This window comes from Phycodurus eques, chromosome 12 (genome assembly GCF_024500275.1).
Source record: "Phycodurus eques isolate BA_2022a chromosome 12, UOR_Pequ_1.1, whole genome shotgun sequence".
In the NCBI taxonomy this organism is placed as follows: Eukaryota; Metazoa; Chordata; class Actinopteri; order Syngnathiformes; family Syngnathidae; genus Phycodurus; species Phycodurus eques.
In genome coordinates, this window is record NC_084536.1 from 17,427,682 (window position 1) to 17,716,039 (window position 288,358).

General features: G+C 40.9%; 10 protein-coding genes and 2 non-coding genes across 22 annotated transcripts in view; 5 read left to right on the forward strand and 7 right to left on the reverse strand.

The window, feature by feature from the left end:
• Positions 1-3,893: 3,893 nt before the first annotated feature.
• Positions 3,894-19,392, reverse strand: stk24a (serine/threonine kinase 24a (STE20 homolog, yeast)). Its single transcript, XM_061692343.1, has 11 exons — positions 18,878-19,392; positions 13,150-13,380; positions 11,912-11,968; positions 11,672-11,780; positions 11,117-11,274; positions 9,166-9,351; positions 8,945-9,090; positions 8,743-8,875; positions 8,306-8,383; positions 8,076-8,212; positions 3,894-7,142 (listed from the first exon to the last, which is right to left on the reverse strand). The coding sequence occupies exons 1-11, from the start codon at positions 18,917-18,919 to the stop codon at positions 7,109-7,111; spliced, it is 1,311 nt and encodes a 436-aa protein (XP_061548327.1). The 5' UTR covers positions 18,920-19,392; the 3' UTR covers positions 3,894-7,108.
• A 913-nt stretch (positions 19,393-20,305) lies between these two features.
• slc15a1a (solute carrier family 15 member 1a) lies at positions 20,306-37,909 on the reverse strand. Of its 3 annotated transcripts, XM_061691553.1 has the most exons (23): positions 37,738-37,909; positions 37,623-37,669; positions 34,782-34,869; positions 34,528-34,669; positions 34,035-34,154; positions 33,839-33,938; positions 30,964-31,054; positions 29,004-29,087; positions 26,196-26,278; positions 26,008-26,094; positions 25,784-25,873; positions 25,187-25,231; positions 25,077-25,109; positions 24,851-24,939; positions 23,995-24,076; positions 23,723-23,842; positions 23,119-23,265; positions 22,994-23,040; positions 22,487-22,594; positions 22,277-22,388; positions 22,054-22,191; positions 20,819-20,926; positions 20,306-20,716 (listed from the first exon to the last, which is right to left on the reverse strand). In XM_061691553.1, the coding sequence occupies exons 1-23, from the start codon at positions 37,742-37,744 to the stop codon at positions 20,486-20,488; spliced, it is 2,199 nt and encodes a 732-aa protein (XP_061547537.1). In that variant the 5' UTR covers positions 37,745-37,909; the 3' UTR covers positions 20,306-20,485. The 3 variants fall into 3 exon arrangements, with proteins under 3 accessions (XP_061547537.1, XP_061547536.1, XP_061547538.1); XM_061691552.1 differs by having other exon boundaries at positions 37,623-37,909; XM_061691554.1 differs by lacking the exon at positions 25,784-25,873 and having other exon boundaries at positions 37,623-37,909.
• On the forward strand, positions 27,412-27,483 carry trnad-guc (transfer RNA aspartic acid (anticodon GUC)). The gene has a single exon. It is a non-coding gene; the product is annotated as a tRNA-Asp (tRNA).
• On the forward strand, positions 28,170-28,241 carry trnad-guc (transfer RNA aspartic acid (anticodon GUC)). Its single transcript has one exon. It is a non-coding gene; the product is annotated as a tRNA-Asp (tRNA).
• sdhaf3 (succinate dehydrogenase complex assembly factor 3) lies at positions 35,590-38,256 on the forward strand. Its single transcript, XM_061691555.1, has 2 exons — positions 35,590-35,698; positions 35,829-38,256. The coding sequence occupies exon 2, from the start codon at positions 35,843-35,845 to the stop codon at positions 36,212-36,214; it is 372 nt and encodes a 123-aa protein (XP_061547539.1). The 5' UTR covers positions 35,590-35,698; positions 35,829-35,842; the 3' UTR covers positions 36,215-38,256.
• LOC133410403 (dedicator of cytokinesis protein 9-like) lies at positions 37,982-117,102 on the reverse strand. 6 transcript variants are annotated; one of them, XM_061691550.1, is made up of 53 exons: positions 116,698-117,102; positions 82,907-83,023; positions 78,231-78,320; positions 75,322-75,404; positions 74,423-74,492; positions 72,145-72,240; positions 71,496-71,630; positions 69,138-69,312; positions 68,637-68,689; positions 68,089-68,163; positions 67,865-68,005; positions 67,376-67,588; positions 67,174-67,296; positions 65,029-65,111; positions 64,631-64,753; positions 64,413-64,492; positions 64,133-64,320; positions 63,957-64,022; positions 63,785-63,877; positions 63,588-63,711; positions 63,386-63,504; positions 62,728-62,814; positions 62,511-62,600; positions 61,025-61,140; positions 60,875-60,944; positions 60,497-60,622; positions 60,337-60,408; positions 59,250-59,396; positions 59,065-59,148; positions 58,804-58,915; positions 56,635-56,813; positions 56,420-56,536; positions 55,685-55,796; positions 55,444-55,577; positions 52,835-52,949; positions 52,679-52,745; positions 52,544-52,591; positions 50,479-50,546; positions 48,060-48,175; positions 47,764-47,901; positions 47,506-47,688; positions 46,946-47,059; positions 46,655-46,870; positions 45,301-45,358; positions 45,117-45,223; positions 44,729-44,851; positions 44,543-44,656; positions 43,450-43,596; positions 42,175-42,385; positions 41,585-41,775; positions 40,839-40,939; positions 40,618-40,756; positions 37,982-38,922 (listed from the first exon to the last, which is right to left on the reverse strand). In XM_061691550.1, exons 1-53 carry the CDS (start codon positions 116,812-116,814, stop codon positions 38,797-38,799), a joined length of 6,192 nt encoding a protein of 2,063 aa, XP_061547534.1. In that variant the 5' UTR covers positions 116,815-117,102; the 3' UTR covers positions 37,982-38,796. The 6 variants fall into 6 exon arrangements, with proteins under 6 accessions (XP_061547534.1, XP_061547532.1, XP_061547530.1 ...); XM_061691548.1 differs by having other exon boundaries at positions 50,479-50,615; positions 116,698-117,101; XM_061691546.1 differs by lacking the exon at positions 116,698-117,102 and adding an exon at positions 94,823-95,220.
• A 2,722-nt stretch (positions 117,103-119,824) lies between these two features.
• LOC133410516 (FERM, ARHGEF and pleckstrin domain-containing protein 1-like) lies at positions 119,825-178,250 on the reverse strand. Its single transcript, XM_061691803.1, has 27 exons — positions 178,032-178,250; positions 173,771-173,977; positions 143,098-143,202; positions 142,947-142,989; positions 142,753-142,831; positions 141,279-141,376; positions 140,934-141,048; positions 138,958-139,105; positions 138,796-138,891; positions 138,557-138,720; positions 138,411-138,479; positions 138,259-138,334; positions 137,579-137,777; positions 132,765-132,946; positions 132,317-132,406; positions 130,465-130,598; positions 129,209-129,290; positions 128,880-129,117; positions 127,364-127,494; positions 127,199-127,267; positions 126,474-126,563; positions 126,132-126,214; positions 125,921-126,033; positions 124,152-124,315; positions 121,829-121,936; positions 120,351-120,502; positions 119,825-120,270 (listed from the first exon to the last, which is right to left on the reverse strand). The coding sequence occupies exons 2-27, from the start codon at positions 173,948-173,950 to the stop codon at positions 120,189-120,191; spliced, it is 3,090 nt and encodes a 1,029-aa protein (XP_061547787.1). The 5' UTR covers positions 173,951-173,977; positions 178,032-178,250; the 3' UTR covers positions 119,825-120,188.
• A 1,036-nt stretch (positions 178,251-179,286) lies between these two features.
• Positions 179,287-183,331, reverse strand: c12h3orf38 (chromosome 12 C3orf38 homolog). 2 transcript variants are annotated; one of them, XM_061692279.1, is made up of 4 exons: positions 183,263-183,331; positions 182,372-182,547; positions 180,476-180,720; positions 179,287-179,994 (listed from the first exon to the last, which is right to left on the reverse strand). In XM_061692279.1, exons 1-4 carry the CDS (start codon positions 183,309-183,311, stop codon positions 179,628-179,630), a joined length of 837 nt encoding a protein of 278 aa, XP_061548263.1. In that variant the 5' UTR covers positions 183,312-183,331; the 3' UTR covers positions 179,287-179,627. The 2 variants fall into 2 exon arrangements, with proteins under 2 accessions (XP_061548263.1, XP_061548262.1); XM_061692278.1 differs by lacking the exon at positions 183,263-183,331 and adding an exon at positions 182,845-183,004.
• A 347-nt stretch (positions 183,332-183,678) lies between these two features.
• On the forward strand, positions 183,679-192,915 carry zgc:152951 (uncharacterized protein LOC569013 homolog). Of its 3 annotated transcripts, none has more exons than XM_061691675.1 (11): positions 183,679-184,098; positions 185,641-185,880; positions 185,968-186,094; positions 187,256-187,408; positions 187,550-187,738; positions 188,896-188,969; positions 189,961-190,158; positions 190,259-190,396; positions 191,199-191,288; positions 191,412-191,555; positions 191,675-192,915. In XM_061691675.1, exons 2-11 carry the CDS (start codon positions 185,641-185,643, stop codon positions 191,801-191,803), a joined length of 1,482 nt encoding a protein of 493 aa, XP_061547659.1. In that variant the 5' UTR covers positions 183,679-184,098; the 3' UTR covers positions 191,804-192,915. The 3 variants fall into 3 exon arrangements, with proteins under 3 accessions (XP_061547659.1, XP_061547657.1, XP_061547658.1); XM_061691673.1 differs by having other exon boundaries at positions 183,681-184,079; XM_061691674.1 differs by lacking the exon at positions 183,679-184,098 and adding an exon at positions 184,109-185,360.
• A 502-nt stretch (positions 192,916-193,417) lies between these two features.
• Positions 193,418-206,513, reverse strand: LOC133410460 (zinc finger protein 654-like). The gene is made up of 11 exons (XM_061691672.1): positions 206,378-206,513; positions 205,085-205,230; positions 203,609-203,690; positions 203,387-203,522; positions 203,086-203,288; positions 202,740-202,876; positions 201,242-201,383; positions 200,545-200,829; positions 197,599-198,687; positions 196,339-197,072; positions 193,418-195,217 (listed from the first exon to the last, which is right to left on the reverse strand). Exons 1-11 carry the CDS (start codon positions 206,501-206,503, stop codon positions 194,209-194,211), a joined length of 4,089 nt encoding a protein of 1,362 aa, XP_061547656.1. The 5' UTR covers positions 206,504-206,513; the 3' UTR covers positions 193,418-194,208.
• A 3,052-nt stretch (positions 206,514-209,565) lies between these two features.
• On the reverse strand, positions 209,566-211,685 carry htr1fa (5-hydroxytryptamine (serotonin) receptor 1Fa). Its single transcript, XM_061691676.1, has 2 exons — positions 211,598-211,685; positions 209,566-210,760 (listed from the first exon to the last, which is right to left on the reverse strand). Exon 2 carries the CDS (start codon positions 210,757-210,759, stop codon positions 209,566-209,568), a length of 1,194 nt encoding a protein of 397 aa, XP_061547660.1. The 5' UTR covers position 210,760; positions 211,598-211,685.
• Positions 211,686-282,378: 70,693 nt separating this feature from the next.
• Positions 282,379-288,358, forward strand: part of pou1f1 (POU class 1 homeobox 1) — a 10,656-nt gene continuing 4,676 nt past the window's right edge. The window contains exons 1-3 of the mRNA XM_061692305.1: positions 282,379-282,514; positions 284,014-284,175; positions 285,166-285,264. Coding sequence (XP_061548289.1) covers positions 282,379-282,514; positions 284,014-284,175; positions 285,166-285,264 — 397 coding nt within the window. The remainder of the gene's footprint in view (positions 282,515-284,013; positions 284,176-285,165; positions 285,265-288,358) is intronic.

Consider the following 288,358-nt stretch of genomic DNA (forward strand, 5'->3'; position numbering starts at 1 on the left):
ATTTTCGCTGGCTTGTTACCAACTCTCACCCCATCACCAGTTTCCAGCTGTGAGAAGGCCCAGTTTCCTCTCCTTTCCAAAGAGAACACACATCATTGTAGCTCCACCACAAAAGCCTGCAGTGACACTAGGTGGAAAATAGATCTATATGTTATATTTGGATTGTTTCTTTGCGAGCAAAACAAGGTAATACTGCTGTATCCACATTTAGCATGAGTAGTCGCTGCACCCCGCTCTCCTGACTTCATGGAGAACAAAATGAACAGGGCGCGTAGGCACGTGTAACTGCTTGTATTGAGAGATGGCTGACAAATTCCATATTCATTGAATGTACCGTGTTATGGTTTTGAAAGCTAGGAGGAGCTCAAATCTCGTCACCTTTTGTTATCAGTCCTTTCTTTGTCTAAGGTATTTTTTGTATACAAAAGGTTTACATTTTTATGTCTATTTTTCTTGTGTACAAGTTATGTAATATGTGTACAAACACTGTGTGTAATATCTGTATATAGTGTGACATATTTGATCTTTTGTTTTTGGATGTATAAATAAAACTTGCTGTGAGGTATTTGCTGACACAAAGACATGCTGTTGTTTTAGTTTTTAAATACTGTACTGTCCAGATCCAGATCTGGCCCACCACATCATTTTATGTGGCCCGCTCAAGCAAATCATGGAGTCGACTTCATATTTCATGCTAAAATTTGTACCATAAATGCAAATTCTCTTCACTTTTAATACCACTGCGATATTGTAAGCATTTCGTTTTGTGACCAAAACACTTTTTTAAAATGATTGGAATAGTTTATACCACACGCAACAAAAATAGCAAGCAACACTTTTTTGGGGTTTTTTTTCACCAGCTGAACTCAATGAGCCAAGACTTTTTTTGTATGTACACAACAGGCCTATTTCTCTCAAATATTGTACACAAATCTGTCTGTGTTTCGTGAGCACTTGTTTGCCGAGATAATCCAGCCACCTCACAGGTTTCCCACTTCATACAATAACACATTTTAGTGTCCTATTGTGCGCAGCCAAAAGCATACCTGTACAATAAATGTGTTGCCATACGTGAGGAAAATGGCTGTCACACCAGACACTGACTGGTTTTATGACCAAACAGTACAGTAAATCTGCACATTTTAGAGTGGCCTTTTATTGTGGCCAGCCTACGGCAAACCTGTGCAATAATTCATCCATTTTCCTCCGCTTATCCTGAGGTCGGGTCGCGGGGGCAGCAGCTTAACCAGGGAAGCCCAGACTTCCCTCTGCCCAGCCACTTGGTCCAGCTCTTCCGGGGGGATCCGGAGGTGTTCTCAGGCCAGCCGAGAGACGTAGTCTCTCCGGCGTGTCCTGGGTCGTCCTCGGGGCCTCCTTCCAGAGGGACGTGCCCAGGGCACCTCAACAGGGAGGTGTCTGGTGGGCATCCTAACCAGAGGCCTGAGCCACCTCATCTGGCTCCTCTGGCAGCGGCACTACTCTGAGCCCCTCCCTGATGACCAAGCTTCTCACCATATCTGACCCTGGACACCCTGTGGAGGAAACTCATTTCGATCACTTGTATCTGCAATCTTGTTCTTTCGGTCACAACCCACAGCTCGTGACCATAGGTGAGGGTAGGGACGTATATCGACCGGTAAATTGAGAGCTTTGCCTTTTCAGCTCAGCTCCTTTTTCACCACGACAGACCGATTGAGTCCACATGACTACAGACGGTGCAACGATGCGCCTATTGATCTCCTGCTCCATTCTTCCCCCAAGGTACTTGAACTCCTCCACGTGGGGCAGGATCTCCTCTCTGACCTGGAGAGGGCGCTCCACCCTTTTCCGACTGAGGACCAAGGTCTCAGATTTGGAGGTGCTGATCTTCATCCCAGCCACTTCACACACAGCTGTGAATCGTTCCACCGAGAGTTGGACATCACGGCTTGATGAAGCCATCAGAACCACATCATCCTCAAAAAGCAGTGAGGTGATACTGATGTCACCAAACTGGAACCCCTCAACACCACGGCTGCGCCTAGAAATGTGTTGGTGGAGTCAAATTCACCAGTGTTGGTGGAGTCAAATTCTCACTGGACCAGAATCTGACTCACTGCCGGCAATGCGGACCAAACTTTGACACTGGTCGTACAGGAACCAAACAGCCCGTATCAGGGAGTCCGGTACCCCACACTCCCGGAGCACCCCCCACAGGACTCCCCGAGGGACACGGTCGAACGCCTTCTCCAAGTCCACAAACCACATGTGGACTGGTTGGGCGAACTCCCATGCACTCTCGAGGACCCTGCTGACTGTGTAGAGAGCTGGTCCACTGTTCTACGGCTTCTTCTTAAAAATGGGGACCACTACCCTGGTCTGCCAATCCAGAGTCACTGTCCCCGATGTCCACGAGATGTTGCAGATGCGTGTCAACCAGGACAGCCCCACAACATCTAGACCCGTTAAGATACTCAAAGCGGATCTCTCCGCTTTTTCACCACGGGGACCTCAGCCCTAGAGATAGAACCCACCTCAGAGTCCCCAGACTCCGCTTCCTCATGGGAAGGCATGTCGGTGGAATTGAGGAGGTCTTCGAAGTATTCGGCCCACCGACTCACAAAATCCCGAGTTGAGGTTAGCAGTGCACCGTCCCCACTATACACAGTGTTTTCGGTGGACTGCTTCCTCTTCTTGAGATGCCGGATTGTGGACCAGAATTTCCTCGAAGCTGTCCGGAAGTCGTTCTCCGTGGCCTCATTCCTCCCACGCCCGAGTTTTTGCCACAGCGACCTCCAAACCTCCGTTTCGCTTGGCCCCATAGGACCCCTTCTTCACCTTGACGGCATCCCTTCCCGCACAAACAGGTTCAGGGATTTCCACCATGACGAACACCGACAACCTTACGGCCACGGTTCCAGTCGGCCGCCTTAACAATGGTGGCACGGAACAGGGAGTCTGGGACGTGGGCGAAGTTCGGTCAGTGGTGGGGGTTGAAGTTCCTTCTGACTGGGGACTCTACCAGACGTTCCCAACAAACCCTCACAATATGTTTCAGTCTGCCAGGTCGGACCGGAATCTTCCTCCACCATCGGAGCCAACACACCACCAGGTGGTGATCGGTTGACGGCTCCGCCCCTCTTCACCTGAGTGTCCAAGACATGCGGCCGCAAGTCCAATTACACAACCACAAAGTCGATCATCGAACCTATCGGCCTAGGGTGTCCTGGTGCCAAGTGCACATGTGGTGCACAGAAGTCCAATAACAGAAAAACGTTCGGGTTCTGGTCGGGGGGCCATTCCTCCCAAACACGCCCTTCCAGGTCTCACTGTCATTGCCCATGTGAGCGTTGAAGTCCTCCAGCAGAACGAGGGAGTTCCCAGCAGGAGCGCTCTTCAACACCTCTCCCAAGGACTCCAAGAAGGGGCGGGTACTCTGAACTGCTGTTTAGTGCATAGGCACAAACAAGTCAGGACCCGTCCTGAGTCTTTATTTCCTTCCTTCCCATTTCAAAACTAGTTACCAATTTGTTATGGATGTGTAATAATGAGGTGGTTATACATTTGTATGGTTTCCAGTCATAACACCATAACTACATGGCCTACGACAAATGAGTTAAAGACCCTTTTTTAATCTATTATCCAAGAATGTTTTGTCTCTCCAGCTTTTACAAAGATAATGTTCAGTTTTGAGAGTTCTTATTGCAGTTTGCACTGTAGTGAAAGTTGTTTCAAATATTTTGGTTACCTATGGCAAAACTGAACTGTAAAAAGCAGACGCTCAAACTGCACTTTTGTTGATTTATACTAACCTTTATCAAGTTAAAGTTTGAACAAGGAGAGGGAAAATCCCAATCCAAGGTAATTTTAAATGAAGTCGTGGTTTCAATAAATGCCAGGCACTAATACAAAGATCTGTGCTAGATTTTTATTTCTGTCATAATCATTTGACAACGTCCAATAAACCCAACAGCACTGTCTCAAATGAACAAACATGTCTATTGGAGTCATCACATAAAATGTACATTTGCTTTCCAGTGTTTACCGATTCTTTAGGGACACATCACCAAACTTTACTAGCGCTATTAAATAATACTGCTCCCCTCTGGGTTATAAAAATAGTTTGAAAGAATATAGTTGCGCTAAGACAATCCTGGCCATCACACTGTGCTTTATTGCCATAACACACGAAATGGGAAGCGAAATGACAATAGAAGCAGTGTAAGCACGAAAGAACATTAAGTACCACATTTTAGCAACCAAATAAAAATCAGACAAAGTGCAACACAAAAAAATATGCAATTAAAATGAGCATTTTGAGCATGTAAAAGGTGCAAATCATAATTGAATTTGTTGAAATGCGTTCTCACGTGGCACATTTCACTCTGGAGCACGAACATAAAACGTGAAACAGTGGACCACATGAGAAAATAAGCACACATCAGCCAGTCAGTCAACTGTAAATATTTGATTTCAAGGACTTAATTGTTCATTAACACTGTGGCAAAAAAAACTAACAAAAAAAGTCCTATTTTAGTCAGAGCGTCCAGCAACGCATCTGCAGCAGAATTTCGATTTGAGCATTTTAAAGCTGATCCTATACTTTCCCCCCACCATCACGTCACATCACCTAAGGCTGATTCAAGTCAAGTCAGCAATCAGCACGGATGGCATCCTGCTTCACGTGTGCTAAAACGCATACGTGAAGAGGCCGACCGACGGACTTCATACTGCTGTACTGTCACACCTACTCAACCATTGCTCAATTACAGCTCTATAATCCGGGGGGTCCAATCTTTTAGAATTCTTTTTTTTTTTTTTTAAGAATACAAGGGTCACTTTTAAATCATTCAACATGAATTTATTAAACAGGCTAAAACCAATCAAGCTATTATCTAATGTTTATATGTTGTATTTATTTTGGAAAACCTGCTGGGTCACAGCAAGAAGGCAAATAAGAGGATTGTTCTGGATTTTGAGGTGGATTACGACCCTTTATGACACAAAACTAGATCCGCCCCTGTACTGAGCACATCTCCACATTCAGAATATAAGCGAGCAATCTGTGGTCAGCCAATCATTAAAGTGGTGATTACTTGAAGATTATTAATGTGCTATGTTCACAAATTGGAACTGAAATCCAGCAGAAAGGGGGTGGGGGGGGGCATTTTTGCTTCTAAAACTGAATAAAAGAGAAATTGTCTCACTACTTTAGTCGTAAATGGTTTCTTTGAGTCTTTGTGTCTTGAGAAAAGCTCTTTTTAAACCAATTTACTAGTAGCAGTCGGCCTAGTAGTGGATGACATTTTTAATGCTGCCTTTTTTTTTTTAATGTCACAGTCAGTCTTTAACTGCTAAATAATGACCCCTGGACACCCACCCATCGTGCTAATCTCCTATTTACTGTACATGTGAAGTCATCTCAAGTCATCTGCATCCTTACAAGTCACACCTTAGCTTTTCCATTGTCCCACATATACTGTCTCATTCTTTGTGTGTTTTGTACGGCTACCAAAAAGTTAAAAGGCATTTCTTGAACTCCAAGTGCAATCAGAGGAAGACTGTGTGACGATTCGCAAAGTGGACGAGCACACTGCACTCCGAAGCCAATCAACGGGGAAATAATTAAAGTCAGTCACGCAGCAAAGGCAGGAAAACAACTTGAAGAGATAAAGGAATGTATGAAAAAAGTGGGCGCATTGCATCACGCCCATACAAACGGCCATTCCTTGTACAAGATCCAGACATTTCGAAACATCCTCTGGTCCTCCAGCAAAAGTCAGCACAGCCAAAGTACTCAAGTGGAGGAATAGCAAATCCATTGGCACTTCTTTCAGACAGTCTAAGGCAGGGAGGGAGTCCCACTTTTTTCCAGCTCAGCACCAAGATGACAAATTTGCCTACTCCCATGAACCTCAACATACTCAAATACAGGTGCATCTCAATACATTTGAATATCGTAGAAAATGTATTTTGGTAGTTAAATTCAAAAAGATTCACTTCACACAGAGTGAAATACAGTGGACCCCTGCTATTCCCGGGGGATTGGAACCGGGCCGGACCGCAAATAGCGAAAATCAGCGGATAATTGATGCCCATTATAATTGTATTGAGAAAAAATAAAATAAATCGTATGTGGCGATAAACCAGCAATACGCGTTTTCGTTGTTGGTACAATTTTTTTCAACAATTACTGAAAAGAATTGTGCCGCACAACAAGTATGTGGGGGGGTCCACTGTATTTCATTCAATGAGTTTGACTTTTTGAATTGAACTAAATGAATTTTTCTACAAGATTCCAATTTATTGAAATATGTTAAATCACATACTGTACACGAACTACTGACAAAAACACACAGGACAGCAATGTACTCAAACACACAGAATCCCAAAGCCCTTTGTCAACATCATGTGGCTGACAATCATCAACTTAAAAAAAAAAAAAAAAGAAGATAAACAGCATTTTAATACTCACCCCCCCCCCCGAAAAAAAAGACCTGCAACGCATTTTGGGAAAGCTTGCTGTGTGGGAATGATCCACAAAGGATGTTTCATAACACCTGGCATGAAATGATGGGGTTTGAATGTACGAACATCGAAGCCGTGAGTACAAGGCTTCACTGACGTTGACAAATCGAAGACTGATATACTGTCAGAAGGCAATCTCATGTATGGCCCTTCTACTCTGTAAATATTTACCTCACAACCAATATTATCTACAGTCTGCGTTTGGCCATTTGTACAACCACATTATTATTATAATTATTACCATTATTATCATTTTGTTCTCGTATCTGTAGAAATGTGCTTATTTACAAGTTTGTACAACCATCCTATAGAGCTCATTTGACCTCCCAGAGGACCTTAAAAGCAGGATACCTGAGTTTTCAAAAGAACACTTCACCCACACCCAAACACACACACACACACACCTCCAAATTAAGAGCTCAGGAGAGATGGATGGCTTAAGTCCACTCTCCTCCAACTGGACACACTCCCCTGCTCACAGTAGGGCCCTCTAGTGGTGGTCGTGTGCACTAGGAGGCTAATGAGTGATGGAGAGCAGATCCTTAAGGTTTGCATGCCTTCATCCATACGTCCACACCAAAGTGCGCGGTTGTGCTTCTTCTCAATGATTGGCAGCAGTCTGAGGCACAGAAAACCTTACATGGAGCACAAAACAGGAGACATTAAATCACAATATGAACAGTTAAAAATAATAATATATACCTGCACACATGCGTATATAGATGCTTCTTACATTTGAAATTCTTAACCTATACAAAGCATCTCAAAGTTCTTCTAACCCTTCAATGGTCACACATTTCAATTCAAAGAGCCTAAAATAGAATTACAGTGCTACCTTGACCTACAAATGACCTGAGAAAAAAACACCAAACAAAACCAACCTTTGGCCACGGTACAGCGAGGGATCCCGGTTAAAGTAAGCCATTTTAAACAAAAAAGAAAAACCTTTCCAGTGGGAGAAGTGGCAGTCAAAACGGGCCAGTTCAATATCTCTTTCCGGTCCAAGAGATAGTTTGCAAAAATCAATCTGGATTTTTCATTTGTTGGACTATGAAGTCTTTATTTCGGAATAGTGCAAGGAGTAATAATGGTAGTTTGTCTATTTGTGCCTTGTGATTGACTAGCGACCAGCATAGGGTGTAAGTCGGCTGGGACAGGCTCCAGCAGACCCGGAACCCAAATGAGGACAAGTACTATAGAAAAGGGATGTTTGGATACACACCACTGACAAAATGTTAGCGATATTGGGCTTTCGGGTGTCTTTCTACTGTGTGTCTCTCAGACAGACGGTCGCCCCACAAAGCCTGGGTTCTGTTTGAGGTTTCTTCCTTAGAGGGAGTTTTTCCTTTCCTCCGTCACCAAGACCCTGCTCACATGGGGTTCAGGTGGTTTTCTTTTATAGATACGCATCTAGTACGAGGAGTGTGGTTCTTGACCTACTGCTGTTGACCGGAGTAAAGTGCCTTGAGCAAACTTCAGTTGCGACTAGGCGCTATACTGTACAAGTGCAATTGACTTGCCTTGGATGTACAATGTTTAAACATCCCAGCACGGCGTGTGTCCGTTACCTCTGAAGTCTCTGCAGTAGTTCAGCCACCAGTGAGTCACACACGCCCGGATGCATGTCTTCAGCCAGTAAAATGGCCTCCTGCAGCGCCTCTGCAGCCTCGGGCTTCCCATTGCTGATCTCTCCCTTGGCTTTCAACTGCAGTCACATCAGATTAGTTCAGCTGAGGCACTAGCACGAGTCTTTACGTTTTTGTTTCAAATTGCTCAGGCTGTAATTGTTGTTAATTACCTCAAAAAACAACGGAGAGAAGATGGATGATAAACTCTGCGACAAAGGCCTCTTTAGACTCTCTTGCTCCTGTAAATTCTAAAAATCATCTTCTCGTGAGACCTCCGCCCTTTCATTGATATGTTGAAAGTTGGAAACTTTCCATGGGAATTACCAGGAAGGATTTATGGGAATAAATTAGAAATAATTAAAAATAACTTGACGGTTAATTAGGAATTTAAATATAGTTGGAGAACATATATTTTATCATAATTATGACTAAAATAACTAAATTCTAGTTTTTCAAGTTACAAGCCCTTGCTTGGTCAATTAAGAGATTTTGGCTATTCACGGCAGGGCTCATGCCCCCGGTTGATTTCCCATGGAGTTTCCAATTTGGAGTATTTCCAAAATTCACTAGCTTAACTTGTCCACCTCTTTGCAACCCTAGTTCTTACCGGTTTCATTTCCAACTCAGCAGGCTGCACAGTCCCATTCTGAACCTTCTTCAGGTCCTTCTCCCTAATGGTGTTGAAGATCCAGTCGTCATTGGCAGCAGCGTCGCCTCCGGATGCTTGTCCTTGCGTCTCCCTGCAACGACACAGCTGGTCACTTTAGTTTTGCGCCCTCGTTTGGTCGCAACAGCGCCGCCAAACGTACTCGTCTGATTCCTCTGAGCTGGATTCATCTCGCGACTGCTCTGCTTTCCACCTCTTGTACCTGTCGATCAATTCTGTCAGATAGGATGTCTTTTTGGCATGCCGTACGATCAGCTTGTGCTTCAGCAGTTCTTTGGCAGTTGGCCTCTACAAAAATGTTAAACCACACGGAAACAAAATGAGAAGAGAATATTTCAAGAGTCAGAAGTCCAGTCAACTTACAAAACTAGGCTCTTTATTCAAACAGGCTTCCACAAATTCTTTAAGTGGTTTACTGTAGTTGCCCTCCAGCGTGGGTGGATTGTTCTTTGGGATGAGGAACAAAACCTTCATGGGATGGAGCTCAGAGTGGGGCGGCTCTCCTTTAGCGAGCTCTATCGCCGTTATTCCCAGCGACCAGATGTCTGCCTGCAAAGTGTAGCCGCGACGACAAGAAAAACGAGGTGCATTAAAAGATGAAGTATTGACAAGAGGTTGGCTGAAGCAGCACGGGTTTATTTGATGACGAAGCGTGATATACTGATGACAAAGGACGGTGACTAAGATGCTGTTAAAAAAAAAAAAGACCATTCATATAATGCAAAGAGAAAATAATTTTTGAAATCATGACCATGATTTTTTTTTTTTTTTTTAGTTTTTACTGACACTAACAGATGACAAAAATCAACTCAGTCATCCATCACATTCTTATGGAGGGCTAAAAGTGCCACAATTCAATGAATAGATGTATCATTAAATAATTAATCATCTATCCATCCATTATCTGTACTGCTTATCCTCAAACATCATTAATTATACAGTGGTACCTTGTCTTATGAGTTTAATTTGTCTCAGCAAGGGCTAGCCCATTCTGTGGGTCGGGCATAAGGTCTTGGCTCTCCGGGGCACGAGACACGTCACTTTCGGCTCACGGTGGCTCACCCGTTGGCTCACCCATTGGCTCACGGTGGCTCACCCATTGGCTCACGGTGGCTCACCCATTGGCTCACACTGGCTTACCGCCTGCTCGAACAGCCATTCGCACTCACATTCACACCTAGGGGCAATTTAGAGACTTCAATTAACCTACCATGCATGTTTTTGAGATGTGGGAGGGAACCGGAGTGCCCGGAGAAAACCCACGCAGGTACGGGGAGAACATGCAAACTCCACACAGGTGGGGTCGGGGATTGAACCCCGGTCCTCAGAACTGTGAGGCAGACGCTCTTAACTGTCTGCATAATGCAGGCCATGAAATATTTATTGGCGGCTCTCGGCATATTGAGAAAGTGTTGTGGTGTAAACGAAGGTGACGTAATAGCTGCCTCACCTTCACTCATAAACAAATTAACAATGAAGACATGAACTTGATCTTAAACTCTTCATTGGGTTAGGGTGGGTAAGAGAGACTTCATACACAATCAATACACTAAGGTAAAAATAAAAACATCAATTATAACATTCAAACATATAGAGTAAAAAAAAAAGTATCAACAGCAGGTATTTTGGATAATTGTAGTGATACATATACTGTTTACTTGACCATTATCAAAAACAATGCTCTTATGCCGGAGCTACAAAATGCGCCAGCTCTCTCTCATTTGTCCCGTGACAAAGCTCGCAATTCCATTCACTAGTATCGAATCAATTTTCCCATTGAAATGCCATTAATCCATTCCAGCCATGAAAACAAAACAAAAAAATAAAAAATGCACTGTACTGTATAAAAACATAATAGACAACGGAAATTAAACATAACTGGTTTTGTTTCACACACACATTCACAATGCAAGTATTTTTATCTTTTTAAAAAATCTTCTCATTTTATCTTATTTTATTTATATTTCACAAGTCTTGATACTTATTGGGCTAATCTGGGTTTGGCGATCAAATTTCGTGCTACATCATGTGTAAATGTGTTTTTATGACAAACTTCAATCCTTGAATTGAATCCTTCAAATGGCTTGTTACTCAAAATAATAATAATAATAATAAATAAATAAATAAAATTGGGACACTCCTAAGTCAAGGCACTATTATTTTAAACAATAATTTAATAAATAGTGAAATAAATAGTTTTTGTTTTACATAAATTAAGTAGCTATAATTAATGATACATTTGATTAATAGATTTTTTTGGTCACTACTGCATTTAAAAAAAAAATAGAAAGGAAGCAGATGTCATGGTTCTGACCTTTGAATCGTACGCCGATTGTTTTATGACTTCAGGCGCCATCCAGAAAGGCGTACCAACAAATGTGTTCCTCTTTATCTGCGTGTCAGTCAGCTGGCCCGCCACACCAAAGTCTGCCAGCTTGACATCACCTTGTTCCGACAGCAACACATTGGCCGCTGAAAATGCCAGACAGCGAGACAAATGATTTACTTGGACTGCTATTTTGATATTTATCTCATTTTAATTCATTCTATTTTATTAAAGTGTACTCATGATGCTACGCATTTAAGCCTAAACTCAGTACAAAGATATCGAGATGGCTTTCTTGTTGTTGTCTAGTTAGCACTAGCGTCGCCACTAACATGACTGTCGTGAGTTATGTGCATGCTTATTACAAGATATGTGAAAACACAGAAGGGTCCTGTTAATGTTTAGCATGTTTTTCTTTACCTTTTGACCACGTCTTTGTGTTTTACAAAAGCATATTTGCCACTGCCCAGTTGTATGTACCTCACATAAAATAGCACTTTTCAATTCATCATCAATCATACCAACAGGTTCGTTCTCTCTCACCTTTGATATCTCTGTGGATTTTCTTTTCAGAGTGCAGATATTCAAGCCCCTTTAAGATTTCTCTCAAAATGGTGGCAATCTGCGTCTCATCGAGGGCGCCCGGTTCCAACTAGACAAAATATATTTATTAGTTTGTGAGATGCAGCCTCTAATGACTTTAGATTTGAAACAAAAAAAGAAAAACCCCAAAAACTATGGACAAAATATGGTCTTTATTGATGACTGACTTTGTCGACTTACCAAATCAAGGGCAGATCCTCCGCCCAGATATTCCATAATAATCCATAATTTTGTTCCCTGAAAAAAAAGCAATTAAGAGTGTTCACAAAACAAAAAGTCGGGTGTCCGGACCATAGTGAACCAGTGTTCACTTCCAGCAGTCAGCACATGAATCCTCATTTTTGCTGGTCATAAAACAGTATTTCGTTTGCAGATATAATATGTAAATTAGGCAATTTACAGACACATACAGTAGGATTTTGGCAATACAAGTTATGTAATCGGTCACCTTTATGAGGCCAGCATATATAAGTGTTGTTTCATTTTCATTTCTGGCCACCATTCTTTTCTGAGGAAGAGCAGGGCAAAGGCGCTACCATGACATAGTAGGACTTCTTATCATACATTATCAACAGGCAGCACATACACCAAGTCGTTTACAAAGGACAACTTGACTTCTACAAATTTAAATCTTGTATTCTGACAAAGGTTCGCGAGCTTTATTTATAATATAACCTTGATCCAACCATTGGCCAAGCAGGAAAAGATGCTTTTTACATTAGTACAAGGACAATCTATTAAATTAAGATGAATTCCTTCCAGCCAACCTACTTCGCCAATGTGTTCCTTCTTGGTTCCCCGATAGCCGCAACAGTAGGTTTTTTGGAATAATGATGAGTGCCTTATAACAACAATCAATCGATGGTAGAGCAGACCCTCTTAATCTACCGAAGATCTCTCCAGCTACAATGTTTTCCACCAGTATCAGAGTACATACCTAAACAACAACAAAAATACCCTACTTACACTCAGCACACTCCAAAAGCCACCATTCTCTCGTTCAACCAGGGGCATAATTGACATAATGGACTGCAATTACTCTCCGTGCCTTAAGTACCACACTAAATGCTATTAGAGGCACTGTAAGCATAATCACACAATGTGAGAATGTACTACAACAAGGACAAAAATTTACAACTCACAACTGACCCTTTGTATGTAATCAGTGCAGCCATGAGAGATGACCAAGGACTTTTCTTTCCTTAAAGTAAGGCCAACCTTAACCTTTTAATATGTTTGAGGATATAAATGAACATAAGTATTTTTAACTTTATTGGACTAGAGATGTATACGTGCCCGACTACTTGAAGTATTGAAGGACGTGTCTGCTAAACCACATTGGCTGCAATATTTATGAGAGATTATGAGGGGCAAGGTAAGCTACAAGTTCAATACAGGATGTTCCTGCTTGAGCTCACCTTGAGATAGGATCCAAAGTACTTGGTGATAAAAGGACTGTCGCACTGGCTGAGAACTGTGATTTCCTGTTGGATGTCCTCAATCTCATCCTCTGCTTCCTCCAGGTCAATTATTTTAATGGCCACCACCTTCTGAGTGCGATTGTCAATGCCTTTAAACACCTCGCCAAAGGACCCTTTGCCTATCCTCTCCAGCTTGGTGAAAAGCTCCTCTGGATCGGCTTTGAGGTTCTGAGGGACGGAAACAATACGTGTGCATTAGTGGGACAGCATTACAAGTGGGAACTTGACACCAAATTCAAACATTCAATTGAAAATCTGTCACCTCAAAATTTGACCCATTCATATTCTTTTCATTTTCTATTCCTTGATCTAATAATACAGAACAAAGTTGAATGTTCCGTAGTATCTTAAATCATTTGAAAATCGGTGTAACACAAACATAATTTAGGAGGTCAGTGTGTGGGACCTATAGACTCAACTAAAGGCCTCTTTATACTCCCGCGGTCGACAACGTCCGCATTGCATCACGTGACCGACGAATTGCCCCGTGCAGCACCTCTGCGTAGCTTCACGCGCACCCGACAAAAATAGTTGCTGTGCATTGAACGCCGCGGAGATCATCTATCGTGATTGGTCCATTTTAGTCACATGCTGTGATGACGTACCAGCGTGTCCATTGGTTCTACATACCATCTACGTTGCCGCCATCTCGATCGATTTTGCAGCATAATTAAACGTATCATCTGGTCATCTAGGTCCATTTGTTCTGTCGTGGTCGCCATTGTTGTTGCTTTGTTTCTTGTTACTAAAATGAAAATAAAAACGGATACTGGAAATGGCAAAAAATAAAAATAAAAAATGCAGAGGAAACTCCACCCTGTGGTGTCCGATCCAATACCAGCCGTAGCGACACCCCCGAGTTGGAGGAGAACTGCAGCACACTTTCAAAACAGCGCGCGTGGGTTGTGCTCGAGTGTAAAGGCAAACTCTGTGTGGGACAGCCGCAATGACGTCAGCGCGGTCGCCGTCCGCGTGAGTATACAGAAGCCTTAAATGGCTTATTGCACCAGAGTGCAATTGCGCTCCTGCAGTGGGACACTCCCATTTCCTTTCATATTGTACAATCATTGGATCAAAAGATTCCAGGTTTAGCAGCCAAATATTTTAGTACAGATACATACAAATAAAAAAAAAGGTTTCCTTTTAATGTGACAGTACTCTGGATATACCCCTTGAGTTTTCAAAAGCTTAAACATTATACGTTGGTGTTCAATGCATGTCCAAGTCTTAACCTAGCAGGTAACCTGGCTCTTTTGATGGTAATGTGTTAGCTCACAAAGAAAATTCCTCGGGTCTCCGTCCCAGGAGAACAGTTTCCTGTAAAAGTGCTAATGCATGCTAGGGAATGCTGTACGCCCGAGTTGTGGCTCTCATAAAAAGTGCAGTTGGGGCGGGGTGGGGTTGGGGGCTACTCAATTTGATAGCAGTGAGACTTTACAAAAAAAGAGATTGGTCGGCGCAGAATAGTGCACTGCAGAAAGAACACAAGCAAAAACTATCCAAACATTGGTGTGCTTGGTCACCCAGGTGAAAACAATGTTGAGCTTGTCCTCCGCAAAAACAACAAGTGCGCTGTGAGTGCAGACTACACACGATGGGAATGTACTTACCATAGCCACCGTCAGCACGTTTACAGCCACTGACTAAACCCCACCTAAAGCTTTGTTTGATGCTCTCCCGTGTGGACCGCAAACTCAACACACTAGTACCTCATCCAACTGCCACGCCCTCACCCCTCGCTGCCAGCAATTCCCCACATTATGATGGCACTGTAACAGAACATGTGGCTGCGGGTCACATTTTCCAAAACTCCTAGTGACGTGTTGCCATGCGGATTTGATAAGCTGTCAGAGTTCAGAGGATAGGACAGCTGTGGGTGAATGCAGTCATTGGACCAATCATCATCTTGTTGACCATCAATAAAATGTGGAAACTTATTCTACACACTAATTTTATCATTGTTAATCCTTGAAACAATTAAGTTTATCTGGTGTGGAAAAGGAAAACTGTGGTGGTGACGATATAAACTACCGTGGTAGAGATGTCTATCCTGGCTGGCCAGAATAGTATTTTTAAACTGGTGGCAATGAATTGACATCAATAATATATGAACAGAATTGCACCACGAAGTCTTAAGGCTTCTTTATACTCGCGCGGGCGGTGACCGCGCTGACGTCACTGCGGTTATCCCGCACCCAGTTTGCCTTTATAGTCGAGCGCAACCCACGCACGCAGTTTTGAAAATGTACTGCAGTTCTCCTCCAAGTCGGGGATGTCGCTATGGCTGGTATTGGCTAGGACGCCACAAGGTGGAGTTTCCTCTGCATTTTTGGCCATTTCCGGTAGCCATTTTTACTTTCCTTTCCGGAACAAGGATCAAAGCAACAACAATGGCGACCGTGCAACAGTGTCAGCTAGAACAAATAGACGCAGACGACCAGATGATGCGTTTAATTATGCTGCAAAATCGATCAGAAGGCAACGGCGTAGGTACTATGTGGAACCGAGAGGAACGGTGAGTCCGTCATCACAGCATTTAACTAAAATGGACCAATCACGAGAGATGACCTCGGCGGCATTCTACGCGCAGAAACAATTTTTGCCATGCGCGCATCAAGTGATGCTGAGGGGCCACACGGGCCAATGCGTCGGTCACGTGATGCAATGCGGGCGTTGTCGGCCGTGCGGGAGTATAAAGAGGCCTTTACTGTGAAGACACTGACCTCCCAACTTCCAAGTACACAGAAGTCTTTCGACTGCACGTTGACCACCGTTTTACATGGTCACGTCTAGGTTTGCACGGTGTACCGGTTCTAAAAAAGTGCTGTGATACCCAGCTTTCAAAAACGAAGTGTGGCAGGACTATTAACATGCTCACTACTACCATAGAGTTGAACAGACTTCACACAACTGACTCAATACACTGTGCACAATTCAGCTTAGTTTGTACCTTTCTACTCCTGCTATTAAGAACTGCCCAAATACACACACACACACACACACACACACACACACACAGGGAAAAAAAGAAGTGGGCTAGTTTTCACGCGTCTACATTTTTTGACCAATCTACTGTAAAGCATTTTTTATATTTTAAACAAAGCTGTGAGAATCATATTATTTTGTGTAATAGCGGAACAGTTGTCAATTTTTAATTTTGTTTTATCAATAGGGAATATAAATAATAATTGTATTTAATATTGCTCCATTGCTACCTAATATTATTTTGAATGAATATAAATACTCATAATTAGAAGTGCCATGTTTTGCCATTTATGATTCCACTGCTTTTACTGATGCTTTAGGTTGTCACAATCGGTATCAGGGGATTTTATAAATGTATCGCAAAGTGAGAATTTTGGTATCGTGGCAAACTACTGTGTCCATAAATGATGGTGCAATATTACATGGTGACAAGTCACTTTCCACTTAAGTGCTATCCCTCCTCACATGTCACCTGCAGGGTTCCTACATTTTGAGAAATCAAAATTCCATGCTTTTTCCAAAACCTAATTTCCAGACTTCTCTGTAAAAAAAAAAAAAAGAATAAATAATTGTTTAAAAATCTGATAATTTATGACATTTGAGTAAAGCGATGTTTTGTAGTCAAAATGAAAAATTTTACTCAATTTATTTTCCCTTGCAATGCCTGAGGACTTGACAATGAAGAGTGGTTGCAATCTCCTAACTTTCTAATTGAATGTAAATGCTATTATTCAGTACTGCAGCAAATATATTTTCTAGTTTGACAATATTAAATAACAACCACAGGTATGACGATAAAATCAGTTTTTATTATTCCACGTACATATTCGGTATTATGTGACGGTTGATGCAAGCTCTCAGGCTGGCAACGCTGTACTCGCTGTCAGTCTTTGTTGACTGGACGGCAGCATAAAATTGGCGCAGGGTATCATTCAAAACATCAACGGTGAAGCGCTCGGTTCGTACTTTTGTGTCAGGAAGTGTTTTTGCATTTTAATCTGATTTAAATTTTACTGAGTTAACTTTTCGTTAAGGTTCTTCACTCTCAATTCCTCAGCAGCACCCCAGTCATCAAAGGTGTTGTAATCACCAAATAAAGGAAATGATTAAATCACTCATTATGGTTTTAAATTAGCTAATTTCTGTCCTCAAAGTTCTTTGTGTTTCCTTTTTAGAAAATTTGACTGTGTCAGGTTGCTACAGTTGCCTGTATAAACAGCTAAGGGTGTTGTGCATTAATCTGGAACAATGTAATAATGTTGTGACAGAAACTTCGAGACGTTTGAAGGTTATACATTTTCATGATTATTATTCATAATTATTATTCATTATCAACTGATAACGAACACCAATAGAATTTTCTTCTCGGGTTCTGATCGGGGGGGCCGTTCCTCCTTATCCCGCCCTTCCAGGTCTCACTGTCATTGCCCATGTGACCATTGAAGTCCCCCAGCATAACGATGAAGGCGATGAAGGAGCGCTCTCCAGCACCCCCTCAATGGACTCCAAAAAGGGTGGGTACTCTGAACTGCTGTTTGGTGCATAATCACAAGCAACAGTCAGGACCGTCCCCCTACCCGAAGGTGGAGGGAGGCTACCCTCTCGTCCACCGGGGTGAATTCGGGTGGCAATAAGTATACCCACACCTGCTCGCCGCCTCTCACCGTGGGCAACTCCAGGGTGGAAGAGAGTCCAACCCCTCTCAAGAGGATGGGTACCAGAGCTCAAGCCGCGTGTGGAGGCGTGCCCGACTATATCTAGTCGGAACTTCTAGACCTCACACACCAGCTTGGGCTCCTTCCCTACCAGAGAGGTGACATTCCACGTCCCTAGAGCCAGCTTCTGTAGCCGGGGATCGTATCGCCAAGCTCCTTGCCTTCGGCCAACGCCCAGCTCGCACTGCACCCGACCCCGATGGCCCCTCCCACAGGTGGTGAGCCCATGGGAAGGGGGACCCACGTTACCCTTTCGGGCCCCATGGGTGCAGGCCTGGCCACCAGGCGCTCGCCTTCGAGCCCCATCTCCAGGCATGGCTCCAGAGGGGGGGCCCGGTGACCGGCATCCGGGAAAGGGAAACATCAATCCAGTTATATTTTTCATCAGAGGAGTCTTTTAGCTGTGCTTTGTCTGGTCCCTCACCTAGGACGTGTTTTCCATGGGTGACCCTACCAGGGGCATGAAGCCCCAGACAATTTAGCTCCTAGGATCATTGGGACACACAAACCCCTCCACCACGATAAGGTGACGGCTTCCAGGAGGGGACTACTTTTTTTTTTTTTTTTTTTTTTTTTTTGTTTTTTTTTAAATGCCTGTGAAGATTCTCGGTCATCCATGACATGGTAATCTGCAAAAATCTAATTGAGCCAAATGGACACTTATTTGTTGAATTATTATTATTATTTTTTTACAGAAACGTTCAAATAAGAGTTAAAAAACAATTTTTTTATGACATTGCTATTGAAAATTAAAATAACTTCCTCATCTGGCTACTTTTCTCGCAAAGTGTGTCGTTACTGTGTTGACTTCAAGTGTTTCAAAAAGAGGTTGTCTCCAAGATATTTAGACGTCTGAATATAGTTGCAGGTTAGTAGTGACATTTTGGAAACGTAGACAGGAAACGCACAAGCAGTAGAAAATTCAATAAAATAATGGTTAATTGTCTGGGGTGGATAGATTTTACCTGAATCCCCGGAAGCCCACTTTGTATCGGAGAGTGAGCCATGGCGTCGGGTCAGCTAAGACGGCTTTCCCACCTCGTTTTACAGCTTTCCTCTTCTCGCTTCACCGACCTCTGTTTTAGACGACGTGATCCACACTGCAGTCCCGGCGAGACTGCTCACGGTGCCGGAAGCAAAAGTTGTTTGGTTTACAAGATAGCGCTCGACTTGTGTCGCCGTGTACTTCGAACCGCGTCCCCCTTGCTTTCCTTCCGCAGTTAGCTTACGCTCGCGATGCTAAGGCTACTTCAACTGCTAGTTGGCAAACAGTTCCAATTTGCTTTATATTTTATCTCAGAGGTCCTGCGGGAAACCTCGAAATTTGCAAGATATATTCCCGTTGTCAAGGCAGAGTTCCGGCCACGAAATATTCCAAAATAGTTGGTAAACATACACTGTTATGTAGTTGTATCGTTTGTTGCTCTCAACACTTTTCTAGCTCAGTCGGCGCCATCTTTGTTAATGTCATTTTCATTTTGTGGGCACAGCCAATCGGAGTGAAGAACAGTGCGGTGTGCGTAGACGACAGCCTCGGTCAGAAGCGTCACTGAAGAAGAACCCAAATCGTGACCAAAGTTCATTTTAGTGCCATTTTTTGGAAAATGTTTGAGCATTTATTCGATTATACGTAGGGGAAAAAAACAAGTGTTATGTGAAGGGCATCTGGGTCAGAAAATGATTTAGTCAATGTTCTTATTAACCTTGTACGCAGTTCTGTCAGATTTTATTGTAGTTTATTCCAGACAGTGAAACCACTGGCGAATATGTCTGTATGTTGGACATTGAACACTGTGGAAGGCTTGAGATTATCATGATTTTATATCTACATAAAGCTGTTATTTCTATTTATTGTTGTTGTTATTACTATTTTTTCTTTCAGTTTATTTTAAATGGTTCTTTTTAACTCTGTATATGGATCCCCTGGCTCTGACATAAAGAATACAGTAAAGATAAGATCAAAGATAACCAGTTTAAAGTCCATGTACTAGTAAGACAATTCAGCAGAACGACTGTCTTCCTCATTCTTAACTGTAACTAATGTAATTGTATTGCTCATATTGTACTGGATGGCCACACCCTTTCCTTCATGGCAGTAAGTTCCATTTCCTGTTCTGTGGTTACATCTCACTTTTCCTCTTTGCCATCAATCATAAAAACAACAACAAAAAAAGCCAAAGACAAACCAAAAGAATTGCGATTAGATGAGATTTGACATACTGATGATTTCTGGGATGGAAGTAATATGTTTGACTTTTGAGGAAAATTAAACAAGAAACAAAATAATATCTACATGCTCCCTTAGCTCATTATCACGTAATATTTCCCAAAATGATTTGTTATGTTACAGAATGAAAGTACACAATGAAATGTAGAACAAGGTATTTTAAATGGAAAATATATGCATTGGTTGTTTCTATAATACAGTATATCATGAACAGGATATATTGCCGTAATTTTGTCTGCCCATTGAAGTATAGTATACAAACATACACACGTACACACACACAAAGGCACGCAAGCAAGCAAGTATTTAGCAATGTAGCTTCAACAGTGTCCCAATGTTTTTTTTTTCACATTTGAGTTTGTTTGTTTTTATCTTTCTCATCATCACTGTCAACAGAGTCTCTCTTGACGGCCATCATCTGTTTGAGGTCTCTGTCGTCCTTGTCGTCATCATCCACGTTCTTTCTGAACTGGGCCTCAATTTCCATGGGGTCCATGTAGGTGTAGAAGTACGCCATGATGGAGAAGATGAAACACACGGCGATCAGGAGCGAGGCGAAGAGGACATACTCTGCCCACTTTAAACGAGGAGGAATCATGTATCATCATCTCGCCACATGGTGCAGAAATTTAACTTTTGAGTGTGGTTGTTATTTGTGTGGCATTTTTTTTTTTTTTACTTGTTCAGGAATCTTGGCCACCTCAGCTACGATCAAAACGATGAAGTTCCCGATAGCTACAGTAAGCAACCAGCCCGCTTGCAGCACTGCTTTCATGTTACTCGGCGCCTTGGAGATAAAAAGTATGACACAGAAGGAACAGTCATGCAAAATGCTCTACAGAAGCACTAAGGGAAATGTACTATTTCTAAGTACATTATACGTTTGACGATAATTGCTGAAAATGTGCAAAGACTGAGAACTGTGTAGTACAATTGGGAAGGTATAGCATTCAACTTTTTTTCACCGTTTAAGTTTTTCAGATTTTTTGGGGGCAAGGCTAAAACGGTGCAGAGTGACACACTTCAGGTCAGGCATGAGTCCCCCCACCGCCATAATATAAGAACTTGAGCGCCTTCATTCACATCAGTGGTTGTCTAGCATGCTTTCGACATGCAGTTAGCTATCTAGCTATGTCTACACCCCGAAAATACTTCTTTCCTTTCGATAGTCCACGGGCGTGGCCGCTTTAGAACGCCTTGTTGTTGGCTGTGAGTGTGCGCACATCACCCAGAAAAAGGGGGGTGGTGGTGGAAGTCTTATGTGACAGCCAGCGTGTAAAGATGGAATAGTCCATTGCAGGAGAAGGGTGGGGGAGCACTCGAAGCAATCATGATAGAATAAGCATTTTGATGTGTTTTAAGCATGTAAATTAATACTCAAACAATAATAATTACTTGAAATGGAAGAAAACTTCATCAGATTTTATGAAATGTTTGTGGGGCCCTAAAAATCTCAGGACCCAAAGCAATTGCCTATCTTTGCCGAATAGTACAGTAAGTCCTCCCACGACGAAACGCGAATTCACCTGATTTCTTTTTAACCTATCCTCTGTTGTTTGCTGAAAAACTCACCTATTCACTGTTTGTGCTTGTTCTGAAATGCCAAAAGATGCCACAAGATGGCGTAAATGCTGGTCTAATAGAAATATAGTGCTTTGGCACTATCGTGTGGCATCTTGGTGCCAAGGAACTTTGTTGACATAAGGGAAGGAGCTTCTTTTAGATAGGCCAAACCTCTCTTTAATACAAACCCCAATTTCAATGAATTTGTGATGTTGTGTAAAAAGTAGGAAAAAAACAGAATACAATGATTAAAAAATATTTTCAACCTATATTCAATTGTATACACTACAAAGACAAGATACTTAATGATAAAAAGAATACACTGTCGGGTACAATACAGTATTTGTTTACCTGTGAGTAAGAGAACTCCAAGCCTGTGACAGAAAACATGACTTCGCCTGCAGTGATGAAAAAGTACTGTGGGATCTGCAGGGCCATGTGCACCGAGTTGGGCTTGATGTCTTCTCCTGCACTAATAGACTCGTGACACTAACAGAAAAACAAGAAACCATTTTAAATGCTGAAAATAAATACACAAAAGCACATTTCACAACGATGCATCTGGCAAACTCACAGAAGGTCCAAACTTGAATGTACTGTGGATAAAGAAAGTGTACGAACTTCCGAATCCAAACTCCCTGCTGTATTTGCATGACTCTGAATCGCTCTTTATGGTGAAAGTGGTGCTGATCAACAGAAAATCACGTTAGTATTTTATTTGCATTATTACTATTGTTGTTGTTGTTTGCTATAGCCAGTCGAGGTTAAGTTTTGAAGTACTTACATTCCATTTTTGATCTGGGAATAGTTGGAATAATATTCCGGTTCAAGTAAAGTGGGGTCTGCTCCAGCAATGGACACATTCACTGCTGTTAACATTCCATTTATAAATCTGGAATAAATAAATAAAAATGTTGTAAATGAAGTCAGCACTGAAACATATTTTAGTATGTAACCACAGAAACTGGTCAATTTTCAATTAATCTTTGCCAGATATCCATCCATTTTATATAGCACTTGTCCTCATAGTAGTTTGTTATATTTTCAAATTAAAATATGGTGCTCTCTATCAATTGGTCATTTAGTGGTATCATTTTCCAATGCTAATCCATTTAATTCAATGTCAGTAAAAATGGTTGGTTGTCTATATATGCCCTGTGACTGGCTGGTGACCAGTCCAGGGTGTACCCGGCCTCTTGGAACAAGTCCCCTGGGAAAGGCTCCAGTTCACCTGCGACCCTATGAGGATAAGTACAATAGAAAATGGATGGATGTAACATATGTAATTTACCTGACTGCGTTATTTCCTTGCTGCGGCTTGGCCTTGAGATCCTTAGTCTGAGAGAAAGACACAGTCAATGTTTATTTGCTTCGCCACACAAGCGTCTTGATTTATTTGAATTGTATTGAAATCACCAGCAGCCACTCGTGTGAGACGTTTGCAGGAAGCAGAAGCGTCTGTCTAGCTCCCTTGGTTAAGAAGAGCGCTCTCGTCACTCCTACGTGGCTCTCCACAGACACACTGATTTCTTCCTCTCCAAATGTCAAGTACTGCTCACTGGCCTGCAACACACACACACACACACACAAATGATATACATTAAAGATGGGAGCAGGGGTAAGGGTTTTCCAAAGTGCAAACCCTGGAATTTACTCAAAATGGCAGCTTCAACGCAAAACGGGGGACTTCCTGTTCAATTCAGAGCATGGGTCCTTGACACATTTTTTTATGCGTCCTGCTGTATGAGACATGTTCACCCAATTTTATGTCAATCGGTCAAACTGGTGCATGCAGGAGGCACTATGAGTGAGTTTTGAGAGTTGTGTTAGGGAAACCTGTTAGGGAAACCAGAATACACACGCTTGCAAAAATAAACTGGTGAGGTTTTAGGCATGGTGAGGCACCCCAAAAAAGGCGACACATTGATCAGAAGGCAATTAAACAGTAATTCTAAGAAGAATAAACATCTGGCTGTGAAAAAAGAGCAGGGCATTAAGTTATGAAGAGATGACGGCGTACTTGATTTGGAGAGAATTCCAGCTGAACATTGTCTGGCAGGTTGACTTTGACTGGCTGAGGACCCATGTTTAGTAATTTCAACTGGCTCTGAGATGCTGATGGGAATGTAGGCAGCGTTTTCTAAAATAATTGAAAAAAAAAAGGTACAAAGTAGAGATCATTTTATTGGCTGTGATACTCTTGTCCCAAATTGTTATGTGGAACAACACATGAGCCATGTCTCATTGAAATGTAAAACGACGTCAGCAAACAATATTGCATCATCCACTTACGTCAATTTGAACTTGAACCAGTGCAGCACAGACGAAGGCCAAAGCTGCCAGAAACATCCCCACGGTCATTCTTTTTAGAGGCCTAACGAAACAAATATTATTACAACATACAAGTATCTGTAGCGGCACGGTGGCCGACTGGTTAGAGCGTCAGCCTCACAGTTCTGAGGAGCGGGGTTCAATCCCCGGCCCCGCCTGTGTGGAGTTTGCATGTTCTCCCCGTGCCTGCGTGGGTTTTCTCTGGGCACTCCGGTTTCCTCCCACATCCCAAAAACATGCATAAATTGGAGACTATAAATTGCCCGTGAGTGTGAATGGTTGTCTGTTTGTATGTGCCCTGCGATTGGCTGGCAACCAGTTCAGGGTATACCCCGCCTCCTGCCCGATGACAGCTGGGATAGGCTCCAGCACCCCCGTGACCCTAGTGAGGATAAGCGGCTCAGAAAATGGATGGATGGATGGATGGAAGTATCTGTATGTTGTTAAATACTACAGTATATTTTCTCAAATAGTCGTCTCCAAATAAATTTATGCTGTGACACAATTGATCGTTGGGTGCATTGTCCACTTAATCATTGAAACCAAAATGATACTGTTTAAATAGAAACCTCTTTTTTCACCTGTTCAATGTTTCAGTACTTTTTGCACAGTTTTCTGTTCTCGAAAATTACCAACAGGTGATTTTAAATTGTTATTTCTACGTATGTCCACTTGTCTGCTTTTCTGTGACTCTTCCAGTCTCTTTGTATATCTATAGCTACCTGCTAATGACAATATCCCTAACTTTTTGTGAGTAGTGTAGCTACAGTCTATAAAGACCTCTACACAGCTGCAGTCACCCTCTAGTGTTACTTACGTAAAGTTCAGGCCACATTTTTTGATGAGAGGGTAGATGACACTGTCCATGATGGGCACCAGGGTCAAGATCAGGATGGGGTTGACAGTCTTTTAAAATGACACAGTGAGAGTGAGGCCAGTACAACACGCTCACACCCACACCTACAACACACACACACACGCATACAAACACAAACACGCGCACACGCTTATCTATAAAACATCATGACTTGACATAACCATACCTGCATCTGATCGGGCTGGATGACAAGCGCTCCCTGCAGACACATACAGCTTAGTAATACACCCACACATTGCCTCTGAGTTTAAAATTGTTCTTAAGTGGCAAACGTACAAAGTTTCCATGCATGGTGGTGGCCTGCAGAGTCCACCTGGAACCCTTACAGACAAGAGAAGTGTTTAGAAGACATCGATTGCATGGTGCAACATCAAGACTATACACTGTGTGCACAAGGGAGTATTTTGACCAATTCAGTTGTTTGTTCACTATTTTCACTTCAACAGTTGAAAATAAATGAGTGAGATAGCAAAAGATTATTATTTTTTCCACATAGTTGCCAAACAATTCTGCAAACCAATATTTTACAAATAATTGTGCACACTGAGATATTCTCTTAAGAAAGTCAAAACCTGACTTTTACAGATACTTGCGGTGTGACTTTTCAAAATTTCGAAATTGAATTTGAGATACAAGCGCAGTTTGGCAGGTAGTGAAGAATAGTGCAAAAAGAGGCTTTGAGCTATTTATTGCCACTCCCAGTGGAAGTTTACTGTCAAACTGAAAAACAAAGAAAATGAAACATCGTGTATTTAAAACAACCACATAGCTTTGCTTAAGTCAGTTTAGCTTGATGCTCACAAACAATGCAAAACACCACAGACGGGCATATAATTGTGCAGGCAGTGTAGTGAAGAGCTTTCAGTAAAATACCTTCTGGTCAAACAGAGTCCAGAACATTGGAAGTGGAATGTACAGGAAGAGAACCTTCAGCACCATTTTGATTTGAGCAATGAGCAATTTCTACAAGGCAGTTAGGAAGAATCATACAATAACATTAAGCACTGCTGATAAGAATAATATTTTCATAATAAGCACTTAGTTATGACACTCACTGCTGATAAGAAAAATTGCAGACTGTTTGAAGCCAAACTTACATCATACTTTTCCTCTGCCCAGTCCATCCAGTGCTGCCTCTTGGGGAATCTGCTGCTTCTGTGCCTGTAGCGGTTTTTAATGGCAAACTGGTAGCAAATAAAACAAAAATAGTTATATCACGGACGCTTGAAGAAGAACAATGAACAGATGCAAGTACTAAAAAAAAAAAAAAAAAAAAAAGACTTACACTGATGCATTTAGAAACATCCATCATGATGTTTCCTTGGGGCTCTGCTTTGTAGTACATGCCACTGCCGACGATGAACACCACTGTGTTTGGGACAGCACACATTATTATCCATCTACATATATAAATATATTCATATTTATCCCCTCCTTGAGCCGTCACTTTATCGTGGTTGAGGGGTTTGTGTGTTCCAATGATCCTAGGAGCTAAGTTGTCTGGGGCTTTATGCCCCTGGCAGGGTCACCCATGGGAAACAGGTTCTAGGTGAGGGACCAGACAAAGCACTGGTCAAAGATCCCTTATGATGACGACAAACAATGGACTCAGTTTTCCCTTGCCCGGACGGGGGTCACCGGGGACCCCCTCTGGAGCCAGGCCTGGAGGTGGGGCTCGAAGGCAAGCGCCTGGTGGCCAGGCACTGCCTGAAAGGGTAATGTGGGTCCCCCTACCCACAGGCTCACCAACTGTGGGAGGGGCCATACGGGTCGGGTGCAGTGCGAGCTGGGCGGTGGTCGAAGGCGGGGACCTTGGCGATCCGATACCCGGCTACAGAAGCTTTCTATAGGGACATGGAATGTCACCTCTTTGGCAGGGAAGGAGCCCAAGCTGGTGTGTGAGGTCGAGAAGTTCAGATGAGATATAGTCGGACTCGCCTCCACACACAGCTTGGGCTCTGGTACTAGTCCTCTTGAAAGGGGTTGGACTCTCTTCCACTCTGGAGTTGCCCACGGTGAGAGGAGCCAAGCAGGTGTGGGTATACTTATTGCCCCCCGGCTCGGCACCAGTACGTTGGGGTTCACCCCGGTGGACGGGAGGGTAGCCTCCCTCCGCCTTCGGGTGGGGGGACGGGTCCTGACTGTTGTCTGTGCCTATGCACCAAAAAGCAGTTCAGAGTTCCCACCCTTTTTGGAGTCCTTGGAGGGGGTGCTGGGTAGGGGTCCCGCTGGGGACCCCTATCCAGCAACGACCTCAGTAATTCTGAAAATGTAGAAATACATTATATAGCGCCATAAATTTTCTCATATAGGCTCAGTTACATTGAACTGAAATGACAACATGATAAAGCATTGACGTTGTTACTGCAAATGGCTGTTTATTAATTATTCCATACCGATCTCAGTGTTTTAATCATTGTCAAAATAATTATGGCAAAACATTGTACATAACATTGAATAACTAAAGTTAACAGCGCATATGTCATGCTTTGGACATAACTTCCTCGTTAGTATAGTGGACAGTATCTCCGCCTGTCACGCGGAAGACCGGGGTTCGATTCCCCGACGGGGAGTAGCTCATTCTTTTCCCGCTGTCTGTCACTGTTACGGTTTTTTCCCGCCCGCCCGACAAACCCCATCCCCATCTGTGTCAATTATTTGATTTGATTCGTCCACTAAACTCAATTTGAATAAATTAAATGTTGCTTTTTAGGACAAATATTACCGTACGATCAAACGTTATTCATCGACAGTAATTAATTACAACGACGTAATTAATTATATCATTTTTAATATTAATATTGAATAATTATATATATATATATATATATATATATATATATATATATATATATGCTTTTATCTCAAAACACTCGTATCTCAAAACATATTAAAATGAATGGAAATGTAATTAATCTTTTCCACTACCCCCCCAAAACCCCACAATTTTAAAACGTTTTTTTAAAAAAGACAAGTAGCAGTATGCTGTAAAACCTAATCATACAAACACGATAGAAGAGAATGTAAAGATATCAACTGGTTTTATGACGTGTTATCAACCCAAAAGTCTTACACGCACACACATGCTGACGATTCATTTTTGTGCCTGTACCTTTAAATGCCTGTGTGTGTGTGTGTGTGTGTGTGTCGCTCTCTCTCTCCCAATTTTCGCCCGACCCCCGCCCCCGTCCTTCTCCCTTAATAAAGTTGTCAATATTAGAGCTTTCAAAATGCCATTTGTCAATTCAGTATAATAACTTCCTCGTTAGTATAGTGGACAGTATCTCCGCCTGTCACGCGGAAGACCGGGGTTCGATTCCCCGACGGGGAGTGCTTTTTCTCGCGCCGTGTGTTACTGTTTTTTTTTCTTCTCCCGACAGTGTGTGACTGTTATTCCCCCGACAGACTCCCTTCACATCGGTGTCAGTTATTTGATACAGTCATTCACTCAACTACATTTGAATAATTTTTTTTTTTGCTTTTTAGGACAAATATTGTAATACGATTAAAAATATTAATTACAAAGACTCTAATTAATTAGATAATTTAATTGAAGGCAGCACAGTGGACGACTGGATAGAGCATCTGCTTCACAGTTCTGAGGACTGGGGTTCAATCCCTGGCCCCGCCTGTGTGGAGTTTGCATGTTCTCCCCGTGCCTGCGTGGGTTTTCTCCGGGCACTCCGGTTTCCTCCCACATCCCCCCCAAAAAAACATGCATGGTAGGTTAATTGAAGTCTCTAAATTGCCCCTAGGTGTGAATGTGAGTGCAAATGGTTGTTTGTTTATGTGGGCCCTGCAATTGGCTGGCAACCAGTTCAGGGTGTACCCCGCCTCCTGCCCGATGATAGTTGGAATAGGCTCCAGCACTCCCGCGACCCTTGTGAGGATAAGCGGCTCCGAAAATGGATGGATGGATGGAATTTAATTGAATAATTTTCTCATCGAGTTTCACTCCTAATCCTGCAACACTGGTGAGTAGTGAGGATAAGCGCTACAGAAAATGGATGGATGGATGGTTGGAGAGATGGAGAGAGAGAGAGAGAGAGAATATAGATATATAGATAGATAGTATACAGTACAGTAGACATACCCAGTGCCACCACCATGAGAGCAGCAGGGACTCCAAAGGCAAGGGGATAGCAGCTCTGCTTGGTGTGGATGCCACATTCTTGAGCTATTGTACACGTACACACACACACACACACACACACACACACACACACATGTGAAGACATCAACCAATATTAATAATACTATGAAAAAGAAAATACTGTTTTTCATTTGGGTGGCACAGTGGACGACTGGTTAGCACATCTGCCTTACAGTTCTCAGGCCTGGGGTTCAAATCCCGGCCCCGCCTGTGTGGAGTTTGCATGATTGAAGACTCTAAATGCCCATAGGTGTGAATGTGTGAATGTGAGTGCGAATGGTTGTTTGTTTATATGTGCCCTGTGATTGGCTGGCGACCAGTTCAGGGTGTACCCCCCGTCTCTTGCCTGAAGATAGCTGGGATAGGTTCCAGTGCGCCCGTGACCCTTTTTCATTTTACTGTTTTGTATTCATGGCCTTGTAGCGGACATGCTCCCTTGCAAACTGAGATGACACAGTGACTCCCCACGGTTTGATAAACTGCATACTTCCAGGTTGCCCTGCTGTGAGACTCCCCCAAGAAGATGCCTAGTGGACCCGAAAGTAATTAGCAGGTCCCCTCGAAATCTTAGTTTACAGTCATTAAAGAGTCCTTTCCTTCGTTTGAACTGGCAGGAGCCCAAGAAGGTACCGATCGACGATGGGATGCAAATACAAGCAACAAACTATTTGCTTAATATCCAAACGTGCATGCAAAGCGCCATCCATTGGCGTTTGAGAGTACTGCAACCCGTGAACTCTCATTTGATGTTAACCAAGGATAAATGTCTGTTTTGATATTTCACAAACTCTGTGTGTCAGTGTATCAACTTTACAAGAGCAGATGCGAGATTTTGAGAATTGTTTGTCTTGATTTGACATCAAGCAGCATGAAATGTGATTTGAACCAGTTGATTTGTCAAGACTAAAGTATAAACAGACATCCGATATGCTTGACGAAGGTGTAAAGAGAGAAAGTTAAGGTTATTTTATATTAATATGTTTTTAAACACATTTTATGAGACAAAAGAGAGACGGTCATATTTTCCCAACGAGGCGTGACGAACAACAATTTTTCTTCTTCTGCCTTTTTTTGCTTTGTTTCATTTTGGTGCATCATTTTCTTCTGCAACCAACCCTGTCTCTGTGCTTCTGAGACGTGCCCAGAGAGAGACCACTCCCAGAGGCCAACTGATCTACGTTCGTGAGTAGACACTGCAAGTGTTTGCCAGACTGTACAATATTAGTGGCTAATAATTTCAGGGAAATTACTAACTCCAGGCAAAATACACCTATTTTCTTTCTTTCATCATTATTAGTGTTATTTTATTTCTTTAGTTAGACCCCTCTGTGTGTTTTCCTCTAGATCCATTGTAGATGTCATTAAATATTCTATAAAATTCCACTCTTGGTTGTGTTTTGTGTGTGTGTTAACAATGAACCTCTGTAGTCGAGGACTCAAAATTTCATAAACTGTAGCAACCTTCAGATTATGAGACAGATAAAAAGGTTTATCGTCACTTTCCCTAAATTTTATACATATAAAAAGTGTGGTGCCCCTTTACGAGAAAGATTAGCTTGATTTTAATGATTAAACTTAAAATTACATGATACCGGAAGTAACGCAGGTGTCGCTTCCGGCTTATTCTTTTCTCCTAAATTAATTAAATTTTTAGTTAACCCTCATATTCGCTACAGCCTCCAAATATTTTTCATACAAATGTTGACTAGAATTATGACTTTACTACTGCGATGTCGGTAGTATATACAACAATGTAATGAAAAATAGTAAATGCAGTGGTGACTGAGCACGTCGTCGTATGCCGGGGTCCGTTTGTAAACCTCCAAATATCGGGACCAATGACCTTCTGTATTGCAATATTCCCTAACTCAATGCAACTTAAGTTTCAACTTTCTCTTACCTCGAAGGATGGGAGTGATAATGGTTGACAGTAGGCTGCCTCCATTGATGCACAAGTAAAACACAGAGAAAAACGTTCTTCTCTGCTTCTCCTGCAGAGCAAAATAGGATGATATTCAAAACATGTTCACGTTTCAAAACAGATTTACTGAAATCTACATGGTGATTGCTGTAATGTGTTACAAGGGAGCATTGTAGATGATTTAATTGCAACCATTAAAGCATCCCCAGGGCTCGAAGTTTCAGGGAACACGGGGAGATCCGACTTAACGGTGCCTCCAGATGGTCAGGACCCTGGCTTCGCAACACGGAGGTCCACGGAAACCGATCCCGGCCCGTTGGTCTGCGTTTGCTGGGATGGAGGCCGGTGTAAACAACAAGTTGCCTTTATCTCACCCAGTCGATTGTGAAGCGACCCTCTGACAAGTGTAGTATGCCGTAGCATGCTGAAACGCTAACACGCTCCCCTCAACCCTGCGGTCACGCAGGCCCGTCAGCAAACAACTGTATGTCTTTAGACGTGCATACACGGTCACATGGGTTACGTATCTAATCGGGTGTGTTTACACTCAAATGCGGAAGTGAAACACGACACAGCCTGGCTAAGCGGGTTGGCTTCGTATAGACGGCACAAAACTACATAAGCACAACAGGCTCATTATTTTATGCCGAGACAAGGCCACGACGATATTGAGGCACGTTTAATTTCGCAGTATCGTGAATATTGTGACATCCCTACATACGACAATAATTTTTTTCATAAGTTTGTCCAATCGAGAATGTTGTATGTTTTGTTAGCTTGCCCGTGACTATTTTTTTAGTTGCCCCGGGCAATTGGGAATTGGTAAACTTCGAGCCCTGATCCTTATGGACTCTATTTTCGTAGACTGCGCAACATGTGCCAGAGTTGGCAGACCAGTCTGTGTAAGGATAGCACCTACACAATAAGGGTGTGACCTTTGGCATCTGCCCGCCGCTTGTGACTGGCGACTGAATGTCAGTCTAAACTTATGTCTGCTCAGACCACGTGTAACCTTTAGCGCAAGGTAGACTGCTGGTCTAACACAATTCTGGTGAATTGGATCGCAGTGCAAGCAGACAGACAGGCAAGCTCTGCGGACATGTTTTGGTTGATCAGACGCATTTCATTCATAAATATGGGATCAGCGGACATGGAACCCTCTGAATTATTGTAGAAAGAAATTAATTTAGAAAGCATTTGATTATCATTATCATTATTATATTTTAATAAGTCATCCCAGGTACTGGCCGGGACACAGCTATGGTGGCGGCGCTGAGGGTGGGGGGTTGAAACGAATGATCGTTGGAGAGGATATAGATACATGAAGTGTACAGTACACACAGTATTTAGGTCGCCAGCGGAAAAAATACTCACAAGTCCGGGTAGAACGTGTAAACTCTTGAGCAGAGGTTCAAACCTAGAACCTCTTAACTGTGTGGCAGACATCCTGACTACTTGTTCATGGTGGCGCTGACAACAATTAACCGGCTTGTAATAAGGATCCCCTCTGCAGTTGCAATGGAGACCCGGCATCAACTACAGTACTTAAGTTGTCTTTAATATTGGCGTCTCTCTATCGTGTTAGTGTTGGCGTTGATGCTAATCTCACAGTTTGTAGTTGTGCGCAGTGCTTATGCAACCTATCATACACTGAAAAGATTATACAATCTATTTCAATTATACAACCCCAATTCCAATGAAGTTGAGATGTTGTGTTAAACATAAATAAAAACAGAATACAATGATTTGCAAATCATTTTTAACCTATATTTAATTGAATACACTACAAAGATAAGATATTTCATGTTCAAACTGATAAACCTTATTGTTTTTAGCACATAATCATGAATTAGAATTTGTATTATTATTATTTTATTATTTAACACAACATCATAACTTCATTGGAATAGGTGTTGTAATTACACACATTCTGTATTGCTAATACCCAAACAGAAGTTGTTTGCTTGACAGACTGGCAATTTCGCAAAGAAGCCTTCAAAAACTGCCCCCAAAAAAAGCACTGAATACCTTACTTCCATTTCCAACATCCTATATCCAACATCATTTTCTGCAATGATGGCGACCAAAGCAAGATTACAGAGTAGACTGGACAGAAGTAACACACTTCAAATGTTCTTGTCTCACATTACCCCAAGATGGGACTGTTTTGTTGCGAAACAGACACAGAGGTCCCACAAATTACAACAACTACATTCGGCCATCTGCTTTTATTTCTCTATGCCTATTGTCACGTACGTGGTTAAGGCGAGGGCGAGTAACGCAAGGCAAGAACATGGTGGACCCAATTGCAGGGAAGCAGGGAGGCAAGGCAGGAGTGCGGGAGTCTCAAAATAATATTTAATCTTCAAAAAAGGAAAACTAAACAAAGTCCCACAACAGATACCAATCAAATCAAAGTAACAAAGAAACACTCGAATATCTAAAACTGGAAACAAACTATGACCTGTGAGTAAGACGTGGAATAGAAAGGGAGAATGACACCTGACAATAACATACCACAATGATAAAGACAACTGACGACTATGACATGGCAGAGACATGTGACAACGACAATGAACCGACAAGAACTGAAAGAAACCAGGGAACTAAATACAAACAGATAGACGAGACAACGAGGAACACCTGGACAAGACATGAGTGGCTGGAGAGAGCTGATTGGTCGACACAAAGCAGACGAGAACAGGTGGACACAACAACTTAATGAGCACACGACAAACATGGAACACAGGAAAACATGGAACAAAACTAAACACAACCCAAACCAAAACACAGACCATGACACCTATTCCATACTTCTACTTTAATATCCTATTGAGTAAGGTAATGTACTTACCTGGTGGTCACTGAACTGGTCCCCACCAAAGGCAGCCACGCAAGGTTTGATGCCCCCAGTGCCCAGAGCAATAAGGAAGAGGCCCACCATTGCCGTTGCACTGGATTTGAACAAAAGCATGACATAGCGTTCTGTAAAAACAGGCCGTCAATTTAAACATTTCAGATTTGAAAACTATGGTTGCAAAGAAACCTACACGTGAAACGTCATGTCGTCAGGCGTCCCGTCTTTGTTGGAGTCAGTGATGTCGTGGACTGCGCTGACCGCCATGGCCACCTGGCCCAGCGCGTAGACGATGGACAAGTAGATGATGGTCCTGGGGGACGAAGGTACAAACAATAATGTCAGCCTTCAACATAAATATTGGTACAAAAACCTAGTAAATTACAATGTGAAATAGTTTTCAAAATGGCTGAGTTGATTCAAATTAAAAATAAAAGCACCTCACTATATACCAGTAGAAACATATTATTTCTACTGATCAATAAACAAAAAAAGGTAATGACAAGACTGAAAAAGTTATAAACTGTGGTTTGAAAAAAATAAAAATAAAAACATATTGTGACCACAAGTACTTTATTATTATTTTTTTAAATGTTACATCCCTTTAGTCCCCTATGCTAGGCCACTGGCTTCATGACTTAAGACGTGAAGTGTGAGGTCAACAGAACTACAGGCAGCCCGCTCACTTGAATTTCCCCAGCCAGGAGTCGGCCACGATGGCCCCCAGAATAGGGGTGAGGTAGCACAGGGCGACAAAAATGTGGTAGATGGAGGTGGCCATGTCATCGTCCCAGCGCAGGAAGTACTTAAAGTACAACACCAGAACAGCTGTGGACAAGCAGGCAAAGCCAACACTTTTAATTAATTTCTCCAAATGTATAATAAACTGTGGATGTGCAGCTCGTGTGTTTGGTCACATGTGCATGAACTTTATTCTCACCGCGCATGCCATAGTAGGAGAACCTCTCGCAGAACTCATTCACCACAATGAAAAATATGCTGAGTGGGTAGCCACATAACGTTATGTCCTGGGGGGAAAAAAGCAGAAGGAACAGTCATGCATCTTTTTTTTTTTCTTTTTTCTTTTACTGGTACTTTACTGTCTACTCTATTTTTTTAAACGAACATCAGTTCTTTTTGTTTGTATAAAATATCGATTAATTTTATTTTTTGAACTCTACAAATCACAGTGTTGGCACAATGCGTAGGTTGTAAAACAATCTCAAAAAGGGCCACTTTAAATGGCGGCAAGTGTGTGCTGCTCACATTTACCAAGAGTTTGAATTTTAAACACCAAAGCAAAAAGGTGATAGTGTTTGCAATTGCTGGTGTATATCAGTTTATATTTATTCTTTGCTAATGCACTATGTATAGCACTTTGGTTCAGTGTGAGCTGTGTTTAAATGTGCTCAATGACGAACTAACTAACTTAGTGACTGAGTAACTAACTAAAGCGAAGTCAGCAAGAAATAAAACCTGTCTCCCAGAAAGCATTGTTGTTCACCTAAACGAACAAAGGGTGGCGTCCTTGTGCAAAGCTGTTTTCAGCAGATGAGTTTGCTTGGAGTCACATGTTACTTTTCTTCTGTCCGTCGTGAGCAAGTCCTCAGTGTTGCTGCTGTCAAACATCCAGCAACACGCCGCCTTCTAGCTGTGTTTATGTTACGGGAGACGATATGTAATACTAATACTATTTGACATTGTCGTATAATTATGCCAAATATGTGCCTTACATGATGCCGTAGTATGGTGTAAAGTATCGCGAGATTTGGTGTCGCCGTGTGTGCTTCGGGATGGCTGACTGAGGGAGTAATGTCATTTGGCGTCCGTCGTCAAGGAAAGACAAGGACTTGTCAAGTAACTATCCATTTATCCGATATATTTTGCTGTTTGCTGCATTAATGTGCTATGCTAAAGCATAACGGCGAGCAAGGACTTATAAAAAAAACAACAACAAAAAAAGTTATCGTTTTGTGGTGTTTCTCAGGTGTGTCAACAACCATGGCGAGTGGCGCCCAAGTCTCTAAAGTTTGTTCTTTATACAAGCGGATTCTCGTGCTGCATCGCTTTCTGCCGATACATTTAAAAGCCCTCGGCGACAACTACGTGAAAAGCGAGTTCAGAAGACACAAGAACATATCGCCCGAAGAAACGAAGAGCTTCATGAAAGAATGGGAGAACTACAAGGACACACTGCAGTCGCAGGTTCTGGACTCGGTGAGGGACAAACACGGCTATCTGAAATTCGGCATCGACATGGCGGAGGAGAAACTGAGCGACTTCCAAGATGAGCAGATAGGCCAACTGTACGAGCTTCTGCTTGAATCCACAAAACCTAATAGACAATTTAATATCGGGGAGGACAGTAAATAAGAGGAGGAAACAACTGCTCATCCCTACTTTTATGATGACTGGATTATGGACGTGAAGGAAAGACATCTTATATTTCAAGGTCAAGGCACAATAAGAGCAATTACCTCTTTCTGCCTCAGTGGTGATGTAATCATTTGTTTTTCGTGAAGTCCCTATCTACGTGGTGGAAGTTTAAAAAGTCAAGTGGATTGGGCATCCACTGCATGATTATTATGAGAAAAATAGCCACGCACCAAACTAATTTGGATTTGTTCTGCATCTCTGAAAATGAACGGTGCATTGACAAACACCTGCCTCAAGTCTGACTTGACTCAGCTTTTATTGTCGTTTGAATTTCTCTGACGAATACCCATTACTCTCGATAAAGCCTGAAAGCCCAAGGTATAGGGATATTTGGTTCATATTCCATGTTCATGTAATAAACTTTAATATCCGTCCACCGCTTTATTATTACATCTTACAACATACCCAAATTTAGAATAGAGAAATTTTCATAGCCAACACAGGTGGGTAGAGTAGCCAAAATTGTACTCAAGAATACTGTAAATTAGGAATGTGACGAACTCAAAAGTAGTCCCCCCGAAATACTTGAGAATAAGTATTCAGTGAACATAAAATAAGTACTGAATAAATGGTAACATTTTTAATGGAATCTGTGGAAATTAACAATGTGAATGTTACCTCAGAAATATTTGTGCAGGTTGTCTTGTCGACAAAACCAAATTGTTGTGATCGATTTAAATAGAAGGTAGAATAACTTTCATTGTAACTTAACATGTTTCAACACAATTTGTTGTTCACATTCAACATTCTTGTATCGCTTTTGCTTGCCATACCCTTGAGTGGGGCCTAACAACCCTTTTTCCCCCTCTTGTATTGCTAACAAGTCTTTCTGCAGTCAGCAGCAGGAACTTCCACTTAAATTAACATGTTATTCTCCATGCTAGGAGACTTGTAAAAATATAAATTGCCAGTCATTTGCTCCAATGGAGTGCAGTGAGCCACTAAACAACTATTTCACAAATTAAGAAAATGACATGAAATTGCTCCTTTGTCTGAAAATTGACAAATGTAATCTGGTAGGAAAAAAAAACCCTAACTTTTCAAGTGTTTTCGTGAGTTTAATTGACCCAAAGCGGCCTCAAACGTATGTTAGCTGTATATCACTGATATAGTTGAGAAGAGTTGAAGTTGAAAATGATAAAAGCAGACAAAAATCTGCACCCTTGGGAAATTTCATTACATTTGATTTACATAGCTAAATGCTTCAAAAAAAGGAAGCGAGGTGGACACAAATGGCCAGCCAAGAGTCCACATTTAAGCGTTAAATCATTTAATTTTGATAATACTATTACTATACTCATTCATCATGAAAAGGTATAACATACAAGTGTAAAACACGTTTTACCTTCCCTTTGCTGCGCTTCCCTTTCGTTGGCTCCTTATAATCTGTGACTAAAAACATAATTATTCAGTCAGATTTATGGGTGATATGAAATAACAGTGGATTAGACAAAACTCACCTGCCATGATGTCTACAAGTTGCTTTCAACTGGGAGACCATTCACAGTTGTTACCACAATGTTTTCTCCTTCATAATGCTTACTAGTCATTCATACATCCTCCCATCGTGCTGACTGTTGCTTTTATGGTGGGCGGTAGCATATTATATAAGATACAGTCCCTGAAACCTCCATAAAAAAACATTCCTAGCAATACACCTTGAACAAAACTGAAGACAAAGGAAAAAAAAAAAAAAAAAACAAGTTGCAGAGAAATTCTTGTATTTTAGTTAAAGAAAAACGTCGAGGAACATCAGCTTACAGCAGAACTGTGATTTGTGTTGAATACAATTAAAAAAAACAACAACAACAACAACTGCGGCCCAAAGACAAAAAACTATTTAAATTGGATTAACACTAAAATGGTAAAAGCTTCAAACGATCCCACTCCGTAGTCGGTCGGAGCAGTCAGGTTCCATCCCTCCTCGCTTTGGCATGAAGGTGAACAACAGTACAGTGTATGAGCTCCACACGGCAAAACCCTTTACAAATATTGCACACACTCCTTTTTCTTTTCATATATACACAAACAACTCTGTCTACCTTTTTTTTTTGGGGATGCAATTGGCTTTAAATAGTCTAAAACCATCCCACGACAGTGAAGCAATTTCATGTTGGCTAACATATAGGAGGATACAATTGTAGAAATATGACATCATGTACAAGGGTGATGTGTATGCTGCATACAGTATACTGCTTATGTATACATCAATAGAGTGAATTATAAAAGTGTACTGTACATAGAAACAATGTGACTGATGTATCAAAAAGAAGACAAATCATGTCATGTGAGGACATGCATATGAAGCATCCAGGAAAGGGAACGTCTCCAGTCTCTGCGGATAAATGACATCACATCATGTTCAGGAGTCCCCGCTGTCAATCTACGCGTGTATGCAAGATACACAAAGTCCTGGTCTCTAGCTGAGACCAAAAGTCAAGTAAATGAGCAGCGAGACCTGTACAATCTGTGCCTGCAAGGAGGTCCTTGGTTCCCTTGCCTGACTGCTTTCGTGCTCTTCATACCACAGAAGAAGAGCTGGGGATGCCCTGGATGGTGGCCCCCGTTGGCGTGCCACTGATGGCGTTGAAGATTTGAAGCGAGTCGGGAAGAGTGCTTTTGATGCCGTCTTCCACAGTACTGATCTGGAATCCAAACTCAAAATCAATACATGTAGTATTACAACAAATAACTGACACCTACCCTCCCTTAAAAAAAAAAAAAGATTCTCATTGTCTACACAGAGGTACCTTGACTAACAAGTTGAATTCCTTCCATGACCATGCTTGAAACTCAGCTAACTTGTCTGTCAAATCAACTTTCTGCATTGAAATAAATGGAAATGCCATTTATCTGCTCCAGCCACACCAAAAAACAAACAAAAAAAACCCCACATCAAACGTATAATTAATAAAACAGCACTGACTGAAAGTAGTGTACTGTATAAAATCATACAGTAAAAAAATCATACGGCTTGTAAACTTGAAAAACTCGTAAGTTGGGGCACTCTTAAGTCAAGGTACCACTTAACAGTGAACCCTGCTTATTTGGGGCTCACTAGTCATCAGGTCATATTTTCACCCCCCCCCCCCTGTGGAACCAATCCTTAGCTGTTTGCAGAAGAACTCGTTTATTCCCATAAATTTGGCACTTTCTGTAACACCCTAAAATGCCACCAGATGGTGCAAAAGCACTGTCTAATAGGAAAATAGTAATTGGTCTCAGGGAAGCGTGTTGAAGTGATACATATTGACTTTTCTTCTTTGCATGTCAGTCAGAGCTGGGGTTCGCCTGGGTTGTTCACGGAATGTTGACCTGTTTCAATATAGAATACAGGAGGTACACGTCTTTGTCTATTAAAAGTGTTTGTTAAAAATACATATGTGCAGAGTGGCTTTTCCAGTACCCTGTATGACGGTGACATGATTTTCTATGGGGGAAATTTTTTTTTTCAAATTGCCCAGAAAATGGATTGCATTCAATCTTAAAGGTTCCCATGTATAGGGTCACATAAGTGCACTAAAATCTGCCTTTCTAACAGACGATACTGACATTTTCCCATTTAAGTCTTTCGATAAGGTTACCGCTGTACTGCAGAAGATAAAACACAACAACAACTGTGAATTCTACATCATTACACATACCTCATGCTGTATAAACACACAGATGAACAGTAAGCACATACACATAGTAATGCATCAGACAGGGGCATGCGGGTATGTATACAAAGTTAAACACTCCCAAAAATGATCATGATCAAGCCAGCTTCTACATTCATAGTAAGAGGCGGTTGGAACATGTGAGGAGGAGAAATGATTTTATTTATTGCAGCCATGTAAAGATAAGTACGTATGTGAAGAGATAACTTTGTTATCAAGGCTAAGAGAATGAGATTTGACTTGATGTTATGATCAGTGAAATCATTTGAGATTGTTGTATTGTTATGAATACAGATAGTAGTGAGATACAGTACACTACTCAAGTTAAGGGAGGGACCTAAAATACACCTTAACAAAAAATTCATATATATGGAATGTGCATTAAAAAGTTTAGATAGGGTCAAATTAAGTTCACCCACTTTTTAGATTAATCCTAAACTTTCACCCAAAAGCCCAACAACCCAATTTTTTGTGAGTATTGTGTGTTGACCAGGTCAATGTCAGAGCACATAAATGCATTCATCTGGCTGGACCAACGAACAACAATATTTAGGATTATCATTACCATCCAATCTGCTCATGTCAGCACCAGGAGAAAAAAGAAAACTGTGTTATAAACATGCATATTAAGTATTACATCTTATTTTGTTGGACTTGTACGTTGAAAAACATTGCACTCACTTGCTCGTGCATGATGATCGACAGCTCTCTGGCCAGGTCTCTATAGTTGGCCTTCATCTCGTCATGATACTCCTGCTGGTCCTCTTTAATGAGGCGCTCGTTGATGCCCAAGCCGTGTCCGCACGCCTCAACGAAATGTCTGAGTGCGAAGACGATAGCGTCGGGATGCGTTATAGGAGCGTAACGAAGATCCAAGTTTATGTCTGTCAGGAAAAACTTACCTAAAGACCTCTTTCAGCTGTTTGACCTTGTTATCAGGATACTTCTTGGCACTCGCGTCATCTAGAAAAGCACGGGCATACGCGAGCGGTCCGGCATTCACCTGCAGAAAGATGAGATTTATAATGTTATAAAGGCCACTTTTATCCAATTTTGTCTGTTTATGTGCATCTTCTTGGCACGGTCAGTCCAGGGTGTAGCCCACCTTTTGCCCAAAGTCAGCTCGGATCGGCTGCAGTTTCCATTAATTATTTTGTGGTTAAACATTTTGGTGTTTAAATATAAAATGTTTAATTCTCTTTCGTTTCATATGTCAGTTTTACAGTAAACTTTAACTGAGGGTGACAAATAAACAGCATGAAGCAAGCACACTTTGCGTCTTAGTTGGAAAACAGTGCAAACGAGAGCGTGAACACTGTAAACTACTGTAAAAATATAATACTTTAAAAAGTGTTTTGTAATATTTTTAAATGTTTCAAGTGTTCATGAGGGGCAAAACTATAAAAAGAAAGAAAATTATAAAAAAATATATTTTCTCTCTATTGCAAAGTTTCACCTATCATGGGTGGGTCTGGTCTATCTGTTATAAACAGGGGTTCACTATACTGTCAAACCACCGTCCTCTGGTGTTAGGCTGTGCATTTGGCAACAATATGACTGCAACATGGAAAATCTAATTTCAGACAACTGACAAATGTTTAAGTCTTGGCGGAGGTTTTGATGTCCTCTGAGTGCTGGATGACCTGACCTGGACGCTGATGCTTCCCTGCAGTTTGAGCTGCAGCCGAATCATGTCCACCTCGCTGCAGGAGCACAGCTGATTTATCTCAGCCACCTTCTTGCTCATCTCATCGATGGCCACCTCGATGGGGCTGAGATCGTTGTGTTGCTGGTACATCACAGCGATACGTTTCTTCACATAAGGGAAACGGTGCGTGGCTGCGGGGAGCAGAACGTGACAAGCGACAGACAGGTGAACTTTTTTCCTTTAGCTCTCAGGTGAAAACAAGGGAACAGCAACTGACAGTAAAGATAAAAATCTCAGATTGAACTTTTGGATTTGTTGTGCCATAAAGCAATATCCAAGTGTGATTGCGGCTTGGGAAAAGTCCTTGGGGAAACAAGCTGACATGCTCAGGGTGTAATCTAGATCTTTCACGCATGTGTGAACGACATGTGACAACTGCTTATTGTAATTAAGGCAGTTAACAGTGAGCAACATTCAGAAAAGAAACATACCATAAAGTACACACAGATTAGGATGTATTGTACATCTGTCGCTCATAAGCTTCCAAATAAAAAATAATTCACATCATTACAAAATGGAAAGTCACATACTAGTTAGAATAGTCCTGCGTTTGCACTGCTCCTCCACCCCGCCTTGCTTTTTGCCCGACACGGTGAAAGGCATCTCGAACACAAAGCGGCAGATGTTGTGGCTTTTTTCAAAATCCGTCTTCCTGTCCGCCAGTTCCTTGTCCTCCAAGTAAGGCGTCACGTGCGTCACTTGTATATATGCATACTTAGAGTCCAGGTCTTTAGGGTTGATCTGCAGAAGAGACAACAATATGTCACTGATGAGTCTCTTGTCAACTTTCTAGTAAACACATTTATCAACCAATCGTTTTTTAGGGCAGCATTCCTCATCTCTCACAACTAGTAAATTCTCCATTCACATTATTCCAATGATTGGCGAGTTCAAGATGTCTTCTAACTCTCACCCCTATACCTGTGAGAATCCAGTTTTCTGGTGACCCTAAACAGAGTTAATGGTACAGTATCTCAAATGAATTGGTGGATGAATGGATAAAATCAAACAAAATGTAATTGATTTTGGTGACATAATTCTACTGGGCTCTATTATGAACTTTTCACTTATCATTGTGAAAACAAGAACACAAGTACTATACTTGAAAGTTATAGTAGACAGTAGATAAACTCAAAACTTTTTACACCAAATACCACCTCAAGAAAATACCTGCCTCTCCAAGTATCACCAAAACGACCAACATTTAAATACAGTAGTGTAGTAGGCCTAAGTCCTCATAAAAAAATGAGACAGATTTTCTTCCAAGTATATTTAATTTTATTGTAAGGCACTGTGATATTATGCAATTTGAACATAAAAATGCGCTGACATTTAAAAATGAGATAATGCTTAATATGTATTCACATAAAGGCTAAATAAAACATGCACCTAACTAAATGTTTAAAAACAAACACACCTAAAGATGAAATGCAAGTTTTGAATTTAAAAAACAAATTTTAAGTTTTAAATTTTAACTAAACGGTATTGAGGCAGTGTTTCTTTTGTGTACTACTCCAAGGAGTATGTGCACCACTAGTGATACTTCTGCAACACTTTGACAATCGCTGTTGTTATAGTACAAAATATAGTCATATTTTTAGTGAAAAGGTAACTAATGTAAATTTAATCTAATTTCAATTTAATGCAGTTCATTGGAACTTCTCAAGCAACCATGAACCCCCCTCACTAACATAGAACCAGAGACGTGGGGCACGTGATTAACATGACTGCCTCACATTTAAAAGCTTCTTGGTTTAGTCTCTGCCCTTTCTGTATAGAATTTACATGTTCTCTTCTCCATTTACCTTTCCAGAGTCCTGAATCATCTTTACATTCTCTTGGCCAAACTTGTCCGAGTACAACTTCAGGAGCCTCTGAGATATCTCGGACAACGGCGTGAATTTGGGTTCTTTGTAGATATATTCCTTCCCGTCTTCATCCTCAAAGAAGCCCTAAGAAGGTAAAAAAAAAAAAACACATGCTGGACATATTATACAAAAAAAATATAAATGAGCCCACAGAACCCAATCAAACCATCTATCAACCCACTACTTAATGTCCAAGCACACCAAACCAAAATAACAATCACTGGTCACAGCATTAGGTACACCTGCACAATCAAATGAAATCCAAATGAGCTGATAATAACATAGTGGCCAGTGAGTGTATGCTCTACTGATAGCAAGAACCAGTGAAAAGAGACAACCCAAAGGACACAGATGGAGTACAGTATGATCTCAATGTCACGCTCGTGGGTCCCATGAGGAACAAAGACATGCTTTGACCCTTTTAAGAAGATTTCTGTGGTAATTAAGACGACACTGAATTGGCATGGCATCGACTGAATGAAAGAAGCAAGGAGAGGAACACACCCTATAACCACACTGCAGTCCTATAATGGTGACTATCACACTCATTTACCTCAGCCTCTGAATCAGTAAACTGGTAATGCTAAAGCAGTGTGGAGAGGAGAAAGTAAAAGCATCATTATACTGTGAGAGTGACAGGTGGAAAAAACACACCCAGAAACTCAGAATTTGTATTACAAATGATATGAAATGTAAAGTCGCCATGCAACGAATGCAGAAGCTGTAAAGATGATTCTAATAGTCGACTGAGGCAGGAAACGGTAAGCGCAATGGAGAGTGGCACCCCCACCACCATAAAGGGGCAGCTCAGAGACACTAGCAAGGTGCAACTGCACAACTTACCGCTGCCTTAAAAGAGAGCAAAAAAGCAGAAAATTGTGTTAGAATGGATTAAAAACTACCACTGCATTAGGTCATACAGGAACATTGAACTTCAAACTGGAAATCTTACAAAAAATAATCACGACAACCCCACCAAAACAAGTTGGGTAAAACAATTCCAGAATATGGAAATGAGTGTTTAACTCACCTGACCAAAGAAAGCTACTCTGAAGTAGGTGCCCAGTAGCCTCTTGCCTGTGTGCATCACCTCCGTCACTTTACTGTATGCTCGATGTAACGTGTCGTACAGGTGGGCCAGTTTCTGCGCAGAGAATCAAGAATGTTAAGGAAAAAAACAGCTTCAATCTAATTTCGACCCCAGAAAGCTCTGTACCTCAAAGTCCCTCTGCTTCTCATAAATGGGGATGATTAACTTGTAAATGTCCGAGATGAGCTCGTAGCGCTCGGCTTTCCACAGGCCGTCGGCACACTCCTCCAAAAGCTCCATGAGGACGTCCTAATGGAAATATTCATAGTTTGATATGACAGCTCCTTTCAGCATGAACATGCTGAATGAAAATGAACAAATGTGCAACTGCATCACCAGAAAAACATCCTCAAAAACAGTCAGAACTGTGACGCAGACATGCTTACCACTGTTTTATTGTTCTTCCAAATGTATAATTCAATTCATTAATTGGGAATGTGAATAAAAGGTATTTCACATTTACATAGTGATATTTTAGGAGCATTTAGAGCAAAGTAAACCGTACAAAACATACTTCATTGAAGTGGACGTCCTGCATGCCAACATCCTCCATCATGGCGGCCTCTTCGTCAACGTTTGGCGTTACAATTTGGAATGCAGAGCATCCTTGTTTGAACATTCCTGCAAAAAAATAGGAGACAGCACATATCAGTGAAAGTAGCTAAAGTGTGAGAGGTGAGCTTATGAACGGAAAGTACCTTTTCTCCGTAGGTATTCTGCCACCAGCGCTGCCACGTGAATGTAGCACATGGCTGCCTGTAAGAAATGACAACAGCACAGTCAGGTACTGAAGTTGAATTGCACCTAAGTGCAAGTAATGGAGAGAATTACATGATGAGTATTTAAAACAACCACATAACTGCCTTAAAGTTCGCTATCTTAATGCTAACACAAAATGAGAAACGTCAAAGACGGGCTAACAAATAAAATTGGCGTTAAAATCCTTTACGCAATGGATATTTGAAAACAAAAAGGTGGAGCAACACAGACAGATAATATAAAAATACTCACAGGCATCTAACAACGACCCTAATTTCCCGTGTATAATGCGCATTTCTTCCCCCCCAAAATTGTCAAAAGTCAATAGTGCACATTATACATAGGTATAGGGGCAAATGGAAAACAAACTTCATATTTTAAATGTATGAAAAAATGTATGTATAAATGTATGCCACCATCTAGTGGTTATGAAAAAGCTGTACACTTCCAAAATGCCACTGCCACCTAGTGGTTATAAAAAAGGTCCAGCCTACACTTTCCTTCCAATATGACAGGGGTACGTATGACTGCATATATGTACAGTTGTACTCATAAGTTTACATACCCTGGCAGGATTTGTGAAATATAGTTTATTTTTTATTTTTTATAAATATGACTGATGACTGAACAACAACCATTATTAATTTCTTTATGGTTATGTTTTGTTGAATGATAACGCTTTTCTGAAATGCTGGACCGTTTAATTTGAATTCCATTAAAATAAAATTGAATATGTTTCACCTGGTCCTTCATGTTTTCTTTCAAGAATTGTACCCATCTTACAAATTCTGCCTGGGTAATCAAACATATGAGCACAGCTGTGTGTTTTCTAATTTACTAAATAAAAGTAGGGCTTTGAATTTCAAAATAAGAGCAAATAAATAATAATAAAAAAGGATTACATGTTCAAATAACGTGCTTAACTTCAGAATAATTATTTGAAAAAAACTAACAAAATACAGATAATACTTCATGTTTTGATCATATGGGTAGACGCAAAATCATGCATTGTAAAAACACATATATACATAGGTAGAAGGGTTTTCCAGAATTTTGAGGTCAACTTTGGGAGTGCGTATTATACATGGGTGCATATTATACATGAGAAATTACAGTCATATTTCTGAGTAATTGTAACCATCCACATGGCTGTATTATACGGCCCCCAAGTGGCCAAGGAGAATTGATCCTACACGCTTTTGGAGTGTGGGAAGAAACCCACACAAGCACTCCAAACAGGAAGGCTGGAGCTGAGATTATTAAAAATATATATATTATACCCCCCCAAAAGACCTCTGACAAATCTCCGTTCTTCACGTGGATCCGAGCCATGCTGTCCAGCCAGGTTTTTCTGAGCTCCGGTGTGCTGGTGTAAGACTTAGCCAGGCTGTACTGAAGGTCCACCAGCATCTCAGGGTCTCTCTCGTGCTCCTTCATCTGAGCAGTCGCCATCAACACTGTTCGGATACGCTTGGTCAGGTCCTTCACGTCAACCGGGAAAGCTGTGTTCTGTTGAGGAAGAATTTCTTCTTATAGCTACATACATTACTACCCAATGATGTGAGTGTAACTAAAAAACCTGACCTTGATAGTTCTGTCACTGTTGGCACAGTTGTTGATTATGGACAAGGAATGCTGGAAGCGAGTACTTCCAATACCGATGACATCTGCTATCAACTGACTTACAGCAATCACCACCTAAAAATTAAAATGAAAGCATTACACCATAAAAAAATCACTAGTGTTTCACAACCACACACATGTATATGCAATGATAAAACAATAATTAGAAGCCTGTCTGCTTTCTTCATTTAACAAGTAACAGTAGGAACTCAGACCTGAATTGTGCATATACTGTAAAAGCATTTCATGTTGTTGCAAAACTTTGGATGATTCCCACATGCACGGACTTGTAAAAATTTCTTTGTGAGAGATTGACTGCTATAAGAAAAGTAGTATAACATCAACGATGCTCCATTGACCCCAAAATAATGTATATATTGAATTTCTAATACCAAATCACATCGCTCAAAGCATGGAAGACAAGTTCATTATTATATATACAGTATTTTTTTGTTGTAAAATGCATCCAGGTTCTGCATTTAAAAATGACATGTTTTATTCTCAGAGGAAGATTATCCCACCTGCAAGTGTGTCCTGACAAAAGACTTGCGTCCTGTGTAGTCAAAGTTGCTCTTCATGAGAAAGTAGAGCAGATGGGCGGCATCGCTGCGAATGGAGCTCAGTTTGGAGTTACAACACTTTAAGATCTCGTAGCAGAATGCTGCGCACATGTCAGCGCGGCCTTCAAAAAACGTGCTGGGAAACTGAAAAGACAGAAGCGCCGTGAGTTGCAAAGATAGGCTAAGGATGTGATGATAATAATCAGGCATCATCTCCACCTTGTAGATGAACATCCGCAGTGAAGTGAAAACTTGTTTGAGGGCAGTTTCCGACTGATTGATCCGCAGAAAACAGAGGTGGACTTCAAAAACTTTCTTCATCAGTGGACTGTGGCCATGGTCGGAGCATAGCTGGATCTAGATTTAAGAGTGAAGATAGATGGTTTAAGTTGAAAAGTGACATGACTTAATATTCAGAGTTGACAGAGTTAACTAGAATTTGGTCCAAACACATAATGCATTGTATTACATAGGAAACTACTGTAAAAGTATTCTATCATGTCATAGTTTATTACCTTGAAATCCATGATAAAGATACTGAGGGTGTCCAGGACGGTGAGGCACACTTCGGTGGCAATGTTGGCCTCCAGCAGAGAGTGATTTAATGCGTCTGGGTCCGTGTGACTGTAAGCTAAAGAGAACAGATGGCTGTAGTATGTTCACATTTCATTTCATATTCAGTGTAGCAGTACCAACATTAAATAAAATGTCAAATAAGGTTAAACAAAAGTTGAAAATTTGACATGAAAACAAATTATTACACTTTCCTCCACGGAGGTCACTTCAGCTTTTGCAATTAAGTAACAAGCTGAAGATGTATAATAATACTTTTTTGTGCGAGCGGAAATAAAAGCATACATATTTGGCAAGATTGAATGTCAAGGAAATGGAAAAAGCAGATGAGCTTGAACTCAGTGAAATGCTCCAATTCAACCCATTATACAGAGTAGAGCCCGACCGATATGGGCATCTTGGGGCTGATGCCATACCGATATCGGGGCAAAAAAAAACAACAACCCTAAAATAATGAATAAATAAAATACAATCAGTCAATATATGAAACAATAACATTGGTATACACAGAACATATACTGTATATGAACACAAATTCTTGTAATACCCCTAATATGATTCAAGACAAAGAGGCAGAGCACTACTAAATTAAAATAAGACATTTTAATTAGTAGCACTATCAACATAAGGACCGTAAAGTGTAAAGATGTATACCAACTTACTTATTAGATAATGGTGGACAAAGAAATTAACAGTTGCATTAATTTTTGCTTACCTCACAAAGACAATTTACACCAGGGGTGTCCAAACGTTTTGCAAAGAGGGCCATATTTGGTCAGATGAAAATGTATGGGGGCCGACCATTCGGTCTGACATTCCTCGAACCATTACCATTGTAAATTAACATGTAAATATGTAACTATATCACTTTGCTGTCTGCAACTAGGTCGATATTGCAAATGAGAATCTGTTTTCAATTGCATTATCAGGATAGTTAAAGGTTATAATAATAATAATTTAAATACAAATGAACTATTTTATGAAAGTTGACTGAATTTTTTTAGAAACATGTATTTATTGATTTTGTTTTAGCAAATCACATCCGAGTGCATTTTGACAAAGAATAGTATAGTGACTATTTGACAAAACTATGGTTTGATCATCACAAAAAAATAAATTCACTGAGACTTGTAGCTCGCCTTTGTAGAATTTTCATTTGAGTCACAGGCGATTGTGAAACGCTGCTGTGCTATCAAAACAGCTTCCAGTGGCTTCAGTTTTTCGGCACGTTTGTTCGCTGTTAGCTTGTCGTAGTTAGCATGTTTCGTCTGGTAGTGCCTCTTAATATTAAATTCTTTGAAAACAGCCACAGTCTCTTGGCAAATTAGGCAGACACAGTTGTTTCGTATGTCAGTGAAAAAATCCACTTGTCCAGGACACGGCGGCCTGCGTTGTCAACTTTCCTCTTTTTAGTGTCAGTTGCCATTTTAGAAATGGGCTAAAAACATACCACAGGTCACGCGACGAGAGTGCGGCCACAGGTCTACTGCCACCCTCTGTTGAAATATAAAATGGCTTTTTTTTTTGTATGTGTGTATTGTTTACTGTGGTAAACTGTGCTGGCGGGCCACATTCATTTTATGACATGATGCTTCAGGCCGGAGGAAATTTCGACTCGGGCCGGATTTGGCCCGCGGGCCAGACTTTGGGGATGCCTGATTTACACATTCTTAAAAGGCTGCATAGTAGTCTAAGATAACAGTGGACATTAACAGTTGCATATATCTTTTAGTTCAACGATGCAACTTCTGCAACGTTAAAACGCTGTAATATGCTAGATAAAACTTTCAGGAAATAAATTATGATGCTCTCCTTGACACAGCTGATGTGCCCGAGCGAGTGTGAGTTGGGAAGAAGTTTGCTACACTCTGGTGATCTGTGTGTTTGTGTTTAAGGGCAAGAGGCCAGGCACTTGGGCAGAGTGCGGCACAGGTAAACAGCACCAGCGGAACGTAATCTCCGGAGAGCAAAAAACTTAAAACATCAGTTACAAATTAACTGATGTTGCTTTGTCAATGATGCGTTATAATCAGCCCGATTAATTGGTCGGGCTCCTGTACAGAGGGAGTGAATGTTTGGAAACTTCGTGCCATCCCGATACGTTCTTACCATGCTCTACAGATATTCCAAGAATACTTGAAATCTTTTTTACACTGCAAGCACAAAGAAACCTTTGTAAGAGACTTGTCACAGATCTTAAAGGCAGAAAAAGCTAACTCAGACTTAGAAAAGCCATTTTCATCGTGATGGCAAACTGGTTTGTGAATTAGATGATGATGGTGATGATGTAGAAAGCATGAGAAGGCAGAGCTTTTAATTTCTGGTTTTAAGATGTTGACAAGTACAGGACGGAGCACTTACTGTGGTTAAAAGTGTATGAGTTATCCAGGCTGCTGAGCTGCTGTAAGCGGGCATGCATCATTCCCGCCCTGTTACGGGACACAGGCAGAGTCTGAGACTTCCGCTCATGCGCTACGTGTCCTGCCCCGTCCTGGTTCCTAATGAGGAAACAGGACAGCGATTGATGAGTCTACCAGACTTTACAGCAGAGCAGGTTAGGATAACTTTTGAATAGCACTCAGAAGTCAGTGGAGCATACAGAATTCATTATATATTTTTTTCCAGTCATACATTCACAAATGAGGCGCGGTGACTATAGACAGCTGTGGTCAGAAGTTAACGGATATGAACTTGATGGCAATAGTGGGTTTTATGCACTGGGACACAGATATGCTGGAAGAGAAAATTAACTTGCCTAAATTTAAGCATAAGCACATCCAGAATGTCTTAAAATTCAATGAGAACTAAGACCAACTCCTGATTAATTCCATCATTATGAATTTTAATCCATATAGTGTTTGTTGTACATTCTGACCCACCAAAATATTGCCATGACATTCATATTCATGGGGGTATATAAAGTTCTGAGGACAACAAGTGTAGAGCTGCACTGTTGCAACTGTTATACAATGACTGTAGTTAGTCATTCATGTAGTTGTCATGCAAAAACCAATCATCTTATCAAGAAGTATTAAAGCGCTTCAGTCTAAGGCAGCCATGCATGTCGTAATGACAGTCATCACAGCACTGCAACCTCACCAAAAAAAGATAGAAGGAGCGTGCATTAGTAGTCTATTCCACACAGATAGCTTACCCAAGCAGGAGAGGGCAGGAGCCAGGTTTTAATTCACAGGGTTAAACTTGCCAGCATTAATGTGAGTAGAGAAACAGTGATGAGGAGTTAGAGAGAGAGAGAAAAAGAACACCCAAAGGACCCTGGGAGTTGAGGCCTGAGCCAAGTTGTTTGGCTCCATTTTGAGTAAAGAAATTATTACGGTAATACTGTTATTTAGTAATATTTACATTCACTGTTTACACCCGGAGACCCGAAATGAGCATCAGTACAACATATCTTTAAGATGTCAAATGGAAATGGAGAACTGGTCAACCAGAGGTGGGAGGGGAACTGCCACACCCGCATTTTAGGCTTGCCTTTGATGTCCCCCTTTGCCCCTTTTATAATCATTGCAGAGGGTGGTGCCTATTTGAGCACATCTAGATTATTAGTACCATAATTACATGTAGCAACCCATCAAAGAGTAACATGAACAAGTGAGCATGGTTGCTGTCTTTGTTGGAAGTGCCCCCTGAGCACCGTGCCCTCCCACTCCACAAGTTTCGCCGACTCTGTGGTCAACTGTATCTTTAATTTGCTTTCACGAATTGGAAGTCAAATCATTTCTCACATTTCTACTCATTGGACACATTATTACATCTGCACAATCAAAAATATTATTCGAAACCCCACTCAGTGTAAATCAGTGTGCTTCTACACCAATGCAAATTATGACCATAAACATTAATGCATTATAAATCACCCAATAATAAGGCAAGAAGAGAGAACTGTTAATGGATTTAATTTACTAGTAATGTTTAAAGTGGCGGCACGGTGGACGACTGGTTAGAGGGTCTGCCTCACAGTTCTGAGGCCCGGGGTTCAATCCCCGACCCCACCTGTGTGGAGTTTGCATGTTCTCCCCGTGCCTGCGTGGGGTTTTCTCCGGGCACTCCGGTTTCCTCCCACACCCCAAAAACATGCATGGTAGGTTAATTGAAGACTGTAAATTTCCCCGTAGGTGTGAATGTGAGTGTGAATGGTTGTTTGTTTATATTTGCCCTGCAATTGGCTGACAACCAGTTCAGGGTGTACCCCGCCTCCTGCCCGATGATGGCTGGGATTGGCTCCAGCACTCCCGCGACCCTTGTGAGGATAAGCGGCTCAAAAAATGGATGGATGGATGGATGGATGTTTAAAGTTAGATAAATATGGCCTTTGAGTCAATCAAATGTGTGAAATTCTTCAAACAAGTTAGTACAAAGAAATCTAAAAGATGCAATTTTTGCATCACGATCTAAACAACATTACCTTGCGATGTATCGCTTTCCCATGTATCTGAATTGATGGAGACACACCCTGAAGGGGGAAAAAAGGAAAATCAGACCATAAAAATAAAACAAACATTAACACTCAAGTCAAAATGAGGATGTTGAGACGTCTTACTCGACAAGTGTGAAGAAGTCCATCAGCTCAGAAGATGTAGCTTTCTTCCAGTATCTGACCAAAGCATCTAGAGGGTGGCATAGTTACATTCCGTAAGTTGTATTTAGTCTAGTTTGGAAGTTAACAGGTGATGGGGCAAAAACAATGACATCTTACCCTCAGACATGCTTTTGAGCACATGTAGGAAGCACATGAGGAAGCACTTGATCTCCGCCTGGTCTAATTTATCGCATCGGAGAAGGGAGCTGCCCAATGACGAGGCAGGCTGGCTCTGTGACAGACAAACATTACAACACTACTTATAGAAATTTGAGGACTTTCAGCCACAAGCAATATGAAATCTTTTTAAGAGGATTGTTTGCAGTCAGGTCAAAGATGAGATTTTTCTGTGGCACTGATACAACAAAGCACTCGGTTGCTGTAGGCTGTAACAGATGATGCACATTATCGGTGCCCATACTGTATTTGTAAAAATTCTCCGACATTTCAACACCAGATACGAGCCTGTCATGTGCTATGCTATTATGTCCGCTTGAAAAAGAGTCAATGTGTACATTAATACAATATGTAATTACCTTTATTTTATGTTAGTTTTGATGTAAACCTCCATTGGGAGTGTCGAATAAAACTGCTTGAAGCAAGCACACATTGACTTCTTTTTCATCTTGCTAACATCCGCTAGCTTAATGCTAACACACAATGTAAAACATTGTAGATGGGCTAATGAATAGCATCGATTTTGCAGTGTAAACCCATAAATAACAAATATTCAAACACAAAGTATGCAGCAACATATACAGAAAGACACCATAATACTAACAGGGATATCTGTTCTGTGAAAAAGGAGTTATATTCCGGCAGTTTTGCCGAGAAGTTCTTTGTTGTGAGTTTTCATCAAATTGACGTGTTATCGGGAGGCACCACACTGCCTCCTTGGATGCCAAGGTGTACACAACAGAAGCAGCACATACACAATGCTATGAAAAAGTATTGGCCACTCCTCAAATTCTTATATTTTTGCATAGTTTCCCCATTTTAATGTTAAAAATCATCAAACAAATGTAAATATCAGACAAATATTTCCCAAGTGAACTTAAAATGCTGTTTATAAATGGTGACTTCATTTATTAAGGAAAAAAAAAACCTATTCAAGGTTACCTGGCCCATGTGAAAAGTAATGGCCCCCTAAACCTCAATACTGGTTGGGCCAGCCTCAGCAGCAACAACTGAAATCAAGCGTTTTCTATAATTGGCAATGAGTCTTTCACATCCCTGTGGAGATATTTTGGCCCACTCTCAGAATTGTTTGAATTTAGCAAAAATGTAAGGTTTTCAAGCATGGACGGCCTTTTCAAGGTTATGCCACTGGATTTCAATCGGATTGAAGTCTGGACTTTGACTAGGCCAGTCCAAAAGCTTCCTTTAAGCCATTCAGAAGTTGACTTGCTGGTGCGTTTTAGATCGTTATCCTGCTGCAGAACCCAAGTGAGCTTCAGCTAGAGGTCACAAACTGATGGCTGAACATTCTCCTTCAGGATTTTCTGTTGAAGAGCAGAATTTATGGTTCAATCACAGCAAGTCATCCAGGTCCTGAAGGAGCTAAGCAGCCCAGGACCATCATACTACCACCACCACGTTTGACTGTATGATGTTCTTTTTCTGAAATACTGTGCTACATTTACACCAGATGTCGCAAGACACACACCTTCCAAAAAGATCAACTGTCATCTCGTCAGTCCATATAATATTCTCCGTAAACTCTTGGGAATCATTCTGATGGAGATTTTTTTTCTTTCAAAAGTAAGACTAGCCTCTATGTTCTTTTTTGTCAGCAGTGGTTTATGCCTTGGAACTCTGCCATGGATGCCATTTCTCCCGTCTCTTCCTTATTGTTTTGTAATGAACACTGACCTTAACTGAGGCAAGGTAGGCCTGCAGTTCTTTAGAAGTTGTCATGAGTTCCTTTGTGGCATCCCGGATGAGTCATTGCTGTTGTCTTGGGGTAATCTCTGTAGGCCGGCCACTCCTGGGAAGGTTCACCACTGTTCCATGTTTTCTCTATGTGAGGATAATGGCTATCCCTATGATTCGCTGGAATCCTAAAGCTTTAGAAATGGCTTTTGTAACCCTTTTCAGACTGATAGATGTCAATTACTTTATTTCTCGACTGTTCTGGAATTTCTTTGGATCGTGTCATTTTGTTGCAGCTTTTTTTATATCTTTTGTCCGACTTGATTCTGTTTGGAGTGATTTCTTGATTGAACAGATCTGGAGGTAATCAGGCTTGTGTGTGTTCAGTGAAAAATAACCAAAAATGGTATTAAGAAACAATTCATTCATGATTTAACAAGGGGGCTAATTACTTTTTCACATAGGGCTAGGTAACTTAGAATAATTTTTTTTTCCTTCAATAAATAGAATCACCATTTAAAAAAAAAATTTTAAGTTCACTTGGGTTATATTTGTCTATTTACATTTGTTGGAGGATCTTAAACAAAGTGGAGAAACTATGCAAAAATATAAGAATTTGAGAAGGGGGCCAATACTTTTTCACGGCACTGTACCTCCTAGGCAAGTGGACTAAGATTTTTCCGTGTGTAAGAGAAACTCATATTCTGTGTGAAGAAAAGCGGTATGGGCGCATTCCTAGATCTAACAGGCATTTGAGACAAAACAAATGCAATCAAAGCAACTTGCGTACCATCAGTGCCTGTGGACAAATTTTAGTGATGTCAGTGATCCTTGTAGAGGTGTGAGAAATGTACCTTGTCTAAAGACTTGCCCTTTTCCACGTTCCTTTCGGGCAGACTGTTGCCAGAGTCGGTGCTGATGAGGGACCCTCGCGAGTCTGCGTGGCGCACAGAGTTAATGTTGGGTGTAGAGGATGTTTGCGGGGAGGCTGCAAGAAACAGGAGGATTTATTATTGTTAGAGTGCTATTATTATTGTGAAACTTACTGTATTGCGTTTCCCCATTTTCCCTCCCTCAGCTTTCAACTCAACTTACCAGTTCCAGAAATTACTCCAAAAACATCTTTGTGCAAGCTCGTGTCCAAAAAAGTGCTTGATCTGGGCGGTGTCATCAAAGCGTTAGTGAGGAGGGAATCTTCTCTTCCATTCTGATAGAAACAAGATGATTTTAATGTTCGCAGACCAGCATGAACAGCATATTAATTTTGCAAGCCATATACCCTCACTAAAGACCTTATTAGATTTACATGATAAAATAATATGACTCAATACAAGAGCTGCATCAAAATTATTCCCTTTCAAAGATGGTGAATGATAAATGTTATGTTTTGCAGTGGTGTAGACACCTTTGAGTTTGACGTTAACAAAACGTCCTATAAATAATATAAATAATTAATAAATAAATCTTTAAAATATTATGGTCTTTTAAAAGGTTGAAATGGTATCAATGGTAAATGCAAAGCTGATCATTTGTTCTGATTGGTCAGGTGGGTAGTTAAAGGGCTGATTGAAGACTGAATTATCCATAGGTATGAATGTGGGTAGGAATGGTTGCATGTCATTTGTGCTCTGTAATTGGGTAGTGACCAGTCAAGGGTGTAACCGTGACCCTGATGAGGATCATCAGTACGGAAAATGAATGGATGGATTTTTATTTTTTTTAAGGATTTCATAAACAAGCACAGCACAGCTAATACTGTAGATTTGCATAACGGTTTTGTTGATGGAGTTACATGTAAATCCAGAATATGCCAGTGGGTGTCGCCCTTACATTGTTACAGTGGTTGATGGGGAAGGGGGTAACTTCCTTCACATTCAGCCTGTTGACATTCTCTTGCAGCAAACCAAACAGAGGCAAGTAGAGGGTCGCCAACCTCGCCTGCTGACTCTGGCAAACACATGAATCACTCAGCAGCAGTCTCCAAAAGCAATCTGACACAGAGGCGATTCAGTGAACAAGCCCTAAGACAAGACGACGGCACTTACTTTTGAGGTGTAGCGGTCGTCGAACGTGTGCTTTATCATCAGGTTCTTCAGCACTTGGATTGCTATCTGTCGAATCTCCCTAAACTCCTGCAGGGCTGCGTTGACCTCCCGGAGAAGCAACCCAACCAGGAAGTGGTTCTTACAAAAGTCATCTGTCAGCGAGTAATCCAGTTGGAGGTCTGAGGGGAGGAAGTGCAGGCAGAAGAGATTAGGGCACGGGAAACAACACTAAGCAATCAGTGGAAATAGAATGATTCAAATCTCATTTGAATCTGAGACAATTAAATCAGAAACAAACATCTTGGAAGATATGCAGACTGCAACCAGAAAATGAAACCTTATATGAACACCTAGTATGTTCTTTGTCCTCAATAGTAAGACAATTCAGCACAACAGTAGAGTGTTGTCTTACTAGTAATTTTTTCCAATTACTAGTCCCACTTTTGGCCTACTAGTACAACCTCACGATGGATATTTAGAATATTGAATAAATGCTCAAACGGCTTTCAGGGCATACTAGTAGTGGGGAGTGGGATAACGTTATTAGAAAGAAAATTCTACTAGTGTGTTCTACTAGAGTGCTGAATTGTCTTACTAGTGAGGACAAAGAGCAAACTAAGCTGAATATCAATATTGAAGAAATGCCCAAACGGACATATACCTACACAAAGTAAGGAATCCAACTGTCATAATTAAAGTTATTTCTAATATTTAGTTTTGCTTGGCTTGTGTAGCCAAGCAAAACAAAATAACCAAAATACTAGTATGCAATTCATAATAAAGAATATTGTTATTATAAATGTATACTTAATTGCTAATGTCACTCAACATGAACCATTACCAACACTAAATGGGTAGCTCTTGTGTTCAATTCACATGCTTGTGCAGGTGTACCTAATGTTGTGGCCTGTGTCATTCTTTTCCAGCTAATATACCTTTTTAATAATAACAATAATTTTAATGGGCGGCACGGTGAATGACTGGTTAGAGCGTCTGCCTCACAGTGCTGATGACCGGGGTTCAATCCCCGGCCCCGCCTGTGTGGAGTTTGCATGTTCTCCCCGTGCCTGCATGGGTTTTCTCCGGGCACTCCGGTTTCCTCCCACATCCCCAAAAACATGCATGGTAGGTTAATTGAAGACTCTAAATCGCCCGTAGGTGTGAATGTGAGTGTGAATGGTTGTTTGTTTATATGTGCCCTGCGATTGGCTGGTAACCAGTTCAGGCTGTACCCCGCCTCCTGCCCGATGATAGCTGGGATAGGCTCCAGCACTCCCGCGACCCTTGTGAAGATAAGCGGCTCAGAAAATGGATGGATGGATGGATGGATGGATGGATAATTTTAATGAAAAAACATTGTTGAGATTTATGTTTTTGTTGTGAGCTGCTTTTTAATTAACAGTGATGATTGCGTACAAACAGGTGTGTGATTGAGAAGGGGAATCTGGTCATAGCATCAGCAACAATTAAAACAATTTTAAATTGATTCAAATGTTTATATAGCTCTTTAAATATTGCATTTGTATACAGGTTAACATTTAAAGTAGTGTTTGATTTTCTAGGAATGGCTCACTGTAGTCACTGATGGTGTAGTGGTACACTCGCCTGACTTTGGTGCAGGCAGCGTGGGTTCAGTTCCCACTCAGTGATGGTGTGAATGTGAGTGCGAATGGTTGTCCGTGTCTATATGTGCCCTGTGACTGACTGGCGACCAGTTCAGGGTGTAGTCCGCCTTTCGCCCGGAGTCAGCTGGGATAGACACCAGCGTCCCGCCATCCTAACCAGGATAAGTGGTGTTGAAAATGGATGGATGGATGGATGGCTCATTGTACATTTTTGTTACATTCAACAGGGACTTGCTTCATTCAGTCATTCACTATTCAACTATACTAGATTGAATTCAGATTTTCAAAGGGATTTCGCTACATTCTGGGCTCAAGACAGAATGATCTGATTTAGATGTCCTGGCATGCAAGCAGCAAACCTTTCACCTACCTACTGGAGCATTGTATGACTCCACTGTATCTTAAAGAGATTATAAAGATACATGACAAAAGAAATGAGGAAAAACAGGAAGGCAAAGTCAGAAAATGCAACAACAAAAAAGATTCAATTGGCTTCACACAGGAAATTCATGAAGTCCAATTTCAACAATTTCAACTCACTTACCTTGATATCTCAGTATTCTCCCCTTTCCAAATGGCATGGGGAGGTTTAAGGGAACATAGTGCTCGTGGTTGCACACAACACGCAGGAACTCAAACTTGAACTCAAACAGCGTCTGTGTTTGAACAACAGTAAGCAAAACATGTAAGATAACTGTGAAAACCATGTGCAAGTAAGTGCATTCTCAATTATCCTGCCATAAAAACAAAAGCATTCTAAATAGGAATTACTCACATGTTAATTAATAATAATACAACAACATACCTTTGGATCTCCAGGCATAAAGCAGTTGATGTAGTTGTTGATTTGTTTAAATACAAAACCCCTGTCCATCAGGTTGAAACAGCGCTACAGGAAGTGATTTTGTCAATATTTACAAATGAGATGTAAAAATTGTGAGGAAAAATGTGTGGAACTCAAGTTAAAACGATATGCGCTGGTCAGCACACCTTGATGAAGACAGCCAGGCTGTGGTTGGCGTTCCTGGCTGCATCTAGATTGTCTTTGTATTTCTGGGTTATGTGAGGCATCATCATGTTGACCACAGTCTCAACAGTGTGATGGAAGGATGCTGAGAATCTCTGATTCCAGGACAGCTGATGGGCACAACCAGAATGTTGCTGAGTGAGACTCGTACTGTTGTACACATCCATTTTCCTCATTGAAATGAATTGAAATGCCATTAACCCCCACAAAAACAACAAAATTATTTTTTAATGCAGAAAAATACCACTGAAAAAAAAAAGGTATTAAAAGAGAATGTAAATAAATAAATTAGTCCTATAAAGTGTTATTACTGCATGCATTTCATTATTCGTGTGTTGGATGTGTGCTTTTTAGCGGTGTGTGGAGTCGGGTTGGCTGGTTATAGTTCAGTGTGAACGTCTTGGTCTCAGTGTGAGTTTTCTCATTTTGTAATTGTTTGTTTAACTGTTTGTCCCATTTAATAAATGGCTGAAAACGTATGGGCGACTGTAGCTCTCCTTGCACACATGCGAGGGCATTGATGTCTCCATTTTGTTTTCACTTAACTCGAGCGGTGGCATATCCGAAGCGTGCACGTAACTCAAATTTTAAAAAAGATTGAGAAATAGATGGCTAGTAAATTAAAAACCCATTAAGTCGGGGTACACGTAAGCCAAGGTACCACTCATATTAAATTTGACAAATATCAGTGATTATTAATTTCTCTCTCTCTCTCTGCCAAACTTTGTTCTATCATGAGAATGCTGTTTACAAACAGATGAAATATCCTATTGTAGAAGGCTCACTTGTGGACAACCGATTATGTCAGTGGAAAACAAACACATGGATGTGGTTGCTTTATGGGGTATGAACAACAGCAGCAAATTAAACTAAACATTGAGTAAGTGTTGAATAGATTTGCTGTTACTTTGACTGTGGTGCTGTGGCTATCCACAAGACTTGACATGTTGCTCGACTAAAAGCCAAGGGGATGAGCCGTCATGAAGGAGACGTAAGCACACACCTCTGAGTCAACTGCATCTTGTGTCCCATCCTTGTAGGCAAACTTACCTTCAATTTGCAACTCTCAATCAAATACTGAGCCATGGACTTGATTAAGGCTTCAAAGAAATACCAGGAGTACTGCAGGAAAGAGAAACAAGAAAGATGAAAACATAATTATAGACTGTGCAGCCACACAAATCTCTTTTTAAAAGTGCCACTATATCACCTTGAGGAGCTTGTTACAAGTGAGGAAGTCAGTGGAAGGCTTCAGGATGGCGGTCATGGCTTTAGCCAGCTCTTCGTGCACGGTTTGGGTGGGGGACGCTGTGTATGGCTCTGTCTTGAAAACAAACTGGAAAAACACAAACAATGATAACAATGAAGAAGAAGTCTCCAGAGGAAACACATGAGATAGATAGCTATATCGATAGATACATCTATCAATAGACATTTACCGAGAGATGTAGGTAGAGAGAGGTAGATAGGTATAGTGCTAGAGAGCTAGATAGATAGATAGATAGATAGATAGATAGCAATAGGTAGATAAAAAGATAAGACGGTGTGAGGGAAACTAAACCAATAAGCAATGTTATTTCTTTTTAACCTTCATATATGATCTCAGGTAGTGCTCCAATCCCTCCTCATGACACTGGGCTACAATGTGGATCATGACTCTATAAAAGCATCAAGAAAAGGTGTGAAGGTCTGATCAAGGGGTTCTTCTGTCCACAAGGTGTATGCCGAAGATACTCGCCTCGTGACGTTGACCGCCACGTCTTCTTGACTGGCACTGGTCAGCACTCGAAACAGCTGATTCAGTGTAGTGGGCAAGAACTTGATCATCACGTGACTCTCCATGGCGTGCAGACTCTAATAGGACAGCAGCACAGAGGGATGTTTGAGAAGTATCATTACAGCAACCATCCGTCTATTATCTATACTGATGATCCTCTGGAGGCGTCAGGAGGAGTGGTGTGACTGATCAACAATTTAGGGTCTTAGCTCAGTCAACTGGTATGTTTTTGGTCTCTATATATGAACATGCACAAAAAAAGACCACGATGTTATTAACATGAAGTGGGGAGGGGGGTCAGTGAACTGATTAGCATAGGAAGCGATATGAATATGATAATTGTCTTCAAAGGGCTGGCAATTAAGTGACCATAATATTAGGTACACCTGCAAAATGTAATAAGAACTAATGGACCACAAACTGTTCTCTTACAAAGATAAAAATGCTTCATTTTCTACCATTTTGTTCTTAATTTTTCTTTGGGTACTCCAGCTGGGAGTGTGAATAGTTGTTTGTCTATACTGTATGTGAACCTGATCCAGTGTGCACCCTGCCACTTGCCCAAAGTCAGCTTAGTTAGGCTTTAGCTCACCAGTGAACCTAACGAGAATAAGCCCTATAGAAAATGAATGAATGGCTGAGTAGTTTGTAGTGGTGTAGAAATGCAGTGTGTCATTCAAATCACATGAGCTGTTGCTATTATTTTGCCTCTCTCATCTCACACTCGTCTTGTCTTGGAGCTAATTAGTGCACTTAATGTTGTTGCCAGTGGAGGGAATCATGACCAGTTCAAAATAGCAGGCAGTGTTCACACAAAACCGTTGGGCTTCTTCTAGAAAGCAGAAAAAAATAAATAAAAAATCAGGAAAGCCTACTAGAACAGCTTTAATTTATTTCGGCTTAATCAAAGGCACATTAACATGAGTTTGAATGTTGTTGGTTAATTCTGAACACAGCCACATCTAAATTATGGGTGTGTACACTTGTGCAACCACATTTTCTCAGTTGTTTTTTAACACCCCCCCCCCCCCCCCCCCCCCCAGAAAGATTTTTAAAAAAGTTTTTTGACTTGTACAGGTCATAGAGGTCACAATAATAGCGATAGAAGTTTTGAAATGATTTTTCACATTTTCATATAGCTTATCACAAAAACTAACATTTAAACAAGAGTGTGTAGACTTTTTATAACCACTGCATTTCAAAACACAGTAGACACTAGGTTAAGAATCATCATGAGTCAAGTGTGTTTTGTCTGTGGTTGCATGATTGAAAGGTGATGCAAGGGGGAAAATATGTCATTTAATACAATTTAGAATTCCAGGAATAAGATGTCATCAAATTGAGACAACTCTGAGCCTGCATACATGTAATGCAATGGCCACGTAATTATAATTATTTCATAACTAACCTCCAAACAGAGAACATTTTAAAATACGTGTATACTAACCTTCAGGTATTTGACTAGTTCACCTCCTTGCGCCTGAGGTGACGATGTTATGCTCTGACAGTGATGAAAGAAATTGTGCAAATGTTGATCCTGAAACACAAAGAAGGCTTGTCAATTCACCGTGAGGTATACTGTAACAAAAGTACAAGTGGTGAAATCAGTACTCAATTCATATCAGTGGAATCCGTCACATTACTCACAGTAAAAGTAAACCAACCTGAGTGTAAATGGTGGACACGAGGTGAGTCGACACTTTAAATAAAGGTTTGCCTCCATCCACCCATTTCACTTCTGGACCCGAATGCTAAAAGTACAAAAAGAGATATTAACAATTACCTCATGTCATTTCATATACTCAAATGGGGTAAAAACCAGCAAACAAGCTTGAGGAAAACATGCACCTGAGATTTTAACCCCAGAACTGTCAGGCAATGAGTTAACTACTGCAAAAACCAACCACAATAATACACATTAATATAAATGCAATATGTCATTTTTTAATAAATAATAAATATCATTTATTTCTCACTTGGTATTAGTACTACTATAATATAGCTACAGTGACCAGGGCAAGACGATCCTTCCTTGATGATCACATCGTGTTGTTTCTGGTTCAATAAAAAAATAATACGGTACAGTGATGTAGAATAAGTGAAGCTTCAAAATATGTATTTATTGTTTATACACCAGGGGTCACAGTTTTTCCGTTGTGTGAAGGTCAAATACCAGGTGTGCGGGTGTGAGTCGCCAACTAATTTCTTCACGGATGTCCAGTTTAGTTGCAATCCGCAATGTCGTACATTTGGAGGCGGGCCTAAGGCGCGGGTCATGTAGTCTCTTTCGATTGTGCAGGTACGTGAACACTGAGCAGTTACCTTACTTGCACCTTCCTGGCAGCTGAGATATCCAGCGGGCAGATTGGCCGCCACAGGGATGTGACACTCGTTCATGATCACACGGCCGTCTTTCAGTAGCGGAAGCCAGGCGTAACCCACTGAGAGCGGATGCGGAATGTAAAGAAAGCAGCAATTTCACTGGGAACTTTGAATAGGCGAGGATTTGACGGGATTTGGCTACCTTGCGTTTCAACCTGCTCTCTCTTTTTAGTGCTGGCTTTGCTGTTGCTCTCACAGCTGACATGGTAGAGAGTGAAGAGCAGATGATGTTTCTCATGGAGTTGGGTTGGAAGCTCAATCTTAAACTGGGAGAGAAAAATTCACGCAAACATTCTGGCATGGACCGAATTTATGTATTTGTATTTACGTACTAATTACCTCATCGTAGAACTCGGGGTTCTGCTGATGATGTAATACTGCAGCAAAGGCATTTTTACTAAACAGAGGTCCTCCAGGCCGCCCGTAGATGCACTGTGGAATGATAGCAATCTCTGGTTAAAGCTTATGTTGGTTGGGAATGTCCTTTGTTTTTACACCGAGATCCATTTACCTTAAGTGGTAAAGCATCTTCATTATCTGAGTCCATGAACTCAATGCAGACAGCCAGGTTTCTAGCCTTTTGTTAGACACAATAAGTCACAAGGTTTACTACTAAGAATGTTGGAGTTAAGGGTATTTTAGAGGGTTAAAAAAAATGTTTTGCCCTCACAAGCACTCTTGTGATACCTTCGCAAAAGACTTCTGGCCGTCATACTTCAAGAATTTGGGGTAGACGTAGAGGTGATTATTGTAGATGGTGAAAGGTTGGGAACATTTGGCTATGTATGGCACAAACTCCTCCACCTCAAAGAAGATGGGGCTCTTCTCGCTCACATTAAACTGCTTCACAGGAATGTAGGATGAGGTAACACAATCTACAGAAGCAGGATGGACGGAAAGCACAAACAGTCAGCAGGAAACATGAGCCACATCTGATTTGACCAAGAAGTGACATTCGAGTGCTTACTGGTCAAGTCGGGGGCAACATTGTCGATGTTAATGTCAAGGTTTCCGAGGATTACAGGTAGCTTGGCCATCTTCTCTGGCCTGAAATGAAACAAAGTTACACATCTGCTAATTGATTGATGCATTTAACGACGTGAAGACACATTTTATTTTTGATATCAACTGGCAGTGTTCCAACTGATGTTTAAAACAACAAATGTAAAATAGTTTAATACAAACTTTCGGAAGTCAGCCAGCAGTTTGAGCATGTCGTCATTGGACAGCTTGTTGTTGTCCTGTCTGTACAAAGGTGAGAAGCGAGCACTTTTGTCAAGAGTCCCAGAAGCATCTTTGAACAACGGCCTGCAACAAAGACAATTTAAAGTCAGCACTGACAATTGACTATCAATCCCATTGTATCCACGGGTTCCTTTGGTGGGATACAATTACAAAAATTTGTTTTTCCCAAATATTTGTCAATACAGTGCATGTGAAGCCATTCATATTTTAATGGATGGGACTCTGTAACTGGGGGTGGGGGTGGGTGTAGTATAATACTGAATACATTATCCATAATGTGTTCATATAATTTAAGGTTAAAGTTTATACAGTTGCAAGTCAACTGAAAAATAAATTACCTTGCTGACCAAGCAAAAGGCATCCTGTACTGGCCCAAGCGGTTACATGCCAGCTTGGCATTTTTCAGGACTTTCTGAGCCACCTGTGGGGGTTAAACAAGAATACAGTGATTGTTAAAACACATTCTGCATAGAAAGTGCAAAAAGACACTGAAAAGTACATGACACACAATACATGTTTGAACATAGTTGCTGAAAATATGCAAAGACAGAGCTATTTAGTACTCAATTGTGGAAATTTTGTGTTTTTGCCTCAGCGACCAACAAAGCTGTGTTCCGCTTGGCCAGCCAGTACCAATCAGCTGCCTCTGGAATCCCACAGCCCAAAAAGGCCAAGGACTCGTTCTTCACCTTGACGGCATTCCTTACTGCTGGTGTCCACCAACGGGTTCGGGGATTGCCGCCATGACAACCTTAAGGCCACAGCTCCAGTTAGCTGCCTCAACAATGGAGGCACGGAACACGGTCCACTCGGACTCAATGTCCCCCGTCTCCCCCGGAAGGTGGGCAAAGTTCTGTCAGAGGTGGGAATTGAAGCTCCTGACAGGGAACTGTGCCAGACGTTCCCAACAGACCTTCACAAAATGTTTGGGTCTGCCAGGTCGGACCGGCATCTTCCCCCACCATCGGAGCCAAATCATCACCAGGTGGTGATGAGTTGACTTCTCTGTCTCTCTTTTCCCCCCCGAGTGTCCAAGACATGCGGCCGCAAGTCTAATGACATGACCACAAAGTCGATCATCAAACTCTGGCTTAGGGTGTCCTGGTGCCAAGTATGGACATGGTGTTCGTTATGTCCAATCCATGACGAGCACAGAAGTCCAATAACAGAACATCACTCGGGCTCTAGTTGGGGGGGCATTCCTCCCAATCACACCCTTCCAGGTCTCACTGTCATTGCTCACGTGAGCGTTGAAGTCCCCCAGCAGAACGAGCGAGTCCCCGGCACTCTCCAGCACCTCCTCCAAGGACTCCAAAAAGGGTGGGTACTCTGAACTGCTGTTTAGTGCATCGGCACAAACAACAGTCAGGACCCGTCCCTCCACCCAAAGGCAGAGGGAGGCTACCTGCTTGTGCACTGGGGTAAACCACAACGTACAGGCACCGACTCAGGGGGGCAATCAGTTTGCCCACACCTGCTCAGCGCCTCTCACCGTGGGAAACTCCAGTGGAAAATAGGCAAACCCTTCTCAAGAGCACTGGTACTGGAGCCCAAGCTGTGTGTGGAGGTGAGGCCGACTATATAAAGTCGGAACTTCTCAATCTTGCACACCAGCTCGTGCTCTTTCCCTGCCAGAGAGGTGACATTCCAAGTCCCTAGACTCCCTGCAGCCGGGGGTCGGACCGCCAAGGTTCCCGCCTTCAGCCGCCACCCAGCTCACTACGCACTCGACCCCCTTGGCCCTGCCCGCAGGTGGTGAGCTCATGGGAAGGGGGACACGTTGCCTCTTCGGACTGTACCCGGCCGGGCCTCGTGGGTGTAGGCCCGGCCACCAGACGCTCGCCTTCGAGACCCACCTCTAAGTGACCCATGTCCGGGAAAGGGAAACTTAGGTCCACTTATTTTTATCATCATAAGGGGTAATTTGAGCTGTGCTTTGTCTGGTCCCTCACCTAGGACCTGTTTGTCATGGGTGACCCGACCAGGGATGTGAAGCCCCAGACAATTTAGCTCCTAGGATCATCGCGACACACAAAACCCTACAGCATGATAAGGTGATGGCTCAGGGAGGGGTATTTGTTGATTAAGATATCAAATTCTAGTTCTTTACTCACATTACATTTTGTTTTAGCTGTTGGATGTAATGGTTGATTAATTTCCAAATTGCCCACTGGCTCAAATTTTTAAAAAGGGCAATTCAGTTTGAAATTTCTCATTCCTGTTTTAAATTGTAATCGGTCAAAAGATCACTGCAATTCAAACAGTCTTCATATAAGCACTTAATGATACTGAAAAGTCTCCTTATGACAGGTTGTGCAAGGAATTAGTGAACCCTGTCTACAACTATATAATATGGAAACACATTGTTCCATCACCCAAACAGGAGTGACAGTACAGCCAAGGTCAAGGCTGCCCGACACTTAAGTGAACATGTATGTGTAATTTAGACTAGTTTGATAAGGTCTTGGGTTCTCGGCCCATACCTTGGTGGAGTCAGAATTCTTCATGTAAGGCTCGGCACAGTGATTGATTCCTCCCTGCAGCACCTTCTCAATGCGAGCCACCAGGAAGATATCCGGGTGGGGACATGTTACAGAGAACACTCCCTACCGATTAGAGTTTCAATTAGTCAACTCAAATAGCAACTAAAGATGTTTTCAGACTTTTTAAAAACATTTTTTTAACCTGTCGAGGATAGCGGATGACTGTGTCTGGCACTCTGTGGATCAATCGTGGACCTTCAGGGATAATTTCTCCTCCCCCATTTATATACTGTCTCTCAAAATTGGGCATCATGCCCCTGACAGATGGGTGGTTGAGGTCCACGTGGAAGTCAGACGAGATCTTCCTTCCATTTTGGATGTCGAACAGTGAAAGGGTCACGTAGAATGGCTCCACCTAAACACGGAAGTAAAAATCTAGCTGTAATTTTGTGATAAACTACACAAACACATGCTTGTGTCTCACTGGAGAAAAAGCAAAATGAGATCTTGACGGACAGTTTCTAACGAAGGAGACAGTCGAAATTGGTAGCCGGTAAAATTTTCTGGTTGCAATGTCAATAGTATCTCAGCAGCAAACCAGTAAGCAAAGACCATCCACCTGTCTTACGTATTTAGTCGTGCAGATAATTATATTTCTGGGACTTGTGGTCTACTGCGAAAGGAAACTCACGTTTGTTGTTGGTCCCTCCTCATTCTCAGCCACACAGCTTTGCAGATTAAAAGAGAGGTCATTGCAGTTAATGAGCATGCGCTTGCCAAACTTCTCTTCAAACTGCTTGACATCTGGTTCTATTCCTGAGAAATCCAGTTTCTAAAGAGTAGAACAGAAGCAGCCCAATTTACAAACACTGCATTTGCACTGTTGCATGTATCAAAATAATTGGACATAATTACCTGTGTATCAGGGTCAAGGGTGAAAAGCTTCAATCTTGTTTCGTTTCTCATCCTTGACTCTATATCTCTTGTGCTCTGAGGGGGAAAAAAGATTGATTTAAAAGGACAAAGTGTCAGCATTTCTAGACAACAGGCACACCCTCACTGCAGACATTTTCAGTCAGGTGGTTTAATCATTAGTAAATTTTTGGGCCACATCTGGAAATTGGATATTTACGTTTTACAGTTTCAGGTGGTGCAAATGGTTATGGTGCAGCAAAAGCCTGAAACTGTAAAGCTGTTTTCCAGCTAAGTTCCCACCAACTACCATTGAAAAATTGACTATTTTATAATCTTCTGGCACTTGGCATCACAGCACAAATGGCAGAGAATTTTACTTTGGCATAATAAAGTTAAAGGCCCATGACAAGAGGTCTGCGTTAAATTTACGATTACACTAAATTGTAAACAAGCTCCTGAAGCTAAATTTAAGAAATACCGTTCTTCTTATTAAGATTTTAATCGGGCATATTTCTGTGGTGAGGTGCTTGGGAAAGTAGCTACGGTACCTGAAAACTGTCCATACTGCCAGAAGAACTGTCCGATTTTCCAAGATCATCATCTAGGAAAAAATTCAATAAATCACTGAAAGTCAGACGTGTGGAAGATATTTTGGCCCACTTTCCTAGAATCCCCCACAAATTCGTTTACTTGTGTGTTAAGAAAACAGTGACAAAGATATACAGTGGGTAGATAAGAAAAGGACGGTGGTGTAATTTGTAGATGGGTGTTTGGGAGGTTAGTTTAAAAAGCTTTGAACATATGAAAATAAATCTCTAACTGCTTTAAAAAAATTATGGCTAAAACTTTTGTATTTCAAGCATGTCTTTTAAAAGATTCCTTTTGACCTACAACTGAAAATGGTCTCTAGTTTTTTTTTTGTTTCTTTGTGTAAAACTGGTAGTAGACGGTATGGTAATACAACATTTTATAGGACATTTATACGACAACACCAGAAGGAGGACAAAAAAAGGACAGATATAAATGGATAGACAGATGAGCATGCCGACCATCATGGCTGTCTCCATTCCTCTTGTCCTGCATCGCGATCTCAAAGCTGCTGTGTAAGATCTTGTTGAGTGTGTTGATCCAATCTTCCATCTCCCCTTCACTGTCTGCAGCCAGCAGGTAGGCGCTCTTATCTTGCATCTTCAGCTCAAAAGCAAACCTCCGAACCTTGTTATTCTACAGCATGGCGTGAGATTTGACAAAATCATGAATTTATGTTTTGGGAAGGACAGACGGACAGCTTTGCAGTACAAAAAAAAAAAGTCAGAGCAAAGATTGAAAAATAATATTTTCTAGCACCTTTTCTAAACAACAGATTTTGTTAATTTATAATGTAATATTAGATATCAAGATGTGACCATGACCTTTATACTCCATAACTAGAAAACATTTGATTCTAATAGATCGTGACCTTATCAAACAGCATTTTGCTTCACTTTAATGCTCACGTCATCATTAATGCCAAGCAACAAAAATCAACAGAAACACTAAGAGTTTTTAAATCAAACACTCCCTGGACTGAACTAGTCAACTAAGTCTGCACGAACCATCTATAGCATGTGAGTCACTTTTTGGAAAGAGGGGTGACCCAGATGTAAGCTGTCACAGAAATCAGATGGGCAGGGCGATTTAAGAATGGAAGACTTTTTCCATCTACATCTCAATGTGACACTGGAGGAGGGATGTCACCGTCTCTGCAGGGATTCGGAAACAAAACTGCTGACTGACTGGTCTGCAGTTCGTGAACCGCGCAACGTAAGATAGACAAAAATACAACGAATTGCTATGAGGCTTCCGTGGATTGTTGTGTTTTGGACTGCAGTGCAGTGGTTGTAACGTGTTATGATAACAGAAAGGCAGTGATAGCAGAGGTGAGGGTGGTTGGATATTATCTCCAGGCTTGCTTGCTGAATAAACACAGGGAGGAGTGTTTAGTAGAGAAATAAAAGCGGGGCTTTCATAAACTGACTTAATGATCTGATAGAGCAGCTAGAAGGCTATGACTCCACTTCTCAGCGTTATTAGAACTCTTTCTTTAAACAGTGGATTCAGTTATTGATGTGGTTTAATATAAATATGTATATAAGTGTATTGGCCTCTTAAAGTGCAGAAGCAGCTTGAGCCTCAGCATGATGTCACTCCAAATGCCATTGCGGCTACATAGTTAAACATGTGCAGGTTCATACTCAGACCACTGCTTGCTGACTGTATATCATATTATCAACGTTACCGCAGCAGTTTAGAAAACACTGGTGGGCCTGTGGTGATTATTGACTATATCGGAGGTAAACATGGTAGAATAATGGGGTTGTGAGGTCAGACGCCGTTGATGTTGGACCTGAGAGAGGGCTTGGCTGATTGATGGAGTTAAGGTCTCAAGTTGTTCTTCACGATGCAGACTCATCCAAGCATGTCTATATCGACCTTGCATTGAGCAGTAGGGCAAAGCATATGCTTAGAATGGATAATCCCCTTACTGACAGCCATTTTAGAGCATTTCAGAATCAGAATCAGAATCATCTTTATTTGCCAAGTATGTCCAAAACACACAAGGAATTTTGACTGATCTTTCAAGACTCACAGAATATAGTGTTCTGTGACAATATAAACACCTACCAAAAGAAAGAGAATATTCTCTTCTTTCACCAGGAAAAAAAGTGTCTCTAGCTTTTTTTATTCTTTAGCAATCAGTGGTTTACAAACCTGAATTTCACAGTAAATCTAAGAAACAGACCTTCTTCCACGCTTACCTGTTGAAAACCATACTAAGGCTCAGGTAACAAATGCACAGCCTGCCACTGTGTGAACTTTTCTGAACTTGAAGGTAAATTCTTACAATCAACAGCATTCATAAACAAAATATTCATTTAAAAAAAGCGCAGCCTCCCCCACTCCTTCCCAGGCCCAACACCTGACCTTCCATCATCATGTGTTCCCCAGTAGACATCGATAGAGCAAATTGGGTCAGAGTGGGCCCAGTTTATCTTCTGAGATGACATACGATAATACACACAGCAAGTCTCCGCCTTCATTCAGATGTGAACATGTGGCAATGATTGTAAGGACGTGAGACTTCACCATTCACCTTGTTTTATCAGCTGACAGTCGGCAGTAAAGTGGAGTAAAAGTTTGTCCAGATTCTACTCAGGTTTCTGCGCACAAATTAACAGCAAAGAGAATTGCGGTGGCAGCACATCAGTGTTTGCGCAATTAGGTTTGGAGTTATTTCCTGCAAACTGGAGGATACATCAGTAGTGACAATCTTTTACTTCTGGTAAATTGTATTTTAATCCTGCGCTGCCTCGGTTCAGGGTCACTGTGGTTTGACAGCTCAAAACAGTCTTATAACTAAGGCTTACCTGAACAACGCCCATGCAGGAGTCCAAGAAAATGGTTCCTTTGGGCTCTTTAGAGATCTTCTCGTCCTTGTAGAAGTTTAAATTGTAAGAGCCGTCTCCCAACTGTGTCAGATGGAAATATCTTCTCTTGAACGACTAATGTGATAAGAAAAGAGACTTGTGTTTAGCTATGACATTCATTGTGTTCATTGTTCTTCAAATAGTGTGCACCTTAGCTATAAAATCCAGTTCACAATCATAAAAAGATGCATCTCTGAGCCAAGTGCTAGCAATGCGTTAGCATTAAGACAGACTGAAAGGCTGAGCTATGTGATTATTTTAAAGATACAAGGCGTAATTGTCTTTGTTTGTTTAGTTTGACAGTAACTTTCAAATGTGAGTGGCAATAAACAGCTAGAAGCCTTTTCTTTGAACAACTGTTCACTATTTGTCAAAGTGCTGCGGACTGTGAAGTGAGTTGAGTTCACTGCCACCATACAGCGCTCGTATCTCAAGTCTGTGCTCACAAGTGCAAGTAAAAAAATCCGGCGAATGACGGCTCGTATCGCAAGGCACCACTGTACTTTCCTCATGAGCTAGGCTCATGGCCTTTTGGCACCGATCCACTCAACACAAAGCTTTTGAAAATACAGTTTTATCCCCTTCTTACCCTCATGGTAACACTGATAGCACTGTTCATGTTGCCTTTATAGAGCCAACCATGTTTGGTGATCCCATCCTTTTGAGATCCAAGTGAGGCTGTATCCTGCAGGTAACAACAAGTCAGATAAACATCAGATCAACATGACTAACCCCTCAACCCTTCTAAAATGCTCTGTAATAAATACTGAAAGGGAAAAAGTAGAGTCAGGAATGGATCACCTGTTATCTGTTTGAACATAGCCCAAATGACTGGTACTACAGGCAAAATAATGAAGGCTAAACAATAGTATAGTATGAGGACATTATATCACGGATGCTAATAAGCCAGTCTGCCAAAGAACTGCTTCACTGTGCAGAAACCCTGTGATCTCTGGCTTTGAGACGGCACAGAGTCCAATGTGGTGTGGGTCTGACTCTGTCCAAATAAGCAGGCAGGAGAACATGAAACAAACTTTGCATGTTAGCCCAAATAAATAGTGAGATCTTGATCGTGATTCAGCTCAGGTTATTTGCACATTTCAGAGGTGGGGCAGTAGGAAACTATGACCTTTGCCAGAAGACATTTCAAAAGTTACATCAGTGATGAAGATCTTTAGGAATACAGTAAACCAACAGGGGAAGGAATGAGGTGGGGGAAGGGAGGACGATCTCCACAGTCAGTCCTGGTTTAGATCATCCTTGCATTGATATTACGCCTCAGTAACTTTAGAAGTGAGAAACTGTTTTTCCGACACTTGGAGGTACTTCAAAGCTTGAACGACCTTTCAAGATGCTGACGTTCTGGTCCAACATCACCTCCTCTTTCTCCCTTTTTTCCCTCAGGCTCATGGCACAGAAAAAAAAGTATTTTAAAATGCTGGCATGATATTTCTAATGGTCCTAATGGAGAAATCCACAAGCCATCTGGAAGAGTTCACGGTCTGATTGTCCTCGTCAGTGTCTAGACAACACCCGAGAGGCAAACAAATCAGTGGGTTCATTTCCTTTGACGTGAATTAGCTCCTAAAAAAAAAGGTGGGGAAATGGCAGGAGCTTTCTTTTCACTTGGGGTGTTGACCCCAAGTGAAAAGAAAGGTGGTCTATTTGGGGGGTTTTATGGTAAGATTTCCACCCATTAATTTTCTATAGAGCAACCTCATTATGGTCCCGGATGAGCTGAAACCTATCCCATCTGACTTTGGGAGAGAGGCGGGGTACACCCTGAACTCAGTGGACTGGCTGCTGGCCAACCTTCAATTAACCTAACAGACATATTTTTTGGGAAATGTGGGAAGAGGTGGGGTACCCACAGAAAACCCACGCAAGCACGGGGGAATGTGGAAACCCCACTCAAAAAGGCAGGAGCTGAGATTTGAACCCATAACCTTGTAACTGTAATTCAGATGTGCTAATCACTCGGCCCATGGTAGATTTAAATTGCCTAAATGCTGTCATGTCTTATTGAGTGTCAGTGACAGATGTTTAGCAGAAAAGGAAAAAGACTAATCAAACAAACAGGTATATGAATGTAGCAAAAGACCATCTACTTTCCTATTGGATGCGTACTTTCAAGGCACACACTATTACTATAGGTGTGTCATATCATTTGAGCTCCTGCCATGTCCCCGCCTTGTTTTTAGTCATGTCTATCCATCCATTTTATATATGTTTTCCTCATTAGTGTAAACTAGAGCCTATCCCTGCTGACTTTGTGCAAGAAGCGGTGTACTGTATACCTTTGACTGGTCACCGGCTGAATATGGAATGGAATTAATATATTTTCAGGAGAATAAAGAAGGAAAACATCCACAATGTTATGAAAAAAAAAAAGTAGGCTAATCTCCAGATGTATGTGGTCAGTAATATCTTAAGAACCCCCCGCCCCCCACCCCGAACAATGCTTTCCAAAATATGTTGAGTCCTGGTGCAACACTACCACAAACACGCCAGACTATATTTTGCAACAAAACACTATATTTTGCTGTAATTACAAAGAAGTTAGTGTTGGGGAAATGCAACCTATTATCGTCTGGAAATTCCTTCAGAGAGGAAAAACAGGAATGGATTATTTCCATTTCCATTTCCATTATTCGTTAGGGGAAAATATTGGGAGGTCAACCAGCATGCTGGATTGTGTCTGTCTTGATTTCTAAGCGATAGTAACATTGTCTATTAAAACAGTGACACCTGAATAGAAATGCACAAATAAATTAACTTCTGCCATAAACATAGGTATGTTTTTCAAGTGCAATTCAAATGATCAATTTAGTAAAAAATAAATAAATAAAACAATTACAGAAACTCACTTCGTCTTTGTCAACGTCCTCATCCACTTCAAAGACATGGACTGCCAGTTTGTCAGGCCTGGAAACTTTGCTGTAAATTGTGAAGTATTATAAATACATATACACCAAGACAAACCTAGGTGAAATTCTGAACAATGTAACTAAAATAGGATTGTGATTTTAAATACATAGTGGTGGCCATTTGTTGTTTTATGTGTTGAGCTAATGACTCCATAAATTATTTGGATGCTGTGCAGCTGCCGAAAAGCAGTTATAAGAAAGCAGCCCACTCTGGGAAATGCATTTCGAGCTAAGATTATTCATGGCAACATGCCAGGGTGTATTCTGTCCACGAGAGTAAACAAAAAGAAAAAAGAAAAGTACTACAGAGAATCACTTGATGAGGATTTCATGTGAAGTTTTTAACGGGAAACCCACGTCACAGTGCATTGTTTTAACTTCCTGACTATCTGCGCAGCGTCAAGCATTTGGCAACAGCGGACATGCGAAGGTCATCAACAATGCATTCAATAAATATGAATGTAAGAGTGATACTCTTAAGGGAAGAGGCAGGCTAGTGACACAATATCCCGACAATGAGGGTGGTTTCCACTCAGTCAGAAATTATCCAGAGTATCATTAAAAAGAAACCAGTCTTTGCTGGAGGGAAATGGGAATTATTTGTGTGGGGTGTTTCCTTTAAATTATTCAACTACAATATTGTGACACCCCCCCCCCCCCCCCCCCCCCTTTACCCCACCACTCCGCCCGAACCCATCTTGAGCAGGTTAACAGTGTCTTATTTTAAAATATGCATTTGTATGATATGAAGCAGCTGTTCTTACACATCTTTCTTAAGAATGTCATCTCTACCATTTTGCTGCCATCAATAAAGCATGCTGAAGTTTGTAAGGACTTACTTTGGAAGCTGGCGGAAGTCTCCCGAATAAGCTTCATACTTGTAGTTGACAACATGCCAGTCTGTCTTGTAGGTCTTAATGCACTGAGAGGACATAGTGAAAGCTGATTAAAAACCACTAATAATACAGTATAATGTGTTTAAAACACACAGCGTACATACTGTAATTATAGGTTTGAAAAAGCAACTGCAAGCTAAAGTTGCAATCATAGTAATGAATGAGATGGAGTGAAATCAGATAAACCCTGTAAGTCTTCTACAGTATGAAATATATATATTTTTTAATCCAAACAGGGGTGACAGCATTTTAAAAAATCCGAATTAAAACAAATTATAAACCAATAGAAATTGAGAAATCTATTTTAGCAATCATCTGTCAGAGAAAATCCACAGAATTGTACTAACAAAGATTGAACAATAAGATGGAAAGACATTGCTATTATCAATACCAAAATCAATAAATATATTGTATGATAAACAAATGAATCTGAGAATTTATAATGTTTGAAAGGTGACATGATGACTTTTTCACTTTGGTACATCTTGTCGTTGTCGGGCGGAAACCTTGGATGTCCAAATATGGTCAATTTAATATTTTTTCCACAAATCGATAACATTGGTCTGTCCCCAAGTTGTCTGCTATTTTTATGCATTATTAACCATTTGTAATTGTTGAAAATAGCTGTGAACAAGTCTACTAATTAGTCTATTAACGCGTCTACTAAAACGCTCTTGAATGCTCAACTGTCTGAGATGGGCTGTAAAACACTGTCTCTTCCCTCACTCTGCTGGAGCCGTGCAATGTTATGTCACCTCAAGATTGAAAATCTGGATGCGCAGACTTCGTTGTGGATGGCTGTTGCTGGCGACGTGTTCAACCATTGGCATTAATGACATTGTAAAAAATTAGCATTTTCTGTGCATATTAAATTAGCGATTGAACATGATTTTTGGAGTGGTGTTGTGTTGATGTTGGTGAGCAAGAGTATATGATACCAATATAAGGTGTAATACCAACTTGAACGATGTTTTGTTTGGTAACTCAAGCAAGACATTGATTCCCTGAAAAGTAGTGATTTTGGATATGTGAGCATTATGGTTCTTGTTTTCACATTGGAAACAATACTAAGTTGTTATCTGTTATGATGTTCTGATATTGAATACAACAATGACAAGGGAATTATGATTACCATTCCAATTCCGGTATTCTTGGTTTGTTGAGATAAGTGCTTACCATAGGTTAAAGCGTACCTACATAATCCGATATTTGCCATTTCAGAATGGCCTTATAGTCAAGGTGAAAGGGCCAAAAATGAATACTAATCACAACGCGACACAAAGCTAAAAGCAATGCATGAATGAGAAACAAGAAAAAGTAATGAGCATTCTCTTTGTTTCCACCTCGGTCTGACATCCCCCAGCTCAAGCCTAGTGGGAGTGCGTTCTCTCCCTTTCTTGGAAAAAGACATCTGTTCACGGACAAAGTCAAAGATAGGAGCCGCTCACTGATGTTTTTTCAACAGATATTTTACAATATCGGATGAAGTGCAACCTAATCCAGGGAGCAGTCGGAAACACAAACAGGCTTGTGCTGATCTGATCTTTACAGCTGCCCTGACTGTGTCAAGCAACACCTAACTGGGAGATTTGAGGCATTACACAAGGCTCCCTTAACAGTGACCATTGCCCTGAAAGCTGATGGTACCTAATAGTTCTTGGAGTCAGAGCTATGTGGTAAACCCTCAGCAGCATTTGCTTACAGAACTTTATTTAGCTATCTTCTATCTTCTTTGTGGGCTGTTTTTAATGTAACCAATCTATCTTCTTTGTGGTCTGTTTGTATAGTTACTATAGGTAGTTATTTTACATACCGGTAATCATTATATATTGATGATAGTCCATTTGAATTGATTCTCATGAGAGTTTGTGATCTCATCCAACGCATCACACATTTTGCTAATGTGTGGTGCTAAAAATTATTTATTGTGAAATACACCCCGATAGTATTATATAAATATAAAGTCAACTAATCTAACCCGAGGAAACAGTTATTGAAACACTACATATTTCAAGCTGAATAACAAAAGCCCTGAACCTGGCTTAGCTTAGCATTACGTTCCTTAGCGCACACTGATGTTAGCATGCTAGCAATCTCTTAAAACTCTCCAAAGACAAATAAACTCGAGATTATCAAAGATATACAACTTTAATGACAAGTGTTTAATTAGCTAATAAAATGATTAAGCTGCTGCAGCTTTAAAACTAGCAATAAGCTTTAGCCACGTTTTTGGTGCAAGCAAGTGGTGAACTCTATCCAACCTCATTCGCAAAACGTCCTCTGCCATCTTACGAAGCATTTCAACCAATTAAAAAGAGACATGTTCAAGACTCCCTGGCAGAACTCTAAACAACGACAGTTAGAGAAGTACCACACATTTGAACGTCTGGGTATTAATTTCCTGTTATCGCCCCTCCACACAGAAACAACTACAAAGATCCAACATAAATAGTTTGGTTAGCAGCATAATGATCTGTAATGAGTTCAGTCATTCATGCAGCAGGCGAGAGAGTCAGCTATATTTCACGTGGAACAAACAATCTTCCTCACGTTCTCTGACATGCTACATGCGTTACTCCTAATTCAAGTAACAAATTAGGTAGTGACTCACATTACTGTCCCTCTTTGAAAAGTGATTACATTTCATGACTGGATCACAGCCTTATGGCGCAGATTTTTCATGTATCTGTTTAATTGTCCAGTTCTACAATTAGTCGGGCCTTACTAGTGTCATTAACCATACAGAGCTGTAGTTTGACATTTTACTGCCTGAACTGTACTCACTGTGATGGTTTCACAATTATTATTTACAGTATATTGCATTTTAAGAGTAAACTAAACTACACGTGTACCTCTTGGACAAACAGACTCTGAGCCTCCCTCTCTGCATTGTCAGGCACTGTAGGGTAGAGGCTCCTTCCTTGCCGCCTCAAAGTCAAAATCTGCAATATAGAGATTGAGATTTGGTCAACAAAGATATTTTAAGTCTCAATGCCACCCCTCCTGATGTGATACAGAAGATCATGCATCAAAACATGATCACCATAATAAAAGTGAAATGAAATGAAGAGGCCAAGTGGACAGAATGTAGACCCCCCAAATGTCTTTTTCCATATTTTAGCACACACGCTGAATCTGGCTCCTTGCTCCTGCTGTACAGATGGTCGCCTAGTAATCAGCATCTCAGCACCTTTAATGCCTCCTTAAAAGTATTTCGCTCATGGCCAACAAGCTCCCTGCACTGTGGCCAAACGGCATTTCCATGTTCCAACATAATTGTTATATTTTGTATGCGGACAGAAACCCCCTGGTTTTAATTAGATATACGTATTTATTCTACATTAACAAAATTAGTCTTTGGTCATTTCAAAATACATGTGATCACTATATGACACTGTATACAGTATATGATCAGACCAACATATAAGGCGGCAATGCTGTGATAGTATGTGACATTCTGTGTGTCGTTTCAGATTCACACCAATGATTATTTTCCTCGGGTCTTTGCGGGAGAATTAATTCTGTACACAAGTCTTTAAATCACTGTGTAACTAACTGATTCGACCCCACTAAATCCATGTGATCGTGGGGGGAAATATAAATACGAGCTTTAAGTGAGAGAAGTTAATCTGGGAGCAAGTCGAATGTGTTGTTTTTATCCAAGTGGGCTGTGAGAGTGAAGTTTTTGCTGTGTCAGTGGGGGATTCAGACATAATTATGCAAGATCTTTTCTTAATAGAAAGTAATACCTAGTCTAAATATCTGGTTTACAGTCTAAGTACTAGTGCAACGGTAAAACCGGATGAACTTTTTCTATGACAAAATTAATACATTTGGGTTAAAGCTAATTTATAACACATGACAATATAATAATCACCAAAGTGTCATAGATAACCCCAAAGCAAAAATGTTTTGGAACAATAAGCCCAACCAGTTTTGACAAACACCACAATGTGTTTGTATGTGTGAACTTGGGAGTGTTAATATATGCAAATATGCAAAATCAGCAAGTTTGACAATGAAATCATGGACATTATTGGATTCAAAAAGAAAAACAGTATAAAGCACAAACCAGAGAACCAACATTGAAATTATGTTTTTTAAAATTAATATTTTATTTTACTCTTCCTGATGCAGGTGAGGCTTTGCCTCCCCTGCCTCCCTTGGTTGCACATCCCTGGTCAGAATGCGCCATAATCACTAACCTATGCTTATGCAGTAGTAAAGTCATAATTGCAATAATATATGCATGGAAAACACGTCTACACCATAAATGTACAGTAAAACATGAAAAACAGTCAGTACAATGGTAACTAAGCCAGCCTTCTTCTGCGGCAACAAATTCTCCCAAAAAGTTTATAGCCTCGAAATACATGCAACATGGGAACATACGTGCTTGTGAATGTGTATGCGTTTCCAGATAAATGCCACGTACCCTTTGCCAGATGCTTTGAGGTCTGCACTTTGCACAAGCTGTTTTAAGGGGAAGGGGATCAAAAAGCTTTTGGATTAGAGGAAACTATCAGTGAAAGTCTCATGAGTCAGGGGAGGGTAGAGAAAAAGGTAGCAACGCCCAAATGACGCTTTGTTTTTGTTGCCATAAAACCCTATAAAACTGCTGGATTCTGATGGATGGACTTGAACACACTTCAAACTGAATAAGGGAAAAAGGCTGATAATCTTGGACAAATACCTTCAGACTCATCGAGTGTGTGTGCAGAAACCAGCACAACAGTGCAGTATGCCAACATTTTCTAAATACAAAACAGATGGCGAGAGTACAAACATTGTATCACAGAAGAACGGCACCAACATATGACTTTTGAGATAAAATAGAGATATCAGTAGAAGTTTTTTTAATGAGGAATAGACAAACACTGGACTTTATACAATAATAACTCACCAACAGAGTTCTTTCCGCTTGTATTGGCTTTCTCTTCACCACCAACCAGCATTTTTTTTTTTTTTAAAACCAAACCTTGATGAAGTGCAAATACAACCCTAATTCCAATGAAGTTGGGACGTTGTGTTAAACATAAATAAAAAAAAGAATAAAATTATTTGGAAATCATGTTTGACCTATATTTAATTGAATACAATACAAAGACAATAAATATATTGTCAAACTGACTTCAAACTGATAAACTTTATTGTTTTTAGCAAATAATCATTAACTTAGAATTTTATGGCTGCAACACGTTCCAAAAACGCTGGGACAGGGTCATGTTTACCACTGTGTTACATCACCTTTTCGTTTAACAACATTCAATAAATGTTTGGGAACTGAGGACACTAATTGTTGAAGCTTTGTAGGTGGAATTCTTTCCAATTCTTGCTTGATGTACCGCTTCAGCTGTTCAACAGTCCGGGGTCTCCGTTGTCGTATTTTCCGCTTCATAAGGCGCCACACATTTTCAATGGGGGACAGGTCTGGACTGCAGGGAGGCCAGTCTCGTACCCGCACTCTTTTACTATGAAGCCACGCTGTTGTAACACGTGCAGAATGTGGTTTGGCGTTGTCTTGCTGAAATATGCAGGGGCGTCCATGAAAAAGAAGTTGCTTGGATGGAAGAATGTTTGTCCAAAACCTGTACGTACCTTTCAGCATTAATGGTGCCTTCATCATTGTATTCTGTTTTTATTTATGTTTAACACAATGTCCCAACTTCATTGGAATTGGGGTTGTATATACTGCCTGCTGAAAGGTTGCTAAAACTTTACTTTAACAGCAGTCTATAGAGGCAGAAGCAGATGCCATATTCAATCACTGGGCTTCTAGTGTTTCCTCCCCCCCAAAGTCAGAATCACCTGTCAGGCTCTGATAATGTACCACTTGTGTGTAGCACTACTATGATTCCTTCACAGCAGGCTCAAACATGATACATGAAAAGATAAAGACAAGGCTGCACTACAGTCACTGGGAGTCTAGCTGCCAGGCCTGTGGAGACGAAAAAAGTGTCTGCAACATTCACATTGATTTTAAGTATAGTGGTGCTTTGGGATACGGGTGACTCGACTTAAGAGTTCGTCGAGATAAAAGCCATTGTTCAGATGATTATTTTGCTTTGACCTGTGAGCATAATACAAATGAAATACAAGCGCTTTATGGTGGCAGTGAACTCAGCTCAACTCACTTTACAACATGCAGCAGTGTGGCGAATACAGTAGAACAATTCTTCAGAAATAGGCCTTATGCTGTTTAATGCCACTTCTACAGTAGTTTAGGTTTACTGTCAAACTAAACAAAATAAAACCCATTACAATTTATGCATTTAAAATAACCACATAACTTGAATAAACTCTTATCTCAAGGCACCACTCATTGTAGCTGGGCTGACAAGTTTAATTCGTTCTGTGACTGGGCTTATTGTTGACTCTCAAATTGTGAGTGAGATATGGGATGCTGGGCGGCTGTTGTGATAAGTTTTGAAATTTAGGCAATTGAAACAATGATGGATGGAAGTGGAGAATACCAACGACAGGTGTGTGTTACTTTGTAAACAGGCGCTTGCATTATATACGAGAATCCTCCATTTAATTGTTTTTTTAAGGAGTTAGTAGTGTCCTGATTTTTAAACAATACACCAACACCAAACTGCCATTCGTTCAAGGTCAGCCAGCTGACTCTCAAAAGTGAAGCCTCTGCTACTGAGAAAGCCTCCCTTTAGAACTCATTGTGATTAAACTGACAAATGTATTTGCACACTCAGTCTTTTATACACTGTGACTACACCATCGTAAAAAAAGTGTAAGAGTCATGGCCAGTGACAAAAAGATGTCCTTTTCTTTTAGAGGACAGCTGTGAAAACAAAATTCATACTCCACCATTTATACATCTGATAAGGTTCCTTCGCAAGGACATACAGTCTTTGAGCACTATTAGTATGCTCAAAAAGTCTAATTTCCTGAGGTAAAAGCACAGAACCGGGTTTCCATTAAATGTTCCTGCCTCGACGTGGAACCTTGGAGGAAACAAACGTCCTGCGTAATGTGGCTGCAGATAACGCTTGCTCTGTCACAACATAAGCGACAGAATGAGGCAATTAAACCAATGACCCATGACCTCCCAATCGCTACAGCATGGAAGGATGTAAACAAAGGAGAAGCCGCAGCGGGTAACTCCACCCAGTACTCACAACATTGACCCAGAGGAAAGGACTGCAGATGTAAAACAAATACAGAAGAAAACACACTAGTAGTATGGAAATAACAGTGGAATACTTGGGCACATTAGCTCACATAAATTCAATTTTAGGCCTTGCGTGATCACTACACCCTGAAACATATTAATCATTGGAGTTTTGTTTTTTGTTTTTTTTAAATCGAAAGCACACTTTTTCAGTAATGTGAGAGGATCCACAGTAAATCAAAGCCTAAGTAACACTCCCTTAGATAAATAGACACGCCTAACTTCATATGACCCTTTTACTTCCGACTAATGCCAATCCATTTGTGTTGTAGCTGAAATTTTTCTTGAAAGAGTGACAGAGTGCATGCATAAAGTCTGCAAGACATGTCTGGAACTCACCTCGAAGTCCTCCAGGGGAAACTGCAGCATGTCCCTGAGGACATCACTGACGATCTGAGTCTTCCTCTGCACCAGAACATTTTCATAGTCCAGTGGCTCGATCACCTTAGGTTTTACCTGGAAAAACAAAGAAAAAAATAAATAAATCACACTATGACCCATTCACTTTTATTTTAAACTTTTGGTGCTTTCTTTGAAAAGAAACACCCGGTCTGGGTCACAAAATTATTTCAAGAGAAAAATTACGTGAGGAAAAAGATATGAATAATAAGCCATGGCCTTCGGGGTCACCACATCCCATGCCTGTAGAAATGAAACCCTGATGAGAGAAATGTTTCCCCATCCCCTTCATAAAAACACCTAACTCTGTTTTTGCAGAGTCTATGTCAGCTTGCAACATCTCACTTGGACATTGTTGATAACAATCTGGACATGAAATTAGAGGAAAAAAGAAAAAAAGTATTTTAACAAGAGGCACACTACTTATAAACAGTATATATACATACACACGCACACAGTACACTGCACAGTTAGTGTGAGATTATAGACGGGAAATTGCAACAGACAAAGGCAGAGTATACTCTGAATTGATTGGGGACCGACTGACTGGGCTTTGAGTGGGAATTGATCCCAATTCAGCTGCACCAATGTCAGCTAAGAGAAACACTCCAATAGCGACGACCTTTTCAGGTTATGGGCTCTGTGTAAAGGCCTAAAAGAGCAATATACAGTATCACGTAGATCGATGGTTTGATGCACTGTCATGGCTATTGGCTGAAAGAACACAACTGAGTAGGGCAGCCGTGGCCCAATGGTTAAGATCATTGCCTGCCACCGTGGGGGACCTAGGTTCAAGACCCCGACTGGACCATCCGCCAACACCCCCCCAGACTCACGGCTGTGGTGTCCTTGAGCAAGACGCTGATACCCAGAAATGTTCCCCGGGCGCTTCAGCTGCCCCCTGCTCCAGTGTGTTCCACTAACGTGTATGTGTTCACTGTGATGGGTTAAATGCAGAGAACAAATTTTGTGTACATGCATGCATGTTCATTACAATAAAAAGATGATTCAGAGTAAGGGTGGCTCGTCATGATAATAACTTGTGATTGACATCATTGACATAACTCATAGGAATGCAGTCACACCCCACTTCAGTTACAGACCTAGCGGAGTACAGCACAGCTTCAGTGTAATGTAGCATCCATCAGTCTATACAAGACAGAAGACACCTTGCCCTCTGATGCTGTGGACAGTATATATATATATATATATATAGATACATACATATACACACACACACAGACAGATAGCTTGCAAATGTGTCTGTGACCATAAGAAAAGCTGGCCTGCTCTGCAGGTGAGGAAGGAGGTGAATTAACAAGTGCAAATAACTCATCCGGGGAAACGTCAAGTCAACAATGTACAACCTTGGACAGTCAAATAAATACAAAGGGGAATACATGTATGTCAAATAATAGAGAATACTTCACAATAATTTGAATAATTCTTGTAATGTAAAGCAAAAGTCAAAACGCACCTGAATTGGTTTCGGAATTTGACCCAATATATCAGGAAAACTATACCTCTGCGTGGGACAGAATCTGGGGACTGCAATCAAGCATGAGATTCTTTTGCTTTTTTGGGGGGGGGCTTTTTGAGACACGTAGTCCAAGAAGAAGGACCAGAGAGAAAAATATACAACCAGAAGTTACGTAAAGCAAGGGGACTCACATCGAAGCAATAAAATCAAAGTTAAGGCAGCGTATTTAATAAATTTTAATACCTTAATATCAACCATTGTTAGAAACATGGATGAGGGGCATCAATTTGGCAAATTAACTGCCTCTGTCACTAAAGTTAAAACAGTGTTGTAATGTTTTTGTTTAACTTTTAACGGTGGATGACTAATAGCATAGTGATATTACTACATTGTATTTTAATTATTTCCCTTTCAAATATGAATATGAAAGATTGTCCAGCATCACAGAAAGCTGTGTTTAACGTTAAAGATGCCACTTTATAGGACAAATATTTAAACGATTAACCTCGAAAATAAAGTATAGGGTAAGAAGCTCAGTCATCCGGGAGGGACTCAGAGGAGAGCAGCTGCTCATCCGCATCAACAGGAGCCATATGAGGTGGCTCAGGCATCTAGTTAGGAACTGTTCCGAGCACGTCCCACCAGGAGGAGGCCCCAGGGATGACCCAGGACATGCTGAGCACATCCCACCAGGAGGAGGCCCCAGGGATGACCCATGACATGCTGGAGAGACTGTTTCCCAGCTGGCCTGGGAATGCCTTGGGATCCCCCCAGAAGAACTGGCTGAAGTGGCTGGGGAGAGGGAAGTCTGGGCTTCCCTACCAAAGCTGTCACCCCAACTATACAACCCCAGATAATCCATCCATTTTCCATACGGCTTATCTTCACTATGGGGTCACCGGTGTGCTGGAGCCTATCCCAATTGACTCTGGGCGAGAGGCGGGGTACACCCTGAACTGGTCGCCAGCCAATCGCAGAACCCCAGATAAGCAGTTTTAAATTGATAGATGGATGGATTCAATAAAGTATCTTAAATATCAATCCTCTTTATTATTTTTTACCAGTGAAGAGGTCCTACCCTCAAGTTTGTTGTTGCTGGCTATTGTCTCTTTGCATTCCTCTTTGGGCAATGTCTGTGGCCCAAGGTGGTCAGCCGCACAGCACCATGTAAAAAAAGCAAGCATGCTCTCATTCCCTCAGCTCACAATGATATGCAGCCAGTGGTGCTTTGAAATACTTTGCGATACTATGAAGCTTTGAAAAGAGGCCATATCGTTACACACGTCCATCATATGTGCAAAGTGGCAAAGAAACAGAGACTTTTGTATACAAAACCACAAGGACATCACAGTACCATCTGAGGCTGTGTACTCTAACTCTAAATTCAGTTTTCTTCTTGAGTGATCCAACCACTGGACCAATTAAGTTTGACTTTTGAGCCAAATAAAAATGTTTTACGAGCCACAGTAACGGAATAAACTCAAGTTCAACGTTCCTTTTCCTGTTGTGCTAACGCAGCATTGTAAGCATGTGGTTGATGTGTATAATGACGCAGATGACCAACCAGGACTAACGCCCACATCACACCTGCTTTGAACTTAATCACTGTGGTAAACCACTGTAACAGATTACAGTCTACATCATTTAAAAAAAGCCACCGTTTGAAATGCCTTACCACCACCTGTGGCGCTGAGTCCACCTCAGCCTCCACTGGAGCCAAGCTCTTATACTGCTGCGGACTCTCAATGACGAGCTCCTTCTTTGCAGCTTTACTTGCCCTTCCTTGCATTGTCAACAGCCGTGCTAAGATATTTCCAAGAAAGATCCCCAAAAGAAATGGTTAACCAGCATATCCAACAGGGGAGAATCCTTGGCTGGAATAAACTTGTGGAGGTTTCTCTCTCACAGACTTGAGCTCAAACCCTCTTTTTTCTGCGACTGATCTGTCTGAGAGTACTGGGCTCACACCCAGCCTGAGGAGATGGCCCCTCCTACACTCCTCCGTGCTGCCCTGGGAGTTAAACACCCCCACACATGGACACACTCATGCACAATTGCTATCTGACCCTCTACTATCCACCTGCACAGCAACATGGGGGTGGACAAAGACAAAACTAAATTAATTAATTTCTAACTCAAGGCATTCTGGTGGAGGTTGACTAAAGGCATGTGAGAGGACACCTGAAATAAGAGTCGTGAGAGACTGAGATGACATCAGACAACAATGTTTGTGTAGCATTACTGTATCCTGTGACAGCACCTACGAGTGAGTCAGATCCCGTGATTTAGCGATGATGTTGTAGTACAGCAGATAAGATGCCAGACTCCAGGACATCAGATTGCAACAGCACAAGCAAAATAGGTTAAAACACTTTAAGAGCAAGACTGGCTGTCAGAGAGACAGGCGGAAGTACAGTGGAATAACTCAAAAGTCAAACAATTCATCAAAGGCATCAAAGGATTAACCATGGACATTTTGCTTATTCTATGTTGTTATGTAAGATTCATAGACAGTGAGTAAAGTGAACCCTTTGAAGTACTGACGACTCTTGTCCGCACAACAAGCGATAGCACTGTTTGACCCTGTAATTACGGTAATTATTTATATATCCATGAATTCCTTTGGGAATGTATTGTGGTAAATTTTAAAGCTAAAGTTAAAATGTTTCACACACAAGTTGAATGCTCCGCAGATACCACTGCGTGACTGTCGGTAAAACAGCGACTGTATACAATCATGGAGGTGAGATTAGGTCCAGCTTCTGTCTCGCTACTTGTTGATACAACTGCTTTAGGGGCATTCCATTATGACGCAGCCCCAGCCAACACACCTTGGAAAGGGAACGACCATTCCAGAGGAGGATGTTATCTTTTCAAAGTGGTGTCAGTTTAGGAGGAGAGAGACCAGGTCAGCTCACCAACAGCTGCTCCCCTTCCACTGTCACAAGCTCCTACAGGCCCCCCACAGAGGCAATATGGTGGAATTTAATGACATTTTTACATCTAGATATTTACCAATGGTGGTTTCTCAAGTTATATTTTAACATTAGGTAATAATGAGAAACAATTGCGCTGAGACCCCCCCCCGCCCCCACACACACACACACACACAAATTAGGGCCAATCCAGATTTCTGCGCTATTTTAAACAGGTGACAGTGACCCAAGTACAGTATATCTGTGTATGTAAATCGTTGAAAAAGACAAACACCTTTGTGATTTTTTTTGTCAATGTCTTTATGTCTCCAAAGTGTTCTGTAAATTGACTGTCTGTTGTACTAGAGCGGCTCCAACTACCGGAGACAAATTCCTTGTGTGTTTTGGACATACTTGGCAAATAAAGATGATTCTGATTCTGATATGCCACCATGATGAGAATCCCGTAAACTTTTGTGGGAATGGCCACCGGTCCTGATTGGGATCAGCATTCTTTTGTTTGTGCAGGAAGTGTGTTGAAAAAATGTGTTGAAGCTAATTCTGCAATTCAGATTGTGGGGAGTGGCATGCAGTGAAGCCTGATACAAATCAGTAATAAAAATGAAAGAAAAAAGTGGACATCATTTAATTTTTTTTTTGTAATTATGATGGCCATTTTATATCTAAATTTCCTGGACAGAAGATCTGGTAAATTAACCATTATTATTACACCTCTGGTGCACCAATTTGTCGATAAGTGTAAAAGAGGCTATTGAGAGGGTAATTTTGCCACTTACTTAATGAAGGTCTACGGGATTCCACCCATTTAGATGAAGGATCTATATTTTTGGGTGAAATAGATTCATGAACAAAACAGAACTTTATTCTCTGCTTTATTAACGCCAGCCCATTTTGGCAGAACACTAATTGGGACTCAATTAATTGTGCCCTCTGCTGGTTGCTGCCAGCTATTGAAAGCCTTTATGCCCACAGCTCTTCAACACCACGCAATTTAACTCCAGTGACACAAAAAGTTTGAATGATAAAAAGACATTTGGTAAACAAAGTAATTTGCAAAAAATGACAACATTGCTGGCAAATCGTCTTGATTAGTAAGCAATCGATGACTCAAACTCTCACTGGATTTAAAGGCCCACAACAAGACCCACTTGAAAGCAGCAGCAATGCGGTTAAATGGCTCACACTGTTTTATAGCCACTTCTGGCTGCACTTCACAAATTTACCCCACTGTGTTTTATTTTGTAACTGGGCTGCAACAGATGTTGACATTATGTGATACTAAACATTATCTCAGCCTCTCCCCACACACGTGTAAACAAAAGAGAATTGAATCAGCTGCCTCAAAACACAAGTTAAAGAGGCTAATTTTAGCCTCAACAAGATAATGCCTCCTTGTGTCATATTGTCAGTTCATGGAGAGTCCCGGAGGCATGAGGGAGTCATGGATGTAACAGAAGGCTGCGTCTGCCCTCATTTTAACTGTCTGTCTGGTGAACCCCTCAATTGACAGCAGTAGTGAAAATAGGATGGTACACATGGTTAATGGGATGGTTTCTATGACTTGACCCAAAAGGTAACGCTTTCATTATTTTGTCAATGCCAAAAAATGTGATCATCGGTGCGGTGAGTTGGAAATGAATTTGGACTTTTCATAAAATGTGGGTTATACATAGTTTTCCTATAATCCAACCATCCATTTTCTATAGTGCTCGACTGCTTGTCCTTATTAGGGTCGCAACTCAAAAGTGAAGACTTCCCCATCTGGCTTTGGTTTAGAGGTGGGGTACACCATGGACTGGTTGCCAGCAAATCTCAGGGCACAAATAGACAAACAACCGTTCAGACTCACATTCACTCTTAAGGTCAATCAGTCTTCAATTGCCCTAACATGGAAACTCGACACAAGAGGGACCGAGCCGAGATTCGAATCCTGGACCTCACACCTATGACGTGGCCGGCCGGTGGTCACTGTGCTCCTTTCCTGAATATATAGTGTAAAGTTCGTTAATACTCTATAACGGTACTTTAAATCCTATAGAGGAGGCTTCCTTGTTCTCCTGCATGGTCAAAGACTTTGAGACGCATTATTCTAATGGACACTTCCTCACTCTGGTTGTTTGCTGCTGGAATTCATTTTCTTGAAAAGGCTCGGAAAAACAAGTTAGCAAGACATTACCTAGGGTACATCCAGCACGTTGTACTGGTCATCCTTTACAGGATCATAATCGTATTTCTCACTTGGATAACAAAGGCTTGATAGGATCTTTGTGCGAGCCGTAGCAAAACAGGGTGTAACCTGGAATGTAATAAAAAACACAGCCTACCCTTTACAGCTCCTTAGCAACCAGAGACCACACTGAAATTAATCAAAACATGCCATGTAAAACAGGAATAATGGTGATGCTGTTAAGTGGTCTGATGTGAGCGGTACAGTATAGAGAGAGTAAGACAAAATCTGGATTTGTTCCGCAAATGTATGCACTCAGTATAAACCTTTCATTAGATTGTATAAGAAGCACAAGAGAGCAAAATCGATCTACAGCAAAGCTTCAATACAACTTACTTACTGATCACTGCGGACACAAATCTGATCATGTAATGGGTGGGAGAACTCGGTGTGGGGCCAGCAATAATAATGTAATATATACATTTTCAGAAATACAATTGAGCCTTGAGATATGAGTGACCAGTTTTTTGAACTACAAACCGTTGTTCGTTCCATTTTTTATTTTTTATAAGATATGAGTGCTGTATAGTGGCAGTGAACGTTACCCAACTCAACTCACTTCACAGCAAGCAGCAGTTAGGCAGAATTCATTATTATAGTCTTTTAAGTCTTAAAAAAGGCTTCAAGTTGTTTATTGCCACTCTCAGTCAAGGTTTACTGTCGAACTAAACAAAACAAAGAGAATTGCATGTTGTGTATTTAAATCAACAAAACCATAATAGTCTTTTTAGCGAAAACAAAACAATGCTAAACACCATAAACAGGCTAACGAATAGCATTGGTGTTTCGGTGTTATAACTCTTTAAGCAAAGAATATTTGGACACAAAGCAACACGTAGACATTTTTTTTTCAGCGTCAGAGAATAGGTTGAATTCATGGGTGCCGAACTGCGAGTATGCTGTGGTCCACTGTGTAACCTTTATCTTTTGTGGAAAATAACTATTACTACTATAGCTTTCTGGGTTAGTTGTGAAACTCTACTTCATGTGTCTCTATGTTTGTATTATACTGCCTCCGCGTGGCCAAGACACATACACCTGAAGGAGCAGCACAATGTCCATTGAATTGAAGCAAAAAATGTGGCAAAACTGTTCAACTCTTTACATTCTATTCAGTTATGTCAATACTGTATGTTAAGTACAATGTTATAAAGTGTTATTTTTCTAATTAAGCCCAAAAAATTTGTGCACACATACAGATTCCTATAAAAACAGATACAGCTATTAAATGAAATTTAACAAGCTCTTGATTTATCGTTGATGAAATGCAGACCTGGTTTGGCATTTCTTAAGATCCCCCACACGACGGAACATCTCATTAGTTGTGGTTCATTGAAACCAAAAGTTTCATGGAGTATATGGGAATCACTACTCCCAAGACATGGGATGAAAGACACCTTTATCTTAGACCAAGCTGGCGTCAGCACATCCTTTCTTTTGCAACAACATTCCTCCGATAAAACCACTAAATACTTCAGCACTTCACTGTTGTTAGCCATTGAAACACAGGATGAAAATTGTGGCTTTGTGAAAGCAAAGAATGAAAATACATAAACTACAGTGAGTTTTTGAAGGATGAGACTGAGGAATGACCTGTGTTAGTCAAGTCAGTAGCATTTGTTGAAAGCCTGCATTCAAGTGTGCGTGATCTACTTAGGGCTGCAACGATTAATCAAATAACTCGAATAATTCGATTCCAAAAAAAAACAAAGCGATAGCTCTGTCTTAACACTTTTCAGTGATCATTCTTCCCCGTGGACTAATGCTAACTGCTGATTGGCTCAAGCGCCTCTCTACGTAGAACTAGGTTGGCGCGATGGTGGCGAGCCAGGAGGAAAGACTGTAAAAGACGGAGAATGTCCAAAGGTTGGTATCATTCGCTTAAAAAAAAGAAGTTAAGTGCAATGTGTCTACTACAAAGCAAAACTGACGTAGCACAACAGCACTTCTATGTTCGCTGACACAAGGTGACGTAAACATTGTTAGCTAATTTAATACAGCCTACCACCAATGGTTAGAAACTATTGTAATGCTCCCACAAATGGTTAAGGATGCACACAGCTGCCGGTGCACTTTTAATCAGTTGAATGATCAGAGACAAACACTAACAGCTAATCTTACCTAAATAAAAAAAACAAAAAAAACAGCCAACTCTACTTTCATCCGTTGAAACACACGTCACTCACCAGGCCATACACTGCCTTTTAAAATGATCGATACTCAAGTCACCGATATTATTTTCTAGAACGTGAGGAGAGCGACCCCAAATCGACAAAATAAAAAGGGCAATTTTTTTTTTTTTTATCCGATTAATCTATAAAATAACCGGTAGAACACTCGATTCTAAAAATATTTGATCGCTGCAGCCAGAGTTATCGTTCACCGCATCATCTATTTCACACCACGCCACAATATTGACCCGCTGCAATCAGAGGAAATTAAAAGGGCAAACGCAACGGTTTATATCATCTCTTAATCTGGCCTAATGGATCGCCAAGGTGCGAAAGGTATTGACGGGTGTAGCAACTGGAGAGTGTGACACAATGGCAAATAATGTGATGAGGAAAGCACAACAGCGCACACTCACATTAAACTATCGATTCGCAAGACTGCCGCCTACTGATGGGGGATTAGCTGACCCCATCTACATGATAAAACCTTTGAATTAAAAGGGCAAACGCAACAGTTTATATCATCTCTTAATCTGCCCTAATGGATTGCCAAGGTGCGAAAGGTATGGACGGGTGTAGCAACTGGAGAGTGTGACACAATGTCAAATAATGTGATGAGGAAAGCACAACAGCGCACGCTCACATTAAACTATCGATTTGCAAGACTGCCGCCTATTGATGGGGGATTAACTGAACCCCATCTACATGATAAAACCTTTCCCGAGCCAAGGGAGGCGACAGTGCCCTTGACCTAATTCTCTGCTCTCAGCCAAGGGCCAATGTCACTCGGATTTCTGCTGATGAACCATCAATGGAAAGGAGACGTGTACTGTAGACACTTTCATACAAACAACAACCAGAAGGGCAAGACAAGCTGGTACGGAGTAGCAGTAGCACGGCCAAGCCTGTCACTTGTCACATGAAGAATGGTGATTGATTTCCGGAAGACAGAGAGACCTCTGTGCCCTAACGCCTGCCGGCCCCTCCTCATCCTCATCCCTATGCCAGTCCGCAGAGGCTTTAACCCATGTAGTGCTTAGCGGAAGGCAAGATCCAGCACTCTGACTGCCCTACATTTTCTGCACTCATATTAACACTGTCTTGTTACTAAATTGGGTGTATTTCATCCACAATAAAGGAATAATAAATGCTTCTTCACAATTAATATACTGTACGGCCGTCGCATTTAGTTTTGTCAGAAAGGGAGTGTCTACAGTATACATAGTAGAGGATAAGACTGTGTTCATCTAATCTGAAAATATTACAAAGTTTTTTGTCCTACTACTTTATTTGCAAGGAGCAATGGTTCATGAAAGCACATTCTCACACTGGCCACAACATTATACACACCACATAAAAGTATACAGAAGAAGTATATAAAATGAGGATTCAAAATCATGAAAAATCAAGCCATTCTCTCCGCTCTCAAATGCTGTTGGTGAATCCGCTGAATGCGCTGAAATCACGCCAAGCACAGATGTCAACTGTCAATCAAACACCTGTACTATGACCTGGGAAAATGGATAATATTTTGTCTAACATCTTTCCGATGCCTACACATAACGACATGTTTGAGCCATGAAAATATATCCGCTTAAAGCCTCCAATGTCTGGAATATAACCAATCAGGTCGTCGCGGGGCCTTTCCACGGCATACGAGGCGCGTTAGGAGTGGCAACACCAGCACCAAGCCCCGGTCCACAAAATGGCTGTCAAGTCTGACTCCTCCGTTCCTCTTCTGCCTTTTCTCTGTGATATGGCCTCACCAGCGGACTATCTGGACTATTTTCTGGAGGTAGGAATAGCTTACGTCGCAATTACGCCATATAACCGCTGATGCTACGATCAACTTAAAACATAGTGGGGGAGGGGTGACTAATGCTGGGCGCCCAATTATGTCACTGTACACCATTTTAGCCACGCCCCAAACCCCTCCTCCCTCTCCAAAAAAAGAATCAGGAAAACTGACATGGTGAAAAAAAATTCACTATATCTTCACAACTGAGTAGTACTACATAGTTCTTAGTCTTTGCACGTTTTCAGCAATTATCTTCAAACACATGTATTTAGAAAAAAATCTCTGAATTCACTTTACAGGGTCTTTAAGAATATGTTAATTATTGTGGTTATAGTTTTCAGTGCTGCGATTGGCTGGCAACCAGTTCAGGGTGTACCCCGCCTCCTGCCCGATGATAGCTGGGATAGGCTCCAGCACTCCCGCGACCCTTGTGAGGATAAGCGGCTCCGAAAATGGATGGATGGATGGATAGTTTGCAGTGTTGTATTATTGCACAACAACATACTGAGACATCTTTTGATTAACTCATTTAGCTGCAAGAGTCAAAATATTAGAAACATAGTAGAACACTGCAATTCTACTCCACACAATGTAAAATACTACCACAACAATAAGACATTAATCAGAGTGCCCAGAGAAAACCCACCCAGGCACGGGGGCAACATACAAACCCAGGCACGGGGACAACATACAAACTCCACACAGATTTGAACCCCGGTCCCCAGAACTGTGAGACAGATGTGCTAACCAGTCAGCACCGTGCCGGCATACAAATAACATCCATCCATCCATCCATCCATTTGCTGAGCCGCTTCTCCTCACCAGGGTCGCGGGCATGCTGGAGCCTATCCCAGCTATCACCGGGCAGGAGGCGGGGTACACCCTGAACTGGTTGCCAGCCAATCGCAGGGCACATATAAACAAACAACCATTTGCACTCACATTCAAACCTACGGGCAATTTAGAGTTGACAATTAACCTACCATGCATGTTTTTGGGATGTGGGAGGAAACTGTGGTTTCCTCCCACATCTCATACATGAAAACTCCACGCAGGCGGGGCCGCGGATTGAACCCCGGTCCTCAGAACTATGAGACAGACGCTCTAACCAGTCGTCCACCGTGCCACCACACAAATAACAATAAATCCAAAATAACCAATAAGGTAATTTGCAATTCATATCTGTCCTACCTTTTAGCCCTAAATATATGTAGTATTGTGCAACCATACACACACATACACACCTTAAGCACTCTCGATGTCGGAAAGATACGAGACTCCCTCCGACTCAGCGCTCGCTCAACCTCAGTTGGCCCAATGGGCTCAGCAGCTCCTTTACAGATGTAGCCGCTACAGTTCCTCTCTAAGACAGTTCGGAGCCCATTAAAGACGACTGTGCTGGTGGTGCACCCCATTCCTCCAGGTCCAATCCGGCATCATTCAGGAGAGCCTGCGAGTGACCCAGTTTTGTCCCTTTTGCCCACTTCCTCCCCAGTCCATGATCTGACCCTGCAATCTAACGCTTCTAATCCAGGGAGGGAGCGCCGACGTTCAGGCGCCAAGAGCCAGCGTGGCGAGCCTGAAGTGCAGGATGGCTGCAGAATTAATAAATGCACACGCAGAGGAGAGCCCTGCTGTATTTGTTAGTCGCTCCACTCTGTGCAAGCTGGAATAAGCCAGTCAGCAGGCGATATGCAGCAAGCGAGGGAGCGAGGGAGGAAGAGCACAAGACGAGGGATGGGAGGGATGAAGGATACTGAGCGAGTTCTGCACCAGCCTCAGTGCTGACCTTACAGTCAATATGCATAATTGTTTGTTTGTGACTCAAGTCTCTTGTTTGTGACTCAAGTCAGTGTCTTTCTCCTCATTTTTCTTCCAATTAAGATGCATTTGTATTTCAACTCTTTTAAGCCATGATCACTTTTTGCAGTCACATGAGTGAGTATGAAATAAATGGGTTACAGCAAATGCGACCTTATATCCAGAGGGAGCGTTTGCTCCTACGAACAGGCAAACAGCAATATGGTTGAATGATTTTTTAGTTCAGATGCGCTGCCAAGGCCAACAGTATGACTCTCATCAAAGTGATGCTAAATACATCAGTCAGCTGCTTTAAAAAGTCGGAATACGCACAGCCCTATAGAGGAAAAAACATCATCGGACACAAACACAAAATAACCTCATCTGTTGTCCAAACAGTGAAAGGGGAGGATTTAAAGATTTCAGCTGCTGCTTTAGCTCAAGCTGGACAGCCTGCCAAGAGTGCAGATATATCAGAAGCAGAACAACCAAAATTTTATCATTTGGAATGCTGGATAACAATTCATCTGCAAGTGCAGTCTTTGACCAAAATGTCTTGGGAACAGCACCAGGGAGATGGAAGATTAGAGCACAAGAAGAAAATTTGTTGTGAAAAGTGACATCTGGAAATGTATCTGAAAAGAAAAACGTTTTCTCAAGGCTCTTGTTTAAATATATTGCATATGCACTGGCAGTGTATATGCAATGTTAAAAAGTCTTGCAATAAAGACAATTCTGACGTCTGGATTTTGCGTGGATTTTGTGTATTTTTTGTGCATTTTGGATCCAAAATCAATTCTGTATATGGTTGATAAATTATAGATTATTGATGAGGACAACAAATTGTAGCCCAATCAGATGTTAAAATAGGATAATCCTTGTTCAATTTAGGCTGTGTTCATACCTGTGCTGTGCTTACATGCTAGTGTGACTGCTCAGTGAACCAGGACCAGATGTGATTCAAAGTACACCAAGTGTTGCACGTGAACATTGAAATAAATTGCCGAAGGTTCATCTGGATCAGATCCAGAGGAACCTCGAGTTTGACCAATATTATTTTAGTAAAAATATGTGGATTATCATCAACATTACAAGAAAAGAAATCCTCGGGAAAACATAATGTAATACAAAATAAAAACATTAATACCATTTGAAAACCAACAGAGATGGACCCAAGGTGTCTGCTTGATAGTTTTACCAATGTATCCACACACTCATCATGAGAAGGCGGAAGAAAAGAGGTCATCTTAGTTTATTTATCCACGTCTCTCCTCATCGTGCTGCAGCATTGCACAGAAGAATAATTGAATTCTCAGTTATTAAAAATGTGTCACAGCAGTGCACAGCATACGCACCAATTAACTCCTGAGGCATGTGGTTTCAACTGTGCTCATTTAAAGTCACACAATGGGCCCTGGACACGATGTATCGACAATAGACTGACTCATTTACATGTGTATTTGGCAGTTAGCCTTAAAAACAAATCAACACAATCATAGTGGAGTATTTGGAGTAGATGATTCCTGCTCGTACGCCTTCCTTCCTGCATGCTGCTGCTGTGTTAATATTTCAGTACCCTGGCATACTGAACTACATTTGACTGTACAATGAAACAAGCCACAGGGCAAAGCCACCAAACCTCCACATGAGCGAATTCAAGAAAATAAAAAGAAAGGCTCTCTAACAGGGTAAAAACGAGACTGATTATGTTTTACTGAGTGCTAAGAAATGTGGCAGCTCACATCTCGCAGCCTCTTAATGTATTCTTAAGTATGTATTCAGTCACTTAAACCTTGCTGCACAACAATGATAACCAATATAAAAGCAATACATTGAAAAGATTTTCAAGCGAGTGTTTTTTATGGGGTTTTGCAGTATACAGGCAAGTCCGAATTTAGAGTTGCATGTTTCAGCAACATGCAAGAGCAAGAAGAACAAGAACTACAAGAACAAGAACAAAAACAAGAACTTGAAAAACAAAAAGAACTAGAACTAGAAGAAGAAAGAACAAGAACAGCAAAAAGAATAACAAGAAAAAGAATACAAGAATAAGAAATAGAAGCACAAGAAAAAAAGAATAACAAGCAAGAAGAAACTGGACGATAAGAAGGACAGGGAGAAGAAAAGAACAAGAATATAAAGAAGATTATATACCTGTGTATTGTTGTAGTAATGTATGCGTTGCTTCTCTGTGTGTGTTAAAGTTGCATTTGTTCGAAGTTTTATAACCACTGAAAAAAATATATTCTAATTCCTGCCATTTCACAATATATGTTGGCATTAAGCTAGTATGCGTTTGTCAGACAAAATATTTTAATTGAACATTTAGTGTTTAAATAAAAAAAAGACAATTAAACATTGTCTATGTCATTTTTATAGTAAACTTCAATTGGGAGTGAGGAACAGCTTGTAGCAAACTGTCGCGGGTAGGTCAGAAATGTAGTCGCGCGATAAACAGGGGTTCCACTATATCCACAATATGGCCTGCCAGTAGAAATACACTCAGGTCGGTCATGCCGGTCATGCAATTCAGAATTCAAACAAAAAGTGTGGTAAAATACAACAACACAAAATGAACCACAGGCATATTGTGCAAGAGGTCAGTTCAGCAAACATCGAATAATTCATTCTACGTGTGTGGTTTTGCTACTCTTTGTGTAGTTGCATTGCAACATTATTGCAAAAGGGATGCCAGTCTCACCAAAAAGTGTTAAAAGAAAAAAAACGAATAAATAATTAGTCATTAATAAAAAAAAAAATGTGAGAAAAGAAGAATATACACTGAAAGATAGGAGAAGTCATGTTCAAAGCAGAAAGACAAATGCAGGCACAGGCATTGTCACTTGTTATCAAGGTTATGGCAAAGTGTTTCGTTGTTACCTTATTTCTATACTTGTGTGACAAGTAAGAATGTTTTTAAAAAGTGTGGTGTAGCTGCTACGCTATTAAACGGTGACTATTTAGGAGCCGACTAAATAGATAATGAATCATTAATGACAACAGGCATTGCTGAAAGTGTCACAGGTGGCAATCATACATTTTCTGCCTTGAGGACACAGATTCCTCCGGTACAAGAAAGAGCACGCTCCTAAATACACAATAGCGAACTGACAGGACTTCTAGTGATGTTTGTATTGGATTTCGCTTGGGGAAAAATTATCTCCTGTCATGGCTAGATTTGTTTGCACTTATTTGACCTTGTATTCATGACGCTAGAAAACTGTCCAATTGTAAATATAATGTGGAAAGTTTTTGTTTTTTGTCATTTAAATACAGAGGTGTCTTGAGATACAAGTTTAATTCGTCTCAAAAGACTTGTACATCAAATCATCTTTCCGCATTAAAATGAATGGAAATGCCATTAATCCGTTCCCCCCCAAAAAACAACAAAAGTTTGTAATGTTTTTTTAAATAAGAAAAATAGCTGTCTGTAATATTGTACTTTAAAAACATACAGTAATGACATAATTCGATAGAATGAAAATAATTTTCCAGTTTTTGTTACAGTTCTTGCTTTAATTCACTAGACATTGTGCTGCGCCTCCTGGTGTGCGCGTCCTGGCCACTTGGGGGCAGTATAATACAGACATACGACTATATATGAAGGAGATGGTTATAATTGGTCAGTAAACTACGGTAATATTTGTCGTACTTCGCAGAGGATAAATAATATAAGCAAGTGATGCTATGTATTGTTATATTATCTGTCTATACGTATTACTCCACCATTGTGTTGAAATATCGTTGCTTAAAGGGTTATAATACCGCGACATCGATGCTATTCGTTAGCCCATCTATGGCGGCTCCTATTATGTGTTAGCATTAAGCTAGCGGACTTTAGGTAACGTTAGGTGGTAGTTTTAACTACACAACGTGTAATTATCTTTGTTTTATGTTAACAGTTAACTTCAACTGAGATTGGTAATAAACGCTTTTTTAAGCATTGTTCATCATCTGCCAAACTGTTGCTTGTTGTGAACTGAGTTGACATCACTGCCATCATACAGTGCTCGTATCTCAACATTTCACTCGCAAGCCAAAGCAAAAAAACAACAACAAAAACACGGCTGAACGAGTCTTAAGTCAGGTCACTTGTTCTCAAGGCACCATTGTAGGCCTACTATACATGCTATAAGACATGCCGTCAGGATCAATGTTGCCAGATTTGGTTTGGAGGGAGTAATTTCTGTAATAGTATCCTCTACCGCTGGTGAATTCCCAAAGGGCAGTGCTGAGTCACTGCTGCATGTGTTGCTTCTTCTAACCATTGCCCTTCGCCTTAACAATCCACAGCCAATGGCTATGTCTTGTGGCACACTAATAAAGATCGACTCTGACCTCCACATTAGGACTGCATCAGGCTTACTAAACCTTGACCTAAAAATCAAGTTAAGGAATGGCTTATGGTCTAGAAATGTGATTGGGGCACAGCGTTGTTCTGTCTGTCTATGGATGTTTACATTTACAGTAAGTATCCTGTGGGGTGTGGAAGCTGTGACAGTCCACGCTCTGTCGCTCTGCTTAAATCAGCAGCTGCAGAGAAGATAAGAGTAGCGGTGGCATAGATTACAGCTACGATGACAGCGTTGCTGTGGACTGTAGGTTGGAAGTAACACGCTCTCATATCATATACCAGCTGTGCTACCTCACAGCACATAAACATTACTTTATGTCCCATGTGACCATAAATCTCTACTTTCCTGACTGAATGTGCAAGCCGGCCTGTAGTAGTGCTTTGTAACGTCATTAGGCATGATGTATCTGTTATTAAATAATTGATCGTAATTCATTGGGGTGGCCATTTCGAGTTTGAGAAACAGCATTTCTACTAACAGGGGTATGTTGGGTCCACCCAGCAAACTAGTGGCGGAACATCAAGCATGGAAATATTTTACTAAAAATGAGACCCATAGCATGGTCCCATGAAAAATATGATAGTCTATCCTCAAATATAGCAAAGGCGCTATTAACTCCCTTTTTTAAATATTATAATGCTGTAGAGAGCAGCAACCCTGCAGTTGTGTTACACGATTTAGAGTTAGAGTTGACGTAAATTACGACTGTCTGCGAAGGCACTGAGGGTATCTGAATATGACTGGATGAGCGACTGTCTGTATGTGATTCGATGAGCAAGTTGGAGGGGTGGGGCGACTGTGCCTTGGCAGGGCAGGGAGCATATGAATATCACGAGGTGAGTGATCTTGTATTTGGAGGATGAAGTATTGAAAGGAAACAGTTGTGTGGGTAGCGAGTTGACAACTTAAAAAATAAAAATGACTTCTTCCGCCTGTCAACGTCGACTCAGCTATCATCACCTTAGCATCGACTACAAAAAAAATATACCACATGAATTTTTTTTGTATGTGTGAAAGACAACACTGCAAATGAAATTGGTGGAAAATTACACTCAAATCACTGATACGCATGTAGGCTGTAGCAACACAGCTACCATGACTGCTATTTGTTTGATACAGAAAGTAAATAAAATTGGCACATCCGGTATGTACAGCTTCACATTGATTTAAAAGGGACATACTCGGACGTTCTCTGTTTTCACGGACAAGTGGTGTTTAATGTTTAGACTGGAACCATAATGCGATAGTTTAAGAACTTTCAACTTGTAAATATCCAAAATGACAGTGTAAAGCACCTTTTTGTTGTGATTACATCCAACCCCTGTTCGTATGCCCCACTACACTGTACTTCTCATGATACCCAACTAGACTTGAAATTGGTCCCAATTTATAAATGAGTCGGCAGAATTCTAATCGCAAAGAGTATGCCCAGCTTTAGTCAATAAAACTGTTATCCACTGAGACCAATGGAGGTCCTCTCGTCATCCACTTGGATGCCTCATTCACAACATCTCTTGGACACAGTCACTGGCCTCCTCTAAGCTGCAAACAGAACCACTTTCAACCTGTTCACAGCAACGGTCGGTGGAGCCAAGGTGAAACATCACAGGCAACACGTGCAAAATAGTCGGGTCATCTTGAGTTTCCCTTTACAATCGAAGGTGTGAACACTCCAAACAAAGCCACTAGAGGCCCCATGTGTGGCTCAGAGATTTGGCGTGTCTTCTGAGTAATCTCTCTGGGAGGAAGGTGAAAGCTGCAGCTGCCTGCGTTTCAATGTCCAGGCTGCTGCTGTGGGACTCCGCAGGGATTAAGTGTGTCACACAATCTGGTGGACATCACCCGTGTATGCAGCCCCATCATGCAGATAGAACAAGACTGCCTGCCAGACAGGACCATAGAAGGGCCTTAAAAAAGGAAGCGGCTGTTTCCTGCTGATGTGTGTAAACCATGTTAAAACAAAGTCCTTTTGCCATTTTTTTTTAACTCCTGGTTAATGGAGAGTTTGCGGCTATAATACCATACAACTGTTCAATTATCTTCAGTTCATTTTGGAGCCAAAGTTAGGAGTCGGGATGGGCATAACAACTGATCATTCAATTAACTGATTGGTCACTGACGGGGTAGTGGTTTGTGTGCCTAACAATCGCAAGGCACATACTGCATACAAACAACCATTTCCACTGAGTCTTCAATGAACCTATCATGATGCATTTTTTTGGAATGTAGAAGGAAGCCAGGGAAAACCCATACAAGCATGGGGACCACATACAAACACAGGAAGGCCAGAGCCTGGATTCGAAGCATGAACCTCCATACTGTGAGTCAGACATGCTAACTATTAATTCACTGTGCTGCCCTTTATCACGAAGTTGAACAAGGAAATTTAGTCCAATGATTGAAAAACGCTAAGTATGCTTGCACTCCCAAAGTTTTGTTTGCGAGACGCTTCCCAAGAGTCACGCGTGGGTGGGCTGCAAACATAGGCCAGGAATTTCAAAAAGTCCCATGCTTCACATTTTAGAACCCCAACATAGTTGACATGAAACAGGAGAGCAGCTCTGAATGATTGTGAAGAAAAAAAGAATGTCAGGTTATCCTGTATGTGTAATAAAACAAACACAAGAGGCCCGCATCCTCTTCCTTTAACTTGGTATTTCAGGATGCTTTATTTATCCCAAGTGACCAAACAGAGGGGTTCTGCTTCTGCTGCTTTGGGGTGGAGCTACCAAGCTAAGAATAAACTTGACACAATAGACACACATACTTAGTGCCATGTTGGTTGCAAGGTCTCAGAAGCGGGATCATTTTACCACTAATACATGAAACTAATCAAGCCGAGCCTCCACCAGCAGAGGTGGTCTGACACGGTGCCAAGGTCCCTGAGGGCCTGCGGTCACCCTCTTACCCATGCCAGCTGCATTTTGGCATCAACAGACACAACACTGTGTAATCTCACACTAACATACTTCCTTACACATGCTAGTAGCGTAACACTAAACTGCTTCAGAGCTTGAATTTCAAGCAGTGTATAAAAAACAAAATGCTAACATTGGGTCAACTAAGAATGAGGGAAATAAAATAAGGCTGGAAGGGCTTCAAAATAGGAGGAAAAAGCTGTTTCTCGCACCTCAGCGATATAATGTTTTTACTGCCACCTACAGGCTAATATTGAAACACATTGACGTCGTGCAATCAGAATAATTCTAGACTGACCACAATATTAGGTACACCTGCACAATCAAAAAATAACAATCAAAAGGATAACTGATGTTAACTTAATAAATATTTATTATTGAGTTGTAGTTTGGATTGGTGTAGCATTTATTATTTTTTTCCAATATCGGATGCCATACAGTATATTTACACTGGGGCGGCACTGTGGCGGACTAGTTGTTACCATGACCCAGGTGGTTCGACAACTCAGACCATCCTGTGTGAAGTTTGCATGTTCTCTCCGTGGTTGTGTGGGCTTTCTCCAGGTACCGTTTTCCTCCAACATTCCAAAAACCTTTGGATTAACTGAAGTTTAGAAATTGTCCGTCGGTGTGAATGACAGTGTGAATTGTTGTTTGTCTATATGTGCCCTATTGCAATTGACTGCCGACCAATACAGGGTGTACCCCGCCAAGGATAATTAGCTTGGACAGGCTCCAGTTCACCAGTGACCGTAATAAGGACAAGCAGAATACAAAATGGATAATGGATATTTACATGGAAGTGGAAGGTGAGCATTTTTATTTTACAGTATATGCTTTATTTCTTTAGCTATTTATCATATCTCATCAGATTGCCAAGATGTACCTAATGTTGCAAACAATGTGTCTAAATCATGTGTTGTCTGCCACACAGGAAAACAATACAAACACTAATAACCTACCAAACCAGCCTCACTGAGACTATAAGGAAGTAAAGAAAGTAACAAGATCCTGCAAACACTATAAAAGAAAGTTCAACGGTGACTAAAATGGTAATTGTTGTAGTTTATTCAGGCATGAAGAGAAAAATACATAAACCCACAGTAGTAGTGGTGACTATGAATAGCAGACGGATTTTAAAGAGGGCCAGTCCTCAAGGTCAAGCTTTGACATCAAGTATGGAAGCTGAGATGTGAGGCAAGTTCATACTAGCCTGACATGAGGCCTTTGGAGGGTGAAACTGCTGAAGTGTGCTAATCACAACTCTACGTTTGCTATGTTCTTAAGGCTTAACTTACATACGGATGTCCCAGATGCGCCCTGATGCCACAGAATTGACAGAAATGTACAAGAAGTCAGGTGATGTGCACAAAAATGAACAACTTTGTACTAAACTGTGTACACATCTACATTTTAAAGAGTCATATAGCAACAGTAAATAGTATAAGCAAAATATTTGAAACATATCTGCTATTCTACACCGCAACAGTGGGTCTGTAGCATATCCTCCGTCAACAGGGTTCACATGGTTGGTTAAACCATTGTACCAAAATGATCCTCTTACTCGCGCTATCAACCAAAATTCAATAATATGATCTTGTAGAATTATGAATTTTTTGAGAAACATTTTATTGGCTTGTGCAGGTGTACCTAATGAAGTTTCTAGTGAAGAATCTACGATCATTAATAAGCACACGAGAAGTGGAGGGACCCAGACGTGTTCTTGTGGTGTATTCAAGATGTGCGTGTGTGTGTGTGTCACTCAGGTAATGGGGGAGGTTGGTGTTTGGGAAACTTTAGGGATTAGCTAATCTGGGCTCTTTGTAAATCAGTGGAAATCCTCTTGAGCTCGCCACAGCGAGCGCCGCTGACAGGGGTCTGTTGCCCCTAATTGTGGGAGGAGGAGGAGACGAGGACACGTCCGCACGGCTGCATACTGGATAGATTGCAGTAGATTTTACTGCGCTACTGCACCACTAAACTCCCCAGGGTGTCACAAACAGCTGTGAAGGGTAAAGGTCAATCCAAGACCGTGACACACAAGTGATATTAAGAGAAACAGTCAATTGTAGACTGTATTGTACTGTAAAAAAGGAAATAATTCAAAATCAATTCATGTAGTAAGTCAATGCACAATCATTATAAATAAGCGTTTGGTTAAAAGTATACTGGTAATAATGATTACAAAAACCTCAGTTAACAAAACCTTAGTAATGTTGAAAAGGTATCAATAAAATCTCTGTTGCTTGAGCAAAACAAGCAGCGTCCTGACAAACCCTCATCATCAATAGGTGGCTCCACTCTTCCTGACGTTGTGTACTACATCCTTATTAAAGGATGGCTGGCGGCTCATTACCGAGCTGTGTATTTTGTCTCTGGTACTGCTCGTGTCTTGCCTGCAGTATACACCCTATTTTATCTGAGCATAGCCTAGTCGCTCATGCAGTGACACACATACACAAAGAACATACATAGCCTGCAATACTGCCCTCTCAGGACGAAACAATCTCATTATTTGCTGCTGATCCGGCCTCAGCTGTTGGTATGTTGTGAGCCTGCCTCACGGATCATGCTAATTTCACAATGACCAGTGTGGCTGCTATGGCGACTAAAATGGATTTGACATTTTTGTTGGTCTCATGTGACCTTGAGTGGAAATAATGCCTTTTTCAGCATCAGTGATTTTGCATCACATCATCAAAACTGTGATAGTCACTCGGGACCTGAGTATTCAGTGAAAGAAAACTTTTACATACGAACAACAACAGCATGACCACTCTGCACACAGGCCTGAAAAAGACAACAACAAAAATGCTGTAATATGCATGCCAGGCCAGTAGTGGGCGATGAAACTTTGTCAGGAAACATTATGCACATGTGCAACTGCTTGTCCTTTTGGGGGGGAAAAAAGCACAAACCACTTTTAATATTCTTTCTTTTTTTTTTTTTTTCTTTACCGCTTATCCTCACTAGGGTCGCGGGCTGATGGAGCCTATCCCAGCTATCTTCGGCCAGGAGGCGGGGTACACCCTGAACCGGTCGCCATGTAAAGGAAAGCCAGATTCCAATGTGACGCAAATCATGTAAATAAGAAATAGCTCATCCAAAGCATACCACATCATGGGTCAAACGTGATAGAACTGTATAACTGATAACTGAATGAGCTCACTAGTGTTTATTGATGCTGTGGCTCAAGTTCTGACAGAAGTAAGAAGATGAATTGTGAGGTGTTTTGGACTATACTGTGCTCAAATTCACTAAACTATGTCCAATTTCTAACAAAAAAACGGTCTTGTATAAACTGCCCTCAAGTGAAGCCAGGGATACGAAGTAGTCATGCAAAATGGTGAAGAACAAAGATACACATTTATGTTTTCCACTAAGCATGGGAGTCTATTTTAAGGCTTTAAAACAAACACATGATCAAAAGTAACAAGGGGCACTGTGCAGGATCACTTTGTCCACTTGACATCACCAACATGTGTGATCAAGAGGAGGAAAGCGCTGTTTAAACAACATCATGTATCCGTTCTAGCACAGCACAAGCCGATCCTACCAGCCAAAACAGAATCCCTGACAAATAAACTACAGGCAAACATAACCAAATCCTCATCGGGAGCACAGTCCCTAACGGAGACACTGGCTTTGAAAGGAAAAACAGATTACTGAGGCCACCACTGCATGTAGACGTCTGTGACTTTATAAGCATTTGTGATTACTGTGAGTCCATAGAGCTTGCAGTTGTTTTAGTGGTGAAAAAAATTATGCAAATTCTTATGGACTGAACAGATTTAGCGACACACTCACCAGACATTTAAAATAGGCAGAATAGTTGCGTTTGCTCTTGTATTGGATCTCAGTTATCCTCAATACAGTTACAAGTTAAAGGACTGGTGTCTGAAAAGATATATTTCAAATACAGACTATGTTTTCCTTCTTGAAGTAATCCCCCAGAGTCTAATGCACTTCCCCAGCATTCTCTGACATGCCTTCATGCAAGCCTGGAAGTAACAACATGACAATCTTTCCCAAAAATGAAAAAATTAAATTCTTTCTAAATGCTGAGTCCGGTTGGAATGGCCACTTCAAACTTAATGTGACACACCAGGAATTTCGAAAATTGGATGATGGGTTCTGGAGAAATTTAGTTTTTTGTGCTGAAAACAAAAGGCCCCTTTGGAGAATGTTCTCATGTGATATCACCAATAGAAAATCTGGTCAAAAAACACCTTAAAATTTGAGTAAAACAATATAACTTCATTATTTCTCAACATATCTCCTCAACCCTTTCGTTTTCGTCTGCATGGAACCAATAACCGATTGGGTGACAAGTTTCAGCTAAAAATATCCACCAATAAGATCGTACGGGCCGAAATTCTGAGTGGTACGCAAGGTTGACGTGTCAAAATTACCGTGACATTTCAAACGGCGTCACTTGCCCTGAAAACCCGACTTAAGTGGCACAAATGGAAAATTATTTACGTGAAGTGCAGCGTGGGCAGTAGAATAGGTCATGTACATGCAGTACTTTAATAATCAATAGTTGTTTTGTTTTATTGTGAATTGATTTTTCATGGAGGATTTTAGAAGTTTTTTGTTTTTTTTTAATTCCACTGTTGATGGGGGCCACCTGTCATGTTGCTACTAGAAGGATTCTCGGATCCTTCACAGCTCCGTTGTCACGGTCAGCTTGTCCTCATTGTCCCTTTGATGACCCCCTTGAGGTTGGGAACAAGGACAACAAAAATCATATCGCGCCAGAACAAAGCAAAGGCCACAGGATCCCTTTGTAGATGTGCCGGTTGATCGTTTGGCCCTGTGGCAAGAACTCGAAGTGGGCGATTTACCCTCACATCAAATAATGCAATCAACTTGACTTCGACTATTTTTCTTTTTCAGCCTTATTGGCGACGTTGGACTCTTCAACTGAAGGCTCTGACGTTTGGTCTCTGTGTTGTACGCAAAGATCCAAATTCATCACTGGTCATGACTCTCCCTAGAGGCTCTGGACTCACTGGTCTCATCATCACTCATTCTGTCCATTATGTGATGACCTGACACAGAGGATATGTATATAAAAGCATGTGGAAAAATAATTCAATGACTGTAGCTACCTGAGTTCACGCTTATATACTCCAGGGTGATTACGTTCAAAGGAGAAACTCGTAGTTTGGGTTTTAAATACAGTATACTAATTCATTTCGTGACACCACTCCTGAAATTTTTATGACAACCACCATAAATTAGAAAATTGACATGTATGTGTCGCGTGTCAGCACAGACAGCTAGGTGCAAGTGTTTTAGGAGGAGAAACTGTCCACCCTGTCCTGCCCCTCCATCTCCTAACCTCACCAACCACAGTGTTAGATGAAAGAATGCAAGCTATGCATCTGCCTGGTGAGAAGTCATTAGAGACGAACCCCTCTGGCAGGTCACATCCACACACTGCTCAGTGCACAAACCAAAAGCACCAGCACAGGGTTCTGCAGGGATTATTTGACATTAAACGAACAGCGTACTCTCTGGGAAAAAGACATATCCAAGGGAGCAACATCTAACTGATCAGTTTACTTGAATAATCATGTGTTTATCCTCCACCTGCTCAGGATCTTTTGGGTTAATTCAAATAAGCACACAAGAGGCTCCTAAACATTCATTCAGGGGAACTCCCCGATGAATGATAGAGCGTTGAACGTTTACTCTCATCTTTCAGCAGCCTGATAACAGTCAGTAGCACGGACGTGAATGTTAAGTAGATCCCCTGGGGATTCACGGCAACGTCGAACAGATTAAAACTTTCAACAATTCTTATCCACAGTACTTCTCTCTCCTCTGCCAGGAGAATTAAATATCTGGGCTTCTTACAAGACTCAGCAAACCTCTGCAACAGCCGCTGTTGTTATTAGTCTATAGTGAGAGAGTGAAGGGTCAATGACCACAGGGGGCCACAGGAGGACACGGCGTTCAAAGCAGATTACCCACTGAGAATGGGTTGTTAGCCTAATACTACACTCTTCAAGTCATCTGGAATCATGGTGAATTATCAAACAAGTGCAAGGATAGCAAGGCAATAGTTTGGCTGGCATGAACAACTGTGTCACCGTTTACAGCATGAGTCAATGCACCTGCATGAGCTCCTTAAACAGGCACAAACCCCTTATGGACTCGTAAAAAAAAAAAAACGATGTCTTGCAACAACAAGCTGGACAAATATGGTAAATGTTTGTTTTTCGTAAGAACAGCAGATCGGTAGCTAGATAGGCAGTAAGATACTTTCCTGTATGAAATTCTGGCAATACAAATGCATAGTGCAACATTTCGCCCCACTGTACTCTGGATTACACAAATTACATTTAGGCTTGTAATTCATACACAGTGACATGGAAGATTATCAACTTTCAAACAAGAATACACAGATGATTTACAGTAAAACAGCAGCATGCAACACAAGGAAATAAAAATAGTAAACCTGTATTTTCACGCACAGAAATATCTTGTGTAGTAGTGACATGGCCATCTGTCAGGTGGGGAAAAATAATGACAAGGGTAAGTGGTTGGCATATTGCCTCGACTTTAATCTGCTCCATCATGGTAGTAGACTAGCAGCAGTTTCCCCACAATTACAAGCGCTCTCTGAGCTGTAGTGAAGGTTACAAGGGAGAATTTACATTTATTAATACACCTCTCTGGAAGAAAAGTAAACACACACGGACTTAAAAGGAAATGTGCTAGCCATTAGTCCTCTCTTTTCAGACAGCCAGTGTGGATGAGCTGTACATATTAAGGGCCTTGTCAGGGTTTTAATCCAATGAGATTAATCTCCAGCCGAGTGCGCGAGTGAAGCCCAACAATTTAGCCTGGCTGAGCTTGAGCAGTTTCACCTCTCAGCTAAAAGACTGGACCCTGACAACACTAATGAATTAATGATGTATGGCAGTGCTGCATCCACACACACGTTCACATTTAGGCCAGTTACAGGCCAATATAGAATTATCGTTAAGGGCATATACAGTTATATACAGTATGTACAGCGTGTGCTCTTGGATCAGAAGGGGGCCATTCATTTGATACTTTGAAGTAGCTCGAGGTTGGAAAAAATACCAGTACTGCACTTACTCATTGGGTTTACAAGGCTGCTGTGGGGGAGGGAGTCTGCCATAAACAGCAACCTGACATTTAAGTCTTTTAAACAGTGATCCCAAAAGAACACGGTTATAATAGAGGAATGTTTAAGTTATGCGCTTAACACACACAGTTTGAACTAAATGCTAAAATTAGCACACGAGACAATTCATGACAATGCTAACAATACAGGTTCTCAAACATGTTGTGTTTACATTATTTACATGGTTATCATTTCAAATGCACATTAAACTGAGAATGTCATTGATTGGGACGAACAAAAATGTTTGTTTGTTTTACCACAAAACTGGGCAAACAAAAGAGCTAACTCTACTGGCTACAATGTAGTAAAATCCAAACGCAAACTCCTGCTTGATCACAGATGATAAGATAACCTTTATTAGTCCCGCAATGGGGAAATTTGCAATAATACCAGATGTACTAGTTTACACAGCACAAAAACCAAGGTTGTCACTCAAGTCCTCTATACTGTAGATGCTCTTAGTGTCTGCCCCATTGACCGAAATAGCAACCTTTTTAATGGGAAGGGGAAACGAATCGCAGCATCCTCAATTGGATTAGTGCTTCTGATTATAATGTGCAGCAATCCACACTCAGTAGCAGCGTTTGGAATATGGCTCCACATTGTAACATGAATAAATATTATATATTTATTGGATGGTCTACAACTGCGGGCTATTTTTTCCACAAGGAAAGAACTCCTAAACTTCTGCTGGAACTGCTGCACTTCGGAATCAACTTGCATGTTGAGTTTCAGCATCTTGTCCAAGGATAAGTAAAAATCTTTAGCAATTCTTGCATGACGTGTTTTACTTCACGAAGTACACTGAGGGAGCATCAATACTAATATCAAGGGATGCTGAAGGCTTGTGGATGAGCAACCACACAGCTGCTCAGCCCTTCTGCCCCTTTTCCATTTGAACGGACGAGAGCGCACTAAAATTAAACAAACTGCAAACTCAATAGCTAGTGCATTCCATCCACCACCAAAACAAACCTCCTCCCAACATTGCATCTGGACTAAATAAAGAAGAAGCACCATCATCATCATCGCCTGCAGAAGTAGAATGTTTACAGATGGTTAAGTCATTTGGATTATGTAATGTATATACTCAAAAGCTATCCGGACAGGTGCAGTGCACTCACTGACAGGAATGGCCTGTTATGGTAACCTCTTTACTCCAAAACAGTCCTGCTCTATCAGACAGATCACATCATGAGAGCGCAGCAGCCCAAATAAAACCAGAGCAAACTCTCACTATCTAGCAGAAGACCTCTAGGCCACTGCTTTCCCACCACAACATGGAGCACAGGAAGTCACGGGCACATCCTGAGGTGACAGACAGAAAAATGTTTGCTCACTCTGGCAATGGAAATAAGATGTTTATCCACAGCTTTGCCCCATGTCTGTGCAATGCAAATCTACAATAGACAATTATGTAACTGACAAGCATGCCATTCGTCCATTGATCTCAGCCAGTATGCAGTTTCCCCCCCTGCCCCCCCCCAAAAAATCTATACTTCAGAGGACACGCTACAGTGATGTTTCATGATTAAGAGCAGTTAATGATTCGCTAGGATATCTAAAAGGTACGTTTATGCTAAAACGACTTAGTAAAACGTACAGACAACTTTGTACAAAAGATCCCCATTCATGCAGTTCTTAATTAAGAAACAACTACAGTATAAGCATGGCCCAGCCAGTAGTTGGTGAGATCACTGTGTAAAGAAACACTATGCACGTTCGTCAACTCCTCCAGAATCAAACCTGTCTTCTGAATACCCTTTTTTCGGCATACATGTCGATGTGATTTGGGGATAGCCATTCGGGAGGGGAGAATCGCGTTTTGAATGCTCTCGACTCCTGTTTTGATGCCAGGATAAAGGTGACACAGGAGCTGTCAGAGGGGATGTAGCTCAACTTTCCATAGCCGACATGATCAAGCAGTACTTTGAAATGTACACTCAGTTTAGTCTGACTCAACAGTACCGCTGATGATACCAGCCAAGTAGTACATTCCTTTTTTTCTTCAATTGCCTTTTAACACAATGAATCAGCAATCAATTCCACACAAGCGACAGATCAGTAGACTTACGCCCATCCGTAATGTGAATTAACGTTACTGTGCCGTTGCAATTTTGCACGTTAAATAGTACACATGGTTTTCTCTTTAAGCAAAGTGGTTGGGCATGGTCTCTCCATTTGGGCTAACTAGGGTCACTCAAAACTGGGTGGAAGAAACCTTTGCGTTCTCAAGTGCGGGATGTCTCAACATTCCCATTCTCACTGCTCCATGTGGCAAATGTGGTTTAAATTATAATGACAACTGGCAATAACCTTAGCAAAACCCAATCATTTCATCGTGTATTCGAACGACATGTGTTATATTTCTCACTTTCCTGGAAGCCCACTCTCCACAAGCCATACATCATTGCTTAGTAATTCCACCATTTGCCTGTAAAGACTCAGTTTTTTAATTTGGAAATGTTTGGCTTTGGACAGTGACGCTGTTGCAGTGGATAACAGCTGAAAAGTCACAAGGCTGCACATGGTTTGCTCAAAGATGTCACTTGTAATGGAGAAATGTAGTCAATTACCGACTACCATTGAAACCTATCAATGACATTCAGCATCAGGCTTTCAGCTGCTATTCAGTTTCTATTGTAGACAATAAAACAATGCGATGAAAAAACATTGTCGACTTTAACTAGAGCAAAAGTTATAATAATTAGAGGTTGCTTATGTTTAACTGGTATTGTAGGAGTGAATTGAAACTTTTGGCCGCACCAGGCATTGAGAGCGACTACTAATGTGCATTGGTTACGTGAGCAGCCTCATGTATTATTGACCTGTGCAGAGAACGCATGCGCTCATGTGTGCTTATATCTCTGCCCCTGTGGATTTATTCTTACAGAGTGCTATTTAACATTGCTGTAATAAAAGCACCTTTTAGTCAGCAAAACACAGAGAACAATTAGCCATTTATTAGAACAGATGGAGAGGGAAGAATATTGGTGAAGCCTAACACAACACTGACAGTGTGGTAATCTTCAGACATGCTTGGTCCTGCAACGCACTTGTGAGTGCAAACACTGGAGACATAGCTGAGAAGTTGCACTCTTGTGTCAGTTGTGCAATCTCAAATGCAGACACAAAACTCATATTCATGGTGAACACCATGACTAACAAGTCAGGTTTCCCAACTTGCTAGAACACGAGTTTGATCCGTGTGAATGATCAAAGACGGAACTTGTACAGTCAAAACTGGAAGACAACAACAGCATTTATACACTTAGTGGACTTCTTTAGATACAATGGTATAGTGGTATGCCATCCAATAAATGTTGCCTTTACCACATTGATATTATATGTTAACAGTTTGCAGTGTTGCAAGGTGCACTGCATGATATGAGGTGCTTCTACCTCTCAGCTCTACACCAGTTCTGCAATAGTGCAAACTGCAACAATACAACCACAATAATCAGAAATGGAAAATTTAGAGTCTTCAATTAACTTAACATGCATGTTTGCAATGCAGAAGGAGAAAACCCACACTAGAACGGAACCTACAAACTTCATACAGGAAACAAACCTCGTAACACCCAACCGTGCTGCTTTAAATTTAATATACGGTGTGACGAAAAATATTACAACCCCCATGACTCAAATTATTAAAATAAAATAAAAAGGGTTACAATTGTTAGTCAGGTCCCACCGGTGGAATGGGATTGACACGTTTAAAATCAAAAATACTACAGCAAGGACTAATTCTCAGTAATAGTTAACGTGAACAGCTATTAAAACATAATGACTTGGATGCACACAGGGATTTGTTATCGGCGAGTACTCAAATGTAAGTACTTGTAATTGTTCTCGGTCTGAAAAAAAAGTGGTACTGGTACATCACTACTTTTTGCCCATGCTGTTCAGAGCACATGAGATGCCCCTTTCCCTTCACTAACAATTGACTGAGTTTTGTGCTCTGGCCATCCACTGCATCACTTCAACAAATAGTGACACCCATCCAGTAAAGGGAAGGCTGAGGCCACTAGTTGGCAGCCAGACTATTGATGACAATTACATAACTGTCTCCCGGCAGTTCAATAAACTGCGTATGCGCTTTTGAAATTTCCAACTGCAATCGATCAGTTTTATTCCCATCATTTAGGACACAAACATACTAGTCATTGATCACCAGGACTAAGGTGGGCATCCACATCTAACCCTTGAGGTATAATGTACTCCAATGTGCCCCATAATGGCTCATTATTCGATACAAGTACAGTATGTTACCAAAACAAAAGGAGTACATTTAAGGCTACCATGAGTCAGGAGTCAACATAATCAGAAAGTTGGACTTCAAGTAGTGTTCAAATGAACCCCCCGCCCCAAATAAACCCCTGATGCCAAAAAGTGCAGCTGTGGATTCATGACATCACTACAAGTGTGCTCAGCTGGCCTGAAGTGTGCACACACAGAGGAATGGATCAGCTTTGAGCTCAGGGCAGCTACAAGTGTCCACCAAATAAAAACAAAGGTTATAGCCAGTGTGTTCCTGGGTGACAAACGTACAAACTGGTGCTAAGACAAACCAACAGAAGGCTGCACTTGACTCCAAAACCAGGCCAACAAAAAGACCCATGTATGTGTCATCTGTTTGAAAATGGAAGTGAAATCTTTATAAAGATGCATCATTGCGGGAGTAAGAAGCCACAGTCTACCGTTGTTCTTCAAACAGTCCCTCTGTTCACGTGGCATTTACATGTTTCATGGAGGAATTAATGACGAGCTGTGTGGACAGCGGTTGTGTGTGCATTTGCATTCTTGTCCCACTGCGAAAACCCAGCAAACACAGCCATACATTCATGTCAACATATTTTGACACGTTTTTCAACAATGTAGCAGCTGGATCCCTGCTGATAGTGACACAAAGCAAAGTACTGCAAAAGCCACTTGAAGCAAGTTGATTTCCCAATTATTACCTCTGTCTTCTTCGGCACCCATGACTGCAACTGTCACTGACAATACCACTGTGACAATGAATAAATAATGTCAAGTTGTGGTTGGACGTCCGGGATATTAACTCAGGATTCCTATGACAAGAGAGGCAAGATGGTGTCTGTTTCGGTCACCTAGCAACTTCTTCCAGGAACGTCGGCACACCTAACACGCTAGGACATAACAAAAGGGTCGACTCCTTTTTCCCCTCCGGGAAAAGTGATACTGCAGGGAGGTACGGCGAGTACGCATCCCACAAATGCTCCAAAAGTAGATGCTATGTCACTGTCAATTAATACTTGGAAGAACCCCACTGCCCCTTTTGCTTTCCCTTAGCCATCATGTGATGTTATCCCCATGGAAACTGATGGCCTCAATGACTACATGTTCAAAACATTTTGATACGAAGCTGATTCTATCCTGAAGAAGCCACACAATACACATGAAAGTCCCGTTCTGCTTCTTGAGGCACAACCTACACCCCAAAACTGTTCTGTTTTGATCCGAAAGTGTAGCAACTGTCAAGGGGCACTGTGGGGTACATTAGGAGTCCATTTTTTTCCCCTCAATGGACTTAACAACCCACCCATGTATCCTTTTCCTATACCACTTGTTCTCAATAGGACCACGGGTGAGCTACAGTGGTTTTGGGCAAGAGGCTGGGCACACCCTTGAACCGGTCGCCATCCAATCGCAGTACTTGACAACCCTCGAGTTACCCTCAAAGGTAAGTTTTCAAAGGCCATAAATGTGCTGTAAAAGTCACGTGCAAAACCCAGTGACATGCCATTGTAAGAATAACAATAAATATATAAGGGCGCAATTAACTATTTTTGTTGAACTGAGAGTGTACACACAGTGGATGTACACTAAAGCCCTGTTTTATACTCCACTTAACACAGCGTGCCGTCCACTAACCCATTCATTGTGTATGTGACAACAGCGCCACGCCACAGAAGCCGGCGGTGCACTAAGTTGAATTCGGATAGCAGGGCACTGTGATGACAGATGCCTCATCCCATAGGAGAGATGGTGGCTCAATGATTTCAGAGTGACAACAGCAAGATATTTTGGCGTTCTACAGTTCAAACAGCAGGGAAAAGAAAGAAAGGAGTAATCGGAGGGATCAATAATTCATTTTGTGTCCCAGTGTCCTGAACTCTGAGACACAAGACAGTTGACGTGTTAAAACAGGCACAGAGATGGATGGAGATCTCCACTACTTTGGATGTACCAGGTTGGTTAAAAGTAGTACAAATGTGTGATTTTAGCATTTTAACAATACAATATCTCGAAAAACTCAAAAATTGGGTCGCTCGTAAGTCAAAGAACAGTATTTTCAATTTGCAGCAAATTGAGTGACGGGCCCCAAATCCCTGGTGGCTTCCGTGATTGTATTTTTTCCCCAATACACATGTGACAGTATCATGAGATTACTATTAAATTATCATTGGCAAAAATTGCAGTATTTGTATTGTGACTTACAAATGTGTTACAAATGAGACTATGTGTCAATTTGTTTACAATACACACAAATATAGTCCATGAGGACTTAAAGATAATATTTGTACCTACTTGGACGTGTAGAAATAATACATTTGAAGACAACACTCTCATTACAGGCCATTGCAAAAGGTGCTATTGTGTTGTCTTTCATTCATAAAGCGACACACTATTGATTTTTTTTTTTTTTTTTAACCTCAGCCTAACAACAAACAAACCCTCATTCATACACATCAATTCATTCTCTCACCCACTCCGCAATGTGACTCCACGAGTCTAAATAGCTGCTTTGAGGTCGGTCGCGTGCACTACAGATTCATTCTTGCGACACATGGCCACCATTGGAAGGACAGATGGACGTAGAGGAGGAAGTCAAGGAAGAAGTTGAAGTGTTCACTCACCACCAGGACGGAGGTCCTGACCACCTCCGAGACACTTTGCCGGAGCTCGGCAGCCGTCCCGGGCTTCCCCAGGCCCCGGGTAAACTTCCGGGTCTCCGGCTGAGCGAGAATGGACATCACTGGACTTTAAAAAAAAAATAATAATAATAATAATAAAAAAAAGGTCACTTTAAAATCCTCAAATGACAACGAAGAAAGCTGCCATCCGCTTCAGCGGGCACCACGAGTTCCAAACCGGATCATGCTGTGACACAACCGCGGCCGACTCATTCCCATTTGTCAGTCGAGCACGTTTTTTGTCGCGTTAATGCCGAGTTCCAGCGTGCCGCTTTGAATCATTGTTGTCAGCAGAAATGTGCTCGTAACAACGGTGTCATTGGCCGTCGGTTCCCAGACAGGAGGCGTCAAATCTCGTCGTCGCCTCGGTGCTCGGTGCGCTCCGCCCCCTTTTTTGTCGCACCTCCGCCGGCTTCAGAGCCTGCCTACCGCTCGCCCCACCTGGACCCGGTGCCTTCACCCCCAAAAAAAAAAAAAAAAAAAAAAAAAAAAAAACAGTGCTGCCTTGTTTTAAAAGCGAAATTAATATTTTTTTTTATTAAAAAAAAAAAAAAAAAACCCAGCGCTCACATAATTCCGCATTTTGCACATGACACAAATCCGTTCAAATTAATTCCAAAATGTAAGATATTCACCGCAAATTCATAATTTTACAAGCCATTCAAACCAATCCAATGAATCTGTTAAATTCTAAAAAAAAAAATCCTAAATTTTTTTTCATGGAAAAAAGCCATTAAATAAATTTGACGAAATGTACCTTAATCCCATAATTAATGTTAATCTCTTCTACATTTACTACTTTTTTAAAATCCATTCAGCAGTATTTCAGTTCACCCTCGGCTCTTCAGCATTCACATCACATACAAATATATATCTTGAATATTTTTCATGATTCAACCAACTTGCATTCAGCCATGAAAATTGTTGTGAATATTGATAGCTCAACATTAGTAAGGAAAACACTAAACACAGTGGTTAACAATAAAAGTTAACCTCCTGAGACCCGAGCTTTTGTTTGGTGTGCATTTTTTATTTCTCCTTGCTATCCGGGATAAGTAAGACCTAATAATTATAATAACTAAACTTGATCTTTGTACAGGAAGTTGTTTTTGCAGAAAAAGATGTGCTTGTATGGGGACAGTTGGCTTATCATAACAGAAAAAAATATTTATATTTGCTGTTTGCAAACACAAGGGTCCAATTGGTGTACATACAAAATTTGAGCTTCCAACAACAAGTCCTAGTGTCTTCGGGAACATCATCATCGATGACAACTTTCAGATGGCTCCACATTGAAGAACCCCTTCCATCTGGTGACAGATTGTCACCACGTGTCAATTTGTAGGGCATTGGACCAAAACATCCTTGTTTGTGGGCAAGGCACACGAGACAGCAAGATTGCTGCTCCCAAAAAGTGATAGATCTCCTCAACGGAAGGGACATGGCATTTGTGCAGTCAGCAAGGAGTTTCATTAGCTCTGAGTCAATGTACTGCGCCACAAAATCCAGTGGCAGCCAATCACTTCGCACATCTTGCAAAGAATCATTTTCACCCTGAAATATGACTATTTACACTTGCAAACCTTTCTAAATCTTTCTTAGTTTATTTGACTACATGCGTAAGCAGATCTGCCACTTGAAGGAACTCATTACAGGTATGCATTCAACTAAATAATCACAAATTTAGCTAACCACACGGCACAAACAATACCGTTACATAATCACAATGTCCTCAGACAAGTACATAAGATTTGCTTTACTTCGCAGAAGTTACCAAAATGTTTCAAATTTGAATGTCATATCAAGCTAGAGATGTTACACGTATACACTGATGTATCGGTCTCAATTTTCCTTTGGGAGCTGCTGTAGAAGTCTTTAGCAGATATTGACGCCATTTTATTTTCACTGAAATAGGTGTAATATTGTGATATCACCACAAGATGGTGGGAGCAGTGTCCCCAAATGTGGCTCATAGGTCAAAGGTTTAAAAAAATAATAATAATAATTATCATGGGCCTGAGAGGCAGAAATGTAATGTCATAATGCAAACCTGAGTTTGCAGTGTCTCCGAAGGTTAATAAATCCAATTTTCAGAACTTTATCCAGTGGAGTCAACTTCAGCATTCATGCATGCATGCATGGATAAAAGATGCAATTCAAAAGCAAACCAATATATATATATATATATATATATATATATATATATATATATGAATGCTGATTACTACATCACCCAACATTAGAGCAATCTACAGATACGATGCAAATATTGTCCCTGTAGGGTGCGAGCAGCATTGGGATCACCATCTGAGCAAAGTGATTGGTCAGCAAGCGATAGGACGTGGGTAAAAAAAGATAGGACGCGACGGAGGCTTCTGCAACAACTTGATAAATGCTGACACCTACAGGTCACAGTTGTAAGCACACTAGAGCGAGTGACTCCTCGATGAAAGATGACAAGTTGAGCCCGAGTACTTTTTAAAATTGCTTTCATTTCGAAAGCCATCCCCTGCTGGAGTAATTCTTAAGCACAATAAAGCTGTTGCATTTCATGTTTTAACACAATTATTATTATTTTATTTGGACCCATAAAAAGAGCTAATGCCTGAAGATGGGAGGTCATCTGGTTAAATGAGAAGCAGAGACGTTTGGAATTGAACGTTTCTATTGAGTTTTCAACATCATCTTTAAAGCTTTCTGTTACATTGTTTTGTCATTCTGCTCTGGTTGTGAACATTTGATTAAAAATGAAAGCAAAACTAACAAGTATTCAACAAGGTAACAATTGTCTTAAAATGCCACTGGCACTGACAACTGCTTCTTTGGCTCATTATTAAGCAAGCCTCAGTTGTCACTTTTTGATATTACAACAATACCTTTTACAGAGTAATCATACTTTTTTTTTTTTTTTTTTTTAAATATGAAAACAAACCAGGCCAGTTACTCAGCATTGAGTTTTAAAGGGTGTCCTGTTTTACATTGACTTGAATTTTATGGCGTACCGCAACAGTAACATTCTTCAGAGGTTTATAAAAAAAAAAAAAAAAAAAAAAAAAAAAAAAAAAGCATTACAAAGTCAAGGAGTGTGATATAAATGTTTGGCACCACAAGTGAAGTTTCTTGCAAAGTGAATGACAAAAAAGGCCATCAAAGAAAGTATACAGACAAGTTTCTACGGTAAAAACAAAGGGGGGCGGGGGGGGGGGGCACAATGAGGAATAGGAAGTGGGTGTGATTATTAGAAAACAGTATAAAATGACATCCTGTAAAAAGGTTTCAGATTTGAGCTGTAAAAATGCCTGAAGAAGAAATGCAGTCTCTGATGCAGTCGAAACCAGCGGACATGTCACCATTAGAACAGTAAAAAAGCACCAGTTTGTGCACGGACACACGGAGGGATGTCACATGTGTGTGAAGAGAGGACGGAGTCCAGCTCAATGAGTGTGGGACTCCTTGTTGTTCTGCTCCCGAGCGTGACTGGAGGGGGCTGTTGCACTGCGGATCACCTCCATCCACCTGCGGTCAACAAAATAACCCCAACTGAGCCATTTTAGACATACAGTAGATAAATGTAAATAACATTCATTCCGGGTTACCTTTCGAAGGTGTATTCACTCTCTGACCGGAAGTAGTAGACGTGGGACTTGAAATGCAGTTTAAAGACGTAGTCCTTGTGGATGTTCTCCGACTCGGACGGAATGGTCACAGAGTAACCCAGCAGGGGAAGGCTGGCCAGAGGGTAATCATCCTGAAAGGAAGAGCAATGCTGCATTAAAGCAAAAATACATTAGAATTTCATCCATCCATTTTCTATAGTGCGTGTCCTCATAAGGGACGCATTAGAGCTGGAGCCTATCGCAGATGTCTTCAACGACCCTAACATGCATATTTTTGGAAGTGGGAGTGCCTGGAGAAAAGCCACATAAGCATGTGGAGAGCATGCAAAATCCACACAGGATGGCCAGAGTCAAGATTTGAACCTCCAGCGTTTCAGCTGTGAAGCAGATGGACCACCATGCTGGCCTAAATTGTAATTTCAATCTTACAAATAACTTCAACATCACATGGACACTGACTTACCATCTTGATCTTTTTCCATGTAACACATGAATAACCTACTTTAGTGGATTAGACCATGATTCTCAACGTGTGGCACAGCCACCATAAGTGGAAGGTAAAAACAATCACTGATTTTAATACAAACAAAATAAATTGAAAAGATAATACATATTGGAATGAATGAAAATATCAACTGATGCCAAGGAAATGAAGGGAGATACACATTTAAGTACAGTTACAGTTCAGTTGTATTTAACTTAATTATGATACATTTGCAGTAAATCTTTCAGAACCGTTTGTTTTTAAACATTTATTTACATACAATTTTTTTTAACTTATGTGCAATCCATTTCAATACAGTTATTTAGGTACAATTTTTGCTATATTTAAGTGTTAATATTAAAACTGTTGAATATTTCACTGGCTCACAATCATTTTTAATATACTTTTTTAATTTGACATAAGACATTGCTTTTTTTGACAGTATGTAGCTGAAGGTAAATTTCCTGTTCAAAGGCCTTACTTTAAGGAAAGGTGTAGTTCTGTAAAAAAAAGAAAAAGAAAAAATTATAATCAATAAATAAATATGTAGGTAAATGTTTTTCAGTAATCAAATGGAATCACAAAAAAACAACTCCAGTTGAGTTTACATATTTTTCCGCAGGAGGTGCCAGTGAGCCACAGGAGTCAAGAATCTGCCATCCTTATCAGGAAAAACAGGATTTGTTTTTTAGTTTAAGCTTTTGGCAATTAAGTGGTGTGGTATTAAAAATTACTAACAAGTTTAACGGCTTATTCTTGTCTTTCTACTAGTTTGCCAACATCCACTATAAAACCGAAATGTTTTGGACCATGCACTGATAGCGACTGAGGTCAACTGTCTACAAAGCATTTGACTTTTAGCAGAGGTGCAATGCTTTCGTGCAGGAGAAGGAGAAGGAAGAAGGGGGATTAAAACTTGGCTGACAGTGAAGTGAGGGCTGTAGCAAGGGTATGGAGGGAGCATGGTCATCACCTGGTGGGACTTGTAGAAGAACAGGCTGAAGTTGGTGAAGACCACCCACAGCTTCTGCCAGCCATTGCTGTTCTTGAACTTTCGGAGTAGATTTCCCGAAAGCTGGTTCTAGGAAACACAGCACACACAACAAAGTTGAAATATGAGTATGAAAATCTGGGTCCGTTAGAATGAATATGTACTGTATAATTGGACTTTTTGTACATTGACATCATTAAGTTTAGGATTAACTAAACATAGCAGCAGTTTCATTGGATTTCTTCATTTTTAAAAATTATTATTATTATGAATTTATATTTATGTGTATATGTATGTCCCTTTTATCAAGCCACACCTATAGATCGAATTCCATGCTTACACTCAAAGGCCACTTCATTAGGTACGCCTGCACAAGCCAATAAGATCCTAAGCAAGAGCTGTATTAAAAATATCCACCTTTACAAGTCAAAAATGCTCAGTTTTGATTTACGTTGTCAGAAAGGTATTGAATTAAGGTTGGGAAACACTGCATTAGGTTGTGCAAGTGTCCCGAATGTTGTGGCCAATTAACCCAATGAGGCCTGTGCTGTCTGCCTGGCTCTTTTACCTCTAGACTCCTGCGGGCTTCGCTAAAGGAGAGGCTCTGTACTCGGTACCAGCAGATAACGCACAGAGGTACTGGTCCCTGGCCACTGCGTGGCCCCACCTTATTCTCACTGACTGGACTAGGGCCCTCTAGCGTGGGGAAACGCACAGACGCGTGCGGGGGGAAGGTAAAGAAACGACAGACAGGGAGGGAGGACAGAAACACAGACACTGAGTAGGTGAACCAAAAGCATGCAGTGCAGTGCAAGGGTCAACAGCAGGAAAGCCGGCGACATCCAGGCAAGGCTGTGAAAAGGACGAGTTACGGGGCGCCACAGAGGAAGAGCTCAACCGACAGCTGCGGGGCTTCACAGAGGATTGCTCCCAAAACATCAGTTTTGCTAGCGAGAGCTTAGTGTCTTTCTGTTTATTTATAGACCCTCAGAGATTGCAAGTGGCGCAGAGTGGGGGAGTGAGGCTGGAGAGAAAGGGGAAAAACAAGGAAAGCCACATTTGTGAGCAAAGAGAGGGATTTCACGCAGCGTGAACAACATCCTCACAGTTTGCCGGTGGAAAAGAGGCCCATGAACAATTGTTGCTCCTAATCTTAGTTTCATTTTAAATATGTTTGATGGCAAACTCAACCATTCATGACTTTACAGCCCTTGTCTCAGTCACGCTCCCCGGAAAACTAAATGGAAGCGTACAATTCAAAATACATATAACAAGTTAAAGAAATATCAAAGGGAATTTAGAGATTAAAACAGGTGGGCAAAGTAGGGGTCACACATATGGCCTGCTCTGATCTTATATTAATTCTATATTCGACTAATAATTTAATTTACCACTGTATATTTACGTCAACAAGAGTCCTGTAATGTTTCTTGCATTAATTTAGCTGCATTTCCCCTTTCTTGTTTATTATATTTATTTTTTTTTAAATTCATTTCTCCTTACATAATAGGTTAATTAATTTGACAATGCAAATAAAAAAATGTACATGCATTTGTACTTTTTAAAAATTAGTTAATTATAATGTAATTAATTACAACTCAAATAAGACAATATATAATCATTTTATTTTAATTAGTTTCACCTCATCTACTGTATCTATTAGTGACCCACCTGTTTTACAAAAATCAAATGTCCCTTTGAGCACAAAAGTTCGCCTAAACTAATTCCAAATGGATTAACTGTTTAACCCAAGACCTTTTTCCATACAGTGTTTGTCTGCATTTGTTGTTGTTGCTTTTTATCATTATTCACTCACACTAACTGTGGGACTATAATTGCTTCAGCATTCTTTTAGAAGCCTTTTAATATTTTTCGTCTATTAAACCATTGTAAAAAGTATAGCTTGAATCTACTGTAAGTCATTTAATGAGGACACTCACAGCAAAAACAATAAGCCATAATAGGATCTGATGTAATTCATAAACAGTAGGTTGAGACCAATCACCTATAGTACATCATGATAAATAATCAAAACCAAATTTTTTCGTGTCTGTGTTATTAATAATGTATCGCAGGTGCAAGTAAACTGACTTTCTGTCAAAAAGTAGATTGTTTTCATTTTTTGCCCTATCCAGTAAAAATCAACTAACCTTATAGACTGACCGGTATGTGTGAGGATACTGTTCCCACTGGAAAATCACAGCGTGAATCAACAGATATCAAACAGTGAGAAACATAGAAAGGTGAGCGAGGCGGAGGCGAGAGAGGCAGGAGGTTAGCACGGAGCTCGACGTTTGTCCGGTACCTCCACGGCTATGTTAAAATCCACCATGGCCACGCTGGTGTTCCTGTGCCAGCACACGTGCACCATGGTGTTACCGCGGTGAGGGGTGACCCTCTCCGGGGAGGTGTGCGACGCCGTCGTGTCGTCTTCGGACTCCGCCTCCTTTGAGAACTCCTCTGGGAATTCTGGGAAAGTCGGGAGGATGTTACTGCGAGACAATTGAGCGGGACGAGGGAAGGGTTTGAGGAGAAGGAAGCTAGAGTAGACAATGTTTGGTTATTTACAAACTGATTTTCTTATTTGTGGTCAAGACTGTGATTGAAGACAAGACACTTGTAAGAAGATTGAGGATACTCAAAGCTGTCAAAATGTTATGCTTCTCTCTTCAGTTGTTTGTTAACCGAACAAAAATAAAAAGTAGGCAGTTTTATTCTGCGTTGTTGACTACCTACGTTACGCAACAATAAAGCAGAGGTCAGCAACTTGGTGCCCCTCAAGGACCACATAAGTAGCCCACAGCCTGTTCTAAAAATCGCTTACCAGTGATAGGACATTGTGATTTCGTAGGAATGTTGTAGAAGTGAAAATGTAAACACTTGCAGAGATTTATAGAAATAATGTTGCATATTGAAATTCATCCATTTCCTAACTTGTTAAATTGTTGATAGTTGTGAGAAAGTGTCAGTGTCGTCACGTAGCTAAAGATCATTAACGATTAATAATGATATAATTAAAGGTAAAATGAGCTAATTTGTTATGTCAGAAGCGTGTATTAAACTAGTAGCTCTTAATCATTACCCAAAATTGAGCTCTCATTTTCAAACCGGTTGGTGACCCCTGGATTATACATTGTTACTACTGGTTTTGCTGACCATGTTTGTGTTACTGTTGAAACCTGGATTTTCATCTTCAGCTTTTATATTGATGAAATGACACCTTTTTGACAATTTAAGGCCACCGTACTCGTAAGTGTGCTTGGCAAAGCCAAAGTAAGCTGAAATTGAGTTGTAGGTGAATTGAGTGTGACTGAAATACCCTAGATTATTTTAACCAAGTAAAAAGCAAATGCCTAATAATGGCCTGGATTGTTAAGAATTTGATTAAAATTGGAATGAAACAGATTGTTGATTTAATGAGTCTTAAAGCAAATTGAGTGCACTACTTGGCTCCAACCAGCAGAGGCGCTGTTGATTCAGACTAAACTGATTCCGTTTGTGTTATGAAGAAGAGCAAACTAAAGCTATGGATAGTTCGTAAGTAAGGCAATACAGTGTTCTCCTGCATATTTGTGATTTGTTACTCGTGAATTCAAACATTCACAGATTTGTTAGGGGGAAACGCTCCTCTGTTACTTGCTAAAAGACTCACCTAGTTTTTGTGGTCAGTCCTATTTCCTGTTTTATAGAAACGTTATGCTTTCCCCCACCTTATGGCATTTATAGGGAATTAAAACCTTTTTGGTGGGTTTGTAAATTACTATTTTCACGATCCCTACACAATAGGGCTTGGTCCTGGGGGAACACTGTACCACACTGTCACTGAAACAGAAGTTCAGAACATTCAGAAAGATTCTTCCATCCTATTAAAAATAATATTAAAAGATTGATTATTCATTTGCACCACAGTATTTACTCAAATGTCCATTCCTAATAAAAATACATTTGTGCATCACATCACATTGCACATATGTCTGCCCATACACACAAAGTGCAAATATTAGTCAGAGAAAAATATTGAGGTCTGGACGTAATAGCGGGCTCCGTTCATGGTAATGTTGTACGTTAACTTACTGCTGTCAGTCAACATGCAGCTCATCAGGTTAGATGAAGGCCCGTTGTTGTTTTTTGCCATTTCTACAGCCATCTCAATATCCTCCATCCACTTCTCCATTTCTGACAAAGAACTACAAAGAAGAATAGACAAAATACTTAAGTATGGTAAATGTATCATGGTGTATGTGTGCCGCCATGAGTTCTTTGGCTTGACCACTTCTGATCTTACCTGGCTGCTACCACCACTGACTGCCGCTGGCTGACCAAAGTGAAGGCGTGAGGAACACCCCACTCATCTTCACTCTCTCTGATCTGGAAAGAGACACACAGACATTATAGGATGGTAAGTAGGACAGCGAGGACCAAAATAGACGGAAAAGGAGAGGTTGCGGGAGGGAGGATTAAACATGATGAGGTTATCCTAGAAGCACGAGTGTGTTTATGCATGCGTTTGTGTCAATTTGTGTTTGTCTAAAAGAGCTCCTATTCTGCTGTTTGATGCTGCTTGTTTCCACTAACGACAGACTGGTGATGATCATTTGAACCACTTAGGGTCCAATTTGCGACTCACTGTCATGCCATGGAGCGGCAGCTGTCCGTGAACTTTGAACTGGTTGGTTGCCGTCATCCCTCGACTGCTGTACAAAATGACGTCGTTGAACTATAACCACAGAAGCACAGAGATGGGGGGGAACAAAAAAAAAAAAAAAAAGAACAATTAACACTGTACACCAAAATTACATAGGGTACTGTTGCACACTATGTTTTGTATGGTTTGTAAATTATTTAACTTTTATTAATAGTGAGCCTGTCTTTTCCCCTATGTCTTCTTTTTAACCAATGAATTGGCCAAAAGTACTAATTATTTACATTTTATGATAAGGCTCCCTTTTAACAATTACACTAAGTAGTAGCTCATCAATAGACAATTCTAAACTTTCAGTTATTTGAATTTTCCAAATAGTGAGCCTACACTTACTGTCCAAATGCTTGTAATCATTTTGTGCGGTTGTTGATTCTTTAAAGTGGTTTATCTTACTCTAAACCAGTAACTTCCATAGGTATGCAAAGCACTTAAAAAAAAAAAAAATATGAGCACTTTTCAAACCTTGAAAAAAGATTTAAGATTTTTTAAAAACCTGTGGGAACGCTGAACCATCCGAAATGTTAGAATTTGTTGTTGTTTTAACAAGAAAGTATGGCGTTATGTTTTTTTTTTTTTTTTTTTTAAACACCACCAAAGGCTTTATTAGGAACGCTAAGATTTTGATCTAACATAAGAAAGTGAGGTGTTACCAAGAAAAACATTCGTTGCTGTAGGCCTTTTCCAGACAGTTTGCTAAGGCAGCCAAACCTGATGAATTCCTAGCACACAAACAAAAAATACAACAACAACAAAAATAATTTCAATCATGAGCAAAACAACAACAACAAAAATGGATTAAATAAATTCAGACTTACCCGACCAGGAACAACAAGATTGTCTACACCAATCAGATCCTTCTTCAGCTCCAACAGTTTCTGGAAGTTTTCCATCTTCACGATGCTGCCCTGGAGCTGCTCTACCACCTCGGACACGTCGGCCAGAGCAGCTGCACACCGACCAAGTAGAGTGAAAGTCATTAAAATAGATATTTTATATATCCACAATGATGGGTTTTGTGTCCCAATAAATTCAAGAGAAACACATCGACACTTGTTTCTCTCGAATTGAGCATCCAGTTCAAGTATTTGATGATTTTTGTAGAGTTGTGTGATCGGGTTGGATGTGTTGTATGACGTGATTTATTGTTTTTGGGCATTTTTTTTCTCCCTCCCTTTTTTTGTACATTCACACAACTTGTTTTGTTGTAACTTATTGTAAGAATGACTAAAAAAAAATAAACCATTCATATTCATTCATTCAGTATTTAACTGTCCTCCAGTTTTCTACATTAGAATAGCTTTGCAACAAATTAACTAATCATTAAATAATTTAGACCTCAAATATCTCACAAATATGTTGAAATAATTGAATACCTACAAGTTTATTTTTGTTATTATTATGTACTGATCATATTCACCCTCATTTTTTATTTTTATCTCTATCGCATCCTCAGGCCAAAGCCCTGTCTAATTAAAAAGTATTGCTTTTGACGCTATCTTCTGGCCGCTTGGTGCCAAGGAACAATGTTGAAGTTAGGGGCGGAGTGTCATTTAGTTAGGGCATTAACCTGTGTAACATAAAAGTAGTGCTTTGTCGCCTCCTTGTGGTACATTATATTATTTATGTACAATATTACTGGGTAGAGGTTGAACGACTAACCAGCAGAGTAGTTAATGCTACGGTGATTTTAGTCAAGTTAATTAATCAATGACGAAATTTTTTCAGTTGTCAACTGAAAACTAGTCCGCGCAAGTGTTTGCCTTCAGCCTCAAAAACAAAAGCTCACTCTACCCGCTGTCTCATCCAATCACATTTAGACACCTTCACGGCCTCACAGACAGTCGGAACTTGTACAACTCTTAACACCAATTCACATAACACGATTGCAGCGTTGCGACTCACCACAGTACTATAAAAAAATAAAAATAAAGGAATAATTAAAAAATCCCAATAGGCGGGAATGCTTTGAAATAATGCACTGTAATCACACTGCAGTTGTGTTACATGGCTTCTTGCTAGAGTTTTACAAGTTCCGACTGTGTGGCCGTGAAGTTGTCTGAGCGTGATTTGTCATCGGACGTGTCAGGGTGTATGTGAGAATTAACCATTGCGAGGTGGTGAAGTCGACCCTTTGACTAGTCGGTTATACCCCCTATTACAGATCATAGTTTAATCACCTTCATTTCGTATACTGCAATCAACCTTACATTCCGTACAACTAGAATATTTGTTTACAAAGTAATAACTATAAAATATACAAATGCACATTGAATTAAACTCCTGCATGGTACCGCAAGTGTCATAACCTGTGCTAAGTATCGAGTGTGCTACCTCTGCAGTCCCTGAAGTCCACATGTGTCGCCGGGTAGTGTTTGCACAGACGCTCCAGGATGTGCTTATAGTGCACGAGGCGGTGCAGAGGCCGCAGGATGAAGATGTTTAGGGGCACGTAGCACACCTTCTGAAGCTCAAAGTCCCGGCACAGGCCTTCTAACCTACGTGACGTCCTGCACGCCTTCTCCAGTTCCGTCAGGATGTCACTCTGCTTATGTAGGTTGGCTGTCAGTGGCTGTGGATGGAGTCACATGTTAATGAGGCTGTAGTCATTCATATGGAGATGATACGGTTGAATTAATAAAAAATAAAGACATTAAGCTCACCTTCAAGCCTTGCAAGCTCTTCAGCATGACATCTCCAATGCGCTGGTAGTCTCCTTTAATGTGAGCATTAGATCGCCCTTCCCTAGAAGAAATATATATCAGCACTTTTAATTAGTCAATAACAGCATTCCCTCAAAATCCCTTGAGGGTTAATCAACAATAAATCAAGAAATAAAACACTTCAAACTGGATGAGTGTTTTAAAGACCCAAATTAGCCACAAGGTGTCGCCTTGAGCACAAACTCAAAATACAATACTGCACATAAATCACATCATCAGTATCAGTCTGTATTGTCTTGCATACATATCTTTATTGTCTTCATGACTTAAATCATATTTTATTTGAAGTTTAAAAAAATAATAAAATCAAATATTAATCAGGGCAGCACGATATTCTGGTGTTTGGCATGTCTGTCTCATAGTCTTTGGGTTCTGGGTTCGAATCTCGACACAGGCCTTCCTGTGTGGAGTTTGCATGTTCTCCCCGTGCTTGCGTGAGTTACTCCGGTTTCCTCCCACATTCCAAAAACATGCATGTCAGACTAAATTGTCATAAGTGAATGTGAGTACTCTCAACGGTTGTTTGTTTATATGGGCAAGGTGTACCTCACCACTCGCCCAAGCAAGGCTCCAGCTCACCTGCAACCCTAATACCAACAAGCATTGTAGCAAATGGATGGAAATATTAATCAGTAAATTAATCAGTTAGAATTCATGGTAAACCACTTCAAATTCATTTTATTCTTACAAGTTTATGTGGAAAGAGATGACATTGACCTCTCTCAGGTCCAACATTAGTGATGTTTAAAGTGTTTTACTTTCTTCCATTTTCATCTGTTAATGTTGTATAATGTCTTGGTGTCCAATAACCTTTGTCCATCTATAGTAGTACAAGTTACTTTGTGTGTGTGTCACATCCTGTCAGCAGATTAACTTACAATGTCATTTGGTGTTTACAGTTGCAACAGAATACAACGAGAGTGTAAGAGTAAAAAACAAAACAAAACAAAAAACACTGCAGTTCTGACAGACACGCTGACTTAACACATGGCCATGAGTCAGTATCATGTGTTTTGGGGAAAGCACAACATCATTAAAAGAGATCAGACAGCCGAAACTCGATGTCTGCCTCATGCAGCATGTCTGTTACCATAGAGATAACAGCTCCTGCTGTCATGAAGGCAACGATTAAACTAAAACCAAAAACATTTTTGGTGGGTTTTTGTTTGTTTGTCAGGGTGTGAAGTGAGTCTCACCACAAAGCCAGCCTCTGCTCCACCTCCCTGAGAAAACCCGTGTGAAACTTGTGCAGCGGCTCAAGAGTGGAGAAAACAGCCTTCTTGAGAGAGTCCGTACTGTCCTCGTCTTGTCCTACGGCGTTCTGGAAAGACTGAAAAGGCGCCCCCCCCCCAAAAAAAACCCCCCAAGAAAACAGTGAAGAAATAAAATTGACGTTTCTCCTGTCAATTCTAAATGGAAGCAGTCAGAAAAATATTATTTTGTAAACTGAGAATTTAGAAGTTGAAAGACGAATGAGTGAAAGCTGTGGAGACATAGCGTTGGGCCTAAAGTAATACACTTATAAGAATTTGTTTAATGGGTATCTTCTGGCTGGAAATGAAAGTGGCAAAAGACTAAAACATGCTAGAGATATTAATGAAAAATATTGCCCAATGTTATAAGGAAAATTATTCATATCCTGCACAATTTTGAGGCACCACCATCTTCTACACCCTTCTCAAGGATCCTGGTAATTTAATAAGCATAATCTAGAACATTCTAATCAATTATACATTGGGAACATTGCATACTATATGCTTTGGACTGAGAAAGTGTTTGAATAATTTAGGATTTTACTTAATTTGTTTTACTTTTTGGCTTCTTTTGTGTCATTTCCAGCTAAGACATGCAAATTAAAATCCACTTCAACACAACATTTGAATATAAACTCTTTCATTATATTATTTTTAAATAATATTAATAAGCACAGGGGGTCGAGATAGTGGTTACAATGTCAGCCTCACAATTCTGAATGGTAGGTTTATTGAAGCCTCTTAATTGTCTATAGGTGTGAATGTCAGTATGAATGGTCGGTCTTCTATATGTGCCCTGCGATTGGCTGGCAACCAGTCCAGTGTGTACCCCACCTCTCACCCAAAGTTAGCTCCAGCTCAAATGCTATACAAAATAGATTGGATGGAAGTATATTAATAATTTTGGGTTTGACTGTAAATTCTTTCTGAGTTCTACCTTAATGAAGAACCAATAACTTAACACACTAATTCTTAAAACAGTCATTTGTTCGACTGGAGCTCTTACAACAGAGTGTAATAAGAGTTTCCTCTTGAGGGATTATAATCAGTATAATAAATTGGAAATTAAATTACATACAGGCACGAGAAGAGCTTTATTAAAAGGAGACAAGTTGGGAAAGGGGCTTTAGTCTTTGGGGGTGAGTTGCATCAGCAGTTCAGATGACTCCACCAGCTACGACTGGAGGGATTTAGAGGGATGGAGCGAGCGCATGGCTGGAGAGAAAATAAATAAATAAAAATGGAAAAAAAATGGGACATGAGCCAAGCCAAATATTTATGAGATACAAGAGAGTTTTTGCTGAAGATAGCACGGTAATAAAAATGTCACAGAAGACACACTTATGCATGTTGAAGCACACTTTAGAAATATACCTCAGGCCATACCATAAGGAACACCTGCACAAATTAACGCAAACGAATACAAGATTAGGTTACTGTGTTTACATTATTGAGGTAGGCACATCATACTGAGTTTTTTTTCTTCACTATGATTAGTGGTGGGAAGTAACATAGCACAAAACCTTGACGCTGTATTTAGCTGTAATTATGTAGATTTTGTTTAGGTGACTGCACTTTACCATTATTTTTGAGACAACCTGTTACAATGTAATGGATAAAAAAATTTATCTATTACAATCTGCCTGTGTCACCGCCTGCTTCAATGTCCTGGCGGATGCTCTGCCATGGAGCAACTAACCCGGATAATCGACGTGATCTCCCCCAGAGGACGGCGCAAGGAGAAAACAAACTGTAAAGCGACACGTCAGGCAGTGGTGGCGTGGACTCGTCTTACCACGGTCACCACCTCCAGGTCCTTGACGTACGTCCTCTCTGTGGTCAGCAGTTCCTTGGCGATGAAGTAGGCCCTGTCTGTCGGGAACCTCTGCCAAGGCATCAAATACACACAATGGTCAGCAAAGAGTTCATGGACGTGAATTATCAAAAATTAAGATATGTAAAAAAATGACCCAAAAAAATAAATCATAGGTATATTCTCTTTCAAGCGGGAAGTCACCAACTTTGAATATTTCCAAAATTCCTTAACTAAAGTTCCCAGGAAGAAAGATTCCAGAAATAATTCTTAAATGTTTTCCACTTGGACCCAATCCTGTTGTCCATGTAGTGGACATTGGAGTAAATCTAAATATCCAGCATCCAGATTAACCGGATAATTATCAATCTGATGTGTGCAGTCTTTACAAACTCCTGGACTACCTGCTTAATTTGTGTAAAGCACAAACCTTACGGCGCACCTCGTCTTCATCATCAGTGCGAATGCTGCAGGCATCGTTGAGGAGTGGGCTGGTGAGAGGCGAAGGTTGCCGGACGTCGGGACTGTGACTGCCCACCTCCAGAGACGTCTGGCCATTAAGCAGACCGTGTTCGGAGGAAGTGAACAGGTACGGACTGTTAGTCAGTGCTCCTGTTGGGGGGGAGCGAGAGCGAGAGAGGAGTGAAAACTCGGCAATGGAAAGACGCATGATAAATTATTTGTTGTGGCTGCCTTGTGCTCACTTGCTTAATTAAACTGAATGAGTTGTAATCCTGTACGGCTCATAGAAAAACGAGCCAGCGACAGTTATTGACAGAATCTATTTGAGGGAGCTTCGTAGTTTCCCTTCGCTAAAAAGATAGCTGAGGCATATGCCTTCTAGAAGTGAAACATCAGAAGTAACTCACTCTGAAGTCCAGACAGCACCACAGGCTTAGTGCAACAAAAACATACTGCAGAAAGACTACACTCACAGGACACAACAATAGGTACACCTACACAATGAAATTCAATACATGACCTGTATCAACTATTCCACACTGCATCATACTAGGAGTACTGCAGTAGGAACTACAATCATATACATATTTCTGAATTTATACACAGTGTCAATTACATTAATATTATAGTCTTTGAAAAGACAGCATACAACAGTTATTGCATTTGATCAGTAAGGTTTCATCTGGAACACCACAACAGTGAGCGCATTGACTCAACATTGGTCGGGGATTTACTGTAAACACTGTCGCGGGAAAGTGTGGAAACCACAAACCACGACAAATCTACAGAAGATTACTGCTAATAAGTGTTAGAGATGCCCTACAGTTATTCAGGGCAGGAGCGATTACAGAAAAACTACAGGAAGAATGAAGGGAGATGTTTTACGCAAAAAGAAAATTCTTGGATGTGACTTAATAAAAGCCATTTTTATTGACTTTCATATCAATGTGAGATTCATGCACATCTTAAAACAAGCAGCACATAAACAACAGAGAAGGTTGGGAGAGAGTGCAGAAAAAAGGAGAAATTCATGAAACAACCTTTAAGATTGTGAGACATTGAAGAACAAAATGTGTTAAAAATTGCCAGATGCTTAAATTACAGTGCATGCAAAAAGCAGTAAGGACAGTGAAACATGAAGCAAGTCCCCAAAAACCTGGCACACTGCTCAAACTTTATACTTGATTAAAAAAAAGAAATGATTCTGTCATTCCAGGTCTGTAGGGGAAGGTTTCCTAAAACTGCAGTGGTCCAGTAACAAATAAGTAAGTTCCGCATTTACAAGAATGCCAAAAATTTGCTGAATCACAGCAGAACCGGGAACCTGCTTGTTTGGTTAACACACAATGAAAGACCCGTTGGGTTTATTGGACATGCAAAAGTTACTGCTTGGGTGTGGAAAACAAAAAAGAGATACAACAGTTTCATGCAAAGGGACAAGTGCATAAAAAGGTGAAAGTAAAAGGACAACAAAAAGAAACAGGAGACAACACAAGGTCAACATGCAGACAGAAGCGCCCTCGAACCAGAAAGATTATAAAAGATGGAAACAAAGTGCATTGTGTACAATGAAGCTACTTGGTGTACCTTGAGATGATTGGTTTATACTCAATTCAAGTGCAAACAGTGTGGGGAAGTTTAAACTATGGGACAAATTAACCTTCACTTCTGAGAAGTTCGGACTGATCAGGCCACCACTGGTATCTCATGTAATAGACACAGATGGGACACTTGATAAGGTACATTTGCACAATCTCATGAGATCCAGCACAAGAGCTAAGTACAAAAATATTTGACACCACCGGAGCTACAAACAAATGTGTGGTGATTTGGATTCACTCGCAAGTCAGGATGAAAAAAAACCAACTCCTGAATCATAATTTTCGCATTTGATTGAAAATGAATCATACGGCGCATTTTGTTCTGATAAGAGCTGCAATCCAGCGAAGTTGCATAAATTAGGGTTAGTTAGCAGTTGTAGCTGATCAGGTGGCTCACAGAGCCGTACTATCCCCCTAGACGATAATCTCCGTGGGACAAGGCGTCCGATGGCCGAGAGGGACTCCACGTATTTTCACGGCAGATGAATTGGATGAAGTTATGCAAGACTCATTCAACACATCGTGGCAGATAATTGACGAGAGCTATCCAGTTACTGCTAACTAGCAGCTGAGCGCAATAGCTGGCTTAGTAGAAGCAGATGTTTCCAGCCAGCGTGGATTTAAAGATTTTACGGCGCCAAGACTGGCGTAAAACAAACCACGGTCATGATGCGGCAAGGGCTCTTGGTTAAATTAAGCCATTTTAAACTAAAAAGAAGCGTTGCAAGACCTTTTCCTGGAAGAAAAAGCAGTTGCTAAAATGTGCCAGCCAAAATGTATTGTGCGTCTTTTCTCGCGTACTGACAAAAATCTGCGACCCCGCAAAAACTGCAACCAGGACTTAATTAGGTGGCTATTGATAATTTTCAAATAATCAAATTGGATTCTTCATTTGTTGGAACAATGACACGTCTTTGTTTCGGAATAGTACACGGGGTAACGATTTGATTGTGATTCGCTATTCATTTGTTACTGTCAATACAAAGGGGAGTTAGTTACGGTGAGTCCGAGTTCTAGTCACCATGTACTGTAGGTAAATATAGGAACACTGGAAACACTTTTAGTATATTGTAGCTTTTTTGTAAATGCGGAGAATATTATTGGGTGGGATTTTATTAGACTGGGCAGGTGTACCCAACAGTGCCCGGTATGTGTATGATTCTCCTCTAAACTGTAAGCGTATAAAAGGACCTGTCTTGTATCAAGTGCCTCGTCTGACCACAATTTAACATGGACATGTAAAAATTGTATTGTATATGTTTTTAGATTGCATACAAACAATCAACATGATGCAACAATATTTGTACCGAAGAAGACGGCGAAACTTGGACCCCATGCACTGCTACTTTTGTTTTTTTGCATTCCCAAGGTAAATCAGTGCGATAGTTTACATTATTGGTTCTGCAAGGTACTGGGTAACATTGCACAGTCACATGCTACTCAACAGTGTAGACTACTCCAAGATAAAAATGACATTACAGAGTTAGTGCCTAATGAGCACAAGGCTCACTTGGAGCAACAAAATATCGAAAGATAGGGCCTTTTTTTTCAGATTTTTTTGTCCCTATTGGAAGTCATAAGGCATACTCGATAAACTTCGTATTCAACAAGTCTTCCAAAATTGTTGCAGACTTTGTTCAGACGACAAAGACAAACATTTGTGCAAAAGGTCTCCAGGGTACACAATCACGTTAAAGCTTAACATGGCACTGATTTTCTGGGACGCTTTTAAAAAAACATCCTTTATTCATACAGGCTGAGAACGGGAAGTCTCCAGTAGAGATGGGCTTTAGCAAATTAGTACAAAAAAAGTGGAACCTCTCAAGACAAACACAATCCATTCCAGGATGACCTTTGACCTTAACACCTACAACTTTTGAAAAACAGTACAAATTCAGAGGTTCAACAGTACTTATTCCACTGATTCCTGACCACTGTGCCGGGGCGGGAAAATATTCAGTTTCACTTAATTGGTCCAAAAATGTATTTGTATTAAGTACGACTAATATATCTTTGTTCATCTATCTATATCAGAAACCTATAGTGCTAGTCAGAACAATTAAATGGTCTTCTACTAGATCGCAGAAAGTACAATTAACCTATGTATATACCAGTTGCCAATCATATAGAATAATATATTGGCATTCAATTAAACAGGACCAGATTTCAAACTGAGTGAGTAAATTTGTGATTAAATTGAGATGTCATTATTATCTCAGTATAGATACGTTTTGTGACATTTCAATTTGACAGTGTGCTGATGTAAAAATCTGTGCCTTGGCTCAATAAAGGTTGGGAAAGACTGTTCTATCAGACTAGCCATTGATTATCTGAAAGCTGTCGTCGTCGCTGAAGGTGTGGCATCCGTCCTCGTCTGCCTCCTCATCCAGCTGGAGGCTACCAAATGAAAACTTGTTTCTCGGTATGGGCCATGTGGCCTCAGCCACATCCCCAAATTTAAGTTGGCTGTTGCCATTCCCCCTATTGCTCTCGACCTCAGACTCACTGGACTCCGAAGCACTAGTGTTACAGCCTTCACTCATCTGAACTGCCCCCACATGTGTGACACCAGCCTGCCGTTTACTCCCTGGACCGGTCTTAGATCTGCCTGGGGCTGTGAGCCCGTTAGCCAGCATGCGGCACTCAAGAGCAGCCATTCGCTCCGCATCGGACAGGTCGGGTTGGGGTCCTCGCCCGGGAAAGGACATTGCTTGATTTGGGTCGCCGTGAGGGCGGTGTTTGGCTTTGTGGTGTTTCCGAGAGCGATGAGAGCGGCTTGGGTTTGATTCAGTACTCGTGTAGCCATTTTGCTCAGCGTGACTGAGGAAGGTGCCCATAACAGGAGTGACGGGGACATTTGGTGATCTCTTTACTTGTTGGACCACATCCAGGCTGCTGCTGTGTTTATCTGTACTTGTCCTATGCATGTTGGGACCATCCAAATCATTAAGCATACCATGTAGCGGTTCAGAAGAGCTAGAGTGGTCCCTGTACTGCCTACTACCCTCAAACTCCTCCTGGTAGACTTGCACAGGCCCATTTATACTTCCAGAGCCTGACCGATGCTGAAACACAACCTGCCCCGGAGTCCAACCAATCGAGTCCCTGCCTGTATTATAGTCCCTAACTTTGTCAATGCAGATGGAAGAGCAGCCGCCTTTAGCAGCTCGAGAAGCTGAACCTGTTGCCAGATGTTCAAGGTGAGCCGGCCGAGTCAAGTCTCTCGCTTCCGCATTCCCAGGTGGCGATTTGTCCTCATGGCCATTGTTCTGGTGAGCCGGGCTCACTGGAGCTTCGGGTGTTTCTTGTGAACTCACCAGCGCCGACTCCTTCCAGTGGTGCTGCGAAGGAGCGTCAACTCTGTCCCCGAGAGCACCACTCTGAAGTAGAGATTTAGCTCAATTATTGATAGTAAAAGCTTGTACAGTGGACCCCCACTATATCGCGGTTCATCAACCGGGTCCCCGCAGATTTAAGCAATGTATTTTTTTTTTTTTTTTTAACAGAATACAGCCAAGTGCAAAGTTAGAGCAGCAAGAAGAAGAGGGCGACCATTCAGTATAATACAGTACCATGTTTTTCTGTTTTAATATTTGTTGTTCCCACAGAGCAGAGAGAATATATGCCCTATATATATTGCCCTCTATAAATGTGTTTAAGCAACTGGGAGGGGTAAAATTTATTTTTTAAAAATCATATGGTCTATCTATATACTGTAGTGGTATATAGTATATAGCTGGTGGTTCTGGAACATATCTCCCACGATAAATGGGGGCTCACTGTATTTTTTATTCATTATAAAAGTACCCTGAGAAATGGTGAAAACATGCAGGCCCATGTGTCCACTGTAGACAAACTCACTTCTTTTGGCACTTTTTGGTAGCGTGGAGAAGGCAAAGGAGACAGGCGGCTGTTGTGTTGGACTCGACTATGTTTCCTAGCAGACAGGATGTCAAAGGTCAGTATTGAAAGAAACACTCTCCCCGTGATGAAATAGGTCAAATGCTTTTTACCTTTCGAATGGGAGTTTTTTAAACTCGGAGTCCCTCACAAAGTCAATCACCTGCTTCTGCGTGCGGCCGCTGTGGAGACATGCAAAGACACATTCAGTGGTGAGTAGAATTCTGAGAGGAAAAGTGCAGCCTTGAGCTTTTGTTACCTGAATCTGAAAGAGGAGCCTCGTGTGAACAGCACAGGCTTGGGCTTGGGTTTGGGTTCCTCAAAGAGTCGGAAGAAGGCATGGTATTCAACACAGATCTTCCAGAAGAGTTTACAACAGTCTCTGCTGGCCATCAGGAACTCCAGAGTGTCTTGATATGAACTCTGAAGAATACGCACCCCAAATGCTTAGCAAAAGTTGGCCTTTCTTATACAATTTGTTTCAGCGGAGAAACTTACATTTCCATCAGCCCTCAGCTTGATAAGGAAACGTTTCCTCTTGAAGCTCAGTTTACGTACTTTAGACCAGTTGAAGGAGTTTATCTTCGTGTGTCCCTACGGAGATTAATACAATCAAGTTAGCGTGGGCTCTAAAAGACCACCTAATCTAGAAAAGTTTACCAGAAAGACCATGACGCCCGTGTGTGCCACAGCAAGGCTTAGACGCGAGTCTTCGCGGTCTTTTGCTGGGTGGAGACGAATCCCATACATTTCCAGCCGGCGTGCCACTTCTAGCAACTGGAAGTCGGATTCGGCCGGTGTATGACCACTAACAACACAAAAGCCCAACAACATGTATTTACGTACTTGTTTTTACTGAAGAGAAACTAAACCAATGTATGGTTGAGACACAGTAAGGGCATTGTCATGTACAGTGAACCTCGGCTATATTGCGGTGCATCGTTTGCGGCCCCTGCTATATGGCAGATTTTTAAGCGATCATTTATGGGTTTTTACAGGATACATGCAAGTCCAAATATAGTTTTCCTGTTTTAATATTTGTGGTTGCCACAAAGCAGAGGGAATACAGCATATGCCTATGAGTATTGTTGCATGCTGTTTGTACAGTATGTGGTGCTGCTCCATGTGTTAAAGTGGCAGTTATTTGACAGTTTATAATTACTGTAATATCAATGCTTTTATCTGTTAGCCTGTCTATGGCGATTTGCATTATATGTTAGCAATAAGCCAGGTGACTTTCAAAATTATATGGTTTTGTTGAACATTATGCAATTTTTAATTCTGTTTTGTTTTATTCGTCAGTTTTATGGTAAAGTTCAATTGGGAGTGGCAAACAGCTCGAAGCAAGCATGCTTTGCTTCTTATTTGGAGAACCGTCGCCAAGGAACGCTTTTAAAGTGTGCTTTAATAAAAGTAAATGTCTTTAGAGTGAGTGGGAAAGGTAAAACAATAAAAAAAAACTGTTGATATAGTCTATTTTGCAGATTGTGGATGGGTCTGGAACCTTTCCTTCGTGATAAACAAGGGTTCACTGTCATCCTAATAATCCTTTGGTCGATATATTGAACTTGTAGAAAATGTTCAGGCAGCTTGCAAACACTAGACTTTAACACAAGGGTTACCAAAAGCACTGCATTCAATGTGAACTGTGAAAAGTGTGAAAACTTGAAAATTTGAAGCATAGTAAATAATTGATTAGATTTTTGCCAGAGCGCTAAAATCATGATGGCACATTGTTTTCAAATAAGAAGAATGGTGTCTCGGCTGTCGCCATCTACAATCACCTAGTACTGTACTGCCCTAGTCAATAATATTGCCTCTTGTGTTAGCTGTAGTGTTGTTTTAGTGCTAGTGTACTATATACAGAGAGTTGTGTGCAGTGCTTGTAAATAATGTCAGACCAATTAATTAAATCTTATGCCATCCATCACTGATAAGTACAATAGTCTGAATGCATGCAGGTCGATTGTGTTTGTGTACAATTTTGTGAAACGTTGTCGAGAGAGGATTAAGTTTTCTAAATTCTTATCAGCAAAGAAGGGTTCCTTCCGCCTGCGTTCGTTGAACGGCTTATTTTCACGTGGCACCACAGCTACGAGAACCGGAACTTTAGTTATCAACTAGGAACGCCTCCGTGGGGGGAAAAAGCGAAAGTGAAAAGAAAGGAGTACATTAAAAGGAGGTCGTTTTGAGGACCATTCACCCGCATAGAGTCCATCAGTTTGAGGAGTCGCTTTTGCCTTCAATTCAAACTGTGAAAAAGGACCCTTGACTTCACACAACACCCCAGAACCCACCTTAAAAATCTGAAGAGTGCTGACAACAGCTGTGAGTTATTTGGTGCATGAACACAGAATTTCACTGAGCAGCAGACAAATTCAAATCCACGTGGGGTCGGTAGGGATAAAATGCCTCACAAAAGACTCTAGAGAATATACGACCAAGTCGTGCACATCACATTTTCTTGTGCAAGTCAGCCATTCCATTTGATACAAAACATTTAATATTCAATTGAAATTATATATTTTTTTAAATATAAAAATAAAAAAAGAAATATTGCCAGTATGCTAAAACTTGGGTAAATGTATCTGTTTAACCATTGACCTTAAAAATAAAAAGGGCAGCACCATGCTTACATATTCATTGAGTGGAACTCCATCATCTTGTCAATCAAGGGCATCTGATCAGGGATGTACTTATTATTTAGGAGGTGTGACCGACACTGGCTTTCCTCAAAGTCACCAATCTCAGCTGAAAAGTAAAAATAACAAGGATAAGTCAGAAAAGCAATGGAAACAATGCCAAAAGTGGAAAATGCGCTGCAGCTCTGAAATGTCATGTTTCTGAGAAAGCAACATGCATAGGAGGCCTAATTGATGACACTCTCGAGTCAGAAAGCCTACTTTTGTCTGTCGACTTATTGGTCTCTGGGATAAAAAAAAAAAAAAAGGAAAAAAAAGGGGGAACTCTTCAGCACTCACACTGCATAATGTGGGAGACCATCAGCGCAGCACTTGTGTCATTGCAGGTCAGACGCCCGCTGGAAAGATCCTGTTTGATCTGGAGGGCAAATAGATACCTAGAAAAGAGGATAGGTGGTTCCATTTTGAAAGGTTTTCAGCTGATGTTTAGCATCAGACAACCTCAACAGTCGCACAAAACCTCCCTTTGATGCTGGTTGGCTTCCAATTTGCTGAACTATCAATGAAATTGTTTCCATAGAAATCAAATATAATGAGAAAAAATTATTCAAGGTTTGATTTTAACATTCTTAACTGTCATAGAAATGTAAAAAAAAAAAACAGAGTTAATCACCTGATAATAAAGACAAAGTGAAACTAAAATGGAACTAAATTAAGAGTACAGTGAAACCCCGGATATTTGGTGGCATTGGTAAATTCACAGTATTTTGGAATGAAAACCTTTTTTGTGTTCTCCAGGCCAAAGCCCTTTCTAATGTAAAAGTATTATTTTGACATATCTTGGTGCCAAGGAACTATGTCAAAGTGAGTTGAGGAGCTTCATTCGGACAAAAGTAGTGCTTTGCCACCATCTTCCAGTATATATGGCCAATTATAAACCTTTTTTTGGGAGGAAGGCATATCATCTACCCACAGACTTCCGCTATTTGCGCCGGGGCTCAGTCCCTATCCCCCTGCACAGTAGAACTTAAATAGCAATGATAGGAGTACTGTGTGTCTTTGAAGGAGGGTTTCATTACATTACACTACTGCTGACTTTGCCTTGTACCTTCCATTCTTCTTTCAGTAATAATTATTAATTTAAATTGCCATGCAGCACAGCATTCCATCACATATTCGCGATTCGCTATTTTCTAATTTGCCTTTTTGCATATTTCTGTTAGAACCTATTCTCTGTTATTGGGTGCAAAAACGGACCAATTCTTTTTTTGTGCTCTGTCTAATAGAAAAATATTGCTTTGGTCACCATCTTGTGGCATCTTCATGTCAAGGAACTATGTTGAAGTGAGGCAAGACACTTCATTGATTGATTCATTGATGATTGTCTAACAGGAAGGTTTTGCTACCATCTTGTGGCATTTATAAATTATAAATTATAAACCTTACGGATGTTTGCTATTCGGAGCAGGGCTTGATACACACTGTATTGTACTGAGCTGCCAGGATGAGAGTACCTCTCTCCTATGGCTTATGCCTATGAATATTTCCATACTTTTCCCTAAAAAATAAATAAATAAATAAATACAAAAGTCCATACTCAAGTTAATCCTTCAGATGCTTGTTGAGTCTGAAGTTTTTTGCTACTCTTAATTTACTCCAAAATATTGTTAGAACTACAACTTGTACAACATCTGTCATTGAAAGTTCCACTTTACATATGCCTCTCATTTCTTTAAATAGGCATATTGCAAAGTAGAGTAAATGCCAAGTTAATGAGGCGAAGATAGTATTAATAATGTGGAAAGAAACCCACCGAGTCAGCTCCTCCAGCAGCTGGGCATGGTCTGGAGGAAAATATTTCACAGCAAACCGCAACGTCGTGTGCTTCGGTCCTGTTAGGAACATATGAAGTAAGAAAATAGAAATTGCCAGAACTCTGTTAAATTTACACCTTGATAAAAAGCTCCCTGTTGGAACACGAAAAAAAAGAAGAAAAGAAATACTTACGTCTCAGCTGTTTGATAATAGGCTTGATAGGATCCAACCAAACCTGTGGAGAAGATAACATCACAATGTAAGTGGTCTTCTGAAGAGACATTTCCTGGCTTGATAAGGGGTTCCAATTATCCAGTTCACTTTATTTGTCCTTCTCGCTCACCATCATCTTTTGATGGTTCTGAAACTCCAGGCCGAAGTAATCGCCCTCGATGAGATTCATGTGGGTGCACACCAGGTCGAATAACACCTTGCCTGAAGCTTTGACCTGTGGTCAGAACACACAAAAAAAAAAAAAAAAAAACACACATTGTGGACATGAAGAGTCGTGTTACATCCAATGACATGATGACATTTTACACAGATATTTAAATAACCGGTGTTGGGCAAGAGCGGCTCTTAAGGTAGCGACACTACGACCGTAACTACATTTCTCAGTAGCGTGGTTGTAGTGTCCACAACATTAAATAGCTTTTTAGTTGCAAAGCTATACTTCCATAACCACATAGCAATAGCGTGGTAGTGTTCACGGAAGCGACATTTCCCCTGGGACTTTTAGACCTGAAGATGCATCTAAGTTTGACATCACGCTAGCGCGCAACTGGGTGCAAATGGTGGAGGAAGGGGCAGAGGTGTGTACATCTCGTCAATCTCCATGGGTCATACCTTAACAAATTCACGCTACTTATCGAGTCCTCACAGAACATTTATATGTTCTGATGTTTAGTGTGCGACCCCAAAAGGAAGCTCTTGTCAAGATCCAAGTCCAGCACAAATTTAAGGACACACATTTCTGGTACAGTATGTGGAAAGTCAACAACAATCCCCAGCCAAACTCGTCATCATGACTCACCAAACAGCAACAGCTAACATAGCGCTAGAATAAAACGGTGTGTGCGTGCGCATGTGTGCATGTGCGTCTGTGTGAAAGAAATTAAAACAGAAACCGGTAGGGAACATGAGACGACAGATGAGGCTACTTTTCAGCGCAACTTTGGGTTAGGTTACTCAGAAATATTTTTTTGTGCAGGTTATTTTCTCAGCAAAACTACATTTTTGTGGTCTTTGTAAATAGTTAATTGGTTATTTGATATCCTAAAAAGCAAACTATAACATAGGAGAACAATGCCCAGTTTGGCTACTACAGTATATCACATTTTTTACAGTACACACTGTTCAGTTCAGTTGATAATAACACAGTGCTGTCAATGCATTAGTTCAAGAAAGCTCAAAAGCTAAGATTCATGACAAGGCAAAGATTTTAGAATTAAGTTTTCATTTATAGTCTACCCCAATAGCACAATTACAAAACTTTTAAAGAGGCCCCACCCAACTAAAGTAGAGTTGATATAGTTTAGCTACTTTTGACATTTTGTTGTAACTTAGCTAAAGTGCTTCACAAGTCTACAGTTTACAAAAATCAATGACATCCTCAGCTACTCAAGCTACATTTACAGTAGAATAGCGTAAAATTTAGTTGGCCAAGCTACTAAATTTTCAAAGTAGCTTGTCCAACACTGTTAATAACAATCAACTGGACTTCAATTGGCCCGTTGTAAACCAACAATACAAAAGGAACATCCAGAAACAAAGGAGAATTCCACTTTGGGGACAGGTCAAACCCCTGGAGGTTAATGACACAAAGCAGAAAACAAGTCTAAACTCCTCCATGAACTCCACCCCACTAACAAAGGCAACACTACAAAGCCAACTTCTCGGGCTATTGCCGCACAAGTCGCCTACAGTTTTATGACAAACTTTCTGTGCGGTTCCCTCCGCTGTGATGGCATGCAAAACAAAGCAAACATGGACACTAACACTTCTATGGCAGTAAGGTAAACGCACCTCTCGTGGGACACAACAGCAGCATTTTGTGACTGGTTTGCATAAGCACACAGTGAGTGAAGATCCCCCTGACTCTGCTAATGATCTACTTTTGTGTGAGGGAATGTTTCCAGGAAGCTGAGTCTCCTCTAATTTTACACCAAAAGACAGAGTTGCTGAAGTGGAAAAAGAAAATCCCTTGTAACAGCTCACCCAAGTCTGATGTCTTGAGGGTGTTGTGCTAAGGTCCTTTTAATGCTCCATCAATTAAAACAAGCGCTCCATCAGTGTAGTGTAAAAATCTACACTTCCACACCCAAAACTATAATCTTTCTTTAACAACCCCCACATTCCTCCCCTCACAAACCTCTCCACACCCTATCGATAACACGGTGTACAAACATCAGGGGCATGCTGCATTGGAACATGGTGCAATGAAAACCGATGAATTGATTGTGGATTAATTATGTCGTGAAAAAACAGACAAAATGGGAGTGCACTACTTTGCTGGAACAGCATGGACGTCACTGATTCATTCTCAACTAACTTGTGACCAGAAAAACAACAAGATGTACATCCTGCAGAATTCACTGAACTGAATAGCATTAACCTGCTTTGACACTGGCATAGAAACAGGCGTTTAAAACATTCACTTTGTATGTCGGAGAGGAGTTAAGTTTGTAAGATGAGTTTGAAATGATATTAAACTGTTTGAGAGGCGCACTTTGTGGTATACTTATGATTTAAACTATTAATAAGGAGGGCAATTATAAATATTTTCTGTTGGCATCAGTTACTTTACAGCAGGCTCAGTCCATATCCCTCACAAATAGCGGGGCTTTAGTGTAAACATTTTTGTTGTTCCACTACGGTGAACAACATTTTGTGAACAATCCTTAATAGGAACAGGCTCGCTCTATTATTGCCCAACTATTACTCTGCAAAGTTAAGGGCATCCTATGCAGACAAGCAGCTGCTACCATCTGATGATAAGGGTTGGAGGAGTATGGCCCAAACAATCACTGGCAAAAAGTCTACTGTTCTTCCTCACAGACTGCTGCAAGCAAAGTGGCGAGACATAATCATATGTCTGAGCATAGGCTTGGGAAAATAGAACAGAATGACACTTAATGCTGTGGCGAGCAGATGTCGAAGACGCGGTGGGCAAGTGGGCTACATGTGCTTGAATCACCGGGCCAACCACCTGCCATCACTCACTGGCAGGATGCCAGTGAGTGTGGTCTTGGTGCTTGCAGGTGTGCCACACATTGGCACTCCTCAGCACTTGTGGGCGGATTTTTTCCCAACCAACCGGGCTTGTTTGACACAGTCTGTGACAGAAATCTATTTAGGTGACTAATAGTCAAGCAAGGCATTCTCTGCTGGCCTGAATACTATCAGAAGCGAAACATTTACAACCTAAATTCTTATATTTGATCCATGAAATTTTATTAATTATTCCCAACAGTCTATTCTCTTCATTTTATAGCATATCTTTTGGCTGCACTGCTTCCAACAGTGGATATTAGACCCCCCCTCCCCCGCCCAATCAGATTTCAGCCTCTATGTGCTGCCGTGTCAATCTAATCTGCCCCGGCCCTTCATAATCAGTTGTGCTGTTTGACGCAACTTAAACTATATTACTAATGGGGGCTGTTTCTTAAACAAATCAGATTTCACATTCATCCTCATAGGGTCAGCCGAGGCCAGCGAGCTGGCCCTCAATGACGACCAACTTTTAATGTCCTCTGATTCGTTAGTCAGAGCAAAACTTCTCACAGCCAATTTCGACTAGCAAAACAGCTCTGTAGTGATCTGCACTCAAAAATACATTAAATAATCAGCATCTCTGTTGAATATGATCTATTTATGTTTTTGTATTGATTCTGAACTGCTCCAGATGATGTACGTGCCACTGTTGCGTGCTGTTACTGTATATTACATTTATGTGTAGTATTGATGGTTTCTATAATTCTATAATCTATTATAACAATAATGGTATGAAAAGGTGGCATAGGTCTCCACTAAAGGCCCAGCCACAGCAGGAACTGAAGCAGCAAACAAGTTGAGTCAGGGTCTCACAGTTTTCATCTTCTGCTCATGCACATTTTCACAACATTTGGCCATCTAGAATGAAGAAACTAAAGATCCAAACCATCCGGATGGTGTGAAATCAACACACATAGGCTCTCTTTGTGCAGTCATTGATGTTCCACTTTCATTTTATACCAGCTAAATTTCAATATCGGAACACAAAGAACAAAAGGTGAAAACAATAAAAGTTAAACTGTGCTTTTGTCAGACTGAAGCACTCTCATATCCTGCCTTGTACATCTACTGTCATTGAAAAATAAAGCAACATCCAATCCATCCGTGCATGAGGCTGCAGGCCGATTAGATTTGGGGGCCTGATTAAATGCAGCTGTTGCACTTCAGAGACACGGTGCAACCACTCGACACTGCAACATTTGAAACAATCAGGCTGTTTGGAAAAGCTCTTGACTCAGAGTTTGACGGTGGTCATGCACACACTCACACATCATTCACTCTCACGTCTTGATGCGACAGTATAATATCGGTAGTGGCATATCAACATGTCTTGGATTCACATCTTATATATAGCATTTGGAACAAGGATTTTTGTAACAACGGGGTGTAAGAATCTCTCTAAATTTGCACCACTCCTGTTTTCATTTGAATGTTGTACAGAGCAGCAGTTTTAGAGTGTGGTTATTATGACGTCAGACAAGATTGCAGGTCCATTCATTCCTCACGTGAATGCCGGAAGGTACCGTACCATGATGCAAGATGAAATCTGGCCAGTTGGTGCTTGGGAGAATGTTTAAGATTATATTTTTACGCAAGCTGGGGCCCCTCCACATTTTGTTTTTGTTGTTCATGAATGGCTGAATGCCCACTTCCTAGGAAGGTGGACGGGTCGTCATGGTCTGTTATGATTAACCAGCCAGGAGTGCAGACTTAACACCATGCGACTATTTCTCTGGGTTTGATTAAAGGAGCAAGTCTACTGTACAAAATCAAAGAATTTGGAACAACTTGAAGGGCAAACATGAGAAGTTATGTCTTCCATCCCACAAAGGTTTCTGGTGAAATCAGTTAACGTGATTCCTGAAGAGCTTGAAAAGTTGGTTGCAAATGATGGTGCCCTTCTCATATCCACTTTTTATAACGATTCATAAATTAAAAGACAAATACAAAAATATGAAATACGAAAAAGGCGGCACGGTTGGCCGACTGGTTAGAGCGTCAGCCTCACAGTTCTGAGGACCTGGGTTCAATCCCCGGCCCCGCCTGTGTGGAGTTTGCATGTTCTCCCCGTGCCTGCGTGGGTTTTCTCCGGCCACTCCGGTTTCCTCCCACATCCCAATAACATGCATGAATTGGAGACTCTAAATTGCCGTAGGTGTGACTGTGAGTGCAAATGGTTGTTTGTTTGTATGTGCCCTGCGATTGGCTGGCAACCAGTTCAGGGTGTACTCCGCCTCCAGCCCGATGACAGCTGGGATAGGCTCCAGCACGCCCGCGACCCTAGTGAGGAGAAGCGGCTCAGAAAATGGATGGATGGATGGAAATACGAAAAAAAAAAAGAATCACAGTAAATAAATAAAGCCCCTGTAAAATGAAAGGAAATGTCTTCTAAATTGTACATATAAATTGAAGCTTCAAAATCATGAAAAATAAACTATCTGATCTAAAATGCTGAATGGACTGAAACCAAACCCTGCTTAACATTGTCAACTGTCAATCAAATACCATTGCTACAACCCAGAAACATGGATGCTACTTTGTCTAGCATATTTCTTATGCCTAAACATAACTATATGTTTGAGCCACAACAAAATATTGGCTTAAAACCTTTGGTGGTTGGAATGTAACCCACCAGGTAGTTGCGAGGCTTTTGCATGCTGCAACAACGAGACGCTCTAAAAGAGTCACGGGGGGGTGGGGGGGGGGAGGGTGCAGTGCTGTGCGTGGCCACCCCAAAAATCAGGAAAACTAAAATGGTAAAAAACTGTTTAACCCTATATCTCCACAAATAGGTACAACATGGGGTCATAGGGTCTATAAGTATTTAAAAATAGTTTATTCAATCAACATGTATAAAATACTTGACACCAATACAGTATACTGTACATAAGATGCACAAGTTAACCTCTGCATCCTTATTCTGTGTAGGACGGGGAGAATGTAAAGGGCATCAGCTCGGATCATTAGGTTTTGACATAAGGGCGCCGTTTCTGTTTACGTGTATCACCACTTGAAATCATGCTCGCACCACTACACTGACCTCCGCATGCCCCCTCCCCCGTTGATAGAGGATGTCTAAACAAAGATGACAGCAATGTCTGCATACACATCCACATGGGCTTACACTGCAGGGCAAACTACACCAAAAACCTCACCCAAACCCCCACCTTTAGTCAGCAGCTTCTAGCAAATACCAGCCATGAAAGGTCAGGTATATCATACTGTATTGCTACTTTTCCCCTCCAGGAGATGTTGGTATGGCCCAGTTCACCAATGATGTGCCAGCCTTGGCAGGGCTTACCCACACCGCCCCCGACACTCGGAGGATGTCTGTATGGCAGGGGTGGTAAGCACACTGCCAATGCCTGTAGGCTCAAGGGGGAACAAAGAGAAGCTTGTCACAGGGCACTAGAGGAATAAATGATGGCATGTGAGTCAGCTGCTTATCCATTGTCGGAGAGAGTATGGGCTGGGATATAAAAACTGGACTTTCCGAGTATTCCGTGGCCTTTCTGGCTTGGATCTAACTGGTGGAATAATGTAGCGTCCGTCACACAGCGGGAGGCATAGGCCTGTGAGGAGCATCATCAGAGGCTCAAGGTCAAGGATGACAGTGATTTAAAGGCAGGGATGTGCATTGACGGGATGCATCTCGAGCAAAAATATTGCCAATAACATTGATTGTCTTCAAGAGGATGCAGCGTCACTACCAGTGCAGCAGACAAATCTGGATGCGATTGAACTTTATAAATCAACCGTGGCGTTTGCACTCTCAGGATTGTGTTCAGATTACTGAAGTGCTTCCAGTAGCAGGAATATTCATTCCCACACTGTAGTGATTTTATAGAAAACATATGTGAATACTACACTGACTTCCTGGCCCCATTTCCCATGGGTTCAGCAGTACCCCAACTATTTACCATATCATATATGAGGCATTTCTGCACAGTGGTGACTTGGCACGTACTGTATGAATGGATGTGCATGCATAGGTATACACACACAGAGAGGTCAGTGGCAGTGAGAGCTCATTGTGATTCAGGTCATGCACGGCTGAGGTTCCCGGGGTGGCTCAACTACAAGCTGCAAGCTGACAGAGAGAGAACGGAGGGTGCAAACCTGCTGATAATCACACGCACAGACTCTCGCCCAGCACGTATGGATGCTTTGTCACACATATGTTTGTCATGTGTACGCTCAACAACAACAGCTTTACAGGAGCCCTTATCCTAATAGGAAAACAAAACTGGGCCAATGGGAGAACATCCAAATAAGGACATTCATTGCTTGGAAAACCTTTTGGTTTTTTACTACCCAACAACAAAAACATTTAAGGAACGGTGACATGGGGGCTCCCACAGCTGTCAAGAATCATCCCCTCACAGGAGTCCTGCCTTAAGGTCCCGAGAGGACAACCGTGAAAATAATGTCCCCGGGATTCCATGGGGGGCTTCAGCCACTATCCACAACCACCACCAGCAGCTAAGAGCCTTACATGGCTACAAACGCATTGATTCTGCATGAAGAAGAAGAATTAAGCAGGCATCCTGAAGCATCCGTTAAGCTTGAATAATGGTCCAGAGCTTTGTGCTGGGACTTCCCGCTTTTGGCTAGAGCTTCATAGATCAGGGAGATCTGAAAGTTGTGGGTGTGCATATTTACTGACTGACTGCTCTAGCAGAAAGGAAAAGGGAGACTCTTTGGCATGCTTAAAAAAAACATTGTGGTAGTATCTCACACATGCACTGATGTGAGACGCCAGTAAATGTTTTCATGGTCGAAGTTAACTGTGCCTTACTCATTAGAGTAAGCAGGAGGGCAGAAGAAGGTTTTAAGACAGCCGGAATGACCCAAACGACTGGCCTCTCCCTTTCATCTTCCCCAATCCTTTTCAGAATGCGGCAAATTCTGGACCCCCTGCCGCTTGGTCACCACAGCAAACCCTAACCCCTGCAAAGGATTAAAGTCACTCACAGAGTGCATGCTTCGCTTCACATTTAAGGACAGTAAATAAAGGTAGACTGAGAATCTGATTGAAATGTGTTAATCATACGCATTTGGCATTCGCAGGGATTCCCAGATTTCTAAGATCAAGGCCGCAATTCAACTGATCATTTATGTATTTCAATAACATGGAAATGTTTTCCTTGTATTCTCATTATTAATTCATGAATTAATGATTACACAATAATATGAAATATCATGACTCCAAAGGTGTGAATAGTGTCTATAATAATTTCTTGAACATGACACCCACAAAAAATTCCAAGCAAATATAAGAGTAGGGATGGGAATACTGAAGTCTCAACTAGTTTGCTGTCTAGAGAAGGACAACATGGCGTCCACTATGGGAAGCCACTATGATAGCTCCTTTGGGCAGCATTATTCTGCTCAGTGCAACATCAATAGAGGAATCAAGAACACCGCTAATACAATTCAAAGAATAATAAAGAATCCATTAATTGATAATTTTTTTCCCCATAGTCAATCAAGAACACAAAATTTAAATGCCTATCCCTACACGAAACCTTTGATTAAAAATCCTTCTCCAATAAAACTGAGAGTTGATGAAAATCGTGACTGGATCTGAAGTTAAGACTACAGATGAATAATACAAGCATGAACGGCAATCAGCAGGCTAATCACAAGATTAATTGAGTGAAAAGGAGCGACAAGCCCCTCAAGGTCAGGACAAGGAGAAGCGATGACGTTTTAACCACACGCAAAAACTTTTTTTCACCTCAAAACCTGCCGGACCTTCAAATACCAGAGCAACGTTTGGAGAAGATTAAAAAGCGACAAAAATGACATCAATGAACGTGTTGCTTACGAATGGATTGAAAAACAGTCATCACAAATGGCCGTCTCTCAAAACAGTATGTTGCTAGACGTTTGTGTTCCGCCACTATATTGTGAATGAGTACAATTCTGCTTCGTAGTAAGGTTCAATACTATCAGATGTTTTAGTAGTAATTAGGCCACATCCACTTGCTTCAACACGGAGGATGGATGGGACTTTAGGAGCTCGAAGAACGGATGGTTTGTTGCTGCTCGCCCTGCTGCATGTTCCTGCTTTTAACCTTAATCTCCACCAGTAATAAATAATGACAGCAGCACATGCTCCTCTCCAGGAGGGGCCAATCTATTGGCCTCCTCGAGATTAGCCTTAAACGACTTAGTCAAACAGAGTGGCAAATCCAGAGGCTCTCTGCCCTGTGATGCACACTCACTTACCGTAACGATGCAGAGTGCTCGTGAGTTGACACATTGAACTTGATCACTAATGTGTCACACAGCAGGGGAAAGAACTGCAGCAGAATCCGTAGCTCCTTCCAACATATTTTGGTAGCAGTTACATATGACAATGGAAATGCAAAAAAACTCAAATCCAAACTGAATTTAATTTTTAGGTTTGGTGGACATTGGGATTAACTAACTCAGAGGCCAAACATCAATAAAATCCGATGTAACGTTTTAATCTGTTTAGGATTAGCCTCTATCAGGGAGGAGCATGCTACAGGTTTCCTTGACAGAATACTGTAATGCAACAAAACCAACAGTACAGTACATGCCTAAGGAATTTCAGGTTCACTTTTGCAAGATAAAACAGCATTCACAAACTACCTTATTGATCAATTTTCTGGACAGATTAATCAATTTATAAACTGGAGACTATCCCAGTTGATGGTGAGAAGTGGGGTACACACTGAACTAATCACGTGTCAGTCTGATTACATGTGCCTCGTTTTCACCAAGCGGGATGATTTAGTTCAGTTCAGTACGGTACATGTTTAAATTGGTCAAAATGATCAACCCAAACCATCCCACTATTCAGTACCTCTCCATTGCAGTGCTGGTCACACTGAAACACTTTGGTATGTTTGAGAATTCAGAATGTTGTCAGAGAATTGTCCACCTCCTTGTGTTACAATCGAAGGAAGTAAATGGGCAAAATACAAAAACGCTGTGGATTTCTTTAGACAGGCTATCTAAAAAGAATAATATGATGTCACGATATGATATGATAATATGATGTCACGATACGATATGATATGAATATGATGTCAGACTTACTAGCTGAGATGGCTATCACTATCCCGCCTACATATCCAGTACTGGAATCACAGCACTGATCAGGTTTTAAGAAACTGTACTGCTTGGTGAAAATATGGTCATCATTCAAAGTCACATCAACATCTGCTGGCAATTTAGTAATTCCACTTAACCGTTATACGGTTGCAAAATTCCTGGAATTCCTCAAAAGTTGGAAACTTTCCATTGGAATTATAAAGAAAGTATGAGAATAAATACGGATTCATGGGAATAAACCGGGAATTTACAAATTTGAAGATTGTCTAAATAGGTAACTTAAATTTAGTTGGAGAAAATATATTTTAACATGACTGACTAAACCAATCAAACTAGATGCAATTACAGTAGCACCTTGACTTATGAGTGCCACAATTTATACGTTTTCATGTTACGAGCTGTCGCTAGGTTGCTTTTTCGCTTTGTGTTGCAGGCCCAATTTTAGGTACAGTATGAGCAAACTTAGGATACGCTGCCACTTGAGTGAAGTGGAAAAAAAAAAAGGTACAATGCTGCCTTGAGATATATTTCATTTGTTTGGTGATCACACTCTTAAAACAGTCAACTCATCTCTCCCCTGTTGAAATGAATGGAAATGCCATTATTCCATTTCAGACCCTGCAGTAATATTCTTCATTTTTTTGCAAAGGATAAAAAATATGCCTTTGAGTAGTTATATTATCGATCTACATGTGCTGCTGCACCGTTTGTGTTCAAATATATGTTGCTCAAAAGGTTATAACGCTGTGACACTGATGTTATTTGTTAGCCCGTCAATGGCGTTTTGCATTGTTTGTGAACATTAAGCCAAGCGGCGTTTTGCATTGCTTGTTAGCATTACGTTAAAAAGACTGTTGTAAGACAAAACTATGTGTTTGTTTACAAGGAGTGGTAATTAACAACTTGAAACCTCTTTTTGGAGGCATTCAGTTGAGTTCACTGCCACCTGTGCTTGTATCTCAAATTTTTGCCCACAAGTCAGAGCAAGGAAATCGCCCGTAGGATGACCACTTCCCGTGGGAATTTACCAAAAACTTTCCAGAAATTTGCAACCCTGAACAACATGTTTTTTGAACTATTGATGGAAGCCAGAGTACCAGGAGAGAATCCATGCCAGCACAGGAAGAAAATGAAAACTCCACATAGAAATGCCAGAGTAGAGATTGCTGGTATGCTTACCAATATGCCACTGTGCTGCCCGAAGCCAAGTAAATATATTGTGATTTTAGTTGCTCTCACATTTATAATGAATTGCCAACGTACATAAAATCTTAAGATGAGAACTATGAGCCGCCGTTATGGCAGCCTTGTTGCCTGGCAACAATGCTGGCTAAGTGTAGACAGGGAATGAAAATGTGTGGAGCGCACATGTGTCAGCCTCACAGAAGCAGTTATCATCTGTAAATCATAAACTTTTGGACAAAGGGTTTTGCCACATCTGTGGAGTGAAATCAGACTTTTTTTTTTTTGGGGCAAATCACTACTGACACAAAGAGCACTTGTTGGTAGAAGACCTGCATTGAGGAAAATATGGGCTGAGGCCACCTTGTGCTGAGCGAATAAGCGCTCATTTTCCACAGAAGTGACAGGGACACACATTACGCACAGGGGTCGATGGGAAATTGTGCAGCGACATAGGCCGGCAAGCAAATGCAAGGCTGGCAGCTGTTGCTCCATGTCTGTAGCCCACCACTTCTGGAAGGATTTGGGACCTAGAGACATTTCAGAGAACTGGACGTAACCATGACAACATTGAAAGAATTTTAGCTCTTAATAAATGAGGGGGAACAAATGTGAACTCATTTGGAGGAGCAGGAAGTATGCTTAAATTTCACTATTATTTACTAGGAAAATGCCTCTGTTGTATTATTGTTGGGCGTGCAATTTGTGTCCCTGCGTGACATAATGATGCAATTACTGTGACCACATGCATGGATTTTGGAGGATAAAGTACAAATGACGCTGAGACCACATCCTATTTTGAGTATTCTCAGGCACATCCAAAATCACTGGCTGAGAGGTTAAGCCGACTAGCTGGGCTGTGATAGCACTACAAGCACGCACACCAGGCCCAATGGAAGCATGCTTGGCCATGCTGAGGTTTAGGCTTTACTCTCAGGAAGAAGCAATCATCCTGACTAATTCAACAACACATCAACAATAGATGAAGCAATGCTATGAGTTCCTCTGCTTGTAAGAGGTTTCAAGAAGTACAAGTTGAAGTGTTTTGCTTTGGATGCAAATGGATTTTAGTCTCGTGAAGCTCGCTCCCTTTTACGCCAGGTCTCCTCGGTTACGGAAGAGTATGCAGCATGGTTGCCCTGTGCAGATCATTTGTCCTGGCGTAGATTATCAAGGAGAGAGAATCTCTCAATTAATGTTCTGAACTCCTGTTTCTATGCTGTACTAAACAGATTCATGCAGCACAGGAAAATTATCGCCTATGGAGCTAAATGTAGCTGACGTGACGTTCTTCTTAGGGCACTCAATTGTGCTTTAATTGCTTCAAGACACAACTAATCAACTCCATCAACCAATTATTATGCCCATCCCCAATTGAGATGCATTCAAAGTTGTATTTTCGTCATTCAAGTGTGCTTGAGTGTATTACTTCAAAGGGAAACGTAATACAATAATAAAAAATAAATAAATAAATAAATGTGTTCTTAAGTAATCACTGACCATCATTATTTTTCCCCACAGAGCTGTGCAGGTGCATTGGGCATCCATAACACAGTCAAAATAGTCCTGTCAATTTATAGCGAAATGACTGCTTCCTCTATGCCCTGACTCGCATTAGCCACACCTGCAAAAGATCCAATCAAAGAGCTGTACCAACGATTCTGCCTTCACAAATACGATAATGGCCAGTATTGATCAAGACTCATAATTAAACAATGTGTTTATTATTAATATACACAATAATGTATAGTATCTTATTATTATTCTAGATTGTGCAGGTGGACTTACAAATATTTTATTACTCAATCTCCACCTCGTAAAACATCATGCCAGGCCTGGGATACTCTATATGCAAATAACCTTCATACCCGGTACCACCAAAAAACAGAGATAAATAGATAGACATATAGAAACATAGATATAGATGGGTAGATCGATTAAATGGATGGATGAATAGATGGACAGATTAAAATATTAAACATATCATCTGTACCAGTCTTTTTTTTTTTTTTAAATAGAATAAAATAGAGGTCATAGTTCCAGTGAATTTTCAAAGTCCAGAATAATATACATGCTGATCAATTTGCTAGATGTTGACAGTACGGAGTTGAGGGAATAAATATTGGTCTTTCCCTCCTAGGGTGGAATTAAAAAGCCACATGGCATGTGGGAGGAAGGATTTTTTCAGTCTGTCAGTGGAGCAGGGCCGTGACAGCAGCCTGCCATTGAAGCGGCTCCTCTACCTGGAGATGGTGCTGTGCAGTAGATGATGTGGGTTGTCCGTGATGGACAGAAGCTTGTTCAGCATCCTCCTTTCTGCCATAGATGTAAGGCTATGCAACGCTGTACAATTGCAATACATTAGGGCGCTCGCCACCACAGACTGGTAGAACTTCTGCAGCATCTGTTTGCACGTTAAAGGAAGCCAGTCTCCTGAGGAAGTACAGGCAGCTCCTTTCCTGTGCATTGCATTAGTGTTAGTTAGTGTTGGCAGTGCAGACTAGCCTTTCATCCAGCTGCATCCCCAGGTAGTTGTACATCAGGACAGTCTCAATTTTTGGAAACCTTTCCTGAAATATGCTTCCACCTCTACACGAATTCTCCAGAAAGCCACAAGTTTCAAAATACACCATAAATAAGAACGTGGCCTTCTTAATTGTAGGCGCATGGTTCACATTAGATTGTGCAGTATAATTACTACAATTATGTTGTAGTCATTTGAGCTTAGTTTTACTAATCGAATGCATGTGCAACATACTGTTACAAATATCCACATTCGGGACCACTCTCTGTAGAAAAAACAGCTAAACTTTAGTTTGGATTTCAATCAAATGACTAACACAGTAAATGACAGTAAAAATACAGATCTGTCTTTACAAACTATATTGCAGAAAAACTACAGTCACTGGCCACAATTTTAAGTACACCCATACAGCTTAATCAGAGATGTTTGCTTTTGCAAACATTTATTTTCAATAACAATACACATTTTGGGATCTTCCTGTGTGTCTGAATTAGGTGGTGATTGGTGAACAGAGATGTGGAAATTATAAAGTACTGCTCTTAGAGTGGCAGACAAGACACTCCCCTCAGACAAATCCAATGAAATCTATTAAGGATCATTGCCTGGATGCCCCCTAATGACCATGCTTTGATTCTTTGAGCTGGACTTCCTCACGTCGGAAAGAACTTCAACAGTTGGAAGAGGGAAGCTTAAAGAATGTCAAAGAATTTTTACTGAAAAAAAGGAAAGTGAACCTGAGCTTAGCTGCACTCTTGCTGCAGTACAGAAGAATGTACTACTTGGCTATTCTCTGAGGTGCATTACACAACTGTCCTCACTTTAATACCAGCTGCAGCTACCGGTTTTTATTCTTTATTCGTCACACTCGGGGGGGGGGGGGGGGGGGTAATCGCTATTGTGTGTGTATGTCTTTCCTCGCTTTAAAATTTTCTTCATCCCAACCTTCCCACTCCCATGTAGCCGCCATTTCCCGAGAGCCCCAGATTCAATTACAGCTAAGCCTGTGGGCAGCACCCAGGTGTCCAGGTATAGAAATGACAGAATTTCAGATATATGTGATATATCTGTTAATACAATACATTTTTGGATTACCACTGACTGACAACATTCCAGTTTTGATTACTACTTAAATAAACAATGCATCATAATATGACTTTAAAATAACATCTTCAATGGCTGGTGTACTGTACTGGCTTGTAATAAGGAAAAGTGCAACTCACGTCATTGCCATGGCAAGCCAGAATTACATGCGGTTGTGGTTGGTGGATCAGCCAAGACCGATTATATTTTTTCACTGTTAAAGTCATTCTTTACATGTTTGCAGTGCTTTGCCGCGCAGAAAAATTACCCAGATAAGGTGTTGAAAATACTACAGTGATACTTTGACTTACCAGTATAATTTGATCCGAATTACTATATTAAATCAAACTTCCCCATTAAATTAATGGAAATGCCATGAGTCCCAATAAACATTACATTTTTTAATAAGGAATAATAGCACTTTCTTGTAAAATATAAATATGAAAACACAATAAAAGGAAATATAAATAATGTAATGATAGTCAATAAACTGTTTTAATATAGTGTAAAGGTCACAGAGTTTGGGAGATTGCACCAAACATCCAGGAGTATTTGTGTGGCTTTAAACGGCGTGGCCTGCGAGTGACGTCAGGAGCTCTGACTCCTGCTCCTGTTGGCCATTTGCCACACGGTTAGTTCAGATTATTGCCTTCACCATGCTCCTTGTCAGTGTTTTAATTTTGTATTTGTATGTTTGACTGTTTGACTCATTCAATAAATGGCTGAAAGTCCATTGCAAAAGTCGCAGTCCCCGCAGTCGCAGTCCCCCAGCCTCCCCACTTCACTTGAGTGGCACCAAGGTGACAAGAAAAGTGCAGTCAATGCTCCTAGGTACAACAGGCACAACATGATCTGGATAATCTTGCACTGTTCCGTTCAGACATGTTAATTATTACCCGAATCTCAATGAGAAATTCATAATTTATTAAAGGGGGCCGTGCCGCTGCTCAGATGCAATCCCAGACGGCTTTTATTCCTTATTTGCGAGCAGGACAAGATCACAGAAAACCGGGGCCAGGAGGAGTCAGCCACACCCGTCAAATACAACCCTGCTGCTACGGAGTCAATGGGAGACCGTGCCGCAGTTGAGGATCTTAATAAATGGATCAGAGAGATTTCTCAAAGGGGAAGAAGGTTCAATAGAATAATGCATGAACGGGCTGGAAATGTCATGGCATCCACATTGGTGCATCTGTCACAATGGAGATCACAGGTTAGGTTTCTTGGTAAACATAAGCCCACAGAGTGAACTGGATCATGAGGATTTTCCACAAAAGGGACATCCATGCATGGTTACCATAGGAACAACATGAGAGATTTACAAGTATAATACTTGGCAGGCCTCCCCCCCAAACATGCACGGTATACAAAACAAACGCTGTATAGAAATGTTTCATTAGTGTCTCGGCGCACTTTAAAAATTCTGCTTTAAATGCCAATACCATGGAGGCTCTTTATCATCTAAGGTGGATTTTCACAACACTTTACAAAGTGCTGCAAACCATTTTTGACGCTTTTAAAGCATATTGCTGGTAATATTTGTTGACTAGACCTGCATATGAACTGTACTAGGACTATACCTTCATATGAATGTGATTTTACGCCTACTAATAGTTAAAAAAAAAAAAATTTAAAAAAACGTTTTTCATAAACTTATTTCAACAACAATGTTAAAAAAAAATCTAATTAAATTCATTTAATTAGATTTTCATTCATACAAAAAAAAAAGATAAAATCTTCATCCGTTCGTCCATGTACTTATTGTCCATTAGTGATGGTGGTGTCCTAATGCAGCCCTATGGGTGGCACAAGTCAGTGCAAACTGTAGGCCGGTCCCAAGCCCGGATAAATGCAGAGGGTTGCGTCAGGAAGGGCATCCGGCTTAAAACCTCGCCAAACAAATATGAGCGTTCATCCAAAGAATTCCATACCGGATCGGTCGTGGCCCGGGTTAACAACGTCCGCCACCGGCGCCGTCAACCTGCGGGGCGCCGTTGGAAATTCAGCTACTGTGGGTCGAAGTCAAAGAAGAAGAGGAGGTGGAAAGCGGGTTCTTCAGCAGAAAGAGAAGAGGAAAACACAGAGCCTAGAACTGAATGTGGGGACTTTGAATGTTGGGACTATGACAGGAAAATCTCGGGAGTTGGTTGACATGATGATGAGGAGAAAGGTTGATATATTGTGTGTCCAGGAGACCAGGTGGAAAGGCAGTAAGGCTAGAAGTTTAGGGGCAGGGTTTAAATTATTTTACCATGGTGTCGATGGGAAGAGAAATGGAGTCGGGGTTATTTTAAAAGAAGAGTTGGCTAAGAATGTCTTGGAGGTGAAAAGAGTATCAGATCGAGTGATGAGGCTGAAATTTGAAATTGAGGGTGTTATGTGTAATGTGATTAGTGGCTATGCCCCACAGGTAGAATGTGACCTAGAGGTGAAAGAGAAATTCTGGAAGGAGCTAGATGATGTAGTTCTGAGCATCCCAGACAGAGAGAGAGTCGTAATTGGTGCAGACTGTAATGGACATGTTGGTGAAGGTAATAGGGGTGATGAAGAAGTGATGGGTAAATACGGCATCCAGGAAAGGAACTTGGAGGGACAGATGGTGGTAGACTTTGCAACAAGGATGCAAATGGCTGTAGTGAACACTTTTTTCCAGAAGAGGCACGAACATAGGGTGACCTACAAGAGCGGAGGTAGAAGCACACAGGTGGATTACATCTTGTGCAGACGATGTAATCTGAAGGAGGTTACCAACTGTAAGGTAGTGGTAGGGGAGAGTGTAGCTAGACAGCATAGGATGGTGGTGTGTAAGATGACTCTGGTGGTGGGGAGGAAAATTAGGAAGACAAAGGCAGAGAAGAGAACCATGTGGTGGAAGCTGAGACAGGACGAGTGTTGTGCAGCTTTTCGGGAAGAGGTGATACAGGCTCTCGGTGGACGGCAGGAGCTTCCAGAAGACTGGACCACTGCAGCCAAGGTGATCAGAGAAGCAGGCAGGAGAGTACCTGGTGTATCTTCTGGCAGGAAAGGAGAGAAGGAGACTTGGTGGTGGAACCTCACAGTACAGGAAATCATACAAGGAAAGAGGTTAGCTAAGAAGAAGTGGGACACTGAGAGGACCGAGGAGAGGCGAAAGGAATACATTGAGATACGACATAGGGCAAAGGTAGAGGTGGCAAAGGCCAAACAAGGGGCATATGATCACATGTATGCCAGGTTGGACACTAAAGGAGGAGAAAAGGATCTATACAGGCTGGCCAGACAGAGGGATAGAGATGGGAAGGATGTGCAGCAGGTTAGGGTGATTAAGGATAGAGATGGAAATATGTTGACTGGTGCCAGCAGTGTGCTTGCTAAGATGGAAAGAATACTTCGAGGAGTTGATGAATGAGGAAAATGATAGAGAAGGGAGAGTAGAAGAGGTAAGTGTGGTGGACCAGGAAGTGGCAATGATTAGTAAGGGGGAAGTTAGAAAGGCATTAAAGAGGATGAAAAATGGAAAGGCAGTTGGTCCTGATGACCTTCCTGTGGAGGTATGGAAGCATCTAGGAGAGGTGGCTGTGAAGTTTTTGACCAGCTTGTTCAATAGAATTCTAGTGCGTGAGAAGATGCCTGAGGAATGGAGGAAAAGTGTACTGGTGCCCATTTTTAAGAACAAAGGTGATGTGCAGAGCTGTGGCAACTATAGAGGAATAAAGTTGATGAGCCACACAATGAAGTTATGGGAAAGAGTAGTGGAGGATAGACTCAGGACAGAAGTGAGTATTTGCGAGCAACAGTATGGTTTCATGCCTAGAAAGAGTACCACAGATGCATTATTTGCCTTGAGGATGTTGATGGAAAAGTACAGAGAAGGTCAGAAGGAGCTACATTGTGTCTTTGTAGATCTAGAGAAAGCCTATGACAGAGTACCCAGAGAAGAACTGTGGTACTGCATGCGGAGGTCTGGAGTGGCAGAGAAGTATGTTAGAATAATACAGGACATGTACGAGGGCAGCAGAACAGCGGTGAGGTGTGCTGTAGGTGTGACAGAAGAATTTAAGGTGGACGTGGGACTGCACCAGGGATCAGCCCTGAGCCCCTTCCTTTTTGCAGTGGTGATGGATAGGCTGACAGATGAGGTTAGACTGGAATCCCCGTGGACCATGATGTTTGCAGATGACATTGTGATCTGCAGTGAAAGCAGGGAGCAGCTGGAGGAACAGTTAGAGAGATGGAGGCATGCACTGGAAAGAAGAGGAATGAAGATTAGCCGAAGTAAAACAGAATATATGTGCATGAATGAGAAACGTGGTGGGGGAAGAGTGAGGCTACAGGGAGGAGATAGCAAGGGCGGAGGACTTTAAATACTTGGGGTCAACCGTCCAGAGCAATGGTGAGTGTGGTCATGGAAGTGAAGAAACGGGTCAAAGCAGGCATGGAACGGGTGGAGGAATGTGTCAGGTGTGTTATGTGACAGAAGAGTCTCTGCTAGGATGAAGGGCAAAGTTTATAAAACAGTAGTGAGGCCAGCCATGATGTACGGATTAGAGACAGTGGCACTGAAGAGACAACAGGAAGCAGAGCTGGAGGTGGCGGAAATGAAGATGTTGAGGTTCGCTCTTGGAGTGACCAGGTTGGATAAAATTAGAAATGAGCTCATCAGAGGGACAGCCAAGGTTCGATGTTTTGGAGACAAAGTTAGAGAGCGCAGACTTCAATGGTTTGGACACGTCCAGAGGAGAAATAGTGAGTATATTGGAAGAAGGATGATGAGGATGGAGCTGCCAGGCAAGAGAGCTCGAGGAAGACCAAAGAGAAGGTTGATGGATGTCGTGAGGGAAGACATGATGGCAGTTGGTGTTCGAGAGGAGGATGCAGGAGATAGGCTTACATGGAAAAGGATGACGCGCTGTGGCGACCCCTAACGGGACAAGCCGAAAGGAAAAGAAGAAGTGATGGTGGTGTCCTCTTCTCGTATCTGATATTCAGTCCACTTTTCCCTTTTATTTTCATTTATTGTTCCCTAAGTTGCCTAAGTAACGCATCGTACGTTTTTAGTATGTCATATCCTATAATACTTTTTAAACTATTTGATATTTTGTCCCAACATACTTTTATTTTTTGGGGCAAAACCAGAATATGTGCATAGTCTGCAACGATTTGTCCACATGCTCTCCAGCATGGTTGATGGATAGATATAATTTCTTTCTTAATCTTTGGAGTTATATTAGTTGACAATTTAAAGTTGTTCTATTGAGTGTTCAAATGGAAACTTTTTACTTACAACAATTTTAGCTGCACAGAGCCATGAGAGTACACACTACTAGATCACCGCGCCCGCAGTTATTTAAAATGAATAACTTAATAATCAGTAACAGACCAATTTGTTTGTATATCGGGTGACGTATTTCTTTGTTAATTAAACAAGCTACGAATCAACCCCCCAGGCCCCCGCTTCTCCCTCTTCTTTGAGTGCAAGAATCACGGATCATCATTAATCTCCAAGCCTCCCATAAAGATTAAAGAGTGTTCCCAACATTCCAAGCATCTTAGTATTCTCATCAGCTATCAACCACCACGCTATTCCCACTCTTGCTCATCTTCGGTGGCTCCTGCTCTTTGCGACGGAATTACATTGCCAGGATATGAGGGAGGGGGAGATAAGCTACCCGCCCACCCCACCCCCACCCCAGCCCAGCCGCTCCCCCGAGTGCAGAATTTCAATTTACAGCTATGAGAAAAAGGCAAGCATGAGTTCATAGATCATGTGAGTAAAGTGCAGACAAACAGCTGTTGCAAGGATGACGCAAAACTTCCTTTAACAAGTGTAAATTCACTGGAGAAATGCATGCCACCCCAAACGTAACTAAGTCAACCAACAATCATTTTTAAAAAAAATTAAAAAGGAAAAAAAGTTATTTTAATTACTGTTACCTTTGGCCTCTCGGTCTCTAAAAGACTGTTATAAATACAGTATAACCTTTGAGAAGGTGTGCTTGTACCCATGCTGTACTGTGGGTAACTGTTTTTTTTGGGGGGGGGGGGGGGCATTAACACACTTTTACAGTTGTGTTAATGTTAAAAAAAAAAAAAGTGTGAGGTGCATTTGTACGGTGGCTTTTGTTGCGCAGCCTTAGGGCTGGGGCTATCGAATATTTTTAGAATTTGACTTGCTGTTTTTCAAGCCAGTTCTGCTTTGTAGTAGACACATTGCACTTTAGCTTTAAGAGTGAAATGATCCCAAATTTTGGACATTCTCTGTATTCTACCCACTATTACCTCCTGGCTTGCCATAATCGTGTCATCTTCTTTCTCCAGGAAGAGATGCCCGAGTCTGCAGTAACATTAGTCCGTGTGGAAAAATTATCACTACGAAGCTTCCAGGTAGAGATTTTGCTTTAGTTTTTTTTTGTAATTGAATTGAGTTACTTGAATAATCGTTGCAGCTCTACACCTCATTTGTCATTAAAATCAAAATCATTTAAAGAGTGTTCTACTGTTTTAACTTACAATGACAACTTCCTTAAAAATCCTACTAAAAACATTGCCCATTCAGTAATTTTTTTTGTCAAGGTAAGAGTCTCTTTCTATGATTTCCTCCAGAAAATAAATAAATAAATTGGAAGAAAATGGTTTGGTAGATTTTCCTATCGTCATGAACATTAATTTTGGTGGAGCATTGGAAAATAGATGTACAGAATAGTCTCATCCTAATGCACGAGAGATCATCCATATAAACAGCTGCCATTGTGACAAATTATACTGTACAAGGTGGAGATTTAGGAGAATATGATAGCACTTCATTCACATGTTCCACAGGACACACACGCTGCCATGACAGTTGACAGCAGTGCCTTCAATAAAAGTGACACCGTAGCGCAGCTCTGTTATGGAATATGCTTTCCATAATTGGTTTGTGGCCGAGTATTCCCATGCTAACACCCCTCTCTGCGCTATGCGTGGAACACCTCCTAACCCCAACACACGCTCCTCAATTTCCACCACCACTACTACTTGCATATCAGTGGAAGACTCTCACCACTGACGCTCCTCACCCACCTTTGCTGTAGCCATGGCAACCCACACACAGGCCGCCTGATTCCGTGTAACCGTTCAACGATTCAGCCGGCATTTAATTGTGATATACTGTATGTTCACAGAGGGACTATAAAGCCCTTCACGGAATGTTACTGGCCGCTTTTCTGAAAAAAATTTAAAAATATAAAAATTACAACAGCTTGAAAGCTGCTAGACGCTGTCATGCTGGGAAAAGAATAAGAGCAAAATACATCTATTTTAAGGGTCCCCAAAGTGTGAACAAATAAAATATCTTCAGTGACTAGTGAGAGATGGAAGCGATTCCTGGATAGTTGCAATCCCCAACATTATTGCCATATCAAGATTCTCTTGATGTCTCCCTTATGAGGCTGCAATCATTTTATTGGTTGACATGGGGGGTATAATAAGAGGAGGGCATTTATCAGCACACTTTCACCGTTCCTTCATTTGCATTCCTCATTAAAGGCAAGCCCACTCAGTTGGTCGGAACGGTGTTCATCACCATCTCCTTAGATTTAAATCAGCCTTGCATTTTCATTCACAACTGCAGTCCGACAAAATCAACCTGAAACCAACCATCTGCATTAAGGTACTGAAATGATACCATTACTAGTGCATGACTCGTATTAGAGAATGGGAGGGAATCGCTAATGGCTTTTGAAAACTCTGTAACATGATACAAAAGAGAGTTTGGTGAATGGCTGCTTCCCATAGCTCCTCAAAAACTGCACCAACCAATCAAATTCTCTTTCAGCCAATGAAACCTTGCAACAACAAAAATCTGCTCCCAAATCATGTCCACTGTGACTAAATCACTGTGCCAGTTCTACGCCTGGAGCAATGTAAGCGAGGAGAAGCAGACTGCATCCCCACCACGGCGACCAGGTTTAAAAGGATTTAGCGTGCCGCTCCATGACAAGAAAAAGAAACATTCACCCCCACCCCCATATCTGAGCTCTACCATTTCTCCAAGTCAACATGTCACACTTAAAAATACACCGTATGAAACATGAGCGACTGAGAACCTTTGGTAGTCTGAACTAATAAAGCAACTTGAATGAAGCAGGTCTTCCTGTTGAGAATTTGGAGTTCCAGAATTCAAACCTATTTAGGGGTATATTTTGAATAACTACATATCAAACATATTTATCCATTCACACAATTTCTATTGCATTTGTCCTCATTAGAGTTGTAAGTGAGCTGGAACATATCCTAGCTGACTTTGGGCGAGAGGCAGGGTTCATCCCGGTCTGGTCGCCAGCCAACTGCAAGGCACATATAGGCGAGTCAAAGTTTTCAATGAACCCAACGTCCAAGTTTTTGGAACATGGAAGGAAATGGAGTACCCAAAGAAAACCCACCCAAGCACAGGGAAAACTCCACACAGGAAGGTCAGACTCTAGATTTGAACCCAGAACCTCAGAATTGATATGTGCTAACCACTGGACCACTCGCTTTTTCAAACACATTCAGTATAAGAATTCTTCCAAAAATGTGCAGGAATCGTCCTAAGATTCTTCATTTGTCACCTGTAGAATCAATGAGTGAGTGGCTTTGACATAAATGAACTGAATAAATGGATCAAACTCAACTCCGTTAGTGTTTGAGCCGCAATTAATGTTGCATTAGAAATGTATGCAAGCGGACTAGAGTCCAGTGAATCCCCCCATACTTGCTGTTTGGCACTAGTGAATTTTCCCATTTGCAGATTTGTCGGGGGAACCTATCCTCTGTTATTCTCGGAAAAATTCACCTATTCGCTGATATTGTCCTCTGGCCAAGCAGTCATTCGGACTTTTTTTTTTGCTTTAACTTAGAAGCGAAATGTGAGATATGAGCGCTGTATGGTGGCAGTGAACTCAATCCGATATATATGCGGAGCCTATTTTCGCATTCGCCAAAAGAGGTCGAAGCACTTCCTCCTCGCTCGGGTGAATGGCAAAGGGGACTGCACCCGTAGGAACTTTAAACGTCTGAAAATTATTAAAAAAAAAAAAAAAAAAGAAAAAAAAACCTGTCACCACGGAGCCACCAAAGATGACAATACCCAATGTTTAGGCTTGGTTCGTATTTAAACATATCATATCATATTTGTATAAAGAAATGATTTACATGTATTTAACTTTTATCTGACGACACCAGCCATAAATATGTATTTTTAGCAAGCTTGTGTTCAAACTATCACATCAACCTGCTGCTTTGCTAGTTATTGCGGCATACACAGGAAGCCCGCTAACTTGTTATTTGGGTTTGATCACGTGACGTTCCATGTATAGCAGACTGAACTCACTTCACAACAAGCAGCAGTTTGGGAAATAGTGAACAAGTCATCAATAAAAAGAGGCTTTGAGCTGTTTAATGCCACTCCCAGTTAAAGTTTACTGTCAAACTATCCATAAAACAAAAATTTAACAACCGCTTAACTGTCATAGCCTTGTCTAATAGAAAGAAAAGTGCGTTGCCAAAATCTTGTGGTATTCATAGGCAATTAAAAACCTTCTTGGGCAGAGCGTCAATGTTCGCTATTTGCGGCAGGGCTCTTTGCTAACCTTAAATCCTGCAGATAGCGCGAGTTCACTTTTTTGTACTTTTTAGGTTCCGCTCCAGTTTGCAGCAATCATAGAACACACTCATGGGACAAGCATACTGAGGAGCGAGTTGAAAGAAGCCCTTCATGATACAGTCAGGTCCTCATCGCCATTCAGCTGGTAACAAGGCACACTGCAACTCCTCTAATTGGGTCCCATCACAGTGAATGGGCGACAGTATGGTGACTTGATAAGCACACTTTTGACTATAGTGCGAGTCCTACTGAAAGCCAAATAGGCCCTTTATTTATAGTCCTCTGCTGGCCTGGGTGGTCTCTGCTCAATTCCATGCTGTAAGCATACTAGTGGTGATGGGAATTTGGTGGCTCTCTTCCAGCATTTGATTGAAAATGATTGTTAAGCTAGTGATAAAGAGCAAATCTTTACTGTTGCATTGGGTTCGTAGAATGTGCTAACAGCTGTCTATCCATCTGTATTCTTGACTGCTTAATTTGAGTCAAGCCAAGGGCTGCAACCTATCCCTGCTGACTGGTGAAAGGCTGACTGCATCCTGGACTGAGCGATTGTGAATGAGTATTGATTCATGGAGAATTTATCCCACACCTGCTGAACAAACGTTAGCTATGAAAATTATTAAACTTCGAAAGATGAACTCTATAACTAATGGGACCTTTTTGGACCCAGAATCCTATACTATTCTGTATATGGTGTGACAACCAAATACAGTAATTGTACGAAGCATATTTATTGTGTTCCCTCCAAGGCAACACGAGCTTCAGTTTTTCTTTCCAAGCCTCTATAGACAGATTAGAGTATTATAGGCTATAATGATGGATTATCCTCTGATAACATCAACTGAATACAAACAAAGACAGCAAGAGGGGACATTGAACATGTCGATACCCTGATGTACAGTATGAAGTTGCCAATGAAAAGGCGGCGAGATTATCAACATCCCCTAAAAGGCACCTGCGTTATGCGCAGCCCAATGTCAGTGTATGGTGGGTTTCAGGCAAACCAATTATTGCTGCTTTCAATTGTAATTGCAGAAACACAAAAAGTGACAGATTGTAGAGCAATAATATGACTGTGATAGCACAAAATCAATTGTCACAGTACATGGAAATGCCAAGAGATGAAGGGTTACTTTACACACCAAACCCAGGCTGTAATGTGCAAAGCAAAGGTCAGGCACACACCTTGCAGTCCACACTGGCTCGTTATGGTTTAATAGAATGTAGGCGAGTAGAACCTATTCCATCCTACAAATACGATAGAAAAGGTATGATTTACTAGGTTCCGAATGGTTGGTGCATGCGTTACTGATGTCAACAGCATTGAGAATTCCAACACTTTTCCATTTAATGTAGCTTAAAAGCGTTTCAGCATCCCATCCCCCGTGTTATCGCACTCCGCACAGGCAACTTTGAAAACGCCTTGAGCAAACATCTGCGTCAAAGCATCACTGATGAGTCTGAGTGGATGGGTTTGAAGTCTGTACAAGCAAAATAGTTCATTTTTAGCAAAGGACTTTGAAGAACAAACAAGAATTGCAATCAGTAGAGTGGAGACCAATACCAAATCTAAACATATTTGAATTAGTAACAAATTGTACACCTTACTGTCGATAGCCAGTGTAACTAAAGTTCATGAACTTGTTCATATTTTGGGCGAACGTGAAGTGAACTTAGTTCAATTCTGCTTGATGAACGTAACTGAGAACGTGCTCATTCTGGCATCAAAAAATGGTTTTTGAACAAAGTTCATTTTCATTCAAGAGTGCCAGGTTTTGTTAGGGAGTTCCTTGACAAACCCGCCGGAATCCACTACATACGAGCCTTCATACAGTATGTCGGCAGATAAACGCTGTATTTGGCAACCGATGCGGTGCGGCCACGGCTACCATTTATGGCAGGCACGTCGCAGCTGCGTGAGAACGCGAGGTGCATTCAGGGACATTGCTTAAATGGGAGAGTATGTGTTCTTTGGTGCTTTCTTTGAAATACCGTACATAATCGGAAATTATTTGTATCTTAATGATTTAATTTGTATGATTTTGTCATGTAAGAATATATAAAATAAAATATTTTGTTAACACTGCATAATCAGCCAGAGCTGCTAGGAATGCAAAGTTATCAATGTCCTTTCACCATCGTCCCTGTCATACTATGTTGCGTGTTTTTGTTTGCACATTAAGGACAAAAGACCTGTTTTTGTTTTAATTCCTTATTTTAAAAAAGATCATTCAAGCAACGCGTTTTTCCTCAATTTTTGAGATTGCAGGGTGAAAGCTGCAGCTGGCTATTCGTGTGGACTGAATGGGTGGCAACAATTGGAAAATTAAATGCCACTATTTTAAGGGTAATAGCCCGTCAGCAACATATTGAGAAAAATAAAAAAATAACTTAAATAGTTCATTTTTGGAACAGTGAACTGAACTTTGAACTAGATTGCGTAGAAAATAAACTTTCTCAACACTGTAGATAGCACCCTCCAGCATACATGTTTCACTTGGACATTCAGGAAAACTGCACTTTTTGCAACCTGTGAACCTTTATTCTCATCCAGACCTGAATTTAATAGGTTCTTCCTTGGCTCATCTACTCTACTGTTATTCATGTCCGTGTGGCCAAACGTCATTACCATCTACATACGTGTGTTCCCAGTCAGCAGGGTAAGTAGGCCACAGTATGGTATGTGACAAGATGGCCCCTTTTGTTTCTCAACCATCTGATACCCTGCCCACTCAGCTGGAAACCTGCCTCTTTGAACTGCTGGGAAAAAAAGAAGTGTAGACATTTGGTATCATTTACAGCAGAGGAGGTTTCGACCTTATACCTTCAGTAACTTGGACTATAAAGTCATGAGAGCAGTCCTGGCACCTCTCTGTTACTTGATTAAAAATTCCATTAATAATTGACAAAGTATGCTGTCGAGCAGCGGTTTTTCAAGTCTGAGGTGTGCCACCTCTGGGGGCTGTCAGTGGCCCAGCAGCTTAAGAACAATAAAGAAAAAAGACCTGACTTTAGCTATTGATTTTTACTTTCTGTAGTAGAAGAGGATACAATCTCTCGGGCAAAAAGAAAACTCCTCAAAATAGGCTACATGCATAAATTTGTTAATACTTCTTGTTGTCCTACAAGGAAAAGATTAATAAAATCCGAGGGAGTCAGCAGGTAGTTACAGTAAAGTTAGGAGTATGTGTTTGTCTTCGTTGTGAAGACGCCTCCAGGCAAAACAAGATAGGGCTGAATTAATTTTTTAGGACATAATGTGTGTTAAATTGACTGAAGAAAGCTTCCATTTGCTTGCGCAGCTCTGTGACAAAAGCTTTATTCAGGTCAACGGCAATCTACACCATAACGGTTAGTGTACTGCTCTGCATTTGGGGACAAGCTCGACAGTGCTGGAGGTGAATTTAAATTGTACGTGTTTGGGAAATGGAAACATTAGCTGACAAGAAGTAAAAGAGCACGAGTGATCTTTATTTATATGTAGCCTGAAGTGTTTTATTTCCATTTCAATCCATTAATTCTGTCAACCTTTTATTATAATCCCAACTATTGGTCTCCTGTGTGATATTTTGCTGTAATAAGAAGGACAAGGTGTCATCAAATTTCAGGTGATACTTCGGCTAGTTTAAACTTCTAAACTTTTCTTCTCTCGACCAACAAAAGGTACCCAGTTATCTGGAACGCACTGATTTTGCATGAAATGTCATTCAATAGTGTAAATTGAGTGATTCCAAACCCGGTCTTAGTTGTAGGGATGAGGCCCAATAAAAGATGATTAAATGTGAGAATCTTGCAATCATCATAATCAATAATAATGCAGATGTTAGAGGCAGCAATCAGCACAGTCAGCTAAAGACAACCCCACAAGTTTCATATGTGCATTCACGGAAGAGCTCATAATCAAATATGGTTTATCTGATGTTCAAAAACGGGTATACATTTTATTCGAGCACAAAATGAACCACGCATCAGTTGCAGACAAAACCACTGTGTTTAAAGAACAAAACCAACAAAACATGCATTTCACACAAAAAAATAAAAACATAATTCAATTCAATTCACATTTACTGTAAATGATTGTGAATGCTATTGCCTTTCTTTTGGGAAAATGCCACTCTCATATCATTTTCACAACAAAATCTGTTGATTTTCTTTGTTTTCGTGCCTACAATCCTTGAAATTGATTGTTTGCTAAGATACAGTACGTTGGGTGCAGGTTTGCCCATACTTGGAAGTGGTTGAAGTAACATGGATGCTTTTCCTACTTGTTGGTCTATTGCGGTCATGGATATGAACAATGGATAGACACGTCCCTTAGAGTTGCGTACTTAACACGACGCCAAGCTAGTAGGGGCAAAGTGTCAACGCATTCCATGTTTGTGGATGGCACGAAAACCAAAATACCAAAAAAGCCTGCACATTGTGCTGCTTACAGTTGCTCACGACGCCGTACAATCACAACAAGGGAACTGGGAAACCCCTTTCCATAGATAAGAATTTTTTGTATTATATATGTTTTGTATTAATAGCATATGCTTTGACATTCACACAAAATGTGAAGCTCAAGTATTCATTCATTGCCTTTGATGGGAACTTGGCCGCCACGTAGGCAAGTCGTTTAGCCAGGCTGCTATAGCACGCTGGTGTATCTAGTAAGAAATGACAACACCTTCAACCACATTCATCAGCAATGCCAACATCCGTTTCATTACTCAAAAACAACATGAGTCCTGCCAACTTACATCTTTATCTTCAGTGCTGTCCATACATTGCGGATTTATTTTTATCCCTGCTCCATTTGAATGCGTACCCTGTCTACAGTGAGGAACAGAGCTCAAATGGATCTGAGTGGGTGAGAAGATCTGCAATTTGCTTTCACGTTCTGTGGTTGATCTGCTGGTTTTATTCTACAGAGCACCACATTTTGTAAACGCAGACCCAAACAGCCTCTTGCATGTTTCTCACGTCTCCGTTGGAGTTTTTGTAGGTTGAAATGCCAACATTTTTAGGTGGACACAGGTGACACTGCATGACATAGCTGTTCTTTTAATAGAACATTCATCCATTTTTTTATACCGCTTTCACTAAATCGGGTCGCAGGTAAGCCGAGGTCTATCCGTAAGGTAAATATAGATTTCAGCCATGTTTTAAACAAGTCACTTCGAAAACTTTGGTTGTCTGGGACTGCACGAAGACTGCATGCGGTCATGTGACTGCCTGACTCTTTGATTGGTCAATTGGCGTTAAACACGAGTAGTTATGTTAGATTGGTTATGTGACGCAAGAGTCCTTGACGAACCAAACTAGATCGTGCAAGCAATAACAAAATCCATCCATTTTCTGAGCCGCTTCTCCTCACTAGGGTCGTGGGCGTGCTGGAGCCTATCCCAGCTGTCATCGGGCAGGAGGCGGGGTACACCCCGAACTGGTTGCCAGCCAATCGCAGGGCACATAGAAACAAACAACCATTCGCACTCACAGTCATGCCTACGGGCAATTTAGAGTCTCCAATTAATGCATGTTTTTGGGATGTGGGAGAAAACCGGAGTGCCCGGAGAAAACCCACGCAGGCACGGGGAGAACATGCAAACTCCACACAGGCGGGGCCGGGGATTGAACTGTGAGGCTAACCAGTCGGCCACCGTGCCGCCTAACAAAATCCTGTAATAAAAATACAAGTAAGGGGAATATAGCTGAATGAAACAGTAAAAGTTGTTTCTTCTTTACAAAAATACGTAAAACTAAATGTATGTTGCATTAAAACTGTGACAAGTACAATTTATCCAAAACGTTACTTGAGTAAATCTCTCTCTTTACTACTTAGCTCTGATCACACGGTCTAGTCACATGGATCACAAAGCAGTCAATCGGTGTCTTCATTTAAAAGCTGTGCATTGGGGTTTAGCTTGCATCACTCATGCTGTAGAAGCGTCGACTTTCTGCAAATCCTGTCCTTTATGTTTATTTATGCAACTGTCAATCCATAGCTAATCAACATCAACATGAACAACATGATTTTCCACAAGAGAGCATTAGCAAATCCTCACTCCACCTGCATGCCAAATAGACGGGGCACTTGAACATAACGAAGGTAGTCAGCAAAAGCTGTTCGAGACAATTTAATAGATGAATTTTGACATGTACACACTAATACGATCCCTCCAGTTTCATTAATGAATTGAAAACGTTAATATCATGCAGTTGCCATGCCAACCTGTTACCAGACTCTTTGGCCCAATAAAAGCAGGAAATGTTTTGGAAACTCACCGAGATGTCAAAGAGCTCCTCTGTGTCATCCAACATATGGACCCTGACGGTGACATGCCTTCCGGCGGGCATGGCCGGGGGTCTGTGAGCCGGGTCTAGTGTACTGATGCCAAGAGTCTCCGGGGCTCCGAGACGGTGCCCTGCTCTCGACGTTACGGGCGCCGGGTCGGGATCTGCCATGTTGCCCTGCGCTGCTTACTGCCCACCCTGCACAGACAGCAAGAACGGCATCAGGGGTGACGCAGTGAGCCACGTAACTCCACCCCCTTGTTCACATTAACACAGTAATGACAAGAGCTGGATTCGTGCTGGACTGTTAATGGTCGCCTGTGTGAGAAGCGATTAGTGGAAAGAAATATTAAACGTGTTTCTGATTTCAAGGCACAAATCAGACTGTGGTAATTTGATTTGACATTGAAATTACACGGCTGCGGTGTCAAGATCTGAGAGTCAATAAAAAGGCAATTGATTTGGGGGGCTTGAAGTACAGTATAAAGCTACAGATATATAGTTGGCATCAAGGGCATTGCAGCAAACACAGCAGACCAGTAAATCAGAAAGACACATTCCCATAAGCATCTTTATATTTCATATCAAAATCAAAGGTTAGGAGTGTGGAGTTTGTTTGTCTCCTTTGAAAAGCTTAGTTGTGGACAATCCCCCCCTATGTTTTTGAAAACCTGTTCAAGGCGCCCACAAACCCCCTCCTCCTTGAAGCCATGCTGCCTTGCTCAATGCTCTCCTCAGTGCACATTCCATCCGGCAAATGTCATCCCGAGTCCTCGCCAGGTGGTGCATCCGGGTTCTGCGCCCACAAGCGTGGGGAGCCGCTCACCGCGGCAAAGGTGTATGCCTGCTGCCAAACATTTAGGGCCCAAAATGGATAATGCAATCCAGCAGAGTGCATCAAGAAAACAGGCAATGTTTTGAGGTGACACAGAGTACATGTTTTTATTTGGAGATATGAGTGATTTGCGTTACGAGCGTAGTCAATGAATGAATTCAACTCGTACCTCAAGGCACCGCTGTATACATATTGCAGTGGTTTACCTACTTTTACACATTTTGGGGAATTAATGAAGTTAAAATGTTATTTGGCAGTACAGTGATCCCTTGTTTATCGCGGGGGGTTTCCGGTCCACCCCCACAATAAGTGAATTCCGCGATGTAGCATCCATATTTTTTTTTTCCATTTACAGAGTTTTCATTTTTCATTATTGTTTCCATGACTCTTATTCACCTCTACTCATAAACATTTCATTTTCCCTTAAACACTGTTTATACTCTTAAGCACACATATTAACAGTATTTAAAATGAAGGACTCACCATTTAAGTTGATGTCGATTGTACTGCGGCAAGAGCATTGCGGCTGTCACCCAGATATTATTTTCGTCCTTCTTTATGAAGCGGACCAAAGATTCATTTATGCCATAATGGCTACAGACAGGCATAAACCTTTATTCAACTGGTCGAGAAGTTCCATCTTTACTGCGAGATAGCTGCTATTGCTAGGATCTTGCTCCGCCGCTAACTGCCAGCCAGCAGGTACCTTGTTTGGGCGGCATTGTAGGGCTTGACATAAAGTATTGTAACGTCTTCCAATGATAAACAGCGAGACGATAAACATCATTACCGTTGAGACGTACACCGTCAACAAACTCTCTCTCGGCTTCAGAGACACTGAATTATCAGCGCTCAGCACAACTGAGCTTTTGTACTGTACTAAACAGGTGTTTCATTCCCTGTGTTTCCGTAAATTGTCATTTGTTTTTTCCATGATTTAGCTAAAAAAAAAAAGGCTTAGTTTACCACAGCAATTTTCAAAAATATGTAATTATCAGCAATATGAATATGATTTTTAAAAATCCATGATGCACTGAATCTGCAATAGGTGAACCGCGATATAGAGAGGGAAAACTGCATACAGTTCTGTGATATTTGATAAATTTCATCCGGTAGCATTGTAGTGATTAACAAGTCTGCCTTACAACTGAGAGGCAGGGCTCTCGATTCGAATCTTAGCTCAGGGCCCCCCTTGGGAGGAGTTTGCATGTTTTGCCTGTGCCTGAGTGGGGTTTCTATGGGTAATCCAGCTTCCTCCCACATTCCTAAAACATGTATGTTAGGTTCATTGAAGACCAATTTATCCATAGGAGTCAATGTGAGTGAAAGGTTGTTTTTCCTCTATGTGCCCTGTGATTGACTGGGAACCAGTGCATGGTGTACCCCACCTTTCACCCAAAGTGAAAAGAAGAAAGAAAGTTTGACCCTAGAACAGACTATCTCAATTTATATAGATTTTTTTTTTTTTTTTTTTATAAACGCAAACAAGTCAGAAGTTGGCCCGGATTCTACAGCAGATTGAGATGTTTTTTTTCTTCCAAGGGTAATTGACCCCCCCCCCCCCACCCCTTAGGTTTATAACTCCCTAAATATGCTACGAGATGATGATAAAGGACTACTTTTATCCAAATGAAGCTCCAAAACTCAGTTTAACATAGTTCATTGGCACCAAGGTGCCAAAAGATGGCAGGAAAGTACTACTTTTGTCTAAATGAAGCTCCTCAACTGACTACAACATAGTTCCTTGGCACCATGATGCCACAAGATGTCGCATAATCACGAACCCAAAAGAGCAAATAGGAGAATTATAATGGAGGGATAATGGATCAATAAATTTAATTTAAATGTGAATTTTCTAATGCTGAACCACACTTCAACTAAAACACTTAAACACTTACATATAAAGAAACAACAAGTGAAAATTACAAACCCACCTAAGTACAATTTTAATCTTCAAATAACTTAACATCCATCCATCCATTCATCTATCCATTTTGTACAGCGCCTGTCCTCTTAAGTGTTGGGGGTCAGTTGAAGCCTATCTCAGCTATCATTGGGCAAGAGGCAGGGTACACCGCCAATGAACCTGACACGGATGTTTTCAGAATATGGGAGGAAAGCAGACTACCTCAAGACAGCCCACGCAAGCATGGGGAGCACATCCAAACTCCAGATTCAAACCCAGAACCTTTGACGACGCAGCGGACATGCTTGTACTCTCCAGGTGTGACGCAATCACTGAATAAAAATAAACGCAATGAAAAACTAATATAATCAGCTTGAATTACACGCAAATGTCTCATGTTGGGCGCATATGTACCAGTAGCCTGATAAACCTGACATGCGTTCAATGCAAACAAACATTTCAGATCAACACTGGTGAAATGGAGGTCTGAGGAAGTGTGTGACACACACACACACACACACGCACAGCCTGCCATGGTATTAAATGAATCACCTGGTCATGAGTCAAGGCCAATGACTTCCTCTGAATAGGTCACTATGCAGAGACCTGAACAGTTTGTCATTGTACACTGGTGGCACATTGTTGCTCAGTGTCATAAAGCAAAGTGGCCCTGCATGAAAAATCCAGAGCCCGTGGAAGTGTTTTCCATGGAAAATGACCCTGCCTTTGAACATGCTGGCTTGAAATTCCCCACTAGTGTGTAATATGGAGCTGTAAAAAAAAAAAAAAAAAAAAAAAAGCTGCTGTCTTTGAGACTCTCCTGGGCTGGAACAGTGGTTCTTCTGTGTGTAGGGGCAACACACAAGGGCTCCTCAGTGAGGGTCAACACCGCACAGCTGGAATGCTTTAGTGACAGCTGGATGGCCACAGGGCCTTCTGCACCGAAACAACCAGCTGTGCCAAAACTGCAACCACAGGAGCATCCCTCACTCACACCGGGGGTGTGGTTGGATCGTGACAAATTCCCACTGAGATTATTTGCCAATTGGAATTCTGTCATCAAGAGAGCAGCCAAGCAACACCAAGTGGATATCTATAGAAGCGGGGATAGCGTGGGATTGAATGGAGGAATACACCGGTCCGATTTTCTAATGTAGGTTAATGGAGCAGACTGGTGCAAAGCTCAGCATGCATGTTTGCATGCACCATGTGCAACGCGAACTCGACTCACCTGGTCAGACAGTGCAAACTAGAGTACGGCTATAAACGTGCATTTCCGTGCATGTTCGGCTTCGGGGGAAAGGCGACACGGCCGCAGCCTCCGCAAAATGTATTAATGTCACGCAAAAAAAAACAGAGGTTCGTTAATATGGTGAAGATTTGCCTTAACTGTCTCCCACGAAAGCCACAGGATGACGGAACAACCACGGACGACTTAACCCTAATCTCCCCAAACAAGTTGGATCACTTCCTTCAAGAGCACACGGGACTTGGCGAGCTCGAAATCTTACCCGTTTTCCCCCTTGGAAATGCGTCTTGTTAAAATTCCACACCTTTGGGTTCCCCGGCCGAGTGGGTTACATGGGCGGGCCAAAGGTACACGGTCACGCAAGTCCAGGTGACTTTTTTTTTTTTTTTTTAGCTGCTGCTCGGACCGGAGAAGAGACTTTCTGCGGTCGCCATGGCGGACGTCAGAGAGAGAGAGAGAGAGAGAGAGAGAGAGTGAGCGAGCCGGCGGTCGCAGACGAGATTACAGCGAGCAGAGCGGCCGATTCACTCCGTCTGGTTTCGGTGCAAAGGAAGGCGGTGCAGCCGGGACGAAGAGGCACGCTGGAGGAGCTACACCCTCCACCTAGAGGCCAATCTGGGAACGTCACTTTTAAAACTAGAAAACCCTATGGAGTGGATTAAAAAAAATAATAATGATTGGGACGGGGGCATTTTTGAGAATCCACATTTTATTTTAGGGGGGGCTTAACATCAGTTTTAGGACCCACCCCCGTCCCCGAAGCCCCCCTTAAAAAAGGCCAAGCGACGCCCATGCTACACATCTTTGTTCAAATGCCAAATTTTTGTTATAGAAAACTGAGAACAAGACAGATCATTTAAAAACCTTTTCCACCACTATTGTGGCCTATAACCTGCGCAACACAATAGACAAACAATCCCCACTTCTTTGTGTTCCATAGAGCTCCACGGTGTGTGTAAATTTAATGGCTTGGAAATTCTCTTGTAAAATGTGACCATAAAAAAATGTCAGGAAAAGCCTACCAGAAAATCTGAACTTTATTTTGGCTTCATCAGAGGCACTTTTTAAATGGTGGCAGGTGTGTGCTGACTCCCATTTAGCATGAGTTCAAAGCAATAACCCAAAATTGTCCCAGGTCAATTTAATTAAGTCCTTTTTCAGTTTCATGTTATTTTCATAATTGTGGGGGTTTCTTCCATTAACACACAGGTACCAACAATTTTGTCCACGTATATGTTCAAAATTGCCTGTGATGTGTTCCATGATTTCAATGTCATACCATGCTTCAACATTCCCTGGCTAGGCTCAGCACACTGATCAGGCTCAGACAAATTCCAGAATCACCTCAATAGTCCAGCCAGTACAGCATTTGCCATAGTAGCCATGGAAGACTTCCTGTTGTCAGCTGGCTTATGGAAACACCTGATAACGTGATTGTTAGTTGGTGACAGTATGACTCTGGAACACAATTCAATTTCAGTTGAAATCCGAAGAATCAATATACAATAATTGCTTTATTTGATATGTTACATATTTACATGTCAGTTGTCATGAAGGCACAGATCACACAGCTTAATGTTCCACAGTAAAATAACAGACATTTCTAACAGAAATATTGTATAAAAGCTGGTAAAAAGCAAACATTTTAATGCTTTAAGTAATATAACTGATATTGTGCATCCGAATCTATTGATACACACACACTGGGATCATTCTACAAAAGGAGTTCTGTTTCCAGCTCACTTTTTAAACACAATATGCCTTGGGCAGGTTCATGAATAAAACAGTGTTTTTAGTCAACCCCCTTTGTGTGAAAACTGTTAAACATGATATAATAAAATGGAAACTGTCTTAAACATCATAAAGTACAGAGCATCTGTAGTTCAGCGGAGTTGTAAGTCAGGGCTGGTGCCGTCATCTGCGTTCCAACCAGAGCATCCTGCCCTCTGATCTTCATGTTGACAAACTTGATCTTCCAGCTGTTATTCTCCAGCGGTGAGCGAATGAGTCCAAATATTTGCTCGAACATGCCGAGGCAGGTCGTGTCTCTGTGGATGGTCCCGGCAACGGCCACCAGAACCAGACCGTGGGGGGAGGTCAGCGCCTTGAGGCCATGCGGCTCCAGGTTGGGGCTGAAATGGAGACGCTCCTCCTGGGTCAAGGCCAGGAGACGACAGCTGACCAGTTCGGCACCCAGGAACTCTTCCATCTGCTCATTGCCAGCTCTGAGAAAGACAAGTGCAACTTTGTAATACAGTGGTGCCTTGAGATACAAGTTTTACTTGTTCCGTGACCAAGCTCCTAACTCATGTGGTGCACATGGTGGTGTAAAAAGAATTAAACAGTCTGTGCATTATGATTTCATGCTTTAATTCAATGTAAATTGTGCTGCTCCTTCTAGTGTGTGCGCCTTGGCCCCCCCCATGGGGCAATATAACACATACATACAACACAGATTTAATGATGGAACACAAAAGAAATCACAAATCATTATATACATATACAATAAACAGCTTGAAGAAAGCACTTAGCCTCGTTTTTGAAGAATTCTTCACTAACTGCTGCTTGTTGTTAAGTTCAGTACTACTATTTAGCGTTCAAAGCTCAAAATTTTGCTTGCAACTCACACTTTTAAGTCAAGGTACCACTCTGCAAACGTGAACTACTTATTGAGATGTACTTGTATATCAGTATTGACAAGGATACCTGGCAACAAGGTGGAGCTTCACATCTGGCCAGAAGTGTTGTGGTCCCCAGTCTTGAGGTTGCTGGCCAAGTGACGGGTTTTGACTGTTCAACAGTTGGAAGAACCAACTGCAGAACTGCTGCCCTAGGACCAAAGTGTCACAGCAAATTTCAGCCTTCACGTCTGCTGTCTTCACTGCTGTGTTTGGCAGTGGTCTCTGTCCGGTGTCATCTGTCGCTCCTGGATTACGTTCCTCAACCACCGTCTTAAAGGAACCACAATGATGATTTTTTTTTCACCTACTAAAATAATTATGTTATCTCCAACAAAAAAAAAATCAAGTCAAAATATTCAATATATTATGTATATAAATATACAAATAGTTGTCTCTGGAGTGCCTGCCAACCCATCGAGCGTGAAATACAACCAAGTAAATCTACCCCGTTTATTGCCAGGGATACATTTCAGATCCACTCACAATAAGGAAAAATCCACCATACGATTTCAAATTTTTTTTTAACCCTCACGCATGCTGTAAACACATTCAAACATCCTAAAACACACTTTGCAAACACATTATTAACATATTTGAACACACAGAAAAATTGCAAGCATAAAATGTATAGAAAATACTGTAGTGTTTGTGTAAATGCATGTTCCTTTAAAGGGTGGGGCCTGGTGTGTGACATTGGCGAATCTGCGTGTGAGTGTCTGGACGTGAGCTGTGGCCGACAACAGCTCCTGCATCTTTCTATATTTAGTGAACGAAAGTGCTGTGGCTCTCCTTTCCAACATGGGAGAGCATCACAGTAAGTAAATATTAGACTTTATACCGATCTGATCGGACTGATCGGTATTGGCCGATAATTAGCATTTTATGCTGATCAGCTGATCAGATTTAACGTCATAAACCACTGATCCTATCAATGACGACATTGATCGGCTCCGTAAAAGACATTTACTCTGCGTCGCCATCGTGTACAGAATATTTGAATCCAAAAGCCATTTTAGCCTTGTCTCGTGTCTTTTGACGTAGTACTGTAAATATATATCTCCAATAAAGTTTTTTTTTTTTTTAAATTGTCGGCAGTGTGGGACAGACAACACGTAATGCCCGGATCAGACCACAAGACAAATTTGTCAGACTGCTGCAATAAAATCTTGTATTCCGATACCACCACATCCCGTCTTTTACAATCACTGGGCTTTATCTTGTCAACTCAATGGCGACCCATATACACTCGTTACCATGGCCACGACAACAACAATCGATCCTGTCGTGTATTATAATAACAAAATGGGGAAAAATGTGTGCTGGTGGTCACCGGTGATCGGGAGAGCACATTAATTAAAGGCTTGCTTGAGGTATGTTCACATACTTTTAATACGATACCGCAGGCAAGCGGTATCGTATTAAAAGCAGGCAACAAAACGTAATGTAGCTTAGCAAGCTAGTGCGAGCACTAACGGTTGTTCCAGCATTCTGTCGAATCATGCTCTAAAGTTTCGGCGTGTGTGAAGTAATTTAATTATAATAAAGTAATTGTAATAAAGAATGCAGTACACAAGCATATCCAGTAACTGAAGAAGTCATTTAGACACAATGCTCCATCTTGTGATTGGATCGGTGATCGTTTTTTTAAACTCGGTGATCGGCCCCTAAAATCCTGATCGTGTAAAGCCTAGTATATATCTACTGTGAAAGCCTATTAAAAAATTATTACTTGACTAATTTTTTTTTTTTTTTAATGTCTTGTTATTTTGACAAAAGCATGTCACAGACATGTTACTGAGACACCTAGGAACGAGTTTAAATTGCGAAAAAAAACGCACAATATTACTCCTTTAAAAGGAATGACAAAGTTTATTTCACGAAAACGATCAAGATCAATAAATCCTTCTCCTACTGTTCCCACCTGCGCTGTTGACCAGAGCTCCAGCGTCCTCTTCACCAACTGGTGTTTCTCGCTACTGGGGGGCATCGCCACCCCCTCTTTAGCCAAGTATTTGAATATGATGTCTCTGTGAACCTTCTTCCTTTTCAGCAGTTCCTCGGCATCTTTGGTGAAGGAAATGATTGTCTCTCTGGCCTCTGAATAAAAAGAAAAGAAAAGAAGAGGACAGACGTTTACACACTTATTTTCAGTGCAAAATCGACCCTGGAAAGAAGTAATGTTGATATTGTTTGGGATTTAACCTGATAATAAATTTTCTCGTTCCTTAGAATCAACCATGTGAAGATGATTAAAAAAAAAAAAAAAGTCCAGATTTGTTTTTAATAGCGTCTTCTGAAGTAAAGTAATTTCAGCAGTGGCTATAAAACGAACTAAGGTGTCGTTACATTGACACCTTAACACACATTGCTAACTATCACAGAGAAGACATTTACCTGTAACATCTTCCACCACAATCATCTTATTGGTAACGGTGTCACTCAGTGAAAGTAGGTCCACTTTCGACATCAATTTAAGTATTTTTAAACACCCGGAGCGCTCTGGTACTGACAGAGGCGACATCTTCTTCTCCACAAAGTAAGCTAGGAGCCTAGCATAACAACACTGCTGAGTGCGACGCCATACATATCCGGGCAAGACATGTTCGGAAACCATTGTTCCGGGATAAAGTCTGCGATTCATTTTCTTGCAAGTAAAACATTCTAACGTATAAATGCTTTTGCATCAAGAAAAAGTGTATCTGATGTTAATGGAAATACAAGGAGTCATGTCTAATAAAAGAGCCACCAAATGGGTAGGTCTGAGGTTGTCGGTACATTAAAAGAAAATGTAAAAATAAATACATCAAATTACCGTTTACCAGTAAAGTTATACTGTAGTGTATTATATAATATCCATCCATCCATTTTCTGAGCCGCTTATCCTCACAAGGGTCGCGGGAGTGCTGGAGCCTATCCCAGCTATCATCGGGTAGGAAGGCGGGGTACAATTCAGTACACCCTGAACTGGTTGCCAGGCAATCGCAGGGCACATATAAACAAACAACCATTCGCACTCACATTCAAACCTACGGGGAATTTAGAGTATTCAATTAACCTACCACGCATGTTTTTGGGATGTGGGAGGAAGCCGGAGTTCCCCGAGAAAACCCACGCAGGCACGGGGAGAACATGAAAACTCCACACAGGTGGGGCCGGGGATTGAACCCCGGTCCTCAGAACTGCGAGGCAGACGCTCTAACCAGTCGTCCACCGTGCCTAATATATGATGTAATAAGTAAAGGTAATATTGATAGTAACTATCTTTTTCTTAAACTTCATCTTCACATCATTAGGTAGAGTATAATATTTAATATATCAACAAAGATAAAAGTAATATCTGCGGTTAACTATTTCTCGCTTTTCGGCGTGTTCGGATGTTGGTGTTTAGATTTACGGGTGCTATTGAACGCATCATTAAGATGAGTAAGCTAGCCGCAGTAGCTGTTTTCGGTTAATTGTGGACGTGTGTGTTGAGCAGTAAACGTTCGATTCGACATACAGTAATTCTGTTCGCTTTAACCTAAAAAACAAAACTTATGTCAATTTATTTGCTCAAGAGGACCAATACATTCGATTGTGTCAATTAATTATTCCTAATCGCCGCCGGAAAATTCGAACACGATTTACAGGTAATGGCAGTATTTCCAGGTATGTGACGTGTACTAACATGTAACAGCTTGATACTTTGCAAATAGTTGCGCACTTATGTATTACTTATGATTATGTTAGCTATTATCTCTAAGATAGTCGTGCACGTAAAAAAACCATCCAGCGAGTCTTAAAAGAATGTTGAACCCTAGACCTTGTATCTAAATGTTGGAAATTGCTTTTACTTCAGCTCTGCTGTTGTCATGAAAGAGAGTGTGTTGAATGAAATCATTGCACTTGCGTGTGTATACGCTAAAAAATAAGCACATCTTAATCCGAATAGAATAATGTCCTAAATCAATAAGAAACACCAATGTACTTGCTACAAATTCTGTGTACGTAGTTTCTCAATTCGTGCAGGTCGTTGTAATCTGCAAGGGTTGAATCGAGGCAAATTGACAAATTGATTTTATTTTTTTTTTTCCTTCTTGTTTTCCGAAAACGTTCAAAAAGGACTTAGGCAACTATTGTATGCTGTTAGGTTAACGATATGGAGTGCAGCCCGACACAATATTTGATTTGTCTAATGTTTACAGACAGTTTGTGGCTGTGTCTCCATTTCTGTCTGATAAAGTGTTGGCTAACATCACTGGGAGGTGGTCGTATTATTAAAATGCATATTATTCTCCCACACTAGAAGAAATAGAAGTCAGTGGAATGTATCAAGCAATTCTTCACTCAATTTATATAAGTCATATTACCTCGTTAAAATAATACAACAAATATTGTGTGTGATGCCCAATCGAAGACATTTTCAAGACCATACTAACTTTAAAAATTACGTAGGCACTTCCAAAAAGGGAATATCTTGTTGACGGTTCGAAATCTTGTTGACGGTTCTAAAAAAATTCCCTTGGGGTGCTCAAATGAAAACCAGATGAACAGGCAATGTTTCATTATGAATTATCTTATCTACCACATGTAAACAGAAGCAAAGCAATGCAAAACCTGTTAGAGCGTCTGCCTCACAGTTCTGAGGACCGGGGTTCAATCCCCGGCCCCGCCTGCGTGGCGTTTGCATCTTCTCCCCGTGCCTGCGTGGGTTCTTTCCGGGCACTCCGGTTTCCTCCCACATCCCAAAAACATGCATAGTAGGTTAATTGATAACTCTAAATTGCCCGTAGGTGTGAATGTGAGTGTGAATGGTTGTTTATATGCGCACTTGCAATTTCCTGGCGACCAGTTCAGAGTGTGTCCCGCCTCTCGCCCAGAGTCAGCTGGGATAGGCGCCAGGACACCCGCAACTCTAGTGAGGATATGCGGTATGGAAAACAAACAAACAAAAAAGCATCTGCTTATTTTTTTATGAACACTTCAGCCTTCTGCTTTACTGTATTTTAATGTTTGTCATTGTGGTAGTACTTGGAGAGCTGAGCATTTTTCAGGTGGCATTTAGTGTAAAAAGTTGTGGTATACAGTAGGCTCACCAGATTTTGGGCATTTGACTTTGGAAGTGCCATCGTACATCAATGTGGAAACAAAAAAAAAGAAAAGAAAATTAAAACAATGTTCTCTGCACTGTTGTTTCTGTTTTTGCTGTAGATGGAGGAGTTTATAAATAGTGACAAGGGACGGGTAACCATCTATTCCATCGAAGGCTGTCCACAGTGCCGGCAGGCTAAAGCTATTCTGGCTGGTTTGGGAGTTCCTGTATGTGACGTTGATCTCAATGAGCATCCAAAGCTACAGGCCCCTGTGAAGAAGCTGACAGGACGGATCGCAGTCCCTCAAATATTCTTCAACAACCTTTTTATTGGGGGCAATGAAAAACTGCAGAAAATGGTGAGGAGACAAAACGTTTGATAAAACAACACGTTTTGGCTTGTGAACTCGGCAGAATGGAGTTGTTGATCCGTGTCCCGTTTAAAGGCTCCAGAGGAGCTTCAAAAGTTGGTGAAGATGGTCAAGGAAGAACCTCTTACAGCCGACGCGCTACCGCTACCAGAGAGGAAACCGTCACAGGGTGCTGCTATGGACACTGATTGCGGTGAAAAACGTATGTGGCACAATGTATAGTTTTGAAATAAAGGAGTTGTGGAAGTTTTGGAATAAGGGGCATACATAACTAAAGGATGTTACATCAGGGATATGTACACATTTGACAAGAATACAATGCAGGTGGGACTTGTTCCTCTCAAAATGATTTGAACTATGTTTTTATGGCGCTTCTCGCCACACAGTGTTTACAGAGCTATCATTGCACACTTACAGTTGTTAGAATATGAGCCAAGTGGTTAGGAAACTTGCTGGCACATGTGCAACGTTTGGTCGTTTCGAAATTAAGTGTGTTAACAGTGTGTTAATCTCCTGTAAACTAAAGTTTCAAGGCTAGTCGAAAGTGCGCTCTACAGAAGGACATTGTACAGAGGTATTCGCAGGGGATAGGGACCGAGCCCGACATTGACGAGTGAATTTTGGTGAATAATCAATGCTCCCCTAAAATGTATTAAAATTGACTATATTATTAGTTTAAACCATAACCATAAATGCAACTGTGAAAGCATTCCAAATGCTTATCAATGTCTTCAAACATTACCGTACCTTTAAAAATACAGTACATAAACAACTTACAGCTAAAGATTCTGATAATGATGATGAATTAATGGAGCGGTGCAGTCTGCTATAAAGCAATTCACATTTGTTTTGCAATGTAACAAAAAATTATCAATAGGTGAGTTTTACTGTTAATAAAGGAGGATAGTGGCCATAACAACGAATATTTGGGCGTCCACTGTAGTTACAGTTATATGGTCTTTATAGAAGTGAAATCATAGCGCCAAATATCATAGTATTATAATATAGTTACAGTTGTCAGGGCAATGTGCTTCTTGACAATATTGTTTTTGGTTCAGTTCAAAAAAATAATACAGTACAGGACACTACTGTATACGGTATGTGGCGCCTCAAAACATTGTTTCCTGATAAGAACACCAGGGGTCGCAGTTTTTGCATTGCAACAAGTCGGTATACGTGCGAGGGTCAATTGCCAGGTGTGCGAGTGTGGTCGCTGACTGTATTTGTTCTGCGATTGTGCAGTTTTGCTCGGTGTGCAGCGAGCCTTACTATGTGAGCATAATGACATGGAAGTACAGTGTATGAATGTGAGAAATGACCTCAGTGTGGAAGTGTAAAGTTTCTATTGTTGTACTCTTGTCAGTTATTGTCTGTGAGAAAGATGGCTTGGCTGACCTGGTTGCGGAACTTAAAGATGCCAATTTGATTGGCACTCAGAGAATGGGGCTGTCTTTGTACAAGAAGAGCTTCTCGAAGGACCAACTACTTGCCTGGCTACAGAACGACAAGGGCATGGGTAAGCAAGGCTAAAGATCCGTAGTAAAACTGTCCCTCTTGTTTTTCTATATGTAATTCCAGTCTGAAGCTCATGTCCACAAAGGTGTGGTCAGTCCAGTTTGGTCATGTCGAGCCTTGACTGTAGCCCTATGTGTGCTAGACCAGGGTCAGGCCCTGGGTGTTGGCCAGGGATTGTTGCTGAAGAAGTACATGGTCATTGCCCGAGACCGTGGGGAGTCGGATAGCAGATTTGGAGCAGCCAGCAGGGACACGTTGTACAGGTTGATGGAGGACGACCCGCATTCAGCGCTGAACGCAGGACAGACGGCATCCTGCATCCCTGTCGAGGGTAGGTCGGGGTCCTGGACCGGCTGTGGCCTGTGTTCACGTGTACCTTTTATGCTCAAGCTGACTGTCCTTCAACCTTTTTCAAACTCTGTTTTGTCGCTGCTGATTGCTCACTTCATAAGTGTCTTTTGGATTGGCGTGTGTCACCTGGTAGCTTTGGTGGTAAGAACTAGATTTTGAACGATAAACTGTTTGGACGAAAGTCTTGGGACATACTGGTCATCACTCTTCATTGGTCACTCAGAAGTTGGGGTCAACCCAATCAACTAGCTGAAGAAATAGGAATATTACAGAAAGAAACAATCCAAATGATTTTTTTATATAGAAATGAGCTAGGACTCTGTCTTCTGAAAAGTATTTTCCCATGTGTTTATCTATATGAGTTTTATTTTTTTTAAATTGAACTACATTAGCCTACTGAAAAAAAGAAACATTTTCTACAATATTCAACTTTAGTTACATGGATCTCATGGGCTTTACTCACTTCTAGTAAAGAAAAAAAAACAGTGACATGAATTCAGAGATAAATTACATAATATTCAAGAGCACTCAATCTAACACCTGTGTTCTCTAGTTCACATTGTCTTCCGTAGGTTGAGCAATGTGAAATAATAATGTAAAAAAATGACTTGATCCTGTCTGAATCATCAAAAAAATAATCAACCAAAATGCCTCAGTTGATCTAAAATGATCGGCTATTCTGACAGTGATTGAAATACTGTTGGTTAAAGAATAAGGATATGTGCTAAAGTGAACTGCAAGTGACGCCTATATTTTACCACCATTCTGCTTTGGTTTGCAGTCTCGCTTTGTACAGTATCTTTTAATTAACGCTCCAAACTTATTTGAGTGTTGCTGATGAGTTTGTTTTGTTTTTAACTGACTTTCAAACTAATCTGTGCTGCACAACAATACTGTCTCTTGAGTGTCAGTGGGAAGTACTTTCCTCTTGCATTTCATTAATTTTATTATAATTATTATTATTTTTTTTAAATACTGCCTGTCATGTTAAGGATCACAGGCGAGCTGGTGCCAATCCCAGCTGCGTGAAAGACAGTGTCCACCCTGGACTGGTCCCAGTCAGTCACAGGGCATTGTTTGTTATCATGTCTTATTAATAAATGCATGTTTTTTGTTTTTTTTCTCTTCCTCTCTTAGCGGCTGAAATCTCCTTGCGTTTACGTGAGCTGATTCTCAAGTTGTTCTCGGAGCATCTCTCTGCTGACGGCAAGGTGATGCGTTGCTTTTGTTAACTCGCTGTTTTATCACCCAGTGGTCCTCGCTTTACGACAGTTTTATCCACTTAAATCGATCAAGCCATTTTACCATATTGCGCACAATATTTGCGCATTTCAGGTTTATAGTCCTTGATCATTGGCCGGAATAGGGAAACACCCCTACATTTATTATGCCAATGGCTTTCGCTGTCGGGGTTGCTGGAGCAACAAACTCCAAGTAAAATTACCCAGCCTGAATCTATGCGAGACACCATATTATAATTTCTTTGGAGCTTTATGTCTTTATTGACTTGAAAATGTACTTGAGTAACTAGCTTAAAATATCACTAAACCTAATATTTATTGTAATGTGTCATTTTGTAAATAAAACTGTCACTACATTATTGTATATTATAATAGCAATATAGTGTCAAGACATCGTATTGAATCAATTAAACATCAGAAATGAAATGAAAAAAAAAAGCTGTCACTATTTTGTCACTCGCAACTATTAAAAGTGAGGGTTTTCGAAAAGCTGATTCATGAGAGATTTAAAAATCGATCTATGTGTAATCACTAAAACATATTGTTTTATATCAAGAATATATGGGGCCAGTTCCAGTTCAGACAGGGCCACCACCACTTGGCTCACGGTGGGCCCACTAAACAAGGCTTAATGTCAGATCCTGAAACGAGCAGCAGGTGAAGGTGTCACTTTGTCCAAATACTATTGAAGAAAAGAAACATCTTTTACCCATTCCGATTTCCTTCACACTTTCATTAAACTGATGATGACACACACACACACACACACACACACACACGAGAGAGAGTCAAAGTGATGGCATTGTACCCTGCGAGCTATCTTCATAAAAATGGTTTCTGTTCTTGAATGGAAGTCTTTACTTCAATCACATCTTGTTTGTTTGATTTTTAAATCCACTGTGTGTGAAAGTGCTGAAAGGTAAAATCCTTTGTTCAAATACTGGTATTCTTTCTCGTTCAGTCGGTGGACTACAAAGGTATGTCAGCAAACCCCGTGTTTCGGCACTACTCTGAACTTGCCATTCAGCTGCAGAGGGTCAAGCTCCACTCGCTGTCCCGGGAGGAGACGCTGGCCTTCTTCATCAACATCTACAACGCCTTGGTCATCCACGGTTACCTCCGCATGGGGACTCCCACCAACAAGTGGCAGCGATACAGAGTAGGGCCTGAACCCTTTTAAACGCCTCATTGTTGCCTAGAATCCTCCAGAGCTCCGACCCTTTTGCATCTTTTTTTTTTTTTCTTCTTCACTTTTATAGTTCTTCAACTACGTCAGCTATCTGATTGGTGGGGAAGTCTTCACCTTACAGGATATTGAAAATGGGGTTCTGAGAGGGAACAGGAAAGGTCTGGCGCAGCTTCGAAGACCCTTCTCCAAAACAGACCCACGACTACAAGTATGCCGATAGAAATCTCAGAATATTTGATTTACTGACAACAGACGACAGTCGAAAGCAATCTGTTTTGTGACACTGCTAGATTTCAAGTTGTTAGAATTGTTGACTGTCATACAAGTGGACACCAAAGAAACTCACTGCATAATAAAACTAAAGTCTCAAAGTGTGGTACTGTACTTGTACCACTGGTGGTATGAGGGCTCCCTCTAGTGGTACACAAAATAATCACTGTCAAAGTACAGTTCAGTTGTATTTAACTTTTGAGTCAAAATTGTTAAGAGTAAAAAGGTGAAAAGTTTGAGATCCACTGATCTAGTTGATAATCTATTTATTACTATAGCGGGGTTGGCAAAGTATGGCCACATATTGCCCGCGACATTCTTTCACTTGGCCCGCCAAGTATTTTTTTTCAAAAACATGTTAATTAAAATTATTCATAAAAAAGATTTATCTCATCAAATTATTGTTTAATTGATTTATTGTAAATAATAAAAATATAATCTAAAAAGCACGGCACGGTGGATGACTGGTTCTGCCTCACAGTTCTGAGGACCCGTTCAGTTCAAATCCGCCCTCGCCTGTTTGGAGTTTGCACGTTCTTCCCGTACTTAAGTAGACACATGATTTGCTTTAGCGGACCACATAAAATGGTGTGGCAGGCTGGCTCTGGTGTGACAGCTGAGATTTGTTCACGGCTCGCGTGATGTCACACATTTTTCGACTGAATTTAACTTTGGAGGTTCCATTTGTCCTATAATAAATTGGCAGGGCTTTAGTTTCACTTCTTCCTTGATGCCCCTAGGTGGCGCTCAAAGATGTAGAACCGCTCATTCACTTTGCCTTGAACTGTGGTGCAAAAAGCTGCCCCCCCATCAAGACCTACACACCGCAGGTATGTTTCCGGTGCTTTTAACTCAACCACTTCAACCAAACAAGTCTGTTTAGAATAAAAAGTCAAGTAAACTTGCCTTAGCTTCTACACCCAAACTAAAAATCTTTGACGTAATTGGGGCAGGACATTGACTGCCAGCTCCGTACGGCAGCCGAGGCTTTCTTGGAGAATGACGACGCCTGCGTGGTAGATTCGGGGAAAAAAGAAGTCCGACTCAGTCAAATTTTCAAGTGGTACAAAGTCGACTTTGGAGGAACTGATGAGAAGGTAGATGACGACAATATCTAGTGCCCTGATCTCCCACCATTGATTTACACAATGGCCCCTTTAAATTAGCCGTGGAGGCTTCAAATTAAGTTCTTGGTGCTCCTCTGTCTTTCTTACAGCTGCTGAACTGGGTGCTGAAGCACATGAGCGACTCCCCCAAGAAGACCAGCTTGAAGGGGGTCCTTTCTGCAGGGAAGACCAAAGTCAGCTTCCTCCCGTACGACTGGAGCTCCAACAGCAGTCACTGAAAATAGGCTGACGTCCTCACATAGCTCTTTTATGTTCTGACGATGGGCTTCCTCTCTCTTCTTCCTCTCTTCTCTACCGTTTATGCAAAGCCCTTATCAACGGTGGGAGGGAACCATTTGCACTTTTCCGTCTAATTGTACTGCTTTTTCAGGTGTTACACACGCAACACACTGTTGTGCTGCAATATAATTCAGAGAACTTGCACATATTTTAATCCTAGACATATCATCTGCATGATATTTAATCATTTTAATGCAACATCAGAAACTCAGGAGTCTTGCATAACCTAAAATGGATCACTCTAATTAAACAAGCTCATTTTCAGAATTTTATAAGAGTGGAACATTTTAAGCCCCAAAAAAAGAATTTGTGTCAAATTAGCTGTAGTTTTAACACAAAGGTTAAATTAAGGTCTGATTTATAATTATTTTTTAAAAAGGTGGTGCTCTTTTGTAGGACTGAGCCACAGAAGCACAGAGAGGGGCTTTGCTGTGCATTCCCTCACCTTGATCTTCCAAAATGTGTTGTGAAATACATATCAGAACTTCCATTCACAGGATGTCTACTTTTATTCCTAAAACCTCTCTGTATGCACGCACACAAAAATACAAAACACCTAGTGTCCATATAAGGTGATGTGTCCCAGTTCGGTTGCACCTGAGCTTAAAAAAATGGCATTATAATAATTCTGTTGTCTTCTATATGGTAGCTCTCTGTTCATTATGTGACCCGTGTCCATTGCATCTTAAATCGTCATTTATAAATAAGCCTAATAAGTAGTTTCCAGTTATAGTTCTTAAATGATTGATGCATTACTTTAAGGCTAAAGTTCACTTTGTGTCGACCATATATATATATATATATATATATGTACATATTTCTTTGCTTAATGGTCATGATGAATCCTGTTTTACACCTCCAAACTGCACCAAAGCCATAGCAAAAGCAGCATGTTGAATCCAAAATGCATGTAGGAATTAATGCAGCCTGAAATCCTTGAATGCACTGCCTATGTTTCTGCCTTGTTCTTGGACTGTACATTTTGTAGAGCAGTTCTTATATTTCTTCCAATGCAGGGAGGGTCATTATTAAAGGACATTGTGTTCAGCCACTTCTTCTGCATAGAGATGTTTTCTACTCTCATTTACTCAAAGTGATCATTTATGATATGCAATTAATATACTTAAAGTAGGCAGGGCTGTTTATATTGAGAAACCTGTACATTTCCATCACCCCTGGTATCCATCCATCCATTTTCTGTACCGCTTAGCCTCTATAGCACAGGTGTCAAACTGCTGGCCCGGGTGCCGGATCCGGCCCGCCATGTCATTTTATGTGGCCCGTGAGAGTGTGCATTTTGTGTATATGAGTGTTAATTTGTGTATATGTAATTATATGAGGCAATCATATGGATTTGCAGCCAGACCGGCCCTCCGAGTGGAACCATAACTGCGATGTGGCCCGCGACTACAGTTTGACACCCCTGCTATATAGGGTCACGGCGTACTGATGATGCAAAAAAAAACAAAACAATTTTAAATAAATTTTTTAAAACTAAAACTTGATGAATGAAATATGCAATGCTTAAATAAAACATATACTGAATTGGCTCTAAATTTTCATGTTTAATTAAACAGATTTTAGTCACTTTATGTAACAAAAATAGTTTGGCATTAAACCATAATGTTTTTTTGTTTTTTGTTTTTTTTTACATTTGTACACATAAATAACCTAGCTCATACATAAAAAAAAATATATCCAACATAATGACCTTGAAGATTTGTACACAAACAACAAAGTGGCCCATTTAATTTTGCTTGTTGAGTGAGCGAGCTAACTCTTCTTTCCTACGTAGTGAAATACTGAGGAGGTCTGGGCAGATTTGGATCATTTCATATAGTTTTGTGATTGCTTGAGTAAATACCTCCATTAAATTTTCCATAAACTTAATCACTATGTGTCAGACCTTGAAATTAAATCCACGACATATTTGATATTACTCTCAAGCCTTTTTGATTGGCACACACTGCTCATGGGTGATGCATTTGGAAGACTGTCAGAGAAGAATGAATATTAGTACCCAAAACAGATGAATTTCTTTCAATCAATTTCTACAAGTTAGACTGACTTTTACGGACTAGCTAGCAAATGGCACAAGCGATCCAAGAGGATGTGGCTCCTTGGATATTTTGATGGTTCCGATGACGGACAAGCACTGAGAAACAGTCAGAGCCTTATTGACCCACATACTGTATCTGGTTGGTCATTGTCTAGACTGAATAAGACAAAAAAAAAAAAAGTATCAGTATGTTGCACTTCAGTTTCAGTCCTCCTCATATCATAACCAAAGTAAAAAGAAAATGTACATATTTTTGGTCAAACGAACAGGTTTCGATAAGGCGTGTTAAGTTTCGTCTTCAGAGTCAAAACCAAATAAAGCGGAGCAGGTGTTGAGAGCTTTGTGTTTCTGGAGTTCTTGTATGCTGCTGAAGGAGGAGAGACACTTATCGCACCTATGTCTAATCTTCTGTTCATGGTTACTTTTGCTCTTGTGTGTCTCGTTCCTTGCCCAATGATCCATCTGGCTGTGAGAACTACAGGGCTGACTTTGCGGGTGAGCGTCCTTGTCCATGTCTCTCCTCTTGCGCATGGACAGCTGAGACTCGTCCATGTAGGTGGAGGGCGGCAGCCTGGTGAAGTGCATTTTGTAGAAAGGCGCGTAGGAAGGATCTTGAGGGTTGAAGCTCTTGTGCTCGGCGATGAGCGGCTCCTCCAACTTCCGGACGACCTCGGACATTGTGGCAGCCTGCTCCAGGTCCTTGACGTTCAAGGGATCTGGAGGTGGCTTGACACAGGTAAACCTGAACTTCTTTTTCCGATGGGGTTTGTTAGTGCTTCGTTTCGACACTTTGCTTTGTTTCGCCTCCTCGAATCCGTTGACGGGCTTTTGGCTAAGCTCTGCCGCCTTCAAAGAATCCGCCCCGGTGTCCGACGCCTTCGCCTCACTGACTCTTTCGCTGAGATTTCCGACAGTAGATTTCTCAACTCTCAATCTATCCTGTTTCATTTGCTTGCTCTGGAGCCATATCTCCTCAAACTTCACCCTCTGCTTCCACGGAGCCTCGTCGCTTTGCCTTTGCTGCCGGTTGAGACCCAGCTCCAGCTCGTCCCTCTGAGGAGCCGGGACGTAGTGTCTCCACTCGTGGTCGAAGAGGCTTATTAAGTTGGAGAATTGCTTGTCGCAGTTGGCGAAAGCGCACACGGGACTGAAAGGGTCATGGGTGCTCATGTGCGCTTTCAGTTCCTGCAACGTCAAGAAGCGCTGGTCGCATTGCGCGTGGTAGCAGAAGTGTGGCAGGGAGGGGTCATGGCGCCTTATGTGCTCCTTGTAATACTGGACAAACTGGAGGTTGCTGTTGGAAAGGAAAGCAACAACAACAATACTGTAAGAGCACCAAAACACTCACTGGTACAAGATCAACAAGATGGACGAAATCAATTCAAACACATACCATTGAAATCATTAACAGGATGGGAAGTTTATTTCTTTCTTTTTGCATTGCCAAATAAATTAATGCACGGTCAGTGATTTACTAAAAGACTGTACAGCAGAAATGGCAAAATACTGACACTGTACTTAAGTAGAAGTGTACTGATGCTGTGTTCAAAAAACCAAAACCCAAAAAAACCTGGTAAAAGTAGCGGAACTGATTCAACCACAGTGGTGCCTTGATATACAAGTTTAATTTGTTACGAGACCATGCGCTTATCTCAACACATTTCCCCATTAAAATGAATGGAAATGCAATTAATCCATTCCAGTCCTTAAAAAAAATAGGGGTGGGGGGAATCTAATTAGAGGCTTGTAATTAATTACTCAAATAATCACATTTTAATCATATAACAATATTTGTGCTAAAAAGCAACATGGTTTAATTTAAATGGATTTTAGCGCATGACTAATCAAATAATTGACACAGACAGGAATATTATTAACTCTGGAAAAATGCATTGAATTGCATTTCAATACACAACAGTACAAAATCAAGAAAATATCCCTGGCCAAAATTAAAACAGACCTAAAGTCAAAGTGCCATTTTAGGACATTTTTTTTTTCAAAACAGTATTGCCTTTAAATGGTTTCTGCGTGGTAGTTGGAAAGTTGGCTCACATGTCAGAGAGCTGAAGTGCTTCAGTGGTATGAAAACTCCCTTTTGCACAATTTGTACAAAGCCTACTGTATTACAGTATTTTAATGTTGCCGATTATGGTGTCACTTGGAGAGCCAAGTATTCTTTTAGGTGGTACTTGGTGTAAAACGTTAGAGAACTGCTGATGTCATTTACGGTAGTGATGAAATTTCTTTTTCATTTCTTTTTATTTTTCCCTCCACAGAGGTTTGAAATTTCTGACTTTCCCGTTTTCTTTCCGGCGTTATTCCCAGTTATGTTTTCACTTAATAAGCAATTGGCACACTCAACATGTTCACCATGCATAACCTCTGCATTGATGAATGAAATAGTTCAATTCTTACCGAAAGCAGAAGGTGCATTTGTGCTTGGCCCAGATGAAGGTCTTATCCAGCACCTGGTCTTCGCTGAGGTGACATCTGACGGCATGCTTGGTAAAGTTGCTTCCGAGTTTCAGGAACACCCGATCGCAGGACAAGGAAGGGCACAGCAGAAACTTGTAGATCACGTTATAGCCGTTTTCTCCTGCCGGGTCCACTTCATCCTCCTTTGTGGTCACAGGAGCTTTGACGACGACCAGGCCGTCTTGAATGACGACCTGGTCGTCCTTAAAGTCTAACTGTGTTGTGGTGGTGTCTTTATTCAACCTCTTGGACTGGGCCTGCATCTTCCTGATGACAAAGCGGAGGTTTCGGATGATTCGATCTTCCCTACTAAGGCTGGAAACTTTGACTTTGCAATGTTTCCGAGGTTCCTCGTTTGAAGTCTTTTTTTCACTGTGAGCCTCAGCCTGCTTACTCCTCGTCCCGTTTGTGGTTCCAGCTCCTTCGGCATCAGAGTCTTTGTGGTTCTTGCACAGTTCCTCTATGTGATCCCAAATGTGCTTTTTGCCTACAATGAAGTGTTGGAAGCATTTCCCGCAGATTATACACCTGTTCTGCCTCTTGAAGTGGGCAATGGAATGCCTCAACACATTCAATCCTTTATAGTTTTTCTTACAGGAGCTACAGTAGTAACTCAGATGAGCATACTTTTGTCCTCGTTCAGACTTTTCCTTCCACGTCCTCACCACTTTCACCTAAAACAAAAGACACCTGATTAATATGATATATAGAGAATAGAAATCTTATTTAAGAGCTACTTGGGGGGAGGGCATGTATTGTATTTTGTGTAAATGTATTTTTAATCATTTGTTTATATTTTTTTGTGCCTTGCATCAAAATAAGTCTTTACATGAAAGCAGTCTTAAAGCAGATTTAAAGGAGCAATTTGTCAATTTTAAAATACAACCTAGTTAGACAAACCCAAATTAATGAAATGATGATTTTTCTTTCATGGTGAAAATTAGTTCCTATAGTGTATAGTTTTGGCTTTAAGTGACGAGGGCACAAGTTTATGAATTGACTTGGATGGTGACAGGTCATATCATTACATCTTTGAAGGCAGATGTGAGAAATGTTAGTGATTAGGATTGCATGTTGTCATCTTAAAAATATTTTGAATTAATAAAAAAGAAAAAAAAAAAGAAAAAGAAAATTAAACTGCTGACAAGATAAAACATGGGTCCAAACAAATTTGGGGATGGTAATAGTAAAAATACTAACCTTTCTGTTTGATTTTTTACTGTCGTCAAGGATTGGCGGCCCTTCCACAATGTCATTATCGAGTGCGTAGGATTCTGGAGGGTGCACTGTGTCACTGTCACTGTCACTGTTTATAGGCTTTAGATAGTAACTGTGCATAAGTTCTATTGGAGAGCTTTGTAATTCTTGGAGTGGTCCATCAAGCTCGGGGTCAGCTTCAACAGCTGGGCTAACAGTCTGAGGCTCAGCAAAAACAGCACAAATATGGGAACCTTCCGCCGGGGTTTGACCGCAATCCTTTATGTCCTCGGGTTGTTTCTTCATCTGTGCACTCTCACGGTCATTCTCCAGGTGAGGCATTTGCTGCTCTGTGCTTTCTGTTTCAGATTTCTCTACAAGCCCAGACTCATCCTTGGGGAGGGATATTTCATTATCAGGGTAAGAGAGCTCCCATCTCTGGGCAGGCTTCCTGCCCCGCTTTTTCCCTTTCACTACGACCACCTTCTCTTGGATGGTTTGAGGCGCCTCCAGCCTGGGAAGACCTTGCAACCATCTCTTCTTCTTGCCTTTCCTTTTAAAAATTTGGCTCTTCACACATCGGGACAAATATTCTCTCTTTCGATTGACGGGGAGTTTGACAGAAGTACAATTTTCCCTCTTAGTGAGATTGTGTCTTAGTGAATATACAGATTTGCTACACAAAGACGTGGGTTTGAGATTGTACATGAACTCTGGATCATCACCTTGGTCCATGTCCTCATCAGACAAAAGGTGGACTTTCCTTTGCAGTCTCCTGCGCCAGTTTCTCTTCTTCACAGGAGCATTACTTGACAAGCTTACCGTCTGGCTATCAGAAGTATGTTCCAGTATAGGGGGCTGTTTCTCAGATTCAGGCCCAGCGCACTTGCTGGGCAAGTCTTGAGCGTAAGAATCATTTACGCAGACATTTGCCAGCTCCTCATCACAGCAGCTGTCCTCCTCCTCTTCTCCCGTCATATCATCGATAAGAACGTCCTTCATTACGCTGTCATTTATCAACTCCAAGCAGCGGTTCCTGAGCGCCAGGATGCTCCAGAACTCTGGGTCAAAAGACAGACGTTCTTTCAGCATCTGAAATTTGAAGAGATGCAACATATTTACAAATATAACATGATTCCAACTATGGCTGCAACGCGTTCCAAAAAACCTGGGACAGGTGGCAAAAAAGACTGAGAAAGTTGAGGAATGCTCATCAAAAACCTGTTTGGAACATCCCACAGGTGAACAGGCTAATTGGGTACAGGTGGCTGCCATGATTGGGTATAAAAGGAGCTTCCCTTAATTGCTCAGTCATTCACAAGCAAAGATGGGGCGAGGTTCACCTCTTTGTGAACAAGTGCGTGAGAAAATAGTCGAACAGTTTAAGGACAATGTTCCTCAACGTACAATTGCAAGGAATTGAGGGATTTCATCATCTACGGTCCATATCATCATCAAAAGGTTCATAGAATCTGGAGAAATCACTGCATGTAAGCGGCAAGGCCGAAAACAAACATTGAATGCCTATGAGCTTCGATCCCTCAGGCGGCACTGCATCAAAAACCGACATCAATGTGAAAAGGATATCACCACATGGACTCAGGAACACTTCAGAAAACCAATGTCAGTAAATACAGTTCGGCGCTACATCCGTAAGTGCAACTTGAAACTCTACTATGCAAAGCAAAAGCCATTCATCAACAGCACACAGAAACGCCGCTGGCTTCTCTGGGCCCGAGCTCAACTAAGACGGACTGATGAAAAGTGGAAAAGTGTTCTGTGGTCCGACGAGTCCACATTTAAAATTGTTTTTGGAAATTTTAGACGTCATGTCATCCGGGCTAAAGAGGAAAAGAACCATCTGGACTGTTATGGACGCAAAGTTCAAACGCCAGCATCTGTGATGGTATGGGGCCGTGTTAGTGCCAATGGCATGGGTAACTGTGAAGGCACCATTAATGCTGAAAGGTACATACAGGTTTTGGAGAAACATATCCTGCCATCCAAGCCACGTCTTTTTCATGGACGCCCCTGCTTATTTCAGCAAGACAATACCAAACCACATTCTGCACGTGTAACAACAGTTTGGCTTCGTAGTAAAAGAGACTAGACTGGCCTGCCTGCTGTCCAGACCTGTCTCCCATTGAAAATGTGTGGCGCATTACGTGGCGTAAAATACGATAACGGAGACCCCGGACTGTTGTACAGCTGAAGCTGTACATCAAGCAAGAATGGGAACGAATTCCACCTTCAAAGCTTCAACAATTATTGTCCTCAGTTCCCAAATGTTTATTGAATGTTGTTAAAAGAAAAGGTAATGTAACACAGTGGTAAACATGACCCTGTCCCAGCTTTTGTGGAACGTGTTGCAGCCATAAAATTCTAAGTTAATGATTATTTGCTAAAAACAATAAAGTTTATCAGTTTCAACATTAAATATCGTCTTTGTAGTATATTCAATTAAATATAGGTTGAACATGATTTGCAAATCATTGTATTCTGTTTTTATTTAAGTTTAACACATCGTCCCAACTTCATTGGAATTGGGGTTGTATATACAAATATACAACGCGTCCCAAAAATATTGTGAGTATTCTAATTCATCCAAATCATTGTATTTTCAGGGCAGTGAATCGATCGCAACAGGACTGTCCAGGTTCTCTTAGAAGATGTTCACATCCAAGAGGGTAAAAATATATATATTCAGTGCATTGCAATTCTTCCCCCCCGACGTTAGGATAGAGCGGAGGGAGGCCTCTGCCAGTCAACTACAGTAATACGGGTGGAATCGCCCAGGTTAGTAATTCCATTTAGTTGTAACAATGCTCATGAAGGCACCTAAAATCAGGTTTGTTATTCGTTAGAGGCTAAATTATTGCGTCTCTTTTCGAGGGAAGATATGTCATTTTCTTTGGGACACGGTGTATTCCTTCTTTCTCCTCATCCCACCTGCAGAATTTTGAAGCGGACGTTGGTTGGGACAAAGCTGTGGTGAGGATGAGTCTCCTGGTCAGGATGTTTGTACAGATGGTGCACCATTCGGTAAGCTTCCAGGCTTCGCTCCAGGCAGAACACGAGCAGGGCGCATGCTCGACAGATCTCCAGGTCTCCCGGCAGGAGGAAGGTAATGGTCTTGGAGACCAGAGACTGAGCGACACTGTCAGCTTGCACGTCACACAGCTGCAAGGCCGTGGCACAAAGCTCCACGCAGACGTGCACTCCGTCGCCCCCCAGCTGTCCCAACAAACCCCAAGAAGACAAATTGTGCGTTAAAAAAAAGTTAATTTGAAATCAGAAGCCATGGAAAACTGCATAAAGCAAATATTTAAGTATACAACATTGAATTAATGTTAATGTTAAGAAGGGATTTGGTGGGAAACATTTTTTACGATATCTGTTTAAAAGGGAGGAAAAATTACAATTTTCAGTACAGATTTTCTGCCAAAACATAAGGAACAAATCCATTATAAAATTATGTTGCGACCAGATCTGGCCCCAGGGCCTTGAATTTGACACCTGTGCTTTAAGCGATACAAGTGGTGCAGTTTTACAGTTGAATTTGGATTCCCACATTGAGAGCACTCCCAAAATAATGAAGTATGTTTGGAGCGGCCAGTATCTCAGCGAAAAATGATCTCAGTCGCACCTCGTTGGTGACAAGTTTGATGAAGGGAAAGATGGCGCGGACATTCTTTGCAGAGGAAGCCAACTGCATGCACTCAGTCAGGAAGTCCTGTGTCGACGGGTGGGCTCGAAGATGCAACCTGCTCCAGATGAACACTAGGTCCCTGAGAGAAAGCAGTAGAGGACCACTTTGATTCAAAAGCATAGCTGTTTTAATATCATAATTTATGAACTAATCAACTATAAACCCCAATACTGAAAAAAGTCAAAAGATGTATTTATGCATGAAAATCAAATGTGTACTAGTGACGTAAAAATGAATAACTTCAATTACAGTGGACGTCAGACCCCCTTGAAGACGTACAATTTGTAATCCAACCAGTGTGAGCATCTTGTGGATTAAGTCTGCTTGACTTGTTCTTCCCATTTTTTTTGTAATGCCAGCACAAAGGGAACACATGAAGACAGAGGAAAAGTATGTTGAAGAAAACAGTCCACGTCTCTGTCCTGGCTGTCTACAGTAGTACAGTATGAGCAATAATACTTGATCAATTTCATATATACAGTGCCGAATGAATATCAGTTTCCTAGGACATGCCAACGGAGCAAACACAAAGTGCATGATGTCTTCTTTCACTGGCTTCCAACTGCGGCTTATTACATTCAGCAATAACTATAAAAGAACATCAGGTATAACAAAGTCAAGGTTTTGGACTGTATGGGCTGATCTTGAAAAGGCAATACGAGCAAGGTGGCCTACAAAATTGGCTTGTTGAAGGATTTCCAAAACGTTTGACCCAAGTCATACAGTTTAAAGGCAATGGAACCAAATACTAATTAAATGTATGTAAACTTCTGATTTTGAAGAAATATTATAATAAATAATAAATATTGTAGCGGCACGGTGGACGACTGGTTAGAGCGTCAGCCTCACAGTTCTGAGGACCTGGGTTCAATCCCCGGCCCCGACTGTGTGGAGTTTGCATGTTCTCCCCGTGCCTGCGTGGGTTTTCTCCGGGCACTCCGGTTTCCTCCCACATCCCAAAAACATGCATAAATTGGAGACTCTAAATTGCCCGTAGGTGTGACTGTGAGTGCGAATGGTTGTCTGTTTGTATGTGCCCTGCGATTGGCTGGCAACCAGTTCAGGATGTACCCCGCCTCCTGCCCGATGACAGCTGGGATAGGCTCCAGCACGCCCGTGACCCTAGTGAGGATAAGCGGCTCAGAAAATGGATGGATGGATAATAAATATTGTCTAAAAACATCCTTCTCTCATTATTCTGGCATTGAGCAAATAGAAATAGTTTTGGTAATCCTATTTGTCCTAAAACAGAAAAGGTTTAGTCTGATTTCATCAGTGAGAAAAAAAAAAGAAGCTAATATGTCTTTTAATATAGAGCGTGTACACATCTGGTTTCAACTGTATATTTATATGGTAAATGGTTGCCTCCATTGCAGACAAATAAAAAATAAATAAAACATTTTTAAAAAAAAAGCTCTGCATTTCTAAATCTTACCATATGTAGTACATGTCACCCTTGTGTAACTGCTGGGTAAGGAAGGCTTTGCACAGCGACAAAAGGAGCTCATCTTTTTCGACTCGCTCTGTGTTACAGATGATCTCCACCGCATCCCGGCCATCTAGCTCTTCCATCTGAAGAGGAACATTATTTTAACCTCATCATCCTAACAATTCACAATGCATTACGATTATTTGAAATTATTTACTTTACATATACTGTAGTAGAAATTCAAAATGACTCCCATGTACATATTATTTTAGGTTGGCTGCCTTTTAGTTTTAAATGTTTACTTTTTAATCACACAACTAACAACTTGACATGCAAATCCGGTACTCAGTACCTGCTTGTGTAGGTGTTCATGCAGCGAGGCCTTGTAGAGACAGGTTAAGTAAGCTTGATGGAAGTACAAATGTTTTCCAGGCTTGTGCTTCTCCAGGCAGACTTTAGCCAGGGCCATAGCTTCATGTATTCTCTCACATGCTTGCAGATAGCGAATCCGCAGTTCCAAGAAAACAGGGAGCTCTGAGCTTAGGTAATCGTCAACTGTGCACAGAAGAAAAAAAAAAACAGTAGGATATACACTATTGCTATTAACAACATTTTTGTTTTGTGTTTGGTAACAAAAAGTAATCAAATTTTACCCTCTTTGGAAGGCAAATCTGTCCGTTTTAGGATTGCTTGCAACACCCGATTCTCCCATGGACCACCAGCTTTTATGATCAGCTTTGCATGCTGAAGATATACATTCCTGTGCCTTAAAAGCTCAGCATGACATGCCTACAAAGACAAAAATGTACAATGATGAACAGTTACAACAAAATGTTGATCTACTACTAACGGGTAAGAGAGGCAAGATTTGTAACCTGATAGGAGTCTAGGATGTCTTTTAAAGGCTTTTCCCCAAATTCCTCTATGCTGAAAAACAGCAGAAGCTCAAAGATACTCCTGGAAGACAAGACAGTTCCATTAGAGACGTGAGCTAAAGCAGTGGAAGAGCAATGTTGCATGGTTTTATTAGAAGCACAGAGAACCCCCACCTATTCGAAAACTCACCTACTAGTGCCCCCCCCCCCCCCCCCCCCCCCCCCCCCCCCCCTCGGGACAACAACTATTTTCACCCATCTGCGTACCTTTGTGCTTGTTCTGTAATGAGCCAAGATGCCGCCAAAAAGCAAAACGTGCAGATCACTATTGGCAGTGGCGGAAGTTAACAGGTGATGGCTAGCTCAAAGTCAGGTACAGTAAAGGGTGCCACACATCGAGCGACAGGGCCTAATTCGTCGCGGAGTGTGCGTGGTTTGAGAACGGTTTTCATGAGTGGCCGATCAGTTGGCCACTGTTTTGCCGCGATTCAAATTTTGATTCGCGGCACACACTGTCACAATGTCACAACTCAAAGCCAATAAAAATGCACGAGTTTTCACTCACGCTAAAACTACATTTCCAGGTTTCTATACAAGCGAGACACAGAACAGCCACCTTGCCGCCCCAATATATGCCAAATAATTGGCATATATAAAGCATCAAATACTGTGTTTTACATCAAAACTTAACTATATTCATAATGTATAATGTGCTTGTGGATGGCAAAGCAAAGCTTGTGACAAAAATGTACACGAACTATCTCGCTGGGTTCGTTCAAATGAATGGAGTCAGCAAGACTCCTTTAAAATATCCACACTTATGCTTTTATTCTCACTCGCGGCCTTTATCTTTAGCGACCCGCCTCTTCCTTAACTATTATTCTATCTTTTTATGGTTTAAGAAATGTAAAAGTACAATATACTGTCTATACAGCATCAAACGCCTATATAAGCCTGGTATTGAGGGTGTCCATATATCCAATCGCTCAGTGTGTGAGGTCTTTTCAGCAACTCTCATTTTTATGCGATGGTCCGGTCCAGTTGGGTTCGACTGCATCGCTCAGTCTGCAGCAGGCTTAAGTGCCCAACTAAAGCTAGAGCGTTTGTGATACACTGCATGTATTTAAAAAAAATAGAATATCTATGCATTACCGAGTCAAAAATGTAACATAAAAGCTAAATGTAGTTATTGATATTTTTATGGGTTGTGAAGCTGCAACATCATGCCAACATCTGGTGCCTCTATTCGAAATCAAATCTCCTGTAAGCTCTTTTATTTTTAAAAGGTAATGTTGGAAGATGAGATTGAAATAAGGATAATAGTTTGTGGTATATTGAGGGTTTAAACTCAAGGGTTAATACTGGCAAGTCTAAAAGAATTCTAGGGGGCTATTGATTACTCACAGAATTTTGCTATTTGCGTCAGGTCTTGGTCCCTAAGCAGGGTTCACTGTATAAGTAGAAGAGAGCACTCACGAGGCCAGACGGCTGAGAATATTGTTGACGTGCTGACAGTCATCGGGGAATTTGGCCGTGGCTTTTGTGAAACCACGCAGTGCTGTCCGCAGCACCTTCAGTTGAGGAAGAGGAACCTGCCATTGGCCTGTGTAGGCTTCAACCAACTGTACATCGGGAACATGAGAATATCCACAAACATTAATAATAGAAATATTGCAATACTCCCTCTCACGACGAGCTCCATTTTCCAACAACCAGCACAAGAAATTGTCCCATTCTACTCTGTTAAAGATTAATCCTGTATTGTCAGAGCAGTACATGTATTGTTCAGCCTTAAAAAAATAGCTTCAACAGGTGAACACGTGTTAAAGTCAAAGATGAAATTGCTAAAATAGAGCAGTGATTCCCACCCACGGTTCCATGGCAGATTGGCGTGCTTGAGTTTCACTTAATTGGTCTGAAAATTATCCATTTACTACAAATAAAAACGTTTTTTTTCCCACCTATGCCAATGACATATAGTAGTACAGACAGAATAATTAAATGTTTTACGAGTAGATGGTAGGAGGTACAATCAAATCTGTGCATCCACCTATTGCCATTCATACTACAGAACACTAGCTTTGTACTCAATTTACCAGGCCCAGATTTCAAAATAAGCAAATACATTAAGAAAACTAAGCTGGAATCATTATTACTTTAGAATATATATTGTATACTCTTTGTGACATTGTTGTTTGGTGGTGTGCCGTGAGATTTTTTTTCAATGTAAACTATGTGCCTTGGCTCAATTTTGGTTGGGAAACACTGAGATAGTCAATTTTGGTTGGGAAACACTGAGATAGTCAATTTTGGTATCTGTCACCTTTTCAAGTGTGTACATATGTATGCATGCAAATATTTTTTTATAAACGGAGTCCAATATTTTAACCAAAAATGGTAATGGCGACTAAATAGAGCTTCATACAACAATAATACAATTCCCAGAATTAAAGTGACACTGCTCTCTGCAAGGCAACATTGGCTCCATGACGTTTGTTAACCACTCGTTAGCATCAAGCTATCACTGTAAACAACCAGCCCGTGAACCGCACGATAACGTTACTTTTTTGGGGATTAACTTAACCAAACGTTTATCTTTAGTCTGTGTTCATTTAATATCTCAGCTTCATTTCTAGTGCCTATATGACAGATTTAGCATCAACTGTAGCTAACCAGAAGGCTAACGTCAGACAGGAAAGCTAGTGATGTTTGACCAGCGTCAACACAACGATACGCGAAGAATATCGAACGTAAATAGTTCCAACGTACCTCACAAAACGCAGCGCAGTAGTCTTTGCTTTTTAGGGCGGACACATCGCTGCAATAACGACTGCACAATGAGTCTAGAGCTAATTCTAGCCCGTCCGTTTCTATATCACTTTCGCTGTCCGCCATACTGGCTACCGCATCCGGCGCATACTCCGAGTTGCCAGGTCGCACACATGACAGCCTCCAATCTGCAAACGCTCATACCTGGCATCCCAACAATTACAATCAATGTCGTGACTAACAAACAAAGACATCTGTGGCACTGACATCTTCATTAAAATACTTAAATTAAGCACAGCTACTTTATGACGCGCGTGTATAAGTAGCACACGCAACATAAAGTAGTCGTTGTTCATCACACGACTTTTAAAAAGTCTCGAAGCAAAATTTTAGCTCGTTGCTGGGCCGTTTGTCGACATCGGTAGAAGGTGACATCTTCACTTCCGGTCAACACAAACACGCATCATGCAAAAGTGTTCACACTAAAAGCCGTGTTGGCAGAAAAATACAAACTTTTGATAACTACACAACCTCAGGTTATCACACATTTTCACGACAGAAGTTAGTTTTCATTCAGATGGCGTCCCAGTATGTGTTACCTGAGGTAAATTGATTTTTGATTTTGACACTACAAAATAAGCCCTTTTTTTTATTTTTAAAGGATATGCTCACACAAGCCTGTTTTAAATTTTAACATGAAAGTCTTGTGGCGGGTTATCCATTAGTTTGGTAAAAAAAATTACCAAATTCTTGACCTTGGGGTTAAGATGCCATCCACCCGTATGGAAGAGAACCCCCATGATTTTGAATACCTAGCCTTGCTAATGTTATTTTTCATCTAACATATACTAGTTCAGCAACAGTAAGAAATGTATTACATATATATTATAAATGTATTTATTATCAGATTAAATTGCTGTAGTGATAGCTAGCTAGCTACCTATCCAGAAGAAATGAACAGTTAAATATGAGTGTCACAGCAAAGGGTATGAATACGTATGACTGTGTGATATTTCAGTTTTTCTTTTTTAACAAATCAGCAAAGATTTCAACAATTACTTTTTTTTTCTGTCAATATGCGGTGCTGTGTGTACATTGAGGAGGAAAACATTTACTTAAATGACTTTAACAAATGGGTGCAATATAACAAAGAGTGAAACATTTAAGGGTGTGTGAAAACTTTCCGTACCCACTGTACATAAAGAAAGTTACAAAAAAATCTGTCAATTGGACTGCATTATTTCAATCAGCCACAAGGGTGAGGAATAATATCACAAATGGGCACCACAGGTGCACACTAATAAGAGCCAGTGTAAGAGTTGTGTAGTATTTAAATTGTATATTATACAAATATATTGCATTTGTTGTGCTTTACAGTGACATAACTACATTATACATTACTGCATTTTAATGAGAGGTGGTTAATGAGGTGTATAATCATATGTTGGCCATATTATTAAACTTATATGGGTGCAGCAAAATATTGTAATTATCAATATATATTACACGGTGCACTTATATTCCATACAAACCAAAAACATCCTGTTAAATTAAAATCTCTATGAGTGCAGCACAGTGAAGCTAGTGGTTAGCATGCGTGCCTCACAGTCCTGAGATTCAGGGGTCGGATCTGGGCACCGGGCTCCTTGCCTGTAATTTGCTTGTTCTTGAATGTGAGTGTATTTGTTTGTCTCTATGTGCCTTACAGTTGCACCCTGCTTTTTTGCCTAGTCAGTTGGAGAAGCTTCAGCTCACCCTCAGCCCTAATGAGGACAAGCCCTATACAAAATGGTTTGATAAAATAATGACATTTTCAGTCAACACTAAGCAGTGATAATGTGCAGGCGTACTTAATGACGTTCCCAGTGACAGTACTGTACAATACTGTAGAAAGAAAAGTGTTACCATGGATGTGTTGGCTTTAACAGCTCATTGGGTATATTGAATAACAATGACAAATCACTCCAATTTCTTTTTTTTTTTTGCGCATTTGCTTCGAACTAAATAATAGGCAAACCATCTCTGTTGGTTATTATCAGAGTTCATTCAGGTAGACGAATGGAATGCTCTGCTTAGTAACCAAATCTGTACTCAGAAAAAAAAGAAGCAACCTTGATACAAACATTAGTCTGAAGAATGTTTATTGGTGATTAATGAGAAGGTGACATACGACAAATTAACTTTATACAACGACCACTCATAAAGACAGTATATGAGACACCTTATCTTTGCCTCTAAGATCTCTCTCATACAGTACACTCTCACACTTGACTCATCTCCAATATTTCCATCAACGTATTATCAGCCCCCTTGGAGGCAGTAAAGAAATACAGTAGTTGTTCCATTCCAAGTACTTGAGTGGGTGTAATGAGGATTTCTCCAAGAGTGATTTTCACATTGATTAAGTTAATGCGGGATAAGTGGTGGGAATGACCTGGGATTAAGTAAGGGTGCTAAATGGGTCAATGGTAAATAAATAAATACTTCCAGGACTATTTGAGAGAAACATACAGTACAGTTTGTGTAAAAATAGTCAAACACATTTAAAATTGTGAGTTTTTTTGGGCTCCAGATACACTTTATTTTCTGTTTACAATAATAATATAAATATCTCTTCTCAGTTCGTCTTTATGCTGTACATAGGCTTTTCCAAATCATCATAAATTGCCCGCATCCCAGTGTTTGAGGGATATCAAATTAGTATACATGTTTTTTGTAACCAATCAATGCTGTATTCATTAATATGAACCTTTAACTCTTGTGCATTTTTTTTCCACATTCTGTCTTTCAGCCAGCTGTTTGGGCAAGAAAGAAGGGAAACCATGAGATGGACAAGACAGCTATTTCAAGATCTTTAAGATGGATCACCAGTGCTCAAAAAGTTGGCATGGAAAAGATCAGCTATGATCCTTTTACTAAAAAAAAGAAAACAGCATGTCAGTCGTACCACTCACTCCAATTAACACGAAATATGAGGCTATTCTATTTATAACAGGTAATGGGTACTGAACACTTATTTGATGCAAATCTATTTTCTTATGCTTTGAGGCTGCTTAAGTGCCCCGTGGAGTGTGGCTGAACATGAGAGTCACTCATTTTCCACTTCATCTCTCTCTAAGGCAAGTCAGATTTCAGCCTTTTCCTCAATTCCAGTCACTCATTTCTACCAATCCGGTTACAAGTTACCATCAGAGGTAACTACTGCACCTAACCAGTCTTTGGAAAGCCTTTTTGAAATCCTCATTAAAGATGGTGTAGATGAGGGGATTGATGAGGGAGTTGATATATCCCAGCCACGTCAGAAAGTCAGCCATCTCCATTGACGTGCTGCAAGAGCTGCATGTGTTCACGATCACCTCCTTGACAAAAAAGGGCAACCAGCAAATGACAAACGCTCCGATAATCAAGCCCAGTGTGGATGCAGCCTTGCGTTCCCGCGAGCCTGAGATGCGTGGTCCTTGGGAGAGCTGGCTCCTCCGTGACTCACTGCGTGAGTCATGCCGACGGCCCTTGCAGTGGAACTTTTTGATGGAAATACGCACCCGTTCGCGAGGCGGCTCCTCCGTCGAGGGGTCGGAGAACGATTTATCTTGCGGGCTGACGGGGTCTGGACTCCGAGGTCCCCCGTCACCGACGTCTCCAGCAGTGTAGGTGGAAGGGATCATGCTCCCGTTGGTCATGCACGAGTGACGGCTCGCCCTGCTGGCCTCCCGTCGCATGTAAAGGGTCTGAGCAGCTCGGTAGATTTTAAAGTAGAGGATGAGGATGAGCAAAAGGGGGATGTAAAACGCCCCGAGGGTGGAGTACAGGGTGAAGGCGATGTGATGGTGGAGGATGATGCATTGATCTTCCTGATCTGCGTCCCCTGTGTAGTACCGCCATAAAAGAGGAGGAAGCGAAATAAGGATGGACAAAAGCCACACGACGGCCACCATGGCTCCTGCCCGGGCCCCCGTGCGTTTGCGCGAGTACTCCACGGCATCTGTGATGGCCCTGTAGCGGTCTATGGCGATGGCAGCCAGGTGAAGGATGGAGCACGTGCAGCACGTGATGTCCACACTCAGCCAGATGGTGCACACCACCTCACCCATGACCCACGTTTCTTTCTGAATGTATATGATACTAACAGGCATGACCAGAACGGCCACCAGCAGGTCAGTCACCGCCAGTGAGCAGATGAGGTAGTTGGCAGGGTGATGTAACTTGCGGGTGACGGCGATAGCTGTGATCACCAAGCAGTTGAGGAACGTGGTCAAAATGGCCAGCACGGAGAGTGTCACTGAAAGGATGATCTTCCTGGGAGGCAGTCTGGTGGTCTCCAGTGCATCATACTCACCGCTGCTTGTAGCATACACCCCTTCAGTACAGTTGGGAAAATCCATTCTGAAAGCAGAAATAAAAAATAATTATTTATGTCCATTTAATTATGTTATGACTTTTTTGTCATGAGTTGAATGGATGGGATGATTGACTGATTTTTAATTACAATATTGTTTTTGTTGATCAGCCTAACAATTCTAACACCAAGGTTAATAACAGTTTAGATTCATCATTTTGTAGCGTTTCTCTTGTCTGCACTGCTTCCGCGGAATGTATGTGGATCTTTTTAGGAGTAAGATTTGTGTTACATTGCGTCAATGTAATGGGCGCATCACGTGCTGACTTGAATTTGGTCTTAGTCCCAGGTCAAGCTTTAGAATACAATGACAGCATGCACTGAATAAAATAACAAATAGAATTAATACATAAATATGAATAAATGAATACAGTGAAGTAATTTAGAGACAATATAGTGTGTGCATGCCTGCGTTTAAAACTGCCCCTCTGACAAAAAAACCCTCAGCCTGGCACCCTCCAATAAAAATGGTCTACATCTGCCACTTTTTGGGAGGAAGCCGGAGAAGCTGGAAAAAAACTCACACAAGCACGGCGAGAACATGTAAAGAGCAGAGATTGAAACCCAGAAACTCAGAACTGTGAGTCAGACATGTTAACCATTATATCACCGTGCTGTCCACCACATTTCAACATTCCAAAAATGTTTTAAACTTTTGAACTTCCCATAAAATTTAAAAACAATTGTTTTATGCAAAATCTCTATTTAAGGTGAATGTTTATTTTTTTCCTTCTCAACTATGTTCAGGGTCAGGATCTGAAGCACTTCATGGCTGGCAGTAGTTGGAGATGTGTTATTTCAAACTCAAAACTATACACTCCTACCCGTGACGTGTCTACCGCGTGACCCGCAGTGATTTTTAGACAAACGTCCTGCACTGATCCGTCCTCCGTGCGAGCTCTGCCATTACATCACCTCTGTCGCTCATCAGCACCTGGAATGGACAGCAAGAGAGGAAGATTTTGAGAAAGTGAGAGAGGTTAAAAAAAAAAGCGCGAGGAGAAGGCAGCAGAGATTAAAAAAAAAAAAAGCCCTAGGAGAAGGCGGGAGAGATTAAATACAAAAAAAAAATTGAAAAGGTAAGCAGCATTTTCAAAGCAAGAAACAAATGATTCAGCCAAGGATGACACATAATTGAAGTCACAGAAGATCCATCCATCCATTTTCTATACCATGTATTCTGTTCAGGGTCGTGGGCAGCTGGAGCCGATCCCACCTGACTTTGAGCGGAAGGTAGACTACACCCTGGACTGGTCGCTATTCAATCACAGGGCACACAGACACAACCTTTCACATTCACTGTCACGGTCACGAAAATAAAAATAAAAAATTTGGATTTTTTAAAAAATTGTTTACTGTTACTTAAAACAAGGCAAAATAAAATGTTTTGAGCCACATGCTGCTTCACCATTTCTAAAGACATTACCTTAACCCCACCAAACAGTTTTGAGATTACGTAGAACAGAAAATTGTTAGCCAAATTGTAGTGTATAATTAAAAATTTATATCTCTGGATCTTTATTCTGGACCTGCAGTTTGCACCTTTCTGTTTGTTCACTTTCCAATAATTAGAGTTTGAATCCAAATCCTCAGGTAAGAGTGTCATTGCTGCTCTCCCTCACACTGGGCATAACTCATCCTGAAGACATGAGTGGGAACTGTTGCTATAGAAACACGAGAAGTAGACCTACAGTACTTTTAGTCTGATAGAAGCAGAGGCAGCAAAACTCTTCGCAGAGACCATTTGATTCCCTTCTGCAAGACGCAGGGGTAGGATCGGGTAGGGGGAACGAAGGGTACGAGTTTACCTGAAAACCTCTGGTAGTGACTCTTGATAGATAAATACATGTGTCTGCGCACCATATAAAATATAAAACAAGATGAGTCATCCAATTGTGTAGTATGATAAATGACACCGCCCCAATTTAAATATATCAAGATGACTGTTTTAGATGGATAGATTATCTGTCTGTCGATCAATCGATTGATCTAATAGCTACTTCATCAATAAGTCATCCAATTTTATGCTATGGGTGCACACTGAAGGAAATATTATTGGAAGTTTTAACAAAAAAAAAAAAAAACACACTAGAGTTGCTGAGAAGACTCAGCCACAGTTGATTATGCTTCATTGACTGTGAAATTGTTATTTTTTTTTTGTAAAACCACTTAGGTTTTACAGCTTTCCTGGAATGAATTGCTTCTCTGATGTGAAAAAAATGGCTGTTTGTTTCAAGGTCTTTAGAAGATATATTTTGTTTTCCATCCTTTGGATGAGGCTATTAGAGCTAGCCATATGTATTAATGTAGATTACGTTTGTGCAGATTGACATAAGGCGCAGTTGGAAATGCTTGTGCCCGAATACAAATATAATTATACTGACTCTATACAGTCCTTTGACAGAATGCATGCACAGTGTCAGCATGTTGCTGAAGAAATCATCTGCTTTTGTCTTCAACTGTTCTAAACTGCAGACATTTTGTTCAAGGGCATCTGAAGATAAGATGCACTGGGCCAGTGTAGAATGAATTTCTTCTTTATAAGGAGAAAAAAAAAAAAAGGCTTGTGCAAAAATTCACAGAACAGGCAAAACAAATGAAATTACTGACTGTAGTGGTGAAGGAAATATTCCGGTCAGGTATATTGCCATTAGGATAAGATGAGCTAAAGTTTTCAAGCTTTCATTTGTTGAATGGGGGTATCCTTTAGCTTGAAATGACAAGAAAGTAGCAAAAGACTAGGCATAAAAATCACAATTTTCTTTTATTTTTTTAAATTACTTAGTCAAAAAATGTTTTCGTTTTGATAAAGTTTTGATTTTAAACGTATTCATACCATTTCTTAATACAGATAAATAAAATGTAAATGTACTTAAGTAGAATGTTATAGATTATGTTATAAACTACCAAGATCCTGTAGATTGTTTTCCTCAAAACATCAGTGATACGAATATTTATTTAAATGTAAAAAAACTATGAAAATGGAGCATATACTTTTACTTATCACTCTGACCGTCTTCAACTTTTGTCTCTTGCCATTTCGTCATTTTTAGCAAAAACATACCAACATTTTATATATTAAGGAGCATTAGTATATTCCATGTGATGAGATTTCCTTCATTAAATAGCAGAGAAAATTAATGACCAATTAAGTTCTTAACTCCTGTTGCAGTGTCATGATTGTATTGATCAGAATAATGCTTCGTGGATGAGTTATCCCATAGCGTAGGTCGGTGTGGATGTAATTGAAATTTTGAAAGCTGACATTATGTTGTACTTCTTTAAACAACAAACTATAGTTGAGATAACCTAAATTAAAATCTAAATTAACTAAAAGGAGCCACGGTTACCCCCAATAGTTCTCACTGTGTAGGGGAGTTCCATGTTGAACATAAGTCATAACAAACTAAAGAAAAGCTGGTGTCAACATACAATGCATTTTGTTCAAATACCAAGCAAGCTGAAAAACGAGGAAAACAAAATTAAAAAATCCCTGCCAATTGTTTGACTTTTCAAATCATCCAACCTCAACCTCACTTGCAACACAAATGTCCCCCCAAAATATGTAAGTAGTACAAAATAACAAAAAGGCGCAAGGTTGTACAATAATCAAAAAGAGGGTCAACTCTTTGACATTTAATCTCTTTCTCACTTTCCTCATCAGGAGCAGCAGGGAAGCTGCACTGAAACCTGCACATACAGGATAGTGAGCGTCTCTGTGTGGTTGTGAAAAAGGAGAACTGTGCTCTGATTGACATGCATTTGCATCTCCAGACAGCTGCAAATAAATAATGTCCGGACGATAAAAGGGCACAGAAACACTCCTTTGGCTTTGTCTGCTCTATCCGTTTAATATTGAAATGAGGGGACACAGCAAAAGGCACCTTGTAGGGTGATGAAATAAAGTGAAAATCTTTTTTTCTACTTTCATGATAGCACAATTTATCACGTGTATGTAAAAGGGAAACTTTAGTATAAAAAAAAGCAATGTAATTAATAAATGCACACAAAGCATACAATATGTATTATTGTCATTTCCAACTCTCCAGACAAAATTAGTGCTCTGCCGATGAATGAAAACAATTTTATATTTCCCTATCAAAACAAATGAATAATCCACCAAGATCTTGATTAGCAAACGTCCGTGGAAATGAAGAACATCCATCCATCCATTTGCAAGGCTGCTGATTCTTCACGGGATAGCAGGGGAGAAAAGAGAAAAAAAAAAAAAAAAAAAAAAAAAAAAAAAAAAAGAATACTGGCTCCCAAATATTATTTAGGAATATTTCTTCAACCAGCTCCTTACCTCTGAAGTATTTGTAAAGACTACCAGAGTAGAACCGTCGCGACCTTGACAGAGGCCTCCTTCTCGATCATTCAAGCATGCAAAGATTCAGTGTACAAATTAAAAGGTGTTCCTCTGCCAAGCTGACCATTTAAAACTGTGAACATCTTCTTGTTCTTAATTTTTTTTATGACAAATGTATGTGCCACCGCATCGCTGTGGGGGCTCGTGCACATGAATGGAAGTCAAGCAGGCGCATTGACGCTCGCATGACTTTGAACATAATAAGGTGTTTACCTCTACATGAGATTTCCAGCGCCCATGAAAGTGTGGCAAAGGTTGAATATGAGATTTTGACCAAATTCAGCCATTCCTTTGTTATATAACTTGTGCCAAAGTTTGACATTTGCTCGATTAGAATGAGTCAAAATCCATCGTTTTTGCATTTTGCTAACTGGTTTACTGTATTACAAAATGCTGTACCTTGGGGGAAATTAACATTTGGTTGTGGAAAGACAGACAGACAAATACTGTAGGGTAAGGTTTTGCATGCATTACATATCAGCATGCTCATATCAGCATGGGCAGTGCACTCACTAAAAAGGATGCCTCCCAAGTGGAATAAGGTGACAGCTTTGATGCATCCACCAGCCAGTTAAATATCTTGTATATTTTGTATATTTTGTGATTTAGGTCTCCAGGTTGCGATTGGAACATGACCTCAGTTATTGTTATCCTAATAGTGAGACCAAAATTATCAGCCGCTGCCGCAAACAGGTTCACGAATAACAGTAGGTCGACCTGGCTGTGTGCGACAAGGGCACGTTCCTCTGCAAAAAGCAATTAACGCACGAGACCAGTGTCCTTCCTTTCAATCTGCGTGGGTTGAACACTCTACCATCGTATCTAATGACACCTAGTCGGACACGACTACAGCGCAGTACATTCTCATCATTGTTCCAACCAGTTTCTATCAAGCTCGTCTTCATTAGATACACGGATGTGCTGGAATTTATCCCAGCTGACTGAGCGAGAGGTGAGGTACACCCTGGACTGGTCGCCAGCCAATCACAGCAGTTGCAGGCTCATATGCACAGATAAAAAGAGACAGGTCCTCATCTCTGTGGAAATACTATGAGAGCTGCGCTTTCTATTGCAGAGTGGCTCCTGACCAGGACACATATGACCTTTTACGGCCATATTTATACAGTATCTTGACATAAATGATGTACGCGAAAATGAATACATTAACAACCTTTGTACTAAAACAGTGTATTTGTCAAAGGGCATGCGTTAATTCTTTCTGTTATCTAATCATTGTTAATTTTGTGAATAAATATTTATAGCCTAATTTGAATCAGTAAAACATGTCAATGTATGCAAATCACAGATAAGACGTATGGGAACCTGAACCCTCCCATGCACATTCTCTGACAGTGGGAGAGTTTTCAAGGCCACTGGTTATTAATAATTCATAGCGTCATGATTTAGCAATGAGAAGATGACTACCTTTTTATTGTAGAGCTTTGAGTTTGTCTACAATTAGCAAACATTCGGTAATTCGAGACCAATATTTGAAGCGTGTCTTCAACATTTCAAACTGGGCATCAATGCACTCATCAAGGGCAAGTCAAAATGGCTTAAAGCAAAGCAAAACAAAAAAAGTAATAGTTTTTTTTTCCACCAACACCTGAGAAACCTTGATTTTTAAGCCTCTGTGGTAACTACAATTCATCAGTGGGAATGTGGGAAATATATTGCATAAATTACCTACCAAAAATTCTTTGTGACATTCATCCATTTTGTATGGTTCTTGTCCTCATTAAAGTCGCAGCTAAACTGGAGTTTATCCCGGCTGGCTTGAGGCGGGAGACGGGGTACACCCAGGACTGGTCGGCAGTCAATCGCATTCCACATATAGACAAGGAACTATTTACACTCACATTCCCACCTACAGACAATTTGGACTGGTCAATGAAGCTAACTTGCATGTTTTGGGAATGTGAGACGAAGGACCACTGTGTTTGGCTCAAGTGGGAAAAGATGGGGTTTGAGGTTATCGTGCGAATCTACAGCTGCCACATAACTTTTGTAAACGATGAACAATGGCGAAGAGGACTATCAGTGCTTACTTTCTCCCCAATAAACCTGTTGTGCCAGAGGAGACAAATCCTGATGAAGGGCCTCTTCGGAAAGTGAACTCTCCTAACCTTCACGTCACCCCGTCCTTAATCTTTGTGGATTATGTCATCAGGTCAAGGAGAGATGAAAAGGTGCTTCCTTTTGAACATAGGAAAGTACACCGTTTAAAATTTCCCCTAACCTATGTAATTGCGCAACAGCGAGTATGTCTGACATAAGTCTCTAGCTTGCGTTCTTCCCTTTTTTCTGTCCTTTCTCTCTCTCACTTGAAGTTTTATCCCTCGCCCATGTTTCTGTATTTCCTTTTGTAAAGGTTGGTCAGGAGTAACCTATGCTAAAGGTGGGGGAAAGGTTGCATCCAGGCACCTTTCCTAAGTATTTTTAGATTTGGAACGACCTACCCTCCAAGTCATCTTGTTCGGATAGTAAAGGAAATTGACCGACTGACTCGAATTCATTAAACTGCTAATTGTGCTGTCGATCTTGCAACATGTGGGAACATGAAATTTGCTTTAAATACTGACCGAAACATTAACTTTACATTTTTAGTATCTGAGCTGTATAACATGTTTATTATGTTTATGTTGTGTCAAAACTCTATATTCGATAAACTGTGAATTAAAAAAAATGGCAGTTTCTGTATTTATTGTCCGAGTATTGATCAGTAATACAGTGAAAATGAGAGGAAATTTGAAGATTTACTTCTAAGTTGCCCTAACCAGGATAAGCGGTGTTGAAAATGGATGGAGGGATGAACTTCTAAATTGATTTACAGTGTGTGCCCCTTAATACTCTGCTTATGCCTCTAAAATTTAAGTTAGGGGCCACTATGCTTGTAGTTAAAAAAAAAAAAATAAAATAAAAAAAAAAAAGTTAGTCTGGAGCCTTAAAGCCAGCTATAAACAGGCACTGTGGAAGCTGGGATGACTGCCAAAGCAATGGGACACCTGGACTCGCTGTGAAGTAACACCGCTTAGTGATTGGCAATCAAAACTTTGAAGAGAAAAAAAAAAGTCATACTATATCTTTGATTTTAAAATGTGGCCACAAATGACTGTAATAACCTTGACAAGCCCAGCTGTTTTGATGCTCACGTCTCTGTAAATTACATACAACACACAGCATGTCGTTGCACATTTAATGTGACCCTCTTGATTAGAGCCTGCTGCCCGTTTCTTTTCTGTCATTATTTCTGCACCATTTGCTGACAGCCCCATGCAGCTTCCCAAATCATGGTGTGCTTTATTTCCTATTCTTTAATGCGAATGATCCTCACCATCAACAAACAGATTCCGTCCTGTTTGCGACGTCCCAGCTGTCATGTCTCTGTGGCACATTTTACGAATCAACGTACGAGATACATTGGACCATACTCAGAAAAAGAAGCGATAAGTGTGCATGAGGTACAGGCATCAATCAGAACTAAATGTTAGGTGTCCTTATGATATAGCACTCAAGTTGTTTATTAGCTACCTCGTCATGTAAAGTAGTATTGGACTGCATCATGTCTCGATTGCACATTTCGCAAGGCATGGAGCGGGAATGTTCAGCACTTAAACAACACATTAACAGAAATAACAAAGCCACTTTTGCCAACACAGTGCATCAGATTTGTGTACATTTTGGACTGAAAATCAATTTGCTGTAATAAGGCTGTCACTTGCAGCTGAACAGCAGAAGCAATGTTTTGAGCTTTATCTCACAATACACAAAGACGGGGAGGCCTATTAAAGAGGCACGCTGGTCTCTGCAAAGAGGCATCAAAAAGGCCAAACGGAAGTAAGTATCAAGGAAAACATTAACAGTTACACGAGGAACATGTGGCTGGGGATTAAAGAACTCACCGGCTACAAGGCTGCAGCACAACACCCGACCCATCGGACAGTACCTCTCCGGACAACCTGAACCAGTTCTTGGCCAGTTGACCAGTGCAGCAGTGGAACCCACACCTATCCTGTCCTTCCGGAGCAGGACGATATCCCAATCCAGCTACGAGCCACACTGCGCAGTCAATGCAAGGAAGACAGCGGATCCAGATGTGATGAGTGGAAGCGTACTTAAGGCATGCGCAAACCAGCTACAGAGGTTTTAATCACCATCTTTAACCTCTCGCTACTGCAGTCTGTAGTCCCCACCTGCCTTAAACCAACCACCATTGTCCCAGTACCCAAGAAGAACCTAGTGAGCTTCCTGAATGACTACCACCCAGTTGCTCTAACACCCACAATCACCAAATGTCTGGAGAGACTTATCCCGTCATCCAGAAGATGCAATCAACAGAGCACTCCACACAGCACTCACACACACACACATGGATAATGCTAACACACATGTGAGGATGTTGTTTTGTGGATCTCAGTTAATGCAGTTGGTAACGCCACAGGACATAAAAAAACCTAGAACCACGAGGGTCAAAAATCGCTTCAACCACCAAGCTCTGACAAGCTACATTGCCCCTTTTTTACAAGTAGGCTAAGTGCAATATACTGAACAAGAACGGCAATATTTTTGGAAGAAAAAAAAGACCTGCGCGATACCGTATGTGAATACTGTAATAGCACAACTACCATATAATATGGTCACTCTCCCAAATGTGAACAATGGTTTGTACATAAATCCTTTTTTTGATAATTGTGTGCTTATATATCTTTTTTTTCTACCTTAATGCTACAAATTGTGAGATGCTGAACTTATTTCCATTGTTCCTCTGACAGTGGCAATAAAGTTCTTCTAGTCGATTCTTCTATTCTACATAGATGCTAATTGTTAGCCTGCGTGCCTATGGAGTTTCCCATTGTTTATCATTCAGGTAGCAGAGGCTATGTGGTTGCTTTAAATACACAATGTGTATTTGTTCTGTGTTTAGTTTGACAGTAACCTTCAGCTGAGAGTAGAAATAAACAGCTTGAAGAATATTTACAACATTATAGGCTTCCAAACTGCATATAGTGTTCGTTTCTCAAGTTTGCGCTCGCGAGTGAAAACAAAAAAAAATCAGCCGATTGATGGCTCTTATCTCGGAAAACTGATTAGTCGGGTCACTCGTATCGCAAGGGCACCACTGGAACAACAATTTGAAGCAGTATTCCTGAAATAAGAATGTGCTTTACTATATTTTATTTTTGTTTAACAGTACATCTGAAAATTAATGGGACAACAATAATAGATTTATTTTAGCATAAAAAGATAACTTCAGTAAAACAGCTTCTGCACAGTGATGCGTCAACCATTATACAGAACTATAACGTTGTTTTTTTTTAGCTCCTGCATAAACCTTATATTGGGTGGTGGTCTAATACATTTGATAATCACTGTATATAATTTTTTTGTATACCATTTAAAAATTGAATAAAAAAAATAAAACATTTTATCATCCAAGCTTAATACAGATCGACCTGTTTAAATCCTGTAAACACATTTCTTATTCAACTCAATTCAGTCGTCAGGAGGCTTACTCCTAACATGTGCATGATGCAGATAGTGAGAGGTGATGGTGTGTGTGCGTGAGGGTGCGCCGTCCGTGACACACATCTAGCACCGCAGCCAAGCCTGAAATGAGGACACGAGTCACTGAGTAAGAAAGAGTGGCAACAAGGTGCATGTGAGCGTTGTTCTCTCTTAATCGCCTTTAATGTGAAATGTAGATGAGTGAATGTGTCACGACAAATAGGACACATTCATTATTAATGTGTAGCTATACGCACTTTCCTTGGACAATGATACTTTGTTTATGCTTGTGGAAAGAATAATATTTTCACAGCTTTTAACGTTGTTAACGTGTAAACTACTGTTTTATACTTTTTATGTTTGGGATTGGAAGCACGGTGGGTACGCCTCGCAGTTCTGAGGTTCGAGGTTTGAATCTTGCTTCTAGCCTTCCTGTGCTGACACACTGACCGATTACAATTATTGACTTGATAGCCACTCTGATGGAAATTTATATCTCCAGGTTAGTGGACACAATAAATACACAATAAAAAAATAAAAAAATAATGTGTATAAAAGAAAGGTTCCACTCTTTGAGTTTAGTAATGCAATGACTCTTTGATTTTTTGGTGTATTTTGGTGGTCATTTTTCATTGTAAATGAACTTTGTACTTTTTGGTGCAATAACTTGAACCTTCTAAGGATCAGAGACATCGGCTACTACAGCGGCGTATGTATAAATAATGCCAGACTAAAAAGAAATAACATGACTGGACTCAACATTAGGTACATCTGTACAATCTAAGGAGATCCTCTGCATGACTATTGAATATTTAACTTGTTTTTCATTTTTTTAAAAACTACTTTCAAAAAGGGTTAAATTTTCCAAAATTGCTGATTCGACATGACATGGTTTAAGTGGCACAATTTCTTTTTTTAAATTTTTATTTATTTATTTATTGGTAATCCACATTGGGCGATGGCAGCATAAAGAGAAAACAAGGTATACAAATGCAAAGTCTACCCACACAGCCAGTGGTAAATCTTGAATTAATTCATTCATTTTCCGTACCGCTTATCCTCACTAGGGTCGTGGGCGTGCTGGAGCCTATCCCAGTTGACTCTGGGCGAGAGGCGGGGTACACCCTGAAGTGGTCCCGAACCAACTGCAGGGCACATAAACAAACAACCAGTCGCACTCAGATTCACACCTACAAGCAATTTAGAGTCTTCAATTAACCTACCATGGATGTCTTTTGGGATGTGGGAGGAAACCAGAGTAACCAGAGAAAACCCACACAGGCACAGGGAGAACATGCAAATTCCACACAGCCGAGGCTGGATTTGAACCTGGGACTTCAGAACTGTGAGGCAGAAGATGAAATATGATTGACTTGAAAGTACAGACAGCAACCAAAGTTCGATAAAGGCACTAACTCTTAATTGCACTTAAGACTTGTATAAATCCTGCCTGTGCAGTAGAAGTACTCAAGTTCAGAAAAGCAGGCAAGACAAGGCAGGAGTAAAAAACCCAAAATGTGCATTGACAAAAAAAAAAAAAAAAAAGGAAACGGAAAAGGAAAAAGTCTGCTAGATGTCAGTTAAAAGTCGAAACAAAAAATGAGACTAGGTGCATGGGAAACAAACTCTCCACCTATTACAACAACACAGTGGTGGGCCTTCAGTCGGGACTCAAGAGTCAAGATTCAAGACATTTATTGTCATGTGCACAGTAAGAAAAAAAGCATGTTATAAACCATGCAATTACATTTTTACTTGCATGCTTCCCTTCACAAGAATAGGAAAAAAAAATAAAATAAGAATGGATAAATAAAATGAAGCAAAATAATAATACTAAACTAGGAAAAGACTAAAACGGCATCAAAATAAGGACATTGAGAAACTCAGTTGGGGCATGAAGTGCAGTGTGCGTGAGTTTGTGTTACAGCAGTCAGTATGTGTGTGAAGTTAGTGGAGCGTACTTTCAGAGTTGATGGGATGATGAATCAGGAATCTAATGGCTTGTGGAAAGAAACTATCAATCTAGTGGTCCTTGATTTCACACTCCTGAAGCGCTTCGCTGAGGGAAGCAGTGTGAAGATGGTGTGCGGGAGATGTGTAAAGTCCTTACAGAAACACTTAAATGAACAGGTGTCAGGAGAGCGAAACAAACATGTCAAACAGCCACGGTAGCCATCATTGGACCCGACCTAATCCACCTCTTAATGTCACCACTATCAAATTGAAATTATAGAAACATAACTTTTTACAAAAACACAATATGGCAGCATGTGCCACCTACAGTGTATCATCTGGACCAGTTCAGAATCAATATTTCCCTTTTCCTTTCGGCTTGTCCCTTTAGGGGTTGCCACAGCGCGTCATCCTTTTCCACGTAAGCCTATCTCCTGCATTCGCCTCCCGAAAACCAACTGCCCTCATGTCTTCCCTCACGACATCCATCAACCTTCTCTTTGGTCTTCCTCGAGCTCTCTTGCCTGGCAGCTCCATCCTCATCATCCTTCTACCAATATACTCACCATTTCTCCTCTGCATGTGTCCAAAACATCGAAGTCTGCTCTCTCTAACTTTGTCTCCAAAACACCGAACCTCGGCTGTCCCTGTGATGAGCTAATTTCTAATTTTATCCAACCTGGTCACTCCGAGAGCAAACCTCAACATCTTCATTTTCGCCACCTCCAGCTCTGCTTCCTGTTGTCTCTTCAGTGCCACGGTCTCTAATCCGTACATCATGGCTGGCCTCACCACTGTTTTGTAAACTTTGCCCTTCATCCTAGCAGAGACTCTTCTGTCACATAACACACCGGACACCTTCCTCCACCCGTTCCATGCTGCTTGGACCCGTTTCTTCACTTCCTGACCACACTCACCATTGCTCTGGACGGTTGACCCCAAGTATTTAAAGTCCTCCACGCTTGCTATCTCTTCTCCCTGTAGCCTCACTCTTCCCCCACCACCCCTCTCATTCATGCACATATATTGTGTCTAACTTCAGCTAATCTTCATTCCTCTGCTTTCCATTGCATGCCTCCATCTTTCTGTTCCTCCACCTGCTCCCTGCTTTCACTGCAGATCACAATGTCATCTGCGAACATCATGGTCCACGGGGATTCCAGTCTAACCTCATCTGTCAGCCTATCCATCACCACTGCAAACAAGAAGGGGCTCAGGGCTGATCCCTGATGCAGTCCCACCTCCACCTTAAATTCGTCTGTCACACCTACAGCACACCTCACCGCTGTTTTGCTGCGCTCGTACATGTCCTGTATTATTCTAAAATACTTCTCTGCCACTCCAGACTTCTGCATGCAGTACCAGTTCCTCTCTGGGTACTCTGTCATAGGCTTTCTCTAGATCTACAAAGACACAATGTAGCTCCTTCTGACCTTCTCCGTACTTTTCCATCAACATCCTCAAGGCAAATAATGCATCTGTGGTACTCTTTCTAGGTATGAAACCATACTGTTGCTCAAAAATACTCACTTCTGTCCTGAGTCTAGCCCCCACTACTCTTTCCCATAACTTCATTGTGTGGCTCATCAACTTTATTCCTCTATAGTTCCCACAGCTCTGCAGATCACCCTTGTTCTTAAAAATGGGCACGAGCACACTTTTCCACCATTCCTCAGGCATCTTCTCACGTGCAAGAATTCTATTGAACAAGCTGGTCAAAAACTCCACAGCCACCTCTACCGAGATGCTTCCATACCGCCACAGGAATGTCATCAGGACCAAATGCCTTTCCATTTTTCATCCTTTAATGCTTTCCTAACTTCCCCCTTACTAATCATTGCCACTTCCTGGTCCACCACACTTGCCCCTTCTACTCTCTCTTCTCTCTCTCATTTTCCTCATTCATCAACTCCTCGAAGTATTCTTTCCATCTAGCTAGCACACTACTGTCACCAATCATAATATATTCCCATCTTTATCCTAAATCACCCTAACCTGCTGCACATCCTTCCCATCTCTATCCCTCTCTCTGGCCAACCTGTATAGATCCTTTTCTCCTTCTTTAGTGTCCAACCTGCCATACATGTCATAATATGCCTCTTGTTTGGCCTTTGCCACCTCTGCCTTTGCCCTGTGTCACATCTCAATGTATTCCTTTCGCCTCTCCTCGGTCCTCTCAGTGTCCCACTTCTTCTGAGCTAACCTTTTTCCTTGTATGATTTCCTCTACTGTGACGTTCCACCACCAAGTCTCCTTCTCTCCTTTCCTGCCAGAAGATACACCCAGTACTCTCCTGCCTGCCTCTCTCTGATCACTTTGGCTGCAGTGGTCCAGTCTTCTGGAAGCTCCTCCTGTCCAACGAGAGCCTGTCTCACCTCTTCCCGAAAAGCTGCACAACACTCGTCCTGTCTCAGGCTTGGGACCGGCCTACAGTTTGCACTGGCTTGTGCCCCCCATAGGGCTGCATTAGAATCAATATTCCCCTAATTACAAAAAATATAAAATATGTCATACTCACCAGAGATGCTGATTATTTGATGTGTGAAGATCGCTACAGACATGTTTTGCTAATCAAAGCTGGCTGTAAAAAGATTCTGATTCTGAAGTTCCTGGGCAGATTAGGGGCAACAGATAGAGCCTGAAATCCAATTGGACAAAAAAAAATCTACCATCCACATACACATTCTGGAAGCAGTTCAGCCAAGAGAAATGCTAGGAAATGATGAAAATACACTATTGGGAATAAATTAAAACAATTTAATGGAAGAAAATATTACAATTTAGGTTGTAAACATTGGTCAGTGATTCTGATAGTGTTTAGGTCAGCAGAAAAGGCTTTACTGTTCCGAACTGAGCTCCCGCGACTGCTACAATATACATTCTAGGACAATGACACCAGAACAAATCGGAACCAAAAACACAGACTAATGACAAGTGAGCAGAACACGAAAAGGGAAGGAGCTGATTGGCTGAAGCAAGAAGAGCAGAGAACGGATGCAGGCAATATCACAAAAAAATGGACGATGAAGGCGAGGACAAAGGAGACATTGGAAAACAACACAAAACTACACAAGACCACATAAGAATAAAACATTGTTAAATTCATGCCTCTCCAATGTGTTTTCTCTTGTTTCAGACCTATGTGTGTATTGATCGTTAAAGTAATAATCCAAAAAGAAGTCCCCCAGACCAGCCATTATACTTTAAAAAAAAAAATAATAATTTTTATTGAAGGTCGCAGCTGATCAAACTCCTCACCAAGAATGCAGATGCACCACTTAGGATTTTACACCAATTTTCCATTAACCATGAAACAAAAGATTTCCTTCACAACCCTGCCTTTGGGTGGTCTCAACAAAAGGCCGCTGAAAAAAAATGAAAATGTTATCTTTAAGAAACATCTTTTTGAGACATTATTGAAAGCTTCACATTGGGAATGTTTTAGAAGGGACATACTGTATACCCCGTTGACATCTGGTACGACTGCAATTTGCTTTTTCACACTGCGGCACATCTACTTTGAGTGATTGGGTTTGTCATAGTGGCCCATTTATTATTGAGGCACACCTCTTCAGTGTCTAAGCCAAGTTTTTGGACTCTTGTATATTTAGGCACTATCCCATGAGCGGTATTGATGATGTACTGTAGCTATAATATCACGGCTGTGATTATCTTCGACCGAATCACAGCTGTGATATATTCAGTACATCACAACGCCATATATGTATTACACTCAAATTCCAATGAAGTTGGGACGTTGTGTAAAACAGAAATAAAAACAGAATACAATGATCAACAAATCCTTTTAAAAGGTTTTGGAACAATTTTTTTGAATAATAATAGTAAATTAAAATGTATGCAGATTAATTTCTCATTTTACTCTGAAATCAAAGAATAGAACAAATAAACTAACACACTTGTGGTATTATTTTTAAAAAGGAAATCGAATATTCCCCAGAAAGTTCTTACCAACTCTGTTTTGGAAGTTCCCATAACTGTGTGGCACTTGTAGCTTGTGTTGCATTCACTCTTTTGTCCAGTTTGAGTTTAAGTCTGGAGACTTGCACCATACTAGAATGAATGAACCAGCTTCAAACCTTTGGTTGTTTGTGGTAAGTCAACAATGTATGCGTCTAAGTCGGTTGGTTTTAAGCCCTGCCTAAACCATTTGGTCATTCCCAAATCCCCCCAACCCATAAAAAAACATCCATCCATCCATCCATCCATTTTCTGAGCCGCTTATCCTCACTAGGGTCGCGGGTGTGCTGGAGCCTATCCCAGCTGTCATCGGGCAGGAGGCGGGGTACACCCTGAACTGGTTGCCAGCCAATCGCAGGACACATACAAACAGACAACCATTCGCACTCACATGCACACCTACGGACAATTTAGAGTCTCCAATTTATGGATGTTTTTGGGATGTGGGAGGAAACCGGAGTGCCCGGAGAAAACCCACGCAGGCACGGGGAGAACATGCAAACTCCACACAGTCGGGGCCGGGGATTTAACCCGGTCCCTCAGAACTGTGAGGCTGACGCTCTTACCAGTCGTCCACCGTGCCGCCATAATTATAAATAAAAAAAAAAAAAAAAAAAAAAAAAAAAAAAAAAAACATGACTTAATTAAAAAATGGCAATATAGCGGGGGTACGAACAATGAACCGCGATTTAGCAGGGTAACACTCACTTGCCAGGTCGATGAAATGTTTTAGAAAATTACAAGAGCTCACAAATGGAGATTTTACCCTAAGACACAATTGTTATCAAGTGTCAGATTGTCTTGCGAAATAATGGAAATTGAACTACAGAGTAAGGGAAAAAAATCGTCCAACCAAAAAAAATATATATATATAAAAAATAATTATATTGCACCCACAATGTGTCTTCTAAATGAAAAGCACCATATTAGTTGTAAAATAGCCTATTCAAAGAAAGGGCCTTTTTCGGGTACGCTCAGATGTGGAAAGACTTCATCACACAAAATAATAGGTTATGTTTCAAACAAGGCGGCATGGTAGCAACTGGTTAGCACGTCTGCCTCACAGTTCTGAGGATCCGGGTTCAAACCCCAGCCTTGCCTGTGTGGAGTTTGCATTGTCTCCACGTGCCTGTGTGGGTTTTCTCTGGGTACTCCAGTTTCCTCCCACATCCTAAAACATGCATGGTAGGTTAATTGAAGACTCTACATTGCCTGTATGCGACCAGTTCAGGGTGTACCCCGCCTCACGCCTGCATTTAGCTGGAATTAGGATCCAGCATACCCGCGACCCGAGTGAGGAGAAGCAGGGTAGAAAATGTTTGGACACCCAAAACACTTCAGAGAAGGTCTTTTTCAACATTGAACACTGTGTCAAATGAGGATAATTTCAGGGAACCTGTTTAAATCCTGTTTGGACTCTTTAAGCAATGTTCCACTGAGTTTTTTGTTGTTGCTGTCACTAGCATTTTAAACGTGGAGAAAAAGAAACAGCATGTCTGGCTTAGTACTGAGGAGGAGGAGGAGACACACAGAAACTTGCTGCTGCTTTCCAACTAGCTCCAGGGTGATTTGGGATGTAGTGGTACATTTGTGGCCGTGTTTGATAACATTTTGTGACCTCTAACTTCCTCTACTTTTTTGATCTGAAGCAAAAGATTGGTTTGTGGCTCCTGGGTAATGCCTATACTCACATACTTCCACACCAGCTAAATAAAGAATATTGATGTGGAATGGGAAATAGTTGTGTGGTGTTGGAATATACACTGGCACACATTCTCTTATGACATCCAATACTAATCATATACAGTACATATACATACTGTATGACTACTAATACTTTGACATGATAATAATTTGAAATACTGTATTTTGACTGGCCCTGTCAATTACTGTCGACAATATTTTGGTGAACTTAAAATAATTTTCGGGTCGTAGCAAAAATAACAATTCTCAATGGAAAACAAACAGAGGGGGCATGCTCTAGAAAATTGACTTTTTGATAGCTTTTATACAGCCAGTTGGCACTCTGAAATGCCTATCCACCCATCAAGTGTGAAATTAAACAACTAGTAAAAGTAAATAAGTAGTTTCTCAGCCAATGACGTGACCAGCTAGGCTTTGCAAGCTTTGTGTTTGGTGATGTGCCCATGCACCACATATACGCAGAGAAATGCCAGCAAAGGTTTTGACATATCACATACTGTATGAATAAAGCTTAAACAGGTACATGAAGGTACTCTTACGTTTCCTTCCACTTCTTGCACACTTACACCGCGTCGTGTCCACTGTTAAGGGCACAAGCCATCATCATCATCACAGAAAGGCTTTAAAATGTAGCGCAAGGATTTAAGACATTCAGGCTCAGAGTAGCTGCAAGGGTTACATGTATTAAACAACATTAGAGGTGTTATCATATGCTTACAGCAGGTAGAATGCACACAAACATCTCCCCTCGCATTACCATTTGTTTAGCTCACAACCAGCTTTGCCTAAACGCAGCCTGCCCATTGCAGATAAGATGCACTGAAAACAATCCAAACACATGAAAGTCAGCGGTAGTATGGGGGCCTTTTCTTCACACGACAGATTTATTTATACAACATTATTTGCTCGATTATACTACTTTATGTTAAAAACTGTTTTCTGTTTGACTTTGGAGGTCTTTTATAGACAGTCAGCTTCAATTGGACATTTGATTAAGCAATGGAACCCTTCCAGCCATCCATTTTCTTTAGTGGTTGTCCCCATTTAGGGTCGCATGAGTGCTGGAGCCTATCCCAGCGAACTTATAACAATTTAGAGTCTTCAGTGAGTCTAACATGCATGTTTTTGGAATAAAGGCGGAAGCTGGGGAAAACCCGCACAAGAGTGGGGAAGCAGAGTTTGGAATCCAGAACCTCACAACTGGGATGCAGAAAGCACGGTGACTTTGGTACAAAGTCAATCCATTTCATGGTAATTTTTCCAATTAATTTTCAGGTAACATTAATTGTCACAACTATAAACAGAAGTTAATAACAGTACTACTAATACAGAATGTTATCTGCGGAAAAAACACTCGTCAATGCAGAATGATAAAGGATGATAAAATTTATATTTGAAATTGAAATTAAATGTAATTTTCTTGAAACCTTTGTGTTTTTGTTTTATTCATTATCTGACAGGACTGTTTCGACATTAAACCATTTCACACACACACACACACACACACACACACACACACACACACCTCGTGTTGATGTGCTACTGGCTCAGGCGGCCATTTAAGGTGCCAACCATAATTGGTTGTGCATCTTGCTCAAGGACACCTCCACTTCGTCTCCAAGAAATGTGTCACTGATTTATGCAGGGTTGCGTAGGGGGAAAAAACTCTCTGTTTCCTGATTCTCTAGCCAAAGTGCAAAAGGGTGCTATTTTGTCAAAAAAGAAAAAAATATTTTCTCATCTCTTTTATTTTTCACAGGCGCGAAAAGCTAGTTAGCTGTCATGAGTATTACATTGCAGACAAAATGTTTCCTTTGTATTAGTCAGTTTCTATCCATAACCATCGCAGCTTGCCATAACCATCACAACCATTCACATGGTGTTTTTTTATTTCTTCAGTTCCGCACACTTGGGATCCGGCAGAGCTGAAACCTTTTCAAAAACAAGCATTTGATTCCTTGCACCAAGGACTTTTGAAGAGTTTTTGATGTTAGGCTGAGATTATGTAAAACTTCCTGAATGGATTTGCATTGAAACTGGTTGAAGGGCACAGAATGTAAGCAGCAGTAGTAGGCAGTGTAAAGCTCATTAGGATTTTTCTTGCAGTTTCATATAAATCGATCCATCTATTTTCAAATGCTAATCCTGTTGAAAGTCACGGCAAGTTTCCAAGTTCTGTGTTCATTTGTAGTGAAAGGCAGACTACACACAGGAATGTCCTCCAGTCACCTGCAGGACCATGAAGGAAACAAAAATGTCATCTCTGGATGGATTGACATTGCAGGTCTGATCTGCTGCTGTCACTTAGTTTAGATTTACCACCGGTGTGTCTGTGTAGACCTGCATATGTAGCCTACTGTATTTGCCATTATTTGGCTTATTTCAGTGGCATCAGTATATCCGATCTCTCCAGTTAGAGTGCATCATACATAAATGCTCTACATAATTGAATAGACAACATCAGATTTGTTCGAAAACCTTGAGTTTCCTTTCAGAATCAATATTTTCTGTGGCATACTATACTGCAAAATACTCCCAAAAATATAAATTGATTGACTGTCAATATGCACTAGTGGTGTGGAGTGAAGGCCTTCAGAGCCCTCTCTGCTAGCCCTAAGACTATCAAAATCAATTACCTACAATTAAAACTTAAATTATGAATTGATTGATAATTATATTGAATATCATAAAACATAATATATAATGTATAATAATTTATTTCCAACTGTTCTTTTTTCTTCATTTCATAGTGGTTCTGCCCATCTTCCAGTCATGTACTCTGTACAGTATATGTAGATTTCATTTTTGTCCAATCGGATTTCATGTAATTTATCTGTTGCCAAGTAAATGTAATCTGCCCAAGGTCTTCAGAATTCCAAGTACAGGTGTCAAACACACACACATGCACACAATATTTGGCTGCTCAATCTGATATTTTCAGAGGATGAGGTGGGTACAAGTAGAGATGTCCACATTAATTTTGTGACGATTGATTGCGGTTTTATGAAATTAAGCTATATTAATGTTTTTCTCTATAGTGAGCATATAGAGGAGTCACCAGAAAGTCTCCAATGAAAGTGAACTATTGATGAATCCAAGTAACTATACAAGCGTTTCACAAATTAACATCCACATGTGACAAACAAAATAGCAGATATTCTCTTCAGACATAAGCAATGAGAAACAGTAATTTATTGCACAGTCTTGTAACGCATTAGCCACTAAGAACAAGAATCGTGCTGAAACTGAGCAGGTACTTTTGTAAAGTATGCAGATTGTGATTTACAGTTTTGTGCACTATGATAAAACCAAGCTTTTTTTAGCCTTACGTGAAAAGCTGGCCACCTGTTGTGTCTTTTGGCAAAGCTACGGGCCTCTCAGCCTAGTGCACCCCAAAGCAAGTTGCTCATTACAATTTGGCCACCTCCTGCAACGTCGCAGGGTTAGCCAACAAGACTGCACACTAGTGATGATCATGATAATGTCTTCCAGTTATCCACACAACATTGTGGAAGCCGATGCCTTGGATTCACCAACGAGCAGGAAGTACGCATGGTGTCATGAACGGAACAGAGGACGGGACCATAAATGCACGACTCCAATACAGATGGACAGTTTAATATAACAGTATCCAAAAAACGCGAGGCAAAGAGGAAACATCAAAAATCAGAACAGGGTCTAGTCTTACTATGACTCGGTGACGTGGAAACAAGGACCGCTGGAACGTGACAAGGTACAACGAACTGGCGACCAGAAAGAATGAGACAGGAGTTTAAATGCATGGAGTAATTAGGGTAAATGAGGCACAGGTGGAGAAGATGCTCTCAGGAGCAGGTGTGTACGAGACAGGGGGAAAACAACAACCAGAACACACACCCATGACACATGAAGGAATTCATGTCTTCAGAAAGTATTTTCATGATTTGCCCGCACCATCTAAGTTGACCACTATTCATGAATGAGGCCCAGTGCTTTTGCTTCATAAGTTAGCAGTACATCAATTTGAAGTTGGAAGGATGAGGTGGTGCATGTCGAGAGTAGTTAAGTCGCCACGCACGCACGCACGCACGCACGCACGCACGCACGCACGCACGCACGCACGCACGCACGCACGCACGCACGCACGCACGCACGCACGCACGCACGCACGCACACACACACACACACATACGGCCTGATTCTACCAGCCTCCCACACAAAGTTAACAGCTTTGAAAATAACTACTGTGAGTCGCTAAGGTCACTGAAAATCCTCATGTGATGAGTAATGGACAAGTGTTGTACAGTGAAATGCATTTTTCAAACACTTAGCAACGTTTGAGTCAAAGCTCAGGCACTAAAATCAGGTGCACCCATCCGTGCAAAAATAAAAGAGTCCCTGTTTATTATTCACTGCTAAAATGTTAGGTCTATTTAGAACAGCTTCCGGAGGACACTTCGACCTGGTCTCTCAGGCTGAGAGTCGAACCTACAACCTTCGGTTTGGGAGACGACCACTCTCCCACCTGAGCCGTGCTGCCACTAACCTGTACTGCAACACTCCTACTATTGTTTCATACCCCTATTTATAATATAAGCTTCAAATGGTCTTTTATGCTCCATGCTGTGTTTGTATAGGTAAATAAAGTCGGTTATTGAGATCACATTCGTTCGGGGAGGTAATTGTTGGGATATAAGCTTGTAAACACCCTAAAAATCTTCTACAAAATGAACACTAATGTTGTCTCTTTATAACAAGTTGACATTAACTCTGTCGTCTTTCTGTCCGCGGACTCTAAATGAAGTCTGAAGGGAAATTAGCTGCTTGCCAGAACACAAGGAAAACGAACAATAAAATAATACAAACATAAATTAAAAATGAAAAAAACTAAAAATTAAAAATTAAAAGGTACAAGTATTAAGTACAAGGCTTATGGGATTGTGCTTACATACGAAGTACGTTGATTATAAGTGGGTTGATATTGGCACCTGAAAATGAAAAATCTGAAGAATTGATTTACTTGAGACTGAGTCTTTGTACGGTTGCTATCTGTAAGAGTCAAAACATACAGTGACCTGTTTGGAAAAAACAGATTGACATTTCTGGTACTAAATCAAGAGTCACTGATGTAATGGGTCGCTCGCTTGGCTTTCATTCAGGCAGCGTGGGTTCAGTTCCCATCCAGTGACGATGTGAATGGTAGTCTGTCTCTATTTGTTCTCTGTGATTGACTGGCAAACAGTCCAGTTACTCCTCTCACTCAAAGTCAGCTGGGATAGGTTCCGGCTCCCTGTGACCCTAATAAGGACAACCGGTAAAGAAAATGGATGGATGGATGCCAATAAATCAGACTAATTACTATTGTTTGTGTTTTTATCAGTGTTTGTGTTACTTCTGAGGGAAAAAAAAACAACAACAGTAATTGAATATATACAGAGAACAGCTGCCATTTGCAGTAGACAGGGACCAAACCATGCTGCGAGTAATTTACGCCTCCCCCTAAAAAAGGATTTATAGATGCCATAAAATGGCAGCAAAGGAATAAAAATGTATAAATGAAGCTCCTCAACTCATAAGGTTTTAGCAATCGTAAATATAAAATAAGTTTGACATTTACCATTTTCTGAGTAGATTGTGGAAGGACAATCACTCCTAACACATTCCACACCACAGGATAACTGCCCAGGATAATATTTGGAAGGCATTCGAGATCGTCCCTTTGCTAACTAAGAAAAATGCTCAAATTTGGCCTGATTGTCAGAATGTATGCATGTACCTCACTTTAGCACAACCACAAAGAAAACTGCTCTTCAGAAAGATTCATAATTTCAATATGATGGCATTTAATCTGCATTGAGCTGTGAGGCAACGCTGTATTCTCAAGTGTTCATCATTAAACTGTAATTTAAAGATATAACGGATCTGGAACGGCGGAAAAGTGGACGTCTGGTTAGTGCGTCTGCCTCACAGTTCTGAGAACCGGGGTTCAAGTTCTGGCCCCACCTCTGTGGAGTTTGCATGTTCTCCCCGTACCTGCGTGGGTTTTCTCTGGGCACTCCAGTTTCCACCCACATCCCTCCAAAAAAACATGCATGGTAGGTTAATTGAAGTCTCTAAATTGCCCGTAGGTGTGAATGTGAGTGCAAATGGTTGTTTGTTTATGTGGGCCCTGCAATTGGCTGGCAACCAGTTCAGGGTGTACCCCGCCTCCTGCTCGATGATAGTTGGGATAGGCTCCAGCACTCCCGCGACCCTTGTGAGGATAAGTGGCTCAGAAAATGGATGGATGGATAAATCTGCAACTGCAGACGGTCTTAAATTAAAATAAAGTGGCATCACACGACAACTTGTCCTTTTCAGAATCGAGTAGTATTTTATACACACGCAAAAATGCACTTTCATTAAATTCAAGAAAATAATACAAACATAAATAAAAAATGAAACACAATTTGCAGCTCTCAGAAAAGGTAACAGTACAAGTATTAAGTACAAGGGTTGTGGCATTGTGCGTACTTCCGAAGTACTCTGACAATAAGTGGGTTGAGTTTGGTACCTGAAAATGAAAATTCTCAGAAGTGATTTATTTGAGACTGAGGGTCTGTATGGTTGCTATCTGTAAGAGCACACTTGGAAGGGTGCGTCAAAACATACAGTGACGACTTTGGAAAAACAGATTGACATTTCTTCACTGATGATGTAGTGGCTCGCTCGCTTGGCTTTCGTTCAGGCAGCGTGGGTTCAGTTCCCATTCAGTGACGACGTGAATGGTAGTCTGTCTCAATATGTTCCCTGTGATTGACTGGCAAACAGTCCAGTTACTCCTCTCACACAAAGTCAGCTGGGATAGGTTCCGGCTCTCTGTGACCCTAATAAGGACAACCGGTAAAGAAAATGGATGGATGGATGCTACTAAATCAGACTAATTACTATTGTGCTTTTATCAAAGTCTTTGTGTTACTTCAGTAACTGGATATGCAGTGAACAGCTGCTTTTCTCGGTAGATAGGGACCAAGCGAGTAATTGATTCCCCCCACCCCCCCCCTCCCAAAAAAAAAGAGTTTATAGATGCTATAAAATGGCACTAAAGGACTAAAATTGGATAAATGAAGCTCCTCAACTCACTTCAACATAGTTTCTTGGCACCAAGATGTTAACAAATGACACCAAACCAACACTGTTATTGCTTTGGCCTGAGTGCAATCAGCGAATAAGGGTCAATGGGTTCCCCCAAAGATCTGTCGAAATTTTTTTTAAATACCAACGCTTGATATGCTATAAATATGGGGATTCACCGTATGTATCGTTAGTGTTAGCATAATTGCCTAAAGGCCAATTCATACTTTCTGCATTGCGCATTTGCGGTTTCATTCATACTACACTTCGAGGTTCATGTCGGTATGCGTTCTACGCATGCGCATTGATGCATGCATCCCTGCTGCGTGCGTGTACATGCATAATCCAAATGCTGGCACGCAATTGTCAGGAGTTGAGACATCTGGCTAGCTTTATATTCCTTATTTGAATTCTAAAGCTGTGGATACCGCCAGATCTTGCCACACAAGCGACAGGCGAAGCAGGCGCCGTTGTTGCGTGGTTGGCGCACTTCAATTGTGTTCAGTCACAAAAATTGGGGTGCGTGCGGTTAACTGCAGAGAGGCTCACGTGGACCCTGGTGCACAGGGGTGGATGACGATATTACAGTATGTCACATGCACTAACGCGCACCCTGTGGCAATGTGGAGGCAGAAGGTATGAATTCGCTTTAGTCATTTTTGACCTACTGTCACAATAGCAATTAAAAACACCCATGTACTTGCTAAAAAACACTTTCTTTATGTCTGTGTAGATGATCAGTTATGAGAATCAGAATCAGAATCAGGTCCAGGTCATATTTATCCGCAAAGGTTGAATAGAGGCAAATGGACTTGTTTGTTCCAATAACAGCAGCACTGCTATTAGGCTAACCATATATCATCTTTATGCTTTACTGAAGTCCATCCATCCATCCATTTTCTCTCGAGCTTATTTTGGTTAGTCCCATATAAGCGGGATAATTTCCTTCATTTTTTTTTCATCCATCCATCAATTTTCTGTACCCCTTATCCTCACGAGGGTCGCGGGCCTGTTGGAGCCTATCTCAGCTATCTTCGGGCGCCAGTTTTTTTTTTTCAATGAACCTAAATTGCTTGTTTTTGGAAGGTGGGAGGAAGCCCGAGTACCTGCAGACAACCCACGCAAGCACAGGGAGACCATGCAAATTCCACACAGGAAACCCGGAGCAGAGGCTCAAACCCAGAACCTTGAATCTCCGAACTGGGAGGCGCATGTGCTAACCACCGGCCCAGACTATGTTCAAATTTTTTTTAATAAAAAGTTTTTTTTAGTAACATCCAGTATTTCAACTATCACATCTTGACATTATTGGTTCTGTTGGCAATATATGGTACAGTGAGTTACTCTGTGCGTCCCACTCCTGGTGCGTACAGTGCAGCATTATTGTCCCTCTTCGAGGTTTCCTCCAAGTCACTCAACACATTATCCAGATCAGGAGATTGAGATAAACTGCAACACCCACTCTCCCCTCACGTTAAAGCCCCCCACCTCTTCTTCTCATAATAGCCCACTCATCAATCTCCAGTCAGTCATCACATTGTGGAATGGAGCTCTCTAACCAGAGATTGGAGCTGATGGACATCACAGGCAAGCACGCAACCACCACTGCTTTTATCATGACATATGATAAAGAAAGCATCTCCTTTTTCTTTCTTTTTGTGCTGATATGGTGACAACCGTGCTTCATCATCAGTGGGAAAATTACTTTTCTTTATGTAATCCAAACCGCATTCAGGCTGCAATGGCACACATTGCAAGAAATTGGGAAAGAGAACAAACTCACAGAGGAAATTAAGAATTTTACATGGTCACGTGCCTTGGAGGCATTGAACTGTATGCATGGAAATACTTGTGTCGAGTTCTGATTAATCAAACAATGTGCAAAAGACATTGTTCACAACAATGACTGCTCAGCCAATTAAAACAAAATTAGCATGTCAGGTTGGAACCACAGCAAATACTGAAATCGTCAACTTCACAATTTTGCCTGGCAGATTGCTACATGACAAGTGTGCCTTTGCTGCGTGAAACACTTAGTGAGTAAAAAAAGAAAAGAAAAGAAAAAAAAAGAAAAAAAAAACTTACGTGGCTTAAAAGGGGCATCTTGAGGAGATAATTGCATTCCTTGAATGTGAGTGTTGTCCATTCACCTCACTGCGTCTTCCACGCACGCCGACACCCATCCACTGTGGCGACCGAGGGGCTGACGGACGCGCCCACGTGAGCGCGCGTCCTGGCCGCACCGAGACGCGTGGCCGTGCACGGAGGAGGAGGATGAGGAGGCGTGAGGACGAAGATCGCTCGGTAGCGCTAATCGGGAGATTAGCGCTTCTGTGGCAGCTCCGTCTGAAATGCTCAATTGAATAAGTGAGTCTTTAGCAACGATTAAAACAAAAAATCAAATCAAGTCTTTCAGTGCGTGTGTGCTTCTCGGTGACCTCTTCAAACGTTCAAAAAAGAGGCTGGAAATAATACGTGCGCCATCGTATCAGATTAAAAAAGATTTAATGCAGCAGAAGAACAGCATAAACACAGCTCTTAACTTTTAAAATGAAAAAGACCCCCAGTGATGTTCGATATCATCAATTCCCTTTCCGACCTAATACTTTGTGCATATACACCTAATGTGTCCCAGGATTAATAATAATTCATAATACCGCGATAACGGTTGATCTTTTTCTCTCTTTTTAAGTACCTTTTCATTTTGCCGTGGCTCTTTTATCACAATTGCGCTGTATAATTTACATACTAATATGTCACCGCCTTAAATGATCTATTCGCGAAATGCGGAACGTCACGTGACCAAGCCCGGAAAACAGGTGAACGGACTTCCTGTGTATGCTGCGCTAATTAACATGACTACGGGTTGATGACGTGATTGTTTGAAACCAAACTTGCAAAATGTTGGTTTTCTTTATGGCTGGTGTCTTCGGACAAACGTTGAATCCATCTATCCATTTTCCATACGGCTTATCCTCACTAGCGTTGCGGGCGTGCTGGAGCCTATCCCAGCTATCTTCGGGCAGGAGGCGGGGTACACCCTGAACTGGTTGCCAGCCAATCGCAGGGCACATAAAAACAAACAACCATTCGCACTCACGTTCACACCTACGGGCAATTTAGAGTCTTCAATGAACCTACTATGCATGTTTTTTGGAATGTGGAAGGAAACCGGAGTGCCCGGAGAAAACCCACGCAGGCACGGAGAGAACATGCAAACTCCACACAGGCGGGGCCGGGGATTGAACCCCGGACCTCAGAACTCATTGGGATCAGTTCCCACTCAGTAACGGTGTGAATGTGAGTGCGGATGGTTGTACGTGTCTATATGTGCCCTGCGACTAAGTGGCGACCAGTTCAGGGTATAGTCCGCCTTTCGCTCGAAGTCAGCTGGGATAGGCTCCAGCACCCCGCAACCCTAACCAGGATAAGCGGTGTTGACAATGGATGGATGGAAAATTATAATTGATTTACTGCTGATAATGTATCTTTGGTCACCTATCTAGGTCAGCAATGTAGACTGGCTGAACAATTGCTTTCCCACCAGATGGTCGAAGGTACAATGAACCTGTTGCTAGTCATACAACAGAATAATAGCTTTGTGTTCAACTAAACAGGCTCAGCCTTCACACCGAGTAATTATATTCATGAGTAAATCGAGACAAAATCCTCATTATAACAGGATGATCCACGGTTGCTCTGAATAAGTGTGGCTGCAATCCGACAGCGTACAGAATGCAAAGAAGCAGACCGCACCATATAGCATTGGCTCATCTGCTCTCTACCACCCAGCCCCTGGAGCCAGGCATTCCTTGCAGAGTTCGACACACGCTGAGCTCTTTGTCAAGAAATGGTAGACTATAGTATCACATCACTTTGAGGAAACGAAAAGGTCCGCCATCTCACCACCCACTGAGGTCCGCAACCTCGGAGAGATCGTGGACTCCACTCTCTCGTTTGCAAACTGGTTTGCCTTTTTCCATCTCAAAAAGTGTAAGTGAGTGTATGGAAGTCTGCAGACTTATGGACATTATAACCAACAATAGTACTCTGCCGCATACCCTCCTTGCTCTTTTACTGCTAGACTATTGCTGGTTTTCCTAAAAAAACAAAAACAAAATGAGTTTAGTTTCCTGTATCTGAGTGGATTGATGGATTATTACCTCCCCAGTTATGGCCTAATTTCACTTTCCCCCAGGTTTATACTCATTTTGCATCACTTGCAGTACATTGCTGAACAGAAGGTTGAAGTATGGTGGCCCTAAAGGGTAAAAAGGCTCATTAATGGACTACGATTTCTCTGGTTCAACAAAATGTTTGCTCCAGGTGCTGGCAACCCACTCTATACCACAGTCTTACTACTTTGAATGAGAGTCCTCTCCTTTTAGTTGACTACCAATTTATATTGTTCTTTTACACTCACATTCTTCTTCTTAATAACGTAATCATAATACCTGTTATGTGCGCTCCAAAATTCAAAAGTAAATGAAAAAGAAAACAGTTAATCCCTGAATTGCGAGCTGTACCGAGGTCTCGCATGTTACTGTTTACTGACACCAAGCATGATGGTAGGTTTAAGGTTTTACACAAGCACCAGGATAACTAAAAAAGAAAGGTCCAACTAAACTATTAATACTTATTATTCTGCTAAACCATCGAGTCATATGGCTTATTCTCCTTCACTTGTTGGTAGTTGCCTAGCACCATTCAATGCAAATTAACACCACCTACAAGTCTGGAGTAGCTCATTAGTGATTTTCTCTCATTTTAAGTTTAACTTATTTAGCAGCCCAACAGTAATGTTTTTTTTTTCTTTTTTTCCTCCCCCCCTACTGTATTACTTGAAGGGAGGAAGAAACAACTCTGGCATTTCCGCTTGGCCTCGAGTTGAGTTGGTTCACTAAGTCTTCCGATTCAAAACTGCAAACAAAAGAGAACGTTTCTCTTGTTTCTTTTCAAAATAAGTTCACTTGCTGCTTAGTGGATGAGAGGCTTTCACATAGCTTACGTAAGGAAAATATAAAAGACTTTGGACCCGAAAGACCTCATCTATAAATGTGTGTCTTGACAATTGGTGAGGGTGATGATATTAAAAGAAAGTCTTAGAGAAAATTCGCAGCCACTGACATAAAGGAGAATGATTTAAATGTTTTATTTTTTTGTTTTAATGTTTAAGTAGTCCTGCTGGCCAGTTTTAGCACCCCCCACAAAATATGTTACCATCCACCATTGTCCTCATGTGTAATTATTTTTTACCTCATCAGTTTGATGATAATGATAACTGATTATGAGCTCAACACTATAATAATTGTATTTGTGATATTTCATCATGATACATTGACTGTTCCATCAAATCGATGCCATTTGCATCCCCATTAAACAAAATGTATGAATGCATGATAAAATTAATTATAAAATACATTTGTTATCAAGTAAAGTGTCCTGCATATAAATCTATTTGCATATTTAATAAATATCATTTATCAGATCATAAATAGTGAAATAGTGAGATCCTTGAGAAAGTTTCAATTTTTTGTTTTGCACATTTATGTTATTCCGTATCCCAACTCTACCTTAAGTATATCTAACACATTAGCCCTTTGAAAAAATTGGAATAGTTCACAAGTCACGTGGTCCTCGGGAAATTGCAGATGCTCAGCAGGCCAAAAGTAAATTCACTCATTTATTTTTCTGTAAATTCAATGATATTTCAACTAGGACTAGAGGGGTTGAAATCTCAGCTCAGTCCTGTTACCAAAATTTTTATTTTAAGTTTATTTCAATTTTGTTGTTGTTGTTGAATCACTGCAATGTGCTTATTGACAGCCTGTTATTGACTTGGACAATGTATTTGCTAATTCCATGGTAAAAACTCAGTCCTGGTACTCAAATGACGAGTTACAATAAATGAAAAAGTTCGAGAAAAATTGTCACAAGACGACAAGCCCAAGAAAATGACGAATATTACAAATTAAATCAAAATGTACATTTCCACGTGGCGGCATTCACACATTCATACAAAGAGAATTTGAAATCTGTGTTGATGAAATGGTGTTTATGAAAGAGTTGGAATAAGTAAGGCTGAGCCAGATTACATAATGGTTGTTATATTGTCATGCTGAATGCATTTTAATTAGTATGTGGGAAAAACAGTGATTAAAAAATGAGCTGGCTCAATATCTTAAGTTGGAGGTGTTGTGATACATTTCCCATCAATCTCTTCGCTTCTCTCCTTGGGAGAGAGGCGCAGAGTGACCATCTGGATACTCTGAAATATTCCCGGTAGCTTTGTGCTTTTTTTTCTTTTCTTTCTTTCCAACTGCAGAACATAGTCAGTGTTTTTATAGCTAAGGTATATTCAACAGGTCATCGTTATTGGCAGTGTGTTTCTGGTGCAATTCCCAATTGCATGTATACAGAGACTCAGTGGAGTGAAACTAAAAAGGGCAGTTTGTACAAGTCAATCACGCTGTCTAACAAATATAGAAACCAAATCTAAAAATAGCGACGAAAGAAAGAACATACTAAGGGTACTAAAGAAGGCATAATGATTTATTTGGGCGATGATAATAAGTAGAGGTTTACTTTCATTCTGTTTGCTTTGTGTGCCAATTCAAATATTTTGTCACTCTGTTGTATATTTTACTTTTAATTGTTTTATTTTACTAATTGCCCTGCAACAGAGATGGGAAATGTACTCACACTCTACTTATTGTACTAGTGTATTGTATTGTACTGTATTTAAGTTTAAGTACAGATTCTCTGTTAAATTCTCTTAAATCGGACAATAAATGAATCATTTGCATCATTGTTAGTAATTGTCCCGGTTTCACGTTCCGCCTTCAAAGTCCCCAAGACCCCAATCATTTTACCTCTTTCTACTTACTTACTATCTCTTTTTAGATTGTTTCGTCATCCGTGGAGAAGTGGAAAAAGTAAAGAGCCTATTTATGAGAACGTAAGGACAGGAAAGTACAGATATATGTTTTGAAATATGTATAAGGAGAAAAAGTAAAACGTTGTCAGAAAAGTAATGATACTCGAAAAATCTACTCAAGTACAGTAAAAAGGTATTTGTACTTCGTTACTTCCCACCAATGGCCTGTAATAGAGTCCAGCGGTTTTCAAAAGGGGGGTGCTGGAAGCAGCTTGAGGACAATAAAGTAAAATGTTTTCACACCTGTCTTACTAACTAATATGTTAATATGTTATAGGTTCCAATATTACTTCCTACCCTGGGGCAAGCAAAAGTTTCTTAACGAGAGCCGCTTAAAAACATCTTATTCCCAGCTTTTCCCTATTCAGGTTCTCCGTTTAGGATGAGTCTTGGCCAGATGTTCCCGTCGGTGACTTTTTCCCGCCTAATTTTGTTTAAGGCTCATTTCCATAAAGGTTTAATGGACAGATGTCCTTTCTGAGCCGCTAATTTATTCAGTCATGTGGCTGGCACCGAGCTGGGTCGGCTTGCCCCTCCAGAAGCTAGGTTAATTAAAAACATTTACATACTACAACATCGATAGAGTCATTCAAAAAGCAGCACTGTGCAAGGTGCGCAGTAATTAATGTTTTAGGTGTCTGAGCCTGTTGAGACATACAAATTCTATGACTGCAGTGAATTTTTTAATTGGTACTAAAATGTGATTAGTGGGGCCTTTTTGGGGCTTTAATGTTAATTAGGTAGCGAACAATTTAAGTGAGAATTTTCTGGAAAAAAAAAAAAAAACAACGACAAAAGCAACAATAACAGCTACAACATAATGTGTGAGTAAATCAGGGAAGTAGCTGTTTCATGTTTACGGAGGAGAGGCTAACTAATATTCCTGTCTTTAAATTAAATGCAGAAAAATATTCTTCCAATTACATTCCAACTTTTTCTTGAAATCGCCTGCCCTTTCTTAACGGTTGTCTTTTTCCTTCATCAAATTAAAGACTGAAAGACAGGTTGAGCATAAACTGACATTTTTCTCCCGAATGCACAACACAGAAAAACCTCAGGAGCTGCTGAAGACATCAATTATAAAGAAATCAATCATTTTCAGTCAATACTTGGGTGTTCTAATCCTTATGGATTCCTGTTCATTTTGTCAGTTATTATCACAGGATGCGTCCGGGTACGTTCTGTGAATTATCTACTGTTTGTTTGAAAAAAAAAAAAAAAGCTATTTAAATGAAATGTCTTCGACAGCAGTCATTCCCACAACAACAGTCAGATCACTCCACAGGTGCTAAGATGGTTTTAGCCATGCTGTCAGTCAACTTGGACTTTGGAACCGTTTGAGGATGCTGTGTTCCTAAGTGCCTCCATGGAAACAGAGGTGTATGACAACCAGCCAATCAATTTAAAACTTGTGTGGTTTAGCTAATTAAAAACGACACCTTTCAGAACACCCAGAAACGGGAATTGGGATTCAATTAACTGCTTTGTAGATCCACAAATGTGTCCATTTGAATTCTGAGTGATCGGGGGCAGCTTCACAATGAATTCCCAGCTTGCTGCTTGTTGGCAACCTTCCTGTCTCTGAGCAGGACAGCTTGGTGCTGTTTAGCTTTGTTTATTTGTTTATATATTACTCGTGCACTCACTGTAGTAGTCTCGCCACGCTGCACTATTTGCATAACTGTTGTGGACCAATACTGGCCACTCATGCCAGAGTAGCATCTGCTCCATTTGCACACTGATTGAGGAGTATCTGCAACATTTGCACAATCAACATTGTCCCAGATTATCGCACTACCCGTCACTTTAAACCGCATACACTCCTTGAAGTCTCGGCGCCCTTTGCACAATGGTCATTGCACCGGACAATTGCAATATTAGTCATTCGAACTGCTCTAAGTGCTAGAGGACTCTGCATCTTTTGCACAATTGTCAAAAATAAAATAAAATGTATCGGCATTACCATTCAACTAGCAACCCTTTATTGCTCAGTGACTTTTTTTTTTTTTTTGTCAATGTCTTTATGTCTCAAAAGTGTTCTCTGTCAATTGACTGTCTGTTGTCTCCAACTAAAGGAGACAAATTCCTTGTGTGTTTTTTTTTGGACATACTTGGCAAATAAAGATGATTCTGATTCTGATTAGTAGGTTGCTATGTGTGCACAACATGCTGAAAATATCACAATATAGGAAATATCATCTGTTTGGGAAGCTGAGAATTGGCTGTTGTCGATAACGGCTTCATCCTGTATATCTACTCAGCTTTGGTGAGGTGTTCTCCTCCCCCGACAATAAAATGTGTTCACAAAGCTCACGTGAAGTATTTTAACAGTACAGTTGAGTTGTGTCTGACATAAATATTTCCAAATGCAGATTTCAAAAAAGAAGAAACTTTTGTTTATTAATTATTGTCATTATGATCCCTCAAGGGGAAATTCAATTTACTCTCTGCTGTATATATATATATATATATATATATATATATATATATTTGCACAGCACACAGAGAATCGGGCCACACACATGCAAGCATGACGGAGAGTGATAGGGCAAGCAACCAGGCGCTACCATAAGGAATAAAACAGACTAAATAATATAATGAAAAGATCTATGGGTTGGCGGCACGGTGGGTGGCTGGTTAGAGCATCAGCCTCACAGTTCTGAGGACCCGGGTTCAATCCCCGGTCCCGCCTGTGTGGAGTTTGCATGTTCTGCCCGTGCCTGCGTGGGTTTTCTCCGGGCACTTCGGTTTCCTCCCACATCCCAAAAACATGCATGAATTGGAGACTCTAAATTGCCCGTAGGCATGACTGTGAGTGCGAATGGTTGTTTGTTTCTATGTGCCCTGCGATTGGCTGGCAACCAGTTCAGTTCAAATTAGCCTTGTTTGTACCAGAATAGTTGGCGATAATGTTAGCACTGGTGTTTTCTGCAAAATATTTGGCACGAAGATGATAGGGTAGGCTGCGATTGGCTGGCAACCAGTTCAGGGTGTACCCCGCCTCCTGCCCGATGACAGCTGGGATAGGCTCCAGCACGCCCGCGACCCTAGTGAGGAGAAGCGCCTCAGAAAATGGATGGATCTATGGGTGTTATGCTCACCACTAAGATATACTGTAGGTCTTGTCTGTCACCGTAGGTCTTCTTATTAAGTACAATGTTTGTTCATGCATTTCATATGTAACAAAATATATATAATGTAAAGACACACTTGTATAAAGAGCAGCTTAGAACAAAAAGAAAGGAACATTATGAATATATTAGGGGAGAGGCAGATGGGGCAATGAATAGAAGATCATCCTTCCATCAACGGGGGGTCGCGGCTTTCAGTCTCTTCATGCATCTCAAATGCATTTGGGGAGTGAGCCACTTCCACTTGACTTGAGCACAGTTAAATATATTTATCACTTGTCTTGTCTTCAGGTTAGAAATGTGGAGTTGAGTAAGCAAAGCACACCTTTCTTGAGGACATGCAGGTTTAACTTATCATTTTCATGTTGGAGAAAAAAGTTTAGTTCAAGTTTAGACTGCTCGATGTTTGCTTAGTACAGGGCTGGACATTTGAATACGTGCACATTCTTGATTAACTATGGGCAAAATAACAATCAAATATCAATTGATGAAAGAATCTCTATAAAAGTTCTGAAATCCTATGTTCTGTGAGTTACTATTGAGCAGAATAATTGTTAGAAAAATACATGCCTTTGCATTGAAAATGCAATTTCCATTTATTCCATTGTCGAAGGATGGTTTTGAAATGCAATCTCAAAGTACCACTATTTTCATTTGGCAAAACTCGAATCTTCCAGACCGATCACAGGCCTACACCACAAAGTCACATGTCACATCTGTGGAAGATGTAGATTCTGTTTTTCAGAGAGTTGGCATCTCCTTCATTAATCAAGCTTTGTACTGGAGGTGCCGGATGCAAAGTCAGAGTGGATGCATGGCGCATCAAATCAGTAAATAAACAAATTAATAAATAAATAAAATCTTGTCACAAAAAAAGTGACACCCCTGCAGAGATGCCAGTCTCTAAGGTGTCACAACAAAGCTGTGCTGATGACAATGACGCAGCCGACTGAACATGTGCTTGGTTCTGTGATCAAATGATACACGTCAAGTGACAGTGAGTGAGTGAGTGAATCTCTTGAGCACCTGCCATCAAAGCACAGAATCGTTAGCCGCGTTCACAAGGCTTTCCCTGGCGCATCAAAGACGTAATGGTACAAACCACCATTGGTTTGTGAATGAAGCAAGTTTTAGTTTGAATGCATTGTCCAAAATAAACACTCGTTTCGCCTCCTACAAGGTTGCCTACCATGATCCTTAGAATCAAATGTTCCGTCCATGGCGTGGGAATGGTCGCCAAAGGCAGACAGCTATGTGAAGCGACGCAACTTGCGTAACAAATGAGATTTGCATTCATCAGTGATTAGTCAATTTTGAGAGATAGATGAATGCTGCCACATATTTAATGCTGCTTGTGAGTACATTCATCATCACACTTATTGTGACATCGGTAGTGTGCCGTGAGATTTTTATGATGTAAGACCGGTGGGAAACAGTGGCCTAAAGTCCAATGTTTCCCCATGTATTTGCAATTTGCAACTCACCTATTTGGGGATTTTTGTGCTTAGAGCAAAACCATGTCTAATATAAAACCATTGATTTGGCTGCATCTTGTTGTATTCTGGTGCCAAGGAACTACTGTATGTTGACGTGAGGGGGATGAGTTTTATTTTTCCAGAACATAGCCATGTTTAATAGAGCAGTAAAGCTTTGCCACTAGGTTGAGGCATCAATAGGCAGTTATCAAATTTTGGGGAGGGCGGCGGTGACAATTATTTGTGGATTTTCGCTGTTCGCGGCAGGGCTTGGATCCGATCCCCCCGCCAATAGTGTGAGAACACTGACATAGGTCAAGAAGTTTTTTTTTTGTTTTTTTTTGCTGTCATACATTTTGACATATAATAATCAAGATGTGAATAATGCGTCTTAACAAAAACATGGCACGGTATTTACCATTCAGGGTCCTCTGACTGGCTGGTGACCAGTCCAGGGTGTAGTTTGCCTTTCACCCTAAAGTCAGCTTGCAGAGGCTCCTGTCATGGGTGTGTGTTCCGGTTTTTGTCTTCCCCCTGTTTCATACACACCTGCTCCTGAGAGCATCTTCACCACCTGTGCCTCGTTCACCCGAATTACCCCTTGCATTTAACCTCGTGTCTTATTCTTTCTCATCGCCAGTTCGTTGTACCTTGTCGTCACGGTCCAGCATTCCTTGTTTCCACATCAAAGAATCACAGTAAGACTAGACCCTGTTCTGATTATCGACCTCGCCTTTTTGCCTCACGTTTTTGGATACTGTTGCCTTTTTTGGATTGCCTGCCTGTGTACTGACCTCTGCCTGTATATTAAACCTCTCTTTTTTTTGAAAGTGTCCATTTGTTTAGGAGTTGTGCATTTTTGGGTCCTATCCTCTGTTCCGTTCAAGACAGGTCCAGTTACCTGCCACTCTAAACAGGATAAGCGGTGTCGAAAATTAATGGATGGATAGAACTAAAGCTGTTTTATGCAGAGTACCAAAGGTATATATTACAGTAGATTTGTTACAATCTGATTTATAAATTGGATTAGGCAGTTGACAGCAAATGTCAAAACGTCAATTAAATATTTCTACCCTGTGCCTCAGGGGATGCTTTGTTCAATCAATGTTCTTTCAACAGGATGATTGCTGTATGTCAAAGTAATAACCTTATATATTTTAAAGGGTGTCTGTTTTTTTTCAGAGGTCACGTATCAGATTAGTAGGTAATTAATCCATCTGTGTAGATATGATATTTTCAGTGGTGGGAGGTCAGGCAATAGCCTCACTGCTGGCCTAAATGCCATCAGAAGCACATTTACAAAATTCTAATATTTGTTCCATGAAATTACATTAATTTATTCCGAACAGCCTTTTCTCTTCATTTTGTAGTGTTGGTCTTGGCTGCACTTCCTGTATGTGGATTTTGGATTATTATGTCCAATCAGATTTCAGACTATTATGAGTTCCCATGTCAAGATAATCTCCCTCGAGCCTTCAGAATCAGCAGGATAGATGTTGTAGATGTATAGATGTTTGACATGTTGGTTGTAATTCTTTGACATTAGTTGACATTTATAAATGCATGTTATTGACACAATATTCTTTATAAGGGGGAGCTAAGTAGCATGGTCAACAGGAGTTAGCACATTTGTCTTAAGGTTCCTCGGTTTGGATCTTGGTTTGAATCTGGGCTTCAGCGAGTTCAATATAAATGTGCATGTTTTCTCCAGGTACTCCAGCTTCCTTACATTCCCAACGCATAAGTGTCAGGTGCACCACCCTTTGCCTAAAGTCAGCTGGGATAGGCTCCAGCTCATCCCTAATGAGGACAAGCATGATAAAAAATGGATTGATGGAGTCTTAGCCAACTTTATTATCCTGGAGGCTTGAGCTTGGTCCCAGACTGTGGAGTTACTATATGCTAGAACCACTGGTTGCCGAATCTCATCTCAACATCTCTCTGCATTGAGATTGCCTCATTTTTCAGGCCCTTGATTGTCAGCACCTAGGGGGTACCGGGAGCTCAGAACAATAAAGCACAATAGAAACAGCTGACTAAAGTGGATAGGCGGTTAAGATTTGGGACAATGCACCACATTACTCTGTTGTGCTGCTCATCCCACACAAGCACGTCCATAACAATTGGGACAGAGTTGCTTATACTGTGTTTGTGTTATTCTGAAGGTGGACCTAAATTAGTGGTGTATATGATAGTGACTTTCAAAACTTTTGAACACAAGTACATAACACCCATAACCTCTGTCATCCATCTCAGTGGGCTGACTTTAAAGTCTCACAACGCATGTGAAAGGTAATAAAACGCTTATCAGGAGTATATAGCCTCAGGATATCAAAAGCAACATCAAGATCAGCACTTCTCAGTAAATTGATCGCCATGGAAAAATTAATTAAGACAATTTTTTTTTACAGCATCTACACTGTCTGCAAATGTCTTTTTAGGATGTAAAAAATCGGTTGCACTGAGACTTATAGAAATGTTTCTGAATGAAATGGGAAATTCTGAAAATTGCACTTTCCTTGTAGAAAGTACAGTCGATAGTGTTATAATAATTTTGATCACATGATGTGCTCCATTTATTTAATTAAATCAGTTCTACCAAGAAAAAAAAACATCTGGGTTGCTCATAAATATAAGTGCCGTAAACAAGCTACAGTATATTTTCCATGGCAGGTGCTCGCTTGTAAAGGAGACAGGAACAGAAGGGGAACTTGGGCGAAGTCCTTGTAGGAAAAAGAGGCTGTCATTGGAAGGAGCTTGTGGCGGATGGATGACTCAACTATGGAAAAGAGGAACTTAACCACAGTTCATGTCTCAGCTGGTTTCTCTGATTTTGATGATTGAGATAATGTGTGGAAGTATGAGGGCTGTATCAGGTATGTGCTCTTCTTGGTTGAATCGCATAAAAATGACATAATAAATGAGAAGACCTCGGTTTGAGAAAAAGTCGAGAATGAGTTTGTGCTCTTCCCATTCATTTCTCATTGACCTAAGTGACGATTGTCTGTCGGACAAATTGACTGGTGCTACCCATTATACCAGTACCGTTGGTAACAAGACGGGAGATTATTTTTACACGATACGACAGCTGGGAATGACATAAGGGAAGGGAGGAGGCTAACTGGATGACACAGGAGGGCATGGCAGAAGAGGTTCGGGTGACAATAATAACAAGACAACACGCTGCACGCAGACACGGGATAAGATTTGTCCCAAATGTGTCCAGAAAGTAAAAGACCGATAGGAAAATAACTACGTGAGTGTGACAGTTTTGACATGGAATAAGAGAAAATTGATTGGAAATATGATGCTGATCACCAGCAGGCGTCACTACCCCATTTTTGAATCTCAGCACCCGAAGCTAGCTGCCTGACTGGGCTCTGAGCGTACTGTCTGCACAGAGCCATATGCTGCCTTCCAGTGATATGCAGTTGTGACGCAGCAGCAAATTCTCTAATTCTTATATTTTTTTCATAGTGTCCCCACTTTAATGTTTAAGATCATCAAACAAATGTAAATATCAGACAGTTAAAACCCAAGGGAATTAAAATGATGTTTTTAAATGATAATTTCATTTATGAAGGGGGAAAAAAAGTCAGTTATCTGGCCCTGTGTGAAAAAGTTAATGGCCCCTTAAAACTAATAACTGGTTGGGCCATCATCAGCAGCAACAACTGAAATCAAGTGTTTTCTATAACTGACGATGAGTCTTTCACATCTCTGTGGAGATAATTTGGAGCACTCTTCCTTGCAGAATTGTTTGAATTCAGCAAAAATGGAGGGTTTACAAGCATGAACGGCATTTTTAAAGTCATGCCACTGCATTTCAATCGGATTCGAGTCTGGACTTTGACTAGGCCACTCAAACTTTTTTTTTTTTAAAAAGAAGTTGACTTGCTGGTGTGTTTAGGATTGTTATCCTGCTGCAGAACCAAAGTGTGATTCAGCTTGAGGTCACAAACTGATGGCTTCAGGATTTTCTGTTAGAGAGCAGAATTCATGGTTCATCACAACAAGTTGTCCAGGTCCTCAAGGAGATAAGCAGAATCACATTAAAGTCAAAGTAAAGCAGGTACATTAGATGAGAACAAAGGTCTTTTTTCAACATGGTTCTACTCTACTACTATCAAGAATTAACTTTCTTCTTTTTTTTTTTTTTCGTCAAACTGAAATGTCTAAAAACAAATAGGTGAAATCCATCCATTTTCAACATCACTTATCCTGGTTAGGGTCGCAGGGCGCTGAAGCCTATCCCAGCTGACTTGGGGCGAGAGGCGGACTACACCCTGAACTGGTCGCCAGTCAGTCACAGGACACATATAGACACAGACAACCATTCACACTCACATTCACGTCACCACTGAGTGGGACCTGAACCCACACTGCCCACACCAAAGTCAGGCGAGTGTACCAGTACACCATCAGTGACCAAAAGGTGAAATATGTAAAAGTTAATGTTGCAACATCCACCAAAACCAACTACCGGTAAGTGAAACATGAAGCCAAATAATTTGGTCCAGATGAAACGTGTCGCCATATTCATTCACCAATATTGCTGTAAAGCCCCTTAATTCCCTTGAGACATTGTAAAGACCTTGCGATCAGTGGCTCTTTAGTTTGAGAATTGTCAGTGCATTACTTCCAGGATGCCATAGGTTTTTCCAATCAACTCCTGCCCTTGTGTTCTCCCGTCTGTACCTCATTAATTTATCAGTCTAGTAGTCTGACCTGATCCCTTTCTTTGCTCTGCCAATCAACACTCCGTTATTCCTTATGTCAATCCACCTGTATCGGCCCTCTCTGCCCTATTTTCTTTGGTACAGTGCCTGCCCTTGTATTTTCAAAACAATACCGTCAACAACTAATCTGTCTTTCTTGGCTGTTGACTTGGTTTCCTCAGCCAATTGAAAAGCAGCCATTTCTCATGGCCTTCTAACGCTATTGCATTAGCTTATCAGTTCTGCCTGCCCTTAGGTTTTCCAAACATCTCGTCAGGCTTGCCTGTTCCATTCCCTTTGTTTTCTCAGTCCGTGGCACAGCCGAACTTGTTGTTGACCACCCACATAGAAATTTGCAATTGTAAATATTGAACAGGTTTGAATTTTGTTTTGTTTTGTTGTTATTGTCTGCCCCAAGTGTTTTCTGAGCTGATTCGGGAGGGTAACATACTTAACATCTTAACATACTCCACACCAAAGGATAATTCCTCAGGATAATCATTTAGAAACATCTGGCAATCGGTCCTTGAGTGACTTTGACCGAAAAAGGGCAAAATGATCAAATTAAGCTCATTTATCGGTATGTGTGTAATCAAGATCTGTTTGGGTTAATACTTGCTGGATGCTGTGGGCCCTTGCTAGTGCAGTCAGGGCCGGCCCTGGGCATAGGTGACATAGGCGGTTGCCTAGGGCGCCATCTGCTGGAGGGGAGCACTGCCAGCGCCCTCCTCCTCAGGAAAAACATTTAAATAAAATCCTAAAATATTTTTTTACATTACATTTCTGCCTTGAAAATAACAAATAGAATTACAAAATAAACTAAAGTAACTAAGTTTGTCACTTGGCAAGTCACGTCACATCTCAAGTGTGGTTAATTTCTTTGCACCTGTGCTTCCGAGTTGATTGAACTTCGACTTCCGTCTGGCATGGGTTGAATGAAGACTTCGAGACACTTGGCGTTTGGGCTAATTCGATTTATTGAACAGGCCTTAGTGTCATAGCAGCTGCTTCATGGTCAGAACGGCGAAAGAGCCCCCGAACGACCCCTGGATCTCAGTTTATCAAGGTTTAATTTTCTGGGCGTGGAATTAGCCCCTCCTTGGGGCACCCGTGAGAGGGCCGTTCCTCATGACCATATTTGGACTTGCACTCCCCTGCGGGGGTCTCTTTTACTCTGTCAATTTCCCCCCTCCCTGGGGCCCTTGGTTGCGATAATGAAAACCAGTCCTCTCTGATGACCTGACCCCGGTTGTAAATACCGGTCAGGTTTCGGTCAAGGTTTAGCCGGAAACCCCACTATCCATATAACTGATTTAAAGATGTCCTGGGATTTAGAGGTGCAAACAAAAGATTGTTGGAGTGAATACCGGTCTCCCACCCTTTGACCCTCTCAACGGAGGTCTGGTTTCAGTACTATTGAAATATACGACACAAGTCAGCGAAGGAGCGATCAGTCAGAACAGGACGGGGGATTTTATTAAAAAAAAAATTCCATCATGAAAAGGACAGCTCAGCCCTCGGGTGCACATTTCTGCAAAAGAAGAAAAGTGGAGGAGCAAAAGAAGTCAAAATATAAAGGTAATATTATGTTAACATTTTAAAAATATCGTTTTGCGTAAAGTACATGTTTTAGCTAGCTAGCTTTAACTAAAGTAAGCACTAGCTTAACACGCTGATGTCGGGTGACCAGACGTCCTCTTTTAGCCGGAAATGTCCTCTTTTTTGAGGCCTAAAAATGTCTCTGGCCGAAATTTCATACTAGTCAGGGATTCTCGAACTACTACGCCCCCACCCCCCTCTTTTCTTTTTGACACAAAACCTCCTCCTCTTGTGTTCTACCAACTGTCTCAGAAGTTTTTTTTCTCAGCTAATAAACTCTTCCGCAAACCTTTAAATCCCCTGCTTGCCCTTTTGTTTTTCCATGGGTCTTGAGTGGAAGTTAGTCCTGTTGTAATTTACATCCATTGTTTCTGTCTTTCTTGGACCAACTTGTATTTTGTTCTACCGACCTCCGAGGAATTTAACTTCCCTTTGTTTATCCTCCTGTACTCATTAAAAAAAAGTGCTCGCCTGCTGCTCAATTTGTCTTTGTCGGTCTAGCCGCCTCCAGCATAAAACAAACTCCACTATAACTTACTTACTCAAAAACATACACACAGGCATGTAATACAAAGCACCAAATAATAAGCTATATTAACTATTGTCAGAATCACCATAATGCACACATACTTTCTCATAAAGATTCCTACAAAAACAATGTTGCGAGGCGTGTGGAGCATAAAGACTTCATGTGAATGTGCTAGAAGAAAGCGCCCACCTTACAGATTATCAAATAGTGACTGGGCTCCTCAGTGTCTCATGTGAGCAAAGATAACAGATATTATATGTTAGGCGATACGAAGAACACATACGATGGCGCCTTGACTTATGAGTTTAATTCATTTCGAGACCACTTTCGTAACTCAAAACACTCATCTCAAATCATCTTTCCCCATTGAAATGAATGGCCATGCCATTAATCTGTTCCGTCCACACAAAAAACGCCAACAATTTTTTTTAATAAGAAAAATAGTACCAAACATTATTTTACTTTATAAGAGATATAGTATAACATTATTAAATTAAATGAAAATAATTAGGGGCAGCACGGTGGTCGACTGGTTAGCACATCTGCCTCACAGTTCTGAGGACCGGAGTTCAAATCCGGCCTCGCCGGTGTGGAATTTGCGTGTTCTCCCTGTGCCTGTGTGGGTTTTCTCCGTGTACTCCGGTTTCTTCCCACATCCCAAAAACATGCATGCTAGGTTAATTGAAGACTAAATTCTCCGTAGGTGTGCATGTGAGTGTGAATGGTTGTTTGTTATATGTGCCCTGGTATTGGCTGGTGACCAGTTCAGGGTGCACCCCGGCTCTCGCCTAGAGTTAGCTGGGATAGGCTCCAACACGCCTGCGACGGTAGTGAGTATAAGCGGTACGGAAAATGGATGGATGAAAAGACATTGTGCATCATGATTTCATGGTTCAATGCCCATTGATATTGTGCGTCTTCTGGTGTGCATACTTTGGTGACCAGGGGACTGTATAATACAGACATCCATCCATACATCCACCCATTTTCTTTACCGCTTATCCTCACTAGGGTCGCGGGTTGCTGGAGCCTATCCCAGCTATCTCTGGGCGGGAGGCGGGGTACACCCTAAAGTGGTCGCCAGCCAATCGCAGAGGACATAGAAACAAACAACCATTTGCACACACATTCACTCCTATGGGCAATTTAGAGTCTTCAATAGTTTCACAACTAAGTAACTCAGTAAGATGAAGTAATAGTTTTTTTTTGCAGCGGATAAAGAATATGTGCTTGTGAGTGTATTTTAGTACTGTTTGTGTTCAAATATTCGTTACTTAAAGGAAGACTATATGATTTTTCAAAATGCTAGCAAGATTTAAATCCAGCCTCATTCAGTCCTTCCCTACATAAGGAAACGCCCCCACCTCAATCAACGAAATAGAACCAGAAAGACAGTGACCCGATGAAGCGGGTCGTTGCGTCCAACGATGGTGTGCTGTGAGTGGCCACGGCAAATTAGACTCCCTATCACCCCAGCTGGCCAGGTTTGGTGTTGTATATTTTTGGAATTTACAATCAAATAAGAATCTAAGAGGGGTGATCAACTTCCCCAACGACTCATGAGAGAGAGAGAGAGAGAGAGAGAGAGAGAGAGAGAGAGAGAGAGAGAGAGAGAAACTAAGAAAACCAAGAAACTCTATAAGTCTCCATTTGTGAGCGGCTGCATGTTTCCCTGTGAGCCTCCACATGCATGTTGGGCGTGTGCAAATGATTGACAGACCATTTGGTCAAGCTTCCTGTAAATAGACTATCTCACTGCCTATTCTTGTCACGCTGTGCCAAGAGGGATGATTTTTCAAAAGGTCATTTTAATATTATTCTACTATCAGGTCATAGAGACATTTTTAACATGTATGACAAAAAAAAGTGTGTTTTTTAAAAAAACTGCAAACTCCAGCTTGCAAGGGTTGTATCTACCCCAACATCAATGCTAGTTTTGTTGGCCATTCGATGGCGTTTTGCATTGTGTGTTAGCATTGAGCTCTCAGACCTTCTGTAAGTTATGGTTTTGGCAAACATGTAATTCTCTTTGATTGGTCTTTAAACTTCAACTGGAAAGGGCAATAAACAGTTAAAGCACGCATGTTGCCTCTTTTCTTCCTGTTCACTGTCTGCTGCTTGTTGTGAAGTTTGCTGCCACCATGAATTTTAAGAGTTTACGCTTGGCATATTGTCAGACACCGTAGTAATGTGATTTTTAGCTCATCAATTAAAAGAAATGTTGCAAGATATGGGGAGCGGATGTGTGTGGAAAAGTTTCATGGGTTAATCGTATTGTGTTTGGATTTTCTTTAGAGTCAGATGGACGCAAGCAGATGGTAGAAGCGTTCAGTTCATGTTGGAATGCTGTAGCGTGGCACACCAGAAGGATGAAGTGCTGCCATATTCGAACGGAGTCGCTCCTTGCGGAGTTAAGAAGGTAGGGGGCTCAAAATCGAGGCTGGTTGCTGTATTGTCTGTCCATGCTGCAGGAGCATGACACAATTTTCAAATTACACAATGGTAAAAGGCAAAATATGGATTTTTATTTTATTTCTGTATTAAACTGTGTTTTACCTTGTTTTGTGTTCATTGTGGAGACTACTGGAAGAGTGAAATTTCCCTTGTGGCTGAATAAAGTGTCTCTCTGTCTGTCTTGTATAAATTAGTGTTTAAGTGCGGGTTAAGGCATGCACCACTACACTGCCTTACATGTTTTCATTTATTTTGGTAAATCTACCTAATTTAGCACTTTTTGCAAGGCTGTAAAACCATGCTGTATTTTGTTTGTCATATATTTTTATTAAGTATGTGATCTTGTTCCTTTTAAATCCAGTTCTCATCGCTTAGTTTGTCTGAAGAACAAAGCCGCTGCACACACGCGGTAGAAATGCTAAGCAAATCAAAATTGGGTGTATCAAACTGAACAGTATTGTCTTGTGGAAATGTGGCGATGGTAAAGGAAATTAAAGCTAAAGTGAACGGCACACCCGGCCACTAACTGGGGCAAGCCAAAGTGGAGGCTGCTAATTGAGGAATAGCTTTAAGGTTCCATAATTAAATTACAGACATACATGGTTCGTGTTGTGGCAATATTTTGAAACTTTTACTGTAATAAACACTGGGAAACACAAGCGTTATCACAAGAAGGAGGAGTGATTGTATCGAATGCAGTGTACGTGGTCTTTGGAATAGCTTGGCAGCTGTTGTCACACTAAACATGCTGTTGTTTCGAGTACATGGAAACGGCAGTGGCAGAAGCCCCGGGAATCCACAATTGTTTTTTAAGGTAGAGAAAACTGCGGTCCTTCTACTTGGAATAGAGACTCATTTACACAGTTATGTGTACTTCTACTTAAGTACAGAATTAGAATTAGAGTATGCCACCTTGGCTTAGAGATACAGACCGATGTGGGTACAGTAGCCAAACGTACTCAAGTAAGAGTACTGCTACTTTAAAATACTCTGACTCAATTAAAAGTAAATCATGACAGTAAGTAAAAGTTAAAAGTAAGTCGTCCTAATAAATGTTTGGGTAAGTGTAAGTACTCACTGAAATATGTAAGTTCAGATTTATTTATTTGTTTGTTTGTTTGTTTATTTATTTAAAATATCAGAACATTAGCAATAGACAAAAATATAAAATAGGAACGTGCAAATCCTGACGTTGCCCAAAAATGGCACTTTACCTAAAACAACAATAAAGAAAATCTTTATGAAATAACATAAATTAAGACAAATCCAGCAACAAGAAATGGTCTTAAATCAACTTTGTTAGAAAACCGCAACATGTTTTCTCTAGTGTGAAATGGATTTGTCACCATTGTAGACGGAAATGTCACCTTTTTCTCTACCATTTTGTATAGCACTTATCCTTACGCATCCTTATCTTGATTCTGGTATATCATGGCAGTCCCTCTCAAAGAGAGCATAATAATAATTCATCTTCATGTATGTCTGTCCTCTTCACTGTCTTCGGAAATGATACCTATGTGAGAGAGTCTCACACCATCAGGCAAAATGCACCTCAAAACCGAATAAAGGATGTTGAGAGAAGTGTTGCTGTGAATGACAACTTGTATTTAATTTCCGCTCCTTACTGATTCAATTTCATCGTTTCAAAACAACACCTTAGGAACACCAGCAGCTGCCATTAGCATTCTTTGGTGGATGCTACACTGTGGTTGAAATACAATTAATCTTCTAATCTTCCTCATCTCTGCACGGCAACATTTTTAACATTGTAGTTTATGCAGTTTTTTTTCTAAATTCTTAAAATTGATTTCATAAAACCATGTTGGGTGATTTTGTTCTTATACTTATCCCTGTGGTATATTCAGATGAGCAATAAATAATAAATACTGTTGGCCTTGCCTAAAACTCTAGCTCAAGCTAATGCATTACAACAAAAGGCTGTGTGGATTCAAACAGTTCTGAATATTTTGGTTTCACTGAGAGTAAAACTGATCACAGAGAGTTAGAAACGATCAAGACGTGTTTTGTTTACTTTGCAGCTGAATTTCATTCTGTCAGTTCTAGAAAGTCTTTCCTTTCCCACCTTTTAACCACTAAACAGTAACAAACATACTAAAAAATTATAAGGCTTACCCAAATTGTCACCTGGTATTACCTGCACTTGAGTGAACAAATGCCCTCATTGATCAGTCACTATATGGGGACATTTATGAGATTTATTTTTTGGTGTGAAATTTTCATGCTTAGCATTAAGATGTCTGGATGCTGCAATTTCCCCTCTGAAAAATGTAGCAGCCAGTGTCCATCCATCCATCCATCCATCCATCCATTTTCTTTTCCTCACTAGGGTTGTGGGCTGCTGCAGCCTATCCCAGCTATCTCCGGGCGGGAGGTGGGGTACACCCTGAACCGGTCGCCAGCCAATCGCAGGGCACATAGAGACAAACAACCATTCGCACTCACATTCACACCTATGGGAAAAGTGGCTTCAATCAACCTACCATGCATGTTTTTGGGATGTGGGAGGAAACAGGAGTGCCCGGAGAAAAGCCACCCAGGCACGGGGAGAACATGCAAACTCCACACAGGCAGGGCTGGGATTTGAACTGTGAGGCAGATGTGCTAACCAGTCGCCCAACGTGCTGGCGCAGCCAGTGTCTTCACCAGAAAATCTCCAGCACAAACTTCTTAATGAAGAGTCAAGGTGAATGGATGTGTGGCCATGACTTAGTTAACATAAGTATTTATCTTTTCTCAAAGTGGCATTGTTTTGTTTTGGGTTTTTTTTTCCAGAGGGGTGTGTGCTGTTAGCAACCAACACTGTGAATCAGGAAATATTACCACCTTGTGAAATTGTCATGGAGCGAGAAGGCGGTGAGGCTGGATGAAAACGACACATTTTGACAAGACTGACTGTCATGTAGAATGAGGATACAGTGGCGAGTGTGTATGCAAATGAGCCCAGTGGGTCCATCATCAAAACAACCTCTAGAAGTTCTCCACATTCTTACATATAAACCTAAGCAGTGATATCTTAATCTTAGAGAGATAGTTTTGTTTCATAGACACACACAAAAATACAGGGACCCTCTATAAAGTTTAATATCACCGAAATCATCAGGAGAAATATGAAGAAGAAAAAGAAGAATCACCTTTAAAGAAGAATCACCTAAAATTGTTCTCTGCATTTTACCCATCACAGTGAACACATACACATGTTAGTGGAACACACTGGAACAGGGGGCAGCTGAAGCACCTGGGGAGCATTTCGGGGTATCAGTGTCTTGCTCAAGGACACCACAGCCATGAGTCCGGGGGATGTTGGGGGATGGTCCAGTCAGGGTCTTGAACCTAGGTCCCTCATGGTGGTGAAATAGAATACAATTTCTTTTGTATTCTATTTCTATTTGTATTCATTTCAATGGGTAAAGATGATACGAGAAACAAGCGTTTTAAGATACGAGCGTGGTTACGGAACAAATTACTGACTCCCTGGCGACCCTGACTTGAGACTCGAGTTGCCATGAGAGTCGCTGACGAGTCTCCAGGCCAGTGAGATAGGGGTCTTAAAGAATCCTCACATTGTATGTGACACAAGCTTTTGTGAGAGAAACGTTCTGGGGTTAAAAGTAATTCGGGCTGGAGTAATAAATCACATTTCCTGTTTTTAATCAGAAAGACAATGATGCCCCGCAGCTTTGCATATCTGAATTGAAAACTCATAATGACCAAAAGACGTTTGACACAAAATAAAAAATCAGCATGAAAATCAAATCTGTTGTCAACTGAAAATGCTCAGGGTTATTATTATATTCACAAATCTGTGTGTCCAAAGAATTAAACATTTAAACATTTTCAATCGTCTTTTGAGCACAAACCCATTTGCTGTCAGTTTCAGACCAAAGAAACGGTTCCCCTTGATGACCTTCCTCAGAGCAATAACAACAGAAGAAGGTATTGACTGACAATGCGACTAATAGGATTGGGATAAATTCTTCAAAATGAGTATGTGTCGCACTTTACATTCATATCAGGGGGTTAGCTGAGGTTCTTTCGCACTTTGAGTCCACCTCATCAAGGCAAATTAGCCTTGGTTTTGGGTCCTTCTCTCTGATATGTGATGTCTATTCCATCCTTTCTATTCCATCCTGTCAGCCCTGTGAACTCTGCTCTTTTCATCACTCCCACTTTGATGTGAATGTTTGAGCTCTGGTCTTTTAGCACACAGAAAAGAGACTCAAATGCACAGAAAACTCCAGATATCGTCAGTGTTGTATTTGTGCTTGCCGTACCGCAATCATATTTGTGTTATTAGACTTTTTTTTTCACATGTTATGTCATGTTAATCGTGTCTGTTCTTTGAGAGCTGACTCACTCTTCCTTTCACACGTTGAAACCCACAAAGCATGTGGGTGCTCATCAGCGTACTACTGTCATCCTCTTGTTTAATCTGCGCTTGTGGTGCCTTCAAAGACGGTTTTCGGCTTTGATTACCCACAAGTCAATTGGCCCAGTTACTGCAACGTTACTACTGTACTACAATATAGTTATTAAAAATCGATACAACACTTTTGGACAACTGCATAATTCCAATAAAATCCATTGGTTTTTTTTCTCTTCCCATAAGATGGGGCACAGTACTAAGTAATATCAGGACAAAATACAGTCTAGCATTTAACTGTCTTTTTATAAGCACAAAGCAAATGATCTTGTTCCGCTTGCCAAGGGAGTTGTGCTAAAATTCATGATTTCAGCTCTGTTTCTTCTTTCTGTAGCTTTGGTCAGTCCTGGACATTGTCTTGAAATTCGGGAATAATGGTTTCTCTGCTTTGTGTCCCGAAGTTCCTCTCTTCAAAGTCTCACTCTCATCGACTTCAAAGAAGTTTAACTAATAAATCTTTGTGACATAGAGAAAGAGGTTTGCTAAGAGTGCATATACATTGCACTTCCCCCAAAATTTGTCATGGCTTGAACGATCTCTTCTCTCTTTTTTATTTTATCATGCTGCTTGCTCTGGCGCTTCTGCAAAGAGGATATTTCCTCGAGAAAAAAGAGCATCACACTGATAGTAGAGAAAGAGTGCTGGAGTAATACAGTATGTAATAGGTAACATAATTACTCTCATTGCTGTTTGCTGACTGATAACCTGAGTATTGACAATGCAGTGTTTTGAAATTTCACCAACATAGCCAGCTATTTCAGAACAGGCGACATTATATGAGTTCAAGCGTAAGGTTCATTCCCATTGATGGAATTTGATGACTAATATGCATACAACATTCCCTTTAAATGACTGAAAATGTCAATAAAACCCTTCCCACAATACCATCGAACGCGTTAAAATGTGGCAGGTTTGGAACTGGAATCAATTAACAAATTCATGTCGTTTTTTTTTTTTGCCAAATATTTAAAATAAGACGCAATCCGAAACAAAGCCTAACCTCCTCGGCAGAAGTAACAACCATTCTTATCATCTCTGCAGCTGGGTTGTTAGGAAAACAATATACTCCAATCTCCCCATTGTCTGATGGCAGCAACAGAGGATATGTAAATGGTAGTATGACTTGGTCTGCATGGAAAATACAGACAACAAGTCAAAGCAGAGAGCAGGATGTGACTGTGAATGCACAATTGTAGCCTGCAGCACACTGGAATTTGTCGCAGTCAAGATGACAACTTTATCTTAAAAGATTTTTCTTTACTCATTTTCACTGCTCTGAACTTAAAAATAACAAAATTGGAGTTAGCCCACTCTAGTTCTCATTGGCTCATAAGCAAATTGTCTTCACGTTTAATAATGTTGAGATATTGCAAGCATTTTACAAGTTGCCAAACCAAATCCCTTTTTAAAATTTATATGGTCGAATCGCAGATCCTCATACCTTCCTGTGTGGAGTTTGTATGTACTCCCCGTGCTGGAAGTCAGAGCTCCATGCAAGTCAAAGCTCCTTGCATGGGTTTTCTGCGGGCACTCTGGTTTCCTCCTCCTTTAATTTGAATAATAACATTGGATGGATGGCTGGATGGATTAATGGATTTAAGAAAAATTCTTCCATGGACCCATCTGATCACTAAATAAAGTCTAATTTAAAAGAGTAATCTTTATTGGAACTTAAATTACAGTGGAAGAAAATGACATTGTTAGAGCATATATTTATTATGTAATTGTCATGGATTTACACAAGACATTTTTTTTTAGTCTTAAAATTTGAATGCAGTGTAACCCATTGTGAAACTGAAATGTTCTTTTTTTTTTTTTCAAATATTCTCTCATTTTGAATTTAATGGCTGCAACACGTTGTCTTCTTTACTTGTGAATTTCATGGTATTAGATGCCCAGATTTGTCCTCCAGATCTAACTTTGAAGTGAAGTTTATTTCAACCACAATAAGATGTTAACCTGCGATTGGCTGGCAAACAGATCAGGGTGTACACTAACCCTAACCCCTATATTTAATTTGATATTGTTTGGTTTTCTCCCATGCAATGTAATGAGTGTATGGCGTATAAATGCAGCCATCTGTAAAGTGTCTTTAATCCAACTGTAATTAAAGTAGATGTATCATCATTACACAATCTAATTACTATTATCTAACAAGTAAGAGCATGAATTTTAATCACAGAACAAGCTGCACATTCCGCCCTAACAATGAAGTCGCCGATCACGATAAGAAAAATGTGCTTTTATAGGCAGTGAACCACATATTAAATCCATTTGTAGTCGTGCCTGTGGCCAAGCCCATTACTAAGTAACACTAACCCCCGAGAGAAATATTCGCGTCCTTATCTGCCACATGCGCCACAATATTCTGTAATTATGTCATTGTGCCATTTGGTGCTGGCATCAAAGCACCGAGACACGACAAAGGTGCGTTGAATCCCTTTCAAAAAATGAAGATGCTTCAAAAACAGGTGCGGTGTATTATTTTCTTAATTCTGAAAAGTAGAGCAGATCAAACAGTGCTGACAACCACGCAGGACCCCAAGGAATTAATTGTTATCCATCATATGCCCATTTTAGTGTCCAGTTGAGCCTTATTCTGCACATCATCTTTATAGTCTGTAAATACATTTTATTATGAGTGCACAGCTGCTGTCAGTGCAGTTCCAAGCCCACTGCTCGTTGCACATAGACAGCTAGCCAACATGATTGAAGCACCTGATCAAGCCGACCTGTCATCCCCCTTCAACGCAATCTTTCTGTCAGTGCGTGCCAATTATAATTCCGTTCCCTCTTCCGCTAACTGTATTGTCTCTCGGTGATTTAGTGTACACGGAGGCATGCATACAGATAATTACACAGTAGTAACAGCAATCAGCCTGCTGCTGCTGAATAGGCATGAACAAATAAACACAGAGATGAGGTCAAAGAACTCAGCGTTAGATTATGGCTCATTTGGCCTGTGTTTCACCCTTCATTTTGGCTCAGACTCATTTTCCCTCAGTGTGTTGCTCTGTAGCCTCCTGGTGGTTGTAGGGTTTATTTACTGACAGCATTTGGTGAAACATCTGAAATGAAAACACTAAACCAGCGGTGTGTACAGTTTTTCCTGCGAGGGTCGTATTTCAGCAGAATCGAAGGATGCGAGGACAAAGACATTCTTCACGCTTAAACCCATCTATCAAGCAATTATATTACGTTTATATATTGTCGTGCAAAAACCTCCTATTTCCAAATTTTATATTTTTTCCACAAATCGATGCTTTTGGACAGTCACCAATGTGGGTCTGTCATTTTTACAAATTACTGACCAATCTAAAGTGTTGAAAATAGCTTGCGCTCTTTGATGATGCAATGTTAATGACTCAATCATGCTGTTTTTTTTTTGTTTTTTTTACTAACAGGACTGTCAATTAACACAAGAGCAGGACCGATATAAGGATGCTGCCAAGTCACTCGCAATATTTTTGAACGTTTCAAGAGAACTTAGTTCCTTCAGTTTTAAAATGCCCTGAAGTGAATTCCAAGCAGCAGTTGCAGAGTACATAAATTATTGCTTGCCTAATTCAATGTGAACGTTTGGAACATTAAGCAAATAAGCATTTTTGGAACGTAAATGATAAGAGTCCAGCCATCGGAGGCTTTAAAACTATAATATGTAACTTTTGCTACAAAGCACGAATTCTGCATTACAACAAAAGAACGGAGCTGTTGCTTCAGTATGACATAGACAATGCATCTTTGCCCCTCATTTGTGATTCTACGACATCTTTACTATTTTTGAAGGACATGCGTAATTTCCGTGCCGTCATTTGCAGTGCGCCAACAACCGGGCCAGTGCGTGAAATTAATAGGGCATTCACTTAATATAAAGAATAAGGTTCTGAAAAACACAACAAGATGTTAGAGGAGCTGAATGGCTTAATCAGCATTGTGTCATCTCCTGGAGTAGTGGCTTGGGTGAAAATGCATTTTTTTTTTGCTTTTTTACAAAACATGTTGTGGATTTAAGTTTTTAAGTGGAAATATCTTCATGGCTCAAACATATAGGGATGTGCAGGCATAAAAAAAGATGCTAAATGGACGTTTGTCCATATTTGAGTGGGGCATGATTTCAGCACATTCAGCGGACATGCCCACAGCATCTGAGAGCTGAGAGAAGGGCTTGCTCTTTCATGATTTTCAAACCTAATTTTATATTGGCGATTTTGTTTTTATTTTTATATTCCTTCAAATATGGCAGGCTTGTTAACAACACTCTTCTCTGTGTTATGGTGAATTTAGAATACATTTGTGTTTTAACTTTACACATACTTTAAAGGTAATAAGGCAATTATCCAGGATTTTTCTTGATTTTGGGGTGGCCTCCCTGTATCCAAATTGGACCTTCGGAGCAGAAAGTGGAGGAAACCATTTTTGCTTCTGCAACGGAACTTTGTTTACCATTATGAAGAGGAATATCATGGTTTTAGCTGTAAAAAGCTTATTTGCGGCTTTTCAAATCTGGAAAAGTTCATGTAAAACCAGTTTATTATTTGTAGTAGTAGTTCTAGTAGGTGTCAGTGGCTATTTTGCAACCCCTCACTTTCTTGACACCCACACTTTTCATGCATTCGCCCTTTTTTTTAAAGCCCTTGTGAGCCGTGTCCAATGTTATTTTGTTATTTATTTGATGGTTACAAATAATAATTTGAAATTAAAAACATATTCAATTTACAATTCAAGCATACTGCAGTTGCTCTATGTCCCATACATTAATCACAGTCAAAAACCACATGCAGCTCTTTTGCATGTTTCACCTCTTGTGGTTGCCCACAGGGCACAGCCTCTTGTTTCGAGCATGGAAAGAGGGGTGGAAACTCATAAAGCTCGTATACTTATGGTGCACATAAGTAAACTGGCCAGCCTTTGTACCTGTTGCCTAGTTACTGCCTACAGATTGTTGCCTGAGTTTTATTTTGTATTTCTCTACAGCTCAGCCGAGAGAGGTTGAATCATCCTTACTGCATTCATGTAGGTGTTGAGTGTGTCAAATGGGCTTTACGTTGACACAACTAGTTCACACCAAATAGGAACAAAACATACACAAGAAAAAAAAGAGACATTAGTGCAACATGAAAGGCATAGTGTTCATTTGAATGTGATTTGACAGCTGCTTTCATTGTTTGCATTTGAAATGAATTCCAAGAAGCTGCTTTATTTTCCTCATTATAATTTCATCAGTTTATGTGTCATATTTGTTGTCACTCTCTACTCAATTTTTGATTTTTTTCCCATGTTTTAACAGGGTCCTTTTGATTAATTTTTAATTCTGCATCTATTTGCTATTCATAAGATGTGTCCTTCACAATTCAAACGGAACAAGAACAGTATGTGGAAATATGAATATGTTTGCAGTAACGCTTCCTTTGAAGAACACTAGCGCACTCTATTGTGACTAGAGCCAAAGACTGCAACCTTTGGAGATGTCAGCAAGATTTGATAGTTGGCCAGACATCAGATGACCATGAAGGACTGGTACAAGGTAAATCCATCCATCCATCCATCCATTTTCTTTACCGCTTATCTTCACTAGTGTCGCGGGCTACTGGAGCCTATCCCGGCTATCTTCGGGCGGGAGGTGAGGTACAGCCTGAACGGGTCGCCAGCCAATCGCAGGGCACATAGAAAGAAACAACCATTCGCAGTCCTCAATCAACCTACTACGCATGTTTTTGGGATGTGGGAGGAAACCGGAGTGCCCGGAGAAAACCCACCCAGGCACGGGGAGAACATGCAAACTCCACACAGGCGGGGCCGGGATGCTACAAGGTAAATACCCAAGAAAATTCAAACATGTGCCATGTGATCATACAGTAAAATAGATGTTTACGAGCATCAGAGAACTGCTTCTAAAACCATAGTGGATGTAATAATAGCTGTTATTATTTTCCCACATGCATATTTGAAGACATGAAGTGGTAAATGTTGTAATACGCTGGGAGTATGATGGCTCTTCAAAAGGGAGGGTAAAACAAATTAGAAAGCTATAAAGAAGCCCCATCTGCACAATTGACTTTTTACACAGACATGCATTTTCGTTAAGATGACGTGCGAAGCTTAACCTTAAGCTTGAATATATAATATGGTTAGTCATGCTTTATGCATTCATAATTTACTCAGTACATGTTGAATACCCATTATCTATCTAGAAATGCACAATTATAGATTAATCCAATGCATCCCATCGGCATTCTCTGCTTGTGTATGATACTGGATGTACCATGGAAGTGGTTTTATAAGACAATCTGGTTCCACTGTGAAACAAATTCTCAACTTATTTTATTTTGAATTGTATTAAATATACAGTACCAGTATGAGACAAAACGTTAGAACTGAATCAAAATCGAAGAAAGAGATGCAGGCTACTCGAGTTTATTTTAATAGCCCTTAATCACAAAATTTTCTCAAAGGACCTCACAGGGCAACAGTTCACAAAAATCTATCGGCTGGCTTAGATAGACCCCCCAAACCGGCCAAGGAAAAGGAATAGGGGGGGACTAGGAGAAACCTTAAAAAGGGATAACAGAAAAAAGGCAGAAAAAAAGGCCAAAATCCAGATGCCAGTGGGTGAGGCAGAACGAAAAGTCTTTTAAAGTCGGAATAAAAATAACATTTACACAATGAACTAGGATAATGACAATTAAAAATTCACGCGAACTGAACTGAAAAGGGAACCTAAATCTACGCAACACAAAAATATGTCCAGGCAACAGTGTTGTCATGACAATGATAGTGATTCCATGCCTTTATTCCAATCCAGTGTATAATTAAAATGATTTTAGATAAGCTAGTGACTGTAACGTTTTTACAAAATTAGAGTCATAATATTATGAGAATAAAGCTTTTTATCAACAAGGCAAAGGTTTGGTGTTTTCTAGATAAAAGGCCCCATACCATTGCCTGGCGACCAGTCCAGGGTGTACCCCGCCTCTCGGCCAAAGTCGGCTTGGATAGGCACCGTCTGACCCATGACACTAATCAGGATAAGCAGTTAAAAAAAAAAAAATGTATTAAAGCCATCTACTTGCAAGATTAAAGTCATAATATTATAAGAATAAATTGTAAATTTTGGAGAAAAAAGAAGTACAGTTGTGCCTTTATATTCTTCCGTGACCACATCTTATGGAAACAGATTGTGACAGCTTTACATACACAACGTGCAATTCGGTTTGTTTTATGTTTAGTTTGACAGTAAACTACGCCCGCTAGCCAGAGGCTGAGCTGCACTGTATTTGTTTATGAAGTAAACAATGTCACTAGAGCACAAATGAGTAACATTTCCTGTCGCTTACCTAATAGGTTCCATGTGGGAACTTGGTACGCCTCCGTACTGTACCGAACAAATCTGAATACGAGTAAATTTTTGTATTAGCTGTCCGCGAACAACCAAGCTGGTTCCCGACCCACCAGTTGAGAATCACTGCTCTACACGGACAGTGTAAAGGTCTCAAGGAAATGCTTTTTTTTTTTGTTACTATAGAAATGAATGACAACAATGTGTCCATCGCAGATGGAGTTTTTTTGTTTTTTTTGTTCAATGCTGCTCACGTTCTAACAGTCATTTAATAATGAGGCATGACATAATGATCTCGTGATTAGTGTACATGACTCACCTAATATGACACATTGATGGAGCTGGCCACTTCAAATCATTATTGGATGCATGCACTTAGAGCTGGTCTGTTCGTGAATTTGGGACATCTGTAGCACAATTAGTGTATACGTATTTGTGACGAATGGGATTAATGACACTTTATTTTTTTAAAATGATCTTTTGATCTTTGTTTGGGGAAAGGCATCACTATCAAGAAGCTTAAACTCCAAAATGTATCAAAGTCTCCTTTTTCATCAGCATAATATAAAAAAATATTGTGGAGGGTGACATTCCTTTGAAAATCCCAGCATTCATTATCTATACAGTACATTCTATTCTCCAATGTCGACCACTGTACATTCTGGGATCCTGATGGACTTACATTTGTTCTTTGCTGAATGCTTTATTCAAACAGGTGATCAACATATTGGGGTTTGTTTGGGAAAATTCCAGTTTTTAGGGTCATATTTTGAGTCTCCGCTCTGACCTTCCTGTGTGGAGTTTAAATGTTCTACCTTTGCTCGTGTGGGTTTACTCCTGTTTCCTCCCGCATTCCAAAAATATACATGTTAGGTTCATTGTAGGACTCTACAATGTGAAAAAGTAACATTAAAATAACAAAACTAACAAGATTTGAACAAAAAATAAACACTAAGTTAATGATTCTCTTTATCCCAACTGTACTTGAAGCTTATTATCTTAAAAACAATAATTGTTTAAATTGACATTTCAGTCGTTTTAACTCAGTCCTGTTTGTTATCCTAACAATTTCCTTCTCCGAAAAATTTGGAACATTCCACAAGTTACATGGTCCACATGAAGTTGCATCATTCAGATCCTCTGGAGGCCACGGGAAGGCCAAAAGTAAGTACACTCATTTCTTTTCCTGTATATTCGATGACATTTCAACTGTGATTGGGGGTTTAGAATGTCAGGACAGTCCTGTTACCTAAATTATTTCTGAACATTATTCATTTAGATTCAAAATACAGTTCTTTGTTGAATCCCTAAACAGTAATGTGCTTAGTCTATATGCTATTAGCATAAACGTCATGGTGTATCTATATTTGGTGTATTTGCTAATTCAATGCTAAAATCTCACCCATGTTACTTTCAGTCCTGTTACTGCAAATGAGGATTTCCAGTGCAATAAAATGATGACATAACAAAATAAAGTTGCCTGAGATAGGCCAATACACATTTTTAGGAGTTCAATATAGTATGTGCACTGTATTATCAGATTTAGAGCAGAAAGAAGTTATTTAAATTGATAGCGAGCGTTACAACAAGCAAATAGCACCAATTCAGAGGACAAACATTTCGTCCAGCATACATGTCACCTGATCAAATATGACCCAAGGTTTCTCACATTTTTATGAAGTGCTTGTAAGTGGAAGCTTACCATCTACCCGTCACGTCCCATTTCGATTTGCAAATACCTGCATGGTCAACCACTCAGGTAAGGGAATTCAATTAAAGATAACGACGCTTGACCACAACCTGTAGGGGTCCTTTGAACGCTTGACGGAGGTCTGTAAATAAACGACTTTTGACCAACAAATATTAGACGGTGACATTTAAGCCTTGAAGAGAGATTGCAATCTGTGTTGTGGGACCTGCTCCGATTTCCTCGAATGGAATGGTTTACCTTTGCCTTTCCAGTTAGTTTTGTTGAATATGTTGATGAAATTAGCTTTTGTATGATATGTTTGCACTGCGGCCGGTGAGTCAGCCGTAGCTTCGAGCAGATGGTTGTCGGAGTGGTGCGCGAGGCACGCTTGATATTCATCAGGAGAGTTGACCTCCGCCGTGATGTGCCCCACTCCCAGTTCACCCTCGCATCATGAATAGAAATGCCAAAACAAGACCAAAAGCCCTTTGCTGCAACGCCCACTTTTCCTCTGTTATGCTCCCGTTGAAGGAAAACAGGCCAGTTGCGATTCTGTCATTAAGGTTTGGCTTAGATTGTGTCATTTATGGTCATTCCTGTTGAATGATTTGGATTTCACCATATGATTTTTGTGATTCAAAACTTGGTTCGCAATAGTTTGTGACTACAAGGTGTTCTTTTTATTTATTTATTTTTTACATCTTTTCGTTACCTAGTAACATAGCCAATTGTCACTCCAATGATCTCAAATTGTATTATTAGTATTATTGTTGTTGTTATTAATATTATTCAAGTTTGTTTTTCTCTTTTTTCACGGTGAAGAATGGCATTCACAAGCAATGAAAAGGGATTTTGTTTGTCAGACATTTGAGGAAATACAATACAAATACACCAAGTACAAAGCATAATTGGACATGACACACGCAAAAAAAAGGGCAAAGAGGAAGGCAAAAAGGTCCGCACATTGAACATTTGTGAACCTTTGTGAAATATATTGTTGGAATTTTCAGAAATCTTTCATTTTTTCAACATTTTTAATGTTGTTTGCCTAGGACAAAAAGTTACTCAAACATTCATATTTCCAATGAACACCCTTTAATAATTGAAAAATATGAGACTACTAATTTGATAATACAACAGAACCTCCAAAGTTGAACCCAATCCATTTTGCAACGCTGGTTGACTTCCAACCTGAATGACTTCCAAATTTCAAAACAACATTTCCCACAAGAAATAATTGGACTTTCACATTGCTAATGTATTGTACTCCACTGGGCAACTAAAAAGGCTATACATTACTGAGCTACTCCTTTCTTCTCTTTAATGTTGTATGTTCTATTTCAGTTCAGCCGTCTACGTGTCGAGTACAGAGGAAGAAATGTCACTTTAAATTCTTCCGTATGTCCTGGATATATGGAGTATTGGCAATAAAAAAAAAAATTGAATGTGGAAAAAAAAAACAACACCCAGTTTCATACTTGTTTCTCTGGTCAGTTCCATGCTGGTTATTATGCTTGCAGCTCCGCGCTATTTAAGTCAGCCATCTCTGGTAGCATTTTCTGGTGGCTTCAAAAATAAGAAAAGGCAAAATGCACTTGTGAAGGTATTTCCTTTAGATTCGTACTGTGCTGCACTCTGAATTGTAAAACGTTTTAAGGAAGGAGCATTACTACACAATGGCTGCCTAGATATTAACGTCTTCTCTCCAAGATGTGCCCCATTACTCTTTTTGTCTTCGGGGAATGCCCTATTTATATAAAACAAAATGTGCATGCTACATCCTGGGTAGTCTAATGAAAGGCTGGTAAAATGCAAATGAGAAGGCAATTAAATGCACTGCACTGCTTTGTTCATCGCAATCGTAAGCAGTGTAAAGAGACCAAGACGTTCTCTAAGCACACACAGACACACACACAATCACAAGTTGCTGATACATCAGAATAAACCCCCCTCATTTTCGTTGACCTCCTCTGTTACAAAACACACACACAGAACGTAAACATAATTAGTGAAGTTTTCTTTAAAGCACCTGGCCTAGCTCCACTTAGCACCTCCCCCTCCCTCCCCACAACACCCTCAATCGCACACACACGGACGCACAAATATGAAAGCCCATATAAATAAACCGCTCAAAGTGCCCCTTATGAAAGTACTCTTGTAAAACTCCTGTACGACAAACTAGCAAGGACGAAGCCAAAAACAGATACAAGAAAACACACACATACACATGCACACTCATAGGCCATTAATGTTATGGGAACAGTGCTGGGTGACACATTCTCACAGGTATCACATCCATACATAGAGTGTACCAGGTGGACACTGTGTGTGTGCGTGTGCGCACGCTTGTTGTCCGTGCGTGTGTGCTCGTGCAAGTGAGACAGAGAGAGAGGAAAAGCTATTGAGGCTTCTTTGGAAATGTAAAAATTGTATTTAATTTCCCTCTGATAATTGTTGCTCCCATTGTGTATTTCTGCAATTACCGGCTTCCTTTGTAATGCACACCGTATCTCAATTAGTCGCTGGGGTGTATAGTCAACTTGAACAAATGAACGCCCCCCCCCCCCCCCCATGATGCATTTTTGTTCCCCACAGGAGAAAAATAGGAAGCAATTGGGTGAGGTAGTTGTAATTACATTTTACTATAGTAATGGTGGTGCAGTTCAGTTTGGTGCATGACACTCATTGAACAAAGAAGAAAAACAGGAAACACAAATGCTTTCAAATGCGCTCTCCATCGTAGCACCTTCTATTTTATTTTGTTGGCCAATATTTTTGTGTTAGGCTTGTAATTTGTGACACCACATGAACTGTACAAACAAAGATGATACCTGTGAGAAGGTGTCACCCTGCTCAGTTCCCACTGCTAGTTGGATTAGTGGCCTGCTGTGTGTGTGTGTGTGTGTGTGTGCGCGCGCGTGTGTCTGTGTGTGTGTGTATGTTTGTGTATCTGGTGAAATATAGTGTATGCTGTACAACCACAGTATGGTTATATACAGCGGCACCTCGAGAGAACGGACCAATTGGGGGCGGGGGGCATCGTCCAATGTAGCCGATTTTCCGTTACATTGAAGCACTTTTTTTTTAGGCCATATGAACCCACATTACTGTACAAATTATTGTAAAATTATTGTTTTGGAGGCTTTTCATAGCCTAAAATGCCCAGTAAAGTGCAAAGGTATTGTAAATAAATATAAAAACAAGGTTGAAGATATTTGAAAGTTTCCCATTTTATCCAAACCGGTGTGCTTGGTCATGGTGACATTGTTGCCGCTCTCTCTCTCTCTCTCTCTCTCTCTCTCTACAGCACAATCGACAATAGATATAACCATCATTACATTTTTGTGGGTTTTTTTTTTTTTGTATATGTGTGACCTGGAAAGATGTCAATCCCATTCTCTGCCTGCTTTGCGCCAGAACGGCAGTAAACAACTTTGGCCAATTCTGGAACTGACAGACTTTGTCAACGGCAGTTTAAGTGACAACCGTTTTATCCGATAGCCGTTACATCGGGGTCCGTTTAACGAACTTCTACTGTATATTTATAACTATACTGTATATCTGTAGCTGTATATTATATGTCTGTTAAACAATGACAAGTATTGTAACATGTAAACATCGTTATCTTTGTCACTAAATTATCAGATGATATTTGAATTATGCAAGGTATTTGCCCTAATCTACCTTTTTTATTTGTTCTTGCTGATGCATTTCCAAGGCTTTTAAAATGTTGAAACTAAGCAGATAAAACTTCCAGCCGAAAATAATATGGGTAGAGCAGTAGCACTGACTGCGGTCGTACAGGTCGCCCAGCAGACAGTTGGCTGCCCTCTCCCTTCACTTGAAGATCTACACGGTTCCCGTTGCCTTGGGAATATCAAGAGAATTCTCCAGGATCCATCACACCCTGGACACAAACTGTTTGAACGCCTGCCATGTTAAATGCTGCTTAAGTTGATCTAATGCACTTTAAGACTGCACTTATGACTTTACACACTCATGTTTATGAAGTGTCTCATGCTTACATATGGTCTCACGTTTACACATTTGCAACAGCTTCACATTAACACCAGCTAAGGGCACCGGTGCAATATGTTGTGTAATTGTGTGAGTTTTAGTTTTTTTAGTATATCTCTATTTATTTTACCTCTCTTTTTTCTCCAGAATGTTTTATCTCCCGAGCACATTTCGTTGTGCAATGTCTCATTGCTACTATGACAATAAAAAGATTCTGATTCTGAAAAATGTCTAACAGATGGCGAGGGCTCCATTGGCAGCCGCTAGCTAAGGCCCAAAACACACACAATGACAATCGGCCTGTTTTTGTGCTGATTTTGCCCGTTCCCGACCAAGCATGTCAAACGCCAGACAATCTTAAATCTTATAAGATTAACCTATAAGATTGGCATTAGGTATGATGTGTGTTAACGGTCCGAAACAGGTCGGGCCCTACAATCTTAAATAATAAATGTGTATATTTACAACCAAACAGAATCTTGATGTGTTGATATTGTGGGAGCATACCACACACAATACAACCAAAACAGTTAAATGCTAGTTTTTTTTTTAATCTTTTTATGAGGAGTCTGTCACAGATAAAAAAAACATTTTAAGGTTCGAAAAGTCTTTATGCGTGTACCAGATCTTCAATCAGTTTTAGCAAATTTACCATTGAAATTGCAGAGGTGAGATTAGACGGAACGATAGCCAATTAGAAAGCTCACTGAAGCTCGCACTAAACGGATTATGTGTGTTCCTTACTTTCCTTATTTTAACCATTTATTTCGGTCTAAGGCTGATTGCATTGGCGACAGAATGGATTGATTTCAATCAGAGACCTTTCACAATGATAGCAGGAGTTACCAATGACCTATTTCCAAATTGCTGATGCGCATCCAAAACTCTGGGGTGCACTGTATGAGTATAGGGCCACAGGACAAGCTCCTGTAGTCGATGAGTTGTGAGTGAAAACGTGGAGACTGCCGATGCGGAGCCAGCGAGGCTCAAAGCTGGTGCTCAATGGTGCACTTCAGAAAGCAGAATTTGCAGACACTGTTAATGGAAATGAGAACTACAATGTTAATCTGCATTACTACTATGATGGCATATAAATTGTCTGCACCAAGCAATTAAAAAATGGATTTGTCCCATTTTCCCTGCTCTTAAAATGTGTCCTTGAGGAAATGGCTGCTCTACTATGAGATGTTTATAATTTAGATCACGGGTGGGCAAACGTTTTCTTCCAAGGGCCGCATACAAAAAAATGGATGTGTGCAAGAGCCACTTTGCCATTCTTCACCTTTAATTTATCTAACACGCTAAAACCAAACCTTCCGTTTAGGTAAAGATAAACAAAACAATTGTATATATTATAGATTTATATGATCGAAAAAAAGCTAAATGATGAAGCAAAAAGTCAAGTATTTTTGTGTGGCCTATGGCCCGGTGCCCGACTGGCATAGATCTGCCTGACCTGTACTACGTAGCAGCACAATCACATCTTCACATTCAGAACCAAAACAAGAGCAATCTGTACTGAGCTGACTTTGACACGGAGCAGGAAGTGGAGAAAGCAATTGTGAGTTCAAGGCGTCTTACAGAATGATGTGTGAATTGTTGAAACTAGGACTGTCTCAATACCACTTTTTGTTCAGACCGAGTACGAGGACAAGTACGTACATTGGAGCACTCGCTGATACCAAGTGCTGATACAGGGGTTCGTCATCCATTTTGCAGAGCATGATTTGCAGTCGCCGTTGTCATGTATGCTTTGAAAGCATCTGAACATTTTTACGAGTACCGAGTACTGTACAGAGGTGCAGTATTAGTATCGGCAAATTTCCAGGGAAACCAGGGAAATGAAATTTGTTCTTATTCTTCTCATCTCCTGTCTTTCACAGTACAGAAAGTAAGTAGTACAATGCAGGCAAATGGGCTGTGTCAATTGTTGATTTTAGTATTTGTAGTGGGCGTCAAAAAAAACCCCCCAAAAAACGGCAGAAATGCCACCCAGACCATAGTTTGGCTCCCCCGTAAATTGCCTCTATACTCTATCTAATGCCTCCATCCAACCCAGCCTTTTAGGGTATGCGGGTATAGGTATGTTCCTTCAGCCTAAAAATGACCACACTTGCAAGCATGTACATATTGTGAATATAGGGTTCAGCAGGGGTCTGTTTCTGTCCCTCAAGGTGCCATCCACACGAGTGGTTTTCAAAGAGTGAGGCACGCCTCCCCCGGAGATTGCCAAAGGTCCTCAGGGGATGTGCAGAAAAAGAATGGAAAATATTTTCAAACATTCATTTTATGATGACTATCTTTGTTCAAGGCAATTTTTTTTCATGTTCCTACAGGAAGAGAGGAGACAGATTCTGGGGTGAGCAGAATCCATCCATCCATTTTCTGAGCCGCTTCTCCTCACTAGGGTCGCGGGCGTGCTGGAGCCTATCCCAGCTGTCATCGGGCAGGAGGCGGGGTGCACCCTGAACTGGTTGCCAGCCAATCGCAGGGCACATACAAACAAACAACCATTGTTGTTTGTTGTTGTGCACGGGGAGAACATGCAAACTCCACACAGGCGGGGCCAGGGATTGAACCCGGGTCCTCCTGACGCTCTAACCAGTCGGCCACCGTAACAAGGGCTGATGTTAAAAGTACTTCTTCTTCAATAAAGCATGAAGCAAGGTTATTTTGGTGTTAAAAACTTTTTGCTAGTTTTGTGGAGTTTGCGGTGGATGGTTAGCACATCTGCCTCACAGTACTGAGGACTGGGGTTCAAATTCCGGCCCCGCCTGTGTGGAGTTTGCATGTTCTCCCCGTGCCTGCGTAGGTTTTCTCCGGGCACTCCGTTTTCCTCCCACATCCCAAAAACATACATTAATTGAAGACTCTAAATTGCCCGTAGGTGTGAATGTGAGTGCGAATGGTTGTTTATTTATATGTGCTCTGCGATTGGCTGGCGACCAGTTCAGGGTGTACGCCGCCTCTCACCTGGAGTCAGTTGGGATAGTAGGCTCAGCACGCTTTCGACCCTCGTGAGTATAAGCGGTACGGAAAAATGGATGGATGGATGTTAAAATCACACAATTTTTGTACCATTACTTTTAAATTGACATATAGATGTGAAATAAGATTCTAAGTAACCCACAATTTAAATGTGAATGTCGGACATATATGTGAATTTCTTCAGGGATATTTCTGAGGATATGTTGTTTCACTGGGTATTTTGAAATACTAAAATGTATGCATTAATTTGAAAAAAAATGTGTATTCCAAGTTAAACATTTGATATGCAGGGCCATGAATTATACGGAGGAAATGTTCGCCTGTTTGTTTCAGTGAAATGTGCAGCAAAACATACTTACTGCATGTACAGTATTAATAATGTACTGTGCAAAAATATGAGGCGTCTCAGTATACCAAAATAATCCTTCGTTCAGCAGCCAGAACAATGATGATCTTTGACTGGAGTGGGAGCAGTTGGCTGAAATGAAAGAAGACTGGGACGTATTTCAAGTATCCCTCTTCGCAGCACACCATCAATTTCTGTCTTTCTATGCAATTATGGCGAGCGATGAGTGAAAGTTGCTGTAGTCAAAAGTAGATACATCTTACATATCAATGACATATGTTTTCCCTTGTATGGAAAGGAGTAGGTTGCATTACGACCTTTGTTAGGGGCTTTCATTTACAGGAACTAACTAGCCACTCTATGCTTAACACAGTCCTACCTTGACTTACAAGACATTTTAAAGTAGCTTGGTTCTTAAAAGTTCATATCCTAGAATGGCTTCCGCCACAAAAATTGATGGGCCTTGTCAGTTTGGGCCTGAATAACAAAAACAATGAAGCACATTTCAAACCACACATTTGTTTTAGCTCACAGAGAAACAGTTCTAAGCCCAAAATTAGCGCAGTGTGCTCGAGCAAGTTGAATCATGCCTGCCACCCACAAGCTATTTTTCACCTGCTGCCCACCTTCCATCAACAATAGTGAAGCAGAGCCCAGGATCAACGCAAATACAGACACAACAGAGAGCACATGGCCGGCCGTGCTCCTCAGCTTAACCTTTGTCCTTCCTGATGAGGCCCACTGTTTTGGCCCGAGAGCTCCGCATTCAGCGCAAGACGGACACCATACGGACACAATGGCAACTTTCTCTTCCGCTCACTCTGAGATAATTGGCTCGCTTGGGATAAACCCGGCCCACAAACAAGTGGAGATGGCCGCACAATGAATGCCAGTTAGTTTTTTATCCGACCTGCTGTGATGTCATGCAAATGGAGGCATCAAGTAAGCCCCCTGAGACGCGGACTGTTGTGCTTCTTGCAAGCCCTTCAGCTGCTTTGCACCAGCTGCCTGACCGCGCCACAGCAAATCGCTCACTATCCTGCAATTCAGTTGATTAGATTATTTTATTTGCATGAAAACGGAATCCATTTTTTATATTGTATTATTCTAATCATATGCAGTAATTCCGGTTTATTGCTGAGGTTAGGTTCTGGATCACCCCTGCAATAGGTAAAATCAATGAAGTAGCGACTAAATTTAAAAAAAAATCATTTATACATATTTTAAGCCGTATGAACCTCCCCAGAATCTTATTAATCTTCCCCATCAACCCCTCTACCATACTCTTACAAACACTTTTTATACTCTTAAACATCTTTTAAACTCTTAAACATACAGTCATGCAAAGTAGCATAGTATTTTTTATTTTTTTCCCCCCCAGTTTTAATGGTTTAGGCTAGGAAGTAAATTGTGCGTGGCGGCACGGTGACCGACTCGTTAGCACATCCACCTCACACTTCTGAGGACCGGGGTTCAAATCCCAGCCCCGCCTGTGTGGAGTTTGCATGTTGTCCCCGTGCCTGCGTGGGTTTTCTCCCCGCACTCCGGTTTCCTCCCACATCCCAAAAACATGCCTGGTAGGTTAATTGAAGATACTAATATTGCCTGTAGGTGTGACTGTGAGTGCGAATGGTTGTTTGTTTGTATGTGCCCTGCAATTGGCTGGCAACGAGTTCAGGGTGTACCCCGCCTCTCGCCCGACGATAGCTGGGATAGGCTCCAGAACGCCCGCGACCCAGGTGAGGAGAAGCGGAACGGAAGATGAATGAATGAATGAATATGAAAACAAATCTGAAATAGGTGAACTGTGACATAGAGAGGAGCACTGTATTTGACACGGAGGTAAGTTATACTGTACGTCAGCGACATATCTATCTATCATATCTATATAACTTGAGTTACAAGTTTAATTCCTTCCATGACCACATTCGTAACTCAGAACACTTGTATCTCAAATCATCTTTCCCCCATTGAAATGAAAGGAAATGCCCTTGATGTGTTCCAGCCCCCCTTTAATAAGAAAAATAGCACTCTACTATATTGTACTCTACGGGCATACAGCTATATAATAGGCAGGCCGCCAGTTGCCCGTCCCTGATTTAGCGTCTTCAATTCATCTTAATTAACATGTACATTTTTGGAATGTGGGAGGAAGCCAGAGTATCAGGAAAAATCCCACGTAAGAACATTCCTACACCACACAGAAATATCGCAGCTGACATTCGAACACTGAAGCTCAGAACTTTAGGATTGTGCTAACCACAAGGTTACCGTGCATCCACCCCCGCACCCCCAAAACCCACATTTTTGTAATGTTACTAAGTTTACCAATCGTAACTAAAATGGATCTTAGACAGCAAGAGAAACATACATCATACAGTTTTCCTAGTCTTCCAAGAGGTCATTCTTTTTCAAACCAGTCATGAAATGTAGGCAAAAAGCTCTCCGCTCTGGACAGCAGACTAAGTGACCTATTTTATATAATGAACCAAAACCTTAGTGGAACGTGGTGGTTCCAGAGTTGCGCCACTGTTACACCAACTAAGTGACAAGAAGAACAAGAAGCCGAGCTCAGAGGGGCGACACGCTTCAGCCTCCTTTTCGGCTGGGACTTTTAAATGACTGCGTTTCCCAGTGCAGCCGTGACTTCAGACCTTCTGCAGAGTGATGTGGTCTGCAGCTGGAGGCAGATCCCGAGGTCACGGCACCGAGGGAGTGTGCATTATCAGTGATTCACCTTTCCTCTGTTGCTGCAGCTAATTAAGCTCTACAGGGATAATGGCCGTCTTGCTGCCAAGAAGAGGTGCTTTAACAGGGATTTGAATGCAATGTAGCATGTGTGGTCGAACCCACCCATCCATTTTCCTTCCCGCTTATCCTCACTAGGGTCGCGGGCTGCTGGAACCTATCCCAGCTACCTTCGGGCGGGAGGCGGGGTACACCCCGAACCGGTCGCCGGCCAATTGCAGGGCACATAGAAACAAACAACCACTCGCACTCACATTCACACCTACGGAAAATTTAGAGTCCTCAATCAACCTACCATGCATGTTTTTGGGATGTGGGAGGAAATCGGAGTGTCCGGCGAAAACCCACCCAGGCAGGGGGAGAACGTGCAAACTCCACACAGATGGGGCCGGGGATTGAACCCGGGTCCTCAGAACTGCGAGGCAGATGTGATAACCAGTCACCCATTGTGCCGCCTGTGGTCGAAGCTCTTTTTTAAATCTCCGGGTCCTGCTACACTGATAAAACGTTGGCGCCATTATCATTTTTCATAACACTGGGCATTGTGCACACTGAGCAACATCCAAAGAGTACAGAGAGTGCTAGACAGGTGATAGATTATAGATACTGTCGGTGTTAACGAACTCAACAACTAGTAAACAAAGTGCAGGGGCACAGTGAAGCTTGGATGGTTGTAATAGACGCTAGTGTTGACGCAGCAACAACAACAACAACAACAACAAAATGTCCATGCAGGGGCATCACTAGTAAAGAGCATTAAAGTAGATGAACCAAGGTTGCCATGGGAATGACACAGGCACATTCGCCTTATAACAAGCCAGTGTGCTATTAAGAGGTTAACACTTTTGAAAGGCTTTCAGCCATCAAATGTTATTAATAACTAAAAGTTCACATTTAAACGCAATCTGTTCAGGGAGGCAGGACAATTTCATATTCCCATAGGAAATAATGGAGATGTAACGTTGACGTACAAATTGAATTTGTTCCTCGACCACGCTTGAAACTAAAAATATTTCCATCACAAATCATCTTTTCCCCATTGAAAAATCCGTTCCAGTTCCCCCCCTCCCCCACAACAACAAAAAAGCTTTGTTTTTGAATAAAAAATAAAGCACTCTATCATATTGTACCTTTATAAAAACATACAATAATGACGATTAAATCAAATGTAAAGAATGAAACCATTTTTGCTACATTTTTTGGGTTCAATTCAATGCACTATGTGCTGTTCCTCCGTGTGTGTGTCGGTACCCTGGCCTCCTGGGGGCGGTTTCATCCAGACATAGAGACACATGTGAAGAAGAGTTTCACAACTGACTCAGCAAGATGCAATAATACTTGTCATTCTTGTCAGTCTCCAGGTCACCCGCGACCTGGTGTAGTGAGGATAAGCGGTATAGAAAATGGAAGGACGTGTGTATGTACTGTATGTATGTAGCGAGTTTCACACTGTGGCCACATTCAGTCACGTTTAACTGAATCAATATTTGTATGATTATTTATCATTTTCCTCTCTTTGGCTCTCTCTAAATCGACACTATGTCAATTTTAGCCTCAGCAGGGAGCCATAATACAGCGCTCCATTTGGATCTCAGCTTTCACAAAGAAGTGTGTGTGATAAGGGCAGGGCTTGATGTCATATTCACTGGTGTGTTGTGTGTCGAGAGGACCTTAAGAAATATTATCCTAAAAGTGTTTTTAATCAGTCTTATTTGTTTCCAATGATTGATTTTTTTTCTTCTTTTGGCAAAAACTAGTTACTTCCGAAAAAGATTCAAATCATTATCATAAAAAGAAAATATGTGTGTTTCAAGTTGTTGAAGGCATTGATTAAGGTGTTGAATAACGATAAATGATATCAGGGATTAATGAATTTTGTGCCATATCTGCTCACCTCATTCGGCGCAGACATATTAGCACATTCAAATCAAATCAAGCATTTGCTATATTGGACTCCACTCCTTGTACGTCGCCATTACAGCCGAACCCTTTAATCAGGCGCAGGGGATGCAGCGTCGGGAGGGAGCGAGGGTCCAGCGAGATCAGGTTTCCCTGCCGCTCTGTACCTTAATCCTGGATTTGGAGACTGGATAACAGAAAGGCAGGTACGGAAAAACACAATAACAGCAGTGGCATGGGATTGGCAGCTGGAGATTGATGTGAAAGAAGGGGCCTCCTGGGGTGGAGTGAGGAGTAGCTGCAGGTTGGCGGGGGGTATAAATACCTGCAGGAGGATGCAAAGTCTCCAGGGGGTGACAGACACTGACCTACCTGTTGGTAGGATAGAGGAAAAGGAGCTGGGGCATGGATGCTTGAGGTGCTTTAGAAGTTTAAAGTGAAACTCACTTGGATGTAGAGCGCAGCTTAGTGTTTATTTTGGGGAGATAAAAGTCATCCACATCCGAATTGCGGCCACCTCAAAAGTTGAGGGTGAAAGGAACAAGAACATGTCGCATATGAAGTACAGCCAGGCACGCTGAAAATGATATATTAGTAAAGCATGAGAATTAGAAGAAGGGGATGATGACTTGAGACGGTCGGGGAAGTTACGACAGCAGATAAAGTGGACCGCATCAGACTACGTGAGGAGGCCAAATGGCGTCTCAGGCATTCGGTGTTGACTCTTTCCCGCCTCTGGCGGGAGACTCTCATCTGCCAATTTTCATGCACCACAGCTCTGCCAGTGACTGCCTGCCAAGCACCTCCCACGGCCACAGCATGGTCTCTGCAGGTAAGTGGGCCTATCAGTCTGGAACGCTGACATGATTCTTTTGGCCACTATGCACTGATGTACTTGCTTTGACGCATTCTTTTTGAGGTTATCACCATTAAAGTTGCAATATGAAGTAACATCAGGAAAAAAATGTATACTGTACAGTATATGAGACTATTCCCTTTAGTATATTTTTGCAATGAATATGTTCAGCTGTTTGTTTTTAGTTTATTTTAGTGTGGATGACTGGAGTTGAAACATCAGCCTCACAAGTTCTTTGACTAGGAGTTCAAATCCAAGCTCTGGCCTTCCTGTATGAAGTCAATCAATCAACCAAACTTGCTTTAGAAAAGAGCTTTTCATAGGAAAAAAAACGCAGCTGAAAGTGCTTTTCATGGTTAAAATCAACCCCATCCTGCCACTCATCTACACACACACAAGATAAAAATAACATGATGGCCTATGGCGTATCTCTGTATGCAATGCAGTACAGTTGAACATCATTGCAAACAATTACTGTACTAATAAATTTCTTACATTATATCTCTTTTGACTGGAAAGAGACAAGGCACGTTGCCATTGTGCCATTTTTCCCTGTGTGGGCTTGCTTGCGGTCATAATGTTGCAGCTTATACAGCACGCACCGCCATGGCAGACGCATTCCTTCTGTGACAGTTGCGTTCTCCTCCAGCACAGAGGCAGAAATCAAAGTAATGTCGCAAAATGCATCCAATCAGGTAGTTCAGCCCAGTCATCTCAGTGCATTGCAACGTTATTCCTTTCACAGTCAGGCATTGTGGAGAACGGTTTTTCAGGTATTTTTGTTTGTGGTAATTGATATAGAACGAATGAACTGATTTCATTTATATTATGCTAAACATCTCATGCATATAAAAACTGTGAGATTAACAATTAAGCAGTAAAATGTACAATACTATACAGTATGATCATTGCAGCATTCTCTTGATGTTTCCATGTGTACTCCGCGGGACAGTTAGCGTTTGAACAATGAGCTTTTGTTGAGTTACCACATGCAGTGCTGTATTAAGTCATCAATGCTGCGGCGTGTGTATACATTTGGGGGGGGGGGGTAAGACATTCATAAAGAAGCCCTGCAATGTAAAACTATGCATCTCCCCCTCATCATAGTATTACACCTTCACTCTGCATTTGAAAAAAAAACATTTCCCCCCCCCCATGAAAAGTTAACAAATTATTCAATTATTCAAGTACTATTGCTTCCCAAGAATGACTTTGCTTATGCATGAGTATTTATTGTGCATAGGCAGTTGTCAAAATATAAGTGGACATACACAGACGCACATTTCTTTGTTATTGTAACATTATTGTCAGAAAAGACACACAGTGTGGTCTCCTTTAAGTCCAAATATGTAAAACTAGAAATGCATATCCCATCAGGATGAACAAAAGGTTATGTTCACACAAGAGCAGCTATTACTGCAGTTGCTTTTAGGGTCGCGGGCTGTTTTATTCCTTGTATGTTTGTTTCCTTTTAGTGTCATCCGGGCTGTCCCTGGGTCAGCCCTCCAAGCGTTCCCAAATGCAACTATCCACCACCTCCCTGGCAAACCCTCTTGGCAACAGCCCCCCCAGCCTCCACTACCCTGTCACCCCGTGTCACTACAGCAACCAGCAGGCTACCTATGGCATTATGGCAGGTAGGTTGGCAGTATGCTCACTTCTCAATTAAAACTGAGGTTTAAATGAGAACAATATGGTAAAGAGATTTTTTTTCATAGTGTTTTTGGAATGTTGTGTAGACTATTGTATATTTGGGTTGAGAGTATTGTGCAACTTGTGTCCGGTGTAGACTTTGCTGGAGAAGCTCATTTTCTTGAAAAGCTCACGCAACAATAACACTGTGTTGCGACATTTAGGAATAACTGTGACATACTTGCGCTCACTTTTACAAAAGATGCTTTTTGTGTGTGTGTGTTTAGATAGGAAGGTTAACGCAGTTGTTGTTTTTAAGACCTCCACATCTCCACTCAAAAGTTGGTCATTTCATCTCTAAAACAGTACTGTCCTATAAATTAAAACAAAATCTACATTAAAAGTACATTGTTTAGCACTATAGATGTAAGGGGTTATTTGCACTGCTTAAAGTTTCTAGGGTTCCCTGCTCACAAACATACAAACAAAAGGTGATGGAAACAAAAGTCTAAACACAGCGATCCTCCATTCATCTAAGCGAGGTACAAACCCACAAATGATGGGTGAAAACCTATAAAAGAGAGAAGATATTAAAAACAAGTATAGTTAAAGCCTTAAATTATTCCTACTACAGACTTTAAACACGTTAAAACTTACAAAGTAACAAAACGCAATTTTAAACCTTTTGTATTTGAACACAAACAATTGCAAGCAACACATGTATAGAAAACATGCAATAATAATGGAATAGAGATTTTTGAAACATTTGTTTTTATAGTTTACATTGGGAAGGTATACAGTACTTCACACCTGGCGAACACAGCCTGCACCTTGGACACAGAATTTTGGGACAGAACAGTTAATGCTTATCTATATATGACAACCAGCTGGATGGAAGGATGCCATACTAGCAATGAAAACATTATTTAATAGCAATTATGATTGTCTTGAGTGTGACTAAAGGTGCCTGCCTCTATGTCTTTCTTACACCACAGCTCAGGAGATGCTCTCTGCAAGTATTTCTCAGACTTGTATCCTGCAAACATGTGGCGTCCCTCCACCTAACATGGTGAGCGCTGCAAACCCGCTGCAAGGTAACCATGACGCAGTTTCATCAGTTTATCTACAACGAGCAGTGCACTTGTTTGTTTTGAATTAAATCAGTGGGAGCTCTATGCTTGCCATTTGTGACCATCTCAAGTCCTTTTTTTTTTCTTTGTTTTTAATTCATTTTAATTTGTGCATGAATAATGCAAATGTAATGAAACTTCCCAACGGTGGGGATTTTTGTATGATTTTGTAATTTACAACTTCAGCTCTTATTGTTTACATCAAATTTTACCTTTTGGCCAATTGAAATGCATTACAAAATGTGTTATTTACTGGATTTAATTAAATACAATTACAGTAAAATGGGCTTCAGTCTACACTTTATTGTTTTAACAAAATTACATCATCTAAAATTTGGGGGACCAGGGACCAATATTCTTAGTTTCCGTAAGAGACCTTTAATGGCACTGCACTCCGGTGGAGCCAATGAGTGACGCAATTTAAATTTGAATAAGCCTGCTGACCATGGAGGAGAATTATATTTCATTTAAGAAGGGGAAGCTGCTAAATCTACTATTAGACTAATATTAGCAGTTCAGTATAAGAAAAGTTGGTGGAACTGAAGATACATAAAAATGTCATGTTTGAGGTTGTTTTATAACTTGTAGTGTGCAAACAAACTGGAATTTGAATGGTTAAAAAATAAAACTGCAGGAATATTTTGTCAGTTAAAAAACAATAACCTTTATTTTTTTAAAAAGGACACAATTTTATTTACATTTTTTTTTTTTCAAATTACAGACTGTCTTTATGTGGCCAAAAACGGCAAAGAGAAAATTAAAAGGGTGAGAAAATCTAACAAGCCCTGAGCGATAAATGTTTACATTAATTTCAGAGCTGACTACAGTACCTTGCTTGGTGCTCATGTTCGAGGTTTTTTTATGAGCTACATTGTAAAAAAAAAAAAAAAAACAGGTAGAACAATTTGTTATTGAATTATTGGCTGAATAGTTTTAATCAAATTCACTTGGAATAGTTTTAATCAAATTCACTTCAAAGTAGAATATGCTATGTTCAAAATTTTAACCAACAAAACCTTTTGTGTGTGTCAGAGACCCGAACAAACATTGTTCATTTGGAATGATTGTCTTTATACTCTTGCCAAACATTGTGTTATTTACAGTTACTTTCCTGCAGACTGCTGTAGGTAGGTGTTGATGGCTACTGTGAGTCAGCCCTACACATTCTGCACTTGCCTAAACGTAAATAACACTACAAAGGTTGATAGAATGTTTCTCCGATGGGGTTTTTTATAAATCAACATAGCAGTTCTGTTGCTGTTACTTCTCATGTTGCTTTAAAACATCAATAGTGCAGTTCAACAATATTACAAATGATTTGCAGTATAAAACAGTGCACTTCTACACCACTGCATACTATGGCCACAATAATAAACATTTTGTTAAATTAACACTTGAATATTATTATTTTTGTAAGCCTTGGATTTCTGATACAGCTTGTAAATTGGATCTGATCTAATGAAATGTCCAATGGGTGCAGAATTCACCAGACATACTGTTAATACTCAGAAAAGGGAAAGAAAGAGAAGAACTGTAGCAGTCGAAGTCAGACGCTGTAATCATGTGGAGCAGATGGAATATGACCTGAAGCTGGAGGTCAAGTACAATTAACATTTACCAAAGCGGTGATAACGTTGATTCTTTTAAGAGGAGAGACGGCCGGTAAATATTATCTGGAGAGCTCAAATGAAGGTGAGGCCGAAGTGACTCAATGAATTGTTACGTTCACTGTGTCAACGTCCTGCACAGAAATATATGACATCATTCACCATCATCAAGATCAAATGTCCCCTCAAACAAGGAACATGAGGACGAGCAAATGATTTCCACTGGGTTTTTCGTGGCTTTTATTCCCACTACTGTAACAATAATAACGTGATTGGATGTAACAATTGAAAGACTGAGCAGATATTGAAAAGAAGGTCAGAAACACATTAAGTGGATTCAAGTTCAAGTGATAAATTGACTCTGAACAGTCAAACAAATTCAGTGGTAAAAAAAAAAAAAAAACATTTTAAAAAATCACCATACAAGTGAGGCGTAATAGAATGACTTAGTTCTGAAATTTTGATGAAATAAGCAATGAGCACATCATTTCACTGGGTTATTTATAATATATGGTATAATTTCAATCTCCCTTTTACCCTAAACTGATGTGAGAAGCAGTGTGTAAATGGTTGAAACCAACAACAGCAGCATAAATGTAACAAACGATGGCAGCCATCGAAGCAGTCCACGGTATAACCATTCTAAGCCTTACTTTTCACACGTCTTCCGGCAAGTAACGACACTCGACTTTTCTCGCTCGTCAAGACTTCCAAAATTGGAGGTGGCGTGTCGAACTTCAAGAGGAGAAGCTCGGCTCTTGTCTCTTTTGGGAGACGACGGAAACAACAGCAAAGTTGATCTGTGGGTTATACCGAGGAAATGGAATTTAGCGAGTCTGTCCACTCATGTGTGTGTTGGAATATGGAATAATTATATTTGGTCTGGTCAGTTTGAGATTAGATAGATTAGCTAGCTAGCTAGCCAGCTAGCTGACCTCGGCCTCGGCTCGCTAGGTAGCTAACTAGCCAGCTAGCCACACAGAAAGATAGCTTTGTCTACTAAAAAAAAGGTTTAACCTTTTCTCTAAATCAGAAGGGCCGACGTGCGTCTGTGTCGTCCAATAATGACTCAGGCGACTGGGCAGATTTCATATTCACCGTCCACCAAAAAGATTTAACAAGGCACGGCACAACTTTAAAGGTAACAGTCTCGACACCGGTCTGCAGCAGGTTCGGCTCCCGGAGAAGACTCAAGACCTTATTATCTTGTCTTCGACCGTCAACTAGCATCTCTGCAGGTTCACTGAAAACTCTAAATTGTCCATAGCTGTGAATGTGAGTGCGAACGGCTGTTTGTTTATTTTCGCCCTGCAATTGGCTGCCGACCAGCCGAGGGTGCACAGCCTCTCACCCAAAGTCAGCTGCGATAGACTCCAGCTCACCGTGACCATCATGAGAACAAGCGCTCGAGAAAGTGCATGGATAGGTTTGCCTTTCATGAGATGTATTAC

Coding starts and splice junctions, on each gene's coding strand:
- stk24a (XM_061692343.1), bottom strand. CDS start 18,919: ATGGCTCACTCTCCGATACAAAGTGGGCTTCCGGGGATTCAG. Junction 13,381..18,877: donor GTGGGCTTCCGGGGATTCAG/GTAAAATCTATC, acceptor TCCGTCCCTCAG/AACCTCAAAGCCGATCCAGA. Junction 9,091..9,165: donor TGAATAAAGAGCCTAGTTTT/GTAAGTTGACTG, acceptor ACATTTTTGTAG/AGGCCAACTGCCAAAGAACT.
- sdhaf3 (XM_061691555.1), top strand. CDS start 35,843: ATGGCGAGTGGCGCCCAAGTCTCTAAAGTTTGTTCTTTATACAAGCGG.
- slc15a1a (XM_061691552.1), bottom strand. CDS start 37,679: ATGTTTTTAGTCACAGATTATAAGGAGCCAACGAAAGGGAAGCGCAGC. Junction 26,095..26,195: donor ATGTTTCTAAATGCATCAGT/GTAAGTCTTTTT, acceptor ATTTGCTACCAG/TTTGCCATTAAAAACCGCTA. Junction 22,389..22,486: donor TCCCAGATCAAAAATGGAAT/GTAAGTACTTCA, acceptor TCTGTTGATCAG/CACCACTTTCACCATAAAGA.
- LOC133410403 (XM_061691545.1), bottom strand. CDS start 94,993: ATGGGGTGCACCACCAGCACAGTCGTCTTTAATGGGCTCCGAACTGTC. Junction 58,916..59,064: donor TTATGCCTGGAGATCCAAAG/GTATGTTGTTGT, acceptor GTTCAAACACAG/ACGCTGTTTGAGTTCAAGTT. Junction 55,578..55,684: donor TGGAGTAATTTCTGGAACTG/GTAAGTTGAGTT, acceptor TGTTTCTTGCAG/CCTCCCCGCAAACATCCTCT.
- LOC133410516 (XM_061691803.1), bottom strand. CDS start 173,950: ATGGCAGATCCCGACCCGGCGCCCGTAACGTCGAGAGCAGGGCACCGT. Junction 141,377..142,752: donor CTGCTGGAGGAGCTGACTCG/GTGGGTTTCTTT, acceptor CCTCTTTTCTAG/GTATCTATTTGCCCTCCAGA. Junction 138,721..138,795: donor AGCTGAGGGCTGATGGAAAT/GTAAGTTTCTCC, acceptor CGTATTCTTCAG/AGTTCATATCAAGACACTCT.
- c12h3orf38 (XM_061692278.1), bottom strand. CDS start 182,971: ATGTCGCCTCTGTCAGTACCAGAGCGCTCCGGGTGTTTAAAAATACTT. Junction 182,548..182,844: donor TGTGGTGGAAGATGTTACAG/GTAAATGTCTTC, acceptor CTTTTTATTCAG/AGGCCAGAGAGACAATCATT. Junction 180,721..182,371: donor AGCTCTGGTCAACAGCGCAG/GTGGGAACAGTA, acceptor GGTTCCTTTAAG/ACGGTGGTTGAGGAACGTAA.
- zgc:152951 (XM_061691675.1), top strand. CDS start 185,641: ATGGAGGAGTTTATAAATAGTGACAAGGGACGGGTAACCATCTATTCC. Junction 190,159..190,258: donor ACAAGTGGCAGCGATACAGA/GTAGGGCCTGAA, acceptor TCACTTTTATAG/TTCTTCAACTACGTCAGCTA. Junction 191,556..191,674: donor TTGGAGGAACTGATGAGAAG/GTAGATGACGAC, acceptor TCTTTCTTACAG/CTGCTGAACTGGGTGCTGAA.
- LOC133410460 (XM_061691672.1), bottom strand. CDS start 206,503: ATGGCGGACAGCGAAAGTGATATAGAAACGGACGGGCTAGAATTAGCT. Junction 203,691..205,084: donor ATTCTCAGCCGTCTGGCCTC/GTGAGTGCTCTC, acceptor CTTGTCTTCCAG/GAGTATCTTTGAGCTTCTGC. Junction 202,877..203,085: donor ATGAACACCTACACAAGCAG/GTACTGAGTACC, acceptor GTTCCTCTTCAG/ATGGAAGAGCTAGATGGCCG.
- htr1fa (XM_061691676.1), bottom strand. CDS start 210,759: ATGGATTTTCCCAACTGTACTGAAGGGGTGTATGCTACAAGCAGCGGT.